The following is a 264,598-nucleotide window of genomic DNA, read 5'->3' on the forward strand; positions in this document are numbered from 1 at the left end:
ATCTCATTTCTTCCTTCCCAGAAACAAACATATTAATATTATTGATATTTCCATTGCTCTTTCCTGACCACAAGACAATAACTGATGCAATTTTAACCACATTTTGGTGCCTCTTTTTCATGATATGGTTTACAACAACTCAAGTTCAGGGGGCAATTTTTCATAGGGAGGCACATTGACTGAAGGAGGAAGAATTGGTATGCTTAGAACAATTTACTTTGCAACAAAGCAGATCTGGAGTATTACTGTGAGGGCAGACTGAAGGAAAATGAATATTCCATCTTCTGTGAAAACCCAACTTCAGAGGTGACTGGATGAACTTGTCCTAAGCCCATTTCTCTCCCCCAAAGCATGACTGAAATGCACATTGTCTCATGCTGTTCGCACAAAGATAAAAACTTGGAGCTCTAAGAAATACCATCTCCTGATCATCTGGAACCTCACTGAACTCTCTGGCTCCTTTTCCCTTCCTGGAGGGGCCAAAACTCACACTGCAAAGGTTGTGGGCTTCCCTGTCACCTCACACACCATGCCCACTCACAATGAGTTTTAGTTCCTCCTTGTGCACAGCTCAGCCAACAGCAGCCCTGCAGCTCTGCCACCCAAACCTGCCCATCTCCATTTTATATAGCCTCCAAAACATTCTCATCTTGCTAATTTCATAGTAAGTGCATGTTTTGAAACTGAGGCAGAAAGAGGATTTAATAGCTATGAGAGAAACAGCTGCCACTATGAAAAACATGGTGCCAAATCCACAGGTTGAATTTCAAACATGAAGAAAATATGTGTGACTCCAAGGGTTTTGGCCATGGGGAGGAGCAATGGCTGCTGCTCCATTCTCCTGTGCTGTCATTCCCACAGTGGGTGAATAAAAAAAAATTTTAAAGACTTCATTTTGTTTTAAGTCTTTTGTGTACAAATTCTGCAGAGTGACTCCCAGCTGTTGTAGGTGGAGCCCTGCTGAATAACTGCTAACTTTGTAAAAGCTGTCACTTATAAAATGTTCTAGCAATTCCTCCTTTGATCATAATGTTTTCAGTGATATTCTCTTCAAACAGTAGCTGCTACATACACTGATCATCTTAAAGAACACCTTTTTAGGTCTATTTTATGCTTTTATAGTGTGGGGAAAGAAGGTGGCTCCAAATTTTACAGTATTTACACTGCTGCATGTGACATTGCCTCTTTTAGTTACTACTCTCCTGGTGTTAATTCCTGAATATTTAATTTTCCTCTTTGGCTGCTATCAGGAATAGGGCTGAAGTTTTCTAGGACTCTGAGAAGTTTTTCTCACTGATTCAGGGGCCACTTTCAATTTGCAGCTGGTATTTTGTCTCCTGCTCACCTGCCATTCCTGCAGCAAGGGTAAGGCATGGCCACCTGCACGACCTGAGAGGATTATGGGGGCCCCAGTAAGGCCTGGCACCTCAGTGCCATCAGCATCCTGGCATCAAACTTCAACTATTTATTTAAATTTAAATCCCCCATTTTTCAGGGGGATTACATGTGCATGGAAAATTTAGAGAATCCTAAATTTTACATCCTCTTACTCCAGTGTTGTTCTTCTATTATTTCTAGAGTCCACTATTGTTGTTATTATTAGATTTCTAAAGTCCATACCTCTTGGGTGTATTCTCATGGCTGCAGCTCTTCACAGACTCCTTCTTCTGCACACTGTTCTCTCTCGGGTCAGGGCTCCTCCAAGGCTCTCCCTGACTGGCTTACCCGCCCTCTTTTGTCCCGGTCATCTTCATCAGTTACAGCTGCAGCCCAATTAAGGACATCGCAGCTGCAGCCCATCAAGGGCAACCGGGACCTCTGGGGCAAAGCCTCTATACACATATTCAAATACATTTCCCCTACTATATTTCCCCCTTTGCTTTTACTAAAGTTAACAGTTATACAGATGTTCAATTACAATACATACATTTCTCCATGACTCACAGGTCATGCATAACACCCACACTTTGTCGCAGCTCTTGGCCACCACAGCTCTCGGCTGTCTTAGCTTCTACCAACTATCACCACAGCTCTTGGCTGTTCTGTCGCAGCTCTTGGCCGCCACAGCTCTCGGCTGTCTTATGTTGTCGCAGCTCTTGGCCACCACAGCTCTCGGCTGTCTTATGCTCTGCTAACTACTTCGTTGCAGCTCTTGGCCGCCACAGCTCTCGGCTGTCTTATCTTCTGCTAACTATCACGTCGGGGTCACCACTTGTTGTTCCTCTATTATTTCTAGACAGTCCCATCTTGTTGTTATTATTAGATTTCCAAAGTCCATACCTCTCCGGTGTATTCTCATGGTTGCAGCTCTTCACAGACTCCTTCTGCTGCATGCTATTCTCTCTCAGGTCAGGGCTCCTCCAAGGCTCTCCCTGACTGGCTTACCCGCCCCCTTTTATCCCGGTCATCTTCATCAGTTACAGCTGCAGCCCAATTAAGGACATCGCAGCTGCAGCCCATCAAGGGCAACCGGGACCTCTGGGGCAAAGCCTCTATACACATATGCAAATACATTTCCCCTACTATATTTCCCCCTTTGCTTTTACTAAAGTTAACAGTTATACAGATGTTCAATTACAATACATACATTTCTCCATGACTCACAGGTCATGCATAACACCCACACTTTGTCGCAGCTCTTGGCCACCACAGCTCTCGGCTGTCTTAGCTTCTACCAACTATCACCACAGCTCTTGGCTGTTCTGTCGCAGCTCTTGGCCGCCACAGCTCTCGGCTGTCTTATGTTGTCGCAGCTCTTGGCCACCACAGCTCTCGGCTGTCTTATGCTCTGCTAACTACTTCGTTGCAGCTCTTGGCCGCCACAGCGCTCGGCTGTCTTATCTTCTGCTAACTATCACGTCGGGGTCACCACTTGTTGTTCTTCTATTATTTCTAGAGTCCACTATTGTTGTTATTATTAGATTTCTAAAGTCCATACCTCTTGGGTGTATTCTCATGGCTGCAGCTCTTCACAGACTCCTTCTTCTGCACACTGTTCTCTCTCGGGTCAGGGCTCCTCCAAGGCTCTCCCTGACTGGCTTACCCGCCCTCTTTTGTCCCGGTCATCTTCATCAGTTACAGCTGCAGCCCAATTAAGGACATCACAGCTGCAGCCCATCAAGGGCAACCGGGACCTCTGGGGCAAAGCCTCTATACACATATTCAAATACATTTCCCCTACTATACTCCAGGAAGGCATTTAGCCTACAAGTAACTGAGCACAAATTTAGGATTTGTGCTCACTAACTTGTAGGCTAAATGCCTTCTTGGAGTAAGAGGATGAGTATGGAATTAATAAGGGACTGATGTGTCCCGGCTGTTACACCCCCACTGTCTCTGCTCTCCTTTTTGTTCCCTTACCCTGTGCATTTTGACAAAGATCAAAAGATCAGCTTCTGCTTTTATGATGAGAGCCCCCAGAGCTGCACGTAATGCTCAAATGCTCAGCAGTAGATATTGTTCCTTTTCCCTCTGTATCCACTCTCATTTGAGAAGATGATTTTATGGGGGTGGAAAGTGTGGTGCTTGTTAGCCCATTCCTTAGACAGACTTGGTTAAATAGTCCCACCCTCCCACTGCCTACAACCAATGTGACTTTATGTCTGTTTGCAGACACATTATTGTGAATTTTAAACTACTTTTGCTGTCATTCTTTACTTGCAGGGTGTCAGAAAGCACCAGAACATGAGCTACAGATGCTGTAGTTTTGTTTTGTATGAAGTCCCTTGAACATCACATGCCTTGCACCCAAGCAGAGCCCAAGGAGTCCACAGAGTTGCCCACAGGAGAAGAAGAGTATTTTAAGCCCCCACCTTTGTTTTTTGCCCTTTTCTTTACCCTTTGTTGTCCAGTGCTTGCAAACCCAGAAGTATGCTGGGATGACTTGCTCTTCCCATGCCAGGCCTGCTCAGAGGGGGCTGCCTATGGGTGTGACAGTGCTGCCACCCAGTTCTCTGCACCAGGGCTGCTCTCAGTGCCTGTGCCTGCCCTCTGCAGCCTGGGCTAAGGGCAGCCCTCGGGGAGGGTGCTCCCCTTTCACTCTCATCGCCTAAAACCGAGGTGTAAAACACCCGTCCTGGAAGCACAGGCACTTCCTTTTATTCTGATTACCAAAATGTCTCCTGGAAATAACTGGGCAATAGAGCAAAGAGGAGAGGCATAAAAACTGTGTAGCATCGTTATATTTTCACTTACTTACCTTGCCTCTCTCTTTTCTATTGTTTTGTAACCACCATATAAATAAAGGATTTTTTCCTTCCACTGCCATCTGTGTCTTTATGTTGCAATAGACTTGGAAACCACTTGGGGGAACTTCTCCCATCGCAGTTAATTACAGGTAAAAGACTGTATTATCAAAAATACATACTGATCTGACTCAGCTGCTTTTATGATCACTGCATATCACAGAAGATATTCAGCAGATTTTTATTCACAGCAGATTTCACTTAGAAATGTCAAATATTCAGGACATTTGCAGATAAACCATTATTTAGATTTGTTACTCTGATCATATAGTTTGGGAAAGTTTGCTTTTGAGTGAGTGTCTAATTAAGCATTGAACTGGCACTGAAAAACCTCTTTTAAAATCTTGAACTGTATCGAGACCTACACAAATGGGGAAATATTATTTAGTTGCAAAATAGGACTTGATGACCAGTTAGGGTAATGTCACAATAGAAACTTGTTCGGCACAAATCAGTGTAGATCTTGCATGGATTTTCCCGCTCACAATTCCTTTATTCAAACTCCTTTATTAAAGAGTTCGGGCCCTCCTGGGCAGAAGGTGCGAGCGGGAGGGGCGCGGAGCCGCCGCCGCCGCGGCGCCACCAGGCGGCGCGCTGCCCCGCGGCCAGCCTGGAAACGCTCCCGAAAATCCCGAAATTCCCGAAATTCCGCCTGCCAGGCGGGCCCGCTCCTCCTGCGAGCTCCGGAGGCGTCCAGGAAGGGCCTCCGAGCTCCATGCTCTGTCCTACATGGTACCGGGGCGTTTGCAGGGAAATGCCCCGTGCCTGTCCCCGGCAGCCTTTCCCCTGCCGTGTCACCGGCTGCTCTTCCCCTGCCATGTCCCCGGCACCCTTTCCCCTGCCGTATCTCCGGCAACCCTTCCCCTGCCATGTCCCCGGCAGCCTTTCTCCTGCCGTGTCACCGGCACCCTTTCCCCTGCCCTGTCACCGGCTGCCCTTCCCGTGCCGTATCCCCAGCAGCCCTTCCCCTGCCCGTCACTCCCGCCTTCCCCGCTCCCGTGCCCGGCCCGGCTGCAGGAACCCGGCCCTGCCCCCGTGCCTTCCGCCCATGGCTCAGGCCCGGCCAGGTTGCCCAGCCAGGTGCCAAGATCACAGCATTTCTTGGGCACCAAGGTCACAGCGTTCCTCACGCTGAGTTTTTTTTCCCAGCACTCCCAACACAGTAATCCAATACGCTTCTAACAACAGCAAGAATCAAAAATTACTCAGTGTGAGGCCCAGTCACATCCCTTCATGCCTCCAAATCCAGGAACGGCCATACTTAAAACAAATGGTCAATTAAGGCCTTAATTTATGCGTTCTTACAAATATCTAAATGCCTTTACCTGTGGCAAATCATGGAAATATCTGAAACCAATGGAGCTAGGTCCATGGCTGAGGTTAAGCCGGCAGCTAGTTGCTATCCAGGACTAAGGCCCTGGCCTCTTCCTCCTCACCTCATGGGGCCATGAGGGGAAATGCTCTGAGCAGAATTTTTCTTGGTGAGGATGTTGAATTCTGTGACAGAGGCACCAGTGTCAGCCCCTGGGCCAGTGCCCAGCGTGCAGATGACTGGAAGAAACTGATGGATCTGTGTGAGAAAGAAAAAACAGAGAGGAGATGCAGGGTGAGGAGTGGAGAAGAAAGGGAAAATACAAAAAAATTGGGAAAGGGGGGAGGAGAGGGAGAGGGGCTCTTCCTAGACCTGTGAATATCTTCCAAGAGCCTTGTCAGAGGATATTAGAGAGACCACCAAAGTCTTTTTTCCCCTCCTGCTCCCCTCAGAGAGAGAACAGACCTGCAAACAGGTGCAAGGAGTAATAGTCACAGAGGATTTTGTTGTAAGTCTTTGCCATAGGGTAACTCCAGCATTGAAAACAGGACACTAAATGCAACACATATATGCAAAGATAATTCCAGTGTTTAGTTTTCATTTCCCTTTTTAGGTAAAGGAAGTCTGATGTTCACTTGCACAAATCATTCCATCCCTGGGAATTGTGTACCTGAAGTGTAGCTGAGACATTTCATGGTCTTGTGTTACTGATCCTGAGGCACACTGTGGTGCCTAAGTGCTGTTGAATAATCTGGGGGTGTTGTGTCAGCTTTTTAAAGGCAGAAGAGCATTTCTTTAGGCTGCAATGAAAGGCTTTAAACCACAGCCACCAATGCAAAAGAGACTTACCAGACCTCACTGACAGCCACAAGTGGGGGAAAAGCTCCCCAGAGGGAGCAGGGAAGAGGCTGGGCATCAGCAAGCACACACATCCTTGTAGAGAAGGGAAGGTTGGAGAGCTGGGGGGAGGAGTATCTGTCACTTTGCTGCTATTTTAGCACTCTGTATCCAGCAGCCAAACTGATCAGAAGCAATCAGGACAATGGTTTGATGGCCTAAACTGCTGCTTCTGTGGAAAGTGGATTTCATCTAGGTCTCCCAGCTGTGGGAGATGCTCTGAGAGAAGGACATGCACACAATCACCATGGAATATTTGGCCCTCCAGACTACTGCTTTCCTTGCTGAAGCCATGACAGCACTGTTCTTTGCACTTCTCACAAAGGGGGAGCACCACAAGGAATGCCCTAGCTTCTCAGTTTAGCCACGTTTTGAACCATGACCAGTGCTGATGGTCCTTTCCTCTGGCTTCTTCTTCCAAGATACACATATATATGCATATTTAGTTATTTTTAAGGTTGGGGTTTTTTTGTAATAAATATGATTTTGTGGTCTCTGTCAGGTCATTGGCCAAACCTCAGGGAGTCAGGGCAAAGCTGGGCTTACAAAGCCCACCCCACCTTGCTGGAAGGTCATGATTGGGATTAGCAGAAATTTGCACTGTAAAGACTTGGCTTTGACTGCACCATCAGGGGATTTCTCCCCAGGAAAAACAACATATTGGCATTTGGTATCTCCCTGGTATGACTTTACATAGTTAACAGGAATCAAAAGAAACTACCATGCTGGAGCTCAGAGGCCCAGAGCTGTCTGACCAGCTCTTGCCAGGATTCCAGTTTGCTCAGCAGCATTGGGAGAACTGTAAAGAAACTCCTCAGCTTCTGACTGGGCCATCTTGAGCTTGAGGATTTATATCACCCTTTGAAATGTTTGAGTCACAGCAAACATTATTTCTATTATGACAAATTTTTGAATAGAGATTGAAATGATAATTTTTCTTCTTGCTGTAGGAGTACACGTTTTCCTTTGCCTCCTAGTCTAGAGGCTTAGGGTTGCCTGGTTACTCTGACTCAGAAACTCCGTAAGGTGTCTCTTGGTGAAGGAGCAGATACAATTTGGCAATTAGAGAAGCTTGATTTGTCATCTAAATGTAGAAATCCTTAGGAAAAAATAACCATTTGAGGAGCAGTTGCACAGAATCCACAGTGAGAAAACTCTCAGGACATACATTGGTACTGAACATTGCTGGTTTGCTTATTGTAGAAGCATGAAGGTCGTTAATAATATATGCAATAATTAGGAATGTTTTTCAGTGTTCAATTAATAGAATCCTGTTCTTAGCATATATGAATTGCAAATGTGATCAGAAAAGCATTTTTGTTGAAGAATCTCCCCATGGACTAGTGCTATAAAAAGGCTCCATTCAGGCAGCAATCTGTTCATCTCAGGCTGGAGTTAAAGGCACAGGATACATTCAGGTGAGCACCCCAGTACAGCCACACAGCCAGCTAAAGCATTTCTTATCTGCTTCAGTGTGCACATGGCTACATATATATTTTTATATAGCACGTGTGCCTATAAATGTGTGCAAATATTCTTACAATTATGCATTTGTTCTGCTTAGGAAATTTGTGATTGTAGGAATGATTTTACTTTGCGAAGCTCCTTTAGAACTGAAGCCATGTTGTTTCAACAGTTGCTTCATAGATGCCCTTTAGTTGTATGCATTTTGATGCATCAGAAAACACTTCAAGAACAAGGAAGGTTATTTAATGGTCAGGAAGGTGAGGAATGTTTGATAAAAAGTCAGATCTGTAGACCAACAGTTTTGCTATCCAGGGACCAGAAAGGCTCAGCTAGCGTAAACTCTAAAAGGTCAGAATTTGATTTAATGAACTGAACTTTCAAGACAAGCAGTGTTTTTCATACAGGATATCCCCTCAGGCTTGCTTTATTCAGATAGAAAAAAATGCAGGACAAATAGACTGACAAAAATGTCCTGGTTTGTATATCTTGCATGTTTTTAATCAAGTGTCACCACTGTACACTTATGGTTAAATTTTGTATCCTTCACGCTGTATTTAGTAGGGGTAGGGCATTACCTGTTTCCCTTATAGCCTTATGTTATGCTCAGCACTGTGTCCTACATCAGCAGGATCTGAATCATTGTCTGCACCACGTCTGCTCACAGTCTCACTTTGGACACAGCCCAGCTGAAGTGGGCTTGAACACCTCCATGCTGTTGGGATCTCCCACTTCTCACTTGGTTTTTTCAGCTCTTAAAATGCAATGGCTGTAGTAGGGAAACAGAAAGCCACAGGTGTCTGTCCTTATTATTAACAAATAGGGATAACTCAGGAAAAATATACATCACCCAGGGTTATTTTCAGAGTTATATAACTCACTGTAACAATCATTTTAAATGTGAAATGGTGAAACTGTTAGGTAGTCATGGTATCAGGAGGTTCTTGCCAGAACTTTGATGAAGAAAAATTGTGGCTCTCTTATGAAAGTTAGTTGGATTTTTGTGGTTTGTATTTTTTTTTTTTAACCAGAGTCATTTGCAGTTAATGGAACAATCAGAATACATATATTTTCAGCCAGGTACAAGGTAAACCTACGATATTCTCTACAGGAATGGTATGTAATCTGCTTACTAAGTACTGTGGGAAAAGTACAATAAAATGAGATCATTTGCAGATAACACTGCCCTCCAAAAATATTTACATTGAAATATAAGAAATGGAGAACAGTTCAGGAAGTCTTACTGCAGCAAAATTGACTAAGCAATGAGGTGGGACATGCATTGCAGAGAGTGGTGGTTGGCAGGAGTTATTGGAGTTTGTGTTCATCTGAATTAGTTCTGCCTGTTAAAAACTAGGTTTGCAGTCCAGGAGCTTGAGTGGGATCATGGGTGGCCTGTGGCAGCTCCTCTGCTTCACTCCCTGGGGCCCTCCAGGCTCCACAACCTCCCAGGACAGGCAGGACCCCAATCTTGGCAGTGGCTTCCCTACAGCTCAGCATGCAGTGGCAGCAGGGAAGGGAACAGGGAAAACTAGAGCAGGAAGAATAAAAGAATGGAAAATAAAGAGATTGCACTGGGAGTTTGTTTTTGCAGATCACAAATCATCAATCTGTGACCAGAAAAGTTAAAATCTGGTACCCACAACAAAGCAGGATTTAACAGGAGAGTGAACGTCAGGATACAGATATTGTGAGTGGGGGCTGCCTGCTGACAGGCTGCTCCTTCTGTAATGCCCCATGAAAGCAGTGATGACCTGTTTGTGTTCTCCCTCTAGGATTCTCCACTTGGTTCCTTCCTGAGAACTTTCAGCCAGAGGTGGATTTCTGTTTCTATATTAAGGTTCACTCACATTCAATATCATTATTCCAACCCCTATTATAGTTTTGACTGGTATATCTTGTGTTCTATTTTCTGAAGATAATATCCATGTTAACTCTTGGAGTCACAAAATAGAAGGAATTTCATCAACTTATTTTGGATGTTTTCACTGACTTTATGTGTGCAATATAATTTGTCTATACAGATAGTTTATTTAGGAGGACTTAAAGGGAAAACTGCAAATCAGAGATACATTATATTTTTATTCTGTAAAATAAAAAAAGTAAAAGTTATTCTGTAAAATAAAAAAAAAAGTATGTAAAAACTATTTCTTTATTTATTAAGAATTACATTTGTCTTGAGTGAGAAAATGATCTCACATCTTTTACCAGTCATGTTTTGACTTACAGTAATTGCCATAGTAAAGAGAGAAATTGCATTTCCAGGTTGTCTTTCTCCAGCAAATGACCCAAACATGGTATTCACAGAATTTTGGTGCTCCCTATTGAAGGGGAGGAAGGAAGTGATAACACCCAAGTGGAAAGCCCAAGGAAAAAAAGGATCTGTTTTTACCCCAAATTTCTGAGAGCATCAATTGCTTCTTTGTAATATGGTGGTTTTTATTGTGATGCTCCGGGAAGATTCATTTAACAAAACCACCTGAAATATACACAAACCCCATACAGAAAAAAATTTCAGATTCAAACTTGGATGTAAAAAATTTACAGAGAAATAAAGAAAACACAGTGGGGAAGATGCTGGCTTCTCAAGCCCCGAGGGATTGACAGTCTCCCGTCAGAATGAAGTAAATAATTATATTATTTTTTAAATTACAAATTATTTAAAAATACACTTGCCTCAGAGTTGGCCTAAACTGCAGCCCTTGGAACAATCAGGCTGGTGGCAAGCTGTTCTTGCCTGCATTTCTGGTTTAATTTTAGTGCAAGAAAAGGGATTTTATTATTGCTCTTTCTTGCCTAATGAATAATCAAAGTTTTTCACGTCTTTGGATGGAAACATGCTGGGACAAATTTTTTTCCCTAGTTTATGCCCACTCTTAATGCATTCACATATGAATGCATTCACAGCCTCAGAGGGGGGTAACATTAGTTGAGGCTCAGAGAAAGAATAAATAAATTACTAAGAGACAGCTGTAAGTACACATCCACATACATAGCTGTGAGGTTCTCGCCTCATAATTGGAGATCCTTTTTACAGATTTATCCACAGCCTGGTACACTTCTGGCTTCCTACTATGAATTAGTTCACCCTTTCTTAAAAGTCACTTTGTTACCTATCTGGTGCATAATATTAATGATGTTCTCAGCAAATGAGGAGAATTATAAACACCAGTGATGACGGAGAAATAATCAAGGATCAGGAAGTTTCTAATGGGAAAATGGAGCCTCCCACAGAGAATTCTGCTTAAAATATCATCTTTTACTAATTGATATAGTCACTGGTGTTGGAGATATTGTTGTTTTGCACCTGATTTAAATAGAGTTCAATGAATACTTTAATCAGACTAGGAATCTGAAGTGTTTATTGTGGTTTTTTTCCCTGAAAGAATGTTGTAAAAAGAGTATTTTAGAGAAGCTGAAAACTCAGCAGCTAACATCAGTGATGCCCCAGCTGTGTGGGAAAGGGGTGGAGCAGTGCAGTTTCATATTGTTAGGTGGCCTAGATACTCACCCAGGTATATCCACCTCTGCATGAAAGAAAGATTTTTTCAGTTACTCCTGAATTGTTACTTCCCAGAGACCAGTGCTACTGGAAAAGGAGGAGGAGATGAGAAGAACTAACTCACCTGTGCAGTGAAGGGGTCCTTCTGAAACCTGCAGTGGGGTGGGCATGGATTTGTAAGAAGATTTCTGAAATGTAGCAAAGTCCAGGCTGAGTTTCCCAGGCTCCTGTAAAGGATTAAGGGCACATTGCAGTAGATTTTCTTGTGTGTGAAGCTGTGAATGCAGAGTGACAATATTCACACAGGACCCCTGGGACCCTGGAATCCATTCCTGACAAAAAGTAGGCTGCATCTATGTGTTGCTGCATGTAGGAGTTAGCTGCTTCTCTGCCGTGGAAATATCCTCCTCAAAGTTATTTTTGTGTAGCCAGTCTTTCTTTCTGTATGTGCAAAGCTTAAAGTTTTAATTGCCTCTGATGTTTGAGCCTTTAGGATTCATGGTTTTATGGTCCTCCTTGCAGCTATTTATTTCATACAAATTCATGTAAACAAAAGCTGATCTTTTTCCAATTAATAAAGTTCCTTCATTTAAGTAAGGAAATTAAAGATACACATTTCTATCAAGGAACTATTTCTTTCAAATGTCTTTCTGCATTATTACTTAAGGGTGTAGGAGGAGGAGGAGAGGGAAGGAATGCATTTCTCTCTGATTCAACCACAGAGGTGCAAAACCTAAGTGAAACTGCCCCTCCAGCTCCCTTCATAGCAAACAATGGTTCTTGGACACAGTTTTAAGATCTTTTTCATCTTATTGTTTACTTTCTCAGCATTGTTGACTTCCTCAGCACTAAGTTTGAGGAAGAGAAGTAATGACACACAGAGATGTGGCTTAGTGGGAAATGGCACCAAAAGCTACAGGAAGCTTTTTTATGCCTTTCTGAAAGCAGCATATCAAAGGGTAAAAGCTAAGCTACAGAGGATGCTTATTGTGCCAGGACAATAGCACAGACACCCTCACTTGAGATGGTTAAGGTTTATTTTTCATGAAGCCTTTCATACTGCTGCTGGAAAATGCCATCCCATTGAATGTTTTGATGACAATGTACTGCTGTACCTTTCCCCAGCAGGAGCTTCTTGAATTCATAATGTACACGTGGTCAAACAAGAGATGGCAACGCTCCAGGATGTTGCCATGATTTCCAAGCTGCAGTCACTCTTCCCAGATTTTTTAAATTAAGCTTGAAAAAAAAAACCAAAAAAGCAATAATGACACTCCCCATAGAAGAGGGTTTTTATTTCTGCAGGTCTCCTTAGTCCATCCCTAATGGCAACACAGTGTGTGTCCACTCAAAGTCTGATATCTTGGAGAAGCTCTGTCAGAAAGAAGGAAGTTGGATTGCTGTTGCTAAAGGGGCAGAGCTGGAGTTTCCAAGGTATTTTAGCTATGCATTGCTTTACTTTCAAAAATGTTCATGTTTTAGATTTCAAAAACAGGCTGGATTCATAAGTTGCTACAGGTTTTCTTGTTACTTAAATATTTTAGTTCTCTTCAGGCTGCTGCCACATATGATGAACCTTAACCATATTCAGTACAATCCTAAGAATACAGTATATTGCCAGCATCAATCAAGACTAGAGCTGCAATACCAATCTCATTTACAATAATCATGTACAAATGTACATTCATTTTGTACACTGGTAACCTCTGAATGGGAAGGTTAACACCATCAGAACCTTCGTCTACTCTATAAAAAAACACTGTCAGGTATGAGCAAATAAACTGAGCTAGAAGCCCACTTGGATTAGCATCTCATGCCAGAGTACATTGGAGTAGATAGGCTTCTTTTTACATTAAAGGATTTCTAGAACAAGGCTGATGTTTCAGAGCTTCTGATATTTCAGTCTCTTGTCTAAAGGTCTGCCTGCATAAAGCAGCAGTTCACTCCATAGTGACTCACTTTAGTGGATAGAAAACCTCCCCAACAGCACTTCATTCTGAGTCACAGTTTTCCAAAGTAGCAGTTATTCAATGTACATGGACTGACTGCCATCTTACTTGATCAATTAAATTCTGGAGCATTGCGTAAGCGTCTCTGAAGAAAGGTGCAGCCTGATGGATTTGCAGCTACAGTGGTGATGGGATACATCTGCACAACAGGAAAGTTACCATGCAGTACCAGCCTCCTGCTTTTAGAGCTTTTGGTTGGAATTTTTTAAAAATAACTGCTGTTATGTGTCAGGGTCTTTAGGCAGCACCTAGGAGATAAATGAGGGATAGATGGATATAGTTGTGTATGATTCTATGTCTGCTTATGTGTGTATTTAAATGCATATATAAAAATATATATTTATATATATACATACCATACAGAGACATATACATACATATATATACATACATATACATACATACATACATATATATATACATACATGTATATATATAAACACATGCACAATCTATTTTTCCACATACATTGCTGAGAATTCTGGTTGGCTGTTTATGAAAGTATGAAAAAAAAAAGAGAGAGCTTGAAGACTCTGGGCAGAGAGCTGTGATCCAGTGCTGGCCACCTACTGTCAATCCTCCCAGATGGATTCTGGCTGAAATCAAGGCAGCCTTCATGGGGCAGGAGAGCACAGCACAGCGAAGAGCCCAGGGTGGCCAGGAGGCAGGTGGTGAGGGACTACAGGGACAGCACAAAGAATAAGGACTTCACTCACCTACTGATAGCAAACTAATTGCATTGGTGCAAACTTGAGACTCCCACAAACTTCTATGAAGTGCTTCAAGCATATTCAAAATAAGATTAAAATGGATAATTACCATTCTGGAATATTGGGGGAAAATTACAGCATACCCACTAAAGTTCAATGAAACTTAGCAATTACAGTTATTGACAAACCTGACATACAAAGGAGTTTTTACTCATAATTAAGTAGTAATCCTCCTTAGCAGCATTCTGGGAAGAAAATGTGGCATTCTAAGTAAACACAACAGTGGGGCTTTTACCCCAATTAGCCTTTAGATTTGCACATGGTCAGCACTGTTGCGTGAACTTGAACTTTGACATCCTTCATGGGCAAGAGAGAAATTAATACCATCACAGAATCATTTAGGTTGGAAAAGATCCTTAGGATCAAGTCCACCACTAAACCCTGTCCCTAAGCACCACATCTACACATCTTTTAAATACCTCCAGGAATGGTGACTCAACCACTTCCCTGGGCAGCCTGTTCCAATGCTTTGCAAGAAATTTTGGGGGCTGTACAGCAGGTTTGACAGAAGGCTCCATTTCACCTGCCTGCAGTGGGCCCAGCCCCTTCACCAGGTCATGATGCCACCCCCCCACATTAGATGTGCTAAAGAGGTGAGAGGAGCCTCTCTGTGCACTGTGATGGCAGAGCACACCCCAAGCTGTGGAGTCCTGCTGCCATTCAGAAACATTTGGAGTCATGATTGTATTCCTGAATGAAGACATTGGCACAGAAGAGCTGTCCTTGCACACTTAAGCAGATTTACATAGAGGGTTTTAGTAAGAAAGTGTTTGGAAGGAGGTCAGGTCTCATGTGAGTGTGGTGGCTCTGGTGTCTGTTTCTTGAGTCAGTGAGGTCATTGGGGGAACATGGAACCATGGTGCTCCACCACGGTGCATTACTGATGCAAATAGTTTACTACACTGATGGTTGCTATGGACTGCAGCTATAAAGCAGGGCAAAGCACAGCATTCATGCACACAGAAATGTATGGATATTCATTCCTCAAAGAAAGAATGTTATTTTGTTGAGTGGTGGAGAGGATTGGCTTCAACAGCAAGCAGACCAGCTATGTATCTTGGGAGGTGTGATCACACTGCATATATCACTGTGCTATGGCATATAAGTTTCTGAGGAAGAGAAAGAACTGAAATGGCTAAGTAGATGTGCTGGTTTACCTCAGTGATAAGTGACATTTCAGGGGCAGAACAAAGGGGTGGTTGGATCTCTGAGTGGGTTGGAGTATGATGTACAATTTTTACCCTCAACATTGATACAGTGAATCTCAGCTGCTCCTCATAACTTCAGAGTAACTGTCCAGCTTTCTACACTTGTTTGTGCATGGAGCATCTTTAAAGCCACACCTCATATTAAGCATGACCTGCCACAACATCAGCATTATAATCCATACACTTCATGGATATCCAATTTCACTATCATACAGATTTTCACGCGTGGCAAATTATAGACCCCAAATTCATCATATCCACGTTTAATGGTTTCCAGTGCTGGAATAATACTGTACTACCTAACACTTCATACCTATGATTAATAGCCTTAATATTCATCTCACTATACACATACATTTTACTTGATACTGATAGTATGCTGACTCCCTTAATTTCAGTAATTTAGACTGTTATTCCAATGTTTAAAAACTATATCAATTTCAAGTGAAATTGCAATCCATATATTATTTAAATAATTTTAAGCTTCCAGTAACTTTACATGACATCATTTCAATTACATCCTTGATCAATACAGAGAGCATTTAGTCATAAAAGAGAATGAGTTAGTCAGATGTACAGAGTTTTCAAGGTCACTGTATTGTTAATAAAACTTGTTAACTGACACAGGCATTAGTCATAAAGCTGAGTAAATGTAATGATTAAGCCACTCACAGCTCCTCACCATTCTGTTATATCCTGTTTTCTAAAGAGAGAATTTTTACTGTGGGGCCTAATTTAAACCTACTTAAGTCAGTGGAAAAACTGCCTGTGGCTTTGCTGGGCTTCTATCAGACTGCCACTAAATAACAGAAGCACACTCATGAAAGGAGCAGACAACAGGCTGGTAACTCAGGCAGACTCCTACACATCAGCTCCTGGCACGGTCTTTAGCTGCAACGTTCATCTCAGCAAGGCAGATGGAGCTTGACCAAGCTCTAGGTGGAACTGTAATTACATTTTATTCCTTCAGACAAGTCTTACTGCAGAAAGCACAACATTTTCCCTGCTGCAGAAAGAGGGGAATAATCACTGTTTGAACTTGTTGGGGGAGTTGGTGATCCCCCAAGGGTAGGCTGGTGTCCACTCGCTGGGCACAAGGGACCAAATGAGAGTATACATACAACATGCAACCATACAAAGTGGGCAATAAACAGAGTGAGCAGTACCCAAATGGACAGACTTCAATTTAATGAAAACCCTATTCAGCTCCTGGGAGAGATCACAAAAGACAGAACTCCCTTTTAATGATAAGAAATGCATTATTTCTGTGCACATGGCCACTCCATACTGAATACTATCAGGTACAATGGGTTCTGTTTAAAAGTGAAGGATTTTTTCTGGCCTGTGTCTAGTCTGCCTTACTCAGACAGTCACCAGTGATGTAAGATCAGGCATTTGAATTATCCTTGCCTGATGAAAAGTTGGGAGGGTGGAAAGAAGTCTAAGGCATTGGCAGTGCCAATATATACAATACAGGATGAATCACATCCTATGTGGGATCCCACATCTCACCTAGTATGAGACATCTTGGATACCTCTAAATCTGAGATAGTCATCCTAATCTCCCTCAGAAAATGGATAGACAGCAACTACCTCCTGTAGGCACTGCCTTTAGCCTGAAAGGAATTGCATCACTGAATGCATGGAATGTACTGAATAAGTCTCCATTGACCATACAAGGGCCCAAAGTAGAATCACCTACATGGAAGTTTCTACATGTGGAGATTCATTCAAGGCAGTCCCAAACACCCAAAAGCATTTGCTTGCAAGGCAAGAGAAATATCAAGTTGCCAGTACACAATGCCACTAAAATGGGCAGAATCCCTCCTTGGCAATGCCAAACCATGGTAATACACCCCTGAGGAAGCTGAGTCTGCCACAGACACTGAGGGAGCACAAAACCCTTCAATGAGTAGACTGTATACTGCAGTCCATATTGAAGCCCTGTGCAGGGCTGCATGCAAGAGAAAATGTCCAGTTAAATGGACAGCTTGCTAACCAAAACCACACTTACATGACATGTATAAAAGGTGTCTACTGACTCCAAAGAGCAAGGCATTAAATTCACTGCAAAGTAGCAGGAAACAGGCAGTACCTCATCCAGAAAGCTGATCTGGATAGGAGCAACAAGGCAGAGAAGTCTGGCATTACACAGAGCTGGGAACAGCAGAGTGTGTGAACAGTATCATCAGAACATCACACAGCAGAGGGACAACAGCAGCAAGGTCAAAGGACTCCTCCTCCTGGTAGTAATAGTAACAAAGGAGCATTCAGTACTAAATCCTAGACACTCAAAGGATGTATCTGGAAGTATACAGCTGAACAGCAGCAGAGATTTTGTCCTTCAGCATGATTAATTTACCAGAACCACAGCCCCCGCTGCAGCCAGCTGCCACTGAAACAGCTTTTTCTAAACAAAGCAAATCCTAATCCAGCATAGTCCAAAGAAAGGAAAATCATGGGTTTGGGAGCTGGACCTGAAAGAAGTAGTAGTCTGTGCACATGGCTGCATTGCTGTCAGCAAAGCATTTAGAAAAAGGAATTCAATCCAAAATCAATATAAAAATCAATCAATACAAAATTCTCTTAAGAACCTGTGGTTTATGTAAGTAAACAAGTATGGAGCCTTCCTACATTATTGTAGAGTTCCTGGTTCATGAATCAGTACAGATACATGAAGAATTTAGTTTCATCAACAGAATTGTTTTAATAATTTAAAATTATTTTTATCTCTTTTGCATTCTACTTATCCCTGAAAAATACCTTTTATGGATCTTTAACAATATCTTAATAGGCAAATATAGCTGAAAAACTGCAGAATATGGTTTTTTTAGTGTCAGTGATTTGTTCATTATACTCACGTGATAGTCATCCCCCTTCCTCTTTTGCTTTTGTCTTTGTCTTCCCATAATCGTAGGCTATAAAGACTAAAAAAGAATAAAATTGAAACTTAATTTTGCATGTGTATTTTTGTACAGTTTCCAGCACAACCTAAATGTATGCAATGATGCTGTCACTCCTGCCTGTGCTGCTCAGGGGATTCAGAAAGGCTGGGGAGGATGAGGCAGAGGGGGTTTGCTCAGGTGGGCAGCAGAGTCTTGAGCAAAACATATGTCCATGGGGAGAAGAGAATTCTGAGCAAATGTCAAGGTGAGGGGTGATGAATGTTTGGGATGTCAGAATGGAGCACATGGTTTTTGCTAGTGGAAATTATTTTGAAGCTGAAAGAACAGAAAAAAATAGGGGGCAAAGGCACAAGCACAGACCTGGTGGAAAAGGCAGAGGAAAACTATAACACTATAAAGTTTCTGTGTCTGATGGAAAAGCTGAGAATAAAATCATGTGGAACAGATGAGGTAAATGAGATTTTTGAGAACACCTAAATTCTTAGGGTTTTTAATTGTCTCTTGTTTTAAGTGTCCTACTTGGAAGCAACAGGTTGAGCTGACAAATCCCCCTGAAGGAGAAGAGCTCCAGTCAGGCCGAGCAAGAGCTGGGCATCAGGCATGTGAAAAGGGTTACAAAAGAAACATGCAAGTCCAGGACACATCTGTGCATCTGAGCCAGTGTTGGTACATGAGCTTGTTGTGATCACTCTTTGTAAGAGAAGAGGGGGAGAAAATGCAGCCCTTGAGGAAGATCAGTAGAGAATACTAGAAAGGAGGATCAGGAAATGCACCTAAAGCTTTCTTCAAGATCTGACTTACTATGCATGAAAGCTGTCACAGTGATATTAAACACAAACAAACTGGCTGCTTACAACAGATTTGATCCCACATTGTGCCACAACTTGCTTTTCTTCTGAACAGAGTCAGCTCTGTTTAACACAGCCCAGCTATTTTAGTTAAGGATGTAAAGAGGAACAGCCTTTGATATAATTTCTTTGAGTTTACCTGGCTCCATGGAATTGAACAGAGGTGAAGACCTGCTGAAATTAAACAGACATATAGGACTGTACCAGATGTACCAGAGACACAAATACCCCAGATCCTTCCTGTGACATTTGGATAGTATTTGAAGAAGCAAGGAGGATTTTTGATTTGCTCTTCATGTGTACACAGGAATGCTGTAATAGCACCAGCAAGCTGTGCAGGTGGGCAGGGGGAATTCTGGAAAACTCCTGCACTGGTGCTAAAACCAACAAGTATTCATTTCCCACATCTAAACAACTCAGGAGACTGTATTAATTTTCATATAGAAAAAGGTCAGGTCACTTCAGCTTTGAGTTCATCTGAGTTTTATCTATTTTGCTAAGAAAAAATGCCAATTATTAAAGACCCAAGAAGAAATTTCACACAGTGTAAAATGGCTTTCAGTAACCAAGCTTCCATAAGTTGAAAGTTGATAATAAGCTACTTTGTGAATCACCTTTTACTGTCATTCAACACTATATATTCCTTTCTCATACATGGGTTTCTTAATGCTATCAAAAGTACCTGAAGACTGTAAGATTTTATCTGCATCCTTTTTCCCATCTGTAGGAAGCAGTCAGGTCTTCCTCACACAAAGACAGAAAATCAAGGCACAGGGAGCCTGGGAGCCAGACCAGTACCTATGTAAAAAATGTGCCCCTTAATGGTTTGCCAAATATTACCTTAGGACTTTATAGCTAGGCAGAAAAGTGGATGTGTGTGGCTTTGTCCTGATTTGGGACAGGGGTGAAGTATTTCACAAGGATGGCCTTAGCCTGTATGGTAGCATGATTTTTTTAAAAATAAAGTGGAATGTTTGAAGGAGATGAGGATAATAGTGCTGCCATCTGCCCAGGACTTGAGCTGGGGAAAGTGATTAAAGGGAGCTGAAGGGAGCTGAACAGCCAGGAGAAAAAGCTGAGAAGAGCTTTAGCTTGCAGTACAATGCTTCTGGCCTCGGGCTGAAAAGGGAGCAGAAGCAAGCATAAACCGCTGACATTTCCAATGAAAAGACAAACCTTTTGTACTACCTGCAGGGGACAAAGGGCAGTAAGCACCTGGTGGGACCACCAGCTGGAAAGCAGGGAAGTGAAGGGGCAGGGGCAGCTCTTGGAATGATGAATGCTTTTTTGTTCCTTAAGAGGTTTGTATTGGGTGGATTGCTGACAGCAGGTTTCTGTTTCCCTGGTATGAATATGAACCAGATCCTGACTTAACACAGGCCAGCTTATTCACTGGCCTAGTTTGTATGAGCCTGTGGACTCTCCATCCCAGTCTGGCTAAAAAGGTGTTTATGCTGTCAAAAGTTTTCTTTCCTGTTTGGCTCTAATAACTCATTCCTGGTAATGCAAAACTAATTCTGGATATTGTCAATGCATGGTCCTGTGTGTTGTTACCAGCAGTTTCCCATGCCAAGAGTCCACCTGGCTTCCCACCAGCTTGTTTCTCCTAGGGGTTGTACAAGGGAATGGACTCTACTGCTGACTTTGCAGATTTGTTATTGCCATTTGTAAAGATTCGGCATGGCATCAAAACCAATAATCCAGTCTGTCAGACGGGAGTTTTCAAAGAAGTTACTGAATTCAGAGAGAACTGGGGACTAAATTCCTTCTCTGGTGGCTTTGAAAATCAGTAATTTCTGTGCTAAGAATTCACTTTTATTTTACCTCTCATTCAGTAACTGATAACCTCTTTGTCGCCTCGGTCTTCTTTTGGGTCATATTAAGTTACAGTAGAAAATATGTTTTCCATGTGAGGAGACAACAACTGAACAGAGAAAAGTAGGAGCTCTGCCTAAGCAGCCCCTAAAATATTGCAGTGTTTGTTTTATGTAAATATATTTCCTTTTATAACCTACCTGCTTGACACTTCAAACATGCACACACTTTTGAAGAAACAATATCCAAATAATTTAGTTCCAGAAAAAGGCAATTTTCTATAAAGTAAAAATAGGAACAGCATAAAATGGTGCATAAAGCCCAAAAATCATAAGCAGGTATGGAACTTTCATATTTATATATATATATATATATATATATATATATATATATATATATATATATATATGGTTTCTGCATCCTTTGTTGACATCCATCCCCACTGGGTAATTTTTATGCTTAGTAAAAATTGAGTCTGGGGTAAAAACTACAAGATGCATACTTGTTTCAGCTGAAATCACCATTATTTTAAATAGATGGAAGTAATGTACATGAGCAGTATTTGATCAATCATCAGAAATATACAAGTTTTCTCTAAGCTCCTTAGTACTACAATTGGTTCCAAATGTGAAAGTAATAAATAAAATCCTTGTTGTTTTATTCTGTTTTCTTCCTCAGAGAGGCCAAGGTTTTCACATTTTCATGATCACATTTTTATCAAATTTAAGACTATGCAGTTTTATCTCATCAATTTTTGCTTGTTATTTGCCTGCCCATTATATTGAATTATAATGTTGTTCCCAAGGAATTCAGAATACTATCTACATTTACAAGGCAATGAATAAAACACCAAAGCAAGTAGTTTAGTACGTAGCTAAGCTTGTGTGTAAATTATTGTCATATATGAATGGGATGGCAAATCCAAAAAGCCCAATCCCTACCTAGGCAATGATTGTTTGTAATGACTTTGCAATTCTAGTTGTAATGTTGACAACAAGCAGTTGCATGGAAAGGTCATGCAATGCACAATGGCAATCTACAATTCATCTGAAATCCTAGAAGGAAAACTGCATCTAAGTGACACCTAGAAAGTAAAGAATGTAGCTTAATGTTACCAATTCTTACTTACTGCAATTTTGTTGGTCATGGAAACAGAATAAATAATTAAAGTAATCTGAATAAAAATAATGAAATCTGTATTTTAAAATATTTAACTATTTCTGGAGGAAAATTCCATGAATTGTGAAACTATCATTTCTGACTTCAAACACCAAAAAATCTGGGGGGATAATGCTGGCCCTGCAATGGAGCCACTAAGATACAAATCAAGTTTGTTAGCAAGTTCCTGTAAAAGAATAAAAAAATCATCACAGTGATAAAAAAACTGCTATAAACAAAGTGAAACCTAAATGTTGTGAACATAAAACATTAAAGTGAATATGAACATAAAATACATTGCATACAGAGTAGCAGTAGCCAATTTAGTTGGTTTACACAAATGCTGTGTATTTGCTCAGGGTGTCATAAAACATGATGTGGGAACAGAGCTGGACAGGTGGCTTCTCCAGTGCTGCTGTGATTTTCCTTTGATGATGTCTCCAAGATGACTGCTTTGGAACCACACACTTCTTACCCCCCTGCAGCTTAAAAAAAACTTTCATGACAAAGACATCATTATATGATACTATTTTTAGCACTGAATTATGTCAAACCAGCCTGGTTTTCATCTGTAGTACTGCAGCCAGTCTAAACTCCCTGCCAACATCATCTGTCAAGCAGTACAAATAATAGTGCTGAAACTGAGTCAGGCACCCTCCACCCTGCCCCACTTTGGCAACCCTGCAGTGTCCAAACCCACCTCATGGCCACTGCTCTTGTCACCTCTGCAGAGCAGCAGGGGAAAAGGCACTGCAGGGAGGGCTGGGTGTTCAGCCAAAACCAGGTTTTAAATTCTACTCCATGATTCAGCATCACTAAAAAGGGCACAGCAGGTGAACTGTAAGCAGGAGAGGTCACACATGTGGGCATGCCACGCCACGCTGTGGTGGGACCAGAGAGACATCTGCATTTGCTCTTGCTCTGAACATCTCCCCAACAGCCACAAAGCAAAGGCACAGGCAAGCCCTAACTTCACACACATTTTATACCCATAGATCCAAGACACCCAGCAGTTTGCATTTCATTAAAAGACTCCTATTATGCAGGCTTAGCAATTTTCTCTTTTAATTGCTTCTAAAAGCAGATACTTGTCTACTGGAAAACCTTGCCTTCTGCAGCTACAAGGCTGCAGGAATGATTCTGTGCCTTCTATATAAGATATGTGCATCTATGTTATACAGAAGATCTTAAATGCACATTTCAAAAATATATATGGCTATTTTGGGTACAATGTAATGGCTATTTTGGGTACAATGTAATGTTTTTTCATGCTTTGACACAATGCAAAATTCAACCTAATTCATACATATCCAGAAATCTAAAATCCACTAATTTCATGGTAAAATGTCCAGGGTTTGATTTGTTTGTACACTTTCAGTGACTAGAAGAGCTAACTCATAAATAAATGAAACAGAAAAAAAAGAAAAATCATCTGCATAAATGGAGAGACAATGTTTAATCTTCCAGGAGTTAAAAGAACCAGAAGATTGAATATTGCAACATGATGACAGCCTGCCAAGCCAGTGAAATAATCAGTATCTTTTACTAAACTTCAAGCATTGCTAAAGCCAATTTCCAAGTTGATGAAAAAGCTCCTACAGAATTGGAAAAAGTTGACTTCAGCCTGTCAGAAATCCTGTTTTATTGTAAAAAAGCAGATTCAGCTTGAAATAACTTCTCTGCAAACAGGCAGAGACCCTGAAACCCTGTAACCCTGGATCAGATAAACTGCCTTTTTGAAGAATTGCATTCACCAAACTCCCCAAAGTTTAGAATTACTTTAATGGTTCCTTTGGAATCCAATCCAGCACTGACATTAAAAAAATCCTCAATTTGTTAGGGAAAAACATTACAATTTTATAGGGTTTCTTTCAGCTGTGCACCAGTTCAAGTACTCACTAAACACAGGCAGGAAAACTTCTTCCCAACCAGCTCTAAACAAAATTATTTTCCTGGTCACTTTGTTACCATGGTAACTCTGGGCTGTGGGGTCAGAGGAAAAGCCAAATGCCTTTTTATCTCAGCAGCTGGTGTTTGTTAGGAGGGCTTGCCCAGAGGTATGTATGGTATAAATGAATGTGTGTCCTGGGCTCCTGGGCAGGAGCTGGAGCTGCCTGGATCTGCCTACAGGCTTTCCAGAGGATGATGGGAAGAGTAATTCTAGTAGGGAACACTCTTTGTAGGATGATGGGATCATTCAGGAGCTCTCCAATCCAACCTGCTGCCCAAAGCTACAAGATCAGGGCTTTATCCAAGAAAAGCTCAGAGGATGGGAATGGCACAACCTTTGAGTAACCTTCTCCACTGTTTGACTTCTCATGGTGAAAAAGTTTTCTGAGTATTCATTCTGAGCCTCTTGTTCAAGCCTGTACCTCTCTTCCTCCCACCATGCACCACTGAGAAGTGTCCATCTGTCTTCTCCATCCCCTGCCCCTGGGTGCCAGGCTGACAGTGGGACACCCCCACCCCAGCCTCTCATGGCTGTGCAGGTGCAGCCCCACTTTCCTCTCATGAAATGTAACAGGAGAAGCAAGAGGGTGTGTGAAAATACATCTCTGGATGATTTCCAAAGCCACAAAACTATGGAAATAATTTCCTTACTTCTTAAAACCAGTGAAAACTTTAGAAGTGGTGCTCAAAAGGCACCCATCACTTGAGAGAGCAAAGCTGCCCTCAGTTTGAGCTGAACACCCTGAGGTAGTACAGTGAAAAATGTCCAGGCCCTAATTTTTTGGTATCTGGACTTCTTGCTTTCGAAGCACTTGTATACAGTTCATTTAAATAACATAAGGGAATAACATTATTCCCTTCCCTTCTTTCCATCTCATGTTTCCATGACACCTGACAGCTTGACTCAGACTGTTACCCAAATGGCAGCTTTCCAACCCAGGAGACCCTGGGACAGGTACATGTGAACACATACATATGCCCATGCAGGAACCTACCTACCTGGGCTTGCACATCAATAATCAGTCATTAAAAACCACCAGGCTGACAACTAAAAATAAACTAAGTAGCCTAAACTATCTGTATTTATGCAGACATAAGAATGTACAGAGGTTGTGCTGGATGAAATGTTCATGTAGCACCATATTGAGCAGTGGGTGATCTCTATGCAAAGAGAATTATACTACTTATCAGCCATCTAGTTAGGGATTTAAGAATTTTCTATTGACCATGTTCAGGGATCTTGATGGATTTGTCTTCCATGAGCCCTCCAATGCTTTTTGAACCCATGATATGCACAGCAATCTATTAAAGTGAGCTCCACAATTTATTCATGACATATGCAGAGGAAAACTTCATTTATTTTAAGCTGCTGCATGATGGCCACCCTGGGTGTTCTATAGTTCCTGCACAACAAAATCCAGCAAATTCCAGACTCCTAATTACCTTTGAATCATTCACAATTTTTATAGGTCTCATCCCTGTTTCTGAGTCATCTCTCTCCCAAGGTAAACAAGTTTCATTTACACAGCTGCCATTCTCTGTCTTTCATCTTTTTTGTTCCCATTCTTTGTATCTTTCCTATATCTGTTAGACAGGTATAGATATTTGAGATGAGGAACCCAGGCATGTGCACACATAGTACAGATGAGCTATAGGATTTTAGAATGACATTGTAAAATGTGGTCTACTTATTTCCCCTTGTTTTCTAACATTGTAGTTACCATTAAATTCAAGAGAATATAGGATGGACTCTACAATTTTGACCTCAAAATTGCAACCACTGAGAAAACAGAGCTATTTCCTAACATAAAATCCTGAACCTAGTGCATATCTACTCTAATGAAAATATAAGGAAAAATCCAGAAAATGATAATGGCATGATATGATCATAGAAGCTGTAAAGTTAGTTACTTTACAAGTTTGATGGGAAACCCACTCAGTTTGAATCAATAATGACTTCAGAAAATCACAACACAAAAGCCTGCAGACAGATTTAATATAAATGTGCTTTATTGCAGAGAAGTTACATTATTTACATGCTGCAACACATTACAACATAAATCTATCAAGTATTTCATGGTGGATGCTGTTGGTTGCCAGATAACATTGTCATAAGAACCACATTATAAAGTGAAGAGACTTACAGCTTTATATACTCTACAACTTGGAGTAGCTAAAATTTTAAAAGTCAAAGGCAGTGTTTGCTCAGGCCTGCCTGTTGTCATATGCATGCAAAAGCCTAAGGAGAGCAAATATAAATGTCTTGTCTGGTTTCAGGTCTATGATGCCACCAAAGCTGATGATAGGTGTGCACTGATTTATATTTTAAAGCGCATAATCTTGCATAAATTATACAAGTCTAATAAGATTGGTATAAATCTAATTACTTATAAACCATGGCTTAGAAATGAAGGAGAAATGCAGCTTGCACATGCATTTAGAAGGACAACCTAGCAAATGTTTGTGACCTTCATGTTTATTGTCTTTTCTCTTAACAGATCTGCTAGAGAACATCCTTATGACATCTTTACTCTAGAGTTGCACTTCTCTTGGCTAAACAATGACAATGAAATTCCAGAAAAAGACATCTAAGCAATCTAGTCAATATATGCTGGTGGAGAAAAATCTATGAAATACAAAACATTATTTATGTCTAACTTAGTATGTCTTCATTAAGCAATGCTTCTAGCAGCATCATAGTGAGATAGGATAGTTGAGTGAAGTTTGGCCCCTCATTTTCTTAAATGTGAAATAATTTAAGTCCCAATTGAATCTGTAGCCCAAAGATCAGTTGCTTAATAAATTGGGGAAAGCTTTTTTGTTTTCTAAAGGAAAGTTTTCCAATTGTGTCAGTGTTAGGGGATGTGACTACAATGAGCCTAAAGAACCACAACAGACAGTTTTTAAGAAGTGAGGGAAAGGGTCAGGACGAAAGAAATCTAAACCAAACAAGAATATACAAGCCAATGCCTTCCCTGGTTAACCAGCCATTGCTTTTTGCTTTCTGTGCAGCTGGGCTGTTTTACACCAGCCAAGGACTGGGCTTTAATGAAATTATCTTTCCAAACAGAAAGAAAGGGAAAGGAAACCAAGCAAGTACAGATATACAGCGGTGGCACAGACACAGTCATGCATGACGGGCTCGATCCTGCCAGGACTGCAAGGGGCAGTGGTGCAGTGTGGACACTCTGCCAATGTGGATCCCCCGTCCTCGGTGCACGAGGCACCCCACAGGGCTCCTGCAGAGCAGGGCATGGGCAGTGTGGCCTTGCTCAGCTCTGAGATAAAGGATGGAGGGCCAGATGAGCAAGGGCATGAGGGCTGGTACCTGCTCCTTGCAACCATCTGTCTCCAAGAGGCAGTGAGTACATACAGAGATCTCCTTCCCCGATCCCTCCGTGGATGTCTCTTCTAACCTCACAGTCGGGCTCCCGTAAATGAGCCAGGGCAGGCTGCCATAAGCTGTCCCCCTGTCCCAATCCCAAAAACCACTGCTGACACTGCAGAACTTCCCTTCAAGGATAGGAGAGGTGTAAGATTGTCACCATTTCAGCAGGTTTAAAATTGTGTATTTCTCTGCACAGAGGGTCAGTGTGCTCCTGGAGGCCTCCCAAAAAGCTCTGTTCCTAGGAGAGACTTCTTCCCATGGAAATTCAGGGTTATTTTCTCTCAGAAAAGCTGACCAAGTCCCACTGAAACTGACAAGACAAGTTACAGACAAATCCCATGGGTGTCTGGGACTGGGAAGGGAGAATCTGAGCACACTAGGTCTAATCTCAACTCTTCCACACCAAGGACAGAGCTGGATTTGGGCTGCACATAGGATGCCAGTGGCCCTGTGTGTGCAAAGTGGGTGCAAGATGTCCAAAGCACCCAGACTCATACGCCTGACTCCCTTTCATGGGTGGAACAGGGATTCTGGGTTGAAGGGTCCCAGTCAGATCTCCTAGACCATAATTACACCCTACAAAAGAGGGATGGGAGAGTCAGACGAGCCCGGGGTAGTAAAGACCTAAGTCAGCACATCCCCATGGTGGAACTGAGCACTATCCTGGATAGCCAGGTTGGCTGGGGCAGTTCAGTCAATTTCACCTGGAGCTAATGAGCAGAATTTATTAGTGAGGTAACACGTTTAGACAGCACCAAGACCTGAGTCAACTTGTCCCCAGCTGGCTCAGGTGTTGGCACATGTCAGGTTTGGGCTTAGCAGTGGCAGTAGGAAAATGAGATCCATCTTGATCTGTCAGTCTGGACATGCCCATAGACTCCTCTCCTTTTTGAAGGACTGAAAAATCCTCTTCCCCATTGTCTAAATCCCTCTGCTCATTGCATTTTATCTTAAGCCACTTTTTCTATGATGCCACAAAAATCAGTTTATACTACATACGTGTATGTGCATGTGTGTATTAGATATGACATTTATATATATATATATTAAACATATATAAATATCTATTTTTATATATATTATATATATTAAACAACACATTCTATTCAATCATCCACATTTCATGTTCTTCCACCGAATCCCATCACTTCTCTCAAATTGCACAAGTTCTTTAGGACTGAGCTGTCTTTGTTTTGGAGTACACTACGTACAGCCAATTTCTGTGAACAGCACTTTACTGGTACTGCATTGAGATGGCTGGGGCTGTTTAATTACTGCTGACACTCCTCAGAAGAGTTCAACATGTCCTCAGGCCCTGATGGTGAACTGTCACTAAGACTTATAGTTGTGAATGGGCCACCTATGAATTAAGCTCATATGCACAATGAGGACTGTAGCTATTGCTGAAAAGTAGCACTGTATCAAACACCAACTTTTACTGTAAATGTACATATAAATTTAAAAAAAGTCAAAGCATTTTGGACAGTTGGAGAGAGATGCCATCATTTCCGTTCCCAGTATAGCTTACATTTGCATATGTGGGGGAAGAGTAATATTTTGGAGTTCTCACTCCAAGAGCCAATTTTTTGAGGTTTGCCAACAGGGGTAAACAGTACAGTGTTGTTCCATAAATAAAATATCTCCCAGAGCTGTCTGGTGTTAGTAAAACATGTGATCATTTCTGGAGTATATTCATTGTCATTCTTGCTTGTCTTATTTAACAGGATAGGTTCAGTATGAAATACTGAACAAGATCATCACCATCGATGTCTAAAGTAAGATTTTTCGTCTCTTAGATGATATTTTCCAATTAATAACAAAAAACCCAGATAAGTTGTCCTACCAGTATATGCAGCTAAGACAACTGAATTTCCACTATTAACAAAGTCTATTAGCATTAAGAGGGAAGTGCATAACTTACTGCATATAAAACCCCTGAATAATACAGTATCAAACTATAAATATAAATAACAGAGAGTAAACAAAACAAAAAAAGACTATATAAATTACAGGAAAGAAAAACAAATAATCTCCAAAGCCCAAAAGAATTTCCCAATATGAATTATGGCTTCCACAGCCAGTGAAAGATTACTGCAATTCTATATATAAACAAAAAGTTCTACAGCAGGTATTTTAACTTGCAATTAGAAGACAGTATCTGCAGATTGCATAAACATGTTGTTGTGTCACATAATATCAAAGTTATTTGCAAAAATTATACAATCTGGAATGCTTTAATATGAGACACAACAATGTACTTAAACACACAGTAATAAGAAAATGAAAGCAATCATTTTATAAAATATTCTTGGGATGCATTGAGTTAGCAGTGCTATTTAGATTAAATATGAAAAGTGAAAAGTCATCACTTTAATAAGCTGCTCGTTGGTACCCCTTTTTGCCATCAGGACATTTTCTGTGTCCCACTTCTGCTGGATCTTTAAAGTCCCAAGGGCAAGTTACAGCCAGTTATGGCATCCAGAAATAATTTGGTTAAGATCTATACTGTGCGTTTGTTATCATCTTATTATTTTTTCTTTTAAAAGAAAATTGATTTCACAAAGGCAGATTTCTTTCATTGACACAGTAAAATCCTTGGAGCAGGGACCGTATTCTGGGCACTGCTAATCACATTGTTGGCACTCAACATATAAATAATAACAACAATAACGATAATTTACTTTGCTTAACTCCTACATATTTTTAGTGCTGATTCCCTTGATTTAAGTGATGCTCCTTAGGAATTTTCAGATCCTTTTGGCCTAAGTCCCCTCTGTCTTTCTTGTTGTCTGTCTTCTCAATGTTGCTACTCTCCTCAGTCCAAAAGCCTCTTATTTTCGAGGTGCTGCTGTTTTATTTGCACTTATAGCAGAGGTGTTCAATAAAGCTACACTTCTTTCTGCTTTTGGTAAATCTGTTGTATCATACTCCCAAGGGCAGACTTCAGCTCGAGATGCTAAAGGTTGCTGTATGTAACTACTTGGCTTATGGGAGTTAGATGAAAGCACATTTCCCTCAGAAGAGGTAATTTTTTTCTGTTCAGCCAATTTATTGAGGTTTTCCTTTTCTGCTGTTTTCTGGGGCAGCTCCTCCCGCTCTCCAGGATGGGTATTAGGTGTATACCTATTAACATTCTCACACTTCAGCCCAGGAGACACCTGGGACTTGGAATTTGACTGATTTTTCTCATTTTCGAAGATCTGGTGCTCTTGTGTCTCCTGAGTAGCTTCCACCTTCTCCGAACTCTTTTGATTTGACTGTTGGTGCCCCTCAGGTGTCTTCTGCTTATGATGAGTCTTCCCCTTTGGCTGGGAAGGGTGGTTTTTCTCTGGCTCTGAGGAAGCAATAGACACATGTTTTTGAGCTTTAGAGTCAAAAGGCACAGGACCAGGAACTTGGTCATATATCTCCCAAGGACAAACTTCTCCTATGTCGAAATTTTCCTTGTGTAGAGACTTACCTGGCCCTGTGTCTGGATTTGCAGGTGTTTGACTGACCTTTTGCTGTTTAATAATTCCAGATTTATGTGTTTTCTTTGTTTCCTCAGACTGGGTAGAGTTTTTCCGGTGGGAATCCTTATGTTCCCCTTTATCGGAGGCTGAGTGCTTTTTGGTGGCCTCCTTACCCTTCTGCTGAGATTTATGAGATTTAGTGCTTTCTTCTAGACTTTGTGTTTTACCTGTTAGTCCCAGAGTCTTTTCCTTGGCACTAGCAATAACACTGAGGGATTTTTGTAACACAGATGTTCTTGGGTGCAGAGGCTTCTTATCGGCACTTAAATTATGTGCACTTGCTGATTTGCACACCAAAGGGACTGATTCAGTAGAGACAGCTTCAACCTTATCAGGAGCATTTTTGGTTAATTTGTTACCATTCAAGGAGTCCAGAAGTGTTTTCTCAGAAGCTATAACTTCTGCACTTTCTGTAGTTAAGCCATTTGGTTCTTCTGTTTGATCCCTAACATGATCGTAAGTGCTGTGGGACTTTTTTAAGGAAAAGACTCTGTTTTTCAAAGTATCTTCTTTTGGCTTTGAAGAACTTGTGGAATCTGGTGGGTTTTTCTTCAGTGTGGCCAAGTTCTTCACAGCACTGTGCTCCATCAGGTCTTTCTCGTCCCTGGAGCACTGCCTGGTGACTGTCTCAGGGATTTCTGTGATACGCCGCATTATCGAGCGCCCCAAGCCCTTTTTAGAGCACCTTTTTTTCTGGAGATGTGGATTATTAGCAATCATCTTTTTCCTTTTATAGATTTCAAGCTGAGCATATAGTTTCTTCAACTCATCCTGCAAAGCAAAGTGAATGGCAAAACTAGTATTTACAAAGTGACTACAGTCAAACAAGCAGCCTGATGAATACAAGACCTATTGCTCTAAAAAGGGCATTAAACTCATTTCACTGTCTTTTCTAATTCTTGAATATGTCATTTCTCCATCAACTTGAATCCCATTTTTTTCCACTTAAAAAAAAGTTCAACTCTCATGCACAAACATGTTACTTTCCATAGCATGCACACTTCATACTCATTTATGCTGTTTCAGATTTCACAATGCTATAGTGTGTGCTTTCCTGCTGAACTCTATAGCTGCTTTTTGTTCTGAGAACATAAGGCCTTTAACCATGTAAAGTAAGAATAAAGTCATTTTCTCCATTAATCAACTTTTAAAATTTTTATCTTTATAGTTACGTATGCTTATGTATGTGTTACATACAAATGACTAATTCAACTGAAACCAAAAGCTGTTTGCACTTCAAAACAAATCAAAGAATCTATGTAAACTGAGTAACAGCTCTTGCTGAGGATGATTCCTTCTTCTTAGCCACCACTATGACTTTTACTACAACTAGTGATGCAGCACCTCTTCACACTAGTAAATACTACATGAGAGTTTACATGACCTGATACCACAATCCTAAAAGATCTAAGCTGGCATTTTCCAGCTGATATCTGCAAAGAGAAACAAATGCATGCAAGTTGGAGTTTCCTTCTAGGAAAAAGTGTTCTTGAAAAGGAATGCTATTTAAATGAGATCTATGTACCCGAATATCCTCAGGATCCAAACTGTGTTCACTCCATGCTGAGTTGATGCTGCTGTTCAGATAGGATCCGGACCGACCCATATCAAGCTCATCTTCATAAGCTTCTGTAGCTATATCATCTCTTGGGTTATTGCTTGAATGTGAAAACTGCAATAAGTATTCACAAAAAAAATGTTGCCATGAGTGCAAAAGTTTACTTCAACATCAGTGTAAGAGCTTACAACTGTTTTTATGGTACAATGACTGATGTGATTCTCAAATTCAAAACATTACTTAAGCTTCATTGGCTTAAGCAGTGTCCCATAGAGTCTCAGTATTGTGTGAAAGGAACTCTTATTAATGATGGCTTAACATGATAACTCTTAGAAATTTGCATAAGGAAAAAGAATCCCTACTTATTTTGATAGTTGTTTGAACCTCTTTAAATGGCATTTCAGTTACGCTGACATGAAAATAGACTTTCAGACATCATTTCCTATAAGGCTGCTAAAACAGTAGGACACTATTTTTTACAATACATATCTTAATAATCCTGCAGAAAGCAATTCTTCTATTTTAGATGCTAACCCTGAAAAGGAAGACAGAAGGTGGGGAAAAAAAAACCAACACAAAAAAAGGGAGAAAAAAAAGAAAGAAACTAATGAAAAAGTAGTAGACAACTTTTTTTCTTCTATGTTTCACCAGGTTTTCTGGTGAAAAGACAACTTTTTTTCTTCTATGTTTCTCCTTGAATCAGGAGTTGGAGTGAGGTTGTCATTATTGTTTTGTTCATATTGATTCACTCATCTGAATTTACTATTGTCCACATAGTCATCTGTCTTCAGGACTTTATGAATAGAACTAAACCTTGTGCATCTTAATTCTCTGAATTCTTTGGTGTGTTGGAAGAAATGTCTGTGCAGTGAAACACAGATAATAAGCTAAAAATGAAAATGCTGATCAGTAGTTATGAGTCAGCTTCAGAAAGGTCTGTTTTCAAGGCTAGTTTAAAAAGACACCTCTGAAGATGTGTAATATCTCTGAAGATATGTAATAAAGCACATGAATATAAAATAGAAAATATAATATTGTTGCTAAAGACCAGAAAAGTAATTTAAAATAAAACAAGGTTATGCAGTATTAAGGCTGCATCAATGGGTCCCTTGTTATGACTGTTCAATGTCCATATATTTGACAGTCATCAGCATACCCTGTTCTGACACACAGGAAAAAGGCAGGAATAGCAGCTTCATTAACCTGAAAATTCTATCAACCTGAACTGCTTAATGCTCTTTCTTCATATGTAGCTTTCACCTTTACTGCTATTTTGACTCTTGAGCTTTTGATTAATATGATTAGTCATTCTAAACTCATTAGAAAGTCATTCCTTTTGCTGGGGTACTGTCCTCAGGAGGAAGTTCCACTCCATTCCTGGGGACTGTTGCTAGGGGCAGGAGGAGCCAGATCTCCTGCCCCTGGTGAGATGACACTGGAGCTTCCAGGGCTGCAGCTCAGGGGATTTCTCTGCCCTTCCCTGATCCTGCCATCACCATCTCCCTGTGCCCCCACACACCCCTCTTGGCTCCCAGCACCGCTCCTGGCTCCCTGCCATGGCCATGTCCCCTCCCAGTGTGCAGCACTGTCTGCCCCAGGCTCTGACTTGCAAAGGGCTCTCCTTTTTCAGCCTGTAACTGCCAGGTTTAAATCCCTACCTCCCCATCTCATGGCTAGTCCAGCCTCCTGATCCCAGTGGTTCTATGCCCTTGCCTAAATTTTGTTTGTTCTCAGCTAACTCTAGCAGCAGCATGGGCATACAAATACCTAAAAAAAAAGCACAATTAGGCAGGATTATTTCCTTCTTCTATTAATCATATCAACATTTTAAGTACTTTAAACTCCTAGAATTTTGAAAGCTGAAAGAAAGAAAGTTTGAAAATGTTTACTTTTTAAAAATAAAAACAATACAGCTTTCAAGGTAAAATAGCCATATTTTACATCCTCCTTTTCCATCAGTTGTTGCTAGATTTACACAGAAATGCTTCTGCATGACAACATTTATCTTCCTCAGACTTGGCAAAAGAAAACAGACAGCAGACTCAAATACCTTAGGGATCAGAAGTAGCCCAACAGTGACTGTCACAGTCAAATGTGTGTGTGCAAAGAACAGCATCAGCATCCAGTCAGACTGAAGTCTTGAAGAAAGAATGAATCTGAAAATAGAATTCAGGGTTGCAGTTCACTGTATTTCTCCAGTGCATTAGATTTAATATCTTTAGGTTTCTTTTCACTGAATGGCCAAACACAACTGGTTTTGTTCTGTACTGCTTTCATATAGACTAAAAATTACATCCACACAACTTCCCTATATGCTAAAATTTCAAAACAACTCTGAAAAATAAAATCAACAAACCAAAATATAAAAAGAAACAACAGACCTTAAATTATACTGCTTATTCCATTATCTCACTCTATTGAGTTGTCTTCTTGTTTTGTGCATAATGTCACAGTTTTTTTGGCCTGAGTTATGGCAGCTTACATACATTAAGGAGCTGAAGGGATGGTTTTAGGTTAAGCACATGTACTATGATGAATTGCAGTGCACTTTATAAACACAGGATGTCCACAGATCACAGCTATTGAGTACAGCTGATAAGCCATCCAAGGGAGAACTGAACTGAAATGCATTTTAGCAGGGAGCAGAGAAATGATCTTTATAGCAGGACCGCCCAGCTCACTGCTGTGGGATCCAAGAGCCACATGTGAATGCTTGGAAATGAGTGGCTGAACTTGTCAAACAAAACAGTTCCTTGCTGAGCTTTCTAAAGGAGTGGTAGAAGAAGCAGTGCAGTTAAAGCTGAGGCATGCTTGGCTTGTCTGCCTTGGTGAGCTCCCAAAGCCAGGAGCAGTGAGCAGTGCAACGGATGAGCGGATGTACTGCTGGCTTGCATTTTCCAGGTTAACAAAAATCATTCAGATAGAAATGACATTTGCAACTTATCCAAGTTCACAGATGCACATTTTGAAGAAGCTTTTGTTAACAGAAATAGTCTGGCATGAAACACTGGCTTACATGCTGTAATAATATAGTCATAATTACTTGTTTAATACTTTGTAAATGCAATATTTTATGAACACAACAAAATATCCCAATTAACTAATTCCTAGAGAGTTCCTGTTGCTTTGGGGTGTGAGAGAACATGAGGAGGCTTAGGCCTGAGATTTAGCAAACTGAACAAAACTGCACTGATGAAGATGACATGAGAAACTGATGGATGTAACAAATAAAGAGCAAAAGGTGAACAAAAGTTACAGACAATGCTGTAAGGGAGGCAAGATTTCACAAGTGGTTAATAGGGAGTCATTTGAAAGATGGGAAAACTTCACAGGTAATTGAAGGACCTTTGAGGGAGCAGAACTTGCAAGGTCAGTGGCAATGATGTAACCATATCACCAACAGCAGATAAGATGGTGATTACCTGGATAATGGCATCACAAATGCCAAATTTGAAGACAGATGCAGGAAAACTGTGACCAACCGGAAAAAAATAGTGAGGGTTGGTTGTTTATTTGGAAGAAAAGGACTGGGACAGACAGAGGATAAGGTAGATGAGAGAAAAACAAGCATGGAAAGAACGGGGGGATAAAAGGGTTAGTGACATGTAAGCGAGTTGTCACTGAGCTCTGTACCTGACGTATCTCCCATCTTCTCATTAAATCCTGGTGTGATGCACGGTGCAAGTGCAATTGATGCACAAACCTCAGGCAGCACATGGGTGGCCCCTGGGAAGACCCAGAGTGTCATCCCAGGCCCAGCTGCAGAGGAGGAACAGGACCAGGCTGTGTGTGTGACCTGCACTGCCCCTGTGGGCAGCCAGGTGCTGTGTGACTGCCCCAAGGTGCATCTGCTCAACCTGCAACAGAGCCAGCAGCAGCCAGATCCATCAGACAGGTGGGAGAAAGCACCCACATCCTGATGGCCACTACTGCATTTGCTTAACCTTTAACAGATCCAATCCTCAGATTCTGTGAAGGCTTTTTTGCTTGCTTTATGCTGGAGACCTTGACTGATTAAGGCATCCATGCCATACCATGCCTCTGAATGCAAAATCACATTTGAAGTAGCCATTCAGACCTAGCAAAGATAGGATTTCTATTTGAATGAGATTTTTTCCATACAAATTTTGGGTTTCTCAGTAATATAAGAGCAATGCAGGAATTTAATACTATGATCATCTGAAGAAAATCCAGAATCCTCTGTTTCTGAAATGGGAATACTTTCAAACAAAAACAAAATGCAAACAGTTCAAGGTTTTATTTAGTGCTCACATCAATCTTCCATGAGCTTTGGGAGTTTTCAGACTGGATGGCTGCCTTGTAGGTGTCCTTCAAGGCTCCAGTACTTTCAGCTTCATGACAATTCAGGTATGTCATATAAATCTAAGTTTTACATTTACATTTCCGCCCTTTCAGTTGCATCCAGAACTTGGCAGGGAAGATGGAAGCAAAAAAAAAAAAAAAAAGGAAATGGATTAAGAGTTGGGCATGCAGAAATGGAGAAATGGACATAATCTCAGGAGGGACTCAGGAGGGATCGTGTGCATTTTTTTCAATCTTATCTATAAACACTACACAATATTTCTTCAACAAACCAGCATGTACCAGACAGATGGGAAAGAATCAATACAAAATGTACATTAAAAGAAAAAAAAAGAAAAAAAAAGAAAAGAAGGAAGAATAGGAACAGCAGACCTTAGGCTGCAGGCACAGGATTGTCAAGACAAACTGAAAGACTTAATCCCTTTGTGTCTCCTTCATAAGGAATGTATTAAAATGCCACATTTTCCCCTTTCTTTCATCCAAGGTTACTTGCCTCCTGTTCTATTGTTAAAAGAAACTTGCAGCCTACAAAAATACCTCTGAACTGTATGTTCTAACATGGCTCAACACACAGTTTAGGAATATACATCAATGGGGGAAAATTGACTGAGAAACTGTCATATTGGTAATAATAAACTCAAAAGTATTGTAAGCGAATTTTACATCTATCAGGAATGAAAAGGAAAATGCTGCCATCAATTAAAGAATTTAAACAATAACTTTGCAGATGTTTGTGTTAAGGAGTATAGATTTTGAGTGTATGTGGGTGTTGAAATATGGGGTTAGGAGAAGGGGAAGGAAAAAAATGGCATGCCTGAAAAATGCAGTGAACTGTATAACAATGATAAGAGAAAAGAGCACCAGGAAGGAACAGAGATGAAGGATTTGCTTTGCTGATGTTTACTCAGAAAAAACCATGAAAGCATAATCAAGAAGACAAGGACAAATGTTAGTGCCAAGACAGACCAAGGAACAAAGAAGAGTATTTGAAGACTGTCAATGAAGTAATGTAAAAAAAAAAAAACCAAAAAAACTTAGTAGATAAAATCTGTTAGGAGGCAAAAGAAGGTGTGAGAATGTTAGAAGAAAGTCTTAAGAGTTTTTACAGGACGAGATGAAACTCATGTTATCTTCCTTTTTTTGCATTTTCTAGGACCAATTCATTTCTACAGGGTACTCTGTAGGAAAGCCAGATTCAGTAAATTTTCATGTAGCTCTAGCAAAGACCCTTATTTATTTGTTACTACCCAAATAATTTACAAGTATGAAATGCAGAGCTCATTATAGACTTCAGAAGAAACATGGGCTTTATATTACTGATACAGCATTATATGTGTAACAATTTTTTTATGTCAGCATATAAAACACTATGCTTCATGCCCAAACCAGTACAATCATCTTAACACATAGCAGGAGCTCACCAATCTGTTACACATCAGCAAAGTTCATACAAACCAACATTCTTACCTGCTGTTTTTCTAGGGATACAAAACAGTGAATGGTATGTAGATGACTGAAGACAGACAGTGGAATTGCTATACCTAATTTATCATACACACTGAACTTTGATCTAAGAAAATATCACCTAACTATACAGAAAAAAACCCTAATTATAAAATTTCATATTCTTGGATCCCATGGGAACAGTTTTAAGTTTAGTAAGCACTTAATTTGCAGAAACAAATAAGACCTTCCATTATGCATCCTATCCCATTCACCCACTCTAAGTTGCACCATAGGAAACCTGAAAGATAAATGGTTAATTACTAGATCTACAGATCACTTGCCTAATTGTATGGAATATAGCAGAGATAATGAGCTCATTGTGAACTGCAACAGCCATATAACGTGGCTCATGAAATGCTGATGGGACTGTCCGCACTGCATAGCAGAGATAAACACCCCACAAGAGGAATAAAAATTCAGCTGTGAGAAGAACAAAAAGAAATAATTTGCAATTAGTTTTATAGATGGAAGGAAATTTGAAGCACTACAGTATCTTCTGTATGTGTGAGTATCTAAGCACAGACAATACACATGTATATAAGTACACACATAGACAGTCAAACTCTTTTGGATATTGTCACTGTACATGATACATTTGGTTTTAATTTTACACATCTTTTTCCACATCAGGAACCTTTGCATTCATGGCATTTCAGTTTACCAATTGACAAACTCTGAGACAATGTCTAAAAATGTCTTGCTTGGTTTTATAATTGGTAGCACAGAAGTCTGACATCACTTCAAATAACAAGTATTTTTAATTGTAGCTCTGGTTCTTGTTACAGAGGCAGATACAGTGCTACTACCAGACTATATGCTTTTTAAGACAACACTTTCATTTCAAAGGTTTATAACTTAGATAAAACAAGACATTTTGTGTTTAAAAAATTCCTCTGTTCAAGACAGTTAATTCTGCTGGTACCCATAATATGACAAGCCACTTCTGAGGGTCTAATGCACTTAAAGAAATTATGTGTTTCTTTTAGGAGAAAAATGAGTAAAGGAAAAAAGGAGAAAAAGTAGAGTGTCTGGACCAGCCTAAACAATTCAGATAGAGACAGCTCATCTGCACCCAACAGTACACTGACTTCAGCTTCCAGTGGACAGCCTGATGTGACATCATTTTGACCTTGATACAAATGAGGTGATTTCCTAACCACCTCAAAAAAACTCCCAGAAAAACACCCTGCAGCTCTGTCATGCAGATATGAATAGAGCTGGTGCCAGTCCCTCTTGCCTTGCAGTCTGGGTTGCCAGTGGCTGAAGTGTTTGAGTGCCACCCAGGAATGTGCAGCCCATGTTAGACCCCTGCACTGCTCCAGACCAGCTTCAGAAACTGTGATCCCACTGTTACTCATACACTTCTTTTGTCTTGTTGAATTTTTGCAATAGGAACTACACTTAAATGCAGTATACTAGAAAATAAATTGTTTTTTAGACTTCTTTTTGCCAATAGTTTTTCTATACTGTAACTAAACCTGGTGATCAGTGACATCACCCTGTGGAACTGGTCAGCAAATAATTACTGGTCTGGTTTCAGTAATGACACAAATGCTTGTGAACCCACCATTAAGAGCAGACTAAAATATAATGTCAGCACTGGATATCTCATTATAACACACCCTCCAGTTCCTCCACATCTTGTAATCCATGACTGCTGTAACTTATCTATAATATATTGTTATACCATTTTGAAACTTCAAATATTGCTATTAATTCCAGCTAAAATCAATGAGAGACAAATCTGGATAAAATGAATTCAGTCACACAGATATCTCTGTGCTATGAAAAGAGCTCAGTTTGAACTCTGAACAACACTTAGCACATTTCTTAATGAAAAATACATGTTCTATCTCCAAGATCCTATTTTTACTAGAACACAGCCTTCATAGACCCAGCAGTCTTACCAGTTACATAAACCCAAACATCTGAAGGGGCATAATCCATCCATACTGCTGGTTTTGAGATCTTCCTCACCAAACCCTAACAAACCAAACCCTAATAAACTCTTTGATCTTTTGACTAAGTAATAATATGATTTGAAACTTTACTGAGTGTCAAAATGAAAAAAAAAAAAAAAGTATGAATCCTCTGAGACTGTGTTCCAGCCTGTTTTGAGCTCAGCAAAAACACACATGCAGGTATGTTTTTCCCAAATTACTCATACACTTGGGCAAAGTGGCTGCTACTTCCATTTAATTTCTAGAAAATTAGTTATGCTATAAATGAAGTCTATCATTCTGGTTTCTTAAAAACTCCTGCACAAAATGACTTACAAAGTCATCTTGATCCTGAAGTCTTTCCTGAACAAAATTGGAATACAAATTTGGCTTCAATAAAATGAGAATAAAGGTTTTTTACAAATCTTAGCATTTGGGTTTTTTTCTTAAGGTAGTTGCCTCACATATGCAGAATGATGGCACTGGAATGTATTGCTCCTCAAATGACTGTAATTTATTGCTTTCATTGCTCCATAATGATTTAGAAGAAATTGAAAAGCAGAAAATTGTTGGAATTAGGCTGCTAAAGCCAGATCACTGTATCTTACTGTCCTGTCTTCTATGGAAACCCTTCATACTAACACTGTTCAGCAGGGCTCCTCTAACATGCCAGACAATGCCTATTTCCTCACATTTTACCTTTCATCCAAACTTCCCCTGCTCCCCAGCATGAGCAGCAGAACTGAATAGATGAGCTAATTGTGAAATAACAGGCACACTCCACAAAACTACCATGGTCTGATTCTTCTTCCTCTTTCTCAGCTGAAGCGAGAAGAACCCCAAGTTTGTTTCTGACTAAAAAGATAGGTACAAGTGCTAACAGAGGCTGAGAGTTTGAAAAAGTTTGGCTTTCAAAGAAATAAAAAAAAAAATCATGTAAAATTTCATTTGTTGAAGGTATTCTTACTTGAACTAAAGAGTGAGGGCCAAATTTTGCTTACTTTTAGAAGAAAAAATAAAATTGCTGTAATTTTGAATAAGTGGCTTTTGGTTGGTTTGCTTTTTTTTTTTTTTTTTTTTTTTTGCATACAGAGCAAATGAAAATGAAAAAGCCATACTTCCATTTAAAAAACATAACAAAACCCTCACAACACAACCATTTTAATTAGCTAGGCTAAGTAGAAGTGCAGGAAACATCTGATCTCCAGATCTGATTAATTCCGAAAATTTCAGTTTTCAGTTTCACAATCATAGTTGCAAGGAGTTCTTAAGACAAGAAGCAATTTCAAGGTATTAATATACTGAAACATAACAGTAGTTTGTACCATTCACTGCATAATACTTTTAGAAAAGCTTTACATTTAGAGCAGAGTTGGCATTCCTGTCTGCAGATAATAATTACTGTGACATCTGGTATGGAACACAAATATGGAAGAGCTCTTAAAACATAAGGTAAAATAACAGAGTTCCTTTACTTGCTAAGTCCAACATTACAATAATTTCATCAGCAATGACAAAACAGACTGATAGAAAACCAATTTATTATCTAAACCATTAATTAAACAAATTAAATGTATGATGTAAAAGCTGTGTTTGGGGGAGAAGTCAAGCTCCTATAATTAGCTACAGATGGTTAGTGCAATTTGCAACAAAAATCTGAAGGTGTTAAAAATTTTTGCTGTATTTTTTCCCTACATGGCCTTTTTACATTTGCAATATAAAGTAAGGTAACATATTAATGTATTTATTACTGCAATGAATAACAAAGATATAATTGATAGATAGATAGATAGATAGATAGACAGACAGACAGATAATTGAGTATATCTGGCCACCATGCAGCCAGGTTCTAATGTACAATTTATCTCTCTCTTAGATTGTTTATGGGACACTAGTGACTGCTTTGCACCAATTATCTTTAATGGTCAAAATCTATGAAGTGTGATATGAAATTCCTATTTGGCTTGCTGAATAATTTTCCACTAAAAGTCTGGTGTAGAAAAGTGACTTTCTGACCACTGAAGAAATATCTTATCATACTGCCTACCTGTCCAGAGCAAACTCAAAGCTCAAAACACATGATCTTGTTTCTGTGATTTAGTACAAGGCTTAAAAATTATCCCATTTCACGTATCAAGCACAAAACCTAAAAATCCTTCCTTTCCCCTTCTGAAAAAATTATGGAAATTCCTAGGACAGAGAGCTGTCAGCTGTTCTCTGGACAGAAAATGCAGAGTCAAAACAATAAAACATAAAAGAGCTCTGAAAAAAACCTTGCAACAGTTACCCAATAATTGTCCAAAACAGGCATTCAGATTTGGGAGAAAATCTCTGATAGATAAGAGGTTAAGAAAAGGCACAGTTGCTTTAAAGGCATAAATGGATGCAGATATGAATGGAAGGTAGGAGATGAAAATGTAAAGTGACCTCAATATGTCATGTGCACAAATGAATTAGTCTTTAAATATCTCTCTTCTTAGTCACTACCTACTTCTTATCCACAGAACCTTTTATCTGGTCTTTGCATTATCTGATCAACCTGCTTAGTATAATTATTGGTGCTTAAAAATCAGGATTCTTCCTTGTCTTCATGATGCTGATTATGTTTTTGGAAAAGGAAGCAATTTGGAGCACTTAGCTTGATCATCCAATACACTGGGCCAGACTTGCCCAGTGCCACTGGCCTGTTACAATGCAGAGTGAGCCATGACCACTCACTTGAGACCTTTTCAGGCCACTGCTCATATTCTGCATCTTCTGATAATGAAGGACAATGATATATATCCATAGTTTGTGGTATGTATCTGCTTTACAGAAAAGGATGGACACAGGGTTGTTATTACTGACTTAATCAAACTTTCTCAAAAGATCTGGGGTAACATATTTTCTAGGTTTGCTAAACATGCAGTGGCCTGTGTTGCTCCAAATCCCCACGTTAATCCATTGCTGCTTTCACTCCTGCTATGCAGATGTCTGTACTTCACCTAATCAAGGCTGCCTAATGAAGAAGGCTCTGCAATTTGTTGCAAATGACATTTGGATGTCTAGTGAACAACAGGAAAGACTGCAAGGGGGGAAAGTGGTCTAGCACACATGCACAACTGACTTCTAAATCTGCCTGTGCCTCAGGCTCATATTCTCATATTCTATGAATATGAAAAAAAAATGCATTTGAGGTCCTCATTCAATCCAAACTTTGCATAGGTCATCATTTTTTGCAGAAGTGGGAGCACTTTCCTTGCTATTTGGGTGCCAAATACACATTTTGCTGCGATTTGCAGCAAAAATAAGCATGCAGGGCTGTATTTGTAGCCAGTGAGACCTTACAAATGTTGCAAATATATTTGACTAAGCTCTGTAACTGAGCCAAAGGCATTGCAACATGGACAACCATATTAAATGGACCATATAACCCTAATCTCACTGTGCCTCAGCTCTGCCTGTGTAAAATGGGGATAATGCCACTCTGCCATTCAGGACAAGAGTGGAAATAAATTTACCCATATTTGTGAAGAGCTTAAGTCCTAAACTGTGGGTTTCCTTCCTGCCGTGCTAAGGAGAGGAATGTGAATTATTTCAGACTATCCTGGCTCCTTCTCAGCCCTCCTAGCCTGGCAGAAATGCCTTTCTCTTCATTCCCTTCTTCATGCCAGTCCCTTGATGAAGATGATGTAAAGAGCTGTGGGCTCTCTGGAGCCAGGACACCCATTCCTGTGCTCACTTGCACTCTGCTGTCCAGGAGCTACTTGCAAAAAGAAGACAGCCCTGAAAGATTAAAGCCCATTTTCATGGCTCTGTATGAAGCTTTATGTCTGACCACAGTTACTTGTTTAAAAAGCACCACCACAGGCCAAAACCAGGCCACTGCTCCCCAGGGATGGTGACATTAAAGCTGTGACTTGCCTAAGTTCAATTGGTATTCTGAACTCTACACTCCTGGTAAAATAGTACTGTTCCAACAATTTTTTCCCCATGTTTTAAACTCTAATTACTGATTACCACTCTACTTAGATCCATAACACAGCTACAGCAACTCTTCTATTTCTCTACCACACTTCACTACATTTTAAATCCCATTTACTGAGATGAAGGGAGCTATGGATCTGGAAGCACAGCTCTTCCATCCGTTCATTCACTCAGGGTGCCAGCTGGAGCTGAGCATGCACCATTTTAAAACTGGAAAAAAATTGTGTCCTCAATTGCTCCTGTGCTGCCAGCCAACGCAATCTCTTTCTGCATCGCTGTGTCCAATCTCCCACCTGGAGAGTTGCACCATGTCATAGGAGAAGCTTTTTTCTTCAACTGAAAGGATTTTCATATATTTCAATGAACTGTGATTACAAGTCTTTAGTGTTGAGTTATTCCTAGCAAATTATAAATTACCAGAGGTTTATCTGTCTCTCCCACCATATCTCAGCATCATTTTAATTAGCTATACACAGCAATAAAGAGAGCTATTTGTAGTATAAGAATTGATGGTGCCAGATTCAGACTTTTTTTCCTTCCAGAACTTCCATGGCCTGTGGCTGTGAAGGCTGAGAGAGAAGAGTGGGGTCCTTGGGCTGGTGGGAGGCACAGCATACTCTGTCCCCCAAATCATCACAAGACTGCCTTGCAGGTCTACTCAAAGTGATGCAAGGGCCATGCAGACCATGGTCTGTGAGTCCCATGGCTTCAGGGTACCCTAGAGATGGCTTTTGCTTACAGTGGAGACATATCCACTGACTTGAGTGTGAGCAACAGACCTAGGAGCCTCACTGCACTAAACACGTCATTCTCGGGTCTCTAGGAGCTCCTCTAATTTTTGCACTTCTTTTAGCCCTTCTACTCAAGCATTTTCTTAATTCCTCTAGAATTAAGGCTGGCCTGCCTCATGACTTCCACACCTCACTGTTGTTACTAAAGTCTTCTTGTCTCCACATGCCCCATCAACATCTTTGCTTGTGTGTAGATGAAGGAGGGAGAACAGGATCTGGCTGAGCGTGAGGCCTCTTCTCTCACATCTCAAAGAGGATGCAAGCAAATGCCAATGGCATCCAAAGTACTTAAAGTGTTGGAAAGATTTGGAGCAGTACCAGTAGTGGACTCCAAAAAGAGTGGTGCAAAGACAAGAGGAAGTCAGAACACCTTCCAGCCTCTCCCAAACCACAGGGGACTTGCAGAAGAAACTAAATATGGCACTCACCAACACATAAATGCGTGGCCCAGGCAACACAAACATGGTTTCCTGGGCAGAAATATTTTGTAGAAATCATGCCTAAGTAAAGGATATGGGATTTCACTTATCACATAACAGGTAACAAGAGAAAGCAAGGTTCCTGCAGGGAGTAATGCAACCCAGACTGCTAAACCTGGGGGTTCCAGCAGCACTCCCCATCTTTGGTGCTATCCCTCATCCTCTTCCAGATTTACCTTATCCTAGAGATGAATGCCATAGAACTGCCCACAGTGTGGTGATGTGGACTGTGGAAGGACTGCTGAAGAGGTGTGCAGGGTGCCAGGAGGAGAGGTTTACAGGCAGAAAAGAGACAGAGCTGAAGGTACTTTGTAAAACACTGTTCTTTTTCTATTTCTGCTGCAAACATTTTATACATGCCTGGCTTTATCACTTAGAATAAGCTTTTCACAAGTGATTACTATTTTTACATGATATATTTTTTGAGTATCTAATGTGAGAAATGAAGCCAGATCCACACCAGTGCTGAATTCTAAGCATCTCCTAGTTGTGCTTTCCACAGAGGAGACTATGAACAGTACTCTGAAAAACCAGTCCCTCCATGTCTCAAGACAGACACTGAAAATGGATAATTTTGGCTTTAATCTTTGTACACTGATGCTAAGGGTAACATGTTTAAAAATGCCCATTTGGAAATGAACAGTTCTTTATTCATTGCTTGCTCTGAAAAACACACCCCAAATATGGCATAGGGCCACATCAAATGGGGATAACAAAAAGAAATAATAATCACTCATTCACTGAATGCAGCAGAGGGCCTGTAGAAAATTTAATAAAAGGGCCTCATAAGGATGTATTACAATGCCCTAGCTCAAAACTGTACAGACAGTCTTGATGCCCAGTTTGTCAGAGCCTGTCCTGGCACCTCATGCCCTCGTTAGACACAAAGATTATGTATGTTATGTATCAACAAATGAACAGTGGTAGTGGACTGTCCTTCTGGGAACAGTCCAAAAATACTCTTTTTGTTCCTTTTCCTGGCTGAATTGCTGAAAGCATGCAGTAATTATGAGGAAGTTTCATATTTGAAACCTTCCTGACGCCCAAGACCCAAAGCATGAGCTACAGATGTGAGGGCCATGGCAGCAGCTCAGCACAGAGGAGCAGCACAGCTCCTGCCAGCCAGAAATCAAACAGTGCAGGGGAAAAACATCTCCCTGTGCTTAGTTAATACTTGTCATTCACTTCTGTCTAAATAAAAACTGAAAAACGCACACAGAATGTATGGGGGATTTTAAAAAACTTGCCTATCCATTTGGGGGGAAACTGGCCCTGTTGAAGTTAGGAACATTCACCTGTCAAGATTTCACCTCTGCCTTTTGTTTGTGCTTGTGCATGCATGTTTATCTCTCTGCCTGCCTTTGTCTCCTCCCTGGGGCTTTGTTCATTAAACTTATTATATTGTCTCTTTTTCCACTTTCTGGGAAGCTGTTTTAAATCCTGGAACAATATCTGTTACCCTTATAGGATGTCTTCCCCTCAGGATAAAGAATAGTAGTTTGATTTGTGACACTGCAAGCCTGTAGGTAGCAGAAGTTTATCACTTGGAGTTGTTTTCTAAGTCAAAATCCAACAGTGACAGGTAGAGGTAGAGAATATATTCAGGCCATAAGAAAAAGACTTTGTGAGTGAGTATTTTCAGGGCCTCAGGTCTTTCTCTGCAATCTCAGACTGTCAACCATGCCATGGATTTTCAATGAGACTGATACCCTGACCTTGAAAGGGATGCAGAAACTAACACACAGGAAATAAAACAAGGCAAGTAACAAATAAGCTACTCACAAGTATCCAACCCTAAGGAAAATACACACTAACTTACAAACCCAAAGGAAAATACACAGTAACTTACATTACATTATGTAGATAAAGTAAGATTTACTGAATGCTAATTTTTCTCATAAGCATATCACAGAGTACAGAGGCAATGCTAGAAACAGTGATAACCATTGTGTATAAGTCCCTACATCTCTCACAGAGACCATCCTCTTAGACTTAATGGAAATGTAAATATAAAACATTCACTGTAATAAAAGTCTCTGGAGATAGAGTCTAAGTAGCATGATTAGTATGGAAAATGCTTCATAAATCCCAATTCCAATAATCTCTGGTAGCATAAAGGATTCATCTCATTATGACTTTCTAGCAGAGCCTTGTTAATTCTCACTTCACTAATCTGTGACCTTGAAAATTTCCTGTCTGCATTTCAGTGAAGTGTTGACAGCCGAGTGAAATAGGGAAGTGTTCCAGAAAGGGCTACAAGTGACAGAATATATTGCAAAACACTCACTAGATTTATATAAAATACTGTGCCTGAAAAAATTAAATTAAATAACAAGTCTTTAATCAATTACCATCCACCATTTTTATTTAAGCATTTGAAATCAAAAGCAGAATCTATCAATTAATTTATTACATATTATATTTTGCAAGGCTGCTAACATAGGAATAAAAGGAATTCTGTGTTAAGGATATTACTTCTGACCCATTTCTGAGACTGAGATGAAGTATCTAAGTTGGGACTAGTTCCTACTGACTGTAAGCTTTTGAGGCTGCCATTAGCAATAAAAATCTTGAAGTCACATGCAGACACAAATATAAATATAAATATAAATATATATATATATATATATATACCACACATGTTACTACAGTCTTGTAGGTGCACATCTCTTGGTACCACTAATATGACTGCTTAGTTTACTGAAGAGTTGCATAATTCTGTTTATGAGGTAGTGCAGGAAAGAAGACAAAATGACTGAACAAAAGAAATTCTGCCCTATTTTGCAGGCTTGAGAGCTCGCTTTGCTTCTAATACCCCTGGGTGTATTTTGAAAAACATTAAAAATTCCTCTAAATGTAAACATACCTTAAAAAAACAATCCTTACTTTTTTTCAATACTTGGCAGACAGCAACTTACTTAATTTTTTGCCAAAATATACAATTGATCAGAATTGGGTATTAAGATCTGAATTGTTAATCACTACACTACCAGAATTATAAAACCCAGAGACTAAAAACATTTGTTGCCATTATCCAAAAACCACCACTATCAAAATATTAATAAAACTACACTGTCAAATACACCAAAATTTTGATCCAAAATGGGTTAGTGCAGATGACATCATCAAGTGTTTCACATTTAATTCTCTTTTGTTAATTTTACAAGATCTCTGCCAATACTACTGTTCCATTACTGCAAAGTACACCCTCCAAAAGCACCCAAATTGAGAGGCATTTCAAAACATGCTCCTTTCTACTCTTCTCTGCATGGTTTACCCGTGAGGATATTGACAGATGGGGTACCCCTGTGCCTGACTGCCTCTGAGATCTTACAGAAAGGAGAGGAAAGCAGAGCACAGGGGCACCTTGGAGCCATGGAAGCTCCTGTGTGAAGTTGGCAGCAGTGTTTTGTCATACACTGAATTTCTGTATGCCAGTCTGAGAGAAAACACTTTGTCCATCTCATCTGCACTCTCATGTGGAGAAGCCACCATTACCTCTCCCTAATCCTCAGCAGCAGAGCTCTGTCAGTGGGATGTCCATGGGAGAAGCAGGGAAAGGGCAGAAAAGTAGGACTTTATTTCAGATTTCAAAACACTGAAGTATTTGAGACAGTGGGTGGCTAGCCTGGGCTGTACCAGCAACACTGGCTCGAGGTGGAAGCACTGCGTGGGAGAAAGCACATCACACTGTTCAGCTGAACCCTGGCACAGGGAACCCACTGTTTCTTACAGAGTTAAGGAAACAAAAACTAATCCTTTCTCTGCTTTATATGACTTCTGCAGGGTGTCATTTTTAGCTCCTGCCTATTCTATGCACTCAAAGCACACCTAACAAATGCATCAAGTTGGTGCATTTGATGTTCATTTCCTATTCCCTGTACTTTGATACCAATTTCTGTAAGGTTATGAATGAGTGGTGGTGGAAGTTCTTTCCCTCCTAACACAAGAACTCTGACCAGTTCTGTGGTGCAAAATCAAAAAGCCTTCATTAAACTAGTTACAATTTCTCACTTCAATAGCAGAAGAACTATTGAAGAGCTTCAATAGTAGAACAGCTACTTCTTCCTTCTGCCTTCAAAGATGAAATGTCTTGAGCACCCATCACTTTGTTACTACAATCCAAGTTACAAACCTTTGAAAGTCATAGAAGTGTCAGCATATTTTGTTTTACTTCTCAGCCCATTTAAAAAACCTATATGCTGATATTTTACTGCTGTAGTTCTCACATATTAGGCAGTCTGACAAAACTTTAAGATATTCTAAAAGAAGAAAAATTAAAAGGCAACCAAGCTTTTTTATAGAAATCAAAGATAAACAAGAAAATTAACATACCAACAGCCATCATGTAATCCCAGCGGTCTATGAGGCACATATTGAAGATCAGATGGTCAGATGTTTGCCCTTGACCAATGAGTGGAATGTTTCTCTCCAAATTTTGGGTTATTGCAGAAGTCCAGCCAATGAGAAACCAAAAGACTACCAGGAGAATAACAGACAGCATCCTCATCACTCTCCCACCTGTCATGTATGGAATTCGCTGAGCCGTTCGGGACAGGAACACCTTCAACACCCTGGAAAATTCAGACAATGCAGAACTGAGAAGAGCAGTAGCAGTTTCACAGGAATTAGACTTTCATTTTATTTCCCTACCAGATTATTCAAAAAAAAAAGCAACAATCTTTCATCTGACAGTATGTACAAGAATGAAGTTTGGAACATTATTACTTTCATATTAATCACATTTAAATGGAACTGATTGCTGCTCAGAGAGTGCTACATAGCAATAATAGAAAATATTAGCTATGCCTATGTTAGAGACACTCATTTACAGGCTGTCTTGTCAAGCTGTTTTGTGCATTCCATCTCCCAGTGGAAGACTTCTGTCTTTGAAAGATGAAAGGTCATTTCCATAAACCAGCAACCATGTACGTGAGATTTTATTCTGTTTTGATGCTGCCTGCTCATCCCCAATCCTGCTATTTCCAGAGAACAAATTAACACTTCTTAGATTTTTTTCTCACTGAGATGCTGCTGATGCTGCTGAGACAATAACCTACTCATCATAGAAAGAACTATGGAAGGCACTTTGCTAATTAAATGGGGTTTGATTTGTTTAGAAGCAACATGTTTTTTGAGCTAGGACAGCACCAACATAAGAAAAGCCACACCACACATCAAGCACTTATACCACATAACAGCTATTGAACACATAACACTTTAAAAATAATTGCACTTATTATCAGGATAAATTTACTCCCACAAGAACTGTTCAAGGAAATAGCACCTGCTTTTTCTATCCATCACCACCTGCTAATGCAGAAAAAGTTCCTCCTAGGAGCATGAAAACAACCAAATTTTGAGGAAATCCCCTTGGGAAGAAGGAGCAGTTTGATTCTTCATGTAGCACAAAATATATCTCTGTGCTGCCTGCACCATGGGATCTGCCAGAAGCATCCTCTGGGAGCATTGCAGAGCTCCTGTCTTGGCCCTGCTAAGCTGACAAGGATGAGCACTGAGGAAAGGCTATCATGGAATTTTTTATGTACCCAGACCATTAGAAGCAGATGAGCTGAAATTTAAAGGCTGTTTTAGATACTGGGGTGAGGAGTCTTTCAAAGTGAAGAGTTCAACTGTTTCAGTGATTTTGTCCTCAAAACCACAGTGGTTCCTGACCCCTGAGCATGAGCATGTCCAGTCTTGATATCCATGAAGGGACAAATAATCATTGAGGTTTCAGTATCGTGATTATTTTTTTCTTAAAGTTGATTTTTTACATGCCCTTGTCAGCTCTTAAGTTATTTCAGTGTACCAAGCATCAAGCCACCTCCCAAGACATTCAACAACCAGGCCTGCCTTTTCAGCAATACAAAGTCACACTTCAGATTAACATGTATGCTTGTATTTGTCTGAGAGGAGGCAGAAGCAGTGTTGCCTCTCAAACAACTAATGGAGCAGTGTCTAAAGGCAGAAGCACAAAAGATTTTCTACATCCATAACAATGAATCAGCATTTGCCTACAAACACAGCCTTCACAGTGTGCATTAGGTGAAGCCGGAGATCTGAATATGTTCAACATTGTTCAGCTGTTTCCCTCCCAACAGTCACCCCACAGGGAGTCACAGTTTTTGATCTTTCCATGTTTGATGGATGTTCTGCTCTCCCTTTACAGATGCTAAGTGCCTTATGTTGGAAGCAGACTCCCAAAGACTTCATCCAGGAGAGACAGAAAACTCCACAGAGGCAAGGCAGGCTGCTTCCCTCTGCATTGCTCAGCCACAGCACTGCTGTTCCAGGGCAGCACTGCTGAACCCTCGTCTTCTAAACACTAAATTCCTGATTTTTTTTCTAAAATCAGGAAGAAAAGGCTTCCTTTCTACCTGTTGTGAATGCTGGCCAATAGTTAGCTTCTGTGAAGGGAAGAAAAATTTATTATTTTTGTAATGAACTGGAAAATTTCACTGCTATAATTTGTCATTTGAGAAAAATCTCATCATACATTTTTATGAATGTTGAATTATTAGAGAAATCACACAAACCAGCTGAAACTGTTTTTTTTTTTATTAGAAACTTTTTGCATTTTGGCTGCAAAGTAAATTCTTGATGATTCTGCTGAAAGTCAACATGTGAGCCTATTTTGGGCATAATAAGGCAGAACCCATTAGATTTTTTCCATTACTAGTTCATTAACTGCTGCCTGTGAGACAGCTTTCTAAGGGAGAGGTGTGGGCTGCTGCTACATTATTTACCTAAGCACAGTGAAACAAATATTTTGCAATATAGCAGTCAAGCCTCCTCCAATTTGGATCAAATCACATTTCTTTTTTTTCCTCCTCTTTTTTCATAAAAATAAGCATCCCCCACACAATAATTTCTACCTTGGACTCATAGGCTTACATGTAAGCCAACCCTTACACTTCTTTTTTCAAACATTCTTTTTCTGAAAAGCTGTAAAGAAAGTTGTATTAGCTCAGTAATGTTGCAAATCTCCTTTTCAGAGGTTGTGGTATAAAAGCAGTCAAGCAGAACACAAGCTCCCAAGCTGCAATTCCCTCATCCTCTTGCCACAATGTGAATCCAAAGCCTCATTGCTCACCACCTCAACACTGACTTACATGCTCTGTCTGCTCTCATCTTCTGTGTGTTATTGAACGTGTATCAAAGCAGAGACAACTGCCCAGCAGTTCCTGTCCCAAGGGGAGAGTCTCCTCTCCCCTCCTCATCTCACCAGACTGGAGAGTCATTATCTTTCCTGTACCTCTGACTCATACCATCCAAGTTCACTGTAAAAAAGTTGAATTGCTGTAGTATGAGAGCAGACTGCCTCAGCAAACACTTTGGGTTTGATTACTGGTGCCCTCTCTCAGAAAACAGGGGAATTCTTGATTCAAATCCCTGCACTGAATTTCTGGGTAGACAATGTTCAAGCTCCCCTTTTCCACTCAGTTCAATATCTCTATATTGGGTCAAATTAGCTATTGAACAAATAAAAGAGAATTCTTACAGGGAGGCAAGAAGTGGGGCTGGTGGGCAGCATTGCTGCTAGGAAATCAAATATGCCCTGGGTCATCCCTAGCACTGAAGCCAACTGGCAGAGAACATACTATTATCCTCAGCATTACAATTCAGCAGGACAGAGGATGGAGTCCCAGTGCCCAGGAATGTTCTCAGATGCTACTTAATTTATGAATATAGACGTAGCAGATTCAAGTTCCTGAGCAAATTAAAGTTTAATTATGAGTATCAAGTAAGGCAAACTGAATAGATGACTCCTCCTGTTCTATCTACAGCCAAAAATACTGGCAGTGCCAGTCAGTGCCCTGGTAGAAGCTCAGGGGTCTGTTTGAGACATATGGTCTCTGATCTAAAACAGAAAACTTAACCATGTCCCTCGGCATCTTCTAGCTATACTCCCACCTAAATCCACTCAGCATATGCAACCCACTTTTCTGCACTGTTGTTGGATAATTGAACAATAATTTCCAGTGACATGTCATCAGCTCTGTTTACAGGCAGATCAGACAGAACACTGCAATGTGTTTTACCTGCTTTTCTGGAAGACACAGCTGCCTTTGAGCAAAGCTTTGACTCACAGACAGCTACAGCCAGGATTCAAGCTGATATGCAATAGCCATTCCCTTTACAGAGTAAACAGAAGGTGCAGTTCAGGCTGAGTGAACTGCCTGGAGACCACGGCACGCAGCTCCCAACTCTGCTGCTGCACCATCAAGCCTGGGGAGAATTAAACTACATGGTCTGAGGATTTTCTTTGGGGTGCCTGGCTCCATATAAATGGAGGAGGGGAGGGCTTGGTTGCAAACACTGAGAGCCAAGGGAAGCCCAGCAGCTGGGAAGGGAAGTGATGCTGCAGGTGGATCTGAAGCAGAGGGACAGAGCACGGGTTCACAGGACTGGCTGGGATCAGCAGCTTGGAAACATAAGTGAAGCACGTGGCTGCTGCTGTAGTTACATCCTAAGTTTCAATGTGTAACCTTAGAAAAGAAACAAAACCATATGAAATTTTCATGTCATATCAACAAAAAGATGGTCCCCAAACTACCACTGACTGCATAAACAGCAGAAACTACAGGTGAAGGATCCTGCTTTCACAGCAATGACCTGGCACAGTTTGTTTATTTTTTTATTTCTAGCATCTGTCATTTTGTGACTCAACTGAGTCATTCTGTCAAACTGCTCTGTTCCAGACTGGTGATTTTTATTATGATACAAAAGCTACATCAGAAAGATAAGGGGTCAAGCCCTTCAGAAGTATACAGCCCTCCTACAGTGCAGGGATGAATGTCTTACCTACTCTTCTGGACTAACAGTGAATATGCCACTAGTTACTTTGAGTTAGTTAACTGATGTGATTCTACTAAAACTGAAAAGGTACCAGTGGGACATGTATGGCACTATGTCTATACAAAAGAGTGCCTACTCTTCACACTTGACACACAGACACACACACATCCACAAATGCTGAGTGCAGGTATAATTTCCATACCAGGAAAGATGACTGAATAAAAAATATCAACACTTAAGGCCCAAGACCTCAGAAATCATATTTAGATAAAATCATACCATGAATTACTGGCTTTCACTGGAAAGAATAAAACCCAACAGAGAAATGAACAGCTTTCTAAAATAACTTCCCAGCTGAAAGTGTCCAAGTTAATCATTGTCTGCTTCCCAAGTGATTTCTCAAGACCTCAGCACAGAACAAACTAGAAGTGCACCACTGAAGAGAATACTCTTATGGGACAATCTTTTGCTTTATTGATTCTGACCACACTGAACCTGAGCAAACCTGGACTGAGAGGCCACGTCAGCAGCACGACAGCAGCAGGGCAGGACCCGCATCACATGCATTGTGTCCTGTCCAGTGAAAATACACAACAACTAGAAAATGAAGTTTGGGCAATTAGGTGGGTGTATGGACACTTCTGAGAGCCCCCATCTTGTGTGTAGCCAGCAAACTTGGCCACACATCACTGAGAGCCATCAGCTTATCTCAATTCCTTCACACGACGCATGTAACATCTTACAGCATAAACAACAGGAAATCTCCCACATTTTTTATTTCAGAAAAGAATTTTGTAATAGCAAATACATGTCAAGAACACTGCTATGAAAGACAACAAATGCTTAGAGGAATTGACTAACCCATCCAAATGCACTGGATTTTGTAATGGGCAACAGAGCACAAGTGTGCCTTTGTGGCCAAGAATGCCACTGGTGTCCTGGGGTGCATAAGAAGAGCTTGCCAGCAGGCTGAGGGAGGTGACCCTGCCCCTCTGCTCAGCCCTGCTGAGGCCACATCTGGGGTGCCATGTCCAGTTCTGGGCTCCTCAGTACAGAGACACACAGAGCTCTGGGAGTGGGTCCAGCTGAGGCTGGAAAAGATGACTGAGGGACTGGAGCATCTATTTTATGAGGAAAGGCTGAGGGAGCTGGGCCTGTTCAGCCTTGAGAGGAGATGACTGAGAAGGGGCCTCATCAGGGTCTATCAGTATCTGAAGGGAAGGTGTCAGAGGATGGATCCAGACTCTCCTCAGTAGTGCCAAGCAACAGGACAAGAGGCAATGAGCAGAAACTGATGCACAGGAAGTTCCACCTGAACACAATAAGAAATTTTGCACTGTGCAGGTGATCACACTCCAGAACAGTTTGCCCAGAGAGGCTGGGGAGCCTCCCTCACCAGAGCTATCCAAGAACCATAGGATGCAATCCTGTGCAATGCTCTGGGATGACCCTGCACGAGCAGGGAGGCTGAACCAGAGGCCCACTGTGGTCCCTTCCAACCTGACCCACTCTGTGATTCTGTGAAGGCTGGTCTGCACACTGAGGCCACCAATGGTATCACAGGCTGGCTCCACAGTCACAAGGTCAACTACAGGTGCCAATAGTCCTGGAAGTACAGGGAGGGAGATCATGCTGCAGGATTGTTCCCTTTGTCCTGGACGTGTACCTGATTTCAAATCCTTACCTGGGGGTCTGTGTTTAATAAACAGCAATATTAATATGTGAGAATATCTTAATGGTACAGTAAAAATTCCCAATCAGATAATTTTGTGTATTGAGTAATGGGAGAAGCAGTGCTGTTTCTGAAACATTTTCTGCAATGTTTCTGCTGCAGAAACATTTTCTGCAACAAATAGTATTTACTTTCAAAAATGTGATTCTGAAAGTGGTTTCCTTGACATCTTCCCTAGAGTTTTACAGTGATTTGCTATTGTGGGAAATTAATGCAATGCAAATTTACAATGTATGGCTAGAATAACAAACTATAGAGATGTATTTTACCTCAGTGTCTGGTAAAATCTACCTCTAGTAAGCAAAGAGACATGTCATGACTTAATGCTAACCTACTCTGCACAGAAGTTTCCTAGATAATTTTAATGCTACACATATAAAGGTAATCCTACAGTGCTTGAATGAAAGTTCCCTTTCTGGATAAACACTGACATAATTTCAGGAGTTTGAGCAGACTGAGGAAGGTGGGAGGGAAATCACAAGCAGTTCAAGGAAAGGCTCTGGGTATTGGGAGGCAAGAGAACAACAATAGATTTCCCACTGCAATCAGAACCACTCACTCACTCACTCCCATGTGAGCAGCACTGGACTAACATTTTCTTGCATATTTAATAACATGGCAAAGGTCTAAAAATATTACTTGCTTTGATGCAAATTTATTCATTTGAAGTAGCTTTTGTCTGCCAATCTGTAGGTAAGCCAATCTGTAGTGAGCAAACAATGTTATTCCTTTAAATGTAGCCAAAGATTCTGACATTTTTCATGCTAGGCATGCATAGGTTTTATTTTCTCCTTTCACCTGCAAGTCTAAATTCCCACCTGGGAAAAGCTCAGTTTCCTGGTGGATTATAGAACAAAAAGCTTTCTCTGCCTGCAGCCAGTTCCAAGAATTGCAGCTGGAGTCTTTTGACAGACCAGCTGAGCTTTGCTTTTCCCCAGTGCCTCCTTGCTCCCCAGCCCACTGCCCTGCAGCCTGCATCTGTTCCAGCTGCCTCCCAGCTCCCATTGCAGGAGGTATGGAAGCTTCTGCCTCTGTGTGTGTGTGTGTGTTGCTTTTGAAGTGCTTTTGGTTTGCATCACCATATCATGCAGGTAGGTCTCATCAGAAATGGCACTCCTCAGCAGGATTTGCCCATCCTGAATGTGTGCTGATGGATGTATTAAGCACTGGGGAGATGAGAGGTAAGAAGGCTCAACAAGGGGACTTTCCGTGTCACGTAACTAGGTTTCAGTGATGCAGACCAAGTCTCCTTATTTATTAAATCCTCATCTGCTTTGTGCTAATTATCTCTTCTAATAAACCACTTACTGCACTAATACCCCCACGAATCCTGCTGAGATTAGCAGAACTACAGAGTGCCAGTGAAATGTCTGACACTCCACTGTCAAACTCTGCTGAAGCAGAACTACAGAGCACACCATAAACCAAGAAATAAAAAGCCCATCAATCTGTCCCCAGACAATGAGCAGTGACATATCACAGAATGGTTAGGTTTGGGAGGGACCTTAGAGATTATCTCATTCCACCCTGGTGACATGGGCAGGGACACCTTCCACTAGACCAGGTTGCTCAAAGCCCCATCCAAGCTGGCCCTGAACACTTTAATGTCTCCTCTTTGTCAACTACCTGGGCTTGAGGTTCCATCACACAGAGCTCATGACCACAGAAGCTGATGCCTAAAGTTCTGAAATTCCCAGGTCCTTGGGATTGGCACAAAGTCATCTCTTTCCAAGTCTGCTAATGAATGGTTAACAGCCATTTCAACACTTTCCTCCTGACAGATATGTTTAAATAACCACATCCCTCACTCAGGGAAAAATGAGGTCAGCTCCTCAGACAATTTTCTCCATAAGCAAACTAATCTTGTGGAAGTCTTTCCTTCATTCAAATTTGTAGTGATTTTGTGACAAAAACTTTACTTCAGAGATCCTCAAGACTCCTGCCACTAGTAGTTTGGTCTAAAAATTCAGCCTATATAAGATCTGGCTAAGTTAATTGTTTGCTTTTAAACATTCATCAGGTGGTTATTATCTTTTTTGCAAATCAAAAGCCATTGAGTTCTTTGCCCTTATCAAAGACTTTCAGAACAGGCAGTACAATAGATCTCAAGGTCAGTATTTATCAGGAAGCTTACACTGTGAAAACAGATGCAAGAACTGCCTCCTGGTAATCTTTTCCTGCAACAGGTCAAGAACATTTTCAAGGCTTTCATTCTAAAATTTTCTTCACAGACTGTTGTGCAGCTGAATGTACAAAAGGCAACTCCCCTTGTGAACCTGGCTCACAATGTTTCATTTAACAAAGGCTGATGAGTAAAACCAGCTGGGATGAAAAATTCTCCTCCTTGTTAGTGCTGCTCTATCTAACACTGCTCCTCTACTACTGAAAACATTCACAGACAATTTCAACAACCTTTCCAATTTTCAAAGGCATTTTCTAGCATCATCAATAAGGTAGCTGGGCAAAACCTCATGCCAAAGCTTGTACTTTTACTCTTAACATAGTCACACTACAAACAGGAAAAGTCTTGAAAGGATAAAACCCAAATCCAAACCAAAGTAAATTTGAGAGTGGCTATTTATATTGATGTAGACAGATCACAGTGCTAATAACACCAAGGATGGGGTTTGTTCCCCTCATGGGCCATTCACTTGAGAGCTGGACTTGATGATCCTTGTGGGTCCCTTCCAGCTCAGAATGTTCTGTGATTTTCTTTCCTTTCTTCTCCTCCTTAGGTGCACTGACAAGCATTGGACTTCTGATCAGAGAATGATAAGCCCCACTTAAAAAAAGACAGTACTTTTCCAGCATTTTTAATGTGGCCAGAAAACCAAAATACCCCACTCCTTTTAAGCTAAAGATGGTAAATATTCTGGTGCATTTGCATGATGTAAAAGGTTGCTGCTTTAATGTAGCCATTCACTGCAGCTGTACTATGTTCTTCACCATTTCTATAAATGTATTACAATTATAATTTATTCAGGTACTATATAAGAAGAATCTAAGGCTTTTCACTGGATAAAAAGGTAGTGAATAAAAATGTCATGGACTTGACTGAATTATAATTCACTCTGCTAGCAGTCATTTATTGAGGACTGAACTATATATCCATAGCATATTTACAGATCACTAAACTTTGTTTTTTGAGGATGGCACTAAACAGCAGCTGAAGGAAAGCAATCATAATTTCACAGAGAAATTATTTGTTTTCATGTTCACAGATAGATACCATGTTGTTTTATCCTTTGAATCCCACTTCACTAGTGGTTAATGTGATACTGTAACTGTTAGTTTGGGTGTGCTAGGTTGTGGATTTGAACAAGATAAAAAGTTTTCACTAAAAATATCTCCTCCTTTACTTATTTTTAGTCCTAATTACATAGCAAGTTTCTACACTAAAGCAGAATAAAATGAAATGTGCTGCTATGTGATCTCTTTTGTCTTATTAGCTGTTTTAACAAAATGAAAAACTATTTAATAGTGTTCTAATAATATCATAGAACTCTGCTACTGAATTTTCTAGAGCAGCATCTGAGATCTGCAGCTTGCAGGGCAGATGTGGCTCTTCATTCCACCGAGGCTGGCAGTTCATGGCTGACATCCCTGGGACCCCATTAACACACAGACCCGTGCAGGTGTTTGTGTGCTCTCCACATCCCCAGCAAGGAGGAGCCTCCCGACCCTGCTCTAAAGGAACAAATACATTGATTTACAAGATCTAACCACAGAGTCTGGGTTTGGATTTGTCATCACAGAGGCTTCAGTGACCTAGTGGTTTTTTTGAATACTCCACTTGAGGGAGATGAAAAGCAGCAAAATTGATTTCTCCTTGGAAGTCAAATTGTGTTTCCTTTATAAAGTTTCTCATTATGATGAGCTTTTCTTGAGTCTTCCAACTCCATGTGACATCTGGCATTATCTATATTTTTAAGACATTAAAGGTACAACTTTTAATGAAACAATGGGGTCAGTAGACTTCTCTGATGGAAGTGCTATTTCTCTATCTACAGACTGCTGAGCAAGCTCAGATCTGGCAGACAGCAGCAGGTAACAGTAGGATCCCTGGAGCAGATGCAGGAATCTGGAAACAAAATTCCCAAGAAAGAGAGAAGATTGTGGAGAATTTGATGTAAAATTCATGTAACTGGATCAAATCAAGACCACCCTGCAAGAGCATGGAACACTAATCAAGAATTAGGCACAAGCACTGCTATTCCTGTCTGATGCATCTCATTGCTTTGAGGTTTTCCATTATAAAAATAAGTCACCTGATTGACTCATCAATCAGATTTTCTGAGTTTTCTCTTTGTCTGTTCAGAGGAGGATCCTGCAGGAGCAGCTGCATACAGTGCAAAGGTGTCACTGACTGTGGGTCCAGCTGCATTTCCAGAGGATGTTTAAGAGCTTTTCGTTTGTCTTTTTCAAAATAAACCAGTTTAAGTATACTGCATTGAAAAAAATCCAGTAAAAAGAAGTAGAATAGGAAAAGAACTGTATATGTGAAGCATTGACTAAAGCAGCACACACAAAATCTTTTCACACTAAACTATCTCCTCACAGATTTACTTGCAAGCACTTACTTCCTTTTCTGCTGTGCAATGTGGTTCTTACACACTACTTTAAAATGGCAATTCATTATTAAAGATGCAGGAAGCAAACATCAGCAGTCGAAGGGACAGGAGCCTGTCCTGTCTTTATACACTGCAAAAAGCCACCATTTTTATGCCCTTATATCTTTTGGAGAGTGTTCTTGTCCTTTCACTGCTATCAGAGTGTTTCAGTGCTGGAAGTTACTGTGAACTGACTAAATTGCTTCCATTTTGAATGACCAGAAGCATGTACATCTTTACATGTCCAAATGAAGCCATCTAAATTTTCACTTTTTACTACATTATCCCCCTAATCTTATCACTTCATTGATAATCATAAATATGCATTTCTTTTGAACCATGAGGACAGTGGAGGATACACTGAAAGGTCCAGTCTTTGATGAGCTGTGCTCTCACTTAGATACATTGCCATGCCAGATAATTAAACAGCTCAGATGGAGCAGAAAGAGCTTGTCTTGACTGTTTTACTTCCTTTAGGTGTGAGAAAGAGTAATATTCACGCCCACTGGACACAATCCTTCCCTCAGATCCACAGTGCAGACTGCTGTACTTAGAGCTCAGAAGAGGTGCTGGGTTGGCAACACCTTTATTATATGATGCTAACTTGACAGGAGTTAATGAAATGTGGTACAGAAAGACATGCAACTGCATTATTTAGTTATAATAATTTTTGCTAGTTTTGTGCCCATTTTAATAAACAAATGTTTGTCAATTTATAATGTGATTGACAGGCAGCAGTGTTACATATCAACTCTACTGCAAAAGAAAAGAAGTTCTTTATCAGCATTGTGTTCTCCATCCACTTGTGGAATAAATATTAACTTTATCTTGTGGTTGTGCTTGCAGGTATCATGGCTAAGGCCTTCATGGATATTTGAAAGGAAAGTTTATTCTTCAGCTTGCCTGCAAAAGATAAGATTCAGACCACCTTTATAACAGATAAAATCAGGAACATCTCCACCTGTCACAAGATACAGCAGTGTCAACATCAACAGAAACTGAAACCATAAACAATTTTAACTTCATTGAATAAAATTTCCATGTTATAAAATATTGTTATTATTAAATATTCCTCTGTAAATGGGCACCTGGAGTAGCTTACATGGGATGGAATGAAAATGTTGGCAAGAGAATTAAAGCTCATCCGGCATCTGGGGAGTTACTACATCTCTGGTTCACTAACTCACAGGATAGCCAAGGTTGGAAGAGAGAAACTGAGAAATTCTCTTGGGGATCAGGGACACAACCCTGATTCAAGCCAGATCAATGACAGCAGGTTGCTGAGGACCTTGTGCAGTTGGGGTGTGAGTTAACAGACTATGTCAAGCATCTCCTACACAGGGGAAAGCAAGAGGCCAGCTGCTGGCATGGAGGAGCAGTGCAGGCCTGTAGAATAGAAAATCTAACATGAAGTTAAATAGCAAACATTTCCTCAGAAGCTTCATGTCTTTCACTGCAAGATCCAAGCTCTCAGGAGATACTTAACATGAAGGAACAACATCATATAAAAATATGTCTCTAATCTCTCAATACAGAGGTGCAGATATGGCTATGAGAGGTTGCAGTACTACTACAGACCTCCCCTTGCTTTGCTAGTCATCTTATTTTACATTCTCCACTCTCAAAAGCAACAACAACAAAGGTTCCAAGCCTTCATTACTCCAAACTCCTGTTTTTCTTCTAAATATAGATGACACAGAGGACAAACAGACATTAGTTCATAACCAAGCTGAGAGTCACACGAATTTCCCTGACAAACTGCCCAACTTACTTGTTTCCTTCACAAAGAAATTTAGAAAAAAAAAATCTACAGTAAAAGTAAGCAGACCAAAATAGAATTTTTTAGGTACTTTAGTGTGCCAAACACCTCTCCTGATGGAAGAACAAGTGCCTGTGTAAGACAGTGAACATCAGTATGTCCAAAACAGTTTTTCAGCTAAAGCAGAAAACAAATTCTGGTTAGAACAAAGTCAAAAACAGAAGAAAGAGAAGAATGCACCTCTTCAGTTTATAATACCATAGTAACAAGACAAATAACTAGAAAATCCAGAAGTCAAAAAGCCCCAGTTGTATAAAACTGACACCTGATAAAATGCATCCCTATGGATTCCTATGCTTGGATTAGTTTCAGCCTGACTTGTGCAAGCAGCAGAGTACACAGCAGTACAAAAGAACCCTGTTTTGGCATATAAAATAAAACATACAATTATAAGAAATTTAAAGAATAGTAGCCTGGAATCATTGTACAGTGTCAGCAATATCTGATTCTTTGATAAGCTTCCATGATCTATTGCCAGGTAAATGCTCAATCAACTATGTTTATTCTCAGCAATGTGCAGCAATCAGAAAAAAATGCTAATTAGGTTTATCATGAGTACTTGTGAGGAAGCTACAGTTTCTTGGAAACTGGTTTCTGAATGTCTATCTGAATTTAAATTTTGTGAAAATAATTAAAGTCGCATGTCTTGATAATTACTTGCTGGGCAAGAGCAATCCCATGAAGCAGCACATTTTGGGGGCTGACTGGCTGGAAGGCAGCTTTGCAGAGGATGACTTGGGGATCCTGGTGGACATCAAACTGACCATGAGCCAGCAGTGTAGCCTTGTGGCAAAGAAGCCACCAGCCTTCTGGACCATTCCAGGCAGGGCATGTTCAGCAGGCTGAGGGGGGTGATCCTGTGCTTTACCCACTGGTGGGACCAAAGCTGGAGTGCTGTGCCCAGCTCCAGGCTCCCCAGTACCAGAGAGACATGGACTTCATGGAGATAAGCCCTGGGAAGGGCCACAACGAGGACTGAAGGACTTGGTCACCTTACAAAGGGGAGAAGCTGAGACTGTTCAGCCTGGAGAAGAGAAGGCTCAGGGAGAAACTTACCCATGTATATAAATACCTGAGGGGAGGCAGTAAAGATGATTGAGCAGACACTTCTGAGTGCTGTCCTATGTCCACATAAGAGGAAATTGAAATCCTGGAAAATCCATGTAAACATAACAAAAATCTTGGAGGAGTTTAGGGCCCGATTGTACACGGCTCAGAGAACTCTGATCCAGCTGAGCCTGCTCTGAGCAGGCGAGTTGGGCTCTATGATCTCCAGAAGTCCTTTCCAACCTCAGCTTTTCTGTGACTCTGTAAGCTTTGTGCAGTTGATACACAGGTGTATAGATGGAAGAAACTATATTTTACTGGTATGCTTTCTGTAACAAGCTTTTTAATCAGATGTTAAATATTAAAATTTAATATGCTTTAGAACTGTATTAGTACTAAAAACTCAGCAGTAGAAGCACTTTTGTGTAACTTGTTCTATGATCTTCTGAGCTTTGACTGAATATTCTACAAAGCATCACAAATTATGTTCTCAAGGGCCCACTAAAGTATACATTTTCACTTTTATTTTCAAATTTATTGCTGTACAGTACCGTCACCCATTCTGATGAAGAGGGAAATGAAATTACTCAGACTCCTCTGCATGGTTATATACATCCCTGCAACATACAACTTCAATAAATAAATGAAATGTTCTCTTTATTTGTCATTCTGCAATAAAATACTCAAGTTAAAAAAGCCAACTGCAAGAAATACTAACTCTCATCTTCTCACAGAGGAAGAAATAGCATCATCTGACATGCTGAATTCCACGAACTGTTGTTTTCTGTTTTTACCATAAAATAATGAAAGAACTTATAATTTAAATTGCAGTTGAAGGTTTAGTTGTCAAGAAAAACAAGAATAATGAGAGCTAATCTAAATGCCACAATTTTCAGGACAAAAGAGCAACAGTTGATTGCTATGAGATAGATAAAACACTCCTGTATTCTCACTGAAATCAAATGTAAAAGATGTAAAAAATACAGACACAGGCAATCTACCCACAGGCAATCTAGAGTAATGGGACCCTATTGCCAACAACATGGACTGAACAGAATGAGAGTAAAATGCAATAAGCTTGAAACTCCATAATCTCTGCAAAGATAATAAGGGCAGAGTCCCATCTTCGCTTTGTGGTCACATACACATTAGAAGTGTTGATAGCCAAGCTGTTTTTTAGAGAGTAGTTGTTTAAAAATAAATATTGCAATTAGAGAGACATCAAATGGTGCTAAGAAATGCAGTGGCAATGACCTTGCTTCAGAACAAATAACCCAAGGAAGAAACCAGGGGGAAAAGGGGGGGAATTAATAAGACTCCTTTTGAATTAATAGTCAGACATTGACTCAAATTCAGACTTGGTGACATCCATGCAACACAAGAAACAGATTTGGACTCTTGAATATAACAAACAGCTTAAATGTGGTGTTTCATGTAGCATGAAGATGAAAATAAAACAAATAAGCCTGGTCTAACTGAGCATGGAGACAAAAAGGAACAGAACACACACTTTGTTTTCATTGAAAATAGTCTTGATACATAATTTGGTTTCTGTATTCTATCTGATAAGTCTTGCAAATGACATTGATGCCCCTGACTTTTCATGCTAATGCTGCATGATGACAGAGCTGAGGCTGTCCAGGGCAGGGTGTGCTGCCAGCTCTTCACCCACCCAGCCTGCTGGGGCTGATCCAGGCTGCAAGCCTGGGACACAGCTAAAAGCTTCAGTGCTCACTGCACTCTGAGAAGACAGCTACAAAACCTGTCTCGCTGGTTTTGATTTCCAATATCTTTCAGTTTTGCTGTTCTTGTCAGTCTGGTGTTTATTCCAGAAACTGCTGAGCCCACCCTTCTGGGATTTGGGATAAATAGTATTGTTTGGGTTTGCAGAATGACCTCTGACAGGGACTTTACTACATCACTGTCACTACACTTCTAGTAAAAAGGTGCAGAAAACAACTACACAGTTCACTGACTTGATTTATAAATGTTACCTTTTTTCTTACAAAAAAGCCTCACAGCTGAAGTCTCAAGGGCTTTGGGCTGGGTTTTTTGTTTGGTTCTGCTCAGAAGGCCTGTGCACTCTGGCTGGACTGCAGATGTCACAGACAGGACATCCTGGCTGCCCTGTGACTCTGTTCAAGAAGCTGTTTGTCACCTGAGGGGAATCTGCATCTTTAGGGAGGTGTGGCAGGGAGCTGCTGCAGCTGGTGGCTGTGCTCCTCCTGCCACACAACGCTGGACTGTGCCCACTGGGGAAAGCAGACTTTGGCTCTGCATGATTTCTGAGCACTGCAGAAGGAAAAAAAACAAAATGCAGACAACTCTCAGTTCTCTGTGGTCAATCTCCCCTTCCCAGCTCAAGCTTTAGTGCTTCACAGTGCCTGGAGTTACACCAGGCAAGCTGTGCCTGTGCAAGCAGGAGCACTGAGGAGTGGGCAGCAGGCACAGACAGTGGCAGCAAGCTCAGGAGCTGCTGCATTGACATTTCAAAGTGCAGGACTTCCTTCACAGCAGTGGTATTTCAAACAAAGAAGGAGGGAACAAGAGAGTTTGTAATGTACCTATGAGAAAGGTCATTGTCATTTGAGGTGGAGAAACTGAGCAACAGACCTGGTTGTGGCTGACATTCAATTGAAAAGAAAAACTCAGAAAGGAATTACTAGGATCCCAGAATCAGCCCTTCAAACAGCCACTAGAATTTGTGTGCAATTAAATTACCCAAACAGAACTTGGGTTCAGAAGACCTGTGGGGCAAAAAGGCATGTGAAGAAATCTACAATAAAACTGTACTGCACCTGATGGTGCTAGACAAGACATCTATATTCTTCAAACACCAGTGATAGTGTTTCAAGAAAAAGATGCCTTACCTAGAGCTATGCCTGATTGAAGAAAGACTGAGGAGTGGCACAAGCCTGCCTGCTCTTAAACTCTGCACAGGACTAAACCAGCAATGCTGGTGGCTCCACAGGAGCGATGAACGAACCAACAAAGTATTGTAAGATTAAGCTTAAGGTGAATTAGGGCTCAGAAGTCAAAATGGTAGCTGAAAGATTGCCTAGTGTTCAAAGTAAATGCACAGACAATGCAAAATAAGTGTGGTTTCAGAGTTACTTAGTGATCAAATATTCTGAAAGCTGGCAAGTTAAATATACATATAAATAAATAGATAATTGGATATTATTCAGTTTATAGCTTTTACCAACAAAAATTATGTATGAATCAAGAGGATAATAGCATGCCTCATTCTTGGTCTTGCTCAGCTTTGGAGAGGCAAGGAACAAAGAACTGAGGAAGATCCTGGCAGAACACAGCACATTCATAAGAGTCCAAATGACCTGCAGTTTTATGGTGATTTATGCTGCTTGCCACAGGGCAACAGCTTAAATGGAGAGAATCACTTGGTGCTCTGACAAACAAGCAATGAAGTAGGTAGTTCTGATTCTTCAGAAGGGAAATAAAGACAGCTAAATATGCAACCTGGCCTCTGTAAGGCAAAATACAAATATGAATTTGAAAGAAATAATTGAGTGCCTTAACAAGGGAAAACCTGGAGGACATGGACTAGGCCAGTGCTAAGGCAACTGTGCAATACTCTGATCTTCAAGAGACATTATGGGTATGGCACAGAAATGCTGTATTAGCTGAAAAGCACACCAGTATCAGGACTGGAAGCACCATCCCTATGTTAGTGAGAGGCACACCTCAGTTATTTGTTAAGAATTAGGTTTTTTTTTCAGTTTAGCCTCAAGTTGTGCCAAAGGAGGTTTAGATTGAATATTAGGAAAAATTTCCTCCTGGAAAGGATTGTCAGGCATTGGAACAGGCTGTCCAGGGAAGTGGTTGAGTCACCCACCCTGGAGGTATTTAAAAGATGTGTAAGTGTGGCCTGCAGGAACATGGTTTAGTGGTGATCCTGTCAGTGTTAAGTTTATGGTTGGTCTCAACGATCTTAAAGGTATTTTTCAACCTAAATTATTCTATGATTCTGTGTTTGGCACACTGCTGCAGGTTTCTATGGCTTTTAGGTACCCACACAATGTTGTATCTTGTGGGAAAAAATCAAGTAAGAGCATTTGTTTGGGTAGACCTGCCCCATGCTTCTAGGCATTGCACATACATTCTCCTTTGGGCAAGACAGTTTATCTTTGGCAAACCAAAATTTTCAGCCAGAAACATAAAAGCCATTTATTATCACAGAAACCATTCAGGAAGAATTCCAGGGTAGTTATAATAGTTTTCAAAGATCCTGGGAATCTCTGATGAGACCTGAGTGTTCTGAGCAAAGATAAACAAATGCCAGAATGTCACATGAGAGCAACAGCAAGCACAGAAACAAAGTTCAAAGACGAGTATAAATAATCAGTGGGCATCACCATTATGTTTGCCACCCAAATTAAAAAGAGCATGAAAACACACAGAATGGTCAGCACAGATTTTGTGCCTTGCTCACATCTGTGGTCCTGATGGTGCAGCTGTGCAGCGCACGTGAGTGCAAATCTCAAAAAAGAATGCAAAAAACAGTGAGAGTTTGTTGATTGGGCTTCCAGACCTAAGGCAACATCTTAGGAAGCAAACAAACTGAGCATCAGCCAGTATTTCTGAGGATATGCACTGACAAAATTTCATTACAAGAGACTGAGCCAGAGACAAAACTGGACATTACTTAGTATATGTGCTGGCAAACTCCTACATTTTCATACATTCATACATGGCAAACCAGTCAATGACTCTTTTTCCTGGGTACAACACTCTCATGGTTTACCAATCAACAAAAATGGGCTTTTGCTCCTCACAGGCCAATGGCAGCTGACACTCACCAGAAGCCATCAATTGCAACTTGAACACAAGTTTGACAATCACACCCTACAAGGATCCCACAGCAACACACAGGACATTTTCTCAACTAGCAAAGTATCATTTGCAAATTGAATAGAAACTTAGAATTGAGATTTGGTCATTGCAGCCACATTCTCCAAAGCATTTGAAAAAGTACAGAGGAGCAAAGTCCAGAGCTGGATTATGTTAATCCGATTTAAAAGAAAAAAAGTCTGTCCAGTCTAAGATAGAAGGCAGACTTACTGCTGAGGCAAGATCCTGCATAAAGCAATTAAGGCTTTTACTAAGGGATGTCTGAGACAGTGTAATTCCAGCTCTTTTATCAGTTTCAAGCCTCTCAGCACTATATGGAGTTTTGTTCAAAGCCAACAAGAGAGTGATTTCTGAGGTGCTAGAGAAATATCTCAGGGATATATGATGATCATTTACAGACTGAAGGAAACCATAGGGGAACTAGAAAATACATGGTTTAAGAAAAATCATTTAATATATCAAGTTTTAAAACATAACTTCACAAAACAGTAGCATGAAAGAAGTTCTAAAAGCTTGTCACATGCAAAAACTAGAAAAGCAAGTCGAGGAGAAGAACAGAAGATGTGCTCACAAATTTGATTGTAACATCTGGAACTAAACAGTTCATAGATTTTTAGTCTTGTTTTAGTAAGACAATGGTACCATACATGCTTATACATATCAATTTTCTTGTTACTAGCCTGGTGAAATTGTCACAATACCTTCTGACATTCCTCTTTGTTTAGAGGCCATGAATTTATGTAGTTAGAACTGAAGTATGATTTCAGACATGTAATGCCTATTTGCATTATTCACAAGTGAACAGTAGAAAATAATATCAAAAAATGCTGAAAAACATCTATGACAAAGGCCCTGATCCACATACAGCAGCAAGGCAGAACCAGAGAATCCCTGGTTGCCAAAACCTGACATTTTTTAGAACAGAATGGTGAAAATAAGAACAGGTCCACTGGTGAGGACTGGTGTGTCCTCACCAGGTACCAGTCAGAGAGGCTTAATGGTTGTATAAAAAGGCAGGCAAGGAGAAACAAAAAGCTTAGTAAGATTTGTGGGTATGAGAGTGGCTGCCACTTCCCAACAACTCTGTGCAAGCCAGCTCGAGGCACAGCCTGCCTCAAGCCTGCCGAGAGCAGGGGCTCACACAAAACTGTAACCTCCCCATGGCACACCTGGGAGGAACAGGCAGCATCTCCCCAAAAGCCCAGCAAGGGGGAGAAGGATTTTTTGCTCAAGAAGATCTCAGAAGAAGAGCAGACATTGCTGTAGCAGAGCCAAGAGCAGAACCTGGCTCCACCAGGACACCTGACCCAGCAGAGCACAGCACTGCTGATGGCTGGGAAGAGACTCAGAGACCCCTGAGTAATGGAGCTCAGCATTAGAACTCACAGCTAACTTAATTCACACACTGGAAATAGGCACTCAAAATTTTACACTGATTATTAACAGCTAGGGTTTTTAGATTTGCCAGAAACAGAGGCTCCAGCTTGAACCATATACAGTAAATGCAAGTATGAACAGAGGCTCACAGTGAGCACAGGAAGGAAGCACGACTCAAAAACATCCCAAACTTGTCCTGTGCTGTAATAATCTAGAGCAGAAAAACTGTTTTAATTTTTAATACAATTTTTTTTTTTGTAGTGAATATTAAGTGAAAACGTTACAGATTAGTTCTAAAAGGAATAAGTAAACACTTGCAACAGAATTATTACTGAAACTTTCTAGAGGACCTACTGTGTATGCATTTCCAAGCTTCAAGCAGTCAAGTCAACATTATCTTGGTCTTTCCAGCTCAGATCATGGATCCAATATATTTCATGAAGAATTCTTAGAGCATTTTGTGCCTCTTTCAGAAAAGCATCTATCAATGTGCCTAGCAGTACAATGTTAAATGAGCAAAATGAGTTTTACCCCTGTGCATGTTACAGCAGAGCAACACAGCATTTTGTCACCAGTGGTTGGTTACCACTGATCAGATACTGAATTCTTCAAGAACATTATGGCAATTTTTTGCCTCCACAGAAATCCAGAAAAGAGCAACTAATATGTGAGAATATTTGGTCCAGGGAGTGCTTTCCCCAGTACTTAAGATCTACATTAGAATAAGTGATCAGGAATAATGAATGTCAAAGCAGCTGCTGCACTCCAACAAACAGTACCACTATCTGTCATTTCCGCCTATAAATATGCTTATTATCCTAATAAATCTATACTAGAAAGAATGGTTAAATATACTTTTTATTGCATGTTTGTAAAATAAAGGCCAAGTATTGGACTAATTACTAAATAAAACAGTTTGATCAGTTGTATAACACAGACCATTACATTTTTCTACTGAAACTCCTGCCATTTGTACTAGTACTTAACTACAGAATCTTCCAAGAGAGAAATCAGTCTAGAACTGGAAAGCAGCACACAAAAAATTTCTCATTGCACCTCTAATCTATTTGGATTTTTTGATAGCTAAACACCCTTCTGAGAAAAATGTATGCCAGATTGCTCATTTGAATTTCTCTGGCTCTGGCTTCCAGCTACCAGATCTTATTAAACCTCAGTCCAATAGATTAAAGAGTCCTTTGTGACTACTTTTCCTCTCCCTCCTAATTTATACACTGCAGAAGAAGTCATCTCTCAATCTTCTTGTGGATCTAAAAACCAGATTAGCTTCCACAGCATCAAGAATTTTTCCAGCCCTTAAATACTTTCTGAACCACAACCACCTACTGTGTGCCTCCTTCAAAAATGAATCTCAAGAATAGGACATATTGAATTTATAGGAGTTTCAAAGATGTTGTCTCCTGTTGTAAAATCAATTCCCTACTGATTAACCTTCTATTCTCCATAACTTTTTGTCTTTAAATAGTTCCTAGTTATAATTTGCCTTTTGGCTGCACTCAGATGCATCTCTCTGACTAAGACAGTAACACCATGGACATGGACATGGCAGAGATGTTTAATGCTTTCATTGCCTCTGTCTGCAACACTGATGATGGGTAAGAGGGTCCCAGTGCCCTGAGCTGCAGAACCACGGCTGTGAGAATGAAAAACTCCCAGTTGGCTCTGAACTTCTACAGGATCTGCTGTTCCAGCTGGATCCCTCTAAGGCTATGGGGCCTGATGGGATTCATCCAAGGACACTCAAAGAGCTGCATCATTCATTGCAAGGCCTCCGGTAATGGTTTTTGAACAGTCTGAGGAATCTGGGGAGGTTCCAGTTGATTGGAAGATGGCTAATGTCATCCCAAAGTCCCAAAAAGGATGACCCTAGAAACCACAGGCCTTTTATTATCTCTTCAGTGACTGGTAGAATTCAGAAGATTATTCTGCAAGTAATTGAAAGACACCTGAAGTACAACACTGTCATGGGTCAGAACCAACATGGCTTCATGGGGGGAAAATCCTGCTTGTCAAAGCTTATTTCCTTTTATGAAAAGGTAACATACCTAGTTGATCAAGGAAAGACAGTTGATATAATCTTTCTGGACTTCAGTAAAGGTTTCAATGCTGTCTCTCACAGAGCCCTTCTGCACAAGATGTGGATCAACACATCATGTGATGGGTGAGTAGCTGGCTCATGGGTCTGAGACTGAGAGGAGACAGCATCAGCATTACAACTTCCCTGTGATGGAAGAGGTGCAGACACTGATCTCTGTTTCTATATATATATATATGTATATATATATGTGTGTGTGTGTGTGTAATATTCACTATTCTATCTATTCTGTGTGGTGACCAGAGACAGGATCCAAGGGAACAGCCTGAGTTTGAGTCAGGGAGGTTTAGTCTGGATATTAGGAAAATTTTCTTTACCCAGAGGGTGGTTGGGCACTGGAACAGCATCTCCAGGCCAGTGGTCATGGCACCAAGCCTGTCTAAGTTCAAAAAGTATTTGTACAATGCTTCAGGCTCAGGTGGGATTCCTGGTGCTGTCCTGGGCAGGCCAGGAGTTGGACTTAGATGAATCTTGTGGATCCCTTCCAACTCAAGATATTCTATGATTTTAGTAAAAAATACTTTTCATTACTAGACTTTCTGAAACAGAATTTACTACTTCACCAAGCTTCATTATCCACAAATTTTGTGAGTAATCATTTTGTTCTTGGTTGTTCATTGCAACTGAAAATGCTAAATAGTATCAGGCTTACTCCTCATCCTTCACAGTAGCCCACCAGAAGCCTCCTCTCCAGCCATGGTTCTTCACTGACAATCAGTGGATGTGATCTGAAAATCTCTGCTTCCACTGTGATCAGCCTGTCTGTGAGTCACATCCTTCACACCCTCATCCCTCTCCTCCACAAATAGCTGTAACTCAAGTATTGTAGTGCAATGCCTGGTTTTCCTTTTATGCAATAATCCCACTCAGCAGAGATACCTTGGTCCACTGACCAATTCCATCCTTCCCATGCAGTGAGAAAAACCAGTCTGTAGAGCTATTATTACTGGCATTGCCAACGCATGCACAAATGCACATCTACCTGGAAGGTATTGCCTCACAGCACAAAGTTTTGCTACCTGAGGGGGTCCTGGACTTGGATATCCTTGGAAAGGACAGATTCCTGTTCCAGCTCTGAAGCCCTTCTGCTATCATGTTAACCTGATGTGCAAAACCAGTCCTTTCTCACAATATCTGCCAGGGTGCTCTGGCATGCCATCAAAAGACATCTGAGAGGTCTTGTGATACCTGTGGATCATTACAAAGTGCCTTCCAACACACTGCTGGTTTTTTTCTAATCATGGTAACAATGTAATTGAATATTAAAACACCAGATAATTTCTTTATCTTCTCTTTCAACTTTCCTAGCCAAACACAGTCTGCTATGATATAGCAGAATGTTTGCTACATTAAGGTGATTAAAACACCAGCCCATGGAACTGTACAGCTGTATCTACAACAATTTATACAAATTAAATATTAATAGGAATATGGATGAGAATATTTTCCAGGATCCCAGTGCCCTATTAATCTTAAATACATTATATGCTGATGATTTTCTTGCTTTAAGATAATGTTTATTAGTCCCACTTATACATTGTACTCCATCAAGATTAATTCTACACTATGTTTTTTAACAGCTGTGCTACATTTTCCTAGTTTATACATAAGAAAGTAGATATTTTATTCATAAATATGAAACTGAACCATTATACTGTGTAGTTAAGGCTAGTTATTGCTTGAGAATGGCAGGGATACAAAAGAGGGAAATAGGATTTTAATAATGTAGGTTTTATTGAGAAAAAAACCCACAGCACAACAATATGACTCATTTAATCTAGAAGAACTGCAACAATAAGAATTTCATCTTGAATGTGCACCATGCAAGAGTGCTATACGGAGTTTACTGTCTAAAGCTCTGTTTTGTTGTATACCATAAAAACAAGTAAACAAAGTAGCAAAGGTTTGCAGCAGGCATGAGGCATGAATTATACTCATGAAATTAATTAATTAGGTTAAGGCATGCAAACAAGAAAACAGATTTTTCCATGACTGGTCTAATTAGTGAAACTTCATTCCTTATGAACTCCTACTGTATGAGCAGACACTTTTTCAGCAAGCCCAGCTTCTTCTCTCCCTAACCTGCATCCCCCAGCTTTTCACTCTGTAACCAGCCCCTAAAGTCATCGTTTCTTTGCTATTTTCTCCAGCAGCCAGGCCTGAGGCACAGTTTGTGAGCCACCAGCACAGTTTGTGAGCCACCAGCACAGTGTGCCCACCGACCACCCAGGGCAGACCAGGCAAAGAGGGACCTGCTGGTGCTGTGGATTTCAGCCTTTGCTCTGTGGGAGCATGAATAAGGTCTGGTTTCTGCCCCAAAACTGTTTTTCACAAAGCTTTATAGGACTCATTTCATAATACATCAGGTGCCAAAACATGCCACTTCTAGGGAAGAGACAGACAAATGGCTGGAATAGTTATAGAAAGCCCCTACAGTGTAAAAACCTCTACAGCTTGACCAAACCATTTCTTTCCTGTATTGCAAATACACTGAAATCCTGTGAGTCAAGTTAAAGCAGTAAAAACCCAAGCAATGGCAATTCAACAAGGCAGTATCAGACCAGCACTCTGCACACTCCATTTCTGCAACAGTAACATCTGCCTTGAAAACAACTTTTCCTCCTTTTGTTTCATGTGAGATAACAACTACAGAAATCACTATGGACCACGTCCAGTGGCAAAATCCAACAGTGAATGAATCTGCCTAAAGGAATTTCACTCTCATCTTCCACAAGAAAAAAGGATCATTCAACAGGAAGTAAATCCTCCACTTTTTTTGAGTGCTTAACCAACCAAGAATTGAGGGCCTGACTCATTTCAAAAAATGAGGGTGGTTCAACACTACAGACCATGCTCATCTCACTTTGCTTGCCAATTTAAGCCGAGTTACACAACAACCACTTCTCCCAGACAAAACTTCTCTCTGCAGTGCTTCATCCCTAGTGTCCCATTTCATGGAACCACTGGGTAGTGGTGTATTGGTACTGTGGAAGTGTCACCTACTGGCCCCATGACCTGTGAAATATTGGCCATGCACCAATCCAGCTGTACATGTTCCAACTGCCAAGGTACCTTCTGCCCCTTTCCACACCACATTCCCACCAGACACTTTTAGACAAGGCCATCTGTATCCTCTTTCCCAGCCCTAGCTGACCTAGGGGAGGCCATATATGCCATGTGTTGTGGTTAGGAATGGCATTCCCAAATTCAGTGTAAGACCCCAGACCACATGCCGCTTGCTCACTTCCCCCCCATCTCCCCCTGTGGCAGGATGAAGAGAAGAAATGAAAGTACAAAAAGGTAAAGATCACAGGATAAGAACAATTTAGCAATGAAATAAGAAAAGAAACAGTAACAACAAGCAATACTAACACCAGAGTTACAAATCAAGCAAAGGATTCCCAGGCGAATTGTCCCCTTGTGCCACCCACCCTCCACCCTCAGTCCCCCTGCACGTGGTGTGAAGCAATATCCAATAACCCCAGGGTCCTGGCTGTGCCCCTCCTGGCTGATGCTAACTTCAACCTGTCCTGGCTGGAACAGGATGCCATGCCCTCACCACTGACGCTTCAAGAAGCAAACTGACATCCTCTCTGGGTTCTCTGCTAGCCTGAGTCTGCTCTTCAGTAAGATATTGAATCACAATCCAGAGAACCACAGAATCATTGAATTGTTTACACTGGAAGAGACCCTTAAGATCATCAACCATACATCTAACACTGCCAAATGAGCCACAAATCCATGTCCCCCACTAAAACATGCCTCTAAACACCTGCACACTACCCACACTGCTTTTCTACTCCTTTCCTTACCACCTCCAAAACCTGTAGGAAGGTCCACTACTTCCTCCAACTGTACCAGATGGCAAAGCACAGCAATATAATCTTAGCACAGCATTTAGATGAAATGCAGAATTGCATCATAGTGTTAACATCTTGTTTTCCCACTAGCACTCCCTCCCACCACCACTGCTACAAAAAAGTGGGGATTATGTCATTGTCATGTTTCTCATACCTGAAACATCACCTTCCCCACACCTTCTCATTCTCCTCACTTTCCCAGTCTCCTTTGTTTCTCTTACTAATACCAGAAATGTAGATTCCCATAAACTAGAGACCCCATTCCTGGGTTTCCTTTTCCTGAAATATCTGAAAGCAAACCTATGTATACAGACACAAGTGCATACATTTGTCTATATTTATGTTACTTTGTTTCCTTCTTATGCTTTAGTCCAGAATTAAGGATTCTGTATTAATCCTGACACGAAGGTGACAGAAGTTCACAAAATATTAAAAATAATGAGATAAGCTGTTCATAAAACACAGGGCTTGAAAAGGACACAGAGAGTCTTCAGTTACAGAAATATACTGAAAGGTGCAACATCAGCTCCTTTAAACCCAAAAGGTTAAATTTGAAACATTAATATTTCTTGAGAGAATTATTTTGAAAAATTCATTGTTAAGGAACGTATTGTATTTTAAGTTCATAGCTCTTCAGCTAGATTTCTTAAATTAAGCTCATTTCCATGCCCCTATCCTTCCACCCCCACAAACATCAGCTCGTTATTTAAAAAATGCACAGTGAATAAGAAAGAGGCAATTAAGGATGAGGCACTGTAGAAATTGGATGTGACAGGTGTTCAAAGAATGAATCAGTACATGACTTCTCTGTTCTTTTACTCTTCCTTAAGCATCTGCTTTTGACTTCTTTTCTGATTTCCCCTTGATGCTTGACCCTAACAAAACCTCTGAGACCTCCTTGGGAAGTGAGGAGCTACAGGAAAATTTAAACAGCTACAAAAACCCCAGGCGTGTCCAGTGACTCCTGCCTGGCTTTGGTTAACCTTCACACTCCAATGCTTCTCAAAGCATCTCATTTGTTGAGAGCTACAGCATTAGACTTTCTCATTATCATGAACAGCTACCTTTACACAATATTGGTTTTCCCATTTAACTCAGAAAAATCACAAGTTCCTTTCTGGCAATTGGTTCTTCCCTGAGGCAGGACACAGCCTAGCTGCAGGAGGGAACCAGTGCTTGTCAGGATTATCTGTCATGTCTGCAATAAGCCATTCCTCAGCTTTGTAAGAGCTGTGGATTAAATTAGATCTGCCAAAATTTTCTACCAAATTTCTATTAACATCACATTGTTCCTAACAGCATAACTGCTGTGAATGTGTATAATAAAATATGTATCTAACTTGACTCAGTCTTTTGCAAGGCACACTCTGGGATTGAGATATTCAAAACCAAAAAAGACCACAATATCACTAATGTAGGAAAGGAATGGTCAGGATATCTGGGTGGAAAACAAAAGATATACTCCTAGACAAAGTAATTCTAGATTAACATACTACATAGTTTTTTCCCTTCTTTGTGTTACACAAAGAAATACAGAATTATTCAGAAGGGCAGCCAATGCTCACAGCAGGGTTAACATTGAATCCAGACCTGGTTGCCCAGGGCTTTACCCAGTTGGGTCTTGAAAACCTCCAAGTATGGAAATTCATAACCCCATGAGCAGCCACCTGCACTGCTTAATCAACCAGACACTGAAAATGCTTTCCTCATATAACATTGACCCTGATATTCATCCATATTGTATAAAGTTGAAATCTCCTACTTCAATTTGTCAGTGCCTTTTGTTCTCCGCCTATACACTGCTGTAAAGAACCCGGCTTCACCTCCCTGTAGGTGTTGGATAACTCATGTTAGGTCCCTCCAATGCTACATTTTCTTCATGCTGAACAAGCCCTGCTATCTCCACCTCTCTTTGCAGGAGCAGTGCTCCAAGCCCTGACCATTTTGATGGCCTTTCACTGAACTCATCTACGTTTGCTGACATCTGGACACATCACTGCAGATATGGTCTGAGTAAAGGAGAATTATCACTTCCCTCAGCCTTCAGGCTACTGTCCCATTGATAAAGTCCAGTCTGCTGCTATCCTTCCTTGCTTTGTGATGACCAGGGATGAGGATGTAGTGCATTCTTGGCTTCTTATTCAATTTTGTCTTGTTTGCTGACCCTGTCAGCACAGCTGCCAAGTAACACCAGACAGCTGAATGGGCAAAGCAGAAGACTTTCTGCCCAGTTTTGCAGCCTATCCTCACTTAATATGAATGGAAGATCAACTGTCCTGTCAGGATAGCTGCTTCCTCACATCATGTACAATCATATAAAGAACCTGTTAGGATAGAACTGCAATGACAACATGAGCCACGCACAGTCTCAGGCTTTTTATCTGTCTGAGCTATAGGTAACAAAGCATCCAAGCAAAGTCACCAGCTCCCACTTCTCTACTGCTCTACTTGTTTTACTTTTTGCATCAGAAATTGTTCATCCCAGAAAATACTATGGGGGTGTGGGATTTTCTTGGTCATTTTCAATGCAAAGATGTGGCCAGACACAGCATTTCACAATTACAGTTTACTAGCCTAAGTGTACACCAGGGATCCAAATTAAAGGGAGCTGCAAGAAGGACCTCTGTTTTAATGGGAAAACAGAGGTTTCCACCTAAAATGTGACAAGTCAAAAATGCATCATGAAACACAAGATATTTTTAGTTCTCATTCAGTTTACAAGCATAATATCAAACCTTCTCTATCTAACATGCCAACACAGTAATGAAACTAAGATAAAAAGATAAGTGACCATACTTCATCTATTATGTTCAAGTATCAATATACTGCTTATCTCTTTGCTTGAATAAAGATACTTACAGAATGTATCAGTAATTTTTTTCATTAAAGTTTAAAGAGGGATTTTATCCAGCATACACAGAAAAGGCTTCAATTTTTAAGGGGACTGTAGAAGTGGGAATTTAAGTTGGGCCTCTAAATCTTAAGTCTTTGAGTCACATGTGAATGCACTGCCAAGCCCATGGAACCCAGAATCTGCCTCATATTTTTGCTGACAGGTACAGATGTTTGTGAGTGTGTAGCTTGCCTGCTATGATTGCCTGAAGAAAACAGCCCTTGACATAAGAGCCATAAGAAAACACAGTAAGTACATACACTATAGTCTGTTGCTTTACCCACCATTGCTGTGTCTAAACATTCCAAAAGCATCTCTCTATGAACACTTCATAGGGAAACTTTTGAACACTCTATGAATGCTTCTGTATTTTTTATATTCAATGAAAACACATTCGCCTCCTGTGAAAAGGGGTTCTTGCACAATTTAACAGTTAATGCATATATATATTTACATCAAACCCTGTCAGCATCCATAGCTCTCAACTCAGATTAATAGCATATAATTTGAGCAGGAAAATGGAGGAGAAATACACGGTGGGTTTAAAATCAGAAATGGCACTTGTTTATGATAATATTTGCAGCTCTTCCATCTAAGTACCCACACAGATTGCACATACTCCCACAGAGATGGAAATTAATATGTGAAATACCTGTGCAGCTTGAGTGTCACAGTTCCATAAACAGTAGCAAAGCCCAGAAGACGAACCCATCTTAGGAGAACACAGCGAAATATACTTGGCTCAAAATACAAAATGACAACCTATAGAACAGAAAGATAGAGAGAGCTTCAGTACTGCTTTCATGAGAAAGTAGTTCTTCATTCAAATGCAGAATAGTTGCAAAACAGGACAGCAGACACATTTCAGCTCGTACTGCTGTATATTTAGATTTTCTAGTAAAGCATCAGGATGATCAGATCAACCAGCTGGCACAGTTCTGGGCACCAACTCCTTTTTGAAGGGAGCTGGCAAAAGCCCTGTGACAGACTGTGAAGTGACAACACTTTTAAATGCAATTTCACTGACTTTTCTTAACTGAGTGAAAACATGTACCCAGAGAGGAGGATAGAACAGAAAAGGACTTTTTCCTTGAGCAATTCAAGTAATATGCAGCTGGTTTAATTCTGGTTTGATAGGCTGTATTTACTAGGTTACACTTCAAAGTCACTCCTAATAAACCTAGGAAAATAATAGCTGCTCATTTTTCCCTGCCAAACTAAAAATTATTGCACTGGCCTCTTTCTATCCAAAATATGAAATATTTAATGACACATTTAACTCTTTCTTCCCCATATACTTCACCTAAGCTATATCAAATCTCCCTATGCATCCCCACTTTCTTAAGGAAAATAACCCTTTTGCTCACCTATGCATTTCTCTAACCACAATAAAAAAATGTCCTACCAGCCTTTTGCCCTGTCTACCAAGGACCATGCACAAGAACAACACTCCATAGAGAGTAAAAGAAAGCTACTTCTGTGGGTATAGTGCAGATAGAAGCTTCACTATCAAGTAAAACACTACTCTTCTCTAAAACAGGGTTGCTCAGTAAACTCAGTCACAATTTGAATCAGGAGTCCATTTCTTCTCATTCCAGCAGACATTGTCCCTGGTGTCCTGAGGGTTGATCCCATATTTCTTCTCACTCATCTGGTCCCACCAGGAACCTGCTGTCCCAGGGATTTGTTGGAAAACTGCCCCTACCCCACACGTAGACCCTGCTTAGTCCAGCAAACTTAGATCCCATGCATTCAATGTGTCAGACCAGAACCTGGTAAAGCAACCCAATGCACCATAGAAAAAATTAATTAGGTAATCCTGGTCTAGAGAAAGCAAGCACTGAAACATTTCAGGCCATCTGTCACAGCTTCATTTACAGTCAGTACATTCTGGCAGCAGAGATAGTATTGTGCCTACTGGCTGCCACATATTATTTTCCTAAGTAAATGCTCTTCTGCGTGGGAATTCAAGTTCAGGATATTGGCCAGAAGCCCAGGACTACATCCTTTGGGTGACATAGACTTCTTTAGAAGAGTGGGGGCAAAAATGGCAGATGTGGGCTGAGAGAGATGGAAGCTGCTGTGCTTCACTGGAATGCTTTTTTATACAGCAGAATCAAACTATTCCTTTTAAAAATATGATTTGCTGAATCAAACTGTGCTGCAAATTTAATCTGCTTTTTTCACTGTTATTGGGCTGGCAGAGAATCACAGAATGTACTGAGTTATAAGGGACCCACAAAGATCATCAAGTCCAACTCCTTGATGCATGGGACACCCCAAGAAACACACTGTGTGCCTGAAATATTGCCCAAATGGTTCTTGAACTCAGCCAGGCTAGTGCTGTAACCACTGCCCTGGGGAGCCTGTTCCACTGCCCAACCATCCTTTGGGTGAAAAACTTTACCCTGATTTGACATGCTTCTATGTAGACATTTTCTGGGATTCTGAGAAATCATCCATGGAGGAAAGGCAGCAGCTTTTCCCCTTGGAAAATCAGCTGGAAAACCAAAATGGATCCACATATGCATGACCATGCTTGGGCAAACAGAGCATCCAGCAAAAAGTTTCTCAGAAAGAACTGAATGGCAGCAATGACCTCTTATCCTAATATACAGTTTTATATATTAGGACAGTTGCAGAACCTGAGCAAAGTCTATAGCAGTAACTTGTCTCCTGAGGTTTGCTGGGGGGTAGAAAACACCATGTTTCATCTTTGATTCTTCCAAACAAGAAAATCAATGTCAAAAAAAGACTGGCATACAGAGACTCTGAACATTTCAAAGTTGATTTGAAAGCAGATTTTTTCAGATAATTGAAATGGGAAGGTCTGAAAACTCTCCAGGCATAGAATTTTCTGAACAAGGGCAACAGCTCTCTTTGCCATGCAATCTGACACAGCAATTTCATCTGCTGCTGCTTGTTGAAACATTAACTGCATGTGTCTAGAAAATCTCATTGATTTGCATTGAATCATTTGTATGAGCAGCTGAGGCATTTGGCTGGATATCAACCAAGAAACCACCACTTCAAATGCAGCCTGGTGTGAGCTGGCGTCACAGCTCACTGTGAAGGCTGCAGAGGCAAGGCTCTGCTGGAGAAACTGTTGTCATTTTCCCATTTGAAATAGACACATTTTAACTGCTCCTTCACCCAGTAGTGAAGGATACTGCAGATCTAAGACTTCATCCAAGCTTGAGCCTCTTTTGGATCTTCCTGTGTTTATATGATGGAGAATTGTAACAGTGCCTTCACAAAGGCCAGTGTCCCTTTCTACCTATTCTTGCACATGGTCTGTCATGGATCCAGGCTTTGAAGAGCCAGAATTACTATATTTACATTTTGCTTTCTTCTTAGGCATTGCAGAAGGCTATTCTAAGCATGTGTCATTCCCATTCCCATGAGGGCTCACCAGGATGTTCAGGTGACTTCCCTCTCCCTCTCTTGCCAGAATTACATCTCTTATAAGCACCATGAATTTTAGAGGCACAATTTTTAAAAGGAAAAATCTTTAATGGATTGGAGCCAATGGGCTACAGAAAGCGTGCCTTAGAAGCCTTGCTCAATTTTCCAATGCAAGTGGAATACAATTCTTGCAAAGAACCTGGTCCAAAGTATGACTGCTGCACTCCAACCCTCACTCTCCCTAGCAAAAAAAAAAAGAAAAAAAGAAAAAAAAATCCAGAAAAAAACCCCCAACAAAATAAACCAAAAAAAAAAAAAAAAAAGAAAATAAAAAACAACTAACCAACCAACCAAAAAAACCAAAAAAACCAACAACAAAACCAAACGAAACCAAAAAAAGGAGGAACATAACACAGAGAAGTCTTGGGTTTGTTTTGTATCAGCCTCTTCTACCTAATCAAAGCCCCCATTCCTTACTGTTATCCCCAGAGCTAAGTCTTCTTCCAATGACAAATGTGCAGCAAAAGGTTGCTGAGCTGCAAGTGAGGAGCTTAGGATGAGCACCAGATTCACCCACACATCCAGGCTGCTCTCAGCAGAACAAGGGAATCCCTCAGTTCTATAAGACTACCCTGCCCACCAAAAATCTGACAATATTTCATTTTCTCTTTTTGCATTTACAATGCAACAGACCACGATCTTCTTAAAAATGCTGGGAGGTTTTGCTGATGGATGGAATAAAACATCTTTACTGTACATAAAGAAATGTGTTATCCGCAGTAGTTTTGCCAGCTCCTGGCACCCACTTAAATACTAGACATCAGTTTCTGCTACTTAAACAAAGAGATCTGGGGAAAACTATTTGGAAATCAGAAGAGGATAAGCCAGACAGTGGCTGCTCATGTCCCAGTTACTGCAGCTGTGCGTGAGACTTCCTGAACTGTGACTCGTCTTTGTCATTTGGATAAATGCGTTTGGATGTTTGCTTTTAAACTCAGTGTGGTTTAAGCTATTACTATCCTTGCCAAAACATTGTTCCAGTAGTCACGCTACCACTTGTGGAGTCAGAGATGAAAAGACTTCCTAAGGTCACCAGCTAACTGTCAAGTGTGCTTAGAGCTGGGGAATTACGGACACGGAAGAGGGGCTTAGCCTGCTGACACAGCGATCAGCCAGCTCAGTTATTCATCTGACACGATGAACAGACACACACACACACACTCCAAAGACAACAGCTGAGGTCAATAAAAGCACCTCACACATTACAGCAAATTTTCCTTATTGGGACAAGTAGGAAAGTAAAAGTGCAAAGAGAATGAACACAGAACAATTGAACACTCAAAGACATAACAGAGTTTGTCCACACAAAAATAAAAAAGGGAATTAATGAGTTTTATAGGTTCAGTGCCATTGCTTCTTAGAAGATAAACAGCATTTAAAAAGATTCTTTTAAAAAAACCAACAAAAACCAACCTTTATTACATAGTGAGCATATTACATAATAGTGAGCAAAACTGTGCATCGCAAAATGCTCCTTTGTCTTTCAGGTTAACTTTACTGTGCACGTTAAAAGATGGTTAATTCTGCCCTTCACCATGGCACCAGATTCAGGCAAAAACACTTTAATACGGTGCACTTCCCCAAAGTACAGTGACTGGGATTCAGTCTGCCTAAATCAAACATATAATTTCTTCCTATGCTGTTTTAGGAGGTCTAGTAAATCAGGCCTAGTAATGCAAGTTCCATAGATAACCCAGGGATAAAAACAAATACTTTGAGAAAGTTCAGCTTCAGCACTTGGACAGGAGCTTGGCCTAAAGGCTTTAAGTACACATTTCCATTGACTAGAAAGGCACTACAGTATTTCTTTTAGGGAATTTGCTTCACTATATGTCAATTAATAATCCGTATTAGGAGGACTAAGCCAAGCACTTTATAGCCAGCTGTAACAATTTTGTAATGTATCTAAGACAAGTACTTTTTACTTCAATTCTTAAGCCAAAGAAGTCATACGAATAGATCAAAAACTCATCTTCCTCTACAATCATCAAATTTCTATCCTTCATGTTGAGAGGAAATAAGCAACACTATAATGCCTCAACAAACCAGAAGCCAAGGAGATTAAAAAATAAATGTATTGCCAGTGCTAAAAATCTTAAAACTAAACAGGAAAAAATTGAACAGGACCTTAACTCCAAAAACCCCTAAGTGTTCAAAATTTTTCAACTCTTCTTTTTTTTGCCCTTGGTTGTAGAACCATACTAAGGTTTAGGTTGGAAAGGACCTTTAATCTAGTTCCTAGTGCTGTGGTCAGAGATGTTATCCACGTTATATCGATGGAAATGAAACTCGGAGTTTAAAATTTGAGTACCAGCATCATCTGCTGATGGATCTGAGGTGCAAGTAACCCACTTTAGACAAAAATGATGCAAAAGTAATTTTTTTTCTCATTTGCAAATAATCAAATTCATCTTAAAATTGTGCTCACTTAAACCAAAGAACTTTACAGGAGACTCTCTCCTTTTTTAAATTGAATTAAATTCAGAAATTAAATTAAATTCAGAATTTTCTGCAAGTACTCTGCACAGTTCAATGCAGGACAAGACACAGATAATGCCTTTTGGGCTAATTCCATTAACAAGCATCTAGGAGATACTGTGAAGAGATCCATATGATCTGTTCCACTGCCCAACACCATCTGTCCTTGCCTGACTGCAACAGCTATCTAGGGCTGTCTCTAGGCAATTCTGCCATGCAACAAGCCTTCAGACACTTCCTCTCAGTGTCCTGCCGTGCTCAGGGATGGGCAGCCTTCCTCCTTCTGCCATCTTTCACTAGTTTCTTCCAACACATCAAATATCCTCCAGGGTAAATCAAGTCACCTATTAATGCCTCAGTGCTAACATTGAGAAGGGATTTCCTGCAGCAGAGATGCTGTTTGCAATGTTAGATAAGCTTGCCATCCAAACTCATAACAGTCTGGCACTACACTTCCTAGGAAAGGGCCCAATCCCCTCTCTGTGGGCAGAGTGCCATCTCAACAGATGGGATGAGTGAAGGCATTCATGAGCCTGTGCACACTCTGGGCACCACTGCTGGAAACATGAGTCACAGCTCAGATCATCTGCTTCAATATTAGCGAAGGCACAGCTCCTTACCCAGCCAGCCACAAACATTTCCAGTGCAGCTACACACAGCATCTTAGAGGTATGATAACAGTGAATATATACTTAGCCTAATCATGGAAGAACATTTCCTTCCATTTCCATCCCATTTTTTTAAACCACGTGTGCTTTTTAAGACATTATATCTTACTATAATAGGCCTCTGAGCACACAGTACCATCAAACCCTGCTATCCTTGCAAATCTCACCATTTTAAAGCAGAGCTGCATGGATCATTAGCTCAAATGCCTCTGTAAAGCACACACTTGCTGCACAAAACCACAGTAACTACTCTGTAGGTTTTATTCCTGCCTCTGAAGTGGAACTGAATCAACCTCCCAGTACACAGCATTGAAAGCACTTTGTTTCTGGAGGCAATGCATTTCAGATAAGATGCATGTCACAAGAAAAATCCTTGCAGCCATTTAAGTAAGATCTTCTGGGTTTCTCCATGAAAGAAGACAAACTTTTCCTCATCACCCACACAAAGTCCAGCTTGAAATTCTGCCTACTGAAATCCTCCTTTCCCTCCCACTATATTTTCAACTGTAGATATTGGTGTTTCTTTCATTGCCTATTGTATAATATCTATTAATACATATTAAACCCCTGTCTGTGTTTCAGCAAAGACATGTTTTGCCTGTAAAGTCTTTTGGAAGACCATGACCCAGTATAAGCACATGACCACCAGCACCAGTGTAAAATAAAAGGGCAGACTCTAGAACTTCATTCATCAGAATGCTCTGCTAGCACTAGGTTTTATTACACTTTGGATTCATCTCCATCAGGCAGCAACAAGATATCTCTAATGTTCTTTACAGAATGCATATTTTACAGTGGGGCTCATTTAGCCCCCTGAGAGATTTGACAGGAGATTAAGCAAACAGAACCTTCAACATCATTCTGGTTTTACAAAAGACTTACTATGTCTTTTACAGATATATCTTCAATTATTTTCTGCCTTTTTTTTCCTTCCTGTGTTCATAAGGGAGATCTCAATTAATTATTGACAAGACACTCTGAATAGGCTATTTTGAGAAATATAAACATCCATGTGATTTCCAAGATGTTGTCATGTATTTCCTCCAATTAAAAGAGAAAAAGTTATATGCCACAGATCCTACCAGCTCTGGAAATATTTATTTATAAATTACTTGAACGCATGGCTTGAATATGCACTTATTCACCATAAATTTTAGCCTTTGCTTAAGCCTTATTAATGATCCAGCTTCACTGTACCTATTTCCTTTGGCCTAATGAATAGCATTCTAAAATCAAATAATAAAAAATTAACATGTAATCCACAAAGGCTTTGAAAGAGACATGCTTGCAGTCTGTAGACAGATCTGATCACAACAAATAAATGTTTATGCCCAACAAGGCCCACACAGTAGAGAAGAGCAATCCAAGACTTTTTCCTAATAAAGGATAAAATTTTTGTCACAAAACAATTCATTAGCTTATGAGAGACATCAACTGATGCCCTGGCTGAACTGGTTATAAATGCTAAGGGTTGAAGGGCACTCCAAGTGTCAATTCACAAACAAGAGGAGAAAAGAGATACAGAGAAAGAGAGCACACCAGGTCTACATCTTCTTTGGGGAAAAACAAAGCATAAAAACAAGTATTACCAAGAGGACTAGAACTCTGCCCTAGACTGCTGTGGGAACCCTCTGAGGAACTGAGGAGAAACAGAAATTACCTTGAAACACTGGATTATCATGTACGCTCTCTGCATCTATTTCCAAACACAGAGATCATGCTTAGCTTTTCAGTGCAATAGAATAAACTATTTAACTTCAGCTGCAAACTTCTCAAATACAAGGAGAGATTTCAATGGTCCTGGCCCAGGGAGTGGTGATGAACAGGTAAAATATGATCATTTGGGAAGTATGAGGTCTCCCAGTCTAAGGGGCTATAGGCACGGAGGTGCTGGAGGTGGAAAGCCCAGTAGCTTAGGGGCAAATGTTTGTCCAAGAAAGGTGTCTTCCTGACCACTGCTGGTTACTGGATGCTTCTGCAGAAGCAGTACAAGACAGGGATAAGGTTTGAGGCTCAGAAGTTCCACCAAGACCATGCCTAAGTGTAGCACAATGAAGAAATTACCTAACACTGAAAAATCCAGGCTGAAAAAAAAATCTATTGGTTTTAATAATGTCCCATGTAAGGCAGAAGAGAAAATAAAGTCTGCATTGCACACCATGCTTTCCCTGTTCTCACTCAAATGTACTTCTAACTCACCAGTACTATAAATCAAAAGAAGCATAAATACTTTTTAGGGAGTCCAAAAAGTAGCTAAGCTTGGTTGGCTCAAGTGACCTTCTTACCCATCTGCTTTGATGTGCCAGCTATTTCTGTGTCTTTGGTAGATGACTATCCCTCATATATATGTTTGCTGACAACCTCGCAGTGTTTAATACAGTTACCCTAAAAGCAGCCTGAACAGCCTCAGAAGTCAGGACTGAGGACCTGAGAGTTGGCTCATCTCAGTAATTCACACACTTGAACTGGCCAGATGTGGACTTGGCTGGATGTCTGAAGTTTCCACTGAAATCAAGTCACTGCCTCAGAAAGTTTAAAATGTGTTTAAAGAAGATTAAACAAGATTCTTCAAAAACAACAATAACTGTTGAGTTTGAAAATTTAAAGCCTACCAGAATCTACCTAGCTAATTGTGTACAGAGCAAAATGCTTTTCCTGACCCACACAGGTCACCAACCACAGCCTGAAAGTACAAAATTAATGCAGAGTAATTGATCTGACTTTAAAGATGCTTAGGGGCTAGTAAGAGAGTTGGAGCTATTGACTTCACTGAAAGGCAACTACCCAAATATTTAAAAAATATCTGACTTCAGAAAGAGTGCTAAGAGCAGTGTATGCTAAGAGCACTGATGCTCTGCACTCTTTCACTTGATGTTTCTAAACTTATATGAAAAGGTATTCAATTACTTTCCAGTTAAATACTGAAAGATACATGAAAATGTGGGTTTCCTGATCAAGCAAATGGTCAGGTTTTAAGTGAAGATTATTAAATGTGATCTGCCAGCAGCAACTAAAAGCAGAGATGAGCAGATGGGGCATTCAGGGTTCCAGGCTCATGCACACTAAGGCTGAGACGAGAAGCACAAGTGAAATACAGAGGAGAAGCTGGGCTACTTAATCATTCAAAGCTTCTATTTTCATAGTTTGCATTACATTCAAAAAACATAATTCAAAATTAATAGAAATAATTTCATCAGGATGTTTTATCTCAGCAATGTATAGGCACACCAAAAATTGTTCATGCTGATGCAAAATTTAAAAGTAGAAATTCAAAGGAAGCTGCAAAGTGAAAATATCTTCTAAAATACTTGCTTCTTCTGCCAGTTAACTTTTATCATCCAATTGCTTCTTTCATTTGCTCAGATACATTTTCTTCCATGTGACACGCCACTTGGGTAAATCACAACAGTCAACTGAATGTCCTAGTTTATCTACTTCATATGTGAAAAAACCCCCTAAACTTACTTACTGGGAGCATTATGGTCCTCTTTTCTTAAAAGAAACGCGGCAACCAAAGAAGTAGAAAGAGAAACATTTTAATAAACTGAACCATCTCTAATGAAAAACCCCTGACATCTCTTCAGCCCATTCATTTGCCTAACCACTGACACATTTTAATAATAGTTTTAAGGATATGTATTTTCATTATTTTATTAAAACCAAGGAAAATCTAACAATTAATTTTAAGACCACATCTGTGACTTTAGGAAAAAGGAATCCTTTAAAAACATAATGGTAGTCTATATTAAAATAAATCTTGCAAGAGCTGCAGCTAAATCAAGACATAATAGATTAAATTATTCAGAGCAATTTGTCAAGTATACTTAATGCAAGATGCAGGTCATAAAAGAGACTCACAAAGACTTTTATACCTTGTTACACTAAAGCTGAAATCCCTACAAATATACAGTATAAGGTGGGGGGGGGGGGGGGCGTGTTGAGTGTTTCCAAATAGTGACTCCAACCTGGGGAAAAGAAAAGATGCAGTATTTAGAGTTCCAAAAATACTTATCTCCTTGTCTTAACCTAACAAAGCCAGAGAGTATTTAACACAAACTTTGGGGAAAAAAGATACCTGATGGTTTAGGTTCTTCTGAAATACCTCCTTCCTTGCTGCACATGCTCTCCCTGAACTACATGTTGGCAGGCTCATGAGTCAAGGTAAGAATTTTATTGACATCAACTATTAAGATGGTTATTTGGAAAAGGTAATGGGGACAGACCAGGACTTTGAAATACCTTGCTAAACAACAGCAAAGAGCAGGACAGAACTGTCTGCTATCCTCCTCAGGATAATTTTTGTTGGTATTTATTTTGACAACAAGCAATTTAGAAAAACTCTCTCCACTAAAATACCAGCCGGACATCTCAATCCAGCCGGGGCTGATTAGTTTACTGCAGACATCTCTGCTGGAACTATTGACTTTTCATTTTCAGCTTATGCACCTGAAGCAACAACAGCAGCGGGCACAAGCCAGAGACCACAGCGTGACCAGCCTCCAGAAGAAGTGCTGGGAACACTCCAGCTCCTAATGTTCCCTAACGAAGGCTGGATGTCTGTCTGATAAATCTGCTGTAGGTAAACTGAAGCTACCAGTAATTGGATGAATTGCAAAAATGAGTGACATACTCCGCTGGCATGATCTACATTAATCTTCAATCTACACTAATCATATCAAGCAAATTATGTTATTAACATAATTAATTCACTATGGGTAATTAATGAAGTCCAGAAGAAGCCAGCTACATCTGCAAACTCAAAATTCACTCCACAGTAGAAACTATGGAAATAGGAATGAAACACTTCCCAGAAGGAAGACATTCTCATAGTTCTTAAATCACATGGATATGAACATTTTTACCTTCCAAAATAATTGTTTGGACAGTTTGCTTGGCTAAGAGGGCTGGAGTGCTCATACTTTTTTGGTCTAGTCAGAAGAGAAAAAAATGTTTAATAGAAATCTATGTATAAAAAATATTTACAGAGTGTTAAGCAGATATCGAAAAATTATTATAACTGAGAAATTAAAATTTAGCAAAATAAATTTCTGTATTCAAGATGATCAGGTTCTTCTGTCATTTTCTTTTAGTCACATATGCACATATGCAGGTGATTTTTTTAAAGAACATCATAAAATTATTCACATGCTTGTATAAATATCTGAAAACATACAGAAAACAAACACTTAAATACAGAAATAGATTTGGTGCATTTGTTGTGATTTCTTTTTTGCCTGTATAATGATTATTCCCTTTCAAAAGTTAGCTACTTTTCATGCACACTGATTTTAAAGCCCATGGATACCAAAATAGCATAATTTGAGTGTATCTGTGCCAATGTTTTCTGCTTTATGAAAAGCAACACAGATCAGTATCAGTCTCCTGCAATCCTAAGCAGCCCTGAAAAGCTGCTTTATTGCAGAACAATTCACAGGGTATCTCCATGAGCCATAAAAAACTCCTTCACACAGCATGTGAGAAAGTCTCACTCTTTGGATTCACTCTCCTCACCACATTCAACTAAGGTGGTTTGATATTATAATCCAGCTATTTCTACTGGGACTAGGAATCTGGAGCAGATGTTCTACACACCTGAGCCAGGGAAGACAAGTGAATCACTAAATTCCAAGACAGCCCAAGCTCCCTCTGTATTCAGTGGGGAGCACTGCAGGCAGAGGCCAAACCACATCATCTTTCTACAGGCTCTGAGTTCTGCCCTCCAGAGGTGCCTACTTCCCTCCACAGGCTAAAGGGAGCCTATGGTTAAATGTGATGTCCAGAGTTAAAATTAATTTTTTAAAAAAAGTAATAATAATAATAATAATAATTTTAAAATCCCTGCACTGCAAATAACCACTCCAAAGTTTTACTCAGAGTTTTCAGTACTCCCTCTTTCTCAAGTGGAGGCAGCACCCACTAACCTGTCAGACCATGTAAAGCCCATCCATCAACTCTGATTTACTAGAGAAGAGAACAAGCTGGAAAAACATTCAGAACTATTTAGCCTAATTTAACTTTTTTTGCTATTTTGAGCTGGGTGTCTCAAAGGAAGAAAAGAACTTTAGAAAATTGAACTGATTTGGAATGAAATGGACCTAGGACAAAAGTTATACTTCATGGACTTTAGGCAACTTGTGAAAAATGCAGAAACACAGAAATAAGATGGTATAGAAAGTAATAGAGCCATCAGCACATTGAGGGCCATGTTCTTAATGGACAGGTGACATTTTCATTACAGAAGAAAAATTAAAAAGTCCTAAAATGGAAAGCACTGAGGTGAAGATTAGGCCTACAAGCTGTGATGGAGCAATCTCAAGCAATATATCAGCACCACAGCTGGATGGATTGAGAGGAGCCTGAGAAGAACTATTCATTACAGACCTCAGAAGAATATTTCTTTAAGAGTTTGAGAACAACATACTCGACTCTGAAAGAGCAGTCTTCAAAAGCTTCAACACATGTAGGTGGCAACCAACTAAACAGAACAACTCAGAACAGAAATCTCCCCTTGGAAAAACACTGCATGGAAGGGGAAAGTAGGAGAGATGAATCTTGAAGCAGATTTTCAGGAAGTTGAGTGTAGACTCAAAAAACTTAAAGGAGTCTGTGGAGGTCACTGCACAGTTGATCACAAGTCTGAAGTACAATGATGCAGGAAAGAGAGAAATCGGGGTGCACAATGTGACATTATTAACTGGGAGAAACTAAGGGTAGTAAATTCTCCTCCTCTTGGAAACAAAGCTTCATATGACACCTCCACCATATGTATAGCTCCTCAGGACCTGAACAAGCAGCACCAGTAAAATCCCTTAGGAATAATGGGCACATATCCAAATATTTCATTTTCATATTGCATTTTCTAGCCTTTGCATACATTCAGGTTTTCCAGAAAACTGCATTACCAAGTGCACTTATTGAAGAATTCTTAATTGTTTGATATGGTATGGACAATTTCTTTTTCAAAAAGAAAGAGACACCACAAAAACATTTGAGATATAAGGTTGCATTAGACAAGCATATCTTTGATATTTAATGTCTTTTTCAGTTATCATTAAAAACCTGATAAATTTTCCTCACATGATATCAAATCTTTTCAGGACCTAAAGATTTGAGCTCAGACACTCAGAACAACCCTAGGACTTCTAGTTTGTTTTGCTGAATTATGCTCCCTCTGTAACTTAGGGTTAGTTTAATGTGATTGTAACTGCCATTTATTTCAAACAGGAACATTTTGAATAAGGAAAAAAACATCAAAGGAGCAATTTTTTTATTATTTTGTAAATTCGGTGGGATGAGACAAAACAACACACCTGTCTGCAGTGCAACAATTAGCAGGTTTCTGAGGAAAGCTCTTGACAGTGAATGATTTAACCTGGAGAACAACCAAATTCAAGCTACGTTTTCTCAGTGCCAACAGTTGAGGCCCATATGCCACTTTCTGCTCATACCTAAAAATAACTTAACCATTCCCTGAAGCAGTTACAAAGCCAGATCACCCCATTTTAACCAATATGTAATCTAAGGGTACAACACCTTTCCTACTGCTCTGTAGTTGAATTAATACTTGTGCTTATACCCATTTACTGCTGCTTAATGGAGCAATGTGAAACGGAACAGTCTCAGCACAAGAGGCTGAACACCTCCCATGCTATGGCATCCTAGAGACAAATCAGTAAAACTTTCTTCAAGGTGGTACAAGTTTGTGTCTTCTGAGCCAGAGAGGTGAACAAGACCCAAGTGTCACATCCAGAAGGAAAACATTAACAAGTGGAATATTGAATTAAAATGCTGTCCATGGGCTGGGGGTTTTATCACCTGTACTTGGTAAGAAAGTGAAGATTGCATGGTCTACTTGAAGAAAGAGTTCAAGTCTGCAGCCCTGGTGAAGGAAGAGGTTTTCCCATGCAGAAAAACTAGGCAGATGACGAGCACAAATCCTTCTCTCTCCAGGACATTGCTAAGCAAGCAAAGCAGGCGTGCTGCTCTCTGTGCCCCTGACTGAGCTCACAGCCCTCCCATGTACAGGGTGCCTCACTTGACCTCAGGGCACCAAAACTGAGCACTGCAACCTGTGATTGCAATACTTACCCAATGGCAGGTGGAGTGCTTAAAAGACTTGCCATAATTAAAATTGGAGGTGTATGAGGAAATATGTTCCCTACTAATGGCTAAACTATTCAAGCATCTTTGGTCTCCTCCTTTGAGAGACACCATCCAAAAATACCTATAACCAACCTGCTGGCTCCCTCCTGTACTGCAGCTGCAAAAATAAGGCATTAGAAATACCAGCCTTCCCAAAGAAGATTTTTTATTTGCATTCCTGGCACAGCTCACTTGCACGGTCCACAAAATGCATTCATTAACAGATAACAAAACAGCAGAAGGAGGCTTTCTTCAAATGTTCCACTCCTTCCTGAGCACAGGGGGAGTCCTCCAAACATTTCACTGATTTATCAAAGAAAAGGCCCACCTTCTAGCAGGAGAGACATATTCCACTGCATTTTGTTGCTAGGCAGACCTCTGTATTTAACTGCAATTATTTATTTATATGAACTTCCTTCTTCACCCTCCCTACCAAGATGCTCGTGGTGTTGAATAAACAACTGTACAATAAAAAGAGCATAAAAGCAGAAGGGCAAAATATTTAAGAGCAAAATTAACAGTTGTCACCAGAACTAAGAATGAGATGGCAAAGAGAAACCAAAAATAACTGGACTCCAAGGGGGCAGGGAGAAACACAGCAATTTTTTAAAAGAGAAGTCAGGCTGCTAAGATTGAGAGATAGCAATCAGATAAACCAACCAAGTGGTGTGACCCCATATGCGTGAAACTGCCCAAAACAAACATTTCAAGACTCATATTTAGTTGTGGAGTTGTGAGTACTCAGAAGGCCATGACCTTCTTTTTCTTCAAGGTTCTTGAACATTTGCTATATATAGCACAAGTATTTATGATTTAAAATAAATCCACTCAGGCAGATTTTGACAGGATTGCTTGTGACATGTCTGAGAAAAATGCATTACTTTAAACAGTCTGAGGAAATAAACCTAGCAGATTCAGTGTATCATGCTACAAAATGTCATCTACTTTATGAAAGATATACATGGAGGGTAAAAAAAGAACATTTCTTTGAGCTTGCTTAGATAACTCAAGAGAACTGAAAATCCCAAGAACGTCGGCTGTGCTCTCTAGACCAATAGAGCACTCAGTGTTTAGCAACAGGGACTTCTCTGTGCTCAATATAGTTTTCTCTCTTTCACATTGAATGCTTTCAACTTTTTTCAACTTCGTTCTGTTCTCTAACCTATTTCTCAATTATTTAAGACTAAATATTACTTGAAGTTAGATCAAGGTCCCAAACGTCTTGCATTTGTTGAAAGTAACTGAGAATTTTTCTCTCCTTTACTGTTGTCTCAGGAATTCATTCTGTCAACTTCCTTGTTTAATCTGATCCATTATTTTTATTATAACTATTAACAGTAACACATACTAATTATGGTATCAAATATAATTAGTTATCAATTTCACATCTGCAAGTTCTTGATCACGTCTGGTGTCTGCTATGCACACTGGAGAGTCAAACCAGAAATGAATGCCTTTCACAACTACATCATTTTATATGAAAGGCTTTTGATGGTAACAGGTTAGCTCAGTTCACAAACACTTGTGAAAAATATAATATAGGTTTCCTTTTCAAATGTAGTAAGCACTGATGTCCCTTATCCTAAACAGACAAAATATCCTGCCTGAGAAAAGAAATGCTCCTTATTATTTGTTAATCCCACGACCAACAGCAGTAATTACAGCCCATATAAAGACATCTCAGCTCAGGATCAAGACAGATCAAGTTTCTTGTCCTGCAAATCTAGTAACTTGGAATAGGCTTTGGTTCCAGAAAAGTTACATGAAGAGCAGCTAAAATAGAAACCTTAAATTTTTTATGTATTCTTGGTCTTTGTTTTTTTATGTATTCTTGTGTTTCATGTATTCTTTCTTTCTCTGAAACTGGCAGATATGTTATTGTTGCCAGTAATTAACTTATTAATCTTGCTTAAGATTTACATGCTAAGCATTTAGAGCATGTTTCTGTTTCAGCTATCTTTCAAAATTCCTGGGTCTTCAAACAACTGAGCATATCATATTCTAACAGAGCCTTACATTGCATTAATGGTTAATAAAAATGTTCCTTAGGGTTTTAAAATACTTGTTATGACAGCATTCTGCCTTCTTGTAGCAACAATTGGTGATTACTTGAACAGAGAGTGCCTGCCACTATGGCAGTAACTTATGTTGATTATTATTTCAAAGATGTAAAAATGCCTGAAGGCTTGGAAAGTAGATACAAGTTTAATAAATATGGATATAAATAGCTGACTAAATAACCCACCACACAGATTTTATAGATCAGTTCTCTACAGATTTCAAGGCAATGCCACCAATAAAGGCAGAAAAAAGGATGAGCTGATTCTAGGGGCCAGCAAGCCCTGTCAGATTTTTAAAAAACCCCACATTTCAAGTGTTCACCATGCTGGTGATGCCAGATTAAGAATTTAAGAGAGAGAGAGAGTTGAACATTAAGAATACTTGCTCTATATATAGCACTCCAGTATGTGCTGGGGATTAGGTTGTTAACAAATTAAGCAAGATTTAGACATTCAACAACATACTGCTGGAATATATACAATCTTTTTTGACTCTGACCAATGTGACAACTTATACACTTGGATTGACATAGAAGAAGAGATCTGGAGGTTAAATCATAGATCCATGTTTTAAAAACTGTCAGAACAAATTATTTCCTCTAGAAAATTCCAACATTTAAAAGTAAGATCAAAGTTTAAACAAGATACAATGCCTGAAGGAAAAGTGGAAAAGACTTCCTTATGCCAACATAACTTCCTTTACCTTTCTTCCTATAAATCACAGAATCACAGAACCACAGAACATGCTGAGTTGGAAGGAACCCACAAGGATCACTGAGTCCAGCTCCTGGCCCTGCACAGGACAGCTCCAAGAATCCCACCCTGTGCCTGAGAGCATTGTCCAAATGCCACTGGAACTCTGCCAGGCTGGTGCTGTGACCACTTCCATGGGCAGCTGCCCCAGTGCCCAACCATCCTCTGGGTGAAGAACCTTTTTTTAACATCCAGCCTAAACCTGACCTGACACAGCTTCAGACCATTCCCTCAGCTCCTGTCACTGGTCACAAGAGTGAAGAGATCAGTGCCTGCCCCTCCTCTTCTCCTCACAAGGAAGTTGTAGCTGCAGTGAGGTCTCCCCTCAGCCTTCTCTTTCCCAGGCTGAACAATCCAAGTGATCTCAGTCACTCCTCACACAGCTTCCCTTAAAGACCCTTCACCATCCTTGTTGCCCTCCTTTGGACACTCTCTAATAGTTTAATATAATTCTTGTATTTTTTATCTTATCTTTTTTTATATTTCTTGTCGTAACTTCATCACAGTCTGAATAAGTACCAGCATATGCTATATAAAGTGTCCCTTTAAGATATACATATAACAGGTTTAAACATTTCTTTCAGTGAAAATTATCAAAAATGTTTTGATCATACAGGAAAAACTGTATCAATATAAATTTAATAGAAAAAAAAAGAAGTTAAATAAAGAACTATTAGATCCCTTTATGAAAAATTATTTCTTATCTAAACTTTGTACACACCACAAAGTAGACCCAAACCTCCTTGTAGCAACCTCTCAGTGGGCAAACGCTGTCAGGGATGAAGCACTGCTGCTGGAATGGCAGCAGCATAGGGAATGCTCTCCTGACAGAAATTCCTAACACAACTGTATTCCACCCCAAAGCACCAAGACTGCAGCACACCCAAGGAATGCACTCAGCCTGGTGGATCTGCCCATGTGCACCAGTGCAACACATTCAGAATATGTCAGAATTTATGTGTGTGCATGCTATGACTATGGATTTTCTATGATTTTGGATTTTCCAATCCATTTGACCCTTCAAGATTACTTTTACAACCAATGACTCTGACACTGATAAAGTTTCCAGGGATTCCAAGTAAATGCTTAGATTTACTTTTGCCTGGTTTTTGCCTCACTGCCTTTCTCACCAGCCTTGAGCCAATCTCACACAGGACATACAAAGCAAGGACCCTCTACAGTCTGCACTGCAATATATAAGAGAAAACCAGACAGGCAGCCCAGTAATCATTACTTTCCAAGGGGTCTAAGGACTAAAGCTTCAAGAGTATTTGCTGCTGTAAGTCACAAAATCCTTGTCTAATCTAGCATGCATCTGAACCCTCCCAACTCATGGCAGTGCCAAAACCTAACTCCTTTCTGAGCACCCTCCCTTCAGCTGGTAATGTGTAGGATCCAGTCTTGCTGGCAAAGCCAAACTAAGGGACTACCAAACCCTACTCAGACCATGGAAAAGCAGTTTTAAATCATTGGTTAGTCTGAGAGAGTCCCAAGTCCCTTATGTGTAAAGGCATGCCCCCCATGAGGCAGCTCAGGGATCTGAAGCTGGCCTGGTTTCAACCCACACCAACAGAGCTGCCCCAGGGTACCTGGAATGCTGGAATGCACCCACTGGGACAGGCTGCACCTTCTGATCAGGGATCTGAACCCCTAAAAATGGACACATTCAACATTCTGTGTCTATTCAGAAAAGGACAGAAATATTCATTTAAGTAGAACTGGGACCTTTTCTTGCTGTTGCCCCTTCACATTGCCAGATTTTCCACTATTCCCTCTGTCACCTTAAATCCCACAGACTGATGCTTTCCACCAAGCTCAATTAATTTTCTTCTACTATTTTTCAACTGCTTTGTTTATCATCTAATGCATGTCTTCTCATACAAGTTGACTGCAGCTTCATAGAAATTAGCAGAGCAGTTTCACATGGAACCAGTATTAGGCTTTTTTCTATTAGTATTTTTATGGCTTAATCTTTTCAAATATAACTCAAATATTCTCAGATAATTCTCATAGAGTACCTATACTCTCTAGAAGTATAAAAACAGTTGCATGCTACCAGTCCTCTGAAGATATGAGAAATTCACCATTAACTGTGTCCTTGCTCACACCCTTAATAAAATATTTTTAAATACTTTCACTGTTATTATTAGTAACAGTAATCTGTAATGTGATTCTTTCTCATTGATCAGGACCCTGCTGTGCACAGTGCAGCAATGCCAAACATCCCTGTACCAAAGGGTTCATAATTTAAATATGAGATGAGAAACCACACATCAATACAGAGGAAGTAAAAGGAAAGAATAAAAGATTTATATTCCACAATTATGTAAGTGGTGTTTTAGGAAAGGAGAAGAAAGCTTGCAAGGAGTAGTGAGAAATAACTGTAGGCAAGCAAGGAACAAGCACTGAATGTACAATCTGTGGTTTTATAAATATCTTCTATAACATGTAGTCGTGACAATGAGAGTCCTGACTGTATTCAGGTACAAGATGCCATTTGTGCCTTGTTTTCATTTCTATACTGTTTGGTTGCTCAATTTTGGATTAATTTTCCAGTTTCTATACTGGACTTTTTGCTGTGTTTTAGTTCTCGGGGGAAAGCTCTCTATTCTATTTTCTCAGTATCATTCTTTTCCTTTTCTCTTTACATTGCTTTTACTGATTCAACCATCTGCAATACAGCTCTGGCATCCTGGCTTCTTTAAAATATTATCATCAAATAATAATGAAAATTGTGGATGATTTAAATAATTTAAGTTTGATAAATTATCGTCTAATGATATGTCAGAGAACTATATAAAATGTTATTTTCTTCCACTACTTTTTGTGCAATGAAAGACTAATTTAATCATTTTATTTTCTGTAGGTATTTTGTCCATATGTATTACCTTGGAATTCCTTTAAATTTTCTAGCTTGGAAATCCTGCCATCCATTTCTGCCAAGAGCTTTGATTGAATTGACGTATTTCTCTTGGCTTTTTTTTTTTTTTTTTTTTTTCCCCCAAAAATGTGCAGACCTTACTGCATGGCATCATGACACTACAAGAAATATACTTTGGATTCAGATTTCAGACAGATCAGCACATGGATATGGACATAATATTTCCTAATAGTTTTCTCCAAACTTGCATATATTTGCAGATCTGTGCTTAGTCCCAGAAAGGCAGAAAATCTAGAAAATTAGGAATTTGTATAAAACAATGCTGAAAACAATACTTTTTGTATGTGATTCTAATAAGAAGAGTTATATCAAAGAAATAAGAAAGTTTGTATCACATGGGAAGAAGCTGCTTTTTCTAATGACTAATTGCTTGCTCTAATGAACATCTTTTGTTGCATCTGAAGTACTGTTGTTACTTTTAAGAACAGAAATCTCATCTCTCTCTACTTGATGTGATGTAGATTTAGACCCAGGCACTAATATATATATATATACAATATATCTGGCTAGTTACATAGCAAATTTTAGACCTGCTGACCCCTAACTCTTCATTTTTTTAACCCTGGTAAACTAAAATTTTGATATATTTTGTCAGATGATTCCACTATTATCAATCCTAACAGAAATACAGAATAGCTCGTACACTGGTATTCGTTGATGTGCTTTGATAATTTCATATTGCAAATTATATGTTATATTGTAAACTTCTCTCTACTCTCATAACTGTTTATATTACTTTTTCCAGTTCCTCTCTACAAGCAAAAAGCTAATTTCCTATTTACATCAGATGATACGTGGTCTTGGGTTAAAAGCAATTATTAAAATTCCTCTGATTTCTTATCTCAGAGTTTAGAAAGGATATGTTTAGAAGTGCTACACAGTAATAAAAACTTTGCACTATCAGTATTATAATTCTGTAAAATTTTTCCAGTGCAAAGATTTCACTAGTTGTCATATACTTTTGCCTGCAAACTTCTCAACTTCTAGCAGTTGGTATTATAAACCATAAAGACACCACTGCCTGAATCTTCTCAGTTCTCAGCTTGTAGAATGGCTATGGGCAGCCCCATCTCTGATGGATAAAATCTCCTTTCTTAAGGATCTCTTCCAAAAACATCAACTCTTCTCTTTCTCCATTGAGTATTGAATTTCTTATCTCTCCTAATCATTAACCATTAATCACTCTTCGTGGTGCAACACTTAAAATCTGAGTAGATGGTTAGGAAATACCTAATGCATTCATACATAAAAGAAGAGAGACTGAGAAGAAAAACCAAAGGAGAAAAAAAAAACCATAATTCAGCTCCTGTATTATTCACAGGGAACAGGCTTTGAGATGGAGACTCTGTCTTTTCCTTTTGCTCCTTTTGTGTTGATGCAGAGTAGTCTATAAAGTGCCATGGAAGATGATAGGCAGGATATCATGTTTTATCACTCACCTGTACATATTCTAGTGGTCAATGTCTTATTTCAATCTCATATTCCAAGGCACTGTGAGTTATAATGTTGCCAGTTTCCCCCTGACAGCATTGGTTTACAACTGCACTCAATTTCATACTAGAAACAGCATGGTTGACCAGCTTATCTAAGCTTATCAAGTCTTGCTTAAGCATGAACTGCTTCTGCTTTCATTTTGCTTCAGATTCTTGTTGATGCAGATGACAAGAACCACAAAGCAGGCAGCGGCTGAATCCAACAAGTTCAGCAAGATTAAAGACAACCTACAGGCCTTTCACTTGACTATAGGTATTGCTCCTTGGGTCTTAGGTATGAAAGCATGAGTAAAAAAAGAGAAAAGGCATTTGATGGAAAGAAAGGAATATGTCCCCAACTTTCACTGAAAGATACTTGGATAAGTCAAAAAGAATGACTGAAAATTATCTCCCACCAACATGCAGTCTCACAGGTGGTAAACTATTAACAGAAGGTAAACCACTGATGCAAGGGCTATCCCCTACTGAAAATATGTATGTGGTGACTAAAATTTTTAATATTTTCCTTTCTGGCACAGCTCAATCATGGCTCATCTATACTATCAAAACCACTTGCCTCTTTGGTTTTATAATTTAATAAAAATGTAATATTGTGTCTTTCAATATCTTTCCTGTAAAAGTTCTATCACAGATTTTGAACTAATACATAAGAGTGCCTTTTTTTCATGTGTCAATTTTTTCATAAATTTAAGTCATTAGAGAAAAATTCAAACATATTCTAAGCATCTTGCTATTGACTCAGCTCACTTGCCAAGTGATCAATGTGGTCATCAAAATGTTTGGCTGAGAAAGTTATTCCTTTCTAGTTTATATGCCCTGAGACCCAACAGGAATTATGTAATAGATATATAAAAGACTAAACATAAAAGTGTTATATAAAAGACTTTCTTCCTCTTTTCTAACTCCAATTCAGCAGAAACAGTGGGCCAAATGAAGCCTCTCACTGATTAAACTTTTTCAATCAGGTGTTCTTCAGAATTTCTTTGGCATGGAAGTGGCTCTGCTGTGTTCTCCTGCTCGAGAGCTTGCCAAGCACCAAAGGTTCAGCTTTAGAGAGCAGAGCAAGGAGGATGGATTATTAGAACATGGTTCCAGGCTTTAGTAAGGAACATACTATGAATATGTCCCAGCACTATTTTCCCCCCTTGGAATGCACTCACATTTTACCCTCTGATGATTTTTGTGTTTCAAAGCATTTTATGATCAGAAAAGTGTTCCCCACACTTTCACTTCTCAAATGTAGCACATTTTCAACTTATGCATTCGTTACTATTCAAGCTGTATCAAAAAAATTTTACATCCCCTGACTAAAAATTGTTCACTATTTTTCAGGACTGTACTCTGGTTTTATATCACTTCTTTGAAAAGAGTATATTAATGTTTTACCTAGAGTTTTATCTACAAATTCTTGTATGTATAAGTTTACTCATGCAACTTACTTCAGTGGAATTATGAGTAAAGAAGAAAGACCACAAGATCTTGCTCTGCTCCCCTCTCTACAAGATTAATTTATCTGAATGAAGGGCTGGCAAGACTGTACCACATAAGTGCCTACAAGCAGTGCAAGATATTAATTTAAAATAAAAGCGTCAACAAAAACCCGATGTAGCAGTTGGCTCAGGTCACTGGCTGCTGTCCTTTTCTCTCCTACTCTCAACAAGCCCTTCACACATATACTTGGCTATTCAGTGAACCCAGACTCTGAAAAATGTGCCCTTTGAACTTCTCAAAAAAAGCTTTCAGAGTAACAAAACCAGCAATGCCCTCCTACAATACCTACTCCACCTTCAAATCCATAGAAGGGGAAGATTGAGTTTTGTCATTGTATCACAGGTAATGCCACAAGGATGAGCAAGGTGTGAAAGAATAGTAAAATCAGTACCTGTACCTTCACTGACCTATCTTCAGCCTGCCATGTATAAATCCCATGATATGTTCCAGCAACATCACATATTTTATCACTATCCAAAAAAACTACAACCATGTGACTTTACTGCATGCCTGCACACTGCCTGATTGGGTAGTCTCCATCCCTGCAGGTTTTTAAGGCCAATAAAAATAAAGCCCTTAGTAACCTTGTCTTGTATGAAGCCCTACAGCTGACTGTCCTTTGTGCAGGAGTTGGAGTAGAGGCCTCTTGACGTCCCTCCCAACTCAAGGAGAACACAGCACACAGACACACCCAAACACAGAGGACATACACAAATACTCCTCACCAAATTCCACCAAATTCTATATCTCTTAGAATTTATGATGTCATAGCTCTAACATGCTCTGGCATAGCTTGACTGAGTTTCCACTACCTTAAACTTTTGTCATATACACAGAGATGCCAATATGTAACTAAAATCAGAAGACATATAGCTCTGCCTAATCACAGTTCTTAATGTGGATAATCACATATACAACAGCCTCTACTTATCTCCCTGACAGTAGCTGCCAAATTTTTTAGGATAGCTATGTAGATTAGTGACAAGAGAACCATGAAGAAATACCAGATGTATCTTATTTTTCTGACATTTTAAATAAATATATTCAAAAAGCAGAAAATATCCAGTGCTTGCTTCCTATCAGTAAAAGCAGTCATAAACATTTTTCTTAGCATGGTTCAGGGCAAGGACACAAGTGTTTCCAGTACCTATGAGGTTTCTGTACTTGGTAGCCTGTAATGCAGAGGCTACACTAGCTGACTTCTGGTTTTTGCATTTAAAGCAAGCTGGCTCTCAAAAAAAAGGTATTGGTTTACTGGTTGCACGTTAACTCCAAAAAGTATGTTCATCTGAGGAGGACATTGACCAAGAGAGACTAACTACTGCATCAGCTTCTGCCTGGCTCACTCACATCTATGCCAAGCATACAATGTACATATAAAATCTTTGCAACATGGTATTTAAAATCTGCCTTTTGCATTGGCTGGATATCTAATCCACTGTGATCCAAATAAAATTAAACAACCTTTTCCTAGAATACTGTGGAAATCTGTAGTGATTATTTTAGAACAGATATTTACACTGTGTCCTTGGACTGCAGTGACATGAACACCAAAGACAGGCATGCTCTTTACCTGAACAAGAACAAAATGATGAGTGTTCATTGTAAAAGCTTTGAACACTATTTTGTGAGTAAAGGCAAAGTGGTTATATCCTGAAAAAGAATCAGCCTGAAACATCTGGGGTATCAGAGCAGACTTGCAGCGCTAAATGTGTTGGAAGAAGCAAACTTTTCAGTTGGCCTCAGTGCACATCAATATGTATGGAATAAACAGTGACTGTGCTTTTGTAACACACCCCTTATTTGAGGGACAAATGCATAAGAGTATTTCACAGTGTTCTCTTTTCACATTCACAAGTACCTCAGACTTAATTTTTAGTCCCTGAAGTGTTGGCCACGATGCACCTCATCTTCAAGTCCCAAGTTTAAAACAAGTCATAAAAGGCCCAGTTTCTCTCCAGGATTAGGTGAGCATAGGGTGATTGTCTCAGCTATGGATGCACACATAAGAAACACAGACTCACAGAATTTCATTTGCAAGGGAGCTTTGCAGGTTATCTTGTCCAGCTCCCTACCCAAAACTAGATGACGTTGCTCAGACCTGGGCCCAGTCAAGTCCTGATGCCTCCAAATTTCATAAACTCTGAACAAAGAATTTTGGTAATTGACAATCCTCACAGTTAAAAAAAATTTTTCTTGATATCTTATCAGAATCTCCTATTTTTCAACTTGTGTCCATCACAGATGTCTAGAATCACCTGAGATCTCACCCTTATAATGCAATTAACAGGCTACTCTCTTACAACATTGTGCTACTGCTCACTTTATTGGAAGGTCTTTGTAGCAAGCAGAGTTTTTAAACTTGTGTGAAACTTTGAAATGCGTGTTCCAAGCATTAGCAAGACAGGGAGTTAAGAAAGGTCTAAAGGATTCAAAATAGTGTTTCTGGACAAGGAAAGTAATGAGATTCTTCCCCTCAGGTGCCAAGCACAGAAATTAAGGGACTCGTCCATAAAATGGTTGGGTTTTGGCTTTCAGTTCAAAATCTAAGAACAAAGAAATATAAACAAAATCAATTAGAAAGTCTAGTGTTCATTTGGAGGAGATCCATTGATAACTGGAAAGACTAAGTTAAGGGAAATTAGAGATGTTACTATGAGATTACAGAAAATATAAGAAATGAGAGCTTCAGAAATGTGAGCTGCCCAGCAAGTTCTGAGTAAAATCTATGCATTTGCAATAGACAAAGCTCATCTGCCTGCTTATAATTCAGGAAAGATCAGTGTTGTTATGAGTATAGCAGAACTTGAATAATAAATTTAGGTGCAGACCATCATTTGCACTTCCCATTTGGTTAGAAGGGCATTGTAACAGCTGTTTTTCTCACCAAAAGCAGCTGACTGGTGATATTATTTTTCAATTAATGATGTTATACTATGAATAGATTACTGCATGTAAGCATGAAAACAACAACAATTAGTGAAAGAAATTCAGCAATGTAACAAAGTAAGTTTTGGTTTTCATTTAATTGGAGGGTAGGGAAAGTCAGAGATGGAATAAACCCCTTCTAGACCCAGTGAAATTTGTATGCTGAAGGCTCTCAAAACAATCTGAGCCAGACTGAGTAAACAGATCTAGAAAGAAAGAATTAAGGCAGTGTAGGAGAGTGGAGAACAAAGATGCCAAAGACTTAAAGCAGTGCAGAGAAAATCTAAGGGGATTTTGTTTTTTAAACAAGAGTTTAATTTTGCACTGAATCCTAAAATGAATAGAGATTTCAGTTATTTAGAACTGAAATGCCACCCCTAAGTATCTTTACATTGTTACATGCACTAAGCCAAGCTGTGTAATTCCACACTTGGTTGATTGTGAAAGCAAAGCTCTTTAGTTTTACATTCCAAATCACAATAGAAGAAGAGATGATACCGAAGGAAAACCGCCTTATGTTAGAAGACAGCACCCTACTGCAGTGGTGCTTATGAACTCCATTCCATACATTAAGTCACATTTCCTACTATCTGTGGAAAACACTGCCTAATTTGGGTGTATAAGATGTGAGATCTATATTAACTAGTCCTAGAGCTCTAATGTACTCCTCTAGCATAAAATGAGGACCAAATCAAACAGTTGAAACAATGACCTCTGGGCACATATTACTATGTCTTTAACCACATCTCTAGGTCACAAAATATTCCCCATTCTTCTTGAAAGCAAATAAAAACACCAAATAACATGAAGGGGTAGATAAATATAAGCCAGTAAAAATAAAATCTGTTTTGCAGGTCCATGTCTTATGACCAACACCTATATTGATAATATATGCTCTACACCCTGCTATGAATGAATATGTGTGTGAATGTCAGCTGGTGAAAACAAGACTCTTTCAAAACTTGGCTTTTCTTTCTTGTGTCATTCTTCCCTACTTTGTGCTCCTTTCCCAGACAATAAGCAGGTGAGCACATTTAGATTCTGTCCATGTACAGCAAAACATCAAGAGTTCACATTCCAAGGACCCACCCCTCATAATTCACACCTTGCAGCTTTTCTTTCTTAAAAAGACTATGCCTTATAGCTTTCACACATTTACTGTTTCACTGTCTTGCCCTGAATCAGAAATTGATGAAAAATTCCTTGCAGTTAATTTATTGGAAAGCTGATCTTTCTGATCTTCTTTGATTTTACAAAACCATATTTTTCTGGTCGGTGAAATCAAGATTAATTTCTCTGTCTGAAAATGCAAAGGACCTCCCACTATCACATTTGCTACATCCCTCCCCTAAAACCCTCAAAATAGAAATGATAAAATTGCTCTCTTTCTTTTCCCCGAGTCTGTAGGAGTAACAGCCTGATTAGTAATTCCCTGTATAAGAAAGAAGAGTGCCCCAGCAAAGAGCGTGGGAACATTAAACTGCTAGAAGAGAGAAGCCAAGTCTTGCACTCTGCCTATTCATTTCTAATAGAATGTGTTCTCAGTGGACAGTTTGATGTAGTAGGAGCTTGAGATCTGCAGAGAAAGATCAACTCTGGTCAAGTATCTACATCCTATCTGGGACACGGGCTACTCAGCAATTTCCAGCAAAAAATTGTTTCCTCATAATATGTCAAACTGTCATTTTGCACTCATTGTACATTAAACATCCTTAATGTCAGTGACAAAGAAAAAGGGGCTTAAATGTCAGTGAAGAGCGGAGGGGACACTTGGGTTATTGAACTGCTCCCTCCCAGGACACCTCCTTTCTTCTCCCTCTGCATTTAAAGATGGTGGATGGTCACCAGCTCTTGCATCCAACACCACTGTCCTTCAAGTCACCTACTGAGAGAAGCCTTTTTCCACAGCAATATCTCAGTGTCCCAGGTGCTGAGCACCTGAAGCCAGCCACCAAAGGATGTTTGTCTTTGTGAAGCACAACAAATGGAGGACCAAGACAAGAACTGGGAAATGAACTGAAGGATGGGTGACAGGTGAGCAGACTGCAGACACAATTCTGATGAGCTCTGATGAGGCTTCTCACACTTTGGAGCTGGGGCTGTGCAGTCACTGACTGGTTCTAACTGAGCACCTGCCTGGGGAAGCCAACCTGGCCCAGGGTTCTCTCAGAAAGCAAAGAGGAGACAGCCATGGAAAGGAAACCCCCTGCATAATGCTTTATGCCATGAATTTCTGTAAATGCTCCACAGCACCAGCTGAGGAAGCAGTGCCTGGGCTTTCTGTTCTGTTCACTGAAAAGAAATATGAAAGAAGCTCTGAAAACCCATGGGAGATGTATTTATTGCAAGTTGCAAAAAACTTTTGTCCAACATGAAAAAACCAAAAACTTTAATTTCCCTGACTTCTCCAAAGTGAAGGATGAAAAAATACATAAAACTATCCTAGAAATGCACACACTTTTTCTTTAGAACTTGAAAGGCCCACACGATTCAAAAAGGAATGTATAAAAATTCCACTAGGGTTTGTGTTTATTTATAGTATTCTTCACACATTCTACTGCAGTTTATTTCCTACTTGTTCTGCAGCTACTGAAGAGTTTTGTTATCCAGCTCATCTTTCAGTAACTACATGATCATCTGTAAAAGCACAAAAAATTCTGACTACTGAGGGAAAGAGAAGATAAACATATTTTAAAATAGTCCACAACTCCATCTTTGATTGTCTCCCAACCTACATGCTTTCTACCAACTTTGTTCAATATACAATATTGATGTCTTGCTTTATCTAGTCATTATTTTGGATTTATGTGGCAATTAACAAGCTCAGCTTTCCTGGGACTTTTGGAAAGAGAATGGACACATATTCATATGAGGTTTCTGGTATATTTCTCATGTGACTATGAAATTACTTTTTTCCAGGATAAGGGTACAGGATAAGGGATAAGGGTAATGCCATCTAATTTTCCCAATGACAGGATGTTGAAGATGCCACATACCTTCAGAAACATCAAAATAAATGCCAGTAATGCACTGAAATAATTAATCTCATTTATGCTACATTCCAGGGAAATATTTGCTATAATCAGTGTCTTCCTTTTACATACCTTGCTTTTTTCCCCCATACCACAGATCACAGTGATATTGTCTTTCAAAGCAAAATCTCATCTTAACCCAGAACACCCAAAAACTTCCAATTAAACGACTGGCAATTTTTACCAAATTGAAAATGGAGAATTATTACAAATATAGTAAAACACTCGAGTGTTTTTAAGGCTATTTGAAGAGCACAGCACATTTTGTAGTCAGATTAAACTAAAAATTAATAAACAGTTTTTACATTTATACTTTCACCAGAGTCATTCATACAGTGTTTTAAAACATCAGCAAGGGTATAATTATTTTTTTTAAAGTTATAGTTTGACTTACTGGGAAGTACAGAAGAAGTGATCCAAAAAGAATGGTTTCCAGCAGCACCAGCCCTGAAGCCCTGATACTCTAGAAGACAAAAACCAACACAAAATGTTAGAAATTTTTCTCTGTGTGTCATTTTCATAAAGGTGCCTTCACTTTTGTCAGTGTAACACTTCCACAGTAATGTTTATTAAGCTGTCTGCCATGCTTGCATGCTCCACACTCTTTAAATCACAGGCCCATAACAATGGCTGTGTTTTACAAAATTAAATTTAAAATATCTTTTTCCAATGTTAAATACTATGCAACAGACATTACCTGGATTTGATTTGAAATTGCTAAATCTATTCTCAAGTGTCAAGACTTAGGGATCATGGGAATTATAGACATGAATTTAACCATAGAATTTGCTCTGCATTGTTTAAATTTCAAGAAGTCCATAATAAGTATGAATAATCTACAATTTTACTGAATATAAAGTGTGGTCTTAGACTGCAAGTGTATCTACTTTCCCTGAAATTTTTGTACAAAGATGTTGATTCATTAACTTCTCAGGATTGTAAAATACTACAGTGGTCAGTTCCTCACCACATGTTGGTTAAGAAAACCAACATGGTTTTCTTAAATCTTAAAATTAAAAAAAATCAATTATTTTTCCTAATACAAAGGGTATTCCAATAAGTTTGATGATTTATGTACAGGCCAACTGTGCCTTATCTTAGAGACAAAACATCAACACTTGCGAGAAACTGAAATGTTGAGGGTTAATGACTCAGAATCAAGCACTGCAAAAGCAGGAGTGCTTTGCTGGCATGTGTGAGGTTCAGCCCAGGTGCAGAGGCTGTGAGCACCAGAGGATGACCACCACATATCTTCCTCTTTGTTCAGCAAGAAGCTGGGTTGGAGTCACACACAGGAAGAGGCCAAAGAGAAGCAGACCCAGAGAGGTGGGATAATGCTGTTTATCATGCCAGTGCCCTCCCTTCCACCAGTGGCTCAAACATACAAGGTAGAGGTCAGTGAGCTCATGTCTCTCATGACTGAAAAATACTCAAACCACTAAAAAATATTTTCTTTTCTTATTATGCACAAAGCATCCCTATATACCAGAATGACCAACAAAGCAACTGAGATGAGCTCCATATAGAGAAGATGGACATTAACTAAACCATCTAAAATCCATTTAACTCCCATGTAGACATTTTTTTTCTAAACAAGTCTTTCACATCCTGATCAGTCTTTTCTTATCAAGCTTGTTTCTGGGAAGCATAATCATAAGATAACCTGCTGGGACAAAGAACTTGAGCATTTCCAGCTCTTCTTCCATAACAATAAATTATCCCATTATTTCTTCTCACCTGTGTTCTGGTAGGGACCATTATCTGTGAATACTATTTATTCTGCCTCCTGCCCTAAAAGAAGTGTGGCTTATAGAGCAACTCTAGAATTCAAAATGGGCTTGAATCCAGGTTTTGACTATACTTTCACCTCAGTCTTTGGTACCAGGGGAGCAGGGGGTTTCACCTAATGCTTACAGATTCTCTTCTAAACAGGATTCTTTGGCAAATGGAATATACATTCTAGCAGAGATGAGTGCCATCCACAATGATGAAGAAAGGCTCAAAACTTCCAATACAAAATAGTATAACTATCTTTATGTAAGTGTAGAGAAAATAAAAAAACAGGTTGTAAACTTTAGTATAAGAATTCTCCCAAACTACATTTTTGAAACTGTTGGTTTTCTCTACTGCAAAGAAAAAGAGCTATTTTAACACTTGATTTTAAAATATTTTTATTTCTTCCATAATGACCACTATAGCCCAAGAAGTCCAAGAAGAAAAAATTATCCAGCTCTGAAACTTTAAAAACAGGGATTAACTAAAGAGAAGGCAACCAAACTAAAGTAGAATGTTTCAAAATTAATTTACTAAAAATATTTTATTAGACATACAGGTATTTCCAGAACTCTGTGAGTAACAGTGTTTCCACTGAAAGCTGAATCTTCCACTGTACAGATTTTGCAAATACAGGTCCCTCAGGCACGTGGCTGGGGGCAAGATCACAAATGCTTTATGGGCATTTGCAACATACACAGCAGTGAATATGCCCACACACCTCAGGAAAAAAAGCCTTTGCTCCTTCCTCCTTTAAGAGAATAAATGAAAGAAAGGAAACCAATGATTGCCCAAAGTCTCCACCAGCCAGTGCCCACCTATATAGGCTGGACAAACAAAATTCTCTAATGGAATTCACAGAAATTAGGGCATTCTAGGACACAGCCCTGAAACTTCAGACACTGAGAATTTCTTCCACTTGGGTGTAATATTTGCCTGCTTTTTCTTTTTTCTTTTTTTGCTTTTTTTACAGCTGCTTGGGGTGTTTTGCATCTGTCTTGCTTGTTGGCACTTATTTTGATTTTATTTATTTATTTCTCTGGCTGTTCCTCTTGTGTTCAGTTTGTTTTTTGCCATTTTGTGTATTCATCTCCCATTCAGGGTTTCATTTCTATCTTTACTTACTTGTGTCAGTAGAACTGTCCTTCCTGGATTTCCTTGTCTTGCTCAATGGTTACTCATTGCTCACACCTAAGCAATACTGCAATTTATTTTGTTTCTAGCTTCATACTAACTTCCATACTTAGCTACCTATACCATTCACTTATCTAGGTCTGCAAAGAGTGCTGTTTGTGAAGGACTGATTCATGCCTTGGGATTTGCTCAGTCTTCCATCCATCCATTCCATCCAGGACACATTAGCAGCCTTTGAGATAAACAGTCATTCCTTAACCTTGAATCTCAGAAAGTAACACCATTTCTGTGAAAAATCCCATTAAGAAAGGAAAGTCATACATGCCTCTTAGCCACCGCTAAATGGTCATAAATAAATCTTAAATAATTATTTGCACAAGGGAAATTTTAAAAAGTGTAGCTGCCCAAGTTGCATCAAGCATAACAAAACAAAAGCTGAATTGATGTATAAACAAGCACAGAAGAGATCACATTTCAACTGTCTGTGGTCCTAAGCAAACCAGGAAATACAAAAGCATTAATTAGCACTGAATTCCTGAATGTCATCACATAAATTAGTGATATGAGTGTCAGAGTATTTTCATAGTGGAGAAAAAAAAAGCCAAAATAAAATTAAAGTCATCCTGTATTGGTTACATTGTGTAATACTGAATTAACTGAACTGAATTAACTGTAGACTTTTCATGTCAGTCCAGGAAGACTGCAGGTTCCTCCAGGGCCACATGTCACTGTCTATTATATGAGCATGGTAACATGGAAACCTAGTGGGGGAAAAGGTTGGCATATTTTGATTTTTTTCACTTTTTTTAAATAGTTCCGCCACTTCTGTAATAAAAAGAATGACCAAAGAGGGCTGTGACTTACAGAAAATTTCCTTTTACAAAGGTGGTTTCACCAGAATGTGAGCTTGCCTTTCAGATAAATAAAGCATATGAGAAACCATTAGAGAAAAAAAAAATCAGATACATTTCTTCTTTAATCCCAACTTTGAATACATTCATATTTATTAAACTGGAAAGTGTATCTACACTCCATGTGTAAGCACATATGGATACACGACAGAATGGTAGAGAAGCAAGGAAATATAGAGAATGGGCACAGGTTTGCTCTGCTGTGCTAAGCTGATAAATTGATAAATTTGAGGTGACTAGAAAAATTACTATGCAAATTGTCTCAAAAGAAGTGCAATAAAAAGTGCAGCTAAAGGTAGATCTGAAGGCAATGTGCTCGCTCTGCAGTGCCCCAGGAAGACCCTGGTGGTGCAGGTCTGGCAGATCCATCCCACCCTGCACATGAGGAAATGGGAGATGTGATGGGACCTTACAGGACTGTATTCCCAAATCTGTCTCTTACTTCTCTGAAAACCTGAGTTTTCAGAGTTTAGAAAGGTGGTTCTTTACTTCTATTAAATTAAAGAAGTGAGAAGAGATTTTTGTCAAATTGAAAATACCTGGTCTGAAATGTTTTATTACCAGTTGTTTCTCTTAATAAAATACACCTTCCCAACAAATAAATTTTTTATCAGTATGACTATATTTTTGTCTTGATTTCCATGAGCTGTGTTTCAAAAGCCCATCTAAAGCCCTTTTTCCTCTGTCTTATCCCACATACCTTTTCCCAAACACAAAGACACTCTTATCTTTCTTAGTGAAAGAGCTGTGTGGAAAAACTATATTTCAGGAATATTATCTCAATTAAAGTTTACTTTTAAGAAATAGAATGCACAGATTCTTCTTTCTGTTCCCAAGGCTGAGCAGTAGCAAGATGTTTGGCTCCTCTGTTAAGAAACAGAAATTGGACTTCCAGTTCCCAGACACTGATATCGGGAGCTGCAGAAAAGAGTGGAACTATTATTTCGTTGTGGTGGGCAACCTAATACTGTTCACACCTGGAAGAGGAGTACTGGGGACTAAAGAATGGGCATGAAAACAACTGGAAGGAGTCCCCTAAATCCTCAGTTAGTACCCTATAACAGTAGTGTCATAAATTATTTATTGTCTTGATAATAAATTCAGGGACTGATTAGGACCACTACTCATGAAAATCTAAATGTTGAATTCCATAACAAGGCTTTGCTTTAATTTTATTATTGTTGGTTGAGGTACAAAATTCAAACAACTCATTCCCAGCTAACTGCAGGAAAAATTCTCCAATTCAAGGGGGAAAAAGTTATATCTCTTTTGAAAATTTCTGTGTGTCCTGCTCAACCTTTGATCACACTAATAAATATTTTTAACCTATTTGAATCATAGCCTCCTAATAGAATAAAGATTTCAAGTACAGAAATATTCACAGCAAAGACCAATTTTCCAAAAACAGGTCTACAGTTACGGGCTGCCACTTAAACTGTACTGATAAATTGTCAGAATTTTCTGGCATTTGCAGGTTTTGTGCAGTACTCCTAAACCAAATAAATATAATCCTCATGTTCTCTCCTTTCCCTTTCAAGCCTTTGAAAAAGACTTACATGAAGGTCAATTTTTTTTTTCTATTACTAGTTATAGGTGAGCTCAAACAGAATATAATTATTATATTTACTTTTTACTTGGAAAAAAAAGTCAGGAAAAGCAAAGACAATCAATCAAAAAGCAATTTCATTACAAGTACAAAAGATTTCAGGCATCCAAGAAATCCCCAAATATTTAATTTTTCAATTCATGTGGCCCTTGATTCTTTCTGTTATACAAGTAACAGAATCTGTTGAGATAAATCATGATGAAGGTAGGGTGTTCTGCATTTAGAAACATGGGCATTGCTGAATCTAAGTGGCACTATGTACAAGACAGACATTTGAGAAAAGAGTGTTTGCTGGTGAAGAACCCTCACAATAAAAATGGTTAATGTCCCAGGGACATCTTTTCTTACAAGGGCAGAAATTCCTTCCTTGGGGACATATTGCTTAGATCAAGTCACCTGCTTCTCCTCAAATAGTGGTGAATATATACATCAAAGAAAATCAGTAATGAGGTGAACACCTAAGTTCAATTTCAGTCTATTCACAGATTTATGGTTAATTCAAAAGATGAATATGTACAATGGCAATCATCAAAAATCTGGATCACTTAAAGTGTCTGTTTCACTAGATTTGCATTCAATTAACACAGAAATTGAATGAAGATCCAAATACATTACTTTCAAGAATAAAGTGCAATCTAATATTGATTAATCACCGAATCACCAAGAGATTAAATTGAATACAACACAAAAAATCTGATGAAATAGGAAACCAAATTTCAGGAGCAGGAGGCAGGGCTCAGTATGTTCCCCTGTTTAGTTTGCAAATAGCTTCAGAATACCTGAACTAAACTTCAGCTTTCTTATGCAACCTGGCCTCACCTATTACAGAAGATAAACCACAGCTCAATAAAATCATCTGTATAAGTTGTAGTTCAATCACACAGAAATAAACAGTTTATGGTAAAAGGATAAAAAAACCAATCTGACTGCAAAGTTCAAGATTCATAACATCTCAGAGGAAACAAACTGAAAATGATGTGAACAGCGTTAGAATAAATCTGATTGAGGTAAAAAAAATTCTCATTATTTTCATGACTTAGAAGACCAGTTAACTATAGATGAAAATCAATATAATAATTTCAGATCAGTCAAAACCCCATACTTTGGAAGGTTTTAAATCCAACTTCAGTTTATTTTATTCACTTTTACTTTACAAGAGCCAAGTGCTAAACCACTCCAAATGAATACTTTATGATTGCATCTGAGAATTCCTAATCCCAAAAAGGGTGAGATTTTTCATCTCTTCAGAATTTATTAAGTTAAGTAACCCCTCATTAAGTTTAGATCATGGAATGTATGTTTCACTGGAAAAAAGCACATTTGTTTTTGAAGGAAATACTGCTATGCATAACTTAATTATTCTTCCTTCCAATGTTTTGCTGAAAGGCCCAGCCCCAGGGAAGTCTCATGTTCGTGCAGACCCTGCACAAGGAATTAGTGAAAATGGCTGTACTATCTGCACAAAGTTAGGAGTTTAAGATAAGGGACAGCATATGGATAAGGGCAGATAAGAAGAGCAATGGAGCAACAAGGCAATATCACATTGCAGAACTAGCAATTAGTAGTTAGTCCCAGCCTATCATTATCCCACTCTAAGTTAAATACTTTGTCAGCACTTGAATCTGAAGACATGATATGGAGAGCAGGGGATGCTCTCAAAAAGCCTCCACCAAGTGTGAGGAAAGTATGAAGGGAACAAGGGGGGTTTTTTTGGAAAAGGTAACAAGGGGTGTTTTTTGGAAAAGGTAACAAGGTGAGGCTGGTGTTGACACATCAGAGAAATAGCAGACATTTCTTTTCAATTAGGAGATAGAAAAAGGCTCATATGGGAGCTGAAAAAAAAAACATCAGAGATACACAGCTCATGTATGGTGTCAAGAGGGAGATGCAACGAGGACAGCAGAAAGTGGCAGAGCAGTAAATCATGGGCAGCCTCACTGCAAACAGACAGGAGCTGTGACTGCATCTGCCAGCTGAAAGGACATGGCAATAGTCAAGACACAAAACACCAAGCTGAGACAACAAACAGGGCTGCAGACTGGCAGAAAACATTTATTAAAAGGGAGCCCAGAGGAGTTCAGCTCAGAAGGAGTTCAGCTTAGACATAGCCAGAGACACAGAGATCTCCGGAGTTCAAAATGACCTTTGGTAACAAACAGGTTGCTACAGTAACTATGAAAGGAGTAGCTGGGACGTCCTAGGGGGAAGCAGGAGGAGATCAAGGTTTCTTTTCTGCTATATTGAAGTTGATGAGAAGATGGCAGAGAAAAATGTCATGATTTTATTCCAGACAGGGGGAGGCATGGCTGTGACAAGGAAGGCAATAGCAATGTGACTGTTCATAGCACAAAGTTCTAATGAGAAGCTGACAGCATGAGCCTGCTCCTAAAAGCCTTCAACTTTTACCCAAAGAAGTGAAGAAAAGAATGAAGAACAGGAATATTTTTTAGTCTGAGTGATCGGTGTTCAGCTTGTACCACATGATATAGCCAAAACCAACCAAACAACCAAAATATTAAAAACAGCATAATGTTTCTCTGAACAGTCTACCATTAACTACAAGTTTTGCAGTTACAAATACGCAGTAAAAAAATGCAAGACTTTTCCTGGAATAAGGTTTCCAATACAGTTTTATTTCTACTATTTGAAAGTTCTCATGCTACATTTTTTTCTGGTTTTTTCTTTCCCTGCTTCTTAACTTACATTACTTCTTCCTTCTCTCTGGGTAAAAGTTCTAAAAAACCCTATTTTCTCATCTTCATCAGAGCTTCTTCTTAGTTAAATTGGTTTTTCAACATCAAAATGGGGTCTTACTACTAGACCCTTAAAACAAAAAGAATGGTCTACTTCAGACATAAGTCTTCTCTTGGAGAGGGAGGCAAAGACCTCATGCAAGCCACCAGGGACTTTGCTATTGCTATTGATTGTACAAGGAAGGTTCACAGCAGGATACAACTCCAAGACAAATAGCAGGATAAATAAATAATGTCACCATTATTCTGCTGACATGATAGGAAATCTCTTCCCAGCAAATCTGTAAATGCCCATTCAGGAGCCCAAATGAAACTTCAGATAAATGCAACTGTCCTGAAGTTACTGCATCAAAGAATCAGTGGGGAAAGCTTATTACCATGTGACAGACCATTCAGTCTACTCAGACACTCTATAAGGGCTATAAATATGAGACTCAGCGGGAACCAGAGAGTAACAGACAAGCAAGAATCTTAGCAGTTTGCTCAGTTTAATTGATGACTTTGAAACAATCTTGGAAAAACTCTTCTATGAGATAATAAGAGATGAGAAAAGTTGCCATTGTTGGAATTCAAGCATTCAATTACTTAATTTTTCATAATTTATTTTTAAAGTGAAATCAAAGTGTAATAGAATTAAATGAACATAGGCCTTCAAGGCTGCTACAGATTTTCTTTGTTGACAGCTATATCCTTGCCAGCACCCTACACTGAAAGTGCACTACCAGCTCCATTCATTTGAATTTGGGGCTCTGTGTTGCAGAGTTTTGTTGAATACTGGTAGAACAGAAGGTAGCAATGATTCACAGGGGGGTCTTATGCAGCAAAACATTAAGAAAGCAAAGGCAAGGAATCTGTTTCAATGTCAAACTGGAGCAAATGTGTCACAATCCATGGCTGATAGACATCACTTTGAAGGCAGTACACTCCTTGAAAAACCATGAATGTTTTCCTTAGGGCCCCCAAAGGTGTGCAATTCAACTTTGTAGAGACAAGCACTGGCTTAATATAAAGCTATACAGAGAAGATTGCAGCTTTTGAATCCTTAGGCTGCAGCTGAGTATTGATGAAAAACCATTTTATGACCTACCTTGTCCATTAGGAGTAGACTCTAGAGCACTTTTTTTTTTGCTTCCTACCATCCTGTCCTTCTCATTAGCTCTTCTTTATGAGGCTGAACTGAAATCAATGAACATATTTCATATCTAGATCTTTAGTTTCTTCACACTTCAGTTTTCATTAGTTTTCAAAGTGTCTGTAATTTATTTTTCTATTCACAAGTACTTGATGCCTCTAAACTGTGTATTAAATGCAAATTCCTATTCATGTGAAACCTCTGGCCTTATGAAGTGAATACACACAATACCCTGCAAACACTGCAGCCATGCCTACTGTTTTTGGGAACTCCAGCAGCCAGAACATCCTCCCTGAGACTCAACTGCTGCTGAAGGCTAATGGCCCCTTCACTTCCTATCTTGCCAATATGGCACTCTTAAGTTACTCATGTGGGAATTAAGAAAGTACAGCATCCCTAAAGGCACATCTTAACTACAAAGAAAAATGGGAAGGGACATGCAAATAAAGGAAATGAGAATTCCACTAAAAACAACAGTTTTGAAAACAACATCGGCAATGTCTTTAAACTTGCACACCTGAAGACTACAATAAAATTCCTGAGAAATCACAAGAAACGAGGTTCACACCCTAGGATAGGATGAAGAAAGGGTGTCTAATGCACTGCACAGAATGTGTATATGCTGAGTGAACTATCAGGTATGCCCACCAGCACAGCATGTAAAGGCAGCTGCTCCATCTGTGCAAAATCTTCCTCTATCAAGTTTCCACTTCAGCTGAAATGTCAGAAATTGTCATCTAGGGAGAAAAAAGCAGAATGTGCACCAAAGATGAAAACCATCCAGGCATAAGCACATCAAGATGCCACTGTGGAGCAAAAAAAAAAAAAAACAAGGAAAAAGGATTGGCTGATTTACATTAGAAAAAGAGGTATGTTTGCAAAGCCAGCATGCTTTAATATTTAAAGATGTATCACACATCAATAGCCTGTGATTACCTCATTCTGAATTACTGTATCCTATTGCGGCTGCAGTGAGGGAGAAAAGACATTCTTGATTTCTCAATATTAGAAAGGGGAACTACAGCATAAATTTGCATGTTGCCTTTCCATCTATGTGCAGTTCTGTGCAGTATTTAAAATTGCACTGCTTACGGAATATCTCCACAGTTTTGAAATCATATTTAGCAGAACACTGAAATATATTTACACTAAATAAAAAAATGGGATAGTGGTGGCAGAGAGTATCTAGCCACCCTGAACTCCAAAATAAAAATCTGTATTTGACAGACTAAAAACCATATTAAAACAGTCTGTAGCTATTATTTGCCACATTTCCCTCAAGAGAGAGAAAATTATTTATTCCTGTTGATGATTAGGCATATGGTCCTGTTAACTGTATTTACCTTGATTGGTGTTCAAAATGTATATTTTCTTCCTCTCATTAAAAGTATTTATATTTCTGTATTTCCAACAGTTCCTGAATGTTCATAAAAGGGGGGTTGGGGGAGGGTAGGGGTGGAGAAGACCAGTACAATAAAATGTCATTTAGTTCAAAATTTCCAATATTTGGAAATGGTCTTGAACAGGGCAAAGCCCTTCATTCCAAAGGGCTCTATCACAGTCCATCATTGTTAATGCCATATGACAACACCATTCCAAATGACTATGTTGAACTCCAAGGATTTCTTCCACTATTTTTCAGAGCTGAAAACAACCTCTTCCAAGTGTGCTCACTACTACCAATTTTACCTTGACATGCTGGGTTTACATCCAGAGACACTGGCCAGAGGGGCAGCAGGAAGATGGAAAGCCCAGACCCCCATGCTCGCTCTCTGTTCCCCCATTTCCAGAACCTGGCAGCACCACAAGGTGATGAGATGAGGGCAAAGTAGTTTGGCTTTAGTGCAACTACTCTGGAGCCTTTAGCATTGATCTGAATGAGAATTCCCAGCAAACAAGACCCTTCTGAAAAGGTCTAGCATGAGTCAAGGCTGGCAGCAGATTCTCATCTCTCCTTCATCACAAAGTAGCAATTAGTCTCTTCCACTCTATGGCTGAGATCAACTTCTGTGTTCTCTTTGCCAGTAGAGGTTCTTGGCATTTCTTAAGGGCACTTACAATTCCTCCCAGCAGTTGTATTCTACCCAAAGCTCCCTGTTTGAGGTGCTGGGCTGCTGTGCAAAGGTCAGTTATTTTCAGCTCTTCTTTCCCATTCATTTGAAAAGGCAGCCTTATAACTGATGAGTCTTTGAGGTTGTTTGCAGGTAATGTCCTTCCACAGTCAAGTACTTTAACAAAAACATGATTACAACACAGCTGGTTTTCTCTTTAAGGCTCTGGTAGATTTCTACCCCTATGTTTGGTCTGCAATTTTTTTTAAAATCTGATTTTTATTCATAGTTATTTAAATGTTCAGTTTCCTTCCAGTAGCTTTGCTACCCTTACACTGTATGTAATCAATGCTGCAGTAGTCATTCCCTGTTTGAGCTTTCCCTTGGTCCATCCATTCCTTGGATGAATTCTACTATTTTGTTGATGCTTTTTCTTAGAAAATCACTGTTCAGCTTCTCATTCTTGAGAATATTTGTTTTAATATGATTTCTGTCCTTGTCTAAACAGCTACTTTTGTTAGCTTAGCCTCATACTTTTTGGACGTGTTTTTTGTGGTGAGGTTTGCATTATTAAATCAATACTAATGCCACAGCACATAAAGATGTTTGCTAGTATCACCTTGAGCTGTTTTGTTCCTTGGTTTTTCAACTTAGAGAATGTTTTGCACCTCTGTATGCAGCCATGAGTAAGGCTGAAAGTTGTTCTGTAAGATCCTCAAACTCTGTCAAAGCCTTTGACAACCAAGGGAGTAAGAGGAGCCTGTTCCTTTACAGACTCCCCTGTAAGGAGATTGCAAGTCTGTAAGACTCCTCTAAGACACATAACACAACTATCAACAGCATTGAGCCTGATCCTTGTTTTGCATCCAGTGTCCCTTTCTTTCTCTGACACTGCAGAAGCCTCACCATCTTCCAAGGTCATATTCAGGAAAATCACTCTGTCAGAGCAGTCAAAATAGAATTCTAAAGTTTTCACTATTGAGGAAAGATCTCTTTTTCCCAGATTTCATCACACAATTCCCTCAGTGGCATTAAACTGGTGCTGTCAGGTGCTGTCAGCTTTTCTGATGGAATTTCACAAATTTTCATCTCCCTTGAGTTTTTGAGCCTCTTGCACCTTGTGCCAATACCAGGTTCAGCTTTCACTACTGATTGGCACAAGGGCAGTCCACAGAAAAGATTTCTTTGAAGTGATCCACATGTCTGATTTCCCTTCTGTATTATCTATGAATAATTTTTCCTCTTTTCTCTTTGTTCGGCACATTTCCCCCATTTACTCTCCAGCTGAAATGCTTTGCCTTTTCCCACTATAGCAGTAGCATCTCCTCTTTATCTATTATATTTTTCATCTTTTTCTGTGTTTCCCTACAAATCTTTTCACTAGTGGTTTAGCTTCTGCTACTCCTTCTGTGCCTTCTTCCAGATTTTTTTGTGTTCTTATCGTTTTGGAGTTCTTCCTTCTCTTGGCAATGGGCCACCTTTTCTGCCTGTGACTTTCTCCAGTTATGACTCTTGCAGTTAAATAACATTACTGCTGAGCTGATCTCAGGGCTGCTGAGTCACTTTCACCTGTGTTTGACAAAGCCTCAAATGAATTCCATGGCACTGATCAGAGCTTTGTCACAGTATCTTTTTGCTATTCCATTCTGCTCTTTTGGCCAATTCCAATGACTGTTGAAGTCACTATTGTGCACTTACATTTACAGGTTGGCAATGGTCAGATTGGTCAGTGGTACCAGTAGTTTGGATCAACTGTATTTTGGAAGAACAAGCTGAATTTTGTTCTGTCACCTATCAAATGTGCAAGTCTACATGAGTAACTACAAGGTTTTCAAGAAGAGACATGGAATCTAACTGAATGATGCTTTGCCAAGAGAACAAGAGATATTCTGGTTACACTCTAGTGTCCTACCTCACTTTATGGCCTGTGCTGCATTATTAAAGAAGCACACAGTGATCCTTCCTGATCTATCCTCCAAGTTTCCAACAATAAAATTATGACCTTAAGCACCAGATATTTCACCAAAACCACTGTGTTTAAACATCCAAAAATATAGAAACATATATAGAAAGATATATATATATAGAGAGAGAAATATCCTCCATGATTCCTTCCTATCTGAATTGCTTTATAATTTGGGATCTGTAGCATTCTTTACCAGTGAGTGACATAAAGCAACTAAAAGTTTTGTAATGCAACTACTTCTTTTTTTAAAGACATTTGAGAGATTCCTTGAACATTTGAGAGATCCCTTGATCCTTAAACCCTCTAGTGATACCCTAAGAGGAACCATGAATATATATCTACGTTTGCACATCAACATCTCACTACTGCACATGATTTTATATGGTACTTCCTGTCCTGTATTTTCCTCTGCCACCCTTGGTTACCTACAAATAGTGCAGCTCACCTAGACCCTTGAGACCAAAATTTTAAGAGCTTTTGGTGGCAGACCTTGGAAAAAGTACTCTCATATCCCCATGCTCATAATCCCCCTTCACAGAGCTACAAATAAATTTGTAGGGTATCACATTCTCACAAAAGCCCACTTCCCACATTTGCCCATGGACCCAGAAGTTTTGTTACTTATCACCATCTGAATTTCCAAGTGTGAAAGTTGGACCTACTGATCTTTAGTTCTTGTCACTATTATAAGGAGTCTTTATAAATACAGATGTCACATTTCCTATCTTCCATTGCTCCTCTACTGCTCTTAATGTAAACTTATTACACAATAAATAGTTTGGCAGTTTTTCTTGACAGAAGTCTAAAGAGGATTCTTCAGAGGAACCTTAAGAAGTTCTAGAAGATGAGACTTAAAACTTCAGAGATTTGTAGAAGTGCCTCCAAAGAGAAGCCTGGCTTTTAAAAGCCAGTCTTCTGGCTTGCCGTAGGCTTTGCCTATTTATTACCATTTATTTTGTCAAGATCTGAGTGGGAACTCACAAGCTGCTATTTAGCAGGTTCTCTGTAGAGTCTTATTATTACGGCCTAGGTGAGTAATAATGATCTGTCAAAATGAAAAGTGTATCATCCCATTTTGTCAGTAACACTTAGGCAGTAATTGTCAAAAAGGTCTTTGTTCTCATGGCTGTGCTCTGTGGCAGTGCAGGGCTCCATCTTTCACCTGTGGTTGGGCTTTCAGCAACTGCCTTGGATCTCACATATATTTCACACTGTTGACAAAACCAGGCTGTGGCAATTTTCCACTGTAAGTACTGCTTGGTCATAAAAAGTACTAGTGTGATCTGAATAGCTGAGGTATTCCTTCACTTCCCTAAAATACTTGTGATCTCTCTCTGCTCTTACTGATACGTTGATCTTTTTTAAGACAAAAAAATGTCTTGTCACTTCCATCATAAGCTGAAGGATGCCTTTAGACCTTTATCATTCTTTTTGTGAATTATTACATATCACTGCCAAGGTGCCTGGGGTGTTTCTTCCCTAGTGCTTTCTGTTGGCAGACCTTAACTTTTCAGGACCTTAGTTTTTTGAAAGTAGTAATTACCAGGAGCCCCCATGAAGCAGAAGCATTGAGAAGCCTTCAGCAGTCACTTTTACTACAGAGGTAATTTGATCCCATTTATCTTCTGATTTTACTGATCAACAGACAGATCAAAATGTCATGTATCTACTCTTCATTCCTTTCAACACTGAAAGGGCCTTAATTGAACATCTTTTATTTTCAACTCCCATCTTTTGCTCCCTTAAACACTTTGAAGTTTGCTTCTTGATATAGTAGCAGTATGCTGTTCTTTCTGTTAAAGTGTTGCATTAAAAACTATTTTTTGCAACCATTTGAATATTGTAGTGCTACACGTGGGAGAGAATCGAAAGAAATGCTCTTCTCTGACTCCCACACAGCACAATGGAAATGAGCAGTTTAACACAGCAACTTTAATCACAGACATAGATACTAACCTAATTGTGGTTTGCTTCACTAACAGTTGGAAATTCTCAAAAGGGCAGATATTTTGAATATACTTCAATATGTGTTCTCTCATATTCATGATTTTACCTCCTTGGCAGAGAGTACATCATAAGCTACTAGTTTTCTTCCTTCACTCCACATTTCTGTCATTTCCCAATATAACCAGCAGTTTTCTTATGCAAATACTCATTGTTCTCAGTATGTTTGCCCTTCATACAACTTCTCACATCGTGGTAAACACACAAGATCTTTTTCATGCTGTACTAACAAGATAAAAAACACTAAAGGAATATCCAAGAAAAACTCAACTGAATGACATGAAAAGGAATGAAAAATCCATCAGTTTCTATTCCTTGAAAACATCAGTCATGTTTCACCATATTATTTCTTTTGTTTCACCATATTATTTGTTTCACCATATTATTTCTTTTGTTTCACCATATTATTTGTTTCACCATATTATTTCAGGTTTGTTTCACCATATTATTTCTTTTGTGTCATGTTTCCTTCCCTTTTCCTTGTGAGATACACATTTAGAGAAAAGTTAACTTTCCTGTAAGGTACCAAAACTGTAATTGAATCCATCTCTGGCCAACTGAAGGAATGGCAGTGTCTCAAAGGCATAATTTTTCTTGCAGGGAAAAAGAATGCTTTGTTTTATGACTGATTCTCACACATTCATATGTCATGATTACCAATGGTAAGAGGGAATCTGGAAAAAAAAAAGCACAAACTTTTTCCTAATGACTGAAAAGCACTTCAGAGACAACAAAAGATGTGTATATGCTGCTTTAGTATTGCTTTGGTATTAAAGATTCAGATTCCATGTGTTTCTTTATTCATAGACCACTTTGGAGAACTAACTAACCATCACAAATGTAAAAATGTGCTATTCATCACTAGCAGGTTTTGTGAAACAGAAGATTTCTGTGTTATGTCTAATAAAGATACATCCTCTTACTGTAGCAGATATCTCTATCAGAACATATGCAGGTGTACAAGTGCAAGAGTTAAAAGTATTTCTCAACCTGTTTGTGAGAAAATATAAATATTTCCTATAAAACAATCAATATTGTGTGTGTAAAAAAGAAGTGAAGCCCAGCTTGCAATAGCTACATATCACTTTCTAAGTCTAGAAATAGCTTTCAATCACAAGAAATGCTTGTCATGATGTTGTTTAGGACATTAAAAGTGAGTAACATTAACAGATTAAAACCTCACAAAATCAGAAGGAAGTTCTTCTGCCAAGTTAATGTCAAGCAACTAAACAGATGCCTACAACAAACTTTTCATAACAAAAAAGCTTTATGAATGCAATTAAGTCCGTAATTTGAATTATTTACTATAATATCATTAAATACAAAGACACTGGCAGAAACAGAAGAGATAAAAAAAAGGAATGTTACTGCTCGTTCTGTGATTTCCTGGCAGGATATTAAAATCTTTCAAAATGAGCCACGCATTTGTAACACAGACACTGCAGGATCAGGTAGACTGTGGGATCAAGTGTTCCAAAAACCAAAATGGAAATACTTATCTAGATATAGAAAGTGGATGAAGCTATTAATTTCAATAATGTAGCATACTGTGTGCACACCTACGTTTCCCAAATGCAGGTAGTGAATATATGTCATCTTCAGTTCATTTCTTTTAAATAAATTTGAAGTTTCAGAGAATTTTCTGCATTTACTGAGGCAACAGTGAGGTTCTCTGATGTTACCAGATTTTCAGGGAGGTAAAAGCAGAAAGTTCATTAGCTTAGTACATAAATGCTGCATCAGCAATTTACAGATACTCCTTAGTATACTCTTGCTGTAGTGAAAAAATAATAATCTTTAACCAGAGAACCACATTTAAACTCTCTAGGAACTAGAATTATTCAGAAAGATTTCTCTTTGCCATAATTATTTTCCAGCCAGACACTCAAATATATTGAAACCAAACATCATTCCCAGTAGCGGTAATGCAGAGACTTTCATGATCCCAAGTTTCTAAAAACCCCACGTACCTTTAGATATGTGCATATTTAACTGGCCTGATTTTCCAAAATTACTTAATAGTTTCCTTGATTTTTGCTGAACATCTATAAATGCAAGCATATTTCAGTGGAAGACACAAATTGCTCAGCTTTTTTTCTTCTTCTTCTTCTTCTCCAAAACCACATAAACAATTCAGGAAAACATTCCTGTTTGGAAATCCCATCCTCCCCTTGAGCTGCACTTCTTGCCTGAGAAACTGTCATCGACATATTTTCTGAAAAATCCTTTTGCTAGGATTTTTCTCCTGAGAAGCTGAGAGGCCTCAGGAACAAAATGCAAACAAGAATTATTTGCTGCTGTGGAATGCAACAGGTGCATCTTTGATTGGTCTCATGTGGTTGTTTTTAATTAATGGCCAATCACAGTCCAGCTGTCTCGGACTCTCTGGTCAGTCACAAAACTTTATTATCATTCTTTCTTTTCTGTTCCTTGTTAGCCTTCTGATGAAATCCTTTCTTCTATTCTTTTAGTATAGTTTTAATATATCAATTTCTTTTAATATAATATATATTATAAAATAATAAATCAGCCTTCTGAAACATGGAGTCAAGATTCTCATCTCTTCCCTCGTCCTGGGACCTCTGTGAACACCACCACAAGGGACCCTCAAAGTGGGAAGCTGTAGAACAAAGATGAACGAGCATATACTGCACAGTGAGGAGCAGGAACACCCAAATAAACCCAGGGTTTACCTTGGCCTTGCGGAAGTGGTAGACCACCAGCATGCTGATGAAGTCCAGCAGCATGCAGAGCGTCTGGAAGGAGATGATAGCCAGCCGTAGATACTTGTCCTCCTGTGCATAGCAGGGAGTATCATCTGTGCAGAAAGAACATCCTTCTCTGCAGGGCAGGCAGGTGTAGACTTCCTCTGACAATTCACCACCAGAAAAGCGATTTTCTGCATCCTTTCCTGAAAGTATCAGAAGCACAAGGGGAGACACCTTTAGTTGTAGGGGAGGGGGAGTTCATCACCAGTCCTCTGCTGGGCTTCTTTCCCTCCCATTCTCTCTCAATAGGTTACAAAATAGCTCACCCAGTGCTGCTTTTCTCACTTAACCATCCTTTGTAACATTCAGAAAACCAAGACCAATGAGGGAAAGTGAGCTTTTTAAACATCAAATGCTTTCCTGTTACATTTAAAGTGGGCTAAATTGGCACAGGAAATTCTATGAAGAATTTTGAATGGGGAAAAAATTACATTAAATATTTGAGAATAAGGAATGGATTTTACACAGACAGATGCAGGGCAGACCCATTAACTACCTAATGTTCATAGTACAAGCTCTGATCCCATTTCAGATTGTTCCTCAGTTTTATAAAAATGCTATTGAGTGAATTAATGAGTTTTAAATTAGATGAAAACCTTCTTAATTAACATTTACTCAACAGGCTGTTGCATGATTGCACTACTCTGTCCCCAAAGCAAAACCAGTGCACTTAGTCTAAGTATAGTCTTCCATTGTTCACACAAGCACACCAGGAAGTAGACACACCTATTTTGTCTAGGAAAATCAATTGCTCTTGAACTGACAACTCATCCATCAATGTGAACCCATCAAGAGGACACACAGAAGGATTCCTAATTTTTCTGATCTATGACACTTGCCCATAAACCTTTGTAAGGCTGCTTACCCTACAAGCCATGAATAGAATTAAAAGGTGAAAGAGAAAGGTGGGGCGGGGAGAGAGGGGGGGAGAATATTGTTAAATAAAAGGAAAAGAAGAATTTGTTGAAAATGTTTGTTATAGGTAAGACAGCCTTAGGAGCTCACAGAAACAACAAAATGACAAAATGTAGCTGAAGCCAAATCAATGGGTGTGTTATAATGTGTGATAACTCCTCTCACTTTTCACAATGCTAGAGAACTGCTTCAATTTCTTTGATCAAAATTCTCCTTCTCTGTCAGGGAAAGTAGTAAATCATGCATTGCTGAGTCCTTCAAGAGACAACCTATCCCACCTATGCTGCACATACACATGGGCTTATGCAACTCTCTTCAGACTTTCAGCTTGAAGCAATTGAAGCAGAAGGTTTTCTACAAGAGTAATTACTTCTTGCTTTCTCAAATCCGTGGCTAAATGTGCATGAACACACATGTGCTGCCAGGCAAAGCCTGGGAAAGGGACGGGGCCGTGCTCCTTGTCCTCAGTGTAGTAATGCTTCCCTCCCACATCCCAGAGTGAGTAAAGAACAGGATGGTATTTCTCACGCAGTTCGTGAATTTCTCTTTGGAGCTCTATTCTGAACTAAGATGTCAGAAACCTGAATATAGCAGAGTAGTGCTGACTCATGTTGCAAGTCAGTTTTCTAGATACAAGGAGTCAGCAAGAAGAGATCTTGTGCCTTTTTGACCCAGACTGTGTGAGGTAGGAATGGAAATCTTGGAAAATAACCATGCTTGGGCATACCAAGCAGATGGAGAGCCCCTAAGGAACACTAATGCTGAAGATATGCTAGAACTGGAACTTCTCTTCAGAACACACACCCATGGACCTCAGCCCATTACCATTCCAAGAGCTGTAGCAGAAACCACCTTCTCCAAATTTAACATCAGATCCCTGCTTCTTAATCACAGCTAGAGCAATAGACCCACGCTGTGCTCTGCCAGAGACAGAAGTCATAGTCTCCCACTTCCCATCTCCATATCCAAACCAAGAGTGCATTCCCTACTGTTCAAGTTTTCCACTTCATTTCCTCTACATTTAAGGTTATGTCACCCTTTTCACCATATATCTGTTCCTTTATCATTTCTATAGCTGCCTTCAATTAGCCCATCTCTTTAAAACCTCACATTTCTGAGCCCCATAAGCCATTTGTTAATATATATTTTATTGTGTCAACTAAATAAATTATTTGCAGTATAAAAACTTACACAGAGAAAAATATAGTTCAAGACCCACAGCTATGAGACTACTTGTCACAAATATTATATGAATACGGCTTGATAATTTAGCATGATTCTAAACTTGATGCACTTTACTTCTGAAATGTTCAACCTTGAAAGTCATTGCAAATACACTATATTCCATTTTATCAAGCAGTTTCTTATCAGAATCATATGTGGGAGTGTCTTCATATGGATGCTAATCACACACGACAGGGATAACAGTAAATAAACAGTTGCATGTTGAAGTGAATATCCCACAGGTATGACTTTATAGCACAACAGCAAACTTGTTTACATGTGTCTGCTGAGACTGGTATGGGCTGCACAGGGAGGTGGTGGAGTCATTGTCCCTGGAGGAGTTTAAGGAAAGACTGGATGTGGCACTCAGTGCCATGGTCCAGCCTATGGCAGTGTTTGGTCCTGGGTGGACTCAGTGATCTCAGAGGTCTTTTCCAATCTATTGCTTCTGTGGTATGGTGTGTTGTACACAAAGGAAGATCACTGATGCACATCTTCTGCACGGGCTGCCCTGCCAGCCAGGACTGATTTTTCTGTGAGTATCTTTTGACTATCAGATGAAGGTGGAGGTGCCTGAGGAGCAACACTGGGTGTGGCACTCAGTGCTCTGGTGGGGTTAGCAAGGTGGGGGTTGCTCACAGGTTGGACTTGGTGATCTCAGAGGTCTTTTCCAACCTACTGGATTCCATGATTCCATGTGATTGCTCCTTACAGCTAATAAAAGAAAGATCAAAAAAAATGGATCTACAATAAATTTCCCATAATGCAATGGGGAACAATTAACAATTCCTATGTGTTTGGAGGTTTTTGTTTTTTTTTTTTTTTTTTCTTCTTGACAAAAAGAAATATTTTTTTCAGCCCTTCTGAAATAAATTACTGGGGAAGAACTGTTCATTATATATACCACTGACATGGATCTTGTTCACCCACACCCTTGCCATGACTGTATGTCTCAGGGCACAGCTGCCCAAGGCATAGATGAACATTTCTGCCCTTTTTGCCTGGTCCTGTCCCTTCACCAGCATCAATGTAACATCAATTCAAGACACAGACAGCCCAAGCCAAGCCTAGAGTGCCTCTAACAGAACTGCTAGATGTTTCATTGTGCCTTGTCCAATCTCAGCAGTTCTTTAGCATTACATGTTTCCTGCAGTGAATAAAAAAATTTTTTCCTCCTCAAAAGATGACAAAAGATTCTAGACACAGTAAGGTCGATGGACAAGAAGTAACTTCTGCTTTGTGTAAGGTAGTAGCAGTTTCAGCACTGTCACAAATGAGATGGAAGCAAACACTGTGCTGCAGAAGTTAAAGCTAAAAATGAGGAAGGTGTAAAAAAAGAAAGAAAGAACAGAAATAAAATGTAGTAACCAAAGAATAAAAAGGATAAAAAGAAAGGAGAAAAGAACCAAGCAAAGTAGGTGGAAAGCAGGAATAGGGCACAAACGAAAATGAAGTATAATAAAATAAAACAAAAGCTTAAATGTTTCAGCTATTTCCGCTCCACCATATTTTTTTCCTAGCTCTTCTCTCTTCTATCCCAGTCTTTTCTGTCTGATTGGCCCATCTGTTTTTGAAATGTTCTCCTGAGGGTAACTCTTCATCAGCTTCAGTTCTCCTAAGGACACTTTGCCACGCAAGGGGTGCCTCAGCAGCTGTGACATTGCCAGCTGAGACCTTCCTGCAGAGTGAGAATGGCACCATAGACTGCTGAGAGCCAGGGCAGGGACTGCCTTGTCCCAAACCAAATCATCCTGCACTCCAGTCAGAGCTCAGCACATGAACACACAAAGCACAGTGCATGCTGAGCACTGAGCAGAACAAAAGACTGATTCTGCTCCTGTTCTATAATAGAGTAAATTAGGAACACTCCAGTCGCATCAGGGATGTTGCAGTAACTTGGTGAGAATGTAACTGGGCTTCTTGGCACCAAAACCTGGTCATCAGCCATGGTCATAAGCCTCACCCCAGAAAGGGATCACTTAAGTCAGTGACAACCTTCATATGTACAAATATCTGCATGTGCAGGTTCTGTTGAAGAAACAAAGCCAAAGGGCAGGTGCAAAAAATGAAAATTCTTGTTGAACTGGAAACTCCTCTTGGAAATTTTTATGTGATCATGGCAGTGTTAGAGACAGCAAAGACCCATATTCAGACAAAAGAATCACTTCTGTTGCAGGGCATGTTCCACATCCAAACAGCAAGAGTTGGGAATTTCTGCAGTATATGGATGATGGATTGCTAAAGGGCAAACTTCAAGGCTGAACAAAGCACCATTGCTCTGCTAAAGACTTTTCATTGCAAACCTGATTACCCCACAAGGCAGAGGACAGAAGTGCTTTAGAGAAGAGTGTTACAGGAATGTTAAAATATAAGTAATCATCTGTTGGTTATCCTATCTATACTAATAGTGCTACCTAAAAATGAGCCATTAGGAGAAAGTGCATAACCATGTACTCAAGTACTTACAGATTAATACAACTTGTGTAAATGAAACATGGTTTTTTTCTAAAATAAATTTCCAACCTCAAAAGACACCCTAGAAGTATGGTAATAACTTTGTTCCTTTCTAGTATTCAAGGTCCTCATTAACACATGCAGAAAAAATAGAAAGGTTTTACATATTTTGGCACCATCAGTTCTGAAGAACGAACACGGACTTGGGAGGGAAATGTCCTCCTACCTGGCTTCTTATTCAGTAAGAGAACAGCCTGAATTCCAGCTGTGCCCCTGTCCCAAACACTCTTTGGGAACCTGCAACATGTGCAGCCTTCCTGGGAGCAGCAACACCATGCTGCTTTAAGACAAGAAAGCAATTTGCAGAATCCTTGTGATTTGCAGAATCTTTCCAACACAGGACACTGTTTCTGTCACATTGCAGGTTCCCACAGAGCCAACCAGCAAACTGTGCGGAGCAACATCTCTGCAAAGCCATTTTATACAGTTATCTTTCAGATTCAAACAAAAACATTAATCTGGGCTGAAAGCAGAACCTTTCCTCCACCCAAAAACTGGACACTTCAGACACAATGTGAAACTGCAGCTATCCATATTTTGCTGTGGCACAAAATCCCAGAATCACTGAGAAATGCTCCCATTTCAGGACACAATACAATCCAATTTCTCAATTGAGTGAAGTACAAAGCTGGTCTTTTTTTTCTATCTATCTCTTTTCTGGTATCTTGAGACCTGCAAATCTTTGCTGCCTCTTTATTTTCTTCCACTAGGAATACTTCCTAAATGATTAACATTTCTACTCAGTTTCATCTCTTTTATCATCAGATTTCACCAACCTAGCTCCACAAAGAGTTCTCCAGGTCAGACAGTTTCTGTCAAAATTGCTTGCAGAATTTGTATCTAGAATTCCTATGTTAACATCACTTTGAACCACCAAACACATACTACAGCCATTTTAGCCATGTCATTTTTTCTTCTTTTCTTTTTACAGAATGCAGCTGTGTGACAGGGCCAAGTTTCCTTTGAACCACAGGCTTTTCTTATTACTTCAGTCATTTCCAGTCTCCCTGTTCACTTTTTGAAATCCTCTATACAACTTGGCAGATGGAGCTGCATCTGGATGAGTTAAAAGAGTTCTTCACTACAGTTTCAAAACTCGGGTTACCTCACAGCAACAAAGGTTCAAATCAAACTGGCCCCCTACATCCTACAATATCAGCATTTACAAACTTCTTTTAGACAAATTTCACTTTATTAGGAGCTAAACAGCCATTTTAAGGCTCTTCATTCTACAGCAGATGGGGCAAAGATGGAGGTATTGTGTTTTCCATCTAAAGACAAATTACTCTCCAGAGGACCCATGCTCTTGATGCTGACAGCAGTTGAAACCTAGATGACTAATACATACCAAACATATATATTTTACACAACTGACATGAAATAAAGTTAATCTCACCCCTAATGATCAATGTTGTTTTGATCTCAAGCCACATTTTTTGTGTGTGTTCTATGGCATTTGGTATGAAGTCTTCTTTATATGCTGTCTCATGGAATTAAATCCTAACTCCACCAGAACTCATTGCACTTCAGGAAGAACCAAACATCCTCCTTACTCTAGCAACAGATTCACACAGCCCAGAGAAACAGCACTATCACAAGGCTGCCCTCTGCAACACTTTATCATATGAAAAGACAAGGGAAACACTCAGCAGATAAACTGTTGAACAAACTGTGCTATTTATTCCACAAATATGCATAGGAGACATTATCTCCCATATATAAATATATGTATGTATGTATGTAAATTAAGTGATGATTGGTACTAGAGGTATTTCTCTTGGGAAGCAGAAGCAGCTGTTTTCACACAAGGCAGGAGATAACAGACACAGTCCTGGACCAAGCTCAGTGAAAGTCACTCACTGCCATTCCCTGGATATCTCACACAAACTGATCTCACAGTGAGAGCTGATGACATGAACCCATGAACCTCTGGCTAAAGGACAGTGCAAAGAAGCTGGGCATGAGATGAACCTGAAAGCAGGAGGCAGAGAAGGATGCCTGTTACACCTCCAAGCAGCAGCTTTGCACCTGTCACTGCAGCCTGAGCTCTACCAGTACAACTGCAACAATTTCAGCACAAAATCCATGCAGGATTTGGTCAGCAACAGTAACATGATGACAGTAACAGACATCAGCTTTGGGCATGCAGTTTGTCTGTCTTTCCTAACATCACCCAAGTTCTGCTTGTCCTGTTGTGGCAATTCAGTCTAAGAGCCATACAATGTGTGTCCTGAGCATGTTATCCATACATCCAGCCAGACTCCCAGGCTTGAACCATCTCTATTACCTCATCAGCATGTATTAGAGTTTGGATGCTCCTTTGAGTTCTCCTTTGCAAATGAAGTAAAATGAAAACAATTAAAGCCTGCACAAAGCTAGAGGCTAGGGCATTCTAATTTCCTCTGGCTAAACAGAAAATTAGTAGATTAATTTCCAGAATACTTGTGCATGAGCACAGATGCCAGAAATCTCTATTTCCCCTTAGCAAGGCTTCTTTTCATGTTTTTTAATTTATTTACAAATCAAATATTCTTCAAGTGGGTATGTTTTACAGGATCCTCAAGAGTATTGTGAATGACAAACCAAAGGGCTAGAACTCCTTAAGTGATTATATAATCTGAGACTTGCCAACCACTGGGATTTTACTGTATAACCCTGGCGAGGATAAAAAGCAGCCCTGCATTATTAATGCTAGCTCTGTGTTCTTTTTTTTTTTAACTGAAGCAAAGGCACTTACTCTGAAAGCTGTTCACTGAGAAGATGTTGGGATGATAGAATCCAGCCTTGCAAATACATTTGTAGGCTCCAAGCACAAATCCAAGGCCTTTAATTGGCATGCACTGTGAGAAAGGAAAAAAAAGAAAAGTCATGCAGATGATCACACAACTGTATACTCAGATGTACATTCAAGCATAAAAACATTACAAGATACTCTGCACAGACTTCTAAGAACAAATAGCACTCCTTCCAGACTGACAGTATTTCAGTATTTCCTCAGCAGCTTTTCCCATAGTCATATATCACTCCAGCTTTTTTGCCTTGTTGTTCATCTCCAACAAACAGCAAAGACAGCTATAATCAAGCCTGTCCCACTGATAAACTGACCAAGTGACAAATTTGACTCTTGCACATTTGATCGAGGCAGGACATTAGACAGCTGTGGCTTTTTTTGCTGAAGGGTTTCCAGCACTTTTCCCCAGCACAGCAGGTGGGTTTCAGGCAGCTGGAGCTCACACTGTGTGAGGAAGAACAGCAACACCTGCAGCTAAGCCCCAGCCTTCTGCTGGCAGCACATGCTGGTGCCTCCACAACAACAACAGCAAAGTGGAGCTAGTCCAGCTAAGAAAAAGACAACTTCTTGTTAGAGAAAATGGCTGCAGACATAAATCTGACCTGGCTGAAAGAGAAAAAAATCTATGCCAACAGGAGCCCCATACTTTTAAAATATCTTGTAATTTTTTGAGGTAGCAATATGTGAATCAAGTTTCATTTAAACTCAGTTTCACTGTTGCTTGCTTTTGACATCAGGTCAGCCACAGAAAATTCATTACTATGACAGAACATCTACTGTCAGACAATTTCTGTACATCAAATGGACTTTGCCTAGTATAGAGGGAAGAAACAGTCCAGCAACATAAAGGTAGAAACACTTGTAAAATGATGATTGCCAGAACAGTTTATTTCACTTCATCAGATGAAAGCAGACTACCAGACTAGATGCCTTTCCCATACCAATAGTGTAGGTGTCCCATAAGGTGTCCCATGAATATGAACTAGACACTAGCAGCTCCTCAGTGACCAATTGAATGATTTAACTAAAACAGCCTCTGTCCTCTCACCTCCATATTTTTCACTTGTTTGTGACTGTGACTTTAGGATATGCTTCAATATCTGCCTGTGCCTAGGAGGAAGATGCAGAGGGCAGGGCTCAGTAAAAAATGCCTGAGTATAAAAAAATCAAATGTACACAAGAGAGGACAGTCTGCACTGTAGACACTCTAGAAAAACTCAGGGAAAAAAAAAAGCTAAGAGTTTCTTATTATCTCAAATCTCAGCTTTGTGACATAATTCTGCCTGATGTTAAGGAAGCCACTATGGCACCATCTCTCCTTGCACCCTTTGCCAATCTGATGGCAGTGTTGTTGGAAACAATTAGCAAGTAGGAAACTGGTATGCAAGAACACTGAAAATTCATTCAGCCTTTGCATAAGAATGAAAGAAGGAAAAAAAAGGAAAGAGAAGGCCCTTTATTTTTTTTTCACATTATCTTCACCCTGCAGAAATGTGACTTTTGACAGGGTAGAGGACGAGACAAATTGAAGGGGAATGAGTGTGTGTGCAAGTCTGATGACAGCCAAACCTCTTTAAACAAGCACAGAAAGGTAGTTAAGTAGTAAAAATTCTTTTCCAGGTAAAAATTTTCTTCTGTGTTCTGGCTTCTTGCTTTGTAAGATGAAGGTACATGCTGCTGTAGAGACTGCATTTTCTTTTTGAAGAAAAGGAAGAAAATAAGTAGCTCCCACTGTATTATGTGAATGCTGCAGCACCCCAAGTACTGTATTCATAATCCTTTGCCACTGAACAAATTTAAAGGATCACAGAATCGCTCATATCAACTATGCTGCAGGTTCATTAATCTGTTCTGCATTAAAATCAATGCTTTACTGATGAATCTTTCACAGACATCCAATATCCACACCAAATAAAAACCTGCAACTTATTTTATTGTCTCTGGCCAGTTTAGAACTTGAAAATGGACAAAATACTTTAAATGCTGTTACCTTTCACTGGTCTAGGACATTATCCTTTTTTCCAGAATTTGGCAGCTGTAATACAGCTTAAAAACCATCAGTCAGATTGTTTCTTGCAGTCCACATGATCCCAGGCAAAGATGTAATAGGGATCAGAATATCATGTTGATAGGTGGGATGGAGAGGAAGAAGCCTAGATCTCTCTAGATGCAATTTCAAACTCTGAAATTCCACTGTGCTCAACATTGCATGGAAACAGAATTATTTACAGCCTGACTCTAAAAGAAATTGCAACACCTAGGCAGGAAAACCACTAAATACTATGAGGCCAAAAATGAGAAAAATACTTTCTCTGGAAAGAAAAAACTTCACTCTCTTTACAAAAGATTTAACAGATGATATTTTATTAACCAGTAGTGGCAAATACTATGGTGAAAAGGGAAATAAATAAACTGTTTTCTGCTGTACAAAAGGAGTTTAGCAAACAAAGTCCGGACTTGTTTGCTATGTTTATTTACAGATAAAGGCTTTTCCTGGATGTCTGTAGGTGAATCTACACGACACAGAGCAGGCAGAAGCAAGCAGCTTTTATCCTTGCCCTGACAAGTGGCACCTGGTTCAGGTGGCAGACTCTGAGCCCAAGCCCTGCAGAGCTGTACCAGCCCAGCCCAGAACGGGCCATGGGCTGCAGACCAGGAACCCAGGGAGCACAGGAACTGAGTGATGCACAACAGGCTCTGCAGACACAGCCAGTAAAATATTCATCTGCTGGTAGGTTACTTGGGATTTGATCCATATGGAACTTAGCATTGAATAAAAGCAGATGTGTGAAAAATACCTGCTTCCACATAAGCAAAAGGAAGCAAAAAACTGACCTGGTTTCAAATTTCATTATAAATGTGAAAGCATAGCCCTGGGAATAAACCCACCATATCCTGAGCATTTCTGCCTCATCAGTAGTCATCAGCTTTTGAAAAATCATACTTCAATCAATTTAGAAAAGCAGCTACCTTAGGCTGGATCAGAAGCTCCATTTAGGCTTGTATCACACCTCCTGTGCCAGCAGCCAGTGTTGGGGCAAGCAGTGAAAGATGCAGGTGGCTACTGAGTGATCCATCACTGACATGCCCTTCAGGACACCACATTCCCAAATGGAATTTGTATTGCTTTAACCTCCAGTTCTTATAGATGGCTTGGTTGCAATTAAGATCAGCTTTATCATCATGTTTGCTAAAGAGAGAGTAATAGGTGTCTGTAGAATTCACAGAGTGCATTTATTCCACTTGTCTGTTCCCTGCTATTACATTTTCAGCTTTACAGTATTAGTATAATGTAATGACTCCAAATCTTTTTATAGTAAGCTTTAAATCATATGTTCAGCTCAAAAAAAAAAACTTAGATATTCCATGAATATTTATCTTGAAATTATTTATAAACAAATAACTCCTAAATCAACACAAGATTCTAACACATTTAAACACAACATCTAAAGCAGTTTTTTAAAAGTCTGTATTGGTTTAATTTTATGCTGCTTGTTGTAAAGGACGAAGTTGGTAAAATCTAATGTGATAAAGATTATCTCTGTTGGAAAAAAAAGAAACCCTTCAAATAATTTGTGCAATTGCTTTGGAAGTCTGAGCCAAATCTTCTGGCACAAGAGAGACAAAGCCCTTCATCAGATGTGATTAGCCAGAAACCAAGTGAGGAAGTATTCAGCAGACACACAAAGTAGGTGAGACACCCAGAAGGGGAGAACAAGGCAAAAACAAACAAGTAGCTTCAGAGAAAGCAGGTGGCATCATGTCCCACATGTAATTTAGAAATTCAGATATAGGACTAAACAAATCCATACTGTGGGGCATTCTAGAGCAGAGGGGGCAAACCATCAATTTTAAAATATAAGAAAAAAAAAAAAAAAACAACCAAAAAAAACCCAACTAAAAATGCACTAAAAATACAGCAAATACAGCCAGCCTTGAGTTGGGTACTTCAAGTTTTTCAAAGAGCAGCTTTCAAAATCTGTATTTCCACATGCATACAGTAATGAGCTTGTCTCCCTTTTCTAAAGCCAACTTCTTGTTCAAAGGATGTAGTAAGAGCAATGTCATGATAGATAAAGTTTAACAAAGATAATACAAGTTAGCCCATGTTTCTTTGCTCTGGTTAGGGGCAGCACATAAGGGATTTCTAGAAAATGCAATGTATAGAGTAATTTTGTACCTGGCACACAATAGCAGCTGCAGCAGGTTGGTGCCCTGCAAAACCCCTTGCAGGAGGATTTTTCTGATGCTGTTTACCACTCACGTGAAGCACATTCACTCTTTAAAAAAGCAAAAACACCAAAACAAGCAAACTCCCCTACAATAACAAGAAATAAATTAAAAAAAAAATAAAGAAGATAAAAGCCAAAGTCTTTTGGCCTAAGACAGTGACAGCTGTCATTGAAAAGGCTCTACCCATTGTCTTTTCTCACTTCATTTACCCTTCAAGCCCAGAGTGTTGTGTTACCGTGTTTGCAGTGTGTCACAGGTGAGCAGTGAGCACACCACACGTCCCAGAACCTTGAGCATCACCTGGAAGGCCCTGCTTGCCTCCAGACAGCTTGGGAGGCAGCCAGCTTGCCAACCACACTGCTCAGTAGCTTTTCTACTCCAACAGTACATTTTGGTTCAAAGAGACAGGACAGGGTTGGCCACTCTACGTTTACTGCAGGGTTACTTAGGCCCCTGTAGTTCTCCTCCTCCTTTCTGAATGCATCTGTGGAGGTAATTACTTTCTATATTCAAGTTAAAAATGTGTTTTCCAGCAACAGGAGACAGAATAAATCTGTCAGTCTTTAAATCTGAGTCAGTCAAAGCACAGCAACAGCTGATCTGATTCACTTTAGAGCAAAGGTAGTTGTCAGGACAATATTTGTCTTTATAGTTTGATGCTTTGCTAAAAATTCTTCAGTGCTTTTTAATTTGATTTTTCACTATTCTGCTTTTGTTAAGAGTAGGATGAGAATAAGTAGAGATGGACAGGAGCCTCAGCTCATTCACACAAATAATGATAAGTGACACATGACTACTGACAAACCATGAGCAGAAAAGTTAATGTCATTCACTAAATATAAGGGACTGTAGAGGCTTTAATATCTAATTAGTCTCTTTTGAAATGTGACTCAGTTGGGTGATCAGGCTTGTGTTTGAGGACACACAGGACTGACTCCCTTCTGGTTCTCCTTGTCTTCACTTCAGCCATGATGATGTTATCAGCCCACTGGTGGACAAACACTACAAATACACAAGCTAGCCAAAAAAATAATGGTGGAAGTGGAGCATTTTGCAAAGAAATGAAGAGAGGAGATCAGAAATATGTACAAATCATAGTACCTTCTTGGAAGATGGTGAAAGGGGACTAAGTTTAATTGAGCAGTGTTGAAGGCAGGTTACATGGGGACCATGGTGGGGCTAAGGAGCAGAAAACCCATCAACAGCTGTTGCCATGCACATGGAGAACCCAAGTCAGCTTACAAACAGCTTCCCACAGTCAGGATCCTTTACAGACAGCTCAAAGTACAACAATTACAGCAATTTTCAGAGGATGGGTAGCTTGGACACTCATAGGGTCTCAGTAATGATATTTTTTAAGACAGATTTTTCATTACTGCTGAAAATATCTGTGTAATCTACAATCAGACTACTTCAAAAATAAAAATCTCTTTATTTTATAGTGTGGAATTAACATTGATAACCTGAATATTATTTTGGAACACATTAAACTTTGCTTCTGGTTAAGATACTAAACAGTAAAATCACAATGTCTCCTCTCCTAGAAAACTGCACTGCAATTACAGGGGAACCTGTTAACAGACACCAAAGGGACTGAGAATTTTATAGCCATTAAATAATGCAGTGTAATTAATTCAAAGGCACTTTCACAGGGCCAGATATCCTTGGCTTTGAAGATGAGTTAAGACATTTTTCACCATTAGCACAGGTTAAACTTCATTTAGAGCAAAGTTTAGTTCACTTCCTCAGGGTCTTAATTAAGAGAGAATTCTCTTCATAATGTCTCTACAACCCTTCCTTCCTATCACTAGGGTAATTCTGGGCTCTACATATGGCCAATACTGGAAATATCCACCATTATCTGCAGTTCCAGAAGCTGTCAAGTAATATGCCAAAACACACAGAGGTCCTTTACCTCTGGATGTCTGGTTCTGCCAGCTAGTTCTGCATTCATCTGTAGCTTGGCAGCAACTGTTGCAAAGTTTGCCTGGAAGATGAGCCACAGAGTGAGACAGGGGATTAAGAAAGCTTGCCAAAACCTGCAAGAATGTGAGTCATTTCTGAAATAATTTTGGGGTGGGGAGGAAAGCTGTATCTATTCCTGATCCCTACAAAAGATGCAGTGTTTTAAGAAATGCAGAAACCCCTAACTTTGTATTCCTTACCGATGAAAATTTTTTAATCAAATTTTCAGTTGGCCCATCTCTGCCAATAAATGCAATTAGTGGCCCTATGACAATGCAAACTAGTTCCATTCTGAAATCCATTTTACACATTTATAAATTTTATTAAAAATATTTATTTACAGTACTAAAACCAGACTTTCATATTTTCTTCCATAGGTCAATAGGAAATACTAAAATAGCCAATCCAACCCAGTAACTCATCAAGACAATTGTGGTGCTTAAGCACAGAAAACTTATTTGGAATAGGAAAGAGTAAGAGGAGGTGGGGGTGCACAGGAATTGCACAGCTCATCCCACAGAAGGGCACAGCCAAACATTCAGGAGACTGCACTGTTCTTTGGAAAGAGTCTGACTGTTGAAGTGCTTCCAGCATGGACAGCCTGCTGGCCCTGCTAGCAGGAAAGGGAAAAAATTTCCTATGGTTCATCCAAAAGCTAACGAATAGCTGCTATAATCAGTAGGTCATTTAGACACACAATTCAAGGAGGGGAATAAAATGGTGGAAAACAGTGCATGGTATCTTAATAAGTTAACATGGATAACATTGCTAAACCAACATTTTCTAGCCAGCAGATGTATCTGTCATTTCTATTGCATTTCCAGCAACTATTCATGTAATTACTTCTTTATTCCTAAAACATGATTTTTAGGCTGATTCCACACACTAGCAAGACATACATAACCACATTGAAAAGATCTGCAACACTTTGTGTCTGTTTTCACAGCCCACAGTCACTTTCTGAACTTACTGCCTGGTTCCAGACAGTCCAGCAGGAGTCAGAAACTTGCTAAGTTCCCACAAGCTTCCTGAAAATAACATCCTCCTGGAGAAGAGATACCCTCTGAGTGTCCCTGCTGAGGGATACACTGCATCATGAAGACATATCTTTTATTAGACACCAGAGAATGCTCTTTGAACACTCCACAGTCACAAGGAAAGCTTTAGCTGGCACTGGTGCCATCAGTGAACAGCATAACATCCTCATAGACAAACTCAGCAAGTGTGGACTGGATGAGAGGACAGAGAGGTGGACTGAGAACAGGCTGAATGGCAGGTCCCAGAGGTGATAACCAGTGGCACTGGGTGTAGCTGGAGGCCTGTCACTAGTGGGGCCCCCAGGGCTCAGTACCAGGCTCAGTATTGTTTAACTTACTCATCAAGGCTTGGGTGAAGGGGCAGAGCCTCCTCAGCAAGTTCACTGTCAACACAAAGCTGGCAGGAGTGGCCCATACCCCAGAGGGCTGGGCAGCCCTTCAGAGGGACCTCAACATGTTGGAGAGATGGACAGAAAAGAACTGTCTGAAATTCAACAAGGGCAAGTCCTCAAGAAACATCTGGACACAATCCTGTGCAATGTGCTCCAGAACAACCTGGCTTGAGCAGGGAGTCTGGACCAGATAACTCACTGTGGTCCCTTCCAACCTGACCCATTCTGTGATCTGTGATATTATGAAGCCAGGCTATAATAATCTGATGTTCCTGTTCCTTGGTATTCAGCCCATCTTTAGGACTCAGCCTACTTTTCCAGAGGCACTGACTACTCAAGACCTCCTGGAGTCTTGAGTTGAGTCCAACTGAGCAAAATTGAATAAGTTATGTTCCTAGTTACAAAATTAATTCTTACTGAAATTCTACTTCAGGATTTTGTGTGAAACCTGGTTGAAAATACAGCTATATAAAGACTCCAATTTTAATATATTTGGTCAGTTTTTCCCTTTTATAGTGGTGTCACATTAGACAGAAATTGAAGGAAAATAACCACCTCACTAGTACTTGAATGAAGACACAGCATCTTCTACTACAAAACAGAGTCTGACATAATTATTGCATGAGTCTTTCTGTCTATTTACTGGCCATTGGTAAAACTAAACTCTCTGCTATGTTCTGTCCATCAGCAGCATGCATTTTAAAAGCACAATTCTTTAATTTAAGACAGCCAAATCCTGCATCAGAGTGTTTGCTCTGTCCACAACTTGATCAATAGCCTCTCATTAATTTTGCTTCACTCTGAACTGTAGCCTCTACAGTTTGACAATGTGTCAACTCATTGGGAAAGTTAATCTTACTTACAAGATACTATCAGAATATGAGTTTTTCTACTTGTCAAGCATATTTCCATGTTCAGACACAAGTCTCCCATCCTCAGGTCTGGAATGTTCCTCAGGATTAAAGTTCAAAGCACAGTTTCTGGGTTTAACCACGATCTGAGCTCTGTTGAATTACAGATTATTCCTGATTGCTTTCAATCCCACAGTGAGAAGAAGCACCATATTGTTGCTGTCAGAAAAAGATCCTCTCCAAATCCCACTACTTGACAGCTACACCTTCACACTGCTCTCCACAGCCTGGAGCTGCACACTCACCCATGATGAGGCACAAGGCCCACAGAGGTGCTGCATGTCCCACTAGCACCATGAAAACAGAGCACCCACTATTTGCCAGCTATTTGATAGCTCATTCCACCTCTGCTTCAGCACTAGGCAAGCACAAGAGTTTTTAAAAATGCTCTGGGAAAGACAGTTAAACTTTTGGGCAACAAATCAGAAACAAAATGCTATAACAACCTTATATGAAACAGCAACACACTTGATAAATTAATATCTGTCTAGTTGCTTACTGCTTCTCATCCAGGACACCTCAGAGATCAGGCAGGAAAATGAAATCCTGCTTTTTGCTCTGAATACTTGCTTTTTTTCCTGCAAACTTTTTCAGATTTGATGAAAAATGTCCTAATTTTGAGTAGTAATTGTTCCATAGGCAAGTTCCCACTTCTAGGTCTAAAGCTAGCTAGAGGGTTGGTGATCAAGGCCCATATATGAAGCCATCATAGTCTAGACAGACACCTTGAAAATATTTCCTCTATTCTTCTGCCTCACTTATTTCAAATCTAGAGTTACTTTTTTCCAAAGCCAATGTAGCCTTGATGACTCATATCTCACTCCTCCATTGCCTTCTGGAGCTGGGGGGTTTGGCCATGGATGTAAATTCCTTAGAAGTTTCATTCTAAAGTGCTGCTTTTGATATTTAATGATGCTTCTCCATCATTATTTTTCCTTCAGGTTTGCACTTATTCCAAAAAAGCTATTCCTGTGCCCTGGTGATTAAAAGACACTTTTCCCTGTTCTGCTCAACTGCCCTTTCCTGCCCAAGCTGAGCTCCTCCTTCATACACAGCTACAACCTTCTTCCATTGAACATTAGGGAAGCCACACTCTATAAAGCTGTTCTCTGAAGGTCACAGTGTCACATGAGCTTTGATACAGCCCTGCAAGGAGCATTCAGACTAAGAATAAAGGTTGTGTCCAGACATTGATAGGAATGGAAATACTCCCTTGTCCTGTCTCCAACAGGGAGTCTCTGTGCCACAGAGTCCAACCACACCCACAGGAATTCTAAGGTGCTGTCTGCTGGAGCACATCACCCACAGCTCAACTGGTCCCTGAGCCCTGCAGCAGCTTTGTGACATTCTCAGGGCAGGGGATGCATGGAACAGTCCAGACTCCTAAGTGTGCCAAGGTGGCTCAAAATCTTGGTAGCAGCCTTCCTCTGCTTTGAGATCTTTAAGCTTTCTTCTTGTAGAAATATGAAGTACAGATTCCTGCATTCTGAGAGCTCCAACCAGGACAGCTGCTTTCCCTTGGTTCAGCAAGGCCCTGTTTTTGAGCCAAGGTCCCAAATCTTGGGACAGATTGCCCAATTCCAAAATGAGTTCCCTGCTAACCCAAACAGCAGATGGCCACACCACAGACATATACAATGATGTTCCAGCTTGCAGCACAAAGCTAAAGCAAAGCATCAAACAATCTCTGGAACCAGAAACTCTGGAACTTTGTATTCCTTCTCCTGACAGGATAACTACTGATAACACTATTTGAAACACACATGACTGCAAATTTGGAAGCCCTTTTCCTAGAAATCATTAAGAATGCCAGAACATTCAGCAAGTTTACTTGCACAGTAATTATTTCTTCCTCAAGCACTGGCAAGAAGAGTGGTAGAAGAGTAACACTAAAACTCGGGAATCAAAATAGCCTTTAGGCAGTACAGTACCTATCACTCACCAATTCTATTTAATGAACTTGCATGAAAACAGGGCTTAATGAATAACAAGTAACATGGTACATCATCGAAAGAGAAAGCAAGCTGGAGTTTTCTCTCTATTATTCAGCAGCTGCCAGGAGCTGATTCACAAAGCATGATGGACTGGATCTTTTCTGACATCATTAAAATAAAAGTGAAATTGTTTTCCATTATTAATTATAGAAATGTCCCTCTTGTTTTCAGAGCTCTCAGAAATGGTGAAACAGCATCTGGTAGCAGTACACAGTAGAGAAATAAACCTCAGCAGACAATAGGATGCTTGGAAGAGTTTGCCTCAGACTGAACAAAATGTCAAGTTTACTTTCCATGTGACAGAGCAAATCCATTTTTATTGGAAGCCACTACAGAAATAGCACCAAAGACCTGCCAGCCTTAATGTGACACAGGCATGTGCACACAGGCATCCACCCCAGCTCTCTATCACTACTGTTTAACTCTCATTTTGAAACCACTTGAAGATGTGGCAACAGGTACCACTTCTATCCACTAGCAAAATCCTGGAGACCAGGGAAGCTACAGCTGGGACAAATCAAGGCAGAACCAAGTCCTTTCCCACAACCATAGATTTTATTTGGTAACATGCAGATGTTGTAAAGTTCACAATGGAAGAGGAAACTACTTACAGGTTAAAACAGAAAATTTCTAGTTAGTAACTTCATTAACCTGCACTTTAAAGGCATCAGATTTTGTTTCACATTTATAAATAAATACTGCTCACCATTTCCTGGGTTTACAATTCCAGAACAACAATATTATAGCACAGAGGCTTGTAAAATTACCTTATTACTATGTTTTCTGTTATGGCTTTCCCCTCTCTGTCCTTTCATCTCTCATTCTGCAAAATACAACACATCACAAAGGGCAAGGGACTTGTGACCCAACTGCCCTGAAAAGCCTCCCCCCTCATCCCCAGGAACAGCACAGAATCTCCATTGCCTCCCTCCAACAAACTCCTATTTCAAACACTTATGAAGCAAGACAGGAGCCCAGGAACCAGCCCATTTAGTCTGAAGAGCCTTTCCAGTTCAAATACATTGACCAGTATTTTTGCCAACCTTCTAAAAGTGCAAATAGGAGACAAATTGGGTCTTCCAGACTTCTATCCTGAGACTTGAAAAATTCCATCTCAACCATTCACTTTATTAAAAGAAACAAACACAAACCACCAGGTAAATTGTTTTAACATGGTTCTGTATGGTAAGCAAATGATGAACCAGTAAAGTTTGTGGACAAGAGTTTCTATTGAATTTTCTTGAGTCTGAGCAAACTCTCAAAATGTATTGTCATTGTTCCACAGATTCCAGGAAGCTTCTGAATTCTAGAAACTAATGTTGTAATTCTATAATACAGTGAATACAATCCCGTAATATGATAACTATATCCAAAAGTTCAATCTTAGTTATCTTATCATAGGATTGCATTCACTGTATTATAGAATTACAAAACTGCATGAATGGACCATGGCAGAAGCTCATGGTGAAATTCTACTCTCACATCAACCTTTCAAGGGAGTCAGCTGCAGAATATGTAATGAAAACCCTAAAACCCAGAGGCAAGGTTTTGAAAGCTCAAAAAATTCAGAAACATCAGAGGAAAAAGCAAAGCACTCTCTATTGGCAGCCCTGCAGAGCTTGCAACCTTCCAGGTCAAGTTTGGAGGTTCTTGGCCAGGTCCAAAATGTTCAGGAGTTCACAGGCATGGGCAGTCCAGGACAAATGCTTCCACAGACTGCCAGTGGGACCTAGCTACTAACAATCCTTACTTATCTCTCACCAGGAAAATGTTTCCTTTACTTATTTACTTATTTCTTATTCACTTATTTCTTTCTCATTTGTCTTGTAGATGATACATCTTTTCCTTATCTATGGGCTTCTTCTCCGGGGTGGGGAACTTTCTTTCTTGATCCCACTTTCAAATTCTCAAGACATCTCAAAGTTAGGGATTTCATACAGCCTTATACCATAAGAAATGTTTTGGTGAAGTAGTCATATATACCAGCTTGTTTAGTCAGCATCATACCCATAGGGAAATATAGAAAAAAAAAAAGAAAAAAAGGAAGGTTTCTTGCTCTAAAACCACTAACTTGCTCACTCTAATGTAATATTTTTAAAGTACTCCTGTGGCATACAGAAAGTCACTTGACAAGCTAAATTGTACTTGGGTTTTGCCATCTTTTGAGACTGTTATGCTGCTTATAATTGCTCTGACTTGTAAAAAAACCCCCAAACAGTTAATTTTGATAGTGATGCTGGTACTGACAGAGCAAGTTACAGACACTAAAATTAATTCTATTCAAACTAAAGCAAATTTGGGAAATGTGTTGGGATGCACTCAGCATTTGGCTCCTTTTTAACTTACAATCCACCATTTTTATAGGCTTGAGGTAGAGCGATTAGTGTTGATGAAGTTCCTTGTTTAAGGACCAAATGGAAAGAAGGGAGTGGGGAATTAAACACCACCACCAAGAGAACAAAGCCCTCCAGCAGCAGCCAGGGGAGTGCCAGTGCCCCCTCATCTGCCTCCAGCTGTCACAGGTGAGACAGGAGCAGGCTGGGCCTGGAGGTACTGCACCCATCAGGCTTTTTCTCTCACAGTCTCCACAGCTACAAGACAGGTGATTTAACACAGAAACTACCTTCACCTGCACTCTGTAGCACTTTACAAAATTTTACCCAGGTATCCTTACAAAATATTAATATTCTTAAAACTGTCTTTCCCTCTAGAAATACACCACAGGCTTCTCAGTCACATCTCCTAACTCCTATTATAAAACTCCAAAATACACAGAGAGTGAATACACAGAGAGTGAAAAAACCTCATCTTGTACTAATCTCTTATCAATGAAAGTAAATATTACTGTTAATTTACAATAATAAAAATGGATTATATAAATCCACGTGATTACCAACCATATAAAGTTAATATAAAAAAGGACCCCATCCAGTATCTTCCTCATACTTCTTGTAATCTCTAAATCTTCCCAACAAAGCCTTTTATCCTGTGCTGCTGAACACCAAACTAGAACTGAGAAAAAACATATCTGAAAGGCAAACAGCTTCCAGTGGCATATCAAAAGCAGCTGAAAATACACAGCACTTCATTGAAAAGGACAATTCTTCAGGAAATGATTAGTGGCTATTTTTAGAACCACAACAATATGCATAGGCCTGCACAGAACAAAAGACATGTACAGTCTTTGTCACACGAGGTTTATTGTAACAGACACTTGAAAGACAAAATGAGAATGATCTAATTCTATTCTCATTTGCTCTTATTTTAAATAAACCAAAATTCCAGTGACTCCAGTGCTTCCAGTCACCTCACTGAAATTACTGGATAATGATGCTTGACTCAAACACACCTTGTCTCCTTCTGCTTTTATACTTTCATTTATATTTAATTTCTTTAACATAAATTCATTTGTTCAAGCTACTAAGAAGTTATAAAGCCTAAACAATGAAGATAACCTCAGCATTAAGTTCCACCTTTGACACCAGCTTCCAGCAGATTCTAGAAGGATGAGAAAGTAGGGCAGCCCTGCTACTACCACCAATTAGCAAATAACACTCATTAAGCCACATGAGTTCCCAGGTCCCCACCAAATTCCAGCATTATCAATGAAAAGTTTCCTAAAACTTTGGAATGCCAAAATCTTCCTTTTCAATCCACAGCTTAAGCAAGCCCCTCTCCTTGCTGTAAACTACAAACTCGACTTGAGGTGACCACCAATTGCCAAGTTTTATCAAAACAGCTGGATTTCAGTGTTAGCAGGTGGAAAAAAAATCTCTGAGCTATTCTTGAACTCAAAAAAGTGGATTGTGGGATCTTTGAGGGATGAGGAGAGTTCTAGAATTCTGGGGGTGCTTTCCATGAAAACCAAAGACCTTTTGGAATATATATTTATAGCATCACTTGAGATTACATAAAAGCTGGCTCAGAATAAAATCACAGAATAGTTAAGGTTGGAAGGGGCCACTGGAAGTCTCTGGTCTAAGCACAGACTCTCTTGTCCTGCTGAAGCAGGTTCCCCTAGAGAACATTACCTGGGGCTGTGACCAGATGGTTTTGAGTATCTCCAGTGGAGGACACTCCACACCCTCTCTGGGCAGCCTCTTCCACTGCATGGCCATCACACAGCAAAGAATTCTTCTCATGTTCAGGTGGAACTTTCTGCACATCAGTTTTTAGTTGTTGCCTTTTGTGCTCTGCCTGACTCTCGTTTTATTAGACAACCAAAATAGCTATAAAGTTGCAAAATCCTCTGTCTGAAAAAAGCAGTTTCACTGGCAGAACTGACAGCCCAGATCCTTTCCCTGTCAGCAAATTAGCTGGTTTTTACACAGCAGTAACACTCACCTGAGCTGTGAGAATTTCCCATTTCAGTCAACACCCAGATCTCTCCACAGACAGCATCCTCACCCTTTACTGTGTAAAGGGTGCTTTTTTTTTTTTTTTTTAACCTGTGCTTTTCATGCCCTAACTAATTTTTTCATGAGAGCTGCCTGCTGGACTGGAAATGGAAATGCCCCAAAGCACAGTTTGGGTTTGCCCTCTCCCCCTCCTGTCTGCAACCCATTTGCTGCCTTGGGAGGTTTCCCTACCTTCACAAGCTGAAATTGTTCCAGTTAAAACTTTCTCCTTCCCACTTCACATAGTCCTTTGTTAAACTTTTCAATTCAGTGCAAGACATGCTTCTTAATTTATACAAAAACTGGGGGAAAGTCACTAAACATTTTTAGGCATCCACCCTGGAATTCATATTCCTTACACATCTCCTTAACTGGATGTGTCAGCAGCTCCTTAGAAATGAAAATCATTGCTATATTCTCCCTATTAGGATTACATTTTTCAGATTTCAGTCAGGATTCAATATATCATCCTTTAAAATAACTTTGCAAAATTCTATTAAACCCTTTCACAGAGGTAAGAAGTACTCTGTGCTTGAATACACTAACTTCAGATAGATGCTCTCCTCATTTGCTCTAAGACAAGTAGGTGTCATGACTGCATATGTCTTATGGCTACAACAGAAATTCCTTCTTTGCATGGGAGAGTCTGCCACCTTCCCTATCCTGATTTACTTCTTATTCTGGAATAAGCCCTTGGATTCTCATGGCTGTTTTGCTGCTGTAAGAAACTACCAAAAAGAGCAAGCCAAATAAAATATAGCCCTAAAAGAAGGTGCATAACAAAGCTGTTATCCTGTGAAGATGTCAGGCATTTCTCAGATTTGGAGGAATCATTTATACAAATATTTAAGCCCTCAAAGCCAAAACATTTACCAATCATTTAGACATAATCATCTTGTCACTTACACAGAGCTCAACAAACATGTCATTGGGGAAACCCCACAGTGTAATTAACATTGCCTTGAATGACAACTGAAGAAAAACATTTTAAGCAGTCTCATTCAAACCTGAAAGGCGGCGTCTACTATGTCAACACTCGCTTCACCAGGAAGATTGATTTTCCCCATTATTTCTCTTAATTGTACACATGTAGCTTTCAGTTTGATTTCACTGACTATTCTAATCATAGCTTGACTTTGAGGTTTTCTGTTTAGCAGTGCAGTCCAAAGTTTTATTCTCAGGAAAGAAAGAGATCAAGACATTGCCCAATAGCACAGTTAAGAGATCTGATGGTCAGAATGGAGTGGAAAGAAAGGAAAACTTACTGTTCGTACTTTTTATTAATTTACTTTTTACTAACTTTCAATTTTGTAGGTAAAATTTTCAGAGCAGTAACCAACAGTAAACAAACCAAACAAAACAGCAAATGCTGGTTCCACTCCAATAATCATTATAATTTTCTAAATGTACTGTCCAGTGTTCTGAAGGAACTGTAGCCCCACAAAGCTCTTACTTTTCTGTCAGTGGTGGTAAATTTCATAGACCAAAGCAAATTGCAGTTATGTTTACCTAGGTTACAATATATTCCTTCTACATTGACTGCAGAGATGCAAGCAGAGCTGTCTGTCAATGTACCATTTTAAAATATAGACACAACTGTTCTCTAAGCAGCACAGCTCTAAGCTCTGAGATGCAGCAAGGTCTCACCAGCATATCTGAATTCTGCATAAAGTACTATTAGTGTCTGATGAAATATTAATTACAAGAATGCAGCTGAACAGCATTTAACTGGGGAAAGGCCATCAGCAAATCGCAATTTTTCTGCCAAAAAATACCTAGCACAGCACTATGTTACTTTCTGCCCTATTTAATGTGGATCACAAGGAGGGAGTAAGTGGTCTGGAAGCATCAGTCCCACCCAGTGGCAAAGGCTGTGGTCCATGGTCCCCCCCAGTTAAACCAGACAGAATCCTGCCTAAAAAGCATGCCTGGGGGATGTGAGTATAATTTATCTCAACAAGAGCAAGAGGAAAACGTTCAGTTCCAAAGAGAAGTTAAGCCTGTACATGGGAAGCCAACAGCACAGATGTTCCTGACTGCCCTGTGCTCCCCATCCCCTCCTGCCTGACAGGGGGTTTGGGAAGCTGTCCTCACACCCAGCTGCCTGTTTGGGGTCCCTGCTGACCTGCAGCCACCCATCCTCAGGAGGAAAGAACCATCTCCAGCCATCCACACACACTTCCTGCAGTCATCCTCATCAGCAGATCAAACTGAAGACCCTTCCCACATCTCCTGTCATGCTCAGCTGTTTCATGCCCTGTCCCATGGACTGCACCAGATCTGCCTGCAAGTGCTGATGGCAGCAATGCAGCTGTGACACCAACTTTTCCCTAACAAACCTGTGTCATGTGAGGGATGTATCACAAATACTTGAATGCTACCAACTGAGGAGAGCAGAAGCAGGGCCACCACTGAAAAAATGAGGGCCATCCCTATTTTGCTAACTTACAGCTATGAGATATGGGCTGAAGGAAAGCTCTAGCACTACCTTAGGTCAAGGCTGAGCAAACATTTTTCAACTATTATTTGCAAAATAAGAATTGTCTGGGTCATATTTAAATTATTTAACTGTCTGAATCCACTCCAGTGAAAAAATACTGCTGAGGAGAGGGAGAGCTTAAATTTTGTATAATTAAAACACCAATTCAATAATGGCTGCAGAACTGGTTGTTTCCAACTGGGCACTGAAAAACCAGGAGAGCCTGCACCTACCATTGAACTGTAGGCATCACAGGTACAGGTCCTTCTCTTGTGTTGAAGGACCCAAACTTGTATTTCCCTTCCCCAGAGACTGCTCCAACACTCAGAATTATTCTGGAAGTAGTTTGTCTCAGATTCAATGCAAAATAATGACCTCTGGGCATTTTAGTTCAAGTGTCTAAATGTGCCTTAGAAAAAGCATCTCATCTCTCAAATGCACCCTTTAGCTACCAGGCAGCAAATCCATTCACACCTCCTCGGTGCTTCCATGCCTCATGGCAGCACTCTAAGTAATTTATTAAGTGACACTTAGTAGGGTATAGTTGAAGTGTCCCATTTCCTCACACCAAAAGCCCTGTTACATTTTTTATCACACACTTCCCTCCTCAAGGTGCCCTCTCAGTTTTCATGTTTCACCAGACCACTGAAATATTTTATAGCACTCACAAGAGCACTGGATGGCAGAGACACATGATCCCTGCCCAAGGAACTCAGAGCCTGGAGAAGCAGGCAGGGACAAGGCAGTAGGACAGCAGAAGCACTCAGTGTCAGCATTTCTGAGCTCTGGGATATGCCCTTCTCAGGCTTTTGCCTGGGAATTCACTTAGTGCTGCATCCTCTCCTGTCTGCCTCCTAGAGCACTTGCCTTTCAGAAAGAGGCATCTTCACAGTCCTGAGCTGCATCTGCAGAAATCACTCTGCTGACCTTTTTTTTCCATTTTTTAATTTCCTTCAGAATATTTTTCTGCTTCTGCTATTGTTGGATCAGTTTGATATGATTACCACTTTTGATTAATGAATGAAGAACAAACTCAAACACACTGTTCTTCCCAATAACACAGGTCACATTAATTGCTTAAGAGTTAAGAAGTCATCAAGCAGAGGCTTGTGTGAGCTATTTTGCAAAGAAACTACACAATCTAAAAAGAACAGCAGCTCAGGAGGCATCTTTACATTGCCTGGAGAAGTTGGACATCCTCCAGCAGGATGAACCAGCTCCCTACACCCCAAACAACTTCTGTCCACTTCCCCAGGCACTTTGTCTCCAGAGACCTGTGTCACTCTTAGAGCATTTTTGTGTCATCAGAGCAGTTGCTAATGGAGAGCTGGTAAGCTCCAAGGGAAATAGAAACAAGGCATGCAGGCTGGTAGAGCACCACCACACTAAGTGTTCCCAAGGGCTCTGTGGGAAGTGCTTCTCCCACCTGGGCTTTGTAAGAAACAGTGCTGCAAATAGCATCACATGCAGAAGTAAGAAACAACACTTGGGGACAGAATTTGAGAATGTTTTTTCAGTACTCTCATTCTTTGCTTGCAGCTGCTGAAAATCCATGTGAAATTGCACCACGTGGTCCAACTTCTTCAGTTTCTACACTGGCTTTTAGAGTAACAGAAGCAGCTGACTGCGTTATTTTTTATTTTAGCCGTTGCCTCTGCATTAAGTAGGTTATGTTGAATGCTGAGGGAGAACGAACAAAAAAGATTTCTTCTTAAAAGCTGTCAGTGTAGGATTAGCTTACTAGGAGATGAATGATGCCAAGGAATCTCACACTGGACAGCCTGGATTCAGGCACTCTGGAAATGCAGACACCCTGGGAGAGCACAGGCTTTTAACTTCAGATACACTGCATCCTAGCTTACACTTGTTGTTACTTCTTATGATTTGTTATATGTTGTTACTTGTTGTTTTTTGTTACTGCTCATCTCCATAGAAATGAAAGGATTTACATCTTTTTAAATAATTGCTTTAGAATTTTCAAATATATCTTACAAAGGCAATTTAAAGCATTCAGCCTGTTTAAGCTGAATGGTTAAGCTGCTAGAGCAGAGAAACAAACAAACCAGTATAAATCTCTTCTTTTCCTAATGCATTTTTATGTTCTGCATACTTCAATTTTTAGCAATACACTTTTTAAACTGATAAATGAAGAACTATTTGAACATTAAATCTAAGAATAATGCACCATTTCTCAGGAGTCACAAGGAAGAGTTTAAATTTTCTTCTGTAGTGTTGCCCTCCTTTCATTTCCTATGTTTCTCAACTTTTTACTGTGGAAATTGAAAACAATACTGACTAAGAAAGCCCAACAATTAATTCCAGAAGCAGTGATTGCAACAGAAAGTTGGTCTAATAGATTTAAAACAGGCTAGTGCTGCAATGTCCCTCCCTCACACAGTCAACAGTCATAAATTCTAACTCATTCTTTGAAATCAGAAGCAGGTTGCTGATGCAGACAGATCCAGTTACACCTGGGAGGTAATGAGGTGAAGTCATTGCATGGGAGAGAAGAAAAATACATCCAGCTGACTATGCAGCATTTAACTCAATGGCTCCCTAGAGGGAAGCATCAACAGCAGGGGTGCAGCTGACAAGTGAAATGCTGCTTTGTGTAACACTTTACTACCCATTTCTGTGCTATAGGGATAGCAAATTGTCAAAAGGCCACAGAGGAACAGAGCTCCATCAAAGCAATCTGCAGAGGTACCCTTTGTGGTTAGCAGGCAAGAATTCAGCAAGCTCACGGGCTGGCACAAAGCTTTGTCCCTTGAATTTTGTTAGGAATCATTTTTCTGAAAAATGCCTGTCCAAGTTGTGCAGTGCTTTATAGTACTGACAGAATACAAAGTCCCTGCTTTTAAAACTTAGACTATATAAAGGGTGCTTGGCAATAGGATTTAACATCTATCCTGCTACTCTGGATGCCTTTGTTACCATCTAAAAAAAATCTCTGCAGTCTGGTTTCTTAACAGATGTACCTCATCTTTTCCTGTGAGCTCCACTTCAATCATCCCACATGGCTGGGACTCTGACAGCTTCTCCTGCCTGAAATACATGAAGTCACCCCACATCTTTCACCTCATGGAGAGCTTTCCCCTTTCCACCACTCCTTTCTCTTCATAAAACACTCTAGACCAGAACATATCTGTGCCTACACCATCATATTGACAAATGGCTCAAAATTTTCTGTGAGATGACCTAGTAGTCACACAACATGGTTGGTGAATACATCTTTTCCATGGGAATCCAGACTAAAATTACAATAGAAATACATCCAACAGTAAGACAGTCTCCCCCAGCTCCTGTCACTCACAGACCTAGGTTGTTGTGCTTATTACCCACTGAGCTATGAGACTGTCCCAGCTCAACCTGTATGGCTGACCTCCGAAACACTTCCAAGCCAACCTCCAGTTTAGTAAAATTGTGATATTGGAACATGTTGACAAATTTGACAAGGTCTGATTCTCTTTATCCCAGGGCTGCACTGAAGATGATTAAAGAGAGCTCTATTTCAGCATTTCTTTACTGTTGAGCTTGTGGATTTCTGGAATCACAACTTTAACTGTGTAACCTGGATAGAAAAGTGACTGTAGAAATATGAAAGTTTCCTATCTGTTTGACATTTTATCAGTTTAAAGAAATCATCAGAAAAAAACCCATTATTTTCCTTAGAATCTCTACCATAGCTTCCACATTCTGTAGAAGCATTCCCTGGCTGAAGATTGGGTCACCTCACTGCAGCTAATCAAGAGCATGTCTCCTTTGTCCAGCACCCCCATTTGAGTGAAGTACATCAGATAAAAGTCATTACATTAGCACACTAATAGCTGCTGCAAGCAGCCAACAACAGAAAGAAGATGGGCACCTACTGACTGATGGCATCTTGAAAAGACAGAGAACTGCCTAAAATGTGCTTTCTGAGCAAGGGATTATAATATAATTTCCAACCATTTCAAAGCAGCAATGAAGCAAGCATCATTATACAATCCAAATTGCTTATCAATTGTTAATTAATTTGATTATCAGTGGCAGAAACCAGCTTCCTGAGCAAAATTTATCCAGCAGCCTCACCATCAGATACTCTACCCTTCCCTCCTAAAAAAAACCCACAACATTAATAATTGCCATAATTGTTTCTTCATTAACCCTTCCCAACCAGGGAGGTCACTAATCTGCAGTATAAAAGAATCTGTCCTAAAATCCGAGTGTCCAAAGATAATACAAAGCAGCCTAAACAGTTTGGTAAGTACCACTGCCCTACTCCCAGCCAGAAAACACATCAGCATTGGATCCATCATCTGCCACCTTTGTAGCCTTACAGCAAGCTGAGCAGCTTTGGCCTGCATCATTTCAAAAACACTGGAAATTTGAGAATCACTGGAAATCTCCTTACAGCTGGGGGGCTGCTGCACCTTGTTGAGACAGACCTTGTTAATCAGACCATCCTCAATCTTACCAATGCAGATGCAACTTTACAGATATAAGAATGGATTACAGAGAAATGCTTATGAACAAAAAAGTTACTTTCTAGCCTTGTTTTCCTGATGGATTCAATTCAAGACATTCTGGTTTGCTATGTTTAAAAGCAAGCACACAGCAAGGAACCTACATTCTTTCTCCCACATATGAGGAACATTGTTTTGCTGTTCCCTAAGCAGAGCAACAACAGTGTCAAAAGATTTCTAGGAGAAATAGACGTCAGAGTCTAGGACACAGCAACATCTATTTTCTTTTTCCTCTTGGTAAGTCTCCAGGGTTTTAACAATTATTAGATGCCTTCACTAAGGAAGAGTTTCAATGTCAGAACAGAAACACATGAATAGCAAGAAAACATACGAATTGAAGTGTCAATTCACTACGGTAATTTTATAATTTAAAAAGTAAAATAAAGTTCGAGGTTGACTAGACCACTATTAGGTTTTGCCATTATTCTTACTCACAGATAAAAATGTCTTTGATTTATGAGCTGCTACTCCTTCTGGTAAAGATGCAGGTAATGCATTTGCATTTGTGCTTAGCTCTCCGCTTGAACTTAGGATTTGCTTTTTGTTGTATTGGGAAATTCCAATAACACTCTAAAATTATTTTTAATTAGCAGATATGTATTTACACTTTCAGCTAAATTAAGGATTTTTGTTTTGGTGGGAATGACAGGGTTTTTCATTTAATTTCTCAGTGGATGTGGACTGAAAGCACAGAATGCTGATACTTCTCTAGAAGTGACTATCATTAAGAGGATTTAAATTTTATACATCTTTTTCATTTTTGGTTGTACAGTTCAAAAAAAAGCACTTATTTAGAATAAAATGCTTATATTAGGACCATTGTGCTGCTCTCATAAATAAGTCATGATTTCTTTAACTCTCTATCAATATAAATAGCTATTATTCCAAATATACATTATCTTTATCACTCGTAAGAATGGCTATAAATCATTAAATGGAAATTTGATACCTTTTCATAATATTTTTGACATAATACTGTGGAATGATTAAAAGCTTCAATGAATCTCCCATTATTTAAACTCCCACATACAAACAGCTAAACAGTTTACCAAAATAAATAATGGTGCAAACAATGAAAACCAAATGACAAATGCCTAATAGCTGGATATTTGTAAGATAAATAAGAGTACAGAACATATGAGACAAATACGTTCCAAGAAAACCAACAGAGATAGCTTGAATTTGGAATATTACATTGTGGAGAAAACCAAGAAAAAACACGTCTACAAAGTCAATTTCTAAAACAATCCTGTGCATTTTTCAGGGGTTTTGTTTAGTTAACTAGTACTCATTAAATAAAAGAACAAAAAGAAATTAGTAGTAAAACCTCTCTTGTCTTATTACAGCATTTGAAATATGCCTCAAAACAGTATCAACATGAAGACGCTACAGATTTCTGCAAAAAAATAGTTCATAGCATCCTGTTTTCTTTTTTTCTTACTAGATAATTGGTTGCATTGCATCTTTGCTGTTTGTTGTTTACTCCTTTCCCATTTCATCACTACTTTAGACTGCTAGATTAAGATTACTCGAGTAGTGGTAGTTTGCTTCTTTTGTTTTTCTCTTTTCCTTCACTGACAAGATTAATTGCATATTTATAGATATCACAAATCTTTCCCAGACCATATGGGAATAATTTCAATCTGCCCCAGGATCATTTCTGTCATTATTGGCTACTCATTTCCATTAGAAGCTGTTATCCATCCTGTTATTCACCATAAAAGTGAAATCCAGTATTATCTCTTCAATGCTTCACAGTTATGCTGGGCTTTGTCTCCTGTCATTTGAGCAATTTGTGGCAGCAACAAGACCACCAGCTTAAAAAGTTTTCAGAGAAACTCTGCTCATTCAAATGATGCAAAGCAATAGACATTCTACCAACTGGATTATTGGACTGCCATGAGTATGTTTATGGTTATGGTTATGTTTGTAAACCAGTGATCCCAGAGCGTGGAAACCAGGCCACAGAAACATAAAAGATCGTTGGTCTCTCTGCCGTAACTTCTAGTCCAAAAAAATCATCTTCCCATACTTAGAATGCTTTACTTGCAGAAGGCATGAGTGTGTCTCAAACACAGGATATACCTGACACTTTTCAGGGGACTACAGCGTGAACTGTGAACAGTTTGTCCCCAGCTCTGCCACAGCTTCTGACCGATGGGAAGGAGCAGCTGCTCACTGGGTGTTTTCAGCCCCAGCCCTGCCTTGTGCCATGGCTCCCAGGAACCCCCTTGCTCAGTCACAGGTCCTTCCTAGGGGGACATCAGCCAGAAAGGTTGCTCCTGGGAAAGCTGGGGGAACAAACTGCAGCCTCACTTCCCTCTTGTGATTCCCTTTGTTTTCCAATTTTCCAACCCAGCTCACCAAGATGTACACCATGCCAGCAGGTGAGGACCTTTCCTCATGACCATCTGGTGACACTCCTGGGGATATGCCAGACTTGGTCTCCATTGCAGGCTCCCTGGACTGTCCTTTCATAGCCCTGCCATCAGCTCCATTTCTGAATGCTCTGCACTGGCTCCTTTTCCTACCATTTTCTCAAGTTATAAACCATAAACATTACACATCTATTTGCCCTGAATTCTGTGACTGATTGTTCCATTACAAATCACATCCAGCAGTATCCTGTTGCCATTTCCAACTAAATTATCTGGACTTTTTAAATTTTATTTTTTCACATAGCAATAGACTTTCTAGTACGGCTTGTGTGACCACATCTTCCAGTTCCACCCCACGGTCCTGAAATTCATATTTCTGCAACCCTTATAGGACTGATTTATCTCACAGCAGAAACAAGGAAAGAAATTTAGGATGGCCCAGAAAACACTGAGATAAGCAAAAGAATCACACAATAGTGTCTGTAATTGTACAAGTCTAAGGTTGCTGCCTCTTCATTCAGGACACAGGATAGATGGGTAGACCAGGATTTGGGACAAATCTCAGGGCTGACAGCGCCTGCCTCCTGATTACCTTAGTTTTGTTTGCTGCTGTAGTTGAGCAGGACACTGAAAACGAGGCAAACCTTTGAGAGGGTTTTCAGGATGATTTCATGGTTCAGATAACTATGAAGATCAAGCCCGTGCTGTGAAGGGTACTGCAGTCACTCTGGCAGACTGGAGCTCACCCTGCCAGTGAGCTGATCCAAGACTGTGCACACCCAAAGCACAAAGCCCAGGCTCATGTGGCCTGTGCAGGAAGTCAGGCTCTTGGCTGCATGTAAGGTGTCTGAAGTTAGTAGAGTGAAGTATTAATAACATTACTTCTACTGAGGTCTGTGTGGTTGAACCCCATCACAGTCAGGGATGGCTCCTGCCCCATCTCAACAGCTGCTGCAAGGAAGGTGTGCAGCTCAGGGCACTCCTCCTGAATCCTCCTGGCAGCTATCCTATCAAGGTGTGGAAAACAAGAGTTTTCCAAGAGGTAGAGACCTGCTAAAGCCTGGGCACAAAGGCTTTTGGTTAAACCAAGCAGCAGAGATCAAAAGAAAGAAACAAGGAGGTGCCATTGGAATCACACATTTTTGCTGCTGTGAGAAAAGCCAGCTGAGGCAGTCTGATAATCACACACGGTACAATCAGCCAGACAGGAGCATGAACAAGAAAAGATGGCATACAAACAAAGCTGATGAATAAAAAAGGGACTATAATTCCAGGGAGAGCTATCTTAATAGTGCCTCTAAAACTTCTGTGTAAACAGTCCTTCAAAGGTCACCTCATGAGAAATCTGAAATAAATGTTAGCCAAGAGTGCTCAGCAGCCCACAGCTCTTCACAGACTAGGAGCACCCTGCACATGGAGCACCATCCTCATGGGCTGGCCAGGTGCTCATTCACCCTCCCAGCCACACAAGTCACACCTGCCCTGACACCACTCAGCCCCAGCAGCAGGAACAAGCTCTGCTGGCTTCCCTGCACAGCCACCTAGTCCCAAAGCTCTCTGCACACACCAGCCACATCTTGTGTGGAGGTCACCCCTGTCTCTGGCTGCTGCCTTTGCCAATGGACAAAACCAGCTGCAGTTCTTCCTGCTATTGTATTTATATGCAATAGCACCGCTCCACATATTTCTGCGCGGCCTAGCAAACACAAGGTGTGTTGCACACTTGGTTTTACTTACCCAATGCTAGATCTAAACCACTATTCCCAGTGGTGTTTTATAGTTGAATTAACCTGTAAATATTCTAGGATGCACACTGTGCTGGTTTATTTTTAAACAGGCAACTACTGCATTTCATTCTAGCAAGCCTTTCCCTTCATTCTCATTAAAGGGAAAAGCTGTTTTCACAGGGATTCATTGAAACTGAGTAAAGGATGCTATATATATCTTATGAATCCTGTGTGGTTCCCAGCTGTCAAAAGCCTTCAGAGTTAACAAAAAAAAGGAAACACCCAGCCAACATTTCAAACCACTTGGGGGAAAAACCCCAAAACCCAGAAACAAGAGTTGGGTGTTCATACGTTCTTAATGACTCCAATGCTAACCTCTGAATGAAGCTCTGAACAGTTTGATGATCAGATGGCATGTACCACAGTGACAAGAACTAAGTGCCCTCAGACACAAGTCATTGTTTTCCTCCCACTTTTTAGGATCTCTGACCCTGCTCTGCAGTGATCATACACTGCAGTTTTCCTTTTATCTAAAAAAAAAACCCTGAGAAGGTTAGAATAGGTGAAGTGATAGTGCTGTAGACATAGCCTACTTCTCTTTTTGTGTAGCAGTTCTCTGAAATACTTATAAAATATGCATGTTTTAAGCTTCTTCATGGCACTGACTATTGTGCTAGTTAGCTTGATGAAAGCACTGCAATAAATTTAAAGAGACACTATCAACTGGTTTGACTCGAATTCAGCATATGCTTGGAACTGTTGGCTGTTAAGTCTAATAACTACAAAAATGCATGTTGCAACAAATAACTTTAATTGAGAATAAACTGAATTCCTTCAAATTACCTTCCATAATGCTGTGAAGCCCCTTCCAAAACATGACCATGACAAAACAAGTACAGAGTAGAAAGAACTATGCAAACTCTGTTACATAATCAAAATGATGTCATGTTTTTAATTACTTTAAATGTTTTGCTTTTTTTGCACATTCCCAAGCAAAGATCTTTCTTTGCTCTATTGGTGCTATTTTCTGAAGAGATTGTTCTAAAGAAAAGGTAATACTGCAGGAAAGCTCAAAGATCTTGATTAAGTCTGAAAACTTTTTGGTCTCAGTGACATGACCTTCCCCAGCCTTCAGCTCTGGGTATCCATTACCTCAGTCCACTCAGGAAGACATCCAAAAACGGCAGGTGGACTTCAGCCTTAACACTCACTCCATTACTAACCCAAAGAACGACCCACTCTCCCATCCCCTGCTAAAAAGTCAGAACTTGGGTCTCAGAGTCCTGAAGGCCCTTGGTCTGTTGACAGTGTCCCTTAACAAGAGCTCACCAGGTTTTACACTCTTTGAACAGATGCTGACACCTGAGGAAGGCGCAGAACTCAAGCACTCCTGACCCTACTGCAGCTGCACCTGGCAGGCACAGTGGTGCTGACATGTCCCTGCCCAAGGCAGCTGCTGCCCTTGCCTAGTTGAGCTTCCTGCCACCCTCCACCATCCTTCTAGCTGGTTTAAGAGTAGAGCAGTTGCACAGGACACAGAAAGACACAGATTTGGGTCCCTCTGGTCCCTCATGGTCCCTCTGGTTGAACCCTCACCATATAAACCCCAAGAAAAAGCATAAATCACCAGACTCTGCACATGTGACAGGAGATGGAGGGCAGGAGGAGGTAAGAGTGCTCCTCAGCCATGTAGCTGAAGTAGTATTAAAGACAATTAAATATTCATTTTATGAGACCCAGAAATTACATTTTCAGGAGGAAGAGGACAAGTTTCCTCCAGATCTAGTGAGGTCTCTGACCCTCTGGCTCCAGAACAGAGCTTTCCACCTTTTTCTCCCATCTGATTCATCTTGGTTCCTTGGTTAACAAGAAACAAGTCGAGGTTAGTGTCCCCCCTTAGCCCTAGCCAGGTGACATGCTACTCCTCTGATCTAGTGGTTTTCTATTAACTCAGAAAGAACTGGAACCTGGTCTCCTTCTTCTTGGCTGAGAACTTTAATTACTGAGCTATTGCAGCGCAAGGAAACTAGCTAGAACTGTTCCTCCAGCTGTGTTTTAAATTAAAAGAGTGGGACATGGTGAGGTTCCATGGGAAAACATAAAAAAAGGCTGCCCATGATGCAGGGGGGGCTCAGCATGACAGAAAGAAACCTCTTTGCTGCCTTCAGTGACTTGCCAGAAGTCATAAAATGGGGAACTGAATCTTTATCTGACTCCTAACCCTCCCACACACCCCCAGAGCCCTTTCTGCTGCATCTTCTGACCTCCCAATTTCCAGTGCTGGAGAAGAGCTCAGCCACCCAAGATTCCCCAGCTTACTTCAGTTTGCCTTGCAGGCTCCTGAGGCTCTTCAGCACATTCAAGAAAAGGACAGTGGAGAGAAAAAGCCAAGCAGGGGAAGATTCAAAGAGACAACCTGCCCAGCATTTGGGGAGCCTTTTCAGAGTGTGTGTCTGTGGTCATATTATCAAAGCAAAACCCAATTTTGCTGTTACCACTGTTCTCTAGGTTCTTTGAAAAGAAATACCATCTCACAAAAATGATAAATATTTACTCCTGTAGTTTATACAGCACATGATCATTCTCCCACTTTGGCTTTTGCTATACCTGATGACATGCTTCCTACAGCTATTGAAAGGTAGAAAGGCTTCTTATTTTCAGACATCAGCTATTTCAGCCTCTTAAATATTTTTCTGTCTTTCTCACAGTTAACTTGCAAGGAATTTCTCTTTAACGTCTCCTGAACTGCTGTCCATGGAACTTGGCAGTCCAAGGAACAACATCAGCTAATGTCACCAGAATAATCTATCCTTTATCACCATCATCTCCCACTTCCTGTCTCCCCCAAGAAGATAAATCAAACTATCACTTGAAGATTTTCCCTCTCATTTGTTACCCCTCCCTACTGCTTACTTAAAACTCTGTGCTTCAGAACATTTCCAGTGTACAGCAGATACACACTGATAGAGAGTAGGACAGTCTTAATGCCAGAAAATTTGGGGTGACTCATCTTCATGAAAGCAAGCCATGTGAGTCACAGCCATGATGACTCAGAAGCCTGAGAAGAAGGCACCTTTCTGAGAGGAAGAATTGAAATTGTCCTACTTTTCCAAATATATAACTTAGAGAGGAGCTTCCCATAGGGGCAGATTGAATCAGGGGGAGGGGAGGAGCAAGGATTGATGAGTGTTTATATCATCAAAAAGTAAAGAGACAATATGTATATTATGTATATTATGTATATTATTGAGAGAAAAGAAAAACCACCAGCTACATGGTGATTTGTCATAATTTAGTATATCTTCAATTTAATACATAGCTTCCTCCTTTTCTTGTTATAGGAAATTAAATGGAGTTAGGTTTTCTGTTGAAGTGCTTGGTTGCCTGACTCCATTGGCCCTTCAATAATGATTTCATGAGTGACCATGGGGAAAACAAAACTTCTAAGACCTTCATCAAAGCTGTCAGCAGAAGTGGATAAATAAGACACATCGAGTAACAAATTTCAATGGTTTTAGATAGAAACATAGTTGGGCATTTATTCACTGTGCTTCACACAATGGTAGTAAAAGTATCAGACAGGATAATCTGAAACAGCATGAACTTATATGTCTACTTATCATAATTTACCTATAAACAAGAAATGATAAGTCTGCTTATCAGAAACTGCAAAGATCTAAAGTCACAACCCAAATGTGATGGCAGAAGTCCTGCTAATTCCCATCTATGAATCATATGTGATCCAGACTTTGTGAACCACAATGTGCAACATTTTCCTTTTCTAAACAATGTGAAGATGGTCTCATTCATTTTGTTACTGTTGCCCACAGGGTCTGCACTGCTGTTTATTAAACTGCCCTTTGAGTTCTTCCAGTGTTAGAATCACTCTATTCTTCAAGATTCAGCCCTTGTTGCCACATTTGGCACTAGAAATCTGATTTTTCTTCCTTCAAATTGACCATCATACCCATGGCTATTCTGGCAATGTCCTTTAGGCACACTGTCTCATAGACTAGACTAATCAAGGGCTGTCTCTAAATCCCTTCTCTTCCACCTGTTTCCCATTCCCCTAAATTTCTTTTAAGTTAAATATGAGGAATGGAAACATAAAAGTTATGAAGCAATGCAGCTTCACTTAACACCTCAGCACAAAGGTTAAAGCTAATACATTTTACTCAGGAAGACTAGGAATATCTAAATGAACTCTTGAGGGCCTTCCAGTCTGAATCACTCTGGGAGTCTATCAGATTGATAGTCACAGTGCCTCAAATAAAAAGCAGCAGCAGTCTGTTACCCCAACATAATTTTGACATTCTTCTGAGACCACATCAACATTTGAAGGCACAGCTCACAGCACATGCCTAAAGCACAAGCAGTCACACAGAGGGCTGTGCAAAAGGCTGGCAGTGTTCAGATATTTCCCAAGGAAAGGAGGCACATAAGCATGCTAAACAGACAGGTCTTGCAGATATTCCCTGGAGAATCTACCTGTTGTTAATTATCTTGAATATTTAGCCTGACAGTAAGCAGGGCTGGCTCCAGCTGTCACTGCCATTGCTGCCCTGGCTGTTTATTCTGCCTCAGACACAGCTGAATTACTGATGGCCTTATCATCATCACCTGGTAAAGGTGGGTTTGCATTAAAGCTCAGGATTGAAAATTGATGCAGGTAATATACCTGCCCACAATCTCTTGGTAGCACCCTGTGGCAGGAGTGTAGATCCCTGAGAGCAGCGACATACAGAAGACTGGGGGTAGCAGTGCTTCAGTCTACCATACATAGGGTTGCTAGGAAATACCTGCCAATTCCCTGGACTTAAATTCAGATAATTGTTTATCTTCCTTTGCATGCAGGTGAAGTAATGCTCCACTCTGACATTTCTATTGCTACCTCAAAGGTATTTGTAGATCTTGGTAATATTTTCTACAGCAGCCTGTTCTTGTGTGTGTTCTGATTCCAGGGTGCCTCAGCTCGACACTTGAAAAAGCCCTGTTAACAAACACACCAAGTGCCAGCTCTCCCCAGAAGCAGGTCATGGGGAGGAAGCTGAGCCCCCTGGTCCCTCTGCACAGGAAAAACATTCAATCTGCCTCCCTGACTCTTCTTCATTAGGAGATCTGTGGCAGGCGTGACATAGCAAAATTTCCACTGCCTAATAGAAATTTTCGGACCATCTTCTTGCAGGTTTTCTACTTCAGTTGACACAGACATATTGCCCTTCAGTTCTCTCAGTTTTCCATACTTTTTGGTTACCTCTTAGAAACAAGCTTGAGGTGACACTACAAAGCACTTATCTTGAAGCAGCAAGTAAAGGCAGCTTAGAAGAAAAAGGGTAAAAAAGAAGTACAAAACAAGCCGAAGTGATTTGCTAATCTGTGTGTATATATGTGACTGCATGATACTGCTACTTTTTCTGACATACATTACTAGAATCAGTGGCTTGAGGGCTGTCTGCAGAAAGAGAAGCAATTGACTAGAGATCCACAAAATCCTCTGACACAAGTGTGTTTATATTTGTAAAAGTGCTATTTCCCTGAGCACAGGAGGAATCAAGCAGCCGGAGGCAGTGGGTGTGTTGATGCTGCAGGACGCAGTGCAGCACACAGATACCATCTTTAAACAGGCTGGCAGGCACCCTGGGAAACAGGGCTGCCACAGCAGCACAGAGCACCAGTTTGGACCAGCACATCCACCCAGGATGGCATGTGAACTCCTTAAGACATTCAAACCCTTTTTTCCATTAATTCCTGGTTCCCTGACTGTAGTGCTGAAGTCACAGTCAGTGTGATGGGGGCATGCTGACACAGGTTGCAATGGTGCTGTTCTTAGCCAGTGTGCAAACCACGTGGAAAAGGTTCAAGCAGGAGCAGAGGCAGAGCTGCCTGCCCATGCTCTCTGCAGAGCAGTCAGGCAAGCACAGCCAGGATTGAACTCCAGGCTGCTCCAAGAAAGCACAAGTTTCCTGAGCCAGAGTGGCTCTTCCCTAATTTGGGTGCTCTTTTATATTTAAGCATCTTCAGTGTCCCCCTGCTATTATTTCTCCCACTAGCCAGAATAACTTATATGAGACTTCCAGAGCTATTGCAAAGTAAGGCTGGGATGGAGAACTGCATGGAGTCACTGTAGCTTAGAAAACACACTTACACCTCAGCAGGTACTCACATATTCTCAAGGAGAACTGATAAACAGAACTTCAGCAGCTCCAGGAGCTAAAATCTGGATTAGGCTCTTGGCTCAACTATGAGCCCTACAGTCTCCCAGTGCAAGAAACTTTGCTCTTTCCTTAGCTCTTGTCCTTCCCTCTGCAAAAACTCACTCAAAGATGCCAAGTGAAGAGTGAACACGTATTATCCCCTGCATCACACCCCACCTTTACAAGCTGCTTCTGCAATTGATAAGATTGCAGGCAATTGATAAGATCCTGAATTACATCAACAACAGAAATGGGAGCTGCTGCACAGCAGTGCTAATGCCTCTATTAATCCACAACCTCTGTGAAACCAAGGCCAAAATTCATGGTCCTCACTTACAGGACACTCCAGGCACAGCTCAGATCAGACATAATTAGCAGACTGTGTGTCTAACGGCATCAATACGATTCAACACTGAAATTACTTCAGAACCTCAACTCACAAAGGCTGTATGTTTTAATTATAAACCTATTTATAGCCTTAATAAGAGGATAAAACTAAGTCCCTTCTGCCCATCCCTGGCTGCTGAGCACATGGATGCTAAAGATCTCCCTTGCATTCAGGGATCAGGATAACCCATCTAAATTCTCCAAAACAACATTGCTGACAAAACTAAACTCACAACTGTTGGCATTATGTTTGAATACAAATAAATAAATCTTGCTAGAGACATCTGTCTATACCTTAAGGCACTAGACCAGTGTCATGTTAAATTGGAAAGAAAAGGAAATTGTAAATGTTTTCCACTGCTTAAGAACACAGCTCAGAATACAACGGTATGTACAGTAGTTATATACATAATACATAGACAACTGCAAACATGTTCTGAAGAAAATTACAAGTAATACTTTTTATAAAATGTTCCTTACTACAAAATCTGCAGAATTAGATTATATTGTGATTTTTCTTTTTTACACAGCGAATTGGAACATAATGTGGTATGTGGATAAAGGAGCATATTTGACTATATCTTTCATATCCTAGATGTTGGGCTGCACTGCAACTGGAAGAATCTGTGGAAACCTGAAGTAAGTCCTGTTCAGAAGTTATCTCTATAAAACCACTTTACAGTTTATAAATTCTGACAAAGTAGGTGACTGTACCAAAAATGGTGTCACCATATTGCAGGCTGGAATTACAGCATGATCATTCATTTGTAATCAGATTTTCAGAGAGAGAGAAAAGTGTAAGAGAGATGGGTGACATTAGGAAAAACAACCCCTCCCAAAGTATTTTCTATTGCAAAACATTCTCAAGCTCAGTATCCAGAAATTAACAGAAGAGTTACCAAAAGGTCAGGTGAGAATTAGAGAAAAAGTAAAAATAACTAAGCACAGCAGACAAGGAAGAGTCCTGCTAAATTCAAAAGTCAGAGATGCGTCTTTCAAAATCCTGCCTTGCTAAGCCTTCCTGAATCAATAAAGAGGTAAGTGAGATAACTTCCTATCACCTTGTCCACAATTCCTAGTTCAAAATACAGGTTGGTTGTGCAGTCTCAAATTCACGCTTGCATTGCAAGACCTAACATCCTTCTCCCTATCCAAGAGTTTTGCAATTAGAGCTTCAAGAAATACCCTGCATGATGAGCAGAAGTCCCAGAACATTTGGATGGGACTGCTCAAATGAACATCAAGAACATCTGTTCAGAAAACTAAACCCATCTTTGTGTTTTATATGAGTAATATGCTAAAAATGGGTTGTAAGTGGCCAAATTGTGTTCTCAATCAAACTTAAATAACTTTGGTGATTTCAACACTACCACGTAATTATCTCAGTTGACACGCAACACTTCTGGCCATTGGCAAAGAAGTTGCAATATTCACTATATCACAGGATGAGGCTTTCCATGGTTGATATTCTCTCCTTTCATTGTCTTTTCTCTGGTAATTTTATTTCCTGCTAGTCTTCAGTCTACTATGATTTAGCCATTTCAGATCACTGTGCACATTTTTCACCAAGTTGAGAATTACAGTTTGAAAAAACTGCAGTAGGAAAAAGGCAGAAATGGACAAAGGACAGCATTTGCATACATTTAATCCACTCAAATAACTCCTTCGTTCAGCCCAAGAGCAGAGTATGAGCTAGTCACAGCCATGAGTAACAAAGTGATTACCAAAGGAACTAAGGAATCTCTCGATGATTAATCATCAATTTCAGATGGTAGGTTTCTCTCAAAGATACTGAGCTCAGTTACAATTTATCAGACTTGACAGCTTTTACTTACGTCTTAAAAAAGATTAATTTCCTCCATAACAGGAATTATTGAGTGACGCTTTGTGCTTTGAATTATGCAGGTGATCAGACAAGTTATTTGTATTTTCTCTTTGTGGCCTTGAAATTGGTGAGCCACAGCTGAGGCCATGATATGTGATTTGATGTGGCCTAGACTTTACAAATTAATATTTCACTTTGCAGACTGGTCTCCATCCTGAACAATTTTAAGGTGGCACACTTCATCAAGTTACCAGGTCCTGACTGATCCCAACACCCATTATTCTTGCACAGTTTTGGTTCAATCCAAGTCCAAACTTAGGAAACATTTCATGTATGCACAAGCGATAGCCCTAAAGTAAATTAATAATCAGGTTTAGATTGTATGGGGGAAAAGAAAACAAAACCCACCCCTATTTTCTTTCAATAACATTAATACATTCATTTTTATAACTATTAACCTGCAATTATTTTGAGATAGAGGAATACTAAGTGATTTTATAATCTTTAGCATTTTACATTTATGCCTTTGAAGAACTCAAAGATTAAATGTTACACTGCAAGATTTGGTGAACTCAAATTTCCACAGTTCCCCAAGAAAATCGTTCAAGGCTGGGAAAGTTAATATCTCATGGGCCAGCAGCAGCAAAACACTGGCTGTGCTAATGGAACACAGCAATTCTCAATTACCTAATGGTAGAAAGCATTTTATTCTATTCTTGGCAAGTGGCACAACAGCAGACATTAAAATCACATAACTTCGTTTTTATAACATTTTTACTTTCCTTTCCCCTTATTTCAATTTGGATGCAATATTAGCAACCAATAATTCAAGTGCAGCCAGAAATAGAAATCAGATCCTTGTACTAGCCAAAAATAGCTTAAAAACATTTCAAAGGCTAGGAAGCATTAACCTTCCCTTTAATTCTTCAGAAAAATTGTTATATACTGGATCCTTAAGTTATATTTGAACTGGGAGGAGGCAAGATTAGAAGCAGATATCAAAGGGTCACATCTCACAATTCACAGCAAGTAAATACTCTGGCAAAGGCACAAATGATACAAGGTTACATAAGAATTTCCAAGTATACCCTAAGAGCTCTTTCTGTAGCAGCACCATAAAGCACTTTGTAACCAACTGCAATAAACTCATTATCTCATTGCTGTTACTCTGCAGTAACCACTGTAATGAAAAAAATGTCATTAAAGCTAAATTTGACCAAGGCAAGTAAACAGGGACCACACAGTCCTTCTGTGATATCACACTCCAGTGGCAGCAAAAGGGGATAAATATAAGGCTCTATTCAGGTCTAATCTAGAGGAAATTTAAATAAAATTGTCCTACTTTCTGTCTCATTCTAAAGGATTCTCAAAATTGACCAAAAAAAAAAAGATTAGAATATCTTTCAAAAATTCATAGAAACAATACAGAAGTTGTAGCAATCCCACTACATATGAAATCTGAAGTCTCTATTTTTTCAGTACCTACATCGAGATTTAAAAAAAACCCAAGAATTTTTATTTAATACTTTGATCTTAACAATCTTACCCTGTTCCAATGGGGGTGTAGAACGATATTCTGAATTTTGTAATGTTACTGTCCAATCAAAGCTTCTGTGAGAAACCATGTCCAAGTTTCCTTCCAAATACAGTGCAAACCCAAGATCATAGGAGAACCCAGAGCATCTCTCCACACCAGTGAAGGGATTTGTCACCTCTTTGGCATTACTGCAAGGATCATCAAAGGTCTTATGGTCTCTTGACCATTTTCATCCAAAGAAACCACTTCAAGTGTCTGAGGGATGTTGCCAGCTGAGCACATGGGCAGTGGAATTTTTGGCTGTGTTATTATGACAGCTCAGCAAGGTCTCAGACAGTTTGATATTTCATACATTGAAATAATATATAGTGCACATGCCAACAGCCAAAACTGCTGTACACTGAGGAGAGACTATGCTAATTGCACAAACTCATAGAAAAGTTAAAATAATAATGATGATCCCAGTAGTACAGACAGGGCTGAGCAAGCAATATCTAGCAAAGCTAACAAAAATAGAATGCTTTCAATTAAACTGCTGTACATGTTGCTTTAACTGAAAATAACTAGATCTGGAATGATAGTATATATTTTTGCATAATTTGAAACAGCTACAGACTTTAGGGGTACAAAAATCTGGAAGAATAAAAGGAGCAAATTTGCCGTATTTTTTCACTGGGCACAAATAGGCACGTGGAGCATGAAAAGTAGCAATTGCCTGATGTGATACACTGGGAGGTGCACTGGGTAAGAAAAGAGGTATAAATCAAGATGCTGGATAGCAAAGCTGAACCTGTGTGGGCTCCTGGAGGTGCTGCATCTGTGGGGGAATTCTGCTGTTGGATCTGGTTCATGGTCCTGAAATTGTAGAGGCTAAAAGGCAAGAGCAAGCTCACAGCTGGCCATGGAAAGCTGCATCATGCAGAGGTGCTGCTCAGCTCCAGAATGGAATACCTGCATACTGTGAGAGCTGCAGAAAAGCTACTAAGGCCTCTTGTTGGTAGGAATAACCAGCTCAGGACAGGCAGCTCAAAAAAACTGCAGAGAACAGAAGAAATGGTCATCTACTCCATTTTGTCATCCTGAAAACCCAGGGTTGTGTGGAAAAGCCTGCATCACCTGCAGCACAGCCCCACACGAGCAGAGCAGTGGGCCAGGCATGCATTAGGAACCACTTCTGGCTTGAGGGACAGCACAAGTTGACTGCAGCAGAATTCCAGAAGCTATCAGCCATTGACAATCAAAAGATAACCACATATGCAGCAGACTTAGCAGAAAAATAAAATGCAGCCATACTCAGCAAAAGGATAAAATTTAGTCTACCTATGTATTTTTGTGCAATTTGAAGCATGGATGTTCAATTTTAATAGAAATTTTTATAATGTTTCTACCTCTAAGACCTCCCTGCGCAGTTGTGTGTGTCCTATCCAAAATTTGCTTTCAAGAGGATCTCTTAAAAGAACCAACATAGGTTTAGGAGTCAGTAAGATATGGTGGTAGAGAACAAGGGGAGATATCAGAAAATTAACCAAAGGAGAGAAATTTGTTACTGTTTTTAACCCTTCTCATTCTCCCTAAAGCCAGAAAGCCACACTGTGCCAACAATTCTCCTACTTTCTGTTCCATACAGCCACAGACCTCATCTGCTGTTATTATGAGCATTCTTTAAAGAAAATTATCAACAGGACATGACAGCTACGTTACATCAGACCCACAAGACACTTAGCATCCAGTCTGGTCCCATGGATGGGAGGAAATGTAGGAAAGCCCATAAGGTCTGTATAAATATACAGTGATACTCTTCTACAACACTCCCCCAATTGCCAGCTCAGTAGGAAGAGGCCTCATTACTGAATTTCATAATCCCCATTTGATTTATTCCCCATTTGTTTCTGCTTCCCCTCATGTCCAAACAGTTTTTGAACATATATGAACTTTTAGCCTCCACAGTGCTCCCTCTCAAGGAATTTCAGTGCAGAACTATTCAGCAAGCAAAGGAAACCTCTCTTCTTCTTGACACCTGCTTGATGCCTTTGGTACCTTCCTTCCCAGAGTGCCACTATTATGGAAAGTATCTCTGGTACTTATTCTCTGCTTGTGAGGGAAAGACCAAAAAAGTAAGACAGATCTTACTGCAAACAATAATAAATGAAGAATGGTGTTCTCCTAACAACCTGAAGAAACAAGCCTCTCTTCCCTGGGACAGAGCTGTATCCAAAAGGCTGCAGCAAACAATTAAAGCTGGTGGCTGTAATTGTAGTCAGTAGCAGAGACTGCAGGGCTCTGCCTGCCTGGGCCCTTGTAAGAAAGTCAAGGCATTGCCACGAGTGTCACAGCCAGAGAGGAACCTGAATTGTTTCTGGGTCTCTCAGCCACATTGGGAGTGATGGGAGGCAACATTATATACACTTAACAGACTAATCAACAAAATTTCTTCCATTCCAAGGAGTTATGTGCATGCTCCAGTGTGTATTTATATCCAGACACTTAACAAGAATTTTACATAAATACTGAAAGAATATTCCCAGGAGAAACAGAAATGCTCAACATATTTTCACAAGAAGCCTCCTTCTAACTGCATTTCTCAGGTGAACATGGCAGGCAATTAAATAAATATGTGAGGGTCAATAAGCATGGACTAAGAAAATTTAACTAATATAGAGCTAATCCCAAGGAAGGGAGTTGAAAGTAATGAGAAAATAACCACTCTACAATAAGAAGAAAAATTGCAGAGCTTTTTGTCACCACAGGCATCCACTTATGTCATATCATCCTGGGAGACAGACAGTGGATTCTGCTTAAAAGTAACCACTGCTATGAATACACAGGGACAGAGCTGACCTGTACCTGAGAGCCCAGGAAAGGCACAGTCTGATGGCACACTGTGGGAACAGCACACTGTGGGAACAGCACACCTTGGGCTTGGAGGCAGATGTCAGCCACCACAAGCATTCCTCCCCCATTCCAACAAAGAGTACAGCCCTGCACTTCTTGCACACCACACACAAAATTCCCTGCAGACACTCAGTCCATATTGTACAGAAGTGTTTTCAAAAAAATCTCTGAACTTAAGAGATATTCACCTATTTTAAAAATAAAGCTCCACTTTGATTTTGCTGCATATCATGTTTTAAATTTTAATGGTTTTGCATTTTTCTGTTCTGTTATTTGGAGAGAGGAATAAATACCCTTTTCTGTTAATCTTTCTTTAAGCAACTGCTTCTCCAAAATAAAATGCAAATCTTCAACAGCTCTGTTATGTACACACATATACACACCCAGAGCCATGCCTTTTCACATCCACTGTTTTAAAGACAGCCCTCACTCAAAATCAGGCACATTCCCAAGATAGTTTTCAATACTCTATCCATCTAATGAAAAATTGTGCTGTTTTCACTAATACAAAACAAGAACAGAGATATGTTCACCAGGGAATCCAAAATCTCTTCCCTTTCCTATTTACTCACTATCTCAGTTTGCTATTTATTTCATAAGCATCTCACACTATGTGTTTCATCAACATGAAATTCAATTTAATGCTTAAATAGTAAAAAGAACCAGACATTCATAACAAGAACAACTTTAGATTTTTCATTCTGATTTTACTCCCATTTGATTTAGTTTCAATTATTGTCTGTTTATTTTTTTTTGATAGATGATTAAATTTAGGAATGAAGCTTGATGACAAATTGTGCGTTCTTCTTTTGAAACATTATCCAGTGGGTTCTGCTGGTGTTTACCATACCAGACATGTATTCCAAGTAGTTTTTTCACTGATTCTCCAGCTTGGCAAAGTCCTGCTTCACTAGAGGAGGAGGTATTATTGATGCTTTCAAAATGACAGACCCAAGCAAGTGAACAGGGAGGAGCAATTCACAATTTTTTATAAAAAAGCTGGAGGCAGAAGAAAACTATTTTTCCCCTACAAGGGGTGAGGAACTAAGACTTTTTACCCCAGTCAAGTCAGCACTGAACTCTGATGAGCCTTAAAGAATTTTGTGTGTGTCAATTTTCACAGAGAAATCACAGACATGAATATTAATAAATAAAGTTAGCTGTTTTGCTGTTCTCAGCATAGCAGAGTATCAGCTCTAGGAAAACAAAATTTCGTAAGACCAAAGGCCTACATTTGTTCTACAGAGTTATCTTTCTTCTGTTACATTAGAGACAGCCTAAGCAGGTCATATTTGCTTTCCTGAAGTTTTGAAATGTGCCTATCAAAACCCATTACTACAGCAGCAGCCATTCCTACTAGAAGCCATTAGCCAGCAGGAAATAACAAAACTGTGCAGACACAGGCAATAAAATAGAGCAAAAATCAGAAATGTGCCGAGACAAGAAAAGGCTAAAAATATCAATGAGCAAGTTTCCAGATATAACAAAAAAAATACAGTCATAGAAAACATCCATTTTTCAGCAGATACTGGTTCTACATAGGCAATGGTCACTTATTAAAAGCAAAATATATTACACTATACATGAATAAACTCTCAGAACTTGGTTGAAAAAGCCGAGAATACTTTTGAAGATCATAGGTTTACCCTTTCTGTGCTGACAGAGGCAGATCTGCTTCTCCAAGGCCAACAGTTAGATCAGCATGGAGAACTGTCCTAACTCTACAGACTGTAAAGGATTCACCGGTTTTCATAAACTTTTCAATTTCTGTTTATGACAAGATTTATTTTGAACCCCCATGTTAGCCTTTTGGAAATATTTAACTGTATCACAGAGGAGAGAGAGAGAAGCATTTGGGTGACAAAAGTAGCCCAGGGCAGAAGCAGGTCAGCATCTCCAGGATAATGGAGATCCAACTACTCTGTTTGGAGTGTGGGCCAAGATATCTAGAAAAGTAGTTAGAAAATATCCAATCCTAACCAGCCAGTGAATTGTTCCCACAGCTGATCTTAAATTGTTCAATTGTTCACTTACTGTGATCTCTATGCTCCACATTACTGACCAAAGAAAAAGTGTGTATGGGTATCTCTAACACAGAAGAAAAGGGTGATGATATGGCCACAGAGCAGACAGGAACAGGATGCTGCATCTCTTTAGTGACTCATTCATTTGGCTGGACCTTATTAATTTGTAGATCTTCATAATTAAATGCTGTCAATTTTAAAAGGCCACAGAACATGCAATAATCAGTTTTATCAAGAAAGATTTATAATTAACAGCAACAGCTAATATTTAGAGGCAATTCAAACATTCAGTGAAGAACCTTAGAAATACAAAGTCATTTCTTCTGTTACTAAACAGAAGTGCTTTTTCTTTTCCTGTTTACAATTTTGTGCATTTTTCCCCTGTATTCCTTATGGCCACTTAGTAGATGTACAGGGACCTGTTCTGTGTCAGGCTCCATAACCCAGTGTGGTGATTACATTTCACATTCGAGCCCCAGAAAGCACTGAATTCCTACAGCTGCAGCTGGAGGGAGGGGAGGGGAAGGGGGGTAGTTTGCAGAAAAAAATCTCATGTCCTGAGAAACAGCACAAAATCATCCTGACCATCTCCATTAGGATGCCAGGACATTCTGTTTTCAGTGCTGTGGTTGCTGGTGCTGCCAGGCTGCTGCTGACACTACAAAGGAAAGAGAATCTGTCCAATAGGCTACACTGTCTTCTGCTACAGAAACCTCTGCAAACATTTCCCAAGTTTATGAGCAGGACAAAATTCTACCCAAAATGATGACTCAAAATTCTTCAGTTGTGAAGAATAACAAGCATTAACTCCTAGAGGCAAGAAATCCAGGGCCAGCAGTCTGGGTAGCGTTACTCGAGTCTTCTGATATTTAAATGAAAACTGGACTTTGGATAGGCAACTCAGTATATATTGAGCATACCTAATTTGAATGAATAAATTCAGTCACCTTCTTTTCCTAGCAGCAAATGCATAAGTAGTTAATATAAAAAAGCTTTCACAAAAGAGGGACATACAGGAAACTCCTCCTGATATTCTAGGAAATGTAGAATCAAACTCGGAAAACCACTGTCTAAAAGGAAGGTATAATCAAGAAAAAGTGCTACCAAGACTACCTAGGAAAAACAGGAATTTCATAGCCAGTTAAGAAGGTTCACAGAGCATGCAATCTGAATTTTACACCTAAAGGAGCTAAAACAGATGAAAGAGTGTCAGAGAAAGCAGTTACACAGAACATGACTGAAGTTCAGGCCTTCAGAAAATCCACAGGAATCTTCTGACCACTGAACTTGAAATGAGCAAAAGGAAACACTGAAGGGTTTCTGGATGATTCGAAATCAGTGATCAAAAATCATAACCAATTACTCTTGACTGCTATCACAGCAGAGTTAATCCTGACATATATCAAGATGGGGATACTGCAAGAGTGAAGAGACAACATTAATATCACATTGTGGCATTCATGAAGCCGTAATTAAAAGGTAGCATCTTGTCTTAGCATCCAAATATCAGAAAAGATAAAGACAAACAAAACAAAGAAGTCAAAAACTGCTATAGGAATGAGTTAAAGGCTGGGAGATAATGATAATCTAATTTATTAAAAAATAAAGTAGCAATCAATTATTTTTAAAAATACTTTTCTGCCAGACAGACTTGTATTACTAGTTGCCTTTATCCAACAAAATGTTCTGAGTCATTTCAATTATTAGAAATTGAAGTTACATAAGCTCAAAATGTAAATAAGTTTATTACTTTTGCCAGCTAGAGACTTTTGAAACAAGCTCTTTCCTCCTGTAATTGGTAAGAGATGACTCTTAAGAAATTCAACTATGACCAAGTACCTTTACAGAAACCTTATTGAAACTAAATGAGTAATTACAAACGTGCCGTACAGACAAATGAAATTTTTTAACTGAAGTGATACAAAACCAGTGGCTCCTCTCACTCCCAAGTTTCAAAATTCAGTGCATGAGGGCAACTTCATTGATTTCACGTAATTTATCCAAGATTCACTTCAATATACCTGACATGCAGCACTTGCACAGTGACTCTGAATAACACGTAGCTGACAGCATCCAGTTCCATCCGAATTAAGTGTACTTGGAAAGTTTTAAGAGAAAAGGGATACCTAGGCAACTGATATTATTGAATATTGCCTCAGAAGGGTCTTAAGTAAAATTATTTGGTATTATTCCACCTGCTATTTTCAATGATACTTTTTAAGTGCTGCAAAATGTAATAGACATACCAGTGACAGGCCAATAAAAAAATAATCACAGGTGGTTCAAGCAGGTTCCACCTGCTCAGGGAAGCATCCTAGCTAAATACAGGAGCATTATGGATCTGAAAGTGCAGTTCACTTCAAATTTCCATTTATTTTACTTTTTCATATCAGTTACAGATATACAAGCATGATACTTGCAGTAATTCATATTCTAATTTCTCAAGAGACGCAAAAAGCTAAGTTAAAATATCAATGCATTGAGAATTTATGAAAACCACTTCCTATTTCACTAATGGCTCCATTCAAGGATATCAATCTATTTTAAAATTTTCTTTTCCAAACATTTTGATCCACTTTTAAGACAAAATATGTAAAAAAACTAAAACATTCCAGGCAAACATTCCAGTCACCTGAAGTACTAACAGATAACATAATCTTTGACTATAATGCCACAAAAAATATTACATCATCTCTGAATCCAGCCATGGTGAAGCACATTCTGGGATGTGTGCCCATTCTTGGTGTATACATTTTGTGACAGATCAGTGGTATACACTAGAGTAACTCCAGAGAAAGACCCATAAAAATGAGCTGAACACCAGAAAGGGGGCTTTTCAAGAAGACTTACTTCATGATAAAAAAAAGGCTGAATAGTTTAGATTTAAACACATTTTCACAAACAAAGCAAACTTCATTTGATTTCCAAGTATTGATAGCACAAGTTAGCCAGCAGTTAAGGAGATACAGAATGAGAGACTTCTTTTTGCTGAAAAACCTACCATGCCACCAAACAGTTCATTTTCCAATTGAAACCTAAAAACAAAAGGGGATTTCCCTCTCAGGAACATGGTGAGACTCTTGGGTCCCTTTATTTAATGAGAAATTATTGAAAGCTATTTTCAAGCCTTTTCTTTTATCTTTTCTTTTATCCTTCTACCTTCAGTCTCACATCTTGGCAGTCTTCAGGTTTCTTTAAATAAAGAAGTATTTTAGGCTGAATAGTACTTTTTGCAAGGTCTGGTATTAGCTGATTCCAAGGGATTTCTTGCTGAAAAAGTCGGACTCAATGATCCTTGCAGGTCCCTTCCAACTCAGCATGTTCTGTGATTCTCTGAAGCTGTGCTGCAGAAGTGGGTTTTGGGCTTTGGCTTCTTTTCTCAGGAAAAGGCTGTACTGAACTGTTTCACAAAAGATGTAGCAAAAAAAGCCTGGGGTACTCTCTTCAGTCATAACATAAGAATGGTTCTTGTTCAGTCCCTATGCCTGCTACCACTCCATGATTTTTAATTCTCTCAGTAATTCAGTTGGTGCCTTTGATTTGTGTTTGTTTCACCTTGAAATACTTACAGTCTTTGTATCCTGCAAAGGTAGGAGACTGTGAAAGAGCAGCTGCAGTCTATTACAATAATACAGTGAACACAACCGTGAAAACTTTCCTGAGAGCAAGAGAAAAACAATCTGAAATAAAAGTTACAGCAGACTGATGGAAAATGGCTATGCCTTCTGTAAAAATGGATAGCAGACCCTTAGGGGTTTTTGACTCAAAAATATAAGTCTGTTTTTAATGTTCGTGATAGGTAAGGCTAGCTGTGACTAGGGTGACAATAAGGATAATTCCTCCTAAGAAATAAAACAGCACCACTATTCATTAAAAAAAAAGAAAGATATAAATAAATTATTTTAGAAGCCAAAAAGACACTCATAAAATTAGATATTTTTCTTGCCCTTATGAACCCTTAATGAAAAATTAATCTTCATCCAATGGCAAGCCCACTGATCTTAATGAGGACAAGCTGTGGATGCAGAGGGCAATAGATCTTATCTGTGTTAACCACCCAGTAAATATTCTTCTTTCCTTTTTCAGCAAGGAATCCCTTGGAATCGATTAATACCAGACCCTGCAAAAAGTACTGTTCAGCCTGAAATGTTTCTATATTTTAAGAAACATGAAGACTGCCAAGATGTGAGACTGAAGGTAAAAGGATAAAAGGAAAAAAAAAAGCTTGAAAATAGCTTTCAATAATTCCTCATTAAATAAAAATTGATGTTTTAAAATGTACGTTATCTTGTGTAACAAAGAAATAAGGATTCCTAAATTCTGCAAGTCCTATATTAAACAGCACTTTTTTCTAATATCACCTTGCTATACCCATTAGCTTGTGAATTGAAGTGTAACTAAGGTAGAGCAGGGCAATCAGCATTTTTCTCAGAAACTGCAATGGAAATTGTCCTTTGTTTCATTAAATTTGTATTCATCATGTTTCTAACAACAAAGCTATGATACAATTTACATATCATTCTGAGTATTTAAAAAGCTTTCCATATTTCATATTTTCCATATTTCTACCAAGCAATAGTAGAGACAGTGACCTACCTCAGTAAGGAAATTCTAGTATTTCTTTCTGGTCTATTAAAACTAATACTCAGTTCTACTACTGTGACAATGCGTAAAAAAAGTAAAAAATAATTGTGACTTTAACTCAGTAGGGAGGATATCATTTTTTGCCAGAGAAGAAAGACTGAAAATATTCTCAGTTGATAGCAAATGAGAGCCACAGGGCTCAACCCATCTCTGATTTCCTCCATGTCCTCACCATGAAACAAACTCTAAACCTGGTTTTCCTTTCCTGAGGAGTCTCACCAAGCTCACTAGATGATAGATAAGCACTCTCAGCATTCCTTGTATGCCTTTATCAGTCTTCAAATAAAAATGCCTTGCTTTGTGTCTGTCAAACATAATTAAATCACTTAGTGTTCAATTACTGAGACAAATGCTGACAAATCCATTTGATTACCACAGACAAGGCTATGCCATCCATTGGGGCACTTTCCTCAGGTTTTTTCCTCTTGATATTGTTCATACTTTTTGGACATTTCTTACAAGACGTGGTGTCCTGTATGTATTTATGCAACACTCAGGAAATCATAACTTCAGCATGACCTGGAACAACTCAGCTGCCTATACCCAACCTAATGCAGCACAAAGAGCCGTGTGAATTGATGTAAACTGCCCCAAATTCCATATTACCCATCTTTCTTCACTACCACTGCTAACTGGTTTAGGCAGATGAAAGTTGTCTTATGGACAAACTTCTGTCACTTTTATCTTTAATGAAGTGTGAAAATATCTCTTCCTATCAAACAAACCTTGTCAGTATTACAAGTCTCCTCCTGAAGGCATATAAAAATTCACGACAAAGATGGGTAGCCCACAAATCCAAAGAGATGCTCTTGTATACTTTTCCTATTGAAGACAAGTTTTACAGTGTGCTAAACTCATTTCTTCAGTCACTCCCAAGCCAGACTTCATATCAGGAATGCACTTAAGCTTGTGCTGAAAATTAAGGTGGCATTTCAATACCATTGAGGTTTAAGTCCTTCTATCCTGTTCGTAATGTGTTCCTGATCATGGAGTCATAGAATGGCTTTGGGCTGGAAGGAATCTGAAAGATCATCTTGTTCCAGCCCTGCTGCAAAGGCAGGGACACCTTTCACTAGACCAGGCTTCTCAGGGCCTCATTCAACCTGGCCTTGGACATTTCCAGGGATGGGACATCCAACTTCTCTGGGCAGAAGAGGTCTGACTTAGGACCTTGAACCAATCTGAGAAAAGATTCAAGGTCAGAGTCTTGAATCACCCTTCATTTGAGGGTGGAAGTCAACCTCATTGTTGGCTCCTTTATTGCTGTTTCTCCTATTGTTTGCACTGTTATACTGAAACAAGGATTGCTTCCTAACATGGTGGGATTTTTTTAAATAAAGTCATTAAGGTCTTACTACCCTACAGCCACTAAAGACAACACAGATAATTGTAATTATATCCCCAAGAAAAGCAATTCCTTAATTTTTTACTACACTCATAGAAAAAGAATATTTAGACTGCTCAGCACCTGTCACAAAGGAACTGAACTTTCAAAGTCCCTAAGAGCTGAGCTCTGCTTCCAAAAACAGTTTGTGTATTTATAGTTATGCTTTCTGATCTCCTTTTCTCATTTTCTGGTGGGAATACACAAACTTTAAAAAAAAAGAAAGGATTTTAATTATAGTAATGGTTCACAAATAAAAATTCCATCTTTGTACAGTCAGCATACAGGGTAAGCCCTGGTGGCCTCTTCACAGACTACATGTACATATTAGTTTGCTTACCTTTCTTTACTGCTACCTAGTGATTAATTGTTATTGCTAGCTAGTGATTAATTGACAAATACTGTAGGCAAAGTGCATAAAAATACTTGGGAAAAGTAAGTTAAAAACAACACCTGGAACATTAAAACAATGGACTAGAAAATGTTAAGACACATACCTGCAGTTAATACTCAGTGTTAAACAATACTGAATTGTTCAAAGTATTCTTAAGCTTGGTCCTGCAATAGACCTGGATATGAAGAAAGTTCAGGAAATCTTTCTCCCTAATTTTAGCAGTAACACACACACAAGCTCAGAGAAAAATGCTCTTCAAGTTCCTTAAAGACAAAGTAACTTAGTTTCAGGTGGATAAATGAATTTAATTCTTATTTCTGAATTCAAACCTTGGTATCTATACAATACACTAATATGGTTGGACAAACATAAACCTGATTTTTTTTCTCAAATAAAGAAGCCAGAGCACAGACTAATTTTGAGATCTTGAGTTTGGATGGGTAGAAGTTAGAGTGTAGAAAATATGCAAAAAATCATGAACACAGAAATTAGGTAGTAGGCACAAATATAAAACAGCAAAGACGGGAAGAAGCAAGGTTTTTAAAAATCTCTGAGTCATGTTTTGAAACTTTTGGGGGAACTAATCACCTTACACATGCCAGTTGCTAGAACAATGCCTCAGGTTGAATGTGCCCAGGAACATAGGACTTGGTGATGAACTCACAGCCTAACTCAGCAGCAGTTCATGGAATCTGTGCAGTCACATTCAAGTAAACCCTGTGTAAGCAACAGCAAAATGTAACCCTTTATCAGCCTATCAGTATTAATCTTCGTGGTAGAATACCATTCCTCCCATCAAGGTAGGAGTGAGGTGTGAAACAAGCTGCAAGATATGCTCGCTGCCACAAAGAAATTTAGTCGGGTTCTTTCTTAGAATGCCTAATTCTCAAATCAAGTGTTTCTCATTCCATCCAGGCATGCAATTATGTATCCATTACTGACTGCAGCAGCAAAACAAATCTGCTGCTGGAGTTCTGAATTAAAAGTAGATCCAGCCTTTTCACTTTGGGTAAACTGACCCTGACCCTGCTTTGACATTCTTAGCACACAGCACTGGCAAGAACATCGTAAAAATAAAAAGGAGGGGAGAAAAAAGAAGAAAAAAAGAGCTACTTAGTGCAGGACCAAGGGGGTTTTATCTTCTTCATTAAATGGAAGGAAATAGATCATATACAAAATGCATGAAATGGGAGCGACAGAGATGAATAATGCATCCATTACTTGTTTGCATAATGGAGTTATTTGATCTATTTTGACTTCTCAGGCAGGGCAAAACCAAAACATAATGGTTTTCCCACCTTCTTCCAAGGAAGCCCTCAGAAACTCCTGCCCTTTGAAAGGCCACAGGATGCTATAGAACACTAATGAGCTCCCAGGTGTTGTAGGCATGCCTGTAAAATACCACAGGTGATTTTGCCCCAGGGAAGATACCAAGGACTGGGCACCTCTGCCTGGCTGAATGAGTGAAGCTCAAGCACTCAGGCGGGAGGTGGCAGGCAAGGGTCCATTTGTGCTCAGATGGCAGAGAAAATTTGCACAGGGGAAATAAGAACAAAGGTATTTCAGTGGGGTTACTCTGACAGGTTTAGGGTCTTTTTACCCATAAACAACACATACTTTTGTGAACTTTTAATAAAGTGATTTCTCTCCAAGTGTTTTAGAAAGCTCTGGAAACTTCTAAATGCTTTCAAATGCCTTTGTCACTATTTTATGAATTCAAAGGCTGTTCGATAATGTTCAGTCATTTGAACAGCAAAGTTCTGCAGTGAAAGGTTCAGTCCTAAACTGAAGTCAAGGGCTGCATTCTCCAATGAGGAAAAGTTAAACAACTGGCCAGAGCAGCTTCCGTTGCCTTTACCTGTGCAGGTACACATAGTACTGCCCATCTTTTTTATTTTTCTTTTTTTCCTTTTTAAATATTTTAAACTACCCTTGGAAGGATGACATGCACCTCAAAACCCAAATACACCCTTCCTCTGTGGCTCCTCTGCATTAATTTTCTGCTAGGACATTTTGCAGTAGGGAAGGAATTTTCTGCTTCTCAACTGAAGCTACTCTGCTGTCATAAAAAATTACAGCCAAACATCAGTGACAAAGAGGTAAACTAAGATATAACTCTTCAACCATAGCATATTTTCCCCCTCACTTCATCCCAAAACAAAAGTTATCAGTTGCCAAATTTCTGTGGTCCTACAAATAGTGCTTGAAGTCAGTACACCAGAACTCAGAGGGTTTGGTCCAGCAGCTGAGCTGGGCTGCCACACTGTTATAGTGACTTTCATGTAGGATTTTAGGGTATAGGCACATGGCAGAGTTGAAAACCCTGAGATCATGTGTGGACAAACTAACTTTACAGGTGCTCATCAGCATTGCAAGGGGAACAACTTCTTTTTCTGCTTTATCTGAAAATTGCTGAGGAATCCTTGTCTCCTGTAATGGCAGAACTATATTTATTGGGTTAAAAAAGTCTTATTAAAGGACAATTTCAGCATTACTTTTATTATAGCTAATCTAAAATTAACATTAAACCCAGGGACTCACCAATAAAAAATACTGCCTGACAGAGATTTATATACAAGTCTAAATTTAGTCTAAAATGTAAGTTAGTTCGAACCTGCGTGTAATAACTTTCTACAGAGTGCTCTACTGAATAAAAATGGCTCATTTGTCTTAATAAAAACAATTACATTAATACAATTGCATTTTTCTCAGTTTACATATTTGAAACTTAATAAAATAGCTTTTTTCCCCATCTGATTTAGTTAATATCATCACTTTATGCTCTCTCAAATAATATAGAAGTAAAAGGCTCCAACCATTTATCTTCCATTATATTTTTTTAAGCTAATATCTTTCCCTCATTACTTCTACATATGAAAGCACCTTTTACTTACTACTGTAAATTTTGAGTTCTAGGGTTTATTTTCCTTCAGAGAGGATCTTTCATTGTCACCTAGAAGTTGCTGAGCTGTGTTGTACAAAGCAATAGTACATGGCTTCTCTGTCAGAATTTGCTTGGGTGTATTGACAAACTGGGCATCAGTCCTTTCAATGTACATTTCAAAATGAGGAGTTTTTTCAGCACTCCTTCAAAATAGTGTTTTGATCTATTCCTCTTTCTCCCAAAGAATTGTTTGTCTCTGTCAGAATGCCATTAATGAGCTTTCAGTTCTGATGGTCCTGAATGCTGAGGCACAATCTAATCTTCACAGGAAGGGCCCCTGGCACTGTTTCTTCAGGAGAAATGATAATGAGAATATATTTTTTAATATGCCAGAATTGCTCTAGTTCTACAAAGCTGTGGAAACAAATATTAAGAACTCTTGCCTAAAAAGCCCACTTTTACTGGGAAACAGTGTGATGGGTTTTACATTACAGACATAAGGAATCCAGACATGTTTCTTGTCACAAAAGTAAAGTGCTCCTAAAAACAATTGTAAATCAGACTAGACAAAGTAACCAAGTATACTGTACTCAAGCTGAGGCAAAGGGATAGGAAGCTTGGAAAGTGACTGCTCTTTCTCATTACTTCAGTGAAAATATTTATTAGTACAGCTAACAGCAGTTGAACTACCCTGTCAGCCTCTGTCCCTGAAAGGTATGCCATTAACTCAATGCTTGTATAAGGATAGTAATTTAAAAATGAGGTTGTACTTGGCAGTCACTTTTGAAGCAATTTAAATATCTTTAGGTGTTTTGACAGCTCACCTACCTTCCAATACATAACCTTTTTCTGTCACTCAGCACAGTTTCTTGAGTCAACTCGCACAGGATCAATGCTAATAGTAGTTTAAGACAGAACCTACCTCCTACAAGTAGAGAAAAATAGCAAAAAAGAAAATTTAGTCTAATGCTCACTGTTCTGACTCTGAACTTTTTCCTTACAGATGGCCACAGTGACTTGAGGTGAATGAGCAAACTGCACAAGCTGCTTTTGAAAAGCTGGGATGTTTCTTTTAGCTGTCCTGAAGAAGATTCACTCAGTTCATGTCTGTAGCATTTCCTCTGTAAAAGCCAAACTGTCAATCTCAGGCAGGCATCCAAAATCTAGTTGCTTTTCTTCTTACAGACTATTTTCATGAAGAGATGTGACCAGTCCAGCGGAGCTCCCCAGGAGGAGCACAGGACCAAAGATACCTATGATAAAATTCGTCATCATTTTTGAGACTTCACTGTATATTTTAAGATAAAAGCAAGTGTTAGATGATATAATATGACCACCTACAATAACAGACCACATGGATTCAAATAAAATATCTCTGTCTGGATTCCAGTGGCATGGGAATGGCTAACAAGGGTTTTCCAGGAAGGTATCTGGTCTGCATTTAAACACGAGAGAGAGAAGAACTTGGGCCATATTTGTACTTGATTTTCCTGGCTAACAATGCAAATATCCCCAGCATGGCTAGATATTTGAACTCAGAGTCATCGGGGCAAAATAAATAATCTTAGAAAAGCTGCAACTCTGAAGCCTTCCAGTGGGTTGTTAATCTAGAGAGGAGAAAAGCAAAACCAGATTCAAGGCAGAGTTGCACACAAGTAGCAGCATTTACATCTGTATACTTCCCAAAACAAGGAATTCAGCCTAAACCCAAAGCTAAGCTGAGACTGCAAATTAAAAAAAGACTGCAGATTTAAGAAAAATTTACACAGTTGTTTGGAGTTGTTTTTTTTCCAAAAAGGCAACATGTGGTGTGGGATTTGATAGGGGGAGAAGGTAAAAAGAAAAGAGTCTGATTGTCCCAGTTATGACACTGTAGCAAAAGGCAAAAAAAAATTATTGGTAACATCCTTTTAAAAAGAGGAAGAAGAAAAAGACTCCTTTTAACCTGCACAAGGGTAGTCCACAAGTCAGAATGAAAGTCTGCCAGAAACCAGACTGATCTTAACAATTTGGATCATGTCCACAGAACTGTATTTACTAAGAGCATGTTGCCTGTACTGATGGCTAAACTGAACATAAAGATCAATAGTACCTGGAAAGGTGATAGAGAGAATGATCCCCTGAATGATTAGCCTTTGCTGCAAGAGGGAAGAACATATCCCACCTGATTTCATTTTCCCTCCAGGATCTAAAATGTCTTTCTACAGAGGATGCACTCAAAAATGCTGGTCACAGAACAAAGCACAACTGGAGCTCTGAGGGCCAGCACAACAGGTCAGCAGCTCCACTCCTCTCTGCCAAGATCACAGATTACTGCCTCTGTTCTTCAGCATCAACAAGGATTCACATTTTATTAGTGAGAAGTGTCTGCATGCTACAGACTGAAAGACCAATTCCTAATGTAAAGCTACTGCTATAAAGTCATACAGCTATGGATGATCAGAATGGATAATTACAAACATTCTCACACCTGCAACCCAAAATTATTTGGGACTTAACCAAGGCAAGAAATAATAGGGAAAAAAAAATCCCTCACAAAACACTGTTCTTTGTAACAGAGTTTGTATCTTTGGAGAAAACAAATGGAGTGGAGCAAGAGCACTGTCAAATGCTCAATGTTCACAATGGACAAGTGAGGGATTCTCTCCTTATAATAATGTTATCCTTTCATTCTTACTAAAAAGGTGAGTGCACAGCTGTTGTATGGAATTCATGCTTTTCAAGCCCTCCTCTTCTTCATCACTCTTTCCTGGACAGGGCTTTGAAGGTTGTGGCCCCAGTTTATGGGGGCAGCTCCTGTGGCCTCAGTGATGTACACAGTGCCCCACCCACCCCAACTTCCTTTTCCTTCCCACATCTGTGACCCATGGCAGTCATTTCTTGTGTTATACACATACAAATTCAAACACAGTTAATGTAAAGCCTATGGAAAATCCAGTGAGAAGGACTTCAAAGTTGACACATCTCAACTATTACACATATTTCAACATTTTCACCATTTAGCAGTGTTACAACAAAGATACACAAATAGGGAAAACACTTAAATTTGCTGCAGTATGACAAAGATTCAAAATGTCTCTCCATATCATCATGTAATCACCAAAGAAAATATTTTTAGGTCACACTTGTAACAAAAATTACTGCTATAATGTACCATTTTTTAAAAACAATGTTAGAAAGCAGTTAGAATAATCCACTTATGCATAATTAAAAGCAACACTCAATCACCTATGGAAATGAAACATAGCTGAAATGTGCATTAAACATGCAAAAGTATTTCTTCCTTAAGTAGCTCACTGAATAATACTTCATGACAATTGCTTTTTATTCACAGTCTATGTAGCAATAAAGTGGTACCTTAGAAAGCAATCATTATTAAAGAGAAAACCCAAATTTAATTTTTAAAACTCATTCTACTACCAAGAAAAAGAAAAAAATCAGTCTCACCATTTTTCACAAAAATACTCCCAAATATTTATATCAGGATGACAGCAGCATTTTATTTAGCCATTTCTTTTAAACAAGCATCATATATCAGTTATCCATATAAAAGTTCTGTATAATTAAGCAACCAATAAATGCCTCCTTCAGCCAGTGTATTTACTTTGAAGGGCAGTGGAACAACATGAATTACGGAGTTTAAGCTCTACAGAGCAAATATTTGCTCTCATATGCTTAAAATCAATTTGTGCCATGTCTTGTATATATTGGAAGGTAACGGTGTCTTATCATGGCTGGTAGAAGTCTATAAGTTCTGGAGTGCTGCTTTCTTTGACTTCCTTTCTTGGAAGAGAGATAAGATGGTTTGGCTGAGCTAAAATAACACCATGACTATCCAACAGCATAAGATAGATATGATTAGGGATGGAACTGGACAAATGGTATCAAAAGTTTCTAAACTTTTCAAGAGAAAAAAAAAAAACCATGTAATTGGTGGGGCTTTGACTGGTAGATGAGTTTCTAGAAATGCTCAATATGTATCACAAAGCCACCTGCCATTATCATACAGCAGAACCCTCTCCAAGTGTCTTTTTTACATTTTCTCCCCATGAGAAAGGATTAAGACTAATGCACATTTTTAATCAAGTTTTACCAGTCCTTCAAATTATACAATTTCCAAGAGAAGCTACCTGAAATACATGTTTTCATATTTCAAAATTACACTTATTAAAAACATTCATTCAGGAAAATGCACTGCTCATGTTGCTTCACTGTATTTCAGTATCAAAACAAGGATCAGAATGTCTTAATTTCAAAAGAACCTAGAACAATTTACTAAACACCCCTCAGAATCCTCTAATTCTAGGACAGTATTCTATACTTGTAGTCTATTTGGAAAACTCCCAATTTATAATGCAGCATTTGTAGTCCAATCAAATGCACCACCAAATCTATATTTTAGATCTTTCATCCACTCAAAGATTTAACCATTATATACTTAGATAATATATGAAGGGATAAAAATATTTAAAACCTTGTGCAAAGCAGCAAGCCAGCACAATCCAAAATTTAATGTTACCTCTACTAAATCAATTTCAGAGAAGTTTTAAAAGTAAGTTAGATGCTTACAGCTATTATCTAAGAAAATAAGAATCTGGATATATTTATTCCCTTTCTTCTATTGTAGTAGAAAAAAGAAATGTTGAGCTTGTTATAGAAAAAGTGTCTAAAGCAAATGATTTCTCAAAAAACTTACATGCGCATCTTCACACACTTATTAGAAGTTTAATAGAAAAAAGTGATTAGCAAAAGTAGCTGGCAATGGAAGAGAGTCTTGACACAAGTATAAATAAAGCAGACTGGAAATGCAAAGCTCAGAAGGGATGCCATGTTTTCTGGACTAAATCAGACAGGAAAAATGAATCTACAAAGGATGAGAGAGCAGCTAACCACAGAATCACAGCAGCTGAGCCTGGAAGGCACCTCTGAAAATCATCCAGCCCCAAGTTTTACTCAGAGCAGGCTCAGCTAAACCAGGTTGCCCGAGGCCCCACATATCTGAACACCACCAGTGGTGGTCACTCCATCACATCCATGGACAATCTTCTCTGCTGCCTGACTACTCTCACAGTGTAATCAAAAAAGGGGTTTTTTACTGATTCAGTCTGAAGCCCTACCTCTTGTCTTGTCACTGACTACGCCTGAGAGGAGTCTGTCTCTCCTTTAAGTAGAGAAAATCCCCAAAACTTCTCTTCTCTACACTGTCCAGTCCCAGCTTGCTCAGCCTCCCCTCATTCAAGAGGTGCCCAAACACCTGATGACTGTGGTGGCCCTTGGCTGAACCCCTTGCAGAGCACCCACATCTCCTGAACTGAGGAGCCCAGTCACAGGCACAGCCCTGCAGAGGAGGCCTTGACCAGCTGGCAAAGCTCTGCCTAACACAGCCCCAGAGGCTGTGCAAGCCTTGCAAGAGCACCCTGCTGGCTCATGGTCGACGTGGAGCCCACCAGGATGCCCTGAACCTTTTGCACAAAGCTGCTACCAGCTGCTCAGCCCTGCAGCCTGTGCTGGTGCACAGGGTGAGGTGCAAAACAAGGACCAGTGTCCCCTCTCAGCCTCTCTAACATCTCAGCACAAAGCTGCTCTGGCAGGATGCCTCTGTGCAAAGGATTAAGCAATTCACAGCTCCAAATGCATGTTCAGACCCATACATTTATATAATGTTCATATATGCGGACATGCAGGTTAGCTGTAAATACACATTAATAAAAAAACATACAAAAATATTTGAGGGTTGCAAATATTTCAGTTTATTAACTGTAGAGAAAGTTCAATTTGTTTCTCAGGCCAAGCCAACTGAGTTAGTTTTATTTTAAAATGTACCAGTAAGACTATAACTGGTTATGGTGGCTATATGGGACTCACTTTGCTTAAATTAGAATGCACAGTTATATCTCTTCATGAATACTTCTTTTCTCTAGCCAACCATATTTGAAAGAAGAAAAACTATTAAAATGTTTAGATGGAATTGGTGGTGAAAAAAAAAGTAGCTATTACATTCTGACAAAAAGAGTAGAGTTCAGTAAGCAAATCCTACCACCTATTTCATGCAAGTAAATGAAAACTGGTTGACTTGAGAATAGTTGTGGTAAATCTGGGGACCAAATTTAACTTCAGAGGGATTCTGATCCTGTAGCAAGAAGAAAACAGCTCAATATAACAAATATTGTCTGATTGGTCTGTAAGCAATATCTACTTTCCCTCACCATCTTTTATAAGTTAAGGAATAATCAAAGACAATAAATATCTTGCTTATCTTAGGAATTTTATATACATAGGATGTTAGGAAGAAGTGTATTTCTTTTCACTACTTTTTCAGTGATAGAAAAAAGAATAAAATCCTTATAAATGAACAATAAAGAAACGCATCAGGATGAAACTCAGCTTACAAAATAGTCAAAACACAAAAAGGCAGTAATACTCAAAAATCTGAAGATCAAAAATCAAATATTCTGCATTCCCATATTAGTACTGATGCTTAGTACATTCATCATCTCAAACAGGGATGGACAAAAAAGTATTAAAGAAATGCAAAAGATGATTCTAAGGTTAGTAAAGACTAAGAAATTTCCAGGACATCAGTCCTTGATAGCCATCAGTTTACAGTACTGGCAAATGCAAACCAGAATAAAAAGTCATACAAATTACTGAGATTTAAACAAAAGCATAGATAACCCAAAAGCAGTAATTTTTCATTTGCAAAAAAAAGCACTGACCTCTCAACAGAAGTCACCAACAAAAGTGACTGTATTTGAATGTCCAGTGTTATAAAATTGTGCTTAAAAATAAAGCTAAATTAGTTTCTTCCCATTAAGGTTATTACTATGATTCAGTACATTGTTTTGAATATAAAGATTCAGCAGCTATTGTCTGCAGTTTTTTCTTCATGAGAGCTTTAATGTTTCCAAGATAACTTTAATTTGTTATAGAAAAAACAAATTACCTTTATTCTCTAGGCTAAATTAAACTTGCCTCTTGTGTAGGTATGATGAACTATGAAAAAAGCAGGAAAAACAGTTACTGCAGTTGATAAAAGCTTTTTAAAGTAAGACAGACAAGTTTTTTTCTATTGATTAACCTTCTCAAGTCTTGAAAAAATAACCTAGTTTTTTTCAAAGAAAAAATTAACTGAAGTATGTACATATGAGCAGAATTTTCCTATTTTAACTATGGAAAAAAACTCTCTGCATTTACATAACATCTCATATTACCTGAGTAAACTGATAGTTAACTCAAGAACAGAGTCTGCACAGTTCATAAGCTGTGTCCTTTGCAATGACAGCAACAGTGTTTATCTAAGAGGAGTTTGGGTGATTTAATTTTTGACCAAAATTCTATCACAAGTCAAGATCCCAAGTCAAGAAAACTATGAAGCTCATCAGACACAGGTTTCAGAAATATATCAGGATGCTTAAGTTTTGCTGGAAGTGTCTAGATCATGGTGTGGGTACCTGCTGTGATGCACCCCAAAACTCATTCTGAAGATGATCCAGCCTGAGCCCTGGCTGGAGCACATCTCAGTTCACATGCTTGGCACACACCTCTCTGCAGAAATCAGACTCTGGAGAAGGTAATTCACACACCTGGAGATCACTCTTCAATTCCAGTCTATCAGTTTGGAGATAATAATTTTGCCTGTGGGCCAGCTGTAAAATGGGGGTAATAATCTTTTTATCACCTTACACGATAAGCCTGTCAAATCTCTCAGACCGGACCAGATGCTTTGAAACCAAAATGCTGCATATTTATCTAACTGCATATATCTAATTGTGCTTAATGCTACTAGAGGCATTTTTCAGACATTGTACAGGCCTCTGGACAGAGTGATAACAAATGAGGACTCTGAATGAAGCTGTGCTCTGTTTATGCCTGGGTTTGCTACAGCTTCTGCCCTTTCACTCTGGAAAGGCAATTCACAGCCAGCCTGCCATGAGGATGGTGCAGCCTGGCTCCAGTCCCCACTGCAAGGTTTTCTGTGCCTCCCAATACACCTTGATCTTCCTTCTCTTGTCCCAGCCACAGTTTTTCAATCTCTCTCTTCCCTGCATCCATCCCCCTCTCTGCAATTTCCCCTTTGCTCCCACCAGGTATATTTTGCTCATGTTCCACCAGCCAACTAAAATTCTGGGCCTCACTTCTTCCCTTCCCAAACACAACGGGAAGAAGCACCAGCACAACTAATCAGCATTGCCTGACAGGATCATCTGAACTTCTCTGTTCAGCAGAGAAAGATCCAAAAATTGCAGTCACAGATCTGAAAGAACTGGAAACTGATGTAATGCTACATCACCTATCATATGCAAGATAAACCAAAAATCTCCCAGCTATTTTAGTTTGACAGACAACATCATTCAGCCAACCACTTACCCCTTTTCATGTTTTAACTTTGGGGGAAGGAAAAACAGAAGCAAATAGAACTGACCCAGATGAATTTAAATGCTCAAGTTAAGACTGCTAGCTAGGATGAAAGGAATGTTTGCAAAGGTTTTCTTCTTTGAAGAAAACATTGATAACCAAGATTAGCTCCTGAAAAACACAGACTCATTTAAATTTTTTGTCTTTAAAGCAAAGATGCTGTAGCTAAGCAACCTGGCTCTTCCTTAAACTGAAAGCTGGTTTTCACAGCACCTTGTTTATCACTGAGAACTCCAACAAACCTCCACCGTATTTTATGTAACAGTGTCTGGGGGAGTGCCAGATTAGATCTGGTTTACTGTCATAAGGGGACTTTTCCCATGAATGCAGATGATGCAAAAGTTATTTTTAAAATAGCATCCAAAATGTTTTTTTGTGTCTACTGCATGCTCTTCAAATACCCTGAGCTCTTGGAGAGAACATGTCTGCTTCTGACTCCCAAGACGTGCTGGCTATGTTTTCTTTTCCTGCATACTGAAGTGAGCCACTGCCCTTTCTTCCTAAGTTTCCCCCTTCAGCCCAGGATTTGATATAGCATTTAGTATTTGTTTTCTACCACTAATGATGTTGTTCTAAGACAAAATATATCCTGACATGCTCTCTGCTCTGGTTGGGTACTGTTCTTATCCTGCGTTGAATGCAATCTAGAGCTTCAAGAATGATTATTATTTCCAAATTAGAAGCCAACTATAGTCCATAAACCTATTCACTCAGACTGAATCACCAAACAGCTTTGATCTCAAATTCTTCTAATTCTGACTGCACTTTCCCTAATGGATAGGACAGAAAATACATGCAAGTAAAAAGCAAAATCAATGACACCAACTATGACCCAGTGGGTTATGACTTCAGATGCTAATCTCTTGCCACAGTTCCCCTCCCACAGACTGTGCACATTAATAGCCTTTTCCCAGTCTGACAAGGGCATTGAAAAGCACTTGCTTGAAAAACCTGGAAAGCATTGGGTTCCCCCCACCCCCTGCTCCCAACCCACTCCCATTACAATTCTATTTTTAACCAGCCCCCACCTCCCCCTTCTTCAGTTGCTTGTAACCTTGCATACAGTATAATAAAATATGATGGACCAAAATGTTTTGCTAAACAATGGAAAAAAGATTTTTGGCTGCACTGCTCATTTGTTTTCCCTTCTCAACTGATTTTGTGTTTGTGCACAATAAATAAACACACAGTAGGCCTATGCATCCTTCTACAAACACAGATATGCAGCCACTGTACACAGACAGCACTGCAGCTTTCTTGTTTACTCTGCTTCCCTCATTTCCTCCAGATATTTTTGCACGCTGTCATTTGTGGAATACTGTTGAAACCCAAAGGGATGTCAGCTGAGCCTGCCTCACTCTGCAAGCTGTTGGCAAGCTCATTAAGGCCAGGGGAACAGTGTGGAGTCTGCTGCCACTGCTCACAGACTGATGCTGCTGGCTGGAAGGACCCGGCCGGGCTCAGGGGCCACACCAGCTGATTTCTTCAGATGCTCCTCAGCCTTGACATTATTGCTGGAGGCTCCACAAGGACTCTAAAGTTGTTACTAAAAGTGCCAGCAGCTGCTGTCAGCATTTATGGAGAAGAAATCCAATATAGTGTAAGTCTTCAAGGGTTTCAAACAGGGTAAAAGTGCATGCTTTCTTACTCTCATTACCAGCCTTGACTGTACATTGTACAGCACTGCCTGTACAATGAAATTACTTTGCATTTTTTATTGGGTAACTACACTTTTTTCTGTTTGTTAATTTCAGACTGCATCATTTTAGGATCTACCCAACTTAATTATTTCTAACTCTGCAGATATTACCTGTCATATTTGTTGCAGCCCCAGAGAATCCAAATATCTCCCCCAATAGTTTTGGGGAAGCCATTGCCTATTTGGGAGTCAAGGTAGAAGGCAGGAAGCAGAATGCAGCTCTCTCTCAAAAAAGCCACCTGGCCATCAACCTCTTTTTGGCTGATCAAGTTATTAAAAGGAGAAAAGCATAACAACTGAAATAGACTTTAGCCATGGCTGCAATTTGGATTTCCTGTGTTAAGTATCACCTTACTTCCTGCTTAATTAGGCTGAGCCGTGTCCAGTTACCCCGTGGTTTAACAAGGGCACTCTTGTTCATCTAGGCTGCTACAAAATCAGGGATGCATGTGTACTGCCCACAAAAGAGAGCAAATCAGGAAAAAATCCACTACATATTAGAAATTTAAGTAGTTGAATTAAAAATGGGGAATTCAAAGTTCTTAGTGCTTGGTTTTTTTCGGTTTTTTGTACTTGAGGGCACCATACATAAAGCAAGATATTTAAGATCCACCAATCCTAAGGAACACCTAAATCTAAGGACAGATGGAAGTTTAAGGAAGATAAGTATGTCTCAGTATTTTGCATATTTGAATCATAATATTCCTAAATCACTCAACCTGACACTGTTTTTTTTTCTCCAAGCAAGGACTAACACTTTAACTATCCCATCACAATCAGGTTGTTCTAGATGACCTTCCAAAGACAAATCCCACTGCCACAGTTAGCATCATCTCCTAATACTGCTGTGCCAGACTATGTGAAGGCAATACAGTATTTTCAACAACAGTCTCTATTTTCTGGAAGAAGTTGGATCCCATCCATGCCTTCCCTTTTTTTCTGTCTAGCACATACAGACCACTGGCTTACCATATGTTTCCATGCACCTCCATCTCCCTCACTTCAACTGATTTTTATTTAGAAAATAAACACTTCAGAACAGCACAGAAAGTAGGAGAATTTGTCTGCCATGTGTCTAGTAGATTTTAGCCACTATAAAAGCATTTTGATTAATCCATAACTTTGGTATTTTCCTCCCATTCTTGCATAAAGTCACTCTCTATTTTTATGGCATTAGGAAAGAAGGGAGCTGTATTTCCGAAATTTTAAATATTCTGAAATATTGAGCTTTATGCCTTTGGTTTAATGGTATTGGTGGCCTGGCCACATGGTACGGACTATGAAGCAAACACTTTCAGAGCCAAATCAGAAATTCACTATGGCAAAGGCTTATCAAACAGTCTGCACAGAAGCTATGCTGCAGTAAAGTCACCTAACAAAACTGAAGTGAGCAAAGAGGGTCTAACTAGAGCAGAATTGGAAATCCAGAGATCTCCTGGATTCTCTTCCTACTCTGCTGGAGACAGACTTTGTAAATGGGGGCAGAGCACTCAACCATCATCAGGTATTTGTTTAACTGCCCCTAAGTAGATAAGAGAGAGTACAGGGAATATGATTTCATTGGCATTTATAAGCAAAACTGTATGGAAAATATGGCTGCACAATTACGTAAGTTACCCTTATTGGACACAGTGGGTTCCAACGAAACAAGTACGGAAAGCAGCACATGGGATCTTCTCTTGGGTTCAACTGTGGCAGTTCCTGCTCAGTAGCTGGTACAGTTCCTGCTCAGTAGCTGGTACAGGCTAACCAATGCCTGCATTAAGTCAAGGGCTTTGCAGTTTCCCATGCTCTGCACAAGAAGCAAGCAGAGCCTGGACCTGAGCTGGCCAAAGGGATATCCCACACCATGGAACATCCTGCCTGGTGGCATGGATAGAAGCTGGGAAGAGTTGGGCAGGAGGGGTCACTTGCTGTTGGAGGACAGGACAGGCATGGGTCAGCAGGTGATATTGTGCATCACTGGTGGTTCTCAGGTTTAATTTTCCTTTTTTCCCCCCATCGTTATAAGTAATAGCATATTTTGTTATCATTATTATTACCATATTGCTTTGTTTCCATTATTAAACTGTTCTTATCTCAACCCACCAGCTTTATCTTTTTTCCCCAATTCTCCACCCCACGGCAGTGGGGGCAGGGGAAATGAAGGAATGACTGCATGGGACTTAGCTGCCAACTGGGGCTAAGCCACCAGAGACCTAGGACTGGATTCTTTCCCTTTTATTTTTGATTGCAGATATGCAGTTTACAATCCCACCCCTCTGCTCACATATTTTACTCATAAGACATTAGGAGAAGGAGGAGCACTTGCCAAAGTATATTATCACATTTGGGATAACTAGAATTTATTAAAAAAAAACATTTACCAGATCACATGGGAAACAGTATTTTCTTCTAGGAAGAAACAGGAGTTAAAAAGTATTCCCTTCAATTCAGAAGTCAAAAAGTACTTGGCAGAGAAATAAATTTTTTTCACTTGCAGAAATATTTTGTCTTAAATTAGTCTTTATCAAAGACTTGATTTTGAATTTCAAGTTTATTTCGTGAGAAAAATACCAAAAGAAAAAAAGATGTTTACAAAAATTCTGAGTTCTTCTTGCTCAAAAATGTTAGCAGCTGAATTCATCAAAACCAACTGTTTTTCTAAATTTAGACTTGGCTTTGATAAATTGGCATTTTACAGAAAATTAGGCAAGCATCTCCTGACTTCTGGTAGACAAATGTCAAATTTCCCTACATTTTAGTTGTCCTTTCCAAAAGTACAGAAGTGTACAAGGTACCTACTCTCACAGAAAACAAATGGGTGCCTTTGAAATCACCTTTACAAAGGAGAATCAAAAGAAAAATCAAAATGTATTTTGTTTAAAAGTTTCATTGAATACATATGACAGGCCAGGCCGAAGGATCCATGATTTGCTGACAGATGGAACCAGACACAGACCTTCAGAAGAAAGCGGAAGCAGGAAGGAGCTGAGCACAAACATTTTAGTCAGCTCTGTCAAAATGTTGGCATTTCTACTAAGAAGGAATTACAGGATCCAATTCTGCCTGTTATTCTGTAGCACTCTATCAAATGACCATGGATTTCTGAATAATTACCATTAGCATTTCAGCTACTTCTACTAGATTTTGCAAAGTTATCCAAGCAAAAGTGACACTGACATTAAAATCCTATTTTGATTTTGAGCACAAAATAATTGTTTGACTTGCAAAGCAGAACCTCATAAATTATTTCACTGGTAATCTTTTTCCCTGTAACTGTTATCTCTTCACAATAACTTTGCTTCTGTTTTAACATCAATAATTCTGAAATGCAGGCAACTGCTGAAACTCATGAATCCCATAACACCTCGCACAGAAAGATTCCTTCAGCCCCACAAACCACATTCGATGTCTATAAAATACATAACATTTATCCTACAGAACAGTGCTCAGTGAAAAGATTTGTTACTGAAGTGAGGTCCCTTAGGGACAGACATACCTCAGAATTGTTGAGATGACACCTGTGTGTCCCTGAGAACCATCCCTCGCTCGAGCACTGGTCAATGTCCACCTTCTGCAGATTGATGTCCACTTTGACAACACCTCTGAAAACAGAGAGGAAACAGCCTTGAACACAACTGCAGAAATAGGTTAGGCTTTTTTTGTGATGCTGCAGCCTGAAAAGCAGAACTACCTCTTTCTTCTAAATATAGAATTTGATAAAATATCTAAACCAGAAGAGTTTTGTGCTCCCACAGCATGGTCACAGAAACATTCTTATTTTAGACTTTACTGAGATGTACTATAGACAAGAGCTCAGTAAATCTAACATATTAAGACTAGGGTGGCAGTTAAGAACAAGTTGTATGCCCAAACAATGTAATGCCCTTCACATTTTACTGTGCAGCAAAGACCCAAAATAAATACAGTGAAAGAGCTGCACTACTTTTTCTGAAGCTAGCAACCTTCTCAGGCAGTTCTGAGTGCAAGGTAGCAGACACTGCACCTCACCCCATATCCAGCAAAAACTACATTCTCCCCTTTGCTCCAGGGAACCCTATTTGCCAAAACAACTGGCAAAGCCTTTTTTGTACCCTCCCCAGAGACAACCCAGCCTCCAGAGACATTCAAGCCTCTTCTCTACAGCTCAACATCCTCCTCCAGCAGGCATCCAAGCACTCTCCCCACATCTCTGCCAGCTGGCCCTGAAATAAAACCTGATACAGCATCAGAAAGCTGCACAAGCCACCAATAGATCACTGATGTGTGTGAAGGGAAAAAAGTTTCCTACGCATACATGTCCTGAAGGACCACCTAAATTGTGTAAGTCCTATACCAAGAAGTCTCTAGGTTTCATCATCAACAGTTTACCTCAAAAATTCTTTTGAAAGAAAAGCTAACAAGCCAATTTCAAAGCTGACACTCTGTTGTGTAAAAAACTTGAAAATTATCAGAAGAAAAAAGGTAAAAGACTGTAGTTCTATATCTTTTTTTTTAAAGCCTTTAAAGATTTACATATTCTTCAGAATTACCTAGGACATTTATAGCATCATTTTGTCAGAGCATGTCATCTATGACTGCTTTGCTGTAGCCCAGACTTGACAAAAATGTCAATATGCAACTTCTAGTTGCTAAATCATTACACAAAATCATTCATAGTGGATGAATGCTCTGTGCTAATTTCTTACATTCAGAATACCATTCCTTTCAAGTCAATCATTTCAGCCACTTGGGACAGATGTTTTCATTTCTAGAGTCTGGACTCCCCCAACTACAAACACCATCATCTCCCTTCTTTCAGGCTGTGATCCAACAAGGGCATGGCCCAGCCTCTATCTCAGAAGCACCTCATTCACCCCAAAGTGTGTTCCCTCTTTTAATTAATGCTCATAACACAATAATAGTAACAAGATAGCTAAAGAGCCATATATTTGAGAGGATATGTACAAGCAAAATTAGAACATAAGAGTGAGCTTGATCAAAACCAGGAAAATGCTGTTCCCTCATACCTGACCCCAGTACAGCAAGAGTCCACAACAGCTAAATTTGGACATTGATCTTCAGGCATGCTATCCAGTAAATGGAAAAACACAACTATACCCTGTAAGTGGTCAGAAGAATGCATGAGAAAATTACATAAAACAGACAGTAGGAAGTTAGTACAGGAGCACTCAATCCCACTCAGTCTCCTGACTAGAATCTAAACAATCTAATTCTGGGCACATTTAGAAATTGCTTGAAATACTTAAGTGCTGGTTCTAGCAAGTTAAATTTAAAATAGCACACACCACACTTCTGGAATATTCTGATATATTTCTAGTTTTTGCCTTTGTACACTTGTTTTGAACAGCAGTTTCACCAGGGACTGCTCAAACCATGTTTCTACCCCAAGGAACTGTTTTCTCCATGTTCTAGGTGAGCAATAACCTTGAGAGGAAAAGCTGCCATACTGCACAGATTATCTCTTTAAAATGCTGATGTCAGTGGATTACAAATTTAACCTGGCAAGAAGGTGCCATAGCACTGGAGACATATGCCCATAGCAGTAGAGACAACAGATCACTCATCTGGTCATGTGTAGATCCCACCAAGCATGTTCCCAATATTTTCTGGACCTTTGTGAGCTAATACAGATATTAGTGTGTGGGCTGGACATTTGCAGGACCTGCTCTGCAAATGAATACTCCCCATGGCTGCAGACAGGCACTAAGCAGGCAGCAGGAGCCGGACCAACATTACTCCTTGCTCTCCTAATTCATGTTACACACCAGTCACGTTGGCAAAGCTATCAAGGATCAGCATCATCCTGACTACTCCAAAGAAATCATTTTATACAGTAGGAAAAGCAGTGATGATTCAGCTTTAAAAGAAATGCAACCCATCCACCTGAAGCACCTGACAGAAGGTTTCATTTCCTTTACATGGAAAGTTTTTCCCTTGAGTACATTTTGTTTTTAACTAGTAGGAGAGGAAACTCACCTTTCCCTCCTCAAACATTTCTGCAAAGACAAGTACAGATTTCAAATATAGGACAAACTAATCACTGCCTAAAGAGAAGATACCACACAGCAAACTCTTAAAGGTGTTTTCACGAGAAAGCCCTGTAGAAGCAGAATGCCAGTAAAAAAAAGGATATAAATATTTTCCAAAGAAAACTTACATAGAGGTTACTTGTGAGAAAGACAACACACACAAGCCAGAGAGATTAGGGTCATTAAGTACACTGAGAAGGCATCTGAGTATGGCCTTGTACCAGAAGTGCTGCAATTTGGAGAATTCATGTCATGTTCCAATGGAACAAGTATCAGAAAGCAGGAGAGCATCCTAAAACTCAGAGCCATGTACTGGAAAGAAAGGAATATACTTCTGGACTTCACACCATTGATTAAAGAACTTACAGCCTTTGAAAGCTCTTTAATACAATTACTTTGTTAAAAATAGATGTGAAAATCAGATTCATACAGCAACTATCAAAGCAGGCTCTTAAGTTGGGGGTTTTTATACCTTCAATAATGGAGACTTCACCATCTCTGGGAAATCCAATCTAGTGACTGACCAAACCCACAGTGTCCATACAAAAGACTTCTGATGTTTAAATGAAATTTCTTGTATTTCAATTTGTGCCTCTTGGGCTTTCCATCCTTTCATTGAATAAGGCTGAGAAAGGTCTGTCTCTCTCTTCCTTTACAGTTTTTCACCGGGTACTTACACACAAAATGCCCCTGGAGCCTTTTCTTCTCCAGGCTGAACAGTACCAGCTCAGTCAGTCCTTCTTGTACATCAGATGCTCCAACCTTTAACCGTCTGTGTGGCCTTGCACTAGGTTTGCTTCAGTACATCCACATCTCCTGTGCTGAGGAGCCCACAAGTGGACACAGCACTCTTAATAGGGCCCTCCCACCAGGCTGGGCAAAGAGGAAGAATCACTTCCCTCAACCCATTGGCAAAACTTCCTCTCACCAGCCAGGAGGCCGTTGGCTCTCTGCGCCACAAGCACACATTGGTGATTCATGTCAAACCAGTGCCCACCAGGAGCGTATCGAAAGTGTCTGACCTCCAGATGGTCACCAGCTATCTACACACAGAAGGCTACTGAGTTGGTAAAACACAATTTCCCCCCTCAGAAATCCATGCTGACTACTCCCAATCACATCCCTCCTCTTCATGTGTTCCAGAAGGGGTTTTCACAATTATTTGCTCCATCACCTTCCCAGGGAATGAGGTGAGACTGATCAGCCTGTCGTTCTTGGACTTTCCAACATCTTGTCACAAAGTGCACTTTTCCATTCAGCAGCTTTCATTCCAAAGACCTTGGAAAAGACCTTTGAGTCCCAGCCATTTACCAAACACTGCCAAAGTCACCACCAAACGGTGTCCCTAAGTGCCACATCTTCTAAATACCTCCAGGGATGGTTACTCAACCCTGGCAGCCTGTTCTGACGCGTGACAATCCTTTCAGAGAAGTGAGTTTTCCTAATATCCAATGAAAAACTCCTCTGACACAACTTGAAGACATTTCCTCTTGTCCTGTCACTTGGGAGAAGAGACCAACCCCTACCTCCCCCCAGCCTCCCTTCAGGCAGTTGTAGAGAGCAGTAAGGTCTGCCCTGAGCCTTCTCTTCTCTGGACTAAACTTCCCCAGCTCCCTTCTCATAGGACTTGTGCTCCAGACCCTTCACCAGCTCCACTGCCCCTCTCTGGACTTGCTCCAGCCCTTTTAACAACTTTCCTAAAATGAGGGGTCCAAAACTGAACTGAGGATTTAAGGTACAGCTTCACCAGTGATGAGCACAGAGGAATGATCACTTCCCTGGTCCTGCTGGCCACACTATTGCTGATGCAAGACATTCATGATCACAGTCATGCTCAGACAGAGTCTCCATATTCCTCCCAGGTTATCTGGCCCTCTTCCACCTGCACTTTCAGTTTATGCTTCAGTTTTGTCAGGATCACAGTTAAGCCATCCAAGCTCAAAAATATTTTCATAATACTTCTTTCAGAAATATTACAAAATTCTTTCATTTCAAACTAAACACATGTTCCTTTTGCTTCTCTTGTACTAAAGTTTTTCTTACAAGAAGGTTTGTCTTTCACAAAACCCAATCTCCATGAACTCAATGCAAACTTTTTTTACCTACACTCTTCTCCCATCTGCAGCTCTTCTGTAGCACAACCTGAACTTTTGACATGGCTAAGTTTTTCTGTTTTTTTCCCTTTTCTCAGAGCTTTGTGAGTTTTTGGGGTGAAAATCTACAGTAAGAAGAAACAGGACAGTGCAGGAGCAGGAAAGCAATCTCTCCTTACAGTTACAAGGATTTCAACTGTTGGTCCCCCCCATGGTGCAAATTATTACTCTTTTTTCATTAGACCTCTGCAATACATGTTTCATAGTAACATCACAGTTCTGAAGTAGTACAGGGTCTGAAACTACCTGAGGATACAGTGCTTTCAAAAGCAAAGTTTCTTGAAGCATATATGTGGCATTTATAAAGGTGTCATGATGGTACAAGAGTTCTATGAGTTCATTTGAGATCCATTTTAAAACACCATCTCAGACTCATACCCCAGTGCTATACACAGAGCACACTAATATGTACACGATCAATTTCTGAAATTCATCTGTGATTAATACAGTAGCTGGCACAGCCTGTTTAGCCACCCACATTTCCAGTTATTTTTGATTCAGCATTCAGAAAATGGATCATATGAAAGAACACGTCCTCCTAGAATGTATATGGACCAACTCCCTGTGTTATATTTATCGAACTAATTGGGAATAATTGCAGTGTTGCTATCTTGGTGTAAGCAATCAAGACAAATATCAAGGGTGTAAGAGTAGACTCAGCCTGTCAGAGTAACACATTCATCCACACTGGCAATGCTGCCTGGCTGAACACAAGCCACAGCCATAAGTTAATAACAATATTAGTGGTAATTGTGGACCATCTGGCAGGTAAGTATATCCTGTTAATCTCCTTGAAACAATAGATATTTGTTTCCTGACACAATTTTACAGTCCTTACAAACACAAAAGAGATACCTAAGGATTGCATGTCCATGTTAAACATGCAGTTAAGAAAGAATTAGTTGAATTATATATAAGATAATCACTGAAGAATGATGTCATCAAGGATTTTCTGTCAGGTCAGAGGTTTGATTTAAGAGGCTTTAATGCCTGTCTGTATTTCCAGTACTACTGTTTGTTGGCATGCTGCTTGCCTTGAAATCTGTGCCAGAAATTGATTTAAGCTTATTTTCCCAAACTACTCGCTATCTTGATAGTTTCAGTAGTTATAATATTTCATTGTAACAACACGTTGTAAAACCTATCTACAGAATATTTTTTTTGTCTCTACTGTTACATCATAAAAAAAATCAGGGGGAACATGTTCATTTTCTCCCAGTCAGCTTAATACAGAATTGTACAAAATAATAGCCTGCCAACATTTAAATGGTGATAAACAGTATCCTTGTGCTCTAGATCTTCAAAAGCTTTTTTGGCACAGAGGTCATCACAGCTCAGCTAAACACACAATTTGCCCTCTAAGTTTGTACACTCACTTTTGTGCCCATAAGTATTGTGAGCACTTTTTAGGTATTTAAGGTATAAGGGATGGTTACCACACACTGAAGTGGGCATCATCATCCACATCTAAACAGCTGCTTAGACACTTGCTGTCACATTCATTCAGCCCTCCATGCTGTCCTTCATGAGTCCTCTTTACCAGAAAACAAGGAGATAAGAAAAACAAGTTCTCTACAGCCATCAGAAATCTGCAAATGCCCACTCCTCTAGACAAATACACACTGTATTTTGCATAGCCAGTATTTTCAGGGCAGATGACTTTTCTGACCACTCTCATTTTGGAGGTTGCCACTTTCAAGAATATTGATCTTCAAATACTGCATACTACCTGACACCTGAGGCTCCTCCCATGTACCATCAACTCAGCACCCAAAAATAACCCTGGTGTCAAATTCACAAATGAATTTCAGCCATAAATCTTACTGACAAACAGCAGGTTCTGCAGGTTCAAATTGCCTTGGAAAGTTCAGATTTAGGATTCTGCATCACTTGGACATTGTTAAAGTTGTTACCGTGCACAGCCAGCCAGACTCATAAAAGGCTACTGGGACATGAGACACAATTTTGGCCTGGTCACAGAGTCACCAACTCCTTACTAATAGGACAGACACTTCCCTAGTTCCTCAGCCATAGCATGACTGCTGCTTTTCAACACACATTTTCATAGGAGAACCAGCTTCCAGTTAAAATAAACTGAACAGTAAGGTACAGCAGTGTGGGCACATAAATTAGGATTCACCTGCAAAGAAAGTCTCTCTTTTGAGAGACAGTAAATTGAAACAGTACTACAAGGGCAGAATACTTAAAGCTGAATTCTATTGTGTGAAGAATTATTTCAAATTAAATCTGCCTTCATATTTATGGCATGCAGTGCTGCCTCCCTGGGGATATCCTTGCAGTTTAGTCAGAGTTTCTTAGATACTCTGGATGGTTTGGGCTTGTTTGTTTTTTTTTTCCACTTGAGGATGCTCAAGTTGTTGCTAGCATCTTAACTCTGTCACAAAGCACCACCTGGTATAGGAATGCCAGGTGTCAGTGATGGTAAAGTACCACTTACATTAGATTATATCTATGAAATTAGGTCTTGGAGCCAAATTCAGGTTGCTTTTCTTCTAATGTTTCCATTACCATCCATAGGGTCAAACAGGCAGGTGGAAAGAAAGAGTCCCAAGGAACAGAGCATAACAGAGAAAACATATTAGGAACACAAAGAGCTTTTGAAATAGAAGAATTCTACACAGGATGGGTGGTTGCAGCCTAACCATACTAAATCCTGTGACCCTGAAAATTTATTTAAAGGTAACAAGGTCATTTTAAAACTCAAAAGTAAGTGGAAGCTAACCTCAAAAAAAAAAAAAAAAAAAGAAAATTGAAAGGCATAAACCTGGTCAAGGAGGAACATACAAATTGCAAGAATGTAAGACAAAACCAAGATATCAAGATATTTTTAGAAACCAAATGTTAAAAGGATAGGCTCTACTAAAAACATTTCAAATACCTCAGAAAGTGGAAGGCTGAAGTAGAATCTCCAACACAACACACAAACAAGATACAAAAATTGCTCAGAGCAGAGACAGCTTTTGACAAAAATGAATCATTTTCATTCGTATTGGAAGAAACAACAAAACAAAAATCAGCTTTTACATGCAGGGAAGTTAACAAGTTGGACTTCACAAATGAGTGGCCGTGACAAAGTCTGCAAGTGATAAAAATGCTTCATATAACCCACAACTAAACCTGGCTGAGGCAGAAAAGATGCAATAAAACACTTTGGAAAGTATTCATTCAAGAATCTGGGATCTCCCAATGAATTTAGATTCACAAAGTGAGTTTAAAACTAGAAAACTATGGAACCCAGAATAGATGGCTATAATGGAATATATAAATATATTATAGAATACAATGCTAAACTACATTGCAAAAGACAAAAATGTGTTAAAACATGGATAAGAATCATGAAGGACAGTTTAACATATACTTACTATCCAGTCATTCAGATGAAGTCTGAAGAAAACAATTTCTTTTTGTTGCTTATCACTGGTAAATTGGACATAACCAGGATAGAAGAACTTGACATTTTTCTTTCAGTACCTGCCAGAAGCTGCTTTTGGAGCAAGGGCCATGGAAACCTTTTATTTGACCTAACACAGCAATACATTTTTTCTTACATTTAGGAACATTTCTATCTCAGCCCACACTCACAAATAGAATAGATAACAGTTCTGGAGCTGAATCCCAGATAGGAAGGACTGCCATAGGTCCATCCCCTTCAAAAGAGCTTTGATAACATGCTGTGCTGGAAGTCTGGCCCAAGGGCGATGGGGGTGGAAAACACAGGAGTTGGAAACAGAGGATTGACCCAAAAACCCAAAAATTGTTTTTATTGCAACCTAGCATTCACTATGTAATTGTGGACATGAATGCAGTATGTGTTTCAATACTCTCACACCATATTTAACTTCTTTCTTCAAAGACCCTCTTCTATTTCTCCAATACTGAAGGAAGCTGAATCATTGTTCTGAAAGAGAAATCCATATTTATTGTTCCCTTCCTATGTTTCATCAACATCCAGTTTTCTATCCCTCTCCATGACCTCATACGAAAAATGCTGGCAGGGACATAATTGATTGCCTAGAAAATACTTAAAATATCCTGAGGGTTTCCACAAACAGACAGCATAATAAGAGACTTCTTTGTTTTAACTTGTTTTCAGGAACACAAATCCAAGACTCTCAGAAATTCTAGAAAATAAATTATTCCTTTTCATTTTTGAAACCTGTTCTAAATCCACCTACACCTTCAATCAAGGGCCAAGACATGTTATAAAAAATGTCAACCTCATAATTTAAAAATATTTTCTGCGTTATACGACTAACATCATATCACAATAGCACAAAAAATTTAAAAGTCTCAAACAATTAAAATCAATTTTCTCTTAGCTCGGTACTCAGACTAAAGAGAGATTGGGGGAAACTAAAAAAGGGGGTAAAGGAAGAAATTAAACCATGTCTCAAAGAAAAAAAAATTACCCAATTTTTTTTTTTTCATGTCTACATTTGTTTGGGGTTTTTTACCAAGCAATTTAATAGCTGTGAAATATTTAGCAGAATAATAAATCATATAATACAAATAATCCCTAAGGAATTATTTTTTTCTCATAAATACTTCTACCTCCCTGGTTTAATCTGCCTTTAGTAATGTTTCTTTAACTAAGAGTGCCATCATAGTCTAATGCTGGAGTGGTCCAAGTAACTGTTAATGGTACAGTAAAAATCACTACATTACACTGCCTTTAGGGGAGCAACAGCTCAATTTAACTGTGTAGTAAAAATTATCTTTGCATCAAGGGATATCTTTCCAATAACTGAGACAAGTAGTAAACCTCTGAGAGGCAGAAAATATTAAGATAAAGCACAATCTGGCCAGACTTCAGAATGAAGTTACCTGTAAATGATCCAGAACAAGACTCCATTCAAAATAAAATAAAATTAAAACACAAAACCCAAAACAAACAAAACAAAAAAACCAAAAAAAAAAAAAACCAAAACAACAACCAAAAAAAAAAAAAAAGAAAAAAAAAAGAAAAAAAAAAGAAAAACCAGCCACCTTCAACTTACTCAGCTTGCTGATTGAGTACCTTTCTGCCAAAACGGACATTATTCCATTGGATTCTCCCTAAAAACCTTTAAAAAATATAGTAAATGCTGTGCTGGATTTGGCAAAAACCTGCTGGAATATGGTGGGAGGGGGGAAAAAAGTCAGTGCTTCATATCCTGAAGACAATCTGACCTCCACCATGAGAAATCACCCAAGACCAATGACCAGTTCCCAAAATGTAGATGTATTTCAACACAATGTTAAAGAAAATGAGAACAGCACACAAGGGAACATTTTGAACTGCAAAAGCAGCAACTCATTCATCAGAGTTTGGGGATAATTGATGTCATTGCACAAGCCTGAAACAGTGCACATGAATCTGACTAACCATGCTCAGGAAATATTGGAACAGGACCTGAGAAGAGGGACCATGGCAACAGAGAGCTTATGACAGAGACTAAAGAAAGCCAGTTTGTGTAGTCTAGTAAATAAAGGTGGTGAAGGGGCCACTGACTATAAATAAGTCAGGGCAGTAAACACCAGCCAAGGGTGCTAAGTCAGATGGAAGACAGTTCTGGACCAGAACAAATGAACAGAACTAACTGGGAGTGAATAAATTTAGATCAGCAATCAGGATAAGTTATCCAACCCTTAGGTCCAGCATGCCAGTGAACTGAAGAGTCAAGAGGGAAACCCATCCACTTAAGGATGGAGATTTGTCAACTGATGACATTAAGTGGGCTTGTGACAGCAGAAGACTGACTCAGTGACCCAGGAGGACTTTTTTTAACTTGTGTGTTCCTATTAGCTGACTATTTGTCATCTTTCTTCTAGATGAAGACATGACCTTTCCCACTTGTCTCCTGGCCTGCTAAAGCAACAAAGACCTCTAATTTCTTTCTCCAGGCACCAAGAAAATATTTTTAGAAAAGGAATTGTATTTACAACATGCAACTTCTCACACTTTTCCACTTTCTCAGTAGGGCTGCAAGGAAGACAGTTGGGTCATCACACGCCATAAAATGTGGTTCATTCTGACCATGTGATAGGCAGCAGCAGAGGAGGGGCACAGAAGACCTGGGACAGACGCTTCTGTGCTCTACCCCCTGCAGCACTACAGTAGCTGAGTGATTAGGCACATTAGGTTGGGAATTTCAGCTGCAAATGGCATCAGTTTAGACAGGAGGGATGGGTAACATCAAGTGATTACTTTGAGTCTCTGTGGATCCTGATTTCTGAACAAAAGCCTACCCTGCACCTTATAAGCAGATAGCAGTAATGTTCTTTCCATGCATTTTGGGTGGAAAGACCAGCAAATGGAGACAACACAATATGAGCAAGCACTGCTAAGAAGCTGCAGAGAGCCAGCACTGCTAGTTTGGCATGGTACTAGGCTAATGTGGCCCTGAACAGCTTCTGGTACATTTATCAATACAATCAATTTGCCTTTGGTTTCTCCACTTCATCTCAGTTTTATCTACAGTGTTGGTCATAGCAAGATAACCACATCCTCTCCTTGGCCTTCAGTTGGGGCAGTGGGGCAGCAATCTTTTGGGAAGGGGAAAGGTGAAATTGAAGACAGATGAGCTGTTTGCAGGAGCCCCCTGGCCTGTAACACTCCCATCCTCAGGCCAAAAGCACTGTAACTCTTCACAATGTTAAGAAAGCTTTGCTGCTTTGTGCTGCACTTTGGGAGCCTCACTGACAACAGCACTGCAGCAGCAGCATGCACTGAACACAGCCAGTAGTAGTTACCAGTATTGCCTTCATTATTCAGTACCAGTATTGCCCACATTAACCTCTTCCCATTGCCATGCCACAGGAACAAACCCTTCTGTTACTGCCACAGAAGAGATACCAACAGGGAGCAATAGGCTTTTCCTTCTGTAATGTGAAAGAGCTCTCTTTCATGGATATAGCATGCTCCTGGAACGTATCTCACCCTAATGTACCATGCCTTAAACCTAATGTGAGAAAAGAAAGTACAAAAACTGCTGGAATAATATTAAAGAGGCATACACTAAATTACCATTAATGATATCACATCAGACTACTAAATGGGAGGAGCATGGTAACTGATTCATTAAAATGTTTCTAACAGATGGTTCAAAGATAAATTTTTGGGAGAACCAACATAGCTGCCCCAAGACATGGAGGTTAATGAACACCGTTTTTTCATATGGGCCTTAAATAAGAATTTAAAGTCAAAATATTGTGTCACTCAAAGACTGACAGTGAGAGGAAGTACAGCTTTCTTCAAAAGGCATCTTATAGTAATTCACACAACTAATTTTCCAGTAACCACACTAGATGTTACATTTTTCTACTATGTGCTCATGCTTTAAGCCATTTTTTCTCTTAAAAATTCACATTGAGGCTGTGTACCTATTAAGTAATGAAATCACTGTGTAAATATTGAGACAAACTACAAGTCTTGAAAGCGTATTTTGTATATACCATTTGCTGTGTAGCTGAGAAGTTACTTTCTCAATATCCCAAGTCATAACCTTATATTAAGGCCCATCTTTCATCTAGCATACCTTAAATCAGAAACACAGGAACTATCCTTCAGCCTTGCCAGAACGTGTATGTATTTATAATTTTACTTCTTCTACCTGCTTCTTTAACAGTTTGGCAAAAAACATAACCTATTTTTTAGAAATGCTTACAAACTCATCTCTGTTGATACAACAAATCTTTGTTAGTTTTGTCCAAACTGTTCAGAGTAACAACAGCACAACACTTTGAACTTGCACAGCATACTCCATCTCATGATCTTGTAAATATGAAGTGGTTCTCCAAGCTTAGATGAGCTCAGTGAATGCCCCTTGAAGTGTGAGAGTTATAACAGCAGTGACCCCCACGTGGCAAGCAGAGGCTGGGAAGATGAGGCAGGGATGGAAGGCAGGGCTCTGTACTGCATCCAGGAGGACATCTACTGGTTGCCATGGCCAGCCAGGGTTATGCCAAAACAGACCTGGTGTGTTCTGCACACCAAAGCTACCACAGCAGAAGCCTACAGCACCGAGATGCTTCCTGCCATCACAGAATCTTGGCACAGAGATGGGACTGGAGCTTTTGACTCTTCCTTAAAACATGGGTTTGCTTCCTCTTCAGTTAGGTCAAGATTGAAGCTTCTTTGAGTTAAACTTCATATCAAAATTTATATTCTCAGAGAGCTGATTTGTGGCTGCCACCATACCTCCAGCCTAGTGGTTCTGCCAAACTCTATCTCCAACAAGAGAATATCAGCCTACATTAACTTTCATCCACATCCCAAAGTTCATCAAACGTTGAACATTGCATTTCAATGATCTCTGACGAGCTTCCTGACTTCTCTGGACTCCCTAGGGTCCAGAAGAGCTCTACAATAGACCTATTCCTGGGTTTTGTTCTCAAGAGGAATTCAGCAACAAACAGCCAACAGCTGAGCTCATTTTACCTTAACCCTATCATCCCTATAAGTGTGAAAATTTCAGGGCAAAAAGTAATTCAACAGAGAAATAAGCAGCCATTATCCATTCAACAAATTTTGGGTTTTTTCAGGAATTTATTACTGCACTCATTTCTCTTTGATCACACTGGATTTCAGACTAAGCCAAGAGAAACAGCATTTGCAGATATTATGGCCTTGCCTCCTAGGTGTGGCAAAATCTCTGGTGTCAGCTACGTTCTTATCAATCTTTACCTGCTACTTATTGATAGCATAAAAGAAATCGTGTGCTCCTCTCTCATCCTGAGAAATGCCAGCTGCTCCTGGGCAGTGCACATTCCCCACTGGACAAAGTTACTGAACCCCTCACAAGAGTGCCAGGGGAAAAACTGGCATCTCACACTCCACAGGTTGCTCTCATTCTTTGAGCAAATCTCTCATTGGTGTCAAAATACAGACACAAGAAAGAGCCTTTTTCTATCTTCCTCTCTGTTAGCTGCAGTTCAGGGGCAAAGTATATAAAAGCAACAAAAAGTATATGAAGCAATAAAAAATAAGCAAACCTTTACCTATGCCAGGTATCAAATATAAAGCTGGAGGTGCAAAAGGAAAGCTCTCCTTCTGCCACTTCATCTTATAGCCACATGAACTATGACAGAACAGCAGTCACCAGCACTGATTTACCTACATGTCTAATACCACTGACCAGGCTCGAGCACCCCACAGTGGATGTGCTCTGGAGACCAGAAACAGCAGTTTACCAGCACTAGTAATGTCATTAATTACTGGGAATGTTATTTCCCAGCAGGTTAAAAGCATAGGTGGGGTCCAGCTAGGTACAATTTCACAGTATAATAAGAAATAACAACTCAGTGAGCATTTTCCTCTTGCAGACACAGATAAACTTCAACCGGCATCAGCTGCTCGCCTCTCCCCACAAGCCCACCAGGAACGTAACCCACATGCACGCCTGCTCCAATGGCAGCAGGCAAAGCAAACGCTGTCTTACAGACGGAGACGACTGCGAGTCTTTTAAGGAGCAACAGCTCCCGAAGGCACAGCTCAACAGGAAGGCCTGAGGCTGCTCTGCGCTGTGACTGAGCAGCCCGTGCGGCTGGGGTTGATCAGGTCACCCAGAGAGCAGAATGCCCTTCCCTGGGAGGGGGGGAAAAAATCAAAACCCCAGCCTGCTTCCCCCTCCCCTTCTCGACAGAAAGTAAAGGGAACACTCCTCTTACCTGAACTCGGGCAGGAGGTTTGGCCGCAGCCCATAAAAAGCCGCCGAGAGAGTCACTAGCCAGCCGGGTTTGTAATTCCCATTCTCACACTCCAGGTATGGTGAGGACCACCGGATGTGGTTCTTATCAGCAGTGAAGCTCTCCCGCCTCTTCCAACTGTTTTCCAAAGTTTTGGGGCCCGTGTTTAAGACCTTCCTGTGCAGATGTGGCCGCCACTTGCGCTTCAAGCTGTGGAACCACTCTGTTTCCACAGAGGCGTTGGCCAGGCGGTGAGCCGTGGAGGACAAGTCCTGCAGGAGGACCTGGCTCTCGTGCCTGCTGGCCTGGAGGAAAACCTGGGGAGTGGAGGAGAAAGGCTCCGTGCTGAAAGTGATAGCGGCCCTGGAGATGTTGGGGTCCTCCTCCAGCAGGCTCCTGATCAAGGCGCGGTACCACTCCAGGTCCTCCTGCAAGTTCTGCTCCCGCGACTTATTGCTCTGGAGGATCATGTTGAGTAAGTTGGTGGCGTGGGTGAGGGTGCCCAGGGCGCCGTGCAGGGAGGGGTGCGAGGTGAAGCGCGACTTGCCGGCGAGGCTGGCCAGCTCGTACCGCCCGGAGCAGTTGGCTCGCCGCAACTCCCGGGAGTCGCCCGTGTAGAGGAACGAGGCCACGTCCTGGGGCACCTCCTCGGCGAGCCGCTGCGCCAAGATGGTGCTCTCGGTAGAGCGGCTCCGCGGAGCCGGCAGAGGCTCCCGGCTCTTGATGTGGTTGTAAATAGGCTGCTTCCCTCCGAGCGCCCGCTCCCGGCCGCGCACTGCCTGCCCTTGGTCGCCGGCAGCCCCCAGCCCGCGCTGGGCGAGGAGCAAGAGGAGAAGGAGCCGGAGCAAAGCCATGTCCCCCGGTGCTGCCGGTCGCACCGGCACGGCGAGGCGGCTGAAGATGAGCTTCGCGCAGGCGGCCGCGGCGCAGGGGTGCGAACGCGCAGAGGCGGCCGAGCGGCAGCGGGGCGGAACGCGACCCCCGGCCCGCGAGTCACCTGTGGCGGTGCCGCCCGCAACCTCCCCAGCGCGGGGCTCCGCACAGCCCCACCGCCGGCGCGGAGCGGCGCGCAGCCCCTCCGGCGACAGCAGAGCCGAGCCCTCCTGCGCCTCCTCCCGCCGCGGCCACCGCGCTCACTGAGCTCCTGCCCGGCGCAGCGCGCAGGGGCGGCGGCGCCCGCGCCCGGCGCAGCGGCGGGTCCCCCCGCGGCGCCCCGCCGCCGCCCGCGCTCCGCCGCTCCGCATCCTTCGAGCGCCGCTGCCGGAGAGGGGGGCCCGTGGCGCGGGACTGCCACTTGCTGCGGGGATCGGCGGGCGGGGCTGCTGCCGGGGAGCCAGCGGACAGGCACCCGCCTCCGCTCGGCTCTGCGAGCGAGGACGCCCGGCCGTGGGAGGACGGATGGTCACCGGGCGGCTCCGCCACGGGCAGCCCCACACCGCGCGGCGCTCCTCATCACCCGCCCTTATAGGTGTACGCCAGGCAGCGGCCGCCCTATGTGGCCGCCTCGCCTGTCAGTCAGCCGGCAGCCACTCACGGGGCAGGAGAACGGTGCCATGCGATGCCGGGGGAGGCGGCGCTGCTGCCGCGGAGAGGCGTCGAGGCACCTGGCTTCACCTGCAGCCGGCTCAGCTTGGGACGAAGGCGGGGCAGGCGCCCGCCCCGGTGGGAGCCGCTCCGCTTTCCCGGGGCTCGGGAGTGGCGGGCGGGGAATCCGCGGGGGCTCCGCCGGGCCCGGGGGTCGCCCGCGGCGCGTGGCAGCGACACCTGGTGGCCGGGCCTGAGGCGGCGCCTCCGCGCCGGGGGCGAGCGGCGGGAGCCGCGGGGCGAGCGCGGGAGCGGGGACGCGGTGCCCTGAACACCCGGCTCCGTGTGTCCCCCTCCGCTGCGGGGAGCTGGAGAAGCCCGGCGCTGCGGGGGAAGGCAGTTCCAGCCGCATCCGCAGCGTGGGCTGATGCCTGTCAGAGCTGCGTGCCGTTGTGGGGAAGGCGCTCCCGCTTCCAGTGTTTCTCGGGTGGGTGGAGGGGGCGCAGGCTGATCCTCGGCTGCCCCCGGGATGCGTGGGATCGGCCGGGCTGCCCAGGAGGGAGGCGTTTGGCAAAGGGAACGACGTTTGTGTGGGAGTGGGCAACTGCGCCTTGGGGATCTCCGGGCCCGTCGCCCGCGGGCGCCTCGCCCGGGCGGCCCCACTCGGCCCGGGCACGGAGCGCATCCCCCGGAACGGGCGCTCAGCCACCTTCCCTCTCCCTGCAGCTACGGTGGCTGGCTGGCTGCATTTCTGTAACCATGATCTTTTTTCCCTTGGTGTTTTAACTGCAAGGTGCTAATTCCTACCGCTGTTTTCAAAACTAAGTCCTTAATCCAGTGGCTTTTAACATTGACCTTCAGAGCACCTGTGTGGAGCTGAAGCAGCACAGGCTGATCGCTCAGCTTTCCTCCTCTGTGGAAACCCCCTTGGAATAAGACAAATGCTTAGAAGACATTGTTAGGATTTTCCAGATAAGCCATCATGATTAATAATAAGAATCTAGTTTAGTAAAACATTTCAGCATGTGTTTAACTTTGTACACTTTCTTTGGCAGAATTATGCACCTGCTCAATATCTTACTAATCGATGAGGGAATTGTTACAGGAGACAGCAAAGGGTGAGTTTTGGAGGAGGTGGTCCATGGCAAAATCTCCTAACTACATTCCATTCCCACTTAATATAAAATTCTCTTTTGGAATTCAAAAGTGCAGATGAAAAGAGTAGTAAAAGGGGACCATTTTTTTTTCCTTTTCTTCCCCCCACACACGTGCATGCACATCCTAGAAGATTTCAGTTATGCAGAATATATTATCTAATTTTAAACCACTGACATGACAAGTTATATCTGCTCCTTAAAACATAATCTTATTTTAGAATTATTTGAAATGACACTTGACAGAATAGTCACTCTAAGATAGCTAAATGTAAATTACATTTGCAGTCCATAAATCCTAGTGATGCTATGCACTTTGTCTTTACCTATGGACACCTTTAATAATTATAATATAATTGGTTAAGAGAGAAAGTTATAAATTGTTTTTTTCTCTTGCTGCATGCAATTGAAGAGGATATTCAACACATAAGAATAATTTACTTGTACTGAGCTTTCCCTCAAGTGAATAGTTTGTGAGGTTATTTAGAAACCGCTTATACTGAGAAGCTCAGAAGCTGATATTTACAGTTTAGCACAGCACAGGGAGTCTGTATTTCCAAGTCTGCTCTCAGCAAATACCTAAAGATGCATCATTTGCTGTAGATAAGAGAGAACTAGGGCTTTTGACAGCAGCAGCTCTCAGGGCTGAGCTAAACTAATGTGGGATCTGTTACAGGGAGAGATATCACTGGCATAATAAATAAACATATTTTTTTAATGTTGTGCCTGGGCTGATTCTCTTTATTGACAGACAAGGGCTGCTGTAAAGGAAAGGAAAGGTTAGTTCCCTGTTGGAAATTCACTTTTCCTACTTTAGCCTGACTATTAATACCTCTCTGAATTGCACTAGGCCTGCTCATTGGCCACATTCACACGTTCTCAGGATAATCAATTATGCCTTTAATGTACTTTCATGGTAAGTTCCTTGTATTTCCTGATCACCTCATGGTCCTCCCACATACCCTTCTACAGTGGCACCCACCACTGCCCCTGCCCCTTGTCCTTCACTAACATCCCAGAAGCTGCAGTTCTTAACCCAAAGGTTTGCCAGGAGCAAAGACCCAAATGGGTTAGTGCACACCTCCAGATGTTGGAAGTCTCCCTTAATCTCAAGCATTAGAAGTCTGCTCTTTTTCCTATCAGTCTGCTCAGGGTGTTTGGTCTCTCTGCTGGCACTTCTGAGTCAGAGGGAGAGGATGAGGGGTTTATTGAGGACTTTCTCATTCAAGGTGCCAGGATCATGGCTGAGTCTTGTACACCTGTACCACACAGGATTGAAAGAGGCCTCCTTTATCCTGTAGGGCTTCCTTCTGCAGTCAGTTCAGAGCTGATCCCAAACAGCTACTATGTACAGCCAGGTCCAAAATGAAACACAAACAGATTTTAAGCCATTGCAAATGTGCATTTTCTTACAGCTTTGTAAACACTGTGCTGTGGGACCCAAAGCCTACCATTCATGGCCCAGATACTGGCAATATGGAAATGTAGTATCCTCCTAGACTAGGGAAATTTACCAAATATTTTATTTACTAAGGACTGGGAGAGGTGTAGAAACCTGTGATCGTTGTATTTTTTATTTTAATATTAAAATGCATTAATATTTCTGGACTTTTATATGTCATCAGTTGAGTGTGTCAGAAATCTGTTCAGCTGTGACCAAGACAATGTGAAAATGGACTGGGAGTCCCCTGAGACACAAGGTTACTGTGACTGAATAATGTTTCCTATGCTCCTGCCTCAATTCTGTCAGAGGTGCTGCATCAAGCCAGCCACTGCAAGGAATCAGGAGGCATCTGACCACTGTCCTGAATATTTCTGAGTTGTTACAACTATGGCAATTGCTTCACTCAATGTGCTTGTACATGAAGCATCTCAATTCACTGTATTGCCTATCAGGATTGAAGTCAGCTCTACATGAATCTAATTACAGTGTAGAAAGAACAGCAGTGCAAAATGTTAGCTGTTATTAACAGACCAGAGTAAGTGTAACCTACTTTCTTCAGATATGGCCTCTGCAAAAAGATTGTGGTTTATCTGAACTGTCTGAAATGCTAAAAGCATCACAATTACTGCATTGTTAAACCAGTTGGGAGCAAGGAAAGACTGTTTTATTAGTATTTGTCCTAAACTATTTAGGAGATGTACAGAGAATATACACAAGAGTAAGTGCCAAAACTTTTAGCATTGTGTTGTATTTCTCTCACAAAACAGAGACAAATTGCTGCTTCTGGTATTTAAAAACACATGAAAAACAAAGTATTCTTAAAAGTACTCCTACTTTTAGCTTGAGTACTTAAACAAATAACATTCTAGCAGCAATATTTTTTGTCTGTCTGCCAATGACTTCTGATCTCTTTAAGTAATTTCAGGTAAGTTTGACAGAAATCTACAAGCTTCTACAAATGTACAAGCTTCTACAGCTGGATCAAAGAAAGCAACCCATGTTCATTTTTGTGCTGAGGGAAAAGCTTCAGAGTGGATTCAACACTTAAATAGTCTCTTTGGTCTTTCCTTTGGCCACTCACATTGGCCAATAAGCATAAATATACCCCCAAAACAGCTGGAACATGTGGGACAGCCTTCCTATCCAACAGGGAGGGAACAGCCAAGGGGGCTGATGGGGTGGAACTCAAAAAGACAAGGGGGAGCTGCAAGTGCTGTTGACAGTGGGCACAGAGCCATGAGACTTCAGGAAACAATGCAGAGAGTCCACGGGGGCTGGGAGAAATGCTGATATTACAGAAGAGGGTGAGAGAAAGAGTGAACACAAATCCACTGAAACCAGGCTTTGTTAGTTCTCTTGTTTTCTCTCACAAATGAATTTAAACCATCAGCTGAATATGTCAGGAGAAAATAGTCAAAATGCAGAGTACTAAAATTCTTACTTAGAAGTGGACAAAAGAAGCAGCAAGAATTTACCTGTCAGTGTTCACTGGTAGTGGGAAATGCCAACCCACTGGACATTTTCTTAGAAACATTGGGACAGAAGGAATCTGACAGAGGTTGTCTAGTAGAGCACTCCAGCACTGCAGCAGGACTCTGTACAGCACAACTGTCTCTGCCAGGGGCTAGCTTGCCTCTCTAAGAGAACTTCCAGTCAGGTAGATGTCACAGTCACCCTAACTACCTTCTCCCACATTTCATTACCTTAGCACCAGGTGTGGGGTGAGAGAAGCCCATAAAGTCTTCTTTACTTTCTTTGTTTCTTTGCCTTCTTATCAGAGCACAATCACCACAAACTAGTATCTGTCTGCAAAAGACCACTTTGACTTCCTCTTTTTTTTTCTTTATCTGGGCTAAATTAATCAAATTTCTTAACAGGCTATGTTACAAAACAAGCTGTGTTTTGCTTTCCAAAACTGTTGTTGGCCCTGCTGTTCTCTTCTTGACTATCCATTCTGTTAGCCTGCTTCTCTAGGCATCCCAGACAAGGCCTCCCATTATGCATCATCTTCAGAACATGTAAAATTCTCTCTTAATACACCCCACATTGAGGTCTGTCTGCTTCTTCACCTTCATCACAGTATTGACCACTACTCAAGTCTGTAATGCTGAGTAATCCTCATAACCTTTCAAAACATATTGCTTCCCAGTTATCTATTATCTATTTTTATTTGAGGATTTAAGCTCTGCTACCCCGGGGTAGTTTTTTTATTCTTGTATTTGCTGAATTTTACCAGTGATTTTAGGCAACCTCTGTTTTTTTCAAATTATATTTAGTTCTTATTCCATTTTTCAAAATGTTTATAACTATCTCTTTTTTTCTTGTACTCATGTGCTAATGATTTTACCTTTTATTTCCTTAGCTAATCTGGTCATTAACCTATTTAATAGAATGTATCTTTTGGGAACCTACTAGAAACATCTTCCTGGTTTGATAGTACACAGCTTATACTTACTTTTGAGAATTAGTTCAGGAGCAATTGCTTACCCACTCATGAATCACCTACACAATAGTTCCTTAGCTTACTGATGAGAACTTCAAGCTATGTAGTGAATGCTGTTGATGCAGATATACAGCATATCTACTGCTTTGTCACTATCCTTGAGGTCAGTTATGAGTCAAAGAAGAAAATTCAGCTTGTTTCATGTGGAGTTTTCTTGACAAACTCAAAATGGCTAATCTTAATGTATTATTTTTAGGTGATTACTAAAAAGCAGTTTAATAATTCTTTTGTGAGTCTTCTGGTGATATCTGTATCATTAGTTTCTTTATAATTTCTCTCATCTCTTTTTCTGAAAATACACAGCATGGTTTTTTTCCAACTTTAGAATCTCCCCCCCAAACACTTGAAATAGCAAGTGGTAGGATATGCTTGAAAGATCACATCTTATCTCCAACAGAGAATGTTATTCTAGATTAGGAGAAAATGTCAGAAAACACATTGATGACTTTGATGCCTAATTGTTTGTGGAGGACTTGCATCTGATATGCAGGTGTATCTGATATGCAGACTCTACAGTTTAAATAAACACTATTCCAAAGCTTTGTTCACTTGTTCACAGTTGGGAAAAGATGGGGGATGCTGAAATGCAGGGCTAAATATAGTCCATATAAAATACAAATAAAACTACAGTCCACTCTGCTTGTACTTTACAGACATGATGTAAATATTGTGAAACATTGTGCACATAAACTGAGAGCTGGTGGTGCCTCTGTGGCAAGGACACACAGGGAGAGCAGCACTGCAGCTCAGAACACATACCCAAAGCAATCAAAACCCTGAGCCAGTTTCCACTAATTCTTAATTTGAAATTAAAACAAATGTAAACCAGAAACTCCTGTGTCAATTAAGGCAGTGTGCAGCAAATGGAATAAATTACTGGCATAGTACCTGAGCTACCTTCAAAAGCAAATCCCACTTCCCCTTAATTTCCAGTGCTAAATAAGGACATTAAGTGGGCAACACCCCTAATAATGGTAGAAGAAGATTCAGTGCTAAATCCAAAAGGAGACATTAGTGTTTCTGGCCCTGTTTTACATAGCCTAAAAGCTGATATGAACTGCCAGCCCCTGCAGCAGAAGAAGCTGCTGAGCTCAGACCCTCAGCCATCCCTGGGTGAGCAGTAACACACGTGGAGAGGAGGAGTGCTCAGTCCCCTGATACTCTTTCTTAGCTGCAGCAAGAGCAGCATTCACTCAAGGGGTAAAAATATTTAAATATTTTAAAATATTGTCCCTAACCACGTAACTTATGTATTTGAGTACAGATTAATGGATGTCTGCTGAAGCACAGGCAGAGGTGGTAGAAGTGCTTATCTTTGGATTAATAGCCAGGGCCTAGAACATTGCTATGGCTAGTGAGAGGTAGAGACCCTTCTCAACAAGAACTTCAAAACCACAACTTTGAGGAGACAGCCCAACAGCAGTCCAGCACCTTGTCAGAGTTAGAATGAAGCAGGCTAGAAATGAATGAGAGATAAATGCACTAAGATGAGATAAAGGAAGAATCACCTGAAAAAGAAAGTTTAAAAATCGTTATAAGCATCAGAAAATAACATGTCTACCAGGCCATGTTATATGAAGTAGCTAAATTTCTTCTGAGCACCTTGGTTTCAGTAATTAACTAGTTGATTACAATGAGCATTCAAATTAATACAGTTCTTTTTAACAAGAACTCTCAGGGAAGAATAATCACTGGGAGAAGAGCACAGACAAGGTGGGCTTTTTTGTTCTCTTACAACAAGAATAACACTCATAGTACTTCCAACAATATCTGAAGAAAAATTAATTTTGTTATCAATAAAACATGAATGCATACAATCCTGATCCAGTGTGTACAGCAGTAAATTGCTGGCTGTTTTTTTCTTCCTTGCTGCTTTAGGGATTTAGGGCATTAAAAATATTTTTTGAACTTTCAAAGATGTAACCCACAATATGATGGCATGGTAACTACTTTGGATTTAACTTTATGTCTAGATGAAGTATTCTCCCTCCTAATTATTATACCAATTACTTTTTTTTTTTCAAATATATTTTAAGGAATCATTTTGCCTTTTCTCTCTGTTACATAAAACAACAAATTGTCATCTGATGTAGATTAGCATATCTTTACTGAAGCCAATGAAATTATATAAATTTATATAGAAAAGTATTTGCCCACTCACCTCATATACAGAAGGAAGAGTACAGAATTCCCATTAAAATGTTACAAAAACCTACATCCTGTTACATTTTGTTCTAAGAATTTGCAGATGTCAGCTAATGGAAATAAACTTCAAAGGGAGGAATAATTTGAATTAATTGGGAGCTAAATCACAATCTCAAAATAAGTTCTGTTTGGTTGCTTTATGCTGTGTTGTTAAGTGGGTCTTTTAACAGCTTTGCTGTTTCATGTAGAGCTGTCCACTTGAAATCAGAAGCAAATAGCAGAAGCTACTGATCATGGACCTTGAGGTTTGAGGCAGCCCTTGATTTCATGCTGATAAAATATTCAAAATAAACCCTCAGTTAAAATCCTGCTTTTTCTCTTTCTTCTTGGAAGAAACAAGATTTATGGAAGAAAACCAGACTATCCTGTCTCTACCCCTGTCCATCTGCCCCATTCCACATTCAACAGAAAAGCAAGAGGTGAACGGAGTATATTTTTTTTTAAACAATGAATGAGAGGGTCATATCAATGATATCAGAGATGGAAGGGAAAAGTAGAGGCAAAGAAATCTCATTTTCCTGACTCTTTTTTTCCATAACTTGTAAAAACAGAGGCTCTGCTTTAGTATAGGTCAGAGAGACTTCACTCTGGACAAGAAAGGTAAGGTGTTGGAGATAGTACAGTGAGAAAAAGAAAATAATGATACAGCCTTTTGTCCTAGGTACAAGGCACCAGAACACCCATGTTTTTGATTTAGGAAAGCAGTTTTAATGGACAAGAAGGCAAGGGCCAGATAAGCTTTGGGCCAAACCTTCAAAAGTCATACAAACCCTATAAAGCAGGACAGCAGAGGAGAGATGAGACAGTCATTTGCCGTGCCAATGTTGGGGTGGGACCTCTGTAAAGTTGATCTGGACAGTCCTCTGGCATTGAAGAGGGAGGCATGGCATGAAGAAATAAGGCAGACATTTATTTGTGTGTCTTTCAGATCTCTCGCTACCAATGCCCTTTATTTGCAGTTGTGGTGTTCATATTTCCCGATGTGGATCACTGGTCACTGGGACCTGTAGTGAATAACGATGCACAGAGCTACATCATTCATAGAGGTGGTAAAGAGGTCTTCTGGGGCTAAGAGCTTTTGGTCTTTGAACTCAGAAAAAAATCTCTATAGAAGAAATAATCTCTTCAGCCAATCCAGCTTTCCTCTAGAATTATCTTCAAAATTAATGTCAGTTCAAGAGCAGAAGGGAATTTTTTTACATGTCTATAAAACTGGGGAGACGTGAATCTATGTTTCAACTGAGCAAGGATGACATTCAGCAGAAACTGCTTGTTCCCCACCAATTCTAGAACTCAGAGGCTATTGAAAAGATTGAAAGCTAATACTGATGAGATAGAGGGAGGATTCAGCCATTATTGTCAGAAGGAAAGCTATTTCAGAGGAACATTTCAATTTACCTTCTCTAGAAAGAGTGATGATTTCCTATGAAAAGAACCCAAACTACTTTGCAGCAATAGAAAAGAAGGATAACTCTTTTTCTGCATCTAACTTCATCCTGCAATTCCCCTCTCTAAGTCATAACATAGCTAGTGGTTTAGTTTTTGCATTGATTATCTCAATTACTTTTTAAAGGCTATTCAAATAGTAAAATCAAAACAAAGGTATGTCAGTTATACATTAAGTTGTAGCTTCAAGGACTTGTTCACATTCAGTTTTCATCTAATAGACTCTTGATACTTGCTTACTACAAATCATAATTTGTTCAAAGTGCCTATTTTTCACAAATCCTGTCCAACAGTGTGGGATGGGTGTACTTGAGTTGTCTTGGCAGTATTATCCAGCTGTTGTTTCAATCTATGAAACACACACCAAAGGCAGACAGAGGGGAGGACTTGGGACTTAGAGTGTTGAGAGCTTTGCTACCTGTACCTTCCCCTCTCTTTCATCTAATGTTTGCAAGGGACAGCATCAGTCCAGTGCAGGGCTAGATGTCTCTCTTCTGCCAGGCTCAAATACTAGCTCTCTCCAGGATCAGTGTGCTTCTTGATCCCCGCTGTGCTCCAGAAGGAGAATGATGAGCTAGGTCACTTGTTAAACCGATGTCTCTCCTGACTCAGCTGCACCAAATGCCTAAAGGCAAGGAAGCCACATCAGTGTCTCCTTTTCCAAGAGTGTAAGTTCTGGCCCACTGTGATTGTAGCATAAGTAACAGGACTGAGTCTGCCAGTTTTCACAGACAGACAATATTTTTACCAAGCATAAGTTTCTTTTTCCTTTACTGAGATACAGTAAATTTACTGATTCTGAGTAACCTACATAAGGACATGCAGTTCTTCACATAAAATAGAATTCCATAGCTGTAAGAGAAGCCAGCCAGCTCTAGGTATTTAATTGAAACACAAATTACAGCTTTCAGAGCAGTAAAAATACTGATGGTAGTAAGATAATCCAGGGACCTATTTTGACAAGTACACTGTTGTTAGTGCTACTTCCCTATTCAATATTGTTTTTTTTTTTTTTTTACTTAAACAGTTGGTCTGTCTAAACTCCATCTTCATTTTCAAATAGATGCAAAGGCTAAAATCTATTTACACTGCAATCAATAGTAAACCACTCACAGATTTTGCCAGAGTCAGTATTTTAGCCTACATTGACAAAGGAGAGACACCATCAAGTTTTGTACTGAAGCAATGCTGTGCCTTGCAAACACTTAATGTCAGAGAGGGGCAGATATGGACTAATGTAGCTTTTGACACTATAAGTCCTTCATTCTGTCCACCCTTGGAGCACATTCCAAAGTTTGAAACAGCAGCTAGATAAGAGACAGATCAAGTATATCCAATCCCATGCTGCTGGACAGGATTTGTGGAAAGTGGGCTCCCTTCACAGATAGCTCTGTTGAGGACAATTCAGGTCAATGTCTTTTTATCACTTACTTGCAAAAGAATGTCATCTGGTTTGATTTTATCCTGCTGTGATTAGAAGACACATAACCTTCAGCTTTTCTTTCAGCATCAGTCATTTGTAGCTAATAATTTCAGCAAGTGTAAGCAGCGTCTGTGCTGCTGATTCTTCTGAATCATGATGTTTTAATTAGAAATCATTTTGGAAAGTGAGACTTGGACTCTGTAGGTTTGGAAAATTCACAACATTCTACTTTCTTTTCCTAAAAGATATCAAAGAATTATGTTAAGAGATATGTAAATCATCCATTCTCTTCCACAAGCTGGAGAGGCATCTTCTGTCTGATAAGCCGGAACTTATCATCCATCTTACCTCAGATCTGCTATTTATACTGCCCTTCTGCAAATGTGTTATCACTGCCCTGCACACTGTTCCAAGGCATTTTCCACAAAACCTGCAGACTTCCACATCCAAAATGAGCACAACCCAGATCAAATTTATACAGAGGCTGGAACTAAGACTTCACTTTGGATGGCTGTGTGTGGGTGTGTGTGCATGTATGTATATTTGTGTAGGTGTATCAGCATTCATTGCTTAAATTTTGTTCCTGCTGTAAAAATGACTTGCATAGAGGTTTATTTTAGTACCAAATTGCAAGGTTAGTTCATTTTACAAGATGGCAGTTAAACACATTGGGAGAAGGAGGGAAAATAGATTTTTTCCTAAGATCTGCAGTGTCTGTGATCCTCTGCAACAAACAGAGCAGAACAAAATTCTGGTGACCATTTTGATGAAAAAGTGAATGTGCTCAGTGAGCCAACAAGAAGCAGTCAGGGAAATCAAATATGAGACTGGATAATTTTTTCCTCTTCCAGACATTCCATTTGACTTCCTGGAATTTCATTTAAGACAGAAATATTGTACTTAAGGGGGTTTAATGCTTTTTAAAATTAAATATGCTAAATTAGTTTGTGTAAAAACATTTCTTTATAAAAATCAGCTGCAATATTTGGTGAGTTCATGCTTTTCCTAAAAGTAAAAGCAGCTGTAATAACTTTCCTTCTAACTCTCTAAAGAAATATTCTATAACATTGTCTCTGAAATCTCCACAAAGTCTGCATAGAAATAACCACCACAAATGAAGACCAAAGTGATGCCTTAGGTTTTAGCTCTTATATTTTTCATATTCTGTGCTGCTTTAGTGTGTAGTTCTGAGCTTCATAATAAGGGATGTTAAGTCCTCTTCACAGAGTAGGTAGACAAAACAATTCCTTTCCTAACTGAGGACCAAGGACAACCACCCAAATTTCAGGTCCAAGAGCATAAACAATGTGGACTAAAGAGAGAAAAAACAAAAAGGATGGGACTTCATATAGTAGAGGTGGCCTTTGAGTCATGGAAAAATGCATGCATTGTACTTGAATATCTGTATAGAGGCTTTGCCCCGGGAGGTCCCGGTTGCCCTTGATGGGCTGCAGCTGCGATGTCCTTAACTGGGCTGCAGCTGTGACTAATGAAGATAACTGGGATAAAAGGGGGCAGGTCAGCCAGGCAGGGAGAGCCTTGGAGGAGCTTTGAACTGAGAAAGAACAACATGCAGAAGAAAGAGTCTGTGCTCTGAAGATCTGCAGCCATAAGAACACACCGAGGAGATATGGGACTTTAGAAATCTGATACCAACAACAGTATGGGACTCTAGAAACAGAACCACAACATTGGTGACCCCGATGTGATATTTAGTAGAAGATGAGACAGCCAAGAACTGTGGCAGCCAAGCGCTGCAGTGATATTTGGTAGAAGATAGACAGCCAAGAGCTATGGTGGCCAAGAGCTGCGAAAGAACATAGCCTTTGGGTCAAGGAGCTGTGAAAGAGTATGGCCTTTGAGCAAGGAGCTATGTGGGTTGTACATGGCCTTTGACTCATATGTGTGTATTGTACTTGAAGTATTGTATGTAAAACCTGGTTCTGTAAGTAAAAGAAAAGGGGAAATATAGTAGAAGAAATGTATTGTACTTGAATATCTGTGTATAGGCTCTGCCCTGGGAGGTCCTGGTTGTCCTTGATGGGCTGCAACTGTGATGTCCTTAATTGGGCTGCAGCTGTGACCAATGAAGATTAACTGGGATAAAAGGGGGTGGGTTAGCCAGTCAGGGAGAGCCTTGGAGGAGCCCTGAACTGAGAGAGAACAGCATGCAGAAGGAGTCTGTGCTGCGAAGATCTGCAGCCATAAGAATGCACTGAGGAGGTATGGGACTTTAGAAGCCTGATAACAGTATGGGGCTCTAGAAATAGAACCACAACAACTTCATAAGCTAAAGCTATAACTGGGCAATTAACTCCAATATGCAAATGGACTAGAACTTATAAAACTGAGAGACCTTGTGACTGGTTGTCCATTTTGTGACCATTTTGGGTTCATCTTGGGGTGTAGCCCTGGCTGGGCTCTTGTACTGCCCAAGGTGTATCCATTGAGGCCTTCTAATAAGTACCTACTTTATTCTTTACCTCTGTCTAGCCTCTGTTCTAGGTCAGTCTCGACAAGGCTTCAAAAGAATGAAGACCAGCTGGCTTTAGGGCTCCATTAAAGCCATTAAAGATGGGAAGAGAAGGGAAGTGTGCCTTCAGAGCCTGTGCAGTACTGGAGCTTATGCTGGGAAGCTCAGCAGCTGGATTGGGTCCCTCCATCTCTGCAGTTCAAGGCAGGAGGACTCTCCTTTCCTGCCCTCTGCCCAAATGAAAAATTTTCTCTTGACATTGTGATGTACCTGTTAGGTAAAATTCACATCATCTGCTTAAAGTCCATCAGATCCTCCCTCTGTGTCAGTGTCCCAGTGTCAGGGTGACCTTTCTACCTCCCAGTGGGACCCATCCTCCAGGAGCATGTATCCCAGTGGCCCCACCCTGATGCAACCACGGAATTGTGTATTCTTGCCTGGGATTCACCAAGGTCTGCCTGAAACCAGGCACAGTTAAAGGAGGAAGAGGCAGCACCATTCAGTGTGATACAAGCTCAGCTTTGGTGTCTGGGAGTGCTGCTGCAGATGTGTCTGCTGTTGCCTTTGTCTTTGCTGAGAATGACAATGCTTTTGTGCTGGTGAACTGTCACATACCAAACACATCAGGTACCTCCATTAAAAAATGAAGTGCTGCAAAAAAAGTGTAAAACTGGGGGAAAAATTCCTTCCCTTGCCCTCTTGTTCTGGTGCATAGCTTTGATCCTCTGATACTAGTAAGTTCTCGGTTTTTGTCTCTTCTCTTTCACTCTTATATATTCAACTATGTATGTACACACATGCCCATCCACATGATTTAAACCCTAAGGATTGTCCTAGCCATGTTCCCTTTATATTCCATCCCCATCTACATTTTCAGCCCTGAGAGACTCGGTTGCTCAGAGCCAGTGTTTTCAAGGACAGGAAGAGGAATGTGCAGCATCTCACACAGCTGGGAAGGAGCAAGGGGCAGGAGAGGAGGAAAAGCCCTTCCAGCATTCCTATTATGTCCGAGTGTAGCACCTAATGAAGACTGCAGTGATGAGAGGCAAGGGTTAAATCAGCTAAGCCCCAGGGCACACCCTCTGACTGAAGCTTGCAGAACTTTTATTTTTTCTCCACAAAGGTGTGCAGCCACATCTGCTGTGCTTTCCACTGCTTTTCACTACACTGCAGATGTTCCCCTGTCACTTTGCTCTAGGCCATCAGACTTGATAAATTCTTATTGCAAACAGGAGATAAGCTCCATGTTTATCAAAGTGGAATGATACCAAGCCCATTTTCATTTCTGCTACTCCAAGAATATGCATTATGCATACATTTTACATTTATGCCAGTTGGACTCAATTCTGCATCTTCCTGTCAGCTGAAATTATTACCTTTGTTTCTGGCAGGGACATGATGATGCTGTATTTACCTGAACAGGCTTTTAACTCATGATACTTATCAGCTGCCTAGTATTTTCTGGTTTGAGCCACCTTGGTTTTGATAATGAAATTTGTGTGGTCCTATCAGTAGCAATGGTAAAACACCCTCCACAGACTCCTAATCTTTTATCTCTCTTGAAATTTTGGCCCCTGTGGGAGTCATCTCTGACAGGAGGAGCAAGGGCACAGTCCTGAGCAGCACCATCCAGCCTGCACAGGTAGTGCAAACCCTGGGAGGGTGCTGGCCTTGCCCAGCACTCCTTCCATGGCAGTTTTAGGACATTAATGCCAACCTGGGAACATTTCCAACAGGCTTTCTGGTCACATCCATCCCATTCTGGTCTATTTAGCTCTATAGGTGCTATCTGCACTGGGCCAGTCAGTCTCCAAGTGGTCCCCTGACTGTTACGTAGTTTGAGACAGCCTATAACTCTCATCTGAATTTGCTCTTGTCTTTCCTATTTTCACTCCATAAATTCAGCCATTTCAAGCTTAGCTGTACATCTTTAAACAGGATATCTCTGTCTTTTTATCCCTTCCTGCTCTGCATCCTCACTTGCAGCCACCCCTTGGATGTTGCCTTATTGATCTCTTTCCTGTGTTTGGTTTTCCCAGTTGACCACCTCTTACCATCTTCCATTTCTCGTCATCTGAACACTTTCCTTCAAATAATTTGTAAATCCCTGGAGAGTACCCTTCCTACTTTGCTTTTTCCCTTTTTCTCCTTTTTTTCCTGTTGATTATGGTGGAAGAATCCTTGTAATGGCACATTTTATTGTAAAGTGATAATATGTGATGGTAAAGGTTTTAAATCTCACAGTTCTTTTATTTCTCCCTCATTCCTTTTTCTCTGGTTATCTTCTCCATTGACTTTCTTTCCAAGCCATTTCATTTTCCTTTCCCACATTTTTAGAGCTCACCAGCATCCTGCTATTCCCTCTGCAGCTTTGCAAGCTTTGGAGTTTTTCCCTTCTTTTTCAGAGGCAGTGGCCACTCTTAATCTTTGCAGGAACTGTTAATCTCAGTGCAACACCTGTCATCTCTTGTGCCCCAGCTTCTCAATTTGTATCTGGTCTGCACTTGCACAGTCTAGTTTTCAGCTATTTTTCCTGGTGTCTTTCATGGCTTTCCCCAGATCATTTTTATCTGTTCTGTACTGTGACTCCCTTCCCTTTTATCCCAGAGGCAGAAGGGCCTTGTTAGCTAGTTCTGTTCCATAGGAAATTTTCTCTCAACATTTTCTTTTAGAGAATACCAGATTGCAAACACTGTTAAATTTAGCACACAGCTCTCCAGATCCTGACGAGTTAGAGCACTGGAGAAAGGTTTGTGCCCTAAGAGTTCTTATTCATCCTTGGGGTTAGTGCCAATCAGTTTCCTCTAGCTCAGAGGTTTTGGCCCTCAGTTTCTCTCTTTTTCCATGTCTGTACCTCTATGCCAGTTTTGAAAAGGGTTATTCCCCTAAAGCTTTTGCACCACTGTTCTCAGTCACTCACTTTTGCCACTAAAATGCAACTGAAAGCATACTTCTTGTTCTAGGATTAAATAATTTCTCAAAATTCCTTAGTGGTGGAGTTTCCACAGCCTTCCCTAGCAACCAGATGCCTGCCCCAGTAACCTTGCTCCCTGTCCTTGCTTATCCCTGTTACAATGTCAGTCTATTTTTCTTGTGCTAACACAGTGGATATGGTGAACTATTAATTCCTTCCTCTTTGCAGGTACCATTTAGATTTTGCACACATCCACTTCCAGATTTCTTTTCTCTGCATTGAGCGACCACAGGGACTTCAATCCTTTTCTTCTTAGGTAATATTTTCTAGAGCTCTGACCACTCTTGTGCTCTCTCCTCAGGTCCCTCAGGATCTCTAGCTTGCCAGATTCCTGCCACTAACACTGCTTTACTGAAAAGAAGCCTTTGTCTCTCTGTTAGTCTGCCCATTCCCCAGTAAATGTTGTATTTACATTCCTCTCTATTAGAGAGAAAGTCTCAATGCTCAGATCTGTGGTTTGTATTTATGATCTAAATATAAGTCTGAATTCTTGTTAAAACATTTTGGAGCATTTGGAATCATTCTGATATCATGTAGCACATGCTTTCTTCACTCCTCAGCCACCCTTTCAGCAAAGGTATGTTGTTTTTTCCTAACTCTTAATTCTCTTAGCAGTGTCTTTGGACTGAGGGCACCCTTGGTTTCACTGTCTATTCCTCTAGTCTGCAAGACTTTACTGCTGAGAAGCTAATTTCATTTTCACTAGCAGTTTTCTTTTTCCTAAAATGGCAGGGGTAAGTGTTAGGGGTTAGTGGCAGGGATTTGTGTTATCCATCAGTATTTCATTTCTAGAATTTCCTGAAGACATATAAAGGGCCAAACACACAAAGTTCAGTGCTGAATTTCTATTTGAAATAACAGAAGTATATAAATCCACCTACAAGTGGTGACCTTTCAGGATTTGCAGAATTAGATCACATTGGAAAAACTCTGATGGATGAAAAATAAAAGCGTAGGGAAAAGTAATATCTGGGATCCCTGGTGTAATGTTTTCAAGAAAAGATTTTATAGCAGTTACTTTACCCCTTGATTTATTCACACCTTTTGCATTTATCCTCAGGGCAAAGTGCTCAAACTGCTCATAAAAAAAATCCACATTTGGACAGATTTTTCCTCTAATGAAGTGCTGGCTGCCTGTGGTAGATTTTTCTGAGTCCAGTCTAACTTGTTGTGACAAAGGTTGCTGCTAATGTTAAACCTGTAATTTCCCTACAATAACTTTGTAGGGAAATTACAAATTTCCCTACAATAACTGTAGAAAATGAGGATAGCCTGAAGGGCAACACAGTAAAATATATGGCAAGAATTTACTCTGAGTGATAGGTAAGGGCTGTTGGAGGTGAATGTCCACCCACAGACACACAGAGTAGGTTAAGGTCACAATGTGAACTTTTCCACTTACATTTTTTGCAAATCTCCACAGAGAGTCTATTCCACTTCTTAAAATTAGTTTAGACATTACTCTGAGAGAACTGGAAAATCTGAAATACCACTTTTGTGATAGATAAATCCAAGAGAATGAGCAACACCACTTCTTGCACTCAAAATTCCTTCATCTGTAAGTTTTGCCCTTAAGTCACACAAGGTCAAATAAGTCTTTCTAAAACTTGTCCATTCCCCTCCTTTCAGTAGTTTTGCTGATGGCTAGGCCCAGAAAGTGTTGGTGACCCACAGAAGTGAAAGGCAATCCTCTGACATGTCAATGGAGTTTGCTTTTAATCCTTAATCTAGAAATTTAGTTTTCACTTTGTTCCTGCTTTAGTGTTAGCAACCTGCTTGGCTATGAAGAGCTTTTCTAGGAGGTTTATCAGCAAGAATAGTCAATGAATTAATTAATTGCCCAGAGAGGCAAATCCCTGGAAGTATTCAAGGTCAAGCTGGATGGGGTTCTGAGCAACCTGATTTAGTTGAAGGTGTCCCTGCCCCGAAGGTGCCTTCCAACATAAACCATTCGATGACTCTGTGATTAAATTAATACGGCCCAGTCTTAAGGGTGGAGCCAGCAAACACCTTTGGGGAGGGCCAGGAAGGGCTCCTGGTTCGGGTTTAGTACCCCGAGCATCCCTCCCGAGAGGCGGGGCCGCGGGCAGAGCGCGGGCTGTAGGATATGGAAACAACATTAGGGGGAGCTCCGTGCCCTCCTCCCGCCCGGCCGGGAGCGCTGAGCGAGCAGAGCGGGGCCGCGGGCAGGGCCGAGCTGCGGGCAGGGCCGAGCTGCGGGGGGAGCCGGGCCGAGGGCGGAGCGGGGCTGCGGGCAGGGCCGGGCCGGGCCGGGGGGGGAGCCGGGCTGAGGGCTGAGGCGGCCTGCGGGCGGGGCGGGTTCCGTCTATCCGGGTCGCCTCAGGCGCCTTGCGGGGCAGCGAGCGCTGCTCAGCGGCAGGGTCGGGTTCGCTGCAGGTGTTTTCTTGCTAGGAAAACTGACCGCCAGCTAATCCCACCCCTCAAAGTGGCCAATTACCAACGATGGTTTCACCGCTTTTGACTGAAAAGTCAGAAATGCCACAGAGTTAATTACTGTCTTTACGTCCACCACCGCATTAGTTAATGAGACCAATTATTAGGCATGGGCACTTCACGCTCCCAGGTTGTGGCGCTTATACAATGAAATGTTTTGGCATTTTCCCTGCAGTTTTCAGGGCTTATTACCCAGACAGTTTACTATAGTAATTATGCAAGAACGTTTATTATTTTCATACAAGCTGTAATGTGCATAATTTCCTTCATAAATAATCATTAGAGAAGAAATGGAGGAAAAGTAGAAGAAAAGTTCTGATTCAAAGGAGTTGGGATGAATTTGAGTTACAGAGAATGAATGTGGGCAGATCACAGCGGAGCAGTTGTGGGGAAGGGCAAAGATGGAAGTTCTAAGGAAATGGAGGAGAGACTGGAAGAGACAACAAAATCTGTGCAATTGACTGCTAGTATTTCACAGAGGGATTATTAAGTCTCTTCTTTTTTTTTTTTTAATGGGACAAAAATATCAACTCTAAGCTATTTCAACAGGAAAACAATAAAATGCTTTACACTAAATGGTGTTTTACTCATCTTTGAATGGTTCCTACCCTCACGATCCCCTGCAGACAGCAGCAGAGGTCGCACAGCAGCCCACAGCTCTGCCTTGGAGCACGTTTTAAGCACCTCAGACAAAAGGAGGAGGCTTTGTGTTTGGGTTCTGTGTGCACCATCTGCTGAGAGGAGACACACAGACTTTCAGAAGGCTGCCAGCTGGCTGGCCATTCCTCTCATTTCAAATAAACATTCAACATGTTTTCAGTAAATTCTGAATGATAGAAGCCTGCTTTTTACTTTCTGCAGTTCTCACTGGAGAGGGTGAGAGCTTTTTTTTTTCTCTTGGCCATGTTACATATTTCCAGCAAGATGAACTTTCACTTCAGATTGTTACTATCTCATAAAAATAGCCCACATGGATTAATATTCGTTATTAGGGTGTTTTATTATGAACTGTAAAGGTGTAATTAATTCTTTGAAGCATACTAAAGAATTCTTTGAATCATACTAAGATCACTTAAAGATCACTTACTAAGCTTATACCTGAACTACTCCAAGCATGTTCTAATAAATAATTTTAAAGAGAGATTTTTCTTCCTAATATGTTTAATTTATAAAAAGTGAGGAATGCAGACAATTCTGGGGTGAAATGCAAACTTTGCACTACCTTCACTGGATAATGATCCAAAATGACAAGCAAATGTCATATCTAGGTACAGGACACTAATAAGTGTACATCATTCTGTATATAGCAAAGACCCTACAGCCACCACTGGGTGTCTTCAGGGGGAAAGATCTCAGTTTTATGTCTGGGATGATGCTCATCATCCATGGACATCCAGATGTCCATGTTTTAAGTGAGCAGGATGGAGCATGGCATGTCTGGCATGGAGGAAGATACTTCTGTAATCTAACAGCAGCACAGACCCGAACCACACAGCCACACTCAGCAGGAATGCAATTCTAGAACACCACTTCCAACTTTTTATCTCGATGTGTCCTAAATAAAATCATGGGGACTACCAAAGTTGTTGGAGTATCTGATTCTCCCTGCCTCTCTACTCAGTGCCTGTGAGAATACACAAGCAATCAAGTTATTGTTACTAGAGGAAATTCCAGAGCGTCAGCTATTGTCTGATAATTGCTCATCTGAATGTTCTTCCTTGCAGGATGTGTGAGGTCATTTTTCCCTCTTCAGCTCGAAGATAAGCAGTCTCAGTCCCCTTAATCCAGAGAGGTAGGCTCAAACAATTGCTGTGTAGCCCCAAGATGTAACTCCCATTTTGTCTCCTAAGAATCTCTGCTGATATGTGCTGAATGACCATAGAACCTCCAGTTATGTGCACACTAATTCTTAATTTCAGATTTTTAATCTGTCCTGGCACTCTCTTCCATCTTCTGCTTTGCATCTTGCATAAAAGAATGTTATTTTTTGTTCAATTTTTTAATTTTACGAGCTATTCATTATGTAAAAGGTTTCATTGTATGACCTCAAGCGGAAGTATCAGGTTTATGTCAAAGGACTCAAAGCAGTTTGGGGTGGTAAAAGACAAGTGGACAGAGAACATACAAAACACAGTATCCTTTGAGAAACCTGGGTTAAAATGCTCATAACAGCCTGATCATTCTGACAAAAAATAAGGTCAATAAGTTTTTTGGGGTAGATTCTCTTATCACCCCAGTGAGTTTATGTGAAATTATTCACATGCATAAATACTTACAGAACTTTACCAGAGGTCATTTCACATCATTCACTGTTCTAAGCTCATCTTTTCCTTTGGTCATATATATTGTTCATACATCAAGAAGCTAAATCAAAAGCACGGTGGTATTTTAAAGGTTTTAAATCCTTTGGCTTAAGCCATAAGACAATTTTCTTCCCAGGAGAGTGTGTAATTTAAAAAAAGTTCTTTCACCCTCCTCCCTCCTCAAAAATGTTAAAAAATTAATATTTAGCTCATTTCCTTTTGGGGTAGAGAAATAATGTGAATGAGAGTACATGGGAGATTTGTGACCATTAATTTACTGGCAATCTCAATAGCATGTCCAGTCAAGAAGGAAGGAAGTATAGTTCATCTCAATGGCAATTCCTATTGTAAGAAGTGTTTAACATGCTGAAATGGTCCGTATGACCATGAAAATGCATCCTCATGCTACTAAAAACAGACTAGGAAATTCTTACTTACAGAAACATAAACAAAAAAAAATCCCAAAATAGCATAAAAGAATGAAGAAAACCATTAAGTTAAGGAAATTCCAAATGAAGGTGGTAACTACATCAGGCAGTGGCACCACAAATACAGTGCACATAAATAAGGCAAGACATAATAAAAGGTAGATTTACTGAGATGCATTCTGCACAACTCATATCCTGCTGCATTACTTCCTGTCATTAATTACCCCATCTACATCCAAATAATATCAATCAGCCAACTACAAGTGCAAGTTAATGAGCAAAATGTCATACTCTGGGGTCAAGTTCCTTTTCCTTCATTTGTCTTCATTAGCAGCACCTCACAAGGCTTTTCCACAAATAGAAGGCAGTGAATTTTAAAAGAGGAGATTTTAAAAGTCGGACTCAAGAGTGCTCAGAAATAAAACTGCTGGATTAGCCTCAGATTAGCCTTATTGTTATTAAATGAGATTATCAAAGTGAGGTGTCTTGCCTTCCTAATTATTTTCACCACCTGTAGTCTTGACTCATTTGTTGGCCCTGAAGGATCCACAGAAGCTTTACCAACTACTGCCTGTAAAGTGTGAAAGTGTTCCATCCCTGGTCACTCCTGCACAGTACACTGCAGTCAGTGAGTTTCTCCTCACAGCCTCCTATCCTTTCTTCCTGCTCCATACAAACAGATCTCATCTCTTTTCTTCCCAAGGACAAGGCAGGAACAAGACAAGCAAGGCCACCACCAATGTCCTGTAGCATCTGCACAGCAGTGAAAGAGCAGTGCAGATGAGGGACAACCACACAGATGTGCTGCTTCTCCATAATCTGTTCCAGGAGTTTCAGAGCCCTCCAGTTCTGTTGTCCTTGCAGAATTCACACACTAAGACTCTTCTGCAGAGTCCATATCCTTTAAAAAATGGACAGGAGCTGGAGAGGCAAACAGCAAAGTGAGATATTCCTGCATTCATTCTTCCAGGAAATCTCTGGTTTGTGTAATTTCTGCTTATGAGCTGCTGGGGAAAAGGAGAAGGCAGTGTCTCTGGGAGCCCTTCTTTATCAGTAGCCAGAGTCAGTTTGAAACCTCTGCCCTTGACCCATAGGTGCAAAAATACATCACAGGCTTATAGTCCTAGGGAATATTCCTGTCACCACAGATACAAGCCAGTATGGGGTAGAAATGCAGCAGTTGTATAATAGCTTGAGCAATTTGCACACTTGTGGGAAAGTTGGAAGCATCAGCATCACTGACAGGCAGCACAAGTTGGAAATGTTGCAAGATTAAATGTGCACACAGCACATCTCTGCACTGAGGCAGGGATTTCTGGGTTTTCCAATGACCCTGTATAGAAGAATCTCAGACTCATCCCTCATGAAAATATATGTTTCTTCTGAGCTGTTCCTATTCTACTTAGCTCTAACACAGAGTCTGTTTATAAAAGAGCAAGGTGATAAATGACAAAAAGCTGTTCTTGCCTTACAGTCCTTTACTTGAGGAATATAAAATAGACTTACAGGGATCAAATGGAGTCAAATAAACACAATCAAAACCACCCTGTAATGTGGTTCTGTCTACACATAAAGGAACAGGAAAAGGAGAAAAGATTTGTGCACTTGGAGTTAGGATGCTGAGGATCATTGTGTCAGTGAAATTCAAGCAGTTGGTGTAGTTAGATCTCTCCAGCCCGATGGAAGTTGAGGGCACTTGCAGACTGAGGTGGCAAGGCATGGTTCTTTGCCCAGTCCAATGTTAGGATGCTTTTCTGGATGACCTTGGCCAAAGACCTGTTTCATCCTCTTCCTGCTGCCAGTTCTTTACTGTTTCATCCTCTTCCTGCTGCCAGTTCTTTAAGAAGGGCAGGAGCATTTTAAAAAAACTAACAGTAATATGTGGTTTTTTTATTGTAGATCTTTCAACACTGACCTCTCTAATGTGGTGTTCAGGACCAGGTAGGGACTGATCCCTGTGTTAATGGCACTCAAAAGCAAGCTGGTGTTTGTGAGGATGTGACTCACCCTCCCAGGAGAACCACTCATTTTGACACACCTTTGGTAGCCCCAGTGCAGCCTTCCAGAGAGCCTTTAAATCACCCAAGTTAAAAGCTGCAGCATCCTTTTGAAAAAAGAGCATTTTCAAAACAATTGTAATTACCGTTTGGTTTTATTCTTAAATCGGAATTTAATTGACAACGGCTCCTTCCAGAAAACTGTTTCCTTCTCAGCTGCTTGGCTTATCTCCTTGTCTCCACACAAAACCTCTCAGCCCTCTGAGTCAAACACTTTCCAGATCTGGGTCAGGTCGGTGGAGCAATGTCAGGTCACTCCTGTTCAGAACAGGCCCTTCCCTGATCCTCCTGGGGCACCACTGAAATGAAGTCAAACCCTGCCTTGGTGGCAGCTGCTGACAGCGAGAGCAGGCGGTACCGGAGGGCTGCAGGCACCTCATGGCTCAACCACCCCTGCACAGCAGCCTTCTCCAAGGACAGACAGACACCATGGACCGGGGACAGGAGGCACTGAGGGGGGTCAGTGCCAGAGCATGGTGCTTCCACAGCACCAGGGCCCAAAGGGAGGTAATGCCCCACCACGGAACAGGGATAACTGAAAAGTTCAAGAGGCACAGTCCTACCCAGAGGCTTTTCCACACAGCCCAGCTGGGCATAGAGAAGAAAGGCTTGTCTTGGTGTTTTTTAATTTATAAGAAGGCCTAGCTACAGAGCCTATTTAATAGATAAAAAAGGAAAATTAATTTATTAAATTTTATCATCAATTTTCTTGGCAAATCTCAAGATAATTGAAACACCAGACTCTAGATAGAAAATTATTTCTGCACAAAACCAGATGCTGAGCTGCTGGACTGGTCTCTGGAAGATTAGCCCAGCTCCTCATAAAGAAGGCTGTGACTTCTTTTGAAGAAATCTTCCAAAAGTAATTTGAACAGTTCTCTCATTTCTGATGTTTCCAGATCCCTAGATGGTCTCTGTGAAAGAAAAAATAGGCCAGCCAATGTTTTGGCCTTGCAAAGAATCTGTATTAGTGAGACTGTGATGGCCCTAATGCGACAGCTATTTATTGCTATTGATTTTCTGTGGAAAATGGACAGAATTGTGTAGCCAAGCCTGATAAAAGGGATATAAGAAGGATTTTTATACCAACTGTGTACCTTGTCAGTCATTTATGCTGGCAGATTGATGCTAAGTTAAATAGTTTTGGAAATCTGTCTATCAGCAATTCATGAATCTCAATTAAAAACTTCTATTACAAACCCTCATGCAGTGGCAGTACATATTAAATCCCAGTATGTATGCAGTGGCAACTACATATTAAATCACAAACTTCAGTTTGTGAGGATATTGTGCCTTTCTTGCCACTGTCCTTCCAGTTCTGCTGGGGAGCAGATGCCAACATTAATGACAAAAGGCAAATTCCAAGATTTGCTAAAGCTTTATGTACCTCCTACTCAAAAGGAAACCTTCTCCAGCAGAGAATGTGGCCAGCTGAGTAAAACCAGCTAGTGTCTACTCAACGCTGTGATGACTTGAAACATCTGATGGCCTTGATCAAGGGTTACATGACAGGCTAAAGTGAAACCTCAAAGCCCTAAATCTGTGAAGCTTTACTGTTGCATGTGTGCCACTGAAGCAGTGGTGTGCTTGAGTATGGGGCAGGTCAGTCATCAGGTGTTGTGCCTGTCTGTGATCCCTCAAAGAACTGACAGAGGCTGAGGTGAGCCAACCATGGTACATGAGCACTGAGCAGGACACACAAACCAGGAAATTGTTACATGTGGCCTTAAAATATGTGCAGCATAATAATATTAATTATTCAATATATTTCAATATTCAGTATTATTGTGGGCCTTGGTATGTTAAGTCATAGTAAGCAATCTAGATGCAATTTAAAGAAGGAGAGGTAGAAGAATTTGAGTAAATGATACCACAAGCCTCAGCCTGACTTTGATCATTCTAATTAATGTTAATGCGAAATAAATTAACAGGAAAGCATTAGAGGCAAAGAGTGTCAGATGTGAGTGGTAAGCCATGACATCCTATCTGCTGGATTAACAGAAAGAAGCTGGACTGCAAACAGCAAGGAGGGATATCTTGAAAAGAGATAATTTCTTATTAGAGGTAAGCTATAAAAGGAAGGAATCAACCCAAATCTGAGCTCATGTTCAAGTGAAGATTCCTATCAGCAAATGGCTTCAGAGCTTCCTTAGAGCTCAGGTAAATTCAAGTAAGAATTCTCCCCTGCCTGAGAACTGGCCTCTTTATCAGTGAATGATCTTGAAGGTAGGGCTCAGAACTGTAATTCTCAACTCCTGGGCCTCTTATCAGAAATTTAGTACTGAAGCCTTATAGAAATTCTTTTGTTTTAGCAGTAGCAGATCATCCTTTTCCTACTCTTTTCCATCCACAAATGAGTGCAACGTTTCTGTGGAGGGCATTCCTATACTTCCTTCCTTTCAGCTCATGTTTACAGATCAACAGCTGCAAACAATAGGATCCCACTTACATTTTAGCATATTAACATTAATGTTAAAATTAACATATTTAGCATACAGATAATATAATTAAGTAATTAGAAAAATGCGTTGTAGGAATATGAAAAGTCATACAAATGTATTGGGAAGGAAGGATTGTGGAAGGGATGATCATTGGCTGCATCTTGTGGCTGATCAGTTTCCTGCTCTCATCAGGGTAAGAAATCTGCAGTGCAACTCTGCACCAGGCTGAAGGCAGGAAGGCAGAGGGAGTTTGGTCCTAGAAAGATGTGGCTTTAGGGCAGGTTCCAGCACAGCTGCCCGTGATGGTGGGGGAGCAGTGCTCATGGTGACCAGCGTTCGTTGTCACTGGTGGCTGGAAGGGGAGTCAGCCCTGGGAGGGGCATTTTTTACTCAAGATGGTGAAAAGAAACCACCTCCTCAGCTGGTACCCAGTAGCCAGGGATGCAAATCCATTGACCCTCTAAGACAAACTTAACCAGCCTGTAGTTAAAGTTCTGGGGAGAGATGTGCCATGAGATGTGCCATGAGATGTGTGAGGCCGACAGTCTGTGCCTTGCAAAGCCGCAGCCAGACCAGGTGGACACCAGGCTGGAGCTGCCCTGCCAGCACAAAAAGGTAAATCTCATTGTCAAATGCAGCTATCAGGCCAGCATCAGTGCTAGGACAGGACCAGTGGATGGGGTGTGACCCTCCAGTGGATGTGGGAGTGCAGGGGAACAGCTCCAGCATGCCCTGGGAAGTGCTGCAGAAACCCTGCACCTATGGGGATAAAGCAAATATTTCCAGCAGCTCGGTGCTGCTCAGACCTGGGTAACCTGATCCCGTTTATGTTGTGCTCCATTTGAGCAGGAAAACTAACAGGTCTTTTAGATGGAGCCTGATGTCTGTGTTGGGAGAACAGGGAGCAGGAATGTGACATGAACCACTGAAGCAGTGCCCATCTAAAGGGGCACGGGCTGCATTCAGCTGAGTGCCCCACAGTTGCTTTGGCCTGTCTGCAGCTGTGTGGCACAGCATGGCCACAGCTCGCTGACTGCCACCTCTGAGCCAGCTGCCCTGCCCAGATGACTGCAGCAGCATGTTCTGGCTCTCTGAGGCAGTGCCCACAGGTTCACTGAATTTTGAACAGCTGGACAAACTCACACATGCACAGTGCTTGTCACTGTGGTTCCTGTCATCACAAGGAAAAAATATTAGCATATGAATTTGGGTGAATCCACAGCTTGCAAAACAAACAAAAAGAAATACAAATATATTACATAGAGAATCTTGTGATTTTAAGTCAATCTGTCCTCTAGGGATCAGGGCCAATGGTATAAATACAGCTAAATGAAGTCTATGCAGTGTTTACTCCCTTTTCACTGCATGACCTAAAAATCCAAGCAGTAGATATTCCCACTGGACACCATTCTGGCCACCTGCATGTTGCCATGCTTATGGTGCCAGTGCCTTGTCCACAGTCACAGCTCCTGAGGTTTTACCTGTCCTTTTTTCTTTCCTTGTCTTTCCCAACATCTTCTTTCCTTCTCCCAGGATCTGCCTTTATACCATCCCAAGCATCCAGCTCCAGGCCCAATGAGCAGCTGTGTGTCCTGTCAGCTGCTGACAGTCATGTTTCCTTCCCTTGAAGTGGGGCTGGTTCCTGGAACATTGAAGCTGATTAAAACTCTTCACAAGATCAGTTGATTGATCAGGACAGCAGCAACATTGATCAGCAGGAACTAGAACATAGTAAGTATACAGGAGGCCCTGAAGAAAATTTTCTTTAATAAATAACAACCTCTCTTTCATGAAGCCTGGCAGTGTCTCAGTGATGACTACTGAGCCAGCAGCTTCCCCTCCAGCCTCCTGGCACAGCAGTCTGTTCACTATGCTGAAAACACTCAAAGAGATTTATCATGAAACCAAGAGAAAGCAGTAACAAATCCACGATAGAATAAAGACATTTTTTACAGTGGAACAACCTTCCCAAGGATATGGTAGAGTCCCCATCACTGGAGGTATTCAAGCTGGGCCAGTCCGAGGGTGCTAGATAGGGTTCCTTTTCCCATAAGAGGTTGGACCAGAAGATCTTTTGTGGCTGCTTCCAACATGAGCTCTTCTATGATTCTGTAACAGAAGTGAATATGAGGTCCTGAAAATATAAAGCAGGTGATCAGGCTCCACAGGTTTCTGTTACTCTGTTGGCCTTCTTGGCTGTACCTCTGAACCTACTGCAGCCTGGTGAAGAGGGCAATGCCAGCCTCTGCATCCCCTCAGCTGCAATGCCTCTTTTCCCAGGCAGCTGCAGCAGCCACCAGGACTCAGCAGGAGCTGGGAGTTTTGCTGTGTGCCAGGACCCCAGGCCAGTGCAGAGCAGCTCCAGGAGCAGAGACAGGGGTGATGTCTTCAAGGCTCAAGTCCTCTCTCCTTATCATGATATGAGATACAGGGAGTCTGGCATATTTCTGTATACAGAGAAATCTAATTGGACTCGTTATAGCAGTATTTGCATACATTAGCATCACCACTGACACAGAGTGCAGTTCTTATTATATAACTGCCCCTCTTTGGAAGGAGCTGTCCATCAGCCACCTACAGTGCTGGCAGGAGGCATTTCCTTGGCAGAGGGGCTACTGCAACCTGCTCTCCTTGCCATTTGTTTGACAAACAGTATTATATCAGCCAGGGGACTTAGCTAGCTGTCACTGTGATGACACATATCTGGTCTATCATTAAAAGGGAAATCTTTCTGAATTTATATGTGTATAAATGAAAAAGGTATTTTTTTCAGCAACTTCTTAACCTAGCTAAATTCTGAGCAAAGTGATCTAAATTTTCCATTAGACATTTTGTCCTTTTTTTGTAAACCATAATGGAAACTGTGAGCACTTTCATATACGACTTTAACCAGAAGCGTGTGCTGAAGCAAAATTTATTATATCGTCAGTTATTCACAACCTTTTGCAATGTATGGAAATTTATAAGCTCTGTAGCATGATCAATAAGTGGGTGGTGTATTCTGAGTTAGGAGACTTTTCATAGAATCATAGAATTGTTTAGGTTGGCAGAGACCTTCAGCTTCATCGAGTCCAACCAGTGATCCAGCACTGCTGAAGTCACCAGTCACCTGTGTCTCTAAGTGCCACATCTACGTGGGATTTAAATGCTTCCAGGGATGGCAACTGCATGGCCTTCCTGGGTGGCCTGTTCCAGTGCTTGACAGCCCTTTTGGGGAAGAAATTTTTTCTAATATCTAGTCTGAACCTTCCTTGGAACAACTTGAACCTGTTTCTTCTTGTTACCTGGAAGAAGACACTGGCTCCCAACTTGCTTCAACCTCCTTTCAGTTACTTGTGGAGAACAGTAAGGTCCTCCTTGAGCCTCTTTTTCTCCAGGCTGAGCACTCCAGCTCCCTCAGCTGCTTCTGATCAGACTCGTGCTCCAGACCCTTCACAGCTTTTCTGCTCTTCTCTGGACTCGCTCCAGCACTTCAATGTTTTTTTTTGTAGTGAGGAGCTTGAAGGGATTGGATTAGAAACTAGACTTTTAAACCAGTTTAATGTATTTTTTTTCTTTAAGTGGAAAATGAGCATACAGGATGACAGCCTGAGGAACCTTATGGTAACCTCAGCCCCTGACAATGACATCATCACCTTTGTATGCCCAGATGAGGTCAATTCTGCTGATGGAAAAAGAAAACAGAAGATTTCTGAAACAGAAATTGTGACTACTTTTTGATACAGAGTTTGCCTGGGATGTTTAAAACAAAAGAGAGATACTACATTTATAATTTTTATTTTAATTTTTTTCAAGTAATACTGTGTATTTGGTATGCAAGTACATGTCTCATGAAAAACAAACCATGTTATCAGCCTGGAGGAGCACTCCTTTATCACAAAAGTGTCCTAACAAACAGGACTGAAGGTCACAGATAAGGAGCAAAACCTGACCCATTAATACCAACGTGGATATCACAGCTAATGAAAACATCAGAGCAGCTCCTCATCCTGCAGAAGCCAAGGCTTGGCAGAGACACATCTCTCTGCTGCACCAGAGGAATTTGCTGATTAGACTCCCAGGGCCTAATCGGTAAATTGGGTGCTGATGGACCCTTCCAAGAGACTGGGGGTAAATTCATTTGTGACAATCTCTGTGAGAAAAGCAAAGCAGCCCCTGTTCTCTGCCTCATTAGGAATAAAACTTGTAATGGGAAAATAATGGGAAAGGTGGTGAGATACTGTCAAAGCCCTGTCAAGGCAAAAGCCAAATGTCATTTCTTAGGCAATGCTGCTGTATTAAACAGGCTCTGTATCAGAGTGCATTATGCAAAGGAGGGAAGAGACAGACAGTTTGACAGCAATTCAGTTACTTCAGACAGGCAGATCACTGCCCAGCTTTTCTAGAGAACAAGTATTTTGCTAATTGATAGGAAATGCCAGTGAGTGAACCTCTGAATCACAGACCAAACTCAAAATTTCCACTGAAGGCATCTACCAGTTACACTGAATGGCTGTAGTGGGCAGCATTCTCCTGGGGTTCCTTGGGGCTGCTGTGGGAGGGAGAGGGTGAGGGGGCATAGGTGAGAGGTTTTGAACAAGGCTGTTTTCTTCTTTCTCAAGACATATGGGGATTAAAGAGAGAAGACACAGTGATGCTCTCACATTCTCATTTAGGACAAGACCAGTTTGGTACAGCCCTAACCATTTCCCAGCAGTGGATTGCACATATGCTTTCTGGAGACTTCATCAGCACAGAAAAGGAGTCACAACACAGTCAAGCTTGGAAAGTATGTGAGAAACCATTCTAAACCCAAGAGGAAGGGCATCAGAGGATGTACTGAAGTGAATTCGACCACAGCATTCTTCAAAATGTGTTCTGGGCTCCATTGTGCCTGCAAACAGAGGATCACACTTCTGCAGAGTGAGAATATTCCCAATCAGACGTTTGGAGTCTGCTGCAAGCTCTGAGACACAGAGCTGGATCATCCATCCACTGAGCTTCCTCTATTGGCATAAAAACCCCCAAAACCCAACCTGTGTCGGACATCAACAGAAAAATACAGGTGGCTTTATTAGTTACAACCTGTTAAAAATAAGCAGCTTTTAAAAACAAAGCCATGATTTGCAGAGTGCAGAGATAGCCCTTCAGAAACAAATTGTTCCACCCTTTGTTCCCCTTGAAAGAAGGTGTCTGGCAGCTCCCTGTACCTGGTATCCCACAGCCCCCTCTCTGGAGAACATGGTGCTGCAGAGATAAAGAAGCTCTTGCAGCAGCCATTGCTTCCCTCCTAGATAAGGATGACTAATAACTCACTCAGCAGGTCCCTCTATTTTGGAAGTGCCATTTTTAAAGGCTTACAATTAGTAAAGTCTGATGAAGGAAAATACCATTTCTCTGGGAGTGGCAACCAGCTGAGAAAGCTGATGGCCCCAGATGAATGAATTAATCCTCATCAGCCTGTCCCCAGAGCAGTGAATCAGCAGAGGTTACCAGGCTCTGAACAACAGCCCACTTTTTCCAGAGCATGAACCACTGTGCACTGGTACCCAGGGCACTTTTAGGGAATGAGTCCCCTTCCATCCACCAGTGTAAAATCCTGGCATGACTAACCTGCCTGTGAGACTACCAGACTGCTGAGCCCTAATGTGAGATTGTTTAATTGGTCTCTTGGTCTGATTTTTACTGAAAGCTACACCAGCTGGATGGGCAGGGAGAAGGAATGTCAACTGGAGGAATGTCAGCTGTCAGCAGCCAAGCCAGAGTGCTCTCAGCAGAAGGGAGGGCAAAAGCATCCTCACCCCAGTGCCTGCTGCTGGAGCCACCTGGTTCTAAGGAGAGGCAGTGCCTGAGCTGCTGCCACTGATATTTCCCCAAAGGTGTGCCTCATCCAGCAACGTGGCTGGTCTTGGTGCCTTCAGCTGCTGTTCTCCAGCACTGCTGCTAATGCACAGGACAGAGGAAGTGCAAGCACCCAGAGAAATCCCAGCAGCAAAGGCCAGGGCTGGGGATGCCTTTCAGGAGGAAAGCTCTGCCTTTCCTGTTGCAGAGAGCTTTTCTGCAAGCAAATCCCTCAGGGAAGCAACACCAAAATCTAGAGGCAGAAAAGCAAAGTGGATTTGGCAACTATAAGGAGTGTCTCATGCAACTGGTGAAGGCAGCAGGAGGGTTTGGCTGCAGGGGGAGCTACCAAGGGGCTCCCTGCTGCACTGATCCAGGCACAGCCACTGCCAGCCAAGGAGAGGCAGGAGCAAGCACACAGTTCCCTGCATGCCAGCAAAGGGAAACAACAGTCACATTAAACCCTGCAGACTTCAGTCAGCACCCGCTGCTTACGCCAAGAATTTCAGGCTGCAGATAGGGGTTGTATAGATGTTTACATGCAGCATTTTAAATCAGTTCCTGTGACTCATCATAATAAAAATATTTTTCTAGCTGAATGTGGGCATATGAAGATTACCTTCGGAACAGCAGCCACATTTAAATACTGCCATGTTGTAAATATCAATAATTAAATAGTAACCATTCTGAAGATCACAGGAGATGACAGCAGACTATACTTATGATGCTGAGAGAAAAGGGTATTTTTCTCTAATAGTTCTGAGAATGTCTTAGAAAACCATCTCATGAGAGTGCATGTTTTCCATAATCTAACTAGTAACCCCTCAGCTTTCAAGCAAAAGCAATATAGAAGATTAAACCAACTCTAATTTAAAAAATTCCATTAAGATAAAAAACCTCGTGAAATGGCACTTTCATTCTGCATGTACATGATCTCTCCTGATTTACCCAGACACATTTCCTACCCAAAAAAGCTTCATCTGCCAGCCCCACAGAGGCAGTAGCACAAGAGGAGAGCAGCAGATTCTGTCTGCCCTTTACATCATCAGGAAAACTGAATGCTGCTTTCTATCTTTCAGCTACTGATGTGCACACACTGCAAAAAGACAGCCTGGCTTTCCAGAATACAGGTGATGTTTAAAAGGATTGCAGTGAAAAAATGTCAGTTGTAAGCTGAGCAAATAGTCTGTGGTGTTTATTAAAAAGATAACGGGCCACCCCACAATTGGTAGCTTCAGTTACAGCTCTCATACTGCTCGTTTTACAGAACAGAAGGGGAATTGGGAAATGGTACTGCAACACAAAACTGGGCAGGCCACCATTTAAAGGCAGATTAGGTAGCTACGTTATGATCTGCATGAAATGAGCTGCTAACATCACCCCACTTTGGAGGCAGTAGATACTCCCATTAGAAAAATCTCCATCAGAGCTATCATTTTTCTTACTGGAGGCAATTTAGTTCCAAACCTCCATCTGTTCCCAGAAATGGTTCTTCTGTGCAGCCCATGGACAGGCAGGAATGTGGATGCCCAGTCTGCACTCCTCACGTGCTATACCCATTCCACTTCACCGGCAGGCACAAGAATTCACCCTCCTGGAGTCTCAGGAGCAGCACTTCTAACCATGCAGCAGCTCTTTTTGGTAGAAGAGCTGCACCAGCATGTGCTGACATGGCACTGCATATGATTACAACCATGTACCCCCAGACATGGTCTTACTCCAGGATGAAGGTTTGGTTTTGGGTTTTTTTTTTTCATTTTACCACTGTGGATTAGAAATCAAAAATCCCCTTATTCCAGAAGTGGGGTTTCCCCATGGGTATTTATTTCTGTGTATCCATATTGGCTTCATGTACTAGAATAAAAATATTGGTGACTGACAAATATCCCTAAGCTGTTTGGAAGTATAATGTAAACAAAAGAGCCTGGGTAAAAGGGAGAGAAAGGATTGGAGGGAGAAGAGGCAAAGGGCTGGTCTGTTTCACTGCTCTCCAAACAGAAAAATCTTGGAGCTGTCTTTAAAGTAAGATTTTCATGGGATGCAGACATCCCTTTCACATATGCTTTATCAATTCCAAGAAAGCTGATGAGAGTCTCCTTCTGAGAAAGCAGGTGGCTCTGCTCCATCCAGCTCTTTGAAATCACCTAATGAGATAATTTCATCCAGAAGACAACTGGAGAGCCCACGCTGCACAGCAGCCGCCGCGCGGCAGAGCAGGCGGAGAGTGAAGGGCGTTCAAGGTTTCAAAACCACATCCTCCCTCATCTGGACATAATCAGATCAGTGCTGAGGTGGTGTCTGCAACAGCCCTTGTCAGCTCTGAAGACAGAGCGACCAGTCTGTCAGTCGGCAGCCGGTGCTGAAACGGGGAGCACTGCAGTCCTGGAGAGAAAGTAATGAACCTTCATTTCCACTGCTGTCTGCTCTGTGACAGATAAAAACTGCACTTCACTGCCGAGTTTGCCAGGTGATAAATTCAGGTTCCTTTAAGGTAGGAAAGCTGGAAAATGCCTGTGAATGCTGTCAGCTGTGAGTGCACAGCAGTGACATGGCAGTGCCCCTCCTGTCCAACAGGAACTACGGAGCAAGTATAGAATCATGGAATCATTCAGGTTGGAAAAGACCTTTAAGATCATCAAGTCCAAGTGTTAAACCTAACACTGCCAAGCCCAATACTAAAGCATGTCCTTAAGTGCCAGATCTACATATCTTTTAAATACCCCACTGTGCTGTGGAAGTGTAAAAGCCAAGCAGAGACCTCACTCCAAATGCTCTTAAAATTCATGTAATGTCATACAGCAAATGCCATCCCTATAGTGTCAGGAGATCTGTTCTTTCAGACACTAATCTTTTTATGCCCTTAAAGGAACAGCCTGTCTATTTTCTCAGTCTGGCAGCATTTCTCCAGTATATCTCTGTATCAAAAGCAGCATGAGTATCAGGTTGAGGCACTTTTTTCTGCTCCTCTGCTCTTGTGAGACACCACCTGGAGCACTGAATCCACCTCTGGGATTCCCAGCACAGGAAGGACATTGACCTGTTGGAGCAAGTCCAGATGAGGGCCACTGCTTGACCATCAGGCTGGAGCATCTCTGCTATGAGGAAAGGCTGGGAGAATTGAAATTGTTCAGCCTGGAGAAGAGAAGGCTCTCCCTTCCAGTACCTGAAGGGAGCCTACAAGAAGGATGGAGAGAGAATTTTTACAAGAGCATGTAGTGACAGGACAAAGGGCAATGACTTCATATTAAAAGGGACTAGGCCTAAATTAGATAGTAGAAAGAAATTCTTGTCTGTGAGAGGGACTAATTCTTGTCTGTGAGAGGGACTAATGAAGTTGCCTGGAGAAAATGGGACCTCCCATCCCTGGAAGTGTTCAAGGCCAAGTTGAATGGTTTTGTGGAAGGTGTCCCTCACCACAGCAGGGGGTTTGGAACTTGATGTTCTTTGGGTCTCTTCCAATGCAAACCATGCTATGATTCTATGGTCTCCCTGGCTCATGGGAAGCCAGTTGGAGTTCAAATTCTTTTCCTAGTTTGTCACATCCTACTCAGGAGAGAGTGTCATTGCTGGTAAAACAAATTCAAAATTCATGTACTAGATTTACAACCCTTCCTTGGTGTCAGGTTTTGGCTGGGCAGGAGATGGGAGAAAGGTCTTCTGTTGTTATTCATCAGTAGATGACTTAGGACATAAGCAGAGCTCTTGACATATCCCTCTTATATCTCCTCAGATTTACAGCAGGACTGCAGGGTTTGGTGAGCTGATTTCTGCCAGCAGCTATTGCTTTTCCTGGCTGTCCACAAGTGATTATCCAGGGCGGAGGAGTTTGAGGTGGGAAGTGCATCCCTCAGGCACTGCTGAGCATATTTAAAGCAGGAGATACTGGGTTCAATAGAGGGGGCTTTATACAGTAGCTGCTTCCTGCTGAGCCACAAAACACCAAAATAACACAAATACCAACTGTTTATGTCAGAGTTTAGGTTGCTGTGCTGCAATAAGATATAAATTTACTTGGTTTTGATGAGGATAGTTATTTTTCTAGTTATACAGACAGCGTAGGATTTACATTCACTTGAAGATAGATAAGTGAGTTTAGAAATGCTAGTAACTGGGGGAGCAGAGAGGGAAACTTCTTGAAGGCAGAGAACAATGGAGAGCTAGAACAACCAGCCAGGTCACTGTCTCATCCCCTGCTGTTCCACAGCCCAGATGGTGTCTTCCCTTCCAGATGCCAGCCCCTTTTCTTTGGCAAAATAGCGAAGCATTTGCTTTGTGAAAATCTTAGAGAGCTTATTGCAAAATCTCAGTGTCTGGGGGTTAGGAGGTTTCTGACTGAAATGCATTCTGTGCATGACCTGTCTGAATGCCAGTTTGTGGGCTGGTACTGCTCTTTCAATAGATACATCTCTTCTTTCTCAGTGTTTTTCCTTTCATGTATCAGCAGGCAGGGAGAATGGTTTGCTGGGCTTGACATGTCCCTGAGATTTGCTAACAGAGCTCTGCAAGGAGACTGTGCAGACATCTGTCAAATGGCAGAGCATTCTTACTCTCCTATCTATGATGATGGGACAAAATCTGTGTCTCCCTGATGAAATTGCCCTGATGGGGAAAGAGCAGGAGCCAGAAGAGGGTCAGGATAGGACATGAACCTGCACTGCAGCTGAGGCACTTTCCTTCTGCCTGTCACTCAAGTTAATAGTGAGAAATGAGTGAGTTTTCTATTATGATTTCTTGTTGTCATTGCCATCTACAAAATATGCTGTGTTTAAAAGAGATTCATACAAGTATTTCATTACTTTAAACATCATGCTTTAAACATCACTGCATATTGTCCCAGTATGAAGAAATAATGTCAGGGCTCTGTTTTGATCAGAATTTTCTCTCATGGGACATCTACTCTTTATTTTGGTCATATATTGAATCCATCCCAACTAAAACCCTTCAGGAACAGCACCTGAGATATCTCTAAAGGGATATAGTGATTCCATTCCTGAACCCTGTCCCCATTCATTGTGGGGAGGATCCCACTGTAGCAAGCAGGCAGGTGCAAAAGGGCACCCTGGCTGGAGAGGCACTAAGGGTTGGCACAAGGTTTTGCTGTTCCTGTTCTGCAAAGCTCCCCAAAGGCTCAAGGACATTCTTTGAATTCCTTTCTCCCAGCACAGTTGTTTGATAACCCATAAATAGCTCCTTTTTAAACACAATGCTGAAAGCCCCGTGTAATGAGCCAAGAGTGAAAATGTTTCAGTATTTAAACACTTTATTAAACTTGTGGAGGCCAAAAGCTTCAGTGCTCTGTTCAGATTTAAATTAAAAAACAAAACCAAAGTCATATTCAAGGAAGGCTATTTAATTCCCAAAGTTTCCATAAAACAGGGTTGTTTTCCTTCAGTCATTACAAATATACCTGCAGAGCATAAAAGGTCATGAAAATAGCAGGACTGAGCTGAGCTGCAGCCATTCTTTCATGAAGCTGTCTTGGAGATTATGGCCAGGGTCCTAACATTCAGATACCTAAATATAGAACTGTGCATACTGACCATGGTAGAATTGCCAGGAGCCTTTATGTTGAGAGCTGGAATATGATCAACAATTTCTAAAATAATCTTTGTGATGTCTAATTTTGGGCACTAAAAAGCAAATCCAAGCAAGCACAAGTTTCTTATGGAAACATTGAGATTTATTTTCTGTCAAGTGTCATTCATGGGATTGCTTTCTTCCATGGCTGTGAAGGCAAGACGAGGGAGCACTGACCCTGAGCTTTCTTGGTATTAATATCATACAGTATTACTTATAAATATCATACCAAGACATCCAATAATAACATGGTTATCCCACTCTGTTCATTCAGTACATCCTCCTAGCAACATGAAGTCAAATTTTGACTTAAAGGCAAAGCAGTGCTTTTGGAGAAAGCACTTTGCAAAGGGAAAGAAGAATGTTTTGTCCTGAAGACTTTCCACCTGTGTCAACATGTGTTGCATTAACTGCCAAGCACAAGTCCTGGGATGCCCTTCTGTTGTGCATGCCTGTGCAGTGCTGTGCTTCTGAACTCCCTGCCAAAGATTAGCATTATTAGCAGTAATTTGATGTCACTGGATGGTAATCCATGATAATTAACAGAGTAAAATACCTGTTATCAACTTGCCTGTGCAATCTAGAAATGCTGGTCATTTTATGCTGCCAAAACTAAGCCCTCTGTAACACAATTAACATTTCACATTAAATGCCCCTGAGTATCAGGGATGTTTATTTACTTCCTAATCCAGCCTTACTCTGAAGCATGTGTTTACCTTTCCACCTGGGAGTATTCCTTTTAAATGACACAACCTGTTTGATTAGTTTCAGTACAGGTTAAATCACCGCAGGAGATGAGGGTCTCCAGGAGAAACACCTTCCCCTTCCCTGCTCTCTGCATCCCATCTATCCTGGTCTAAGAGACTGAAGATATATTGCACTCATTTTGGTGACAGCTGCTATAAATATTAAGAAGCCTGTGAAGCTAGGAATATCCAGCAGAAAGCAGCCATGATAATAAGTCATGATAAAAGTTTTAGAAATGCCTCACAGCTTTTCTGCTAATGTGTCTTTGGTGAGGATATAATCATGAAGAGCAGTAAACTCACTTCCAGACTGGTCTCTCTCACACAACTGTCTTGTACTGATAGGTGGTGGTTGAAGGTGCAATTGGGTCTTGTGATTGTTTGGCTCCCTGTCTCCAGGTATGGTATTAACCTCTGCAGTCCACAGAAATGCAGCCTGGGAATTCACTGATGGGACATTCCCACCTCACTTTGCAGAAAAAAAAAAAAGTCATCTGGCATCCCTGCTCAGGATGCTGCCATCACTTCCAGCCAGGGAGAGGCTTGTGCCTCTCTGAGGTCTCTGCTCCCACTTGGCCCAGCAGTGCTGTGCAGTCACAGACTGACATGGAGGAGCTTGTTCTTCTCCTGGACTGACTCTGTCTCCTGGTTCTCCCCTAATAAAATGACTTCTTGGTTTAAGATATAGTCTATTGAATTTTCTTCCAGCTTTAGGAAATTAGATTTGGTTTTCAGCTTGATCTGTATCTCTGAGAATTTGACCAGTTTCTCAGTCCAAATGCAAGACCAAACATCATGACAATTTTCTTCCTTCTGTGGGGTGTAGATTCAACTTTTTCCAAATGTCTTTCTACTTTTAGTAGAAGATTTTTAATCATTCACTCCCACATCATTAAGGATACACAAATGAGCAGGAGCTGTGAAAGATGTGACCACTAAATATTTGAGAAAGACCTTTAGCTGGTACACATGCCATTTCTCCAGCTGGACAGAGAGTGCTGCAGCTGTAGAGCAGCTGAGCAACCAACCCTCATGGTGCCTGGGCCATGGGGACCTGGCACAGTGTGTGTCACAGGGGCTGGAGAGTGGCTGTATGTCACAGTGACAGGCTGGAAAGGGCAGTGAAAAGGCATCCCCAGCCACACAAATCTGGAGTTTAGACAAACTCAAGTTCCCCCCATTTTGAAGGAATGCCAAGAACTACTTCTAACACAGAAAAATGGGCACATTTTTATGCCCTTTGCAACATTAAGCCTGTAAACATGAGAAAACTGCAGGTCCTCTTATAAGCAAGAAGACAGACAAACTCCAAAAAGACTACCAGGTTGCTGAACAGTGTTTCTCAGGAGGTGGCCCTCTGGCAGTGCTGGGACCTCCCAAGTAGCTCTCACATTTTAACATGTTCCTAGACATGGTAAATGAGAGGGAGGTTGGTCTAGCATGTGTAGCTCCTTCTACCTCTGGCTCCCAGGCAGCATCTGCTGATACTCAAACTTAGTAGCCAAACAAGGATTCAGATTAATTTATAAAATTATACTAAGATATTGAAGATAAAAGATTTATTTTCCTTTCATTTGGGATAAAATGTAGTATAAACCAGCCTCACCTTCAGGAGTAAGACTGGCTCTAGTAGAGCAGTCAGCAATAGCCTAGGCTTACAGACACACTGGCAACTGTTTGACTACCAGTCAGGAAAGGGAATCCCCTCCAGGCCAATGTGGAAATGATGGGTGAAGAGAGAGCATCTTTGCAGTGGTGAGATTAATAGCTCATTTGAAAGTTTTTACTCAAATCTACTCACTTCAAAAGCTCAGCTTGGGGACCAAGAGAGATATTTTCCAACAAAACATTAGTCTCAATTAACAAAACGTAACCGGGATAAATGAGCTGAAAAAACCAGAAGCAGATAAAACTGGTGAGGCCATTAAATCTATAAAAGGAAGATGCTGAAACTTGGAAGGTATCTGAATGCAATCCTGCAAGTATTTCAAGTCAGGGTCAGAAAGGGATAACAAGGCAGTTCCAGGCCACAGAAGCTGAGTGGCCAGACGGTGTTGACACAGACAGTCAAACAGCAGCACAGCCCACAGCAAACACTGAGCACTAAGGTGGGGAAGAATTTTAATGAGCAATTTCAGTCTCATACATGCTAGGAAAAAAGGACTTGGCATTGTTCCCAATGACAGTGCCCTCCAGATCAGAGACTAAATCACAGCATCCTCAGGGGAGGATGAAAAGAGATGGCAATAGAGTGCCTTTCTTTTTTTCTTTGATCCTGATGTACAAATAGCAACATGTGTGCATGCATAAGAGCAGCATTGGAGTATAACAAGCAAGCTGAAGAATAAAATAAAATAAAATAAAATAAAATAAAATAAAATAAAATAAAATAAAATAAAATAAAATAAAATAAAATAAAATCATTGAAAGTAGTGGACTAAAATAGAACCACAATAAAGTAACATTAGATGATTTTAAGGCATTAATCCAAAGGTTAATGAACATTTATAGCAGGTTGTGCACTCTTAGGTAAACAATAACTTATTTGGCAAGTAGAGCCCCTTTAAAATCAGACGATTTTCTGATGTCTTCAGCAGGACCACCACCCCAGTTCTCTCAGACGAGGCAGATGTAGCAAAGCAAGTAACATGACGTTGGATGACAGGTCCTGCCCTCCAAAACATCACGGAAGAACCGGCATTCGCAGTGAAGGCAAGAGGAACAAAACGCTCTGTTGGCATCAGGAGGCACCGCAAAGCTCAGCTGTTCTCTGCAGAATGCCCGCAGGATGTTATCAGCGCAGGGGAAATGAGTCAGACGCTTGCCCTGGAGCCACGGCACGGCAGGCGGGGGGAGCCGGCAGATGGTGCTGGGGCTGCCTTTCTGTCCGGAACACCTTTCTGTCTGTCCGGTAGACCTTTCTGTCTGTCTGGAACACCTTTCTGTCTGTCCGGTAGACCTTTCTGTCTGTCTGGAACACCTTTCTGTCCGGTACATCTTTCTGTCTGTCTGGAACACCTTTCTGTCTGTCTGGAACACCTTTCTGTCTGTCCGGTACACCTTTCTGTCTGTCTGGAACACCTTTCTGTCCGGAACACCTTTCTGTCCGTCTGGAACACCTTTCTGTCTGTCCGGTACACCTTTCTGTCTGTCTGGAACACCTTTCTGTCCGGAATCGGGCAGGGAACGGAGGGAGCGTGCCCCGAGCCCGGCCCCGAGCCCCAGCCCCGGCCCTGTCCGCTCCAGAGCCGCCTTTGCTTCCTGTGAAAAATGTGTATTTTATGATTGGCTTTTCGCAAATATTAAAATGAATATTATTTGTGTTGTGTTAGAAAGTAATGCTGTATTTATTCTCTTAAGTACTGTGTTAAATATAGTTTTAGGTTATAAAAAATTGTTAAAATAGAAGCTATGCTATGTGGGATGCTTTTTTAAAAGAAAGGACTCGCAGCGAGATAGCAGCCACAGGACACCTAAATCTTTCACAGAAAGAGAATTTATTGCCCTCTTATCAGAGGAAACGAACTTCTTCCCGCCTCGAAGGCGCTGTTAGGATTCAGGATTCGGAGGAAGAAGCTGACGATGACCAGACAGAATCCTGTATTTGAATGGAATTTACGCATCATGTATGAAATGTATGAATATGCAACAGGTTGTTTTTAAGGGTTTATCCTCTGTTAACGGGTGTCCTTTTTCGGGCTTTTGCTGCCCAGAAAAAGGTACCCGGACGTCCGTAACTCTTTGTTTCTATTGTCTCATATTGTCCTAATTCAAATTGTCCAAATTATTATTACCCTAATTGTATTACTATTTTTATAAGCATTTTATTACTATTAAATTTTTAAAATTTTAAAAACAAGTGATTGGCGTTTTTCACATTCCCGAGCGCAGCCCGGGCTGCCGCGCCGCTGTCCTGGCTGTCAGCCTGCCTCTGGCTACTGAAGTATGGTGAGACAAGTCGGCAAAACTCCTGGAAAAAAAGCCTACTAATATTCTTGGAGGGCTGAAAGAGAAACGTGCAGGTTATTCCTGCAGCTCTGTGCCACGGGAGCCCTCCGGGAGAGCAGCATATCGGGTTTGAGGAGCGATTGATCGTGGGCTCGGCCCCTTGTGAGGGAAATTCCCCAGTGGAGCGGAGGAGCCAGGGAAGGCCAGTTTGTTTCATCTGTTACTGCCACCGCTTCTACAAGGACAGGCCCCCTCACTGCTGTGCCATTTGCTTCCACTTGATCCTGTTCGTGGTTTCTAACCAGCTTTTTATAAATCAATGTCCTGCAAAAAACCCTGAAATTGAGCACAGTGGAGACTCAGTGCTGATATCCAGATAAAGAAATGCCCATTAAAGTGTGCATGGGTCTGTGTGGTTCTGGATGTGCAACCTGACTGCTGTTCACGTGCATTCAGATAAGGCAGCAACTCCCTCAGCAACTCTGAGGCTGCACAGCAAAACCACCTAGAGTGTCACCTGGCACTGGACAGACACATTCATCCTTTCAAGCTTCCTATCAAAATAATCAGGAATTGGAACACTTGAAACCAACTAAGTCTTTGATAGTAAAGATGCGAACTCTTTGTTCCCCCACCAACTTGGGAGCTGTGATATTTTTTAACCAACTGGAGAGGTTATCATAATTTTTGAAAGCATAAGGTAAATCTTCTACTAAAAAGGTTTTACATTATTTGGACTTTTATTTTTCCTCAGGTAGAGTCAAAAACCTTGACTGTTTTCTACATCAGTGGCTTCCCTCAGATTTTTCACTTAAAAATCAAGATTAAATTTTGCCTTGATAGATTATTTCTATTATTTATTTATGAATTTTCCTGTAAACAAGACTGACAGCTTAATGGAAAGTCATCTCCTGTGTTTCTCAAAGAAGTAAGTAGCTGCTGTCTCAGAGGCAGCAGCAATTGCTTGAATGGCAATGAATTGCTTGGTAACAGCCAGTGCAGGGCTTTGCTTTTCACTGGAAATCTGTTCCTGACTAAGAGACTAATTAGCTACTGCCAAAGGAAAAGGGAGACTTGCAGAGCTGCTCCTCTGCTCTCATTCCCAGTGATTTGCAAGATGTTTCCTGACACCTTCCAATCTCTGACCAACCTGATTCCAAAGTCCTCCTTGGAATGTTTGCCTATCTTCTGTGTACCATTCCTCTGTGAGAATTTAAACCACACTGCATTTTCCCTGTCTCTAGGGCAAAATAAAACCCTGAATGCTCAGCTAGCATGGATGAGCTTTCCAGCTGGGCAAAGGGCTTTTTCTTTGGTTGATCGGTGAACTGTACTTCTAGTAAAATATTAGGAGTCCTGGGTGGGACAGAGACCCTGGGGCTCCTCTCTCCTCTGTGGGCTGCCCACAGCTCTCCTCAATCTAGGTAGTCATGCCAGGTTAACTTTGCCTTTGAAACTTTAGGAAATCAAGACTTTAGATCAAATCTCTGTCTGCTAGGTTCTAAGACAATCCTCTCTGGAAGAAATGAAGACCCAGCTCATAGGGCTACATAGATACACATATGCTCAGAGAAGATAATAGGAGGAAATTTCAGGAGTAACTTTTCTGTGATGATGTAATGAAATACTATATTATAAAGGGTATATATAGGGAAATTGAGCTAAGGCTGCCTTGGAAGGTATGACTTGGTTATTTTCTAGTAGCTGAATGTTTTGACTTTGGAACTGTAGCACTTCTTCAGCTAAGTTTTCATGTGCCATATTAGCAGGGAACTTGTAGCTTCAATCACAAACTTGACAAGTATCTCCAGTGACCATGTCCCTTGTTGTCTTTCAGCTTCATTACACTCAGCAAGCATGATGGAGATGGAAAGAGTGAATGAGAATTTTAATTGTTTTGGAAAGCATGATGTCCTGTTCATGCTCACATTTAGAGCCACTTAATGGGTAGCTATTTTAGGCTGTGTAAAACAATAATGAAAAGGTTAAGAGGGAATGTCATGGATAATTGTTTTAAAGCTAATAAATATATAATTAATTTTAAGTCTGCATTTTGCAATAGTCCAATCTTGCTCCCACTGGACTCCATGGCACTTCTGTGATTCACTTGAAATGAATCAGGTTGCAGAGTTGCCATAAAGTACAATCCAACACTTAATTAAACCCTTTTTTCTGACATTCCAGGGTTGACATCTTCAAAGATGCACAGTAATATTTCTCCCACACAGATGTAGATGCTAATGTTACACAGTCAGTCACAGAGCCAGGTGATGAACAAAGCTAAAATAATTTATAACCTGCATAAATAAATGAACTTCAATAAAGTTACAGGTTGTATTTACAGTGGACAATTTTTAATTTTTATTATTTACAAGAGATGTTCAGCTTCTTCTTGCAATCCATTTTTAAATGCTATTTGGAAACTGCATTTTCTTTTCCCAAGTAAAATATATTTTTTTTTCCCAAATAAAATATTATCTTATCTATATGCACAGTTAGCATATCTGTTATTGCCTTCCCTAAATGCCCAAAGTAGCCCTAAGGCTCTCAGCAGTGCAGGTAAAACCAGTCCCTGCAGGGAGTGGAGCAGGCAGCTGTGGTATTGCAGCAAGGGAAGAGGGTGGTTGGATGACCCAGTGCCAGGTGAGGTTAAAGAAGGAGTTGAAGGAAAGGTGTATGGTAGCTCTGTGAATGAATGCATGGCTTGGTTGGTTGGTGGGTGGTGGGGTATCGAAGCAAGGAGGCCCTGAAGAAGGGGAGAGAGAATGATGATGAAGACTCCAGCTTATCTGAAGGCTAATGAATTGCTTTATTATACTGTACTATGTACATTGTATCTAAACTGAATCTGCCATGCACTCACTCTTGCTCAGCACTGCTCACACTGCACTCATCTCTGATTCTCTGGTGACTGTCCTGTGACAGTCCAACACACACACACACTTCTAGGCCCTGATAGGCCAAGGGAACAAAACATCCTCACTTTGGGTAAACAATCTCCATATTGCATTCTACTTTAGCACAACACAGGCACAGCAAGCGAGATAAGAATTGTGTTTTCCTCCTTCTCTGCTTGTCTCACAGCTTCTCTCTGTTCAGAGGGCATGTGAATACCACAGTGGGGTGGATGTTTGGATGGACACTGTCACCCAGTGGGCCAGGACAGAATGGAGCAGGATGGGATGGGGCAGGCAGCACTGGAAAGCAGGACCCAGAGCCCTGTGCTTGCCCCAGGTGTGACACCCTCAACAGGGCAGCTGAGCTCCCCAATTTCCACACCGGGGAGGCCACATTAGTTTTGCTGCCACGACAGTCACACAGGTGGCATGTGGCTTCTCCTGCACCTCAGACTCAGGCCTGGCATCTGCAGATTTGTGAAAACCTTCAATGAATCAGGAGTGAATTTTCACAGTTTTCTCTAAAAGTGCCTGGCAAACGCAGAAAATGCACTCACAGCTTTCATCTTCCAACACAGACTCTGAGCTACCGTGTAATGGGTCTTTTTTCCATCAGGGCAGCCATACCAGCAGTTTGCTTTTAGGCATCATGCCAGTCCTCTAACACACTCTGATTCCCCTTGGACAGGTTATGTACATCAGTGGGCATTTGCTTTGCATCAGTGTTCTGGGTTCTGGTTCACAGATGAACAGTGTTGGAACTTTTTGTGGCATAAAGGCACTCAGACTCCTTCTGAGAGCACTATGGTTTCTAGTAGTCATGCTATACTAAGCACTGCTGATTTTGTCTCACAGCAAAGAGTTATTTCCATTCTGCCTGATAATTCAAAGTGTTTCTTTTGGAAATTATGTTTTAAAAGACTCAGCAAACTGAAAATTAGCAGCGATTTTCTTTTTTTTTTTTTTTCTTTTTTTTTTAATAATAAAAGCACAATAAAACCAGCACTTCCAAAAATACCCTTGTTTATGTATCAGTTGCAAGCCAGAAACTGCTCTCAAATTATCACTGCTTGTAGGAAACTGCCGTAGCTTTACAGATACCAGAACAAAGTGCTTATTTTTGTTATCATGAAAGAAAAACTCCTATGTCCTTCAGCCTGCCAGTATTTCAAAGCCCATCTGAAGCAGAGCAGCAGGTGTAGCAGTTTCTCACAGTCAGTGAAAAGAGTGATGATGAATTGCATATATTGCCCCCAGATCCCTGCCCCTCCTCCAAAAGCCAATCTTTCAGATTAGGCAGAACACAAACAGGGCTGCACAGGACCACCTGCTCTCCCTTGTGCTACATAATATGTTCTCTAAGCTCAGATGTGCCTGGAAATGTAGTGAATCCAAGTTCAAAGGAGGCAGCTAAGGGCAGAGGGGTATAATGGAGTGGGCTGCAGGAGAAGATAATTTATTTTCCAGTTGATAGACTGCTGTGAGTCTCTCTCCAAAATGTATCTTTTGCCTCTTTAGCAAGTGCCCAAAGATAAATGCTATTGTACACCATGCAATAACATTTCTGCCTTCAGCTTACACCAGAGACTGGTTTCCTTAGAGGAGTTTGGGCAGCAGCAGTTTCTACACAGCAGAAGCTCACAGTGTGACTAGGAAGCCTTTTATTCCTGAGCACCTTTATCTCTTTCTGGTGTACAAGATTCTACTTCTCCAGGTTCCCAAGTGATTTAACCATGTGGGCAGTTTAGTTCACTGGGTATGTTTTTATATTTTGTCTGTATCTAGTTCACACTTCGTAGCTTTGGAGACCTCTCAATAGTATCATGTCTCACTGCTACTTTGGATTTAACATTCATGGGGTTTTGTTGTATGGAAAATCATCCAAGTACAAAGTTTATAGGCCAGATTGAGGTCATACCTTTCTCTGTAATAAACAGCTTTCAACATGACTGTAATTTTTTTCCAGATTAAAAGAAGCTCCTTTTCACAGCTTTCCCCCCGTTTTTGGCCTAATTATCAACCTAATGAAAAAACTTCCATTTATTCACAGCCATTGTACTTGCATCTGAAATTTTGCAAAAAGCTCTAGAAAGCTATTGCACTTCCCTTGTACACCATAACATTATTATCTTCAAATAATTCCCCTACATTAATGAGTTATGAACGTCTTTCTTACCACTACAACCACTTCCCTGTCTTTTGCCTCTGCCTCTTGGTTGATTCTCCATCACTTGTTTATTCCTCTCTTTAGTTAAGAATACACAGAAGGAATTTCTTCACCACTTGAAGTACAAAATTATATCTCTAATTTCTTTGAATGCTAATATTTTCCAACCTCCAAGGTTTTTCTTTAAATGTCAGTTGGCAAAGCAAATAGCAGGCATTGTTCATGTATTTAAATCTACAGCTGAAATCCATACAATGCAGATATAATAAAAATTTGATTGGTATTGGTATTGATTGGTCTGATTGCAACTAGTGAAGTAGATGCAACTTCCACTGTATGCCAAAATGGATACTCTGATTTTGTTAATCAGACATAAATCCCACTCCAAATCTGGTCCTCAAAACTGACATTTCAGGGACAGCTAAATTGTCAAACATTTTATGTTAGCATTTTCATTTAAAAACAAACAAATGAAACAATCAACAAATAACAAACCAAACCAAACAAAACCCCCTCAATTAAAAAATATGGAATCAAGGTATACTTTCAGTCCACCTTAAATTGCCCAGGTCATCTGTTTTGTCCAGTGCCCTTCTGCTTGCTTAATTACCTGACAGCAGAAGTGAGATGAAGAGACTGGCATCAAGAAGCACGGTGCTGGTAGAAAGGGGCCTGGTCTAAAGGACACAAGAGATAAGGAGATGCAGCATCTCCACTTTGGTTTGAGGAGCTGCAGAGCCCATGCCAGAAGCAACACATATATTTCTTCCATGTGCAGACCAAGTGAAAACCAATAGAAGTTCAGTAAGGCTTTGGCTGCATATCAATGCCATCCATACAAATAGTACATCCAAACATGAAGCCTCTAAAGGCTACTCCCAAAATGACACTCACAAAATGAGATGATTTCTTTAATCAGAGGGTTATGAAGGCAGCAGAGAGTCTGCCATGCTTAAATGTAGTGTGCTTCTGTAGACAGCTGGTGACTTTGGCTGTGACAGCAAGGTGGGGAGCCTCTGCCAGGGCCCAGCAGTGACTGGTGACTGCTGTGGTTGGAAACCAGAGTTATTTCCACCTGGCTTGTATAAGCAATAGTGCAGAGCATTTTGTGTCCCCAGTCCCTATCCCAGCCCCAGACACTCACATCAGGGCTGAGAATGCTGCTCTTGCTTCTCCAGCCCTGATGCCAAGCTGGGCACCTGTGGGTGGCCAGAGGGCTGGCTGGTCACTGCAGCCACTCCAGGGCCACCACACCATGCCAGTGTGGACACTGGGGTCAAGAGCAGGGAGAGAACAGTACCACATGCCAAGTGTGCCTTGGGGGATGTGTGATTCACAGAGTGAAATGAGAACAGTGAAAGGTATCAAGAGGCACTTTTGACTAGAGGCTGATCAGAGAAGCATTCTTCAGACAGGTCAGGAAGGAGCTGATGAGATCAGGAACCATATGGAAAAGGAAAAGGGAGAAGGGAAAAGAAAAGCGTATGAAGTGGTTTCTGTTGCTTTTTATTGGTGTTGCACACTTTATATTTAATAAGAAATGTCTTTCATTCATGTCAAAATACCCCAGTAAATCAGTACAAGTCCTCACAGTTGCAGAGGTTCTATTTTCTAAGCCTTTGCTTTCTCCCTTAGATTTTTAGATTCCATGTCAGTATTTGTCCCCAATCCCTGAGACAGTTTCCAGCTCAGCACATTCAGTTCTTCTTGTTTTTACTTTTCTTATCTTGCACAGTTTCAGTTTACAGACTCTCAGAGTCTCTCAGACTCTCTGAGAGTCACTCAGAGCTCAGAGACAGCTTCCTCAGTGACAGTGAACCAAGGTCAGGCAACAGAGCTGCACAAAACCAGCCCAGGGTCAAGGGCAGCTGAGCCCTGGGCTGCAGAAGCCCTGAGCCTGACAGCACAGCTCAGGGAAGTCCCTCTGTGACATCAAACTGGCTTTGAGTAGGAAGGACAACAGATCCCATCTGGAGTGATGATGCAGCAGACTGGTAGCCACAGGGATCTCTTTCTTCACTGGGATGCACATCTCTTTCAACACATGATCTGAGATGCACCAGTCAAGATGTCTCACACTGATCAAGCAAGCATGATATTCCATGCACACAACAAACTGAAATACATATACCATCTGTAGGCATGTACATTATATATACATGTGCATATATATAAAATCATACAACTTTAGATAGACTGCTAAACCATAAATCCTCATTCCATGTTAAACACTATTTTTGAACAAAAAAGTTCAAATAAAATTTTTAATTCTTTCTTCCTCTTTTAGCTCAGAATTTTTGGCAGAAAAATGTAGAACCACTCCTCTCAGCCCCACCCCACCTTCAAAAAGCAAACTGTACCCTCACTGCAGCAGGCTTTTACACAAATCTCTCAAGAAAACCACAGCTCCACTTTCTCCACTTTTATAGTAAGACATTAAGGCTAGGAAGCCTTAGTCATGGCCATGGTTAAAGGAATTATTTAAAGGGTCAGAATTTCAGTCTTGGGTTTTAATTTACAGACACTCAGCAGATTCGTGTCCAGCTCCTGAGTATTCACTGGATCTGATTTTTGCTACTCTTTCCCTTCATATTGACTTTCTACATAGTGAAGTCTGATTTTAAAAATTTTTGTATCATTCATTTGTGAATTTGGATAGGAGTAAGGTGGAGGAAAAAACCCAGCATCCCCTAATCAATTTGAAATCTTGCAAAAATCACCACTTTCAAGCTTTCTGAGGAAGATGTAAATTTATCAAATATCCTCACACTCATATATATGCACCTCTTCTCCTCTTAAGTTATAACAACAAAATAATGTCTTCTGGTTTTCCTTTTGAAAAAAATTGTTGCATACATACACTTTTCCTTCCAGTCAGAACTCATGGCATTTTTTAAAATTCTGCTGAAATAAGTACAGTGACAACACAGTGTCACAGCACAAAATGACAGTACAGTTCACAGAACTTCAGCATGAACATTTCAAAGGGTACCTGATTCCAAAAGGGAAATAAAACTCTTGATTTGCATTCCAAGTACCAGCCTGAAAGGAACTTAATTACATTAACTACAAAATGCTTATTACAAGATTATTTTTAAGATTCTGGTATTTTGAGATGTAATATAAAGAGAAATTTATCCTATAAAGACTGATTTTTAAATATCCCATGAAAAGGCTTAGAGAACTAAAAACCAGTTATGCTAAAATGACTTTATGATAATGGGTGACAGTGAAGAATTTGAGTGCATAACAGAGACATCTGCTTTGCAAACAAAGAAAAATTAGTGAAGTGGTCTCAATGACACTCCAAATGTTGCTTATTTCATCTGTCTATCCTCTAAAACCAGATCTACACACAGCATCATCCCTAACAACATTTAATACAGCTATCAAAAAAGGAAAAAAGGAAAGGCAATGTACAGTAGGGAATTTAGGAACAAAGGACTGGGACACTGTTTCTGGGGAACTGGAGACAAATGCATCATAGAATTGCTTTCAGAAGCTGATCAAAATACTTCTTAAATTAAAGTGACAAGAAACTCATTGGAGGAGAGTTAAGGGACACTGGAGGTTAAAGAGACCAATTTTTGTCTTTTTGGTCCCTACCCACACAGTCACAGTAGCCATAAGGCACAATAACTCATCAGTTGCTCAGCTGCACAATTACTTTTAAGCTGTTCCATTTAAATGTAAGTTGATTTATGAAGCAGATCATGCAATTAATAGAAGGGAAAAATCCCTCACAAATGAAGATGATGCTTCTGCTGCCCCTGAACTGACCAAAGAGCCACCACCATGGGGGGTGGGAGATCCACTCTTCACCCTGGGGCATAGCACAATAAGCTAAGTTCTCACAGAAGGCAAATTTTATTTTGGACAGATTTTTAAAAAAAGTGATTTATATTTCTTCCATCAGCTGTCAGCTGTGCCTTGCAGAAATGAGTAACAATTTGTTTGATATTGGGACAACTTAGTAGTTTGTGAAGTAGTTTTCAGCTAGCTTTTATACTGGCTCTATACAGTGCTGAAAAGCTCACTTTGCATTCAATGCCTTCTGCCTCTTCACAGAAGAGCTTCATCACTCTGCATTTTGAACAGGGGTTGACTGGGTATTCGGTTTGATTTGTCTTTACTAAAAGTAATTCTAGTGTCAGGCCAAAGTAACACAGTAGATAACTCTGTTTTGCACTCAGATCCCTTGGAGAAGAAAGGGACCTGGACTTATAACTATCTCTTTTCACAGTAATAAATGCATAAGAAAGTAAGAACTTTACCATCAGTGACCTAGGAGCACAAAGAAAAAGGTGATGGCAATTCAGGTGCTGCACACTGGAATCAGGACTAAAAAGCAAGATTTAACAGTTTTAAAATGTAACACCTTTTTTCCTTTTGTGAGAACAGTTCTTCCATTTTCAGAAATCATAAGTGTATCATTAGCACCCAATATAAATTCAGAGAATCCAGCATATGCATTTGATAACAGATAAAATAAAATAATACCATTTGGAAGTACATTAAATATTTAAGTATCTGATAAGTTTCTGACATGTGTAGTTGCAGATTTCTGAGACTGACAAAGTGAAAGGGAGAGACTGAAAGAGATTATGTGACTAACTTGGGGAAGCAAACCTTGACCCCTTGTCTTCCACCAATTTAAAACCTACATGAAAGTACTTTATAAATCTAACATTTTTAATAGGCAGATCTGGTCATCTATTGAAGGTAAACAATTCCAAATTTCCTTCGTAGTACAATAATTCCAGAAAAGTCTTTCATCAAAAAATGTTAGCCAGAGTGAT

At 40.4% G+C, this 264,598-nt stretch overlaps 1 protein-coding gene across 1 annotated transcript; it reads right to left on the reverse strand.

The window, feature by feature from the left end:
* Window positions 1–26,075: 26,075 nt before the first annotated feature.
* On the reverse strand, window positions 26,076–213,247 carry GPR158 (G protein-coupled receptor 158). Its single transcript, XM_071428788.1, has 11 exons — window positions 211,798–213,247; window positions 197,443–197,548; window positions 133,611–133,713; window positions 126,146–126,363; window positions 108,517–108,585; window positions 79,324–79,433; window positions 49,882–50,120; window positions 38,652–38,790; window positions 34,592–34,697; window positions 32,509–32,655; window positions 26,076–31,754 (listed from the first exon to the last, which is right to left on the reverse strand). The coding sequence occupies exons 1-11, from the start codon at window positions 212,667–212,669 to the stop codon at window positions 30,303–30,305; spliced, it is 3,561 nt and encodes a 1,186-aa protein (XP_071284889.1). The 5' UTR covers window positions 212,670–213,247; the 3' UTR covers window positions 26,076–30,302.
* Between the last annotated feature and the right edge of the window lie 51,351 nt (window positions 213,248–264,598).

Source organism: Agelaius tricolor, unplaced genomic scaffold (genome assembly GCF_023055355.1).
Source record: "Agelaius tricolor isolate 1412-34295 unplaced genomic scaffold, bAgeTri1.0.p SCAF_6, whole genome shotgun sequence".
Classification (NCBI taxonomy): Eukaryota; Metazoa; Chordata; class Aves; order Passeriformes; family Icteridae; genus Agelaius; species Agelaius tricolor.

Bases quoted from the DNA above. Each gene is read 5' to 3' on its own strand.
- GPR158 (XM_071428788.1), bottom strand. From the start codon at position 212,669: ATGGCTTTGCTCCGGCTCCTTCTCCTCTTGCTCCTCGCCCAGCGCGGG. The intron at 126,364-133,610 runs GTAAGTGCCTTT...TGATACTTTCAG, and splicing joins CTCAGTGAACAGCTTTCAGA to GAAAGGATGCAGAAAATCGC. The intron at 34,698-38,651 runs GCAAGTGATCTG...TTCTATTTTCAG, and splicing joins GCTATATTCCATACAATTAG to ATTCATTCTTTCTTCAAGAC.